General features: G+C 42.6%; 17 protein-coding genes and 1 long non-coding RNA gene across 33 annotated transcripts in view; 7 read left to right on the top strand and 11 right to left on the bottom strand.

The window, feature by feature from the left end:
- rrp9 (ribosomal RNA processing 9, U3 small nucleolar RNA binding protein) overlaps positions 1–3,797 on the bottom strand; it is a 4,044-nt gene extending 247 nt beyond the window's left edge. The window contains exons 1-14 of one of the 2 annotated variants that reach the window (XM_053869257.1): positions 3,540–3,797; positions 3,368–3,462; positions 3,180–3,292; positions 3,017–3,084; positions 2,906–2,947; positions 2,706–2,832; positions 2,505–2,629; positions 2,161–2,253; positions 1,991–2,091; positions 1,768–1,902; positions 1,038–1,100; positions 803–960; positions 637–716; positions 474–547 (exon numbers count right to left, since the gene is read on the bottom strand). In XM_053869257.1, coding sequence (XP_053725232.1) covers positions 474–547; positions 637–716; positions 803–960; positions 1,038–1,100; positions 1,768–1,902; positions 1,991–2,091; positions 2,161–2,253; positions 2,505–2,629; positions 2,706–2,832; positions 2,906–2,947; positions 3,017–3,084; positions 3,180–3,292; positions 3,368–3,462; positions 3,540–3,623 — 1,358 coding nt within the window. In that variant the 5' untranslated portion in view covers positions 3,624–3,797. The remainder of the gene's footprint in view (positions 1–473; positions 548–636; positions 717–802; positions 961–1,037; positions 1,101–1,767; positions 1,903–1,990; positions 2,092–2,160; positions 2,254–2,504; positions 2,630–2,705; positions 2,833–2,905; positions 2,948–3,016; positions 3,085–3,179; positions 3,293–3,367; positions 3,463–3,539) is intronic. The other variant, XM_053869258.1, reaches the window with a different exon arrangement.
- A 95-nt stretch (positions 3,798–3,892) lies between these two features.
- On the top strand, positions 3,893–9,844 carry LOC128761200 (uncharacterized). 4 transcript variants are annotated; one of them, XM_053869252.1, is made up of 10 exons: positions 3,893–4,161; positions 4,281–4,500; positions 4,580–4,733; positions 5,730–5,905; positions 5,974–6,202; positions 8,209–8,378; positions 8,460–8,613; positions 8,877–9,052; positions 9,122–9,350; positions 9,493–9,844. In XM_053869252.1, exons 2-10 carry the CDS (start codon positions 4,306–4,308, stop codon positions 9,654–9,656), a joined length of 1,647 nt encoding a protein of 548 aa, XP_053725227.1. In that variant the 5' UTR covers positions 3,893–4,161; positions 4,281–4,305; the 3' UTR covers positions 9,657–9,844. The 4 variants fall into 4 exon arrangements, with proteins under 4 accessions (XP_053725227.1, XP_053725229.1, XP_053725231.1 ...); XM_053869254.1 differs by having other exon boundaries at positions 3,893–4,246; positions 4,324–4,500; positions 9,493–9,843; XM_053869256.1 differs by having other exon boundaries at positions 3,893–4,246; positions 4,327–4,500; positions 9,493–9,843.
- Positions 9,845–10,354: 510 nt separating this feature from the next.
- Positions 10,355–13,221, top strand: si:ch211-213o11.11 (probable G-protein coupled receptor). Its single transcript, XM_053868657.1, has 2 exons — positions 10,355–10,486; positions 11,312–13,221. The coding sequence occupies exon 2, from the start codon at positions 11,371–11,373 to the stop codon at positions 12,628–12,630; it is 1,260 nt and encodes a 419-aa protein (XP_053724632.1). The 5' UTR covers positions 10,355–10,486; positions 11,312–11,370; the 3' UTR covers positions 12,631–13,221.
- Positions 13,222–17,235: 4,014 nt separating this feature from the next.
- Positions 17,236–18,921, top strand: cav4a (caveolin 4a). The gene is made up of 3 exons (XM_053868727.1): positions 17,236–17,560; positions 17,655–17,842; positions 18,165–18,921. The coding sequence occupies exons 1-3, from the start codon at positions 17,342–17,344 to the stop codon at positions 18,313–18,315; spliced, it is 558 nt and encodes a 185-aa protein (XP_053724702.1). The 5' UTR covers positions 17,236–17,341; the 3' UTR covers positions 18,316–18,921.
- Positions 18,922–20,597: 1,676 nt separating this feature from the next.
- Positions 20,598–28,121, bottom strand: oxtrb (oxytocin receptor b). Of its 2 annotated transcripts, XR_008414832.1 has the most exons (4): positions 28,062–28,121; positions 26,992–27,993; positions 21,248–22,085; positions 20,598–20,644 (listed from the first exon to the last, which is right to left on the bottom strand). XR_008414832.1 is itself a non-coding variant. In XM_053867780.1 (3 exons), exons 2-3 carry the CDS (start codon positions 27,914–27,916, stop codon positions 21,838–21,840), a joined length of 1,173 nt encoding a protein of 390 aa, XP_053723755.1. In that variant the 5' UTR covers positions 27,917–27,993; positions 28,062–28,121; the 3' UTR covers positions 20,855–21,837. The 2 variants fall into 2 exon arrangements, 1 of the variants encoding a protein (XP_053723755.1); XM_053867780.1 differs by lacking the exon at positions 20,598–20,644 and having other exon boundaries at positions 20,855–22,085.
- A 20,195-nt stretch (positions 28,122–48,316) lies between these two features.
- Positions 48,317–79,631, bottom strand: LOC128760307 (SLIT-ROBO Rho GTPase-activating protein 3-like). Of its 3 annotated transcripts, none has more exons than XM_053867603.1 (22): positions 79,189–79,631; positions 69,957–70,152; positions 66,972–67,134; positions 66,246–66,308; positions 62,340–62,531; positions 61,964–62,092; positions 61,666–61,887; positions 61,183–61,284; positions 59,100–59,297; positions 58,937–59,021; positions 58,330–58,357; positions 56,548–56,578; positions 56,282–56,342; positions 54,834–54,911; positions 54,460–54,594; positions 54,194–54,299; positions 53,903–54,130; positions 51,916–51,989; positions 51,664–51,844; positions 51,100–51,246; positions 50,477–50,789; positions 48,317–50,302 (listed from the first exon to the last, which is right to left on the bottom strand). In XM_053867603.1, the coding sequence occupies exons 1-22, from the start codon at positions 79,253–79,255 to the stop codon at positions 49,853–49,855; spliced, it is 3,249 nt and encodes a 1,082-aa protein (XP_053723578.1). In that variant the 5' UTR covers positions 79,256–79,631; the 3' UTR covers positions 48,317–49,852. The 3 variants fall into 3 exon arrangements, with proteins under 3 accessions (XP_053723578.1, XP_053723580.1, XP_053723579.1); XM_053867605.1 differs by lacking the exon at positions 56,548–56,578 and adding an exon at positions 57,097–57,199; XM_053867604.1 differs by lacking the exons at positions 48,317–50,302; positions 50,477–50,789; positions 51,100–51,246; ... (6 more) ...; positions 56,282–56,342; positions 56,548–56,578 and adding an exon at positions 57,297–57,333 and having other exon boundaries at positions 79,189–79,630.
- A 2,885-nt stretch (positions 79,632–82,516) lies between these two features.
- ptgis (prostaglandin I2 (prostacyclin) synthase) lies at positions 82,517–89,729 on the top strand. Of its 2 annotated transcripts, XM_053867606.1 has the most exons (10): positions 82,517–82,657; positions 83,997–84,120; positions 84,696–84,871; positions 84,947–85,093; positions 85,179–85,291; positions 85,368–85,549; positions 87,394–87,556; positions 87,749–87,930; positions 89,044–89,195; positions 89,509–89,729. In XM_053867606.1, the coding sequence occupies exons 1-10, from the start codon at positions 82,590–82,592 to the stop codon at positions 89,690–89,692; spliced, it is 1,491 nt and encodes a 496-aa protein (XP_053723581.1). In that variant the 5' UTR covers positions 82,517–82,589; the 3' UTR covers positions 89,693–89,729. The 2 variants fall into 2 exon arrangements, with proteins under 2 accessions (XP_053723581.1, XP_053723583.1); XM_053867608.1 differs by lacking the exon at positions 83,997–84,120 and having other exon boundaries at positions 82,526–82,657.
- A 272-nt stretch (positions 89,730–90,001) lies between these two features.
- Positions 90,002–121,871, top strand: kcnb1 (potassium voltage-gated channel, Shab-related subfamily, member 1). The gene is made up of 3 exons (XM_053868422.1): positions 90,002–90,275; positions 92,591–93,239; positions 115,367–121,871. Exons 1-3 carry the CDS (start codon positions 90,262–90,264, stop codon positions 117,215–117,217), a joined length of 2,514 nt encoding a protein of 837 aa, XP_053724397.1. The 5' UTR covers positions 90,002–90,261; the 3' UTR covers positions 117,218–121,871.
- Positions 121,872–123,228: 1,357 nt separating this feature from the next.
- Positions 123,229–127,076, bottom strand: si:dkey-7k24.5 (somatomedin-B and thrombospondin type-1 domain-containing protein). The gene is made up of 5 exons (XM_053868706.1): positions 126,794–127,076; positions 125,908–126,099; positions 124,320–124,398; positions 124,055–124,240; positions 123,229–123,548 (listed from the first exon to the last, which is right to left on the bottom strand). The coding sequence occupies exons 1-5, from the start codon at positions 127,023–127,025 to the stop codon at positions 123,431–123,433; spliced, it is 807 nt and encodes a 268-aa protein (XP_053724681.1). The 5' UTR covers positions 127,026–127,076; the 3' UTR covers positions 123,229–123,430.
- A 2,077-nt stretch (positions 127,077–129,153) lies between these two features.
- On the top strand, positions 129,154–131,179 carry rdh20 (retinol dehydrogenase 20). Its single transcript, XM_053868400.1, has 5 exons — positions 129,154–129,694; positions 130,134–130,232; positions 130,313–130,458; positions 130,572–130,703; positions 130,767–131,179. The coding sequence occupies exons 1-5, from the start codon at positions 129,242–129,244 to the stop codon at positions 130,885–130,887; spliced, it is 951 nt and encodes a 316-aa protein (XP_053724375.1). The 5' UTR covers positions 129,154–129,241; the 3' UTR covers positions 130,888–131,179.
- Positions 131,180–132,513: 1,334 nt separating this feature from the next.
- Positions 132,514–139,975, bottom strand: stau1 (staufen double-stranded RNA binding protein 1). Of its 2 annotated transcripts, none has more exons than XM_053867834.1 (15): positions 139,792–139,975; positions 137,724–137,980; positions 137,356–137,477; positions 137,036–137,192; positions 136,806–136,962; positions 136,568–136,742; positions 136,056–136,151; positions 135,654–135,866; positions 135,445–135,588; positions 135,215–135,361; positions 135,024–135,096; positions 134,642–134,961; positions 134,432–134,554; positions 134,240–134,319; positions 132,514–133,205 (listed from the first exon to the last, which is right to left on the bottom strand). In XM_053867834.1, exons 2-15 carry the CDS (start codon positions 137,905–137,907, stop codon positions 133,118–133,120), a joined length of 2,079 nt encoding a protein of 692 aa, XP_053723809.1. In that variant the 5' UTR covers positions 137,908–137,980; positions 139,792–139,975; the 3' UTR covers positions 132,514–133,117. The 2 variants fall into 2 exon arrangements, with proteins under 2 accessions (XP_053723809.1, XP_053723808.1); XM_053867833.1 differs by having other exon boundaries at positions 134,642–134,964.
- A 729-nt stretch (positions 139,976–140,704) lies between these two features.
- pbrm1l (polybromo 1, like) lies at positions 140,705–151,322 on the bottom strand. Of its 2 annotated transcripts, XM_053867218.1 has the most exons (30): positions 151,190–151,322; positions 150,757–150,929; positions 150,419–150,516; positions 150,128–150,275; positions 149,885–150,034; positions 149,605–149,721; positions 149,457–149,525; positions 149,284–149,382; positions 149,026–149,111; positions 148,858–148,949; positions 148,568–148,784; positions 148,343–148,484; positions 148,128–148,213; positions 147,770–148,049; positions 147,585–147,690; positions 146,577–147,216; positions 146,132–146,352; positions 145,868–146,062; positions 145,603–145,760; positions 145,274–145,519; positions 144,871–145,016; positions 144,631–144,788; positions 144,375–144,558; positions 144,085–144,292; positions 143,627–143,825; positions 143,404–143,559; positions 142,589–142,750; positions 142,204–142,268; positions 141,315–141,528; positions 140,705–141,193 (listed from the first exon to the last, which is right to left on the bottom strand). In XM_053867218.1, exons 2-30 carry the CDS (start codon positions 150,898–150,900, stop codon positions 141,030–141,032), a joined length of 4,950 nt encoding a protein of 1,649 aa, XP_053723193.1. In that variant the 5' UTR covers positions 150,901–150,929; positions 151,190–151,322; the 3' UTR covers positions 140,705–141,029. The 2 variants fall into 2 exon arrangements, with proteins under 2 accessions (XP_053723193.1, XP_053723192.1); XM_053867217.1 differs by having other exon boundaries at positions 147,770–148,213.
- Positions 150,817–168,104, top strand: camk1a (calcium/calmodulin-dependent protein kinase Ia). 2 transcript variants are annotated; one of them, XM_053867219.1, is made up of 12 exons: positions 150,817–151,917; positions 155,554–155,672; positions 160,954–161,085; positions 161,940–162,014; positions 163,024–163,162; positions 163,223–163,349; positions 163,569–163,644; positions 164,550–164,662; positions 164,743–164,821; positions 164,986–165,073; positions 165,152–165,326; positions 165,408–168,104. In XM_053867219.1, exons 2-12 carry the CDS (start codon positions 155,587–155,589, stop codon positions 165,509–165,511), a joined length of 1,194 nt encoding a protein of 397 aa, XP_053723194.1. In that variant the 5' UTR covers positions 150,817–151,917; positions 155,554–155,586; the 3' UTR covers positions 165,512–168,104. The 2 variants fall into 2 exon arrangements, with proteins under 2 accessions (XP_053723194.1, XP_053723195.1); XM_053867220.1 differs by having other exon boundaries at positions 155,586–155,672.
- Positions 168,105–170,118: 2,014 nt separating this feature from the next.
- On the bottom strand, positions 170,119–172,171 carry si:dkeyp-67f1.2 (uncharacterized protein LOC556106 homolog). Its single transcript, XM_053867835.1, has 9 exons — positions 172,140–172,171; positions 171,969–172,064; positions 171,868–171,888; positions 171,691–171,805; positions 171,555–171,613; positions 170,869–170,919; positions 170,482–170,566; positions 170,280–170,406; positions 170,119–170,202 (listed from the first exon to the last, which is right to left on the bottom strand). Exons 1-9 carry the CDS (start codon positions 172,150–172,152, stop codon positions 170,119–170,121), a joined length of 651 nt encoding a protein of 216 aa, XP_053723810.1. The 5' UTR covers positions 172,153–172,171.
- A 1,515-nt stretch (positions 172,172–173,686) lies between these two features.
- LOC128760948 (protein CFAP20DC-like) lies at positions 173,687–176,718 on the bottom strand. Its single transcript, XM_053868733.1, has 7 exons — positions 176,611–176,718; positions 176,448–176,537; positions 175,277–175,370; positions 175,140–175,212; positions 174,955–175,072; positions 174,736–174,883; positions 173,687–174,421 (listed from the first exon to the last, which is right to left on the bottom strand). The coding sequence occupies exons 1-7, from the start codon at positions 176,665–176,667 to the stop codon at positions 174,270–174,272; spliced, it is 732 nt and encodes a 243-aa protein (XP_053724708.1). The 5' UTR covers positions 176,668–176,718; the 3' UTR covers positions 173,687–174,269.
- A 2,193-nt stretch (positions 176,719–178,911) lies between these two features.
- Positions 178,912–182,787, bottom strand: LOC128760872 (protein CFAP20DC-like). Its single transcript, XM_053868593.1, has 8 exons — positions 182,630–182,787; positions 182,477–182,566; positions 181,563–181,656; positions 181,414–181,486; positions 180,752–180,869; positions 180,085–180,232; positions 179,869–180,018; positions 178,912–179,646 (listed from the first exon to the last, which is right to left on the bottom strand). The coding sequence occupies exons 1-8, from the start codon at positions 182,681–182,683 to the stop codon at positions 179,606–179,608; spliced, it is 768 nt and encodes a 255-aa protein (XP_053724568.1). The 5' UTR covers positions 182,684–182,787; the 3' UTR covers positions 178,912–179,605.
- A 1,341-nt stretch (positions 182,788–184,128) lies between these two features.
- LOC128760848 (uncharacterized) lies at positions 184,129–186,771 on the bottom strand. 2 transcript variants are annotated; one of them, XR_008414874.1, is made up of 4 exons: positions 186,582–186,771; positions 185,295–185,401; positions 185,119–185,212; positions 184,129–184,934 (listed from the first exon to the last, which is right to left on the bottom strand). It is a non-coding gene; the product is annotated as an uncharacterized LOC128760848 (long non-coding RNA). The 2 variants fall into 2 exon arrangements; XR_008414873.1 differs by lacking the exon at positions 185,295–185,401 and having other exon boundaries at positions 186,582–186,765.
- Positions 186,772–191,450: 4,679 nt separating this feature from the next.
- Positions 191,451–222,331, bottom strand: cfap20dc (CFAP20 domain containing). Of its 4 annotated transcripts, XM_053868770.1 has the most exons (17): positions 222,226–222,331; positions 222,064–222,153; positions 221,417–221,510; positions 221,268–221,340; positions 221,081–221,195; positions 220,442–220,595; positions 220,016–220,129; positions 215,534–215,694; positions 215,361–215,448; positions 214,515–214,604; positions 214,320–214,439; positions 212,720–212,988; positions 209,957–210,280; positions 208,708–208,935; positions 199,415–199,476; positions 196,021–196,106; positions 191,451–191,572 (listed from the first exon to the last, which is right to left on the bottom strand). In XM_053868770.1, the coding sequence occupies exons 1-17, from the start codon at positions 222,244–222,246 to the stop codon at positions 191,451–191,453; spliced, it is 2,211 nt and encodes a 736-aa protein (XP_053724745.1). In that variant the 5' UTR covers positions 222,247–222,331. The 4 variants fall into 4 exon arrangements, 3 of the variants coding, with proteins under 3 accessions (XP_053724745.1, XP_053724744.1, XP_053724743.1); XM_053868769.1 differs by having other exon boundaries at positions 212,720–212,979; positions 222,064–222,264; XM_053868768.1 differs by having other exon boundaries at positions 222,064–222,264.
- Positions 222,332–284,810: the final 62,479 nt, after the last annotated feature.

Consider the following 284,810-nt stretch of genomic DNA (forward strand, 5'->3'; position numbering starts at 1 on the left):
CATCTTCGCACTGTTTTCAGTTATATTTTTGGAATGAGGTCAAGAATTCAAACCCCCTAAAATGTTCCGATAATCATTACAACTTTGAACACACACGAAGCACGGTCGAGATTAAGTATTTTGCCAGAAGAGGGTATAACAATTAAATGATAGTTTCACTCATGAAGTGGCTCACCAGTACTTTGGAGATAAAGTAGAAATCTCTTTTTCAAGTGGGAAAACAAATGCTTTCTCTTAACATCGGATATATATATATATATATATATATATATATATAAAATGTCAAAAAGTTTTGGCAAGGTAACACTCATAACTATCATAACTTTTTCACAATTTCGTTGGTCAGAATCCAATGTAATGGACCTCCGCTGCCCTCTACTGTACACTAGAGGTATAACAACCTGACCTGGCTCTCAAATTAACAAGCGCTCCCGACTTGGTTTCCATGGAAACTGAACCATTACTCCAATTACCTGTGTTCCTGTCCAACTCCCGCCACCAAAAACTGACCCGAGCTGGCAAACTTCAGGCAGTTAACGAAACCCGGCTGAGACACACGGAAGCAGGAAATGCGTTAATGTGGGGACCAAACGTGCAGCTTTCGCTGCGGAAAAGACTCCATGTGCAATGGCTCACCACTGGAACGGAGAACAGAGGCTCCAGCCCTCGATAGTTGTGTCCACACTTCCATAACTGCACGTGTGAGTTGTGGGAACCTGCGTGGCGACGGACACAGATGAATAACACGTGTGTTTACGGTGTGGTGCATGGAGGTGATGATGAAGCTGGGAAGGGGTCTCACAGCCAGAGGCACCTGAGGCAACAGCGTCGGAGTTGTGAAGCGCAGCCACTGAAGACACCCAGTGAGGCTGCTCCAGCCCGCAGTCGCCATGGCAACCGTGAGCCTGCTTCACCGTGGTAAGAGGCTTCTTCTTGTTGACACTCCAAAGACACACCGAGCTGAGGTGGGATGAGGAGGGAAGAAAGAGCAGCATGAGTATGAGAGAAACCGAAGACTATACAAGGCGGAGCAGTACCCGTCATCAGCGCCGGTGACCATGTGCTCCTCATTGATCAGTTGGATGCAGTCAATGGAACCCCTGTCAGAGAACGGTGTGCACGTTACTCCCTTTTCACCACGTCTGCTTGACATACGCGACATTAACCCACTGTCAAATCAGTTCTCAACAGGCTCATGAGTTGGTTAGCTGTGATGTTGCCGCTCTCTTCACAGTGAGAGAAATGGCTGAGGCTGCGGGACCATTGCGACCCGAAACGTCACAAGAACGCAACCATTTCACAGAGGACACATAGGTTTCACACCCCACTTTGAACATGCTAAATTCAAATCTTAAGTCTGTACCACAACTTACATGCGTTTTATATCTACTTATAATAACAATAACAACACTACAATCTGACTCGCATTTCTCCATCCGTACATCACATGGCAGCTAGAAAATAGTTGTGAGTTTCTTTTCACTACAGAAAAATAGTCATTTCACACAGATTTACAGTTTACCCATTTCAGCTTCTGGATCATTGGGAAAATGGAAGCTTCACTTGTCTATTGATTATCCACTAACCTTGACTGAAGCAGACACAAAATGTGAATTTTGCTTTTCTTACAATAACTGAAAGTAGGTGCTTCATTATTCATTATGTTGAAGAGCCATCGATAGACACCATAGGTGAGGACTGTGATGGAAGATCACCAAATCGCCTCATCATATTTGAGTGAATGTAAAACATAAGCGAGCAACTCACTCATGGCCATGAAAGACCAGTTGCGACTCTTCAGCGATCTTCCAAACCCTCACAGTTCTGTCACGACCGCCTGCGGTCACACAGCGCTCTCGACTGAGGCTGTCCAGCCCTGTGATGACGTCCTGATGTCCGAAACTAGAGAGTCACAACCGCAGAAAAGTTACATCTTACAGAAAGAAAAGGATGGTGCTGTTTGCTGAGGACTGGGGTGACAGCTACTCACAGCGTTTCCACATATGCATTTTCGTCCACGTTCCAAACTTTGATGGAGCGATCGTGAGAAGCGCTGTAGAGATCGTGGGTTCCCTTCCGGAAAGACAGACCCTAAAAAGCAAATGCAAAAGACTGTGAGGCAAGTGGACCAATGCGACTTGATTTGACTCCAGCACTCACCGACACTGGACCTTTGTGGCCGGTGAATTTGTACAGATGCTTGAGTGTGTCTGCCTCCCAAATCATGATCAGCTTGTTCATGTCACCGGTGGCCTGAGATGAGGTCAAGATCAGTGTTACTGGGACTAAAAGTGATCTAGTGTTCTGCCAAATTATTCTTCTCAATGAGTCGCTGAACCACTAACACAATAGGGTCACACATGAATCTACAGCACCCAAGTCAACTTTTTTTTTAACAAATAAATCAAAGCGGATTAAACTCATCTTTGCCTAACTGTCATAAATAAAGTCAGAACAAATATTTTCAGTTCAGAAATGAGACTCTTTTTTCCTCTTAAACTCACCAAGTATTTGCCATCCGAGGAAATGGCCATACACAGGACGTGGGCTGTGTGTCCCACGTGTCGGTCATCTGTGCCTTTTCTCCCACCATGTATCGTGTGGAGTTTCTTGCCAGTCGCAACATCCCCTGAAAATATGAATAGGAGGGAAATTACTGTCATTTCTTGGAGGAATTGGTTGGACATGGCAATCCAAGTACTCACACTTAATGATGGAGCAGTCCTTCGCTGCAGAGAAGATGCACTTGTCATCGGGGCTGATGACCAGACAGATGATGGGAAGTTTGTGTCCTTTGAAAAGACGGATTTCAGAGGAATCTGGTGGTAAAATCTAATACAGAAAAATCCACAGTCAATTCAGCAAAGTAACAGCGAACCACAGAGATTTGGATTCTTGTACGTACGTCTTTAGCTATAAGTCGCTGAAGTCTTCCCTTCTGTTCCAGCTGAGCGGAAACAAAGACCAAAACAGTGAGGCCAAACTGTACTTATTGTTCCCAACCCACAGAACATACCACTTCTTCTTGCAGTCTTCCAGCAATAAGGTCACTCTCAAACGTCTCCTCTTCTGCCTTGTTTTCTTCTGATTTGGGGGGGGGAAAAAAGGCAGTTTGGTCACACAATTAATTAATTTATTAGAATTCCCTATAGATAAGTTAAATCAATCGGGTCCCTTACCTTCCTGCTTCAACTGTTCCAGGTAACGTTTGGCTAATCTGAGCTTCTTCTCCTGTGGTGTTTCATCAAAATCATCTTCCTCAGCCTTCTGCCTCCTCCTGCTCACTATTGGTCTGTGGAACAAAACAGTATGTGTGAAGTCGAATTATAAGAGCTAAATGGGAGCCTGACTGGAAGCATGTCCCCACCCCTCCGTTTCAGAGTCACTAGAAATCTCTTCATTGTATTTGGAGCTGGATTTCTTCCCTCGTTGGGCGCCCTTTTCGCTCGTCTCCAAGTCTTTCTGTTCGGTGAAGATAAAATAACATTAGCGCAGGCTACAGGGCAGCAGACATTCTGGTTCCATCCCGGCTGACTTACTACACGTTTTGCGGCCGGCGTGGCCCTGACTTTCTTCGCCGGTTTGGTGTAATCTGCCTTTTTAACGAAAAATGATGACGCCATAGTGATAGATTCCACCTACTGCGAATAAAAGTTAGATTTACACCAGCAGCAGCAGCACGTCAACAGTGCACCCACATGGGTTCTGCGCAACCGAACTTGCTAGTCAGCGTGGAAATCAGGGTAGAATTCTGATTGGTTGCAGACACAATTGTACCGCCTGTGACGCATTCACTGCAATTTCATTGGTCACAAAATAGTACAAACAAACGGAAACTGTACGACGACTAAAAACGTCCCTTAGGAAAAATAAACGTCGAATCTGAGTTCCGCACGTCATTGTTGAAACAAAATTAAAATATAAAATCGTCTAAAGTGCGTATGCTGAATCAAATAGAGCGAGCGCCTCGCGTTTTACCCCCTACTGATCGTAACGAAGCATCACAAACGGCAGCCTTAGTTGAACCGGGATCTTGTACCGCTTTGCTGCAATACTACTAGCAGTTCCTCCCTCTACCTCGTAGTACTGGAACCAAGTGCATTTACTGCGAGCATTGTCATGCTCTCCAGCGCACAACATAGGTGATGTTTGAGTTGTTCGGTATGTTGTCGTGGTGCTATTCGACCATTTGCAGTAACGGCTTGTGAAGAAGGAACCGCGTCTAGACGTCACACTAGTATTTCAGGTGAACACATATATTGCATGCTTCTGTTTTCCAGTGACGCCGTTGGTCGAAAATAAAACATGTGTGAATCCTCTCAGAAGACTGCAATGCCTCCCAAGAGAGAACGAGGGTCAGGAGAGGCCTCATCCGAGCCCCCACTAAGGATGATCAAGATCGGCGAAGAGGGACAGGATGTGGCCATAGACATCACGGAGGACAAGTTCAGGCTGGGAGAAGAGCAATACCGATACCAGTCTCATTTCTCCAACGATGAAGTGAGTCTTTCTGTCGCGTCACGTCGACCGTTTGTCTTCTTGACCTCGGTGTTTTGATCTTAGTTTTTTTTTATTTCAGCATTCTATTGAGTATGATGACGAGCGCGAGTCAAGTCCGGGCATCAGAACGGACACTGTCAGTTTGCTCATGAAGATAGACCAACTCCAGGCGCAGCTCAAGTATGAACGAAGATGTCGACTTCTGGCTGAGAGGGAGCTCCGGGAGCTGAAAGGTAAGTCAGAGGAATGAACTGGACCAACTGGTGTGAATGGTTTACTGCACCACTTGTATTGTCAGGAGAACTGCAAGGATTGTCAAGTGAAAATATCATCTAAAAAGCGTAGTGCCAGATTGCTTCTCTGAGACTTAAATCGTTTCCTATAGAGTTTGCTCTACACAACTCAATATGTGTGTAATTACAGTGGTACCTCGGTTCTCAACCACAATCTGTTCCAGACGGCCGTTCGAGAAGCGATATGTTCGAATTCCGAATCGATTTTTCCCATTACAATGAATGGAAAAAGAAATAATGCGTTCCAAGCCTTAAAATAGTCTTTTGTAGGAGTGAATGTAGAGTGTCTGCTGCAGGTGCGCTGTTCCTCTATGTGTGTGGCCGCTGCATGTGGGAGGGGTTGCCGAGTGAGTGACGTCTCTCCAGAAGTGAAGAGGTGCCCGGTGCGTGTCCAGCTCTGAATGTGCGCTTCTGTGCAGTTTGGCTGTGACAAAGTCATAAACCAAGTCACGCTCTGTCCCAGACTCTGCCTCATCCCTGTCCCAGCTCCAGCCCACAACAGGACATCAAACCCTGGAGTGAGCGCTCCAGCCTCGGAGGTGTGGAGAGCGAGCGCCTCCCCTGTGACTCTCTACCACAGTCCAGTGCGGAGACAGGAAAGGTTTTACACCTCAATATGAAGAAAAAACAGTCAGTAAATGTAGCTAACAGGACACGTCTGCATACAGAGGCTGCGTTATACACAATAACAAAGCGCGTCGTGGGTCAGCTGATCGGTCCGCACACGCTATGTTTTTTTCCAGCTTTTTTCGGGGGCGTTCCAGTTCTGGATTTTTGTTCGAACTCCGATTTGTTCCTAGTCCGGGACGTTCGAAAACCGCGGTACCACTGTATTAAGAATATTCATACCTTGGAGGAAAAGACGTGCGTGTGGTACTGTACAATCTAGAACAGTGTTTGTTCTCATAATCCAACCTTGTTGTTTCATTGGTGCAGAGATGAACACGTTGATGTTGCAGATGAGACACACAGCCCACGAACTTCGAGTCACTTTGGGTAACGTCCTCCAAGGAGAAGACCATTCAGTGACCCCGCCCAGCTCCCAAGATGATGTCAGCTCTTACATGGCAGAGCCGGAAACCGAAATCCGAACAATTCATCACCTCACGGGAGTAAGAGTGGCAGATAGGAAGTCTTTCGTAAACGCCTCCATCACATTAATCGCCAGATCTGCCTGCAGGAGGACCAAACCTTCATTTATCTCGCTGAAAACCTTCGAGTACCAAAAAGCCTTTATGAACGCATCGCAGAAATCTCCGACTACAAGAAGTACACGTCTGCGCTGCTGATGCTGCTGTTTGACCGAGAGACCTTGGCCACGCACTCGCTCCAGGGCCGGAGGACCGCGAGCAATGGAGATGAAGGACACAAGCCCCAACTCCCGCCAGAGATTTTAACAAGCATAATTGGTAAGATGGGAAAGAAGAAAAATAAATCACAACAAAAGTTACTAATCATTCACCCACAAAAAAGATGTTTTTCAGAACGGCGATATTATTTAATGTATGCGTTTCATCCCCAACAATCTACACATGAATTTATCTCTGAAATATTAAGTTGGAATCATACACCATGTACATAGAAGCTGAAACAGAATGTTTTTCAGTTTCAGATTTCTATTGGTTATTCGTTTCTTTCTCCAGTAGGTGTCACCATGAATGCAGGTCTGCAGGTGATGTCAAGGACTGTGAGCTACAGTCGGAGTAGTCTCAGATCTATGCTCAGGAATGGTTTTGAGGAAGGTTTTAAGAGATGTGTTGAGCTACAGACATTTATTTGCCTCGAAGCCCAAGATAACTGCTGACGGAACTCTCGCTTCTTCATGAGATTAGCATCTTCTAAAATCCATTCTTTTGCTTCCGCTTCCAGAACACGTGGCAGTGAAGTTCGGTGTTGACGACAGCCAAATCAAAACCACAATCCGGACAAAATTGAATAATGAGGACAAATTATTGAAGAAGAGATTGGGGTTGAGTAAGCCTGAAAACAAACACGTGATGGATCAGAACCCGCTCCAAATGGATCCACTTCCGGATAAGATGATGTGATTTGATCAAGTTTACCAAGCAGTTTCCAAACCTGTATCTCACTGTGTATTATGTGTTTGGTATGTGGACTTTGTGGTTATGAAACCAAGGAGTTAAAACACTTTTTTGTCATGCTGCTCAGTTTTACAAATTTATAACCTTGGATTTCTAGCAATATTTTATGTTTTTCAAAAGCAGATCTTTCTGGCCACTTTAGACTGTTTCTGAAACTCGTCTTTGTAGTTCATGTGCTGCTGTGGACACTTTTTCAAAGGTTGTTATTTCCAGTACAGATGATACTTGGTGAAAATATAACAGCTTCATTAACAACTGCTTGCAGGTTGAATTATAGAGAAATGTAAAATGGTAGTCAAGTTACATGGTGTGTTTGCAGTTTCCCTAGACACATTTAATCATGAAATAACGTTCATTTTTACAACACTTACAATGATAATTTCTCACAACAGAGCTGTGTTCATGAAAAGTTAAAAAGTGAATTTTAAAAAATCAAATGTAAGTCAAACGTGACTGTGTCATTGAAAATACGAATTTGTTATTTAAGTATTTATTTACAGCTACCATTTACTTCACCAGTTGATGGCTTATATTGTATATCAAAAATGTTGAAAATGATAAACAATAGAAATTAAAGTTCTGTATTAAAGCCAAACTTTTCATTTTATGCTTTTTCCCTTTAAATGAGTTTAATATATGGCCACTCCTTGTTTGTCCCACACAAGCACGTTATTTAATTGTGTTAAATAGTTTTCCTGTTATAAAACTATAAGTGTATAAAAACTATAATAAGAACACGCCTAGTCCCGCCTTTGACCAGAATGCGACGACCCTATTGGTCACAGGCGAAATATTTGATAAGCGGAAAGTGTTCGCCGGTAAATTACTTCCCTCGGGAAAAATGCAGCTCACATTTGTTCCGCTTTAAACTAAAACAAATAAATATGAAAAAGAACTGTTGTGATTTATGCACGGCGACTCCACTGGTGCTAAATAATCAAAAACACGATTATTCTACCTGTTTCCAAGTGTGACAGGGAGTCGCTCATCCAAAAAAAGAGCCGTCATTCAACCAGAATACATGGTACTGCGATACTGCAGTAGTACTTCAACTTCCTCCATCACGCAGTATTTCTATATACCGCCTTGTCTTTGTCCACATCGATACCATTCAGACCCGAGCATCCTAAATGGGTAGGTATTGCTTCAAAACCTTGGAGTAACTCATCTGTTGTGAGACGGAAGGTTGTTGGCGAATTGGTCCAACAATAATTGGTTGAATTGGACGGAGTCCGACTATGTTACGTCTGCAATTTCTAGACACCATGATAGTGACTTGTTGAAAAGTTTTGTTCACTGAAAATGCCCATCAGATTTCCGAGACGTTTCGACGGCACGAAAAAGGGACAGAGATGCAGCTTCCTCTACCTCGGATCCCCCGTTGAAGATGATACGGATCGGAGACGACGGACTGGAGGTCGGTGTCGAGAAGTTCCGGACGGGCGAGGGTCACGGATTCCCCTCGCCTTTTCACAACATTGAGGTATCGGAATCCACCGTGAGGCTCCGATCAATTTGATAGTGTGTAAGTCGTAAGACAGTGGCGTCAACTCACTGTTTTCAGTCTGATACCAACGAGTACAACGAAGAACGAGCAGCAAGTCCAGTGAGGACGGACACCATCAGTCTTCTCATGAAAATAAACCAACTGCAGGCACAGCTGAAATATGAACGTCGATGTAGACTTCTGGCCGAGAGAGAGCTGAGTGAACTGAAGGGTGAGTGGGGATTTTTTTTCTCAAATACACAAATGCTTTTCAGTGTGTTTTTAAGCATTTTAAAACTGAAGTTTTCCCTGTGGACCCTTGTCTCTGTATACTTGCCAGATAGTTTCCAACCTTTACATTTTGTCACAATCATTTATTGTAAAATGTCTTTTTCTATCTCAACAATTCATTGAATTAATTTCAACATTTAGTTGCTTTGTCTGTCAGATGATGAAGGGTTGCTTCCTAATACTGTGTTTTTGACATCTCTACAGAGAAAAACAACCTGGTGATGGAGATGAGACACACAGCTCATGAGCTACGCGTTGTTCTGGACCATGTTCTCCAAGGTGGACAGCAGTGTCTGGAACCACAGAGCTCTCAAGAAGATGGCGGCTCTTTCATGACAGACGCTGACGTTGGGATGAGGACGATACACCAAATTCCAGAGGTCGGGGTTCATTTTTTTTAACATCTCTTCGCCTCATATGCTTGGAATTTACTTGGTAACTGTCACCAGCAGGACGATGACATCGTGTACCTGGCTGAGAATCTCCGGGTACCCAAGAGCCTTTACGACCGCATCGCAGAAATGTCCGACTATAAGAAGTACACGTCTGCGCTGCTGATGCTGCTGTTCGACAGAGAGACCCTGGCCACGCACTCGCTCCAGGGCCGACGGTCGTCTCACGCCGGAGACGACGGACACAAGCCGCAACTTCCACCTGAGATCCTGACCAGTCTAATAGGTGAGAATTCAGAATTCAATTCCCTTTTGTTTGATGGCGACTGTAGCGAAAATCACTGCTGGCAAATGCACAACTCCATTATCATTTCTCTCGCGTTGGTTTCTACGGTGTGATCTTTGAAAAGAAACGTGTTTCGTTTCAGAGCATGTGGCCCTCAGGTTCGGCGTCGATTGCAGCCAAATCAAAACAGCTATCCGGACTAAGTTAAACAACGAGGACAAGCTGCTGAAGAAGAGACTGGGTCTGGATCGGGCCGAAAACAAACATTCAGCAGAACACAATGTGTTTCAAAATTCTGTGATGTAACCTGTTTTCCTCATATTTCAACTCAATTCACATCGATGGTGTTTTGCTGTTTCTTTCTACTAATTTACAAAGGAAGTGCTTCACCTCTATTTTGTATTCTGGTGGTTTTTTGTAATTTAGCAAGGTCAGTTTTTATTCTGATAGGTACTAATATGTAATAGAACGTTTGCCTTGCGATCATTTTTTTTTTAACAATAAAAAGGTTTTTGTAACGTATGTAAAGTTTGGACTCATTTTCAAGTTATTCGATCAATGTTTTCCACCATAATCCTGTGCATTTGATCAAATTATATCCCGAAAAACACCAACAGTGGTGAGTTTTGGTGGTAAACTCATCGGATGCGGTAGAAATGGGAAGCGATCTCTGCACCGGCGTCTCATCGGAAGAGGTCAGATTCTGAAATGCTGTTATAGCTTCTCACCACTAGAGGTCACTGCTAGGTTTCTCCTCAACGTTGTAAGCGCATCTAAGAAAATCCCAACTAATAGATCGGTTTAAACGTCTTGTCACGTTCTGTTCGAAACCGTCATGTTCATATTTTGTCTTGCCAAGCGACCCGTAGCTGTGGTTCTAAAGGGCCATTACCCCTGGGCTGCTGTCTCCTCCTCTGGAGCTGGAGTCAGGTGGGTTGTTCCCCGGGGGCAGCGCTTCAGCCCCGCGTCCCTCCTCCTCCCGGTCTCTTCCTTTCAGCATCCAAGTTCAGAGTCAACATTCTGGGGACAACATTTGTGGGATTTGGGATGGAACCATGACCCAGCCATGGAGATGACGTGGAACCATCAAGGCAGACCGTTGGGTTGCATCCATGGACTCACTTCAACACCGATTGGTTTGTCTGTTTATTTCTCATTTTATTTTTTAAGATCCATTACAGCGATTCTGTATATTGGCGAGAAATGCTAAAGTAATGATCAGTTGTATGGATGAAAAAGCTCCATCATAGCACCATATAAATAAAAGCAAATTAAAAGTATAAATAATAATAACAATTTTTAGTCATAATATTTGTGATTAAATACATGTCATTTTCCTGACTAGCCATTTTGTCAGACTTACAGCCATTTTGACATGTATTTATCACATTGCAAATACAGATTTACGGGTGACATCAAGCTCCGGAGGACACACTTAAATTATTTGGATGTATAGTGTAGATCTACACGTGGCACGCACGACTGTGAGCAGACACACCTCCGCCGAGGACTTGTTTTCCTCGTGTTTAATATTCAAGGTGTGTTCATCGTCTGATATCTGGGGTTGTCGTCTTGATGGCAAGAGGTTTCCTCTTTGATGCTACCGCAAGGGACGACAGTGGGTCCATATCAATGAATCTGCAGCTGCGCTTAAACAAGCTTGCTCATTATCTTTTTAGTACGAGGCCTTTTCAGGAGACCAAGCCATGAATTATTTTCACTGATCATCACCAACGCCTCTCAACTGAGTTGGAGAATATAGTTGGCAGAACTTCCTGGAGAGTGAATAAACAGTGCTCTAGTGAGTGTGTTCGAACGCTATTTATATTTAAGTGAGTTTGTGTGTTAGTGGAGACAAGAGAGTTTTGAACCAAGACCATCTTTAAAACAGCATCTGAACTCATGCTTCTTATCAGTTAATTCCATTTTTATTAAGATGTTTTTCTCTGGCTCTTCTTCAGGTGGTCGTCCTGCAGAACAAGCCTGTGATCGGGGAGTGAACTCTGAAGTGTTATCATGAATGATGGAGGCAAACACATCGACATCTTCCCTGCAGCACGCTTCCTCCTCGGCTCTGGCGGCGCTTCTGCCCTCAGCTCCCGGCCGACACGTCAACACTCTTGCCGACAAACACGTCAAGCACCTGGTGGGAGTTTTCTTCCAGGTCACGCTGAATGTTCTGGCTCTGGTCGCCAACACTGCCGTCCTGCTCGCTGTGGTTAAAGCTCCTCACCTGAGGAAGTTTGTGTTCGTGTGCCACCTCTGTGCGGTGGACCTGCTGTGTGCCGTCCTGCTCATGCCTCTGGGCATCGTCTCCAGCTCCTTGTACTTCGCAGATGTGGTGTTCACCATCCTGCAGTGTCAGATCTACCTCTTCCTGAAGGTGCTCCTCATGGCCGCCTCCATCTTCACCATCACAGCCATCAGTGTGGAGCGCTACTACTACATCGTCCACCCGATGCACTACGAGGTCAAGATGACCCTCAGGTTGACTGCGGCCGTGGTGGTCCTGGTGTGGGTGGCCTCCGTTTTGCTAGGGTTGTCCACTACGTTCGGTTGGCCGGCGTGTGATGGCATCAGCGCAGCCCAATGCTCCTTGATCTGGAGCCACAGAGACCACAGAGAGATCTTCTCTGTTCTCTTCAGCGTCACATGCTTTTGTCTCCCAGCTGTGGTGATCTTCTCTGTCTACTGCAACGTTTATAAGGTGGCTCGAGTGGCGGCACACCAGCACGGGCCACTGCCCTCCTGGACCCACCCTCCAACAAAGAACCGTTCAGACTCCATCAACAGTCACACCACGATAATAACATCCCGCTCGGCTCCGCGGAGAATGGTGTGTGGCCACACTTTGGGAGGCGGGAAAGCTGCTCTCACCCTGATGCTCATCGTTGGACAGTTTCTAATCTGCTGGCTGCCTTATTTCGCCTTCCACATTCACATGACGATAGATCCCACATCCGGCATTCCAGAGGATTTTGAGGACTCCGTCACCTGGCTGGCTTATTCCTCCTTCGCCATCAACCCTTTCTTCTACGGGCTTCTCAACCGTCAGATCAGGGAGGAGCTCTGGAAGCTGAGGAACTGCTACTCCAGACGGCCTGTAGAACCTGCTGTGTCCAGCCATGATGGTTCAGGACCAGAGAACTTCTTACAGTTTCTCCACAGAACAAGCTGCACAGCCGAATCGGGTGCAAGTTTCGTGACGTCTAGTCCGAGAAACACGCTGGACCCAACAGGGTTCAGATTACCGGGACAGATCCCTGAAGAATTGGATTAGAAAACTGCACTGCTGGATAAAGAATTGAAGTGTAAACCACCGGAAAAACCGTCTCTTAAGTTGCCCGTTCATTCAACCATTTGTGGTTCCAAGAATCCTGAATTATTTGATGTAATGTTGTTCATAAATATTGATGCATTTGAGCAGACCTTATCCAGATGCTAATTCATGACCACAGACATCTTGGACTTTATTTTGGAGTCAACTGTGAAGAAATATAAAACATCACTCATCAGCTGCAGTGAATTAATAAGTCTCAAACACATTTTAATATTTGATTCCAGAAGGATATTGAGTAAGTTGAAGCCGTACACTTGAGCTAAAACATCAATGTGGAAGTGCCCCAGTGATGAGCAAACTCTTTGCTCCATGATGAAGTTTTTTTTTGTCCTTCTATCCTGAAGTTTTTTTTTAATATATGGTGGAATGTTTTGGACACGACATCATGACAATATAATCTGTTATTTGGATCCATGTGTTGTTTTCTTTTCTCTGATAAATAAATCTAAACTAACCCGAAGACAATGGGGTTGGGAAAGAGGAGAAAAGTCGGACAAACAGGCAGATGCATCAAGCACTATCAAAATAAAACAGGAAGTTATCAACTTAACATTACTGGCAACATGTGACTCCTATTACATTGGTTTTCTCTCATTCTGTATGTGTTGCCTTTAGCTTTTTATTGTATTGTATTGTTTTGTACTGCAAAAGTATTTATGAAAAGTGAACCTTTTTCATTTATCTGACTATTAAAAGGTGTGTTTAAGAGTGGAGAGTTTGTGAGGTGATGTTCAGAAGTTCAGAGCCGCTTCAGAGTAGTTTGAATGGATGTAGAGGGTTTGACCTTATTTTAACACCACACTGACAGGATGTAATGAACAAGACAGTGTTGTGAAGAGAGCATTTCAGGTCACACTCAACAAAAGTTGAATTGTTTAACTTTAAAAACAATAGCTGGAGGTAGAGACCAGTTGTGATGCTTCAATTGAATATCATTCTGTGACAGATAAAACACATTGTACACAGAAAAAGTGAATGAGTGCCATAGCTCACCAAATCTAGCAGGTATTTTTCTCCTCTGCAAGACATCCTATTGTACTTGGCAAGAGTTTTGTCGACAATGTGATGATCCGCAGTCTTCCATTTGAAAAAAAAAAATCTTTACCCAGCAAATTTAGAAACGTAGTTTTTGTATCAACGGCAGACATTCAGAGGTTTAACAAAAACAAGGATGAGGATGCGTCTCAGCCAGCATCTCAGCAGAAGACACACCATTATATAGGGAAAAATTCTATTCCATAGCAGTGCAAGTAGCCGTCTGCAATCCTCTCTACTATTGTTGCCCAGCAGATCATGATTCATATTTACTTATGTATCAATAAAACATATTGAGCACAACATCAAACACTGGTTCTATGCAGCAGCAGCTCAGATTTATTAACAATATTCACATAGTTTTGATGGAAAATGCCTGTCAGATGCACAGTTCAAGTGTATGGGCCGTTCACTCAAGATTATTTTGACTTAAGCGATAGTGTTGGTGAGACAGACGTGCAAATGAAGCGAGTGCACAGTGATTTAAAGACGATAAACAAACTAACAAATATGTAGAGCTAGATCCTGGTTTGCAGTTAAGTAAAGCTGTCACTTAAACGTGCAGAGCAGGGTGGAGTTTGAGCAGGAAGTGGAAGCAGATGCAAGTCATGAGTCAGTAAGTAAAGTGGGGTCAGACGGACCCACAGGACAAGAGGATGCCCACACTGAGGGTCGGAGGGAACCCACAAATAAACAGGTCAAAATCAGCAGGAGGGAAAACTAGACCCCGTGTGGAGATGACAAGGTCATAATGGATTGCAAAAAGTAGATCTGTTCTGTACCATGAGGTGCCGATGTTTGTCTCCCACCCCTGGTCTTTGTTCCAACCTCCACACAATTCAGCCTCCTTAAGCAGTGTATAATCAGCCCCACAAAGAATCGGATCAAACACGAGTGCAAATCAACCACCATCCACCCCGGACTGTTTCAGTTATTATTCAGTGAACCCACGTCTCCTGCAGGCTGCTGCCCCGGCTGACTGGAAACTTGAAGAGCTTTTTAATGAGAGCAGCGTGCGGAAGAATCAAAGACAGCAGCTGTGATTTATGCTTTTGTGTCCTGCTCAGACGCTTTAGTCCAGTGAACCATCGACAACTTGAAGGGAGCGTGAATCCAAGGTGAAGTCGGTTCAAGTAAACAGCATTAAAGTCTACAACAAGTATTTTTTCAGTCTCACCGTGACTCACCTTGATATGAAAACGACTACAACAAATTTGCTCGTGCAAACTGATTTTTGCTGATAAATGCTAAGAGTAAATTTCATTTAAAAAAATATAGTGACTGCTTTTTTCAGGGTAAGTTGCAAGAATATGAGAAAATATATGACAAACATCATCTGCTATCATGCGCTCTAATAAAAGAAAAACAGGGAATATGGGGTTTGGTTTGATTTAGTTTTCAGATTCAATGACTTTATTCAATGTAGTATTGAACAGACTAGCGTGAAAACTATATTTAATAAACACTTAAAAGTGATAATATTGAAAGGATTTAAAAATATATTGAAAACTATTAGATGGAACGTTGAATGTGCAGGTATTCTGTTGGTGTGTGTTACACACGCTGCTAATCCAGACAAAGCAAATAATCTGTCTGACCTTTCGGTGCTTCATGACTGCTGTGTGACAGCTGGACTGACAGGTGCCGAGCAGGAACACGCTCAAATCTCCTGTCCCATATATCAGTCTGCTGTTCAGGACGCAGCCATGAACTGTGGGCTGAGTTCAGCGGGCGCTTGTTTCATTTTGTGTTAACTGTCGCTGTCTGTTCCAGAGTTAGCTGGCAGACATGTGACCTGACTCCATGAAAATAAATAAATAAATATAAGCAGAAGCTATTGAGTGAGTGAACATTGCTGACGCAATCTCTATAAACATCGACCTCAAGCGCACACACACACACCAGGTTGACATCACCTGTGTGTACAGACACAAACAGACCCATCTGTTCAGGACTTTGGTCCATTAACATACCAACATCGCAGGCAGCAGAACAGGAACCAACCCTGTCAGTACACTTGGATTACCTTGTGTTGTACCATGGAGACGGAAACGCATGCTTTCAGTTAAAGTTGACAGGAAATCATCTTAAAATTGGGTGTCAAATATCTTGGTGGTGGAATGGTGGCTTGTGGTTGCAGGTTCATTGCACCTAAGTTGAGGAAACTGTGGGTCAGAGGTCAGGTGATGATGAGAATCTGGACAGTGATACCTGGCATGACGGTGTGTCCGGACGGACCATTGATGGTGACGAAGGAGACACGGCATGAAAAGCAAAAGACAAACAACTCTGACGTTCTTCTCTTCATTGAAGCGTCCAGTCCGACTCACCGCTGACCTAATAATAGACTGGAGTGTTTAATGGGTACAAAGGTCGGTGCAGGTGAAAATGCTCTCAGGAGCATGTTTGAAAGGCCTTTCAGCTATCGGACCATACGGTGTCTTTGCTATCTCTGTCAACAGATTGATGAACTCAAAGGAACATGCTGTCCAGCAGCATCACAGCTGCCTGACCTTCATGATGTTGTGCCAGTTCGTGCTTCTTATTTTTCAATACGGCATTTTTCTCAGGCAGAAAAGAAACCAAAGGTCCCCTGAGTTGAAACCTTTTTTTTCCATTCAGGTAATTCATCACAATAACTTTGCACCGGTAGTTGAATGACACAATGAAAGATTACTGAAATATAAAACAATGTCTCGTTTCAAAAATAAAGAAGATAGACTAACCCCAAAAGACACAATATAAATCAACACACGTGTCTAGAGTTCAGAATGAATGCAGTACCGTTATTAACCAATAGATGGCGGAATATGACAAATATAAATATAAGTTTACCAGAAACCAAAGAATAAGAATAAGAATAAGAATAAGAATAAGAATAAGAATAAGAATAAGAATAAGAATAAGAATAAGAATAAGAATAAGAATAAGAATAAGAATAAGAATTACAAGGAGTGTTCTTGCTTGCAAGAATATTGAAAAAATTGTAAACATAGTAACCATGTAATGTAATAGTTACAAGAGTTATGCAACATGTAAAGTAACCCGGTTAACATGCATTCATTCATTTAATAAATGATAATAAATAAATAAAGTCCTGGCACTTCACTCATCTGTTCTTTCGCTCCAGGCCTTTGTGTTACTATTAAAGTGTATTATTATTAGTAGTGGCAGTAGTAGTAATAGTAGTAGTTGTTGTAGTAGTTAAAGGAGTAGTAGTATTATTCTCAGCTGGAATATCAACATAAAAGGTGCAGTCTCTTCCTCAATACACCCTATAATAATAATAATAATAATAATAATAATAATAATAATAATTCAACGTTACAATGATAAAATTCTTTCAAAACGCATGTGGTCAAGTCAGATGTGTAGAATGTGGCGTGAGCCATCTCCACTTGGGTGTATGCGCGCTCATCTCCTCGGTCACAGTATTTATATCCCTCTACTCTCCCATGGCACAGAAAAACGATCTGCAAATGCCATGCAGGGCACCGTAACAGTCCCAATATAACCTTCGTGCGGTGGCAGGCTCGGGAGTTGTCCGGAGGCCTCGGTTTGCTGCTGCTCTCCCTGCCCGGATTCTTGAGGTTTAACATCAGTTTGGGACCCAACAATGATGAAGGGGGGCGACCCGCAGGAGGTGGAGATCAGTTTGAATGACAGCGACCATGAAGAGAACGGAGAGGAACCCCAGACTTTGTGGAAAGCGCAGCCGGGCCCGGATGAGGAGGAGGAGGAAGACAACATCCACACCTCTGCTTTGGTGGAAATCAGCGACACTCAGCCCCTGATCAACTCCCGGGACCCCCGCGGGATCAACGACGTCCTCCAGGTACGGCAGCCATCTGTGAACAGGCGCCACCTGGTGGAGGTTCAGTGCACCTCCTGTCAGCGCTGGATCCCAGCGGCCTTTCTTTGTACTGTAGGTGACGTTTGAGGACGTGATCGCGGAGCCGGTGTCCGTGCGGAGTGGAGACCGAGTTTGGATCTGGAGTCACGCGCTGTTTGAGGTCGGCAGGGTTTGGATCTACAGGATCGTCACCGTGCTTCTGGCCATTCCCATGTCCATCATCACTGGACTCCTCTTTGCTATCGTCAGCTGTTTTCACATTTGGTGGGTGGAGATTATGATTATGATTATGATTATTATTATTATTATTATTATTATTATTATTATTATTATTTTGCCAACTCAATTGGTTGCAAGGTTCTGTGGCTCTACACCGAGCCTCTCCCTGGTGACATAGCTCCTCACCATATGTCATTGTTGGTCCCTTACATTTGGTGGCGTGTGATGTTTTGCCCTCCACCATGGCTGAAGAAAAGGAGAGATGAAATTGCAGTATATTTAATGTGGAGCTAAACACATTTATAGATGATTGTAAGTGAGAAGCATTAAATGGCAGCAGAAGCTCTGCTTGTTTTCTCTGCGACAGGATGGTTGGACCCGGCACCCGATACATCCTGATCTGCTTATGCTGGGTGCAGTTCCTGTGGGCCACATTCCTGGACGTGATCCTGTACCCCTTCTTCTCCAGCGCAGGGAGGTGCTGTCGAGGATTCAGCATCCATTTTGCCAAGGAATGACTCTCAACACAGTGGGATTATATTTTGATAAACAATGAGCAAGTGGGTGATGCTGAACTTTATTAGATTAAACACGGTTGACGTTTACACAGCTAAACAGAGAATCACACTATTATTCCAAACCCTGTGAAAATATTTGCCGACAGATCACTCCACTTAAAAGAGTTAATAACTTTCATGGGGGGGCGAGTTTGGGGAAAATAAGAATAATACGAGCGGTGACTACGCTGCAGTTTCTCAGCGAAAAAACGTAATGTGATGACAAAGTATGTTTTCCTGTCTCACCCCTATTTAATTTAAAATAATTTCACCAGGATTTGTTTAGTAAATTGACCGACCGCACTTTGCCTTTATATTTTATCATTATATCACACTTCACACATCAATGAAGGTCAGTTATAAAGCCGTCTTCCTCAGTAATACAGTTTTAATTTTAGATCAAATAAGATATCAGTTTTATATTCCAAAATATATCTCAATTGATCTGGTGAAAAAAAATGTGTCTCAATAATGCCACTGTTTTTAGATATTTTTGTTCATTTAATAATGACATTTTTCATCACAATATGAGTGATATATGTGTGACGTCTGATACCAACTTTTTTTTTTCTAGTGACTTCATATCAATAAAATCCTATCTGCACTTTTAATCTCATGTTCATTCCTTCACTTATTTCCCCCGCTGTGCCCGCTTTGCTTTGAAAAATTAAATCTTACTCTGACTCTCACCAACTTTGTTACAGTAATATCTCCACAGTGGCACCAACACCACTGCTAGCACCACCTCAGTAGAAGGTTTCAGCCAGACAACTCCTGACCTGCAGCTGAGGTTCCGACTTTTCAGATTGAGGGATTCAGTGAGAAGCAAGTGAACAACCAGGCAAAAGCCAGGTGACTAGGCTGCTGCTGCGATGTCAGTACGGGTGAAGCTCTCTGACGTTATGAGTCCAGCAACACCCTGGTGACCTGGGAAAAAAAGTCACTGGTGATATCTAGGTGATGTTTCCGAGTGAATGTTGTGTTTATGCTATAAACCCACTCTCCGATCCAGTGAAGCTAAACTTGAGCTAACTTGACTGCCATGTCTGTTAAATTTATCTTCAACGTGAAAGTTGAAAAGTCTACAAGTGAGAGTACAAGATGGTCCAAACCTCTGAAGCGGCCAACAGCACGCACTCAGGAGAGTGACGGTGAATTCTTGACTGGAGTCCAAGTCAGGTGGCCGAGTCCACACCCAGGCTGGTGGAGCTGTCTGTAAACACCTGCTCATGCTTTGATAACTAACAGCAGAAGTACGTTCATATCACAATAGGAATAAGGGTTCTAGTCAATTGTTATGATTTGTTTTAATTATTATTCAACTCTGACTGTATTGTATTATTTTTAAGGGCTAGATTATTACGTTTAAAACCTTCTGAACTTGTGTGCTAGGGTGGAATGATTCAAATGATCTGTGTCTTCATCTCTGTTCTTCAGTGTGATGGAGGAACCTTGGACTAGTTGTTAGCTGTTAAGCTTCGCAGGGCATCAGTTGTTTTAGAGAGTTGGTACCAATAATAATGTCATGAATGAAAGAGTGAGTTGGTCTACCAGATCTGGGAAAAGCGCGGCCCTTTGCCTGGGTTTTCGTGGCCCTCGTGAGGTCAGACAAAAACTATACAACTATATATTTTTTTATCCTGTTTCTGTTTTAACCAGGAATATCTCAACAACACATTCATGACTACATTTTTGTTTCTTCTTTTCATTGTCATTTTTGTATTCTCCTCAAAATTTGTTGAAAGAATATTCAAAACATATTTTGAAATAAATTGTGTTTTTATCGTCGTGAAAGTGGGACTGCAGGACATACTGTTTTGTAGTATTTACTTTCAAGTTATGTTGCTGTGGCGATTTTATTTTGTATCAGGAAGTAATGTTGTGCAGAATGTAGTTGTTGGATGAAGATTTTCAGTCTTCGGTACCAGGACACAACAAGAGATGGTGACCCGGTCCGGCTGTAAGCTCAGACGGACTGGTGAAGAAGTCCAGAGTCCAACAGCAGGCAGCATCCTTCTCTGGTGCCATCTGTCTGGTGGATCTTGTCATTGTTTTCTATGGACTCAATAACCACAAGATCAGTATTCAAACTCCTGGAACCAAAGGAATGTCTTTGTTTGTCCTCACACACTGTGTAAATGAATCCGAATCGAGAAGTTGAAGCCATGTGATGGTCCACCCATCCAAGCAGCTTCAGGAGGTGATATTGAAGGAGGCGGATGAGAGTCCAGCAGATCATCCTTCGAGAGAGTAATAGATGTGAAGCTGCTTCAGCAGGAGAGGAACATCACTGTCAGTGTTGGTTAAGGGCAGTCAGGCTACTCTCAATGAGCTGTTCCGGAACGTCCAGAGAAGAATGTCCAATGAGGAGAAAGATGCTGGACTGCAGCAGCTGTCACACAGCCACTCTCACACAGCCTCTCTGCAGAACTTGACTTCACTGTCAGAGGAGGCACTGGTCCATTCATGCCTAATGTTACGTATGGATCCAGTTACAGACGGAGCTCTGCCTTCATTTCCTCCATATTTCTGCAGTACCACCGGAAACCGTGGGGGGCAGTGTAGCTGTTACTACCCGATATGTCGCTCTAATGAGACATGAAGAAGACATTACAATGACGGAAATTCTCCATCCTCCAGTGGCGATATATTTAACAGCCTCTCCGACCACGGCCTCCTACAACGCTGCCTCCATTTCCCTCTTCTGTGCAAGAACTGCGTGTTCAATACTTCTTCCACAGTCGGCATGTTTATTTTGGAGTTTGTTGTTGTCATAAAAGTTTCACTCTGAGCTGCTCCCCCTGGTGGATAAATTGGTGAACAGCAACACCAACGAAAAGAAAGGACAGAAGCATGTGATCAACGACGGTAACCATTTGAAAGAGAGGGATACAATGTCGCTCATAAAGGGAGCATAGATGGGTCTTTAGGCCGCACGTAAGACCAGAGACATCTCCTCAGGTGCAGATCTAGACGCTTTACACTCAAAGCTGAAGCTTGTCTGAAAGAATCAATTTGATCCAAATAGAACAGGCATCAAACAGGAAAATCTATTGGGAAAAATTGAGCTCTCTTGTCGATCTCTGATGACACTTGCCCCTCAAAAAAAATGAATTTTACATATAATTATTCATAGATTGTCAAGAACTCTGCACATACTGAATTACAAAGAGTTGATTTTGTGAGTCTCTGCAAACGTTTTATATAGTATATGAAAGTTGTTCTTGTGCACTGTGGAGTATAATCAAACCAAAAAAATAACAGCTTTATTGGAAGAAAAAAATCTATTGTCACCAGAAACCTGTAATTCAGTCCAGCCATTCGGAGAACTGTGGGTTCACTTCTGGTGGTGTCTGATGTCACGGTCTGTCTTCCATCGTGTGCACACACTGTTCTCTATTCTAAACATCTGAAAGAACACACTGAGCCCACTAAGAGAACTGGAGGGAAGCGTCCTTCTGAATGTGATCCAGCTGCTGGTCCTCATGTGCTGGAAGTGTGAGAGACGCTCCTGTGGCTGCCGGTGTTCCTGATGACATAAGTCGAGCAGCTGCTCTTGTGGCTGCACTGCCGCTCGCACTGGCAGGGGGGCGCCGTCCAGTAGTGCTGACAGCAGCAGAAGAAGCCCTGCAACAAGTCCTTGAAGAGGTGGCCTGCGAAGAACATGTAGATCCAGGGGTTGCAGCAGCTGTTGAGGCAGGCCAGCAACATGGCGATGATGAATGCTGCTTCTGCGGAGAAACCATTGAGTTATTACTCTTGGATATTCTTGTTCTACCCAATAACAAGACACTTTTGCAAATCAGATTCAGCATAGTTTTCACACTCTCATACTAGAATTGTGACAATAATTGAAAGCACTGACCGCATATGTATTTTTCATGCAACTAAAGTGGTATTTATTTAAAATATCCTGTCCACATCTTCATTTATTCAAAGCGTTGTTGTGTTTCGACTATTATTATATTATTATACACTTATACTGATATCTTGCAGTCAAATACTTCCAAAATATTTTGGGCAAAAGTTAATGTTCTGCTTTAATCAATGTTATTTTTATCAATAAAATGAAGATGTATATGAATAAACAAAAAGTAATACATGATAAAAACTTAAATTCATTTAAAAAAGAAAAGTTTAATTGTGGAAAATTAATTCCAGATTCATATGTTTCTATGATATGAAAATATGAAAACTTGAGTAATGTAATTATTATATAATGTATTATTATTATTATTACTACAAGTTAAACGAGGAAACACTTCAATAAACTATTGACAAGGAGATTACTCTACAAATCCAAGGCGAAATATACTCAGGTTTAACAAAACTAATCTAAAAAGTTCATTATAATGATTCAATATAACTTTATGGTTATAAATGTTCCCTAATCTAAAGTGTAGCGCATTTTAATGCATGGTTATCACAATCATGGCTGACATTTATTGAGTTTGGCTTCATATTTTAATCATTTATTTATACTTTCAATTCAGATGCCAGGAGATATTCCTTCATCATTGTCATCGTCGTCCATTTCTCATCCATTCCATTCTGAAACTCATTTTAATGCTCATCCCGTAAACATGTTTTTGTTATTTGTTATATGTTATATATGTTTTTGTTATTTGTTATATGCTGTTGCCGAAAATGCCTTAGGGAAACCAAAATTCAGTTCTCCAGTTATTCTGTCTGTGTTTGGACTGTGGGAGGAAACCAGAGTCCCTGGAGAGAGGCCATGCTGTGAACCTACTACTGTGCTGTCATTTTTTTTTTTTTTTGTCATGCATTAAAAGGACGAGTATCTTTGCCTCCAGCTTCCACGTGCATCTAATAACGGAGGAATTTTTCTAACCTGTCTAAGTCAGTCCAGCATCAGTTGGACATTTCCTTGGTGCTTCTTTGACATGGCCAACACACAGCAGGATGGAGTGACTTAAAAGGGTGTTGCATGTGTCTCAATTGAGTTTTTAAGGTTTTTGACATACTCAATGATGAATGTAACCAATTAAAAGTCCACATCCGCAGTGTGAGACAGGTTCCTACTCATCCAGTTGACTAGGTTTCCAGCTCTGGAAGCACAGAGGAGGCACAACACGGAAAAGAATGATGCATTTTTATCTTCACGGTGAGAAAAGTGTCGTGCAACCTGTGGAAAATGACCAAATGAGACACGGTCAAACGCCCAGTCCTGAGCTGAGCGCTTATTTAGCCACAAAGCCCCAGAGGTTCATCTTCGCGGAACATACCACAGAAGGACAGAACTCCGACTTCTCTTTGTTTTCTCTGAAGGATTTGACTTTGAATTACAGTTTCTTCACTTGTTGCCAGGGTCGGGAAAAACATTAATATTGGCCTCCCCTTTGTTTTGGTGCGATCTAAACTTATAATTGGAGGAGATGGTGCTAAAATGAGAAGGGCTGATGTTGATGCATTGGTGGCTTATTTGATTAAAACCATGCGTTATATCCTAGACGACTCGGGAGGAAAGGTTAAGCAAACAGTGCGTAAAGTCGGGTTTTTCATCATCTCAGTATGGCCTGTTCGTAACGGCACGCGATGATATGACAAAGCTCTCGCACGTGGAATCGGGGTCTCTGCAGGAAGATCACAAATTCTACTGTGTACAGTGTGTTTGCTCTGTTTATGGTGCTATTCCTCTGCCAGGAAAGAGGGCAGACCTTGCCACAGTTCAAGTGCAAATCATTTCATTCTTAAGCAATAGTGCATTGCTTGACAGGCAGATTCATTACATCTCATCTCTTCCTCCCAAAACACAGCAGCAGGACTTAAACCACCTTTCTCATTTAATCATGCACTTGACATCACATTTATTAACCAACAAATACCAAAGAACCTTTGACTCCCCCCATCAGAGGTGACAGGAAAACTCCCGTCCAACGACAATAACGCTTGTTTTTCTTGCTACATTCTCTCATGATGCCCTTCACACAACAATCTCAAGCTTGCTTCGCTTCATCCCTCCTTCCTCAACATGGTGTTGCGTTTGGCTCGCATCGCAGTCCATTCTGTGTAGCTGACATGGACTTGGATCAGGAGTCAAACCCTTTGTTTCTGAGTGGCAGAACAAACACTCCAACGGTAAAGTCGAGCAGGAAGGGCACAGCATGTCCCACCTTGTTATGAGAGCAAGTCAAAGGAGAAGGCAGTTTGGTCAGATAACAGCGCGACCAGCCCTCTCAAAAAACATTTATAACTGAGCGTCTCATTGTAAAGAAGAAGCTTAACAGAATGCGACAGTAGAGTGAAAAGCACAGTGACCACACCTGAGTTTTTGGCATAAATGAGGACAAAAAAAAACCTTTGCGCTATGACATTTTGGTAAAATTTGTCTGAGACTCACCACTTCCTCAGTGGCTGAGACTAACCTCCCTAACTTGCAACATATTTCCAAGAGTAGCCTCAGAGCCATTAACCTTTAGGGCACCACAGACTTTTCCATTAAATATTCCATTTGTATATCACTATTTCAAAAGGCTACAGCTTGAAAACTGTTATAGATAAATGAATACTATATAAGAGAACTTCAGAGTGACCCTCAGTTGGGGATGGGCATAAACTCACTCATCTAATGTGTATATTATGACATCACCAGGCGTCGGCTGCAGTCACTTACATAACTTGTTACAGATGTTTATCTGTTTGCAGTCAGTAACTTTCTTTGTCATCTGTAAAGCAACAATGGTGCTGATGCTGACAGCAAGAACCGTATGATCATTTTGACCTTTGGATGATTGATGCACCATGTTGTCCAGTAGTCGGGCTGTACTTTATATTGCCCTGTACTGTCTCGTCTGTGTACTTCGTGGCACTGCCATCACAACTTCATTCTTCAGTTGGTGTTGTTTTTACTTGAAAGTGTCAAGTAACCACTAAAAAAAGTGTAAAAACGTCACGCATATACAGATGACTTCTGGGTATTGAAGTTAAAGATGAACATGAATCATGGACAAGGGCCAGCGCCCTTTGCTCCAAAGCCTTGGTGTTCAGCAGTAATCAAATGTAATGCTTCACCAAATTGGGGGATAAGTTCTGGCATTGGAAGGAAATCAGTGGGAAAGTTTAGTCATCAGTTGGGAGTGATGTGAGCTGGATCACATCTAGCTCCTGTGGTCTGACAAAACATGATGATGGAAAGAATCAGCTGAAATGGCTGCATGGATTTGTGACTTTTTGATGCGTCAGACTACTGTTCATAATCTGGTTTTTCAAAGACATAAGAATATTTGTCACAAGAAGCCACATTTCTCAATAATAATGATGGACCCACACATACACTTATATATTCAAGTTTTTATATCACCTTATTTAAACTAAAGCTCTTTTAATGTCTTGAAAATATTTGTGTAAGAATTTCAATTTTATAAGAGGAAGAAGTCCGTTCAGAGTGGTGGAAACCCTGGCCATTGTGTAGCGAAAAACACCCCTGAACAAAAGCAAACAGAAGCTTTTGTTTGCTTTCGTTCAAGGATTCCTCCATGTTTGTTGTTGTTGTTATCATCCTAGCTGCCTTGTGCATCAGTGTGACAGTGGACCAGGAACTCCTGCACTTACAAAGGTTCTGTCTTGTCTGGAGAGGAACTGTTAAATTAAAGTAAAAGAAAATTATTAAATGCAATTAAAATATTTTAACATGTTTATTAACGTGTTAAAGTCCCACCACTAATCCCACAACTATATATATATATATATATATATATATATATATATATATATATATATATATATATATATATATATATATATATATATATATATATATATATATATATATATATATATATATATACATACATATATATATATATATATATATATATATATATATATATATATATATAGTGCATATGTGTGTGTGTAAATCTAGTTCCTCATGAATGGTGGTGGTCACAAAAAGAAAAACATCATGGACGAAGAGCAGATATCTGGAATCATATAAATGACCACAGGGACTCGAGTGGAAACTGAGTGATGCAGCTCCATGAGGACTTCCTTTGAACACATAAACACTGGAAATGACCCTCTCATTCGTCAGTGCTCAGTCTGGACGTCTGGGCTGAAGGTAATTGTGCAGAACTGGGAGCTGCTTTTTTTAAAATTTATTTTCTTATAATCCCCCTACACATACATTAACAGTAGCCCGAAGCTGATATTCTGAAGAGCCGCTTCACTCCGACATTATAGAACAGATGCATTAAATAACAAAAGAAGGTGACTTGACGATCTCCTTTTTGGAGGGCTTCAGTTGAGAGGATAACTTGACTTGGGGGTTGAAGGTTATACTTGCAAACAATTTGGCACAGTTGGCCTGGACATCATGGTCTGAAGCCCTGCAACTGATACCTCGACAAGCAGGACACACATTTGACTCCACACGAGAGTGTGCTGTTAAGCACATCAATGTTGGTTGAACTTTGAGTAATGGCAAATCGTCACCTATTTTTTTCATTTTCAAAAGTTCTGTATTCACATCATCTCTGTTTTTTTTTTTTTTTAATAACTCAAATGTCCTACCACACACACACACAAACAAACACACCACACACAAATGTAATTATTAGGATGTAGTAGAAACACATTTTTTTAAAATATATATATATAAAGCAGGCAGCACTTTACCTTCTCGTGGGGCAGCAGGATCCCAGGCAGACCACATTTGGACAAAGAAAAAGGGGGTCCAACAGACTACATAGGCAAGGACCACCACAAAAGTCATCTTCACCGTCCGGATTTTGGCTTTGGAAATGAGTCTGACGCTACTTACGCGGCAGAGGTGGGTGGCAGTTTTGGACGCTCTCGGGGTCAGAGCAACAATGGCTTCTTTTCGGGTCTTCACATTCAGATTCTGCCATATTTTAAAACTTATCAGGCCGTAGCAGACGCTGAGAACCGCCACTGGCAGGATGTAAATGCTGAGGGTCATCCACGTGATGTAGACTTTGCCTCCCCACGGATGCACAAAGTCAGCCCAGCAGTCCTGCACGCCGTTCCCAATCTCTCTCAGAGAGAAGATGTACATCTGAGGGATGCTGAAGACCAAGCTGAGCACCCAGGAGGCGATGACGCACGCGCGCTCCTTCCTCCGGTGGATGGACCAGAGAGGCTGGCAGATCGCGATACACCTGTCGACGGACATCAGGACCAGCATGTAGGTGGACGCAAACATGCCGACAACCTGCGCGTATTTCACCAGCCTGCACAACAGATCCGGTCCATAGAAGCGAAACGTGATGTCCCAGATGAGTTGCGGAAGAACCTGGAACACCGCAACCACGAGGTCCGCGATGCTCAGGTGCTTCATGAAGTAATACATCCGGGACTGGCTGTGTTTGGTGGAGTGAACCGCCTTTAGGACGCACAGGTTCCCGGTCAGAGCCAGCAGCAGCACCAGAACCAGGACCGCCACCTCCACTTTGGCGACTTCTTCATTGCGTTTCAGCGGGTTCACGGTGCTGTTCGACGTATGATTCGCGTTTCCAGGAGTCGAGCTGGTCCCGGACACGTTGTGGACGCAGCCATCCAGATCATGCAGAAGCGCATCCATGGTGCGTAAAAGCGCCGCTGTGGCGCAGCCGGCGGTCACATCACCAGCGCGCTCCTACTGAGAGTTGCTGCTGCGAACTGAACCGAACAAGGCGTCATTCAGAAACTGAAGAGTTCCACTGGGAAACGTTTGTTTTCTCACTGACCTCTGATGCGATGGTCACTTCTGGTCCCCAGAGGGCGAGAGGTGCTCCGCTGAGTTGGATGTCAGATGGTCTGCTGAAACTCCGTGACGCCCCCTCCTCTTATTCTGCCCAGAACCACTGTGCAATGTGATCCAGACTCATCCTCTTTCGTCCTTCCATTCTTTCTTTCCTTCTGTCTACCTTATTACACTTTACAGGGCACCATTTTAAACATTAATATTCTGCATGTGCCGGGCACATATCAAGACTTATCAAGCGAGTGACTCTCCAAACGCCAATTCCTGCGCACTCATACATAGGTTATCCTGGACCCAGGCTGCCCTAAAAACAAATGCAGCAATATGAAAGTTGTCTCTCTTCTAAAAATAGCAGGTTTTATCCAAACTATTTATTTATTCAAACATGACATGATGACGAATAATACAAAGTTTTAGGGGAAGTACTGGGAATTCATCTGGGCACAATACCATTTTCACTTGAAATAGAGCCACCCTGGTCTCTGTTTTGATTCTTGCAGCAGCCACATCAGAACTCAAGAGAACGCCTTGGCCTTAAACCTTTACATGTGACATACATTTCCTGAGGAAAAACACACAGTACAGTTTCCATATTCCACGTTGATGTTGAATCAGAAGTCCTCCTCCCAGTCTGCGGAGGAGCCTGCATTCATGCACGTTGATCTTTCTTTGTTTTCACTTGCTTTCCTGTTTACAGTCTTTCTTCTTCAGATGACAACATGCATGAGGAAAGTGGGTGATTGTGGGCTCAGCAAATCACAAGTATAAAAGATGATTTGCAGCTTTCAGAGGTGAAGACAAGTCAGTGGAGAAGTATGAATATGACTGGAACAATGTGTTCTTATCCTCTTGATTGCCCGTGGAAAGAATGAACACTTCATCGCTCTGCTGGTTTTGGCTCAGACACCGCTATACCATGTACAAAATAGCATGGGGAAAAACAAGCTATAGTCCGCATGGCTGGTGAATGATCTGCACTTGAGCTTGATCCTGGAGGTGGTCAGCACTGCTCAGTTAAGTAAGCCAACCAGGAAGTGAGTCAGCTCCCCATGGAGCCAGTGTAGATGTTGATGAGGATAGGCTGCTCTGCCTTTTTAGGTCTCCACAGGGATGAATCCTCCTCTCAGTGATGAAAGCGAGGTGGGCCTTGGAAGTTTAAAAAAACAGTGTTTTTCTACCTGTGTGGCGTGAGAGACTGTCGGTGTGCAGTGGGAATCTGTCTGGAGATTGAGGTGGGAGATATGAACAATTAGAGTTGACAGTCGACCAACATGAGGAGGTTACATGGATTCGTTCATACTCTTTCTATACACTATAGATCTATAATTCTACATTGATGTGGTTGCTGCAGAGCTGCACTTGTTGCTCCTCTTCCCACATACTGTACACTCACAGCAAAGACGCGACTTAGAGTTGTGTTTAAATCTCATATGCCTCTGACCACACAAGAGATTGTGATAAAATAAATAAATCTTTATATATGTTTGCCATATTGCCCACCCCTTTCTGGTGACATTTTTATACAAATATATTTTCTTGTTTTCTTGTTACTGCAAATGTCATGCCAAAGCAGCCAAGTGTCAGGGGCTACAACTTTTCACAAATGAAAAAGGATTAGCTACTGGACTTTTGACTCAGCACCAAAGGAACCTTGGCTTTGGCCAAGTGTGCCATGGCTTAAGGAAGGTTGAAAGACACTTCATTGCACTATGGCAGTGTGTTGTCCATGACTATAAAGTAAATAGCGCCATCTAGTGGACCACCTCGTGTTTCATTCTCATCTGCCTTTGGTGTCTCTGTTGTGCGTTGGGAGTTTCAGAGTTCCTGCTCCCGCTCCTGCAGCATATAAATCATCCTTTCTATCTGTAAATAAAGTTGGGTTCAAGACCTCATTCATCGCCAGCTCATCCATTCACCTTCCTGACAACGGCACATTCCTCCAGCAGCTCGGTGCCGTCTCCCTCTGTGACTCTGGGACTCCACACCGGCTCTCTCACTCCTATATATGCTGCCCTTTCAATAGAGGCCTGTGGCTGAACAGGCCGTGAAATACCATGAAAATATGAAGCTGGGATGAATTTGAACAGCAACTCTATTGCTAGCTTAAAAGTTTACAGTTGGAGAGTTATTAGCTGATTCAAAAAAAAGCTGCGCGAACTAGATATGACTGGCGCATGCCATATAAAATGAGATTACGTTTCAGCAGGTGCCTCATTAGCTTTTTATTGCTCGGTGGAACACATGTGAAGTCTTATTTAATAAATAAAAACATGTTCCCTTCACTGCTTCACAAGTTCTTTTTTATTACCCAGCATACCTTTTCTGGACACTGCTTCTATTTTCTGCTATAAAACAGTCTAAATAAAGTAAAGATTTGCTCAGGAGTGGAACAAAATCTAGTACTTACCAAGTTAGAGTCACCAGTTGGCCTCTGTTCTTTCTTCCTTTCTGTGTCAGAGACACAGATCGGTTTATCAACTTATTTGAGTGATTCGTGATGGAATAATTCATGAGTGCAAAACTGTGCCTGTGTTTTTACACTTTCACATTCATAATGCTGGATAAAAGAGTGGGATAAAGGACACACATCTCAATTTCATACTTCACATTCCTCAGTGCACCATTTTCTACCTGCAGGCAGACTTATATGTACATGTTTTTCCAGACTTGGTTTTACATGTTCTCATTACATACCTTAAAAGGCAGCTCCTCATCCCCAGCTAGATGCTTGTAAATGATTAAAAAAAAATAGAAGCTTGCATTTATATGTCGGACATCAATGTATTTCAAGCTTAGTTTTTGCATTTGCGTGAGCAAATTTATCTTGTGCCATCAGGAGCGTTTCAACTGCAGTGCGAATCGTTTTTTAACCTTTTATTTTTGGTGAAAATCTGTCATTATAATAAAAGCCAATACTTTTATTTTGAAAGTTGTTTTTTTTCTTCCTTTTCCGCAACTAAAACGCACACAAAAGTCAATGTTTTTTTGTTAAACTTGCCTTATAACCTGACAGAATACTCCGCTTTTCATCGAGTACACATCCAGGGACTGAGTATTAACTAAAGTATTAACTAAACTAAATCACAAGCACCTATCGTGAAGGTCATAAAGATCGCAACATGTGACTAAGACACAGTCACACTATCAAAGTACACATTAATGTACAATCTCACGGGCCACATATGATGGATTGGGGAGCTGTATTTGGCCTGAACGCCTTGTGTTTGACACCAAACCATCTGCCAATTTAAGTCTCTAGTATAAAAGCCATTTAAAACATACAAGAACACACTTAAATCTCTGATTAAAATGATGTCCTCAGCGAACAAAACGAAACCAACAGTTCAAGTCGTTGGTTTTCTGGCTTTGCTTGAAGACTTATATTCCCTATATTTTTAAATCAATATAACTCGTAAGTAATACCAACTAATAAGCAACTGACCGACTCACCAATATACGTCAAGAGCGATCCAGATTTGTGTCCAAAGAAAACACCTCGTGCCACATTACAGTCATCTGAGAGCAACTCTAACATGCTGTTTAACAAAGTTGAACGGCGGATTACACGGCTGATTCTCTCCTTTAGTCACACTCACAAATTAATATCTCAGTTAAATCCCAATGATAGCGGCGCACATGAACCGCATTAGTGAGTTATGATGGACACACTGCTCTACAGGGGTGGAAAACAAATGGTACAAATATCACGTTACGCACAATACATTGACATAAAACAGATGAGTGCAATAGAAGGTTCCTCAGCATGGAAGCCGTCAGGGAAATGATAGCGAAGAGCGGATGTTCTCTTCGTTCTCGACCTCATTTCAACCGTGCCTTGCATTTGCCCATATGAACCTTCCGCCTATACTCATCATTGGTGCATCCGTGATCAAGTTGGCATGTTGTGATGGTCTGTCCTGCGGTGGGAATGGCTGAACAAAGGGTCAACGCAATCCAAGGATAACAAACCGACATGTTGCTCCAGCTGCCCCATGGTTCCAGTGCACCCACTGGTATAAAGCAGCACACACTTCTAACCTGAAGCATGTGTGAGTGCTGATGAAAGGCTCCAGAATGTTACGCAGAATTGAATCTTGCTGGTGTGACGAAAGTTTGGGAGAAAACTGCCGTGCCAAAGAAAGACTACACAGTTGATCTTTCTTCTTAATGTACGCTGTGAATAGACTCCAAATGAGGGAACCACACAGTCCAAAAACAAAAGCATCATGAAATGTAACTATTAAACTGATAGCAAAACAGAATTCTGAGATAGTTACGATGCATTTGATTCAAGCTTCAGTTTGTGTGCTCTCAATGTGCAGTATGCCTGTGACAAACATTCAATCAATAAAAGCTTCATCTCTTTCTTTTTTTTGGGTGATGGCTTGGGCAAATATTAAGGGGCAGATTAGAAAAACATATAGTTTTTCTAATCTGCCTATATAGCTATAGTTATATATTATAGTTTAGTTTTTTTTAAGGAAATGCTAGGTGCACGCCTACAATTGGTTTGCACACATGCAAACCATTGTGTAAAGCCGTGGGTAGTGTGTTATACGCAGTGTTGGGCAAGTTACTTTAAGTTAGTAACTTAGTTACAGTTACTAGTTACCTCTTTCAAAAGTAACTTTGTTACTTCAAGTTACTCATTACTTTCAAAGTAACTAGTTACTAGTGAAAGTAACTTTTTTAAAACTGTATATTACAGCGGAGCTCAAACATAGTCTTCTTAGAACAGTCACGGTCGTCAGAGTGGGTTGGGAACCGGCAACATTGGGTCAGAATCGGGCACAATATGGTTGTTTGTGAGGCCTGCTCCACTAGCTAGTCAGGTAATAAAGGCTGTCTATCCATCTATAAGCTGTAACCCACTTCAAGCGCCATCCCATAACAAAGTCGCCACTCAGTGACCTAAAGGTGCAATGGCTGTGTGAGTGAAGTGACCGAATGACAATATTGACACTTTTAATGGGCACATTTATTGTCACCATTTAGATTATACACTACACTTTTAGCAGGGCAAGCTACTCTTTTTACAGAACACTTAGTTGTAGCAGGAATCTTTTGACAATGGTTATCTGTACTGCTTAATTTTGTTTTAAATTTACAGAAGGGTATTGCACTCACTTGAATTTAAAAAATGATATTTATTTGGCCTTATTTTATGGTAATTATGTAAGTTTTTTGTGATTGTTGTTGTTTACCTTTTTTGTTTTGCTTTTGTATGTAATTTTCAGGCGGACGACACAACTCATCCACTGATGTTGACCGTAGGTTGGATGTTCTCACAGGATTTTCAGTCAGAAAAATAGGCTGAATAAAATTTAGCATGAAAAAAAACTTCATTTCCATACAAAACAAACCCAAAAAATAAATTGCTCTGAAGAAAAAAAAAACACGAAATAAACTATCCAACTGACAGATTCCCTTCTTGAAAGTGCATTTATAACTTTAATAACATACATTCCATGTAAAACTTCAAAACAGGAGAGTAAGGTCTAAAAGTATTGGAAAATGTCCATCAAAATTGAAGAATTGAATTGATACCTTTGGCCCTGCCTCCGTGTTCCAATGTTCTTTGCATTATAGCATCATCCATAGGAGGAAATGGTAATTATGACACGAGTCATTGTTTAAAGTGGAGAAATTAGTTCCTCTTCATTAAGATGCTCACGAGGGCAGGGTAGGTTTTGCTGCAATGCCTCAGAGAGCATGAAGCGGTGACATCTCCAAATGGAATTCTGCATGCCTTGACTTATTCCACCCAATGGACCTCTCTTCTGTCCCCTTGAAATCTCTCTTTTCATATATATATATATATATATATATATATATTTTTTTTTTTTTGTCGTATGTCTGAACAAGTTTCCTTATTTTCATACCAACTCTTCCTTCTGCATTCTCTATTTGAAGTTAAAGCGAGACAGAAATCCAGTGCCTCTTTGGCCTTTGGCGATATTTGTGAAGCATGAAGGTTGCAGCAACTGTAACAGCTGCATCTGAGCTCCATTAAAGTAAAGTCAGTGACAAGCATGTGTCTTTACTGATGGTTAATGCGCCGCTTTTTTGGTGACTCTGATATGTTCACCAGGTGCCTCTGGTGGAAAACGACTTTAGAGATCAGAAGTTCGTGAAGGTTTCAGTCAAAAAGTAGAATGATTTAAACAAGAATTTAAGTTATGGTTTCCTTGGAATTTGAGAGCAGTCACAGACTCTAAATATGTTTTTTTTTGTTGTCTGAATTGATTTAATTTAAGGGGATGTTGCGACGTCTGCTGGCTAATTCATGTGCTTTTAAGGAATCATCTGAATCCAGGCTGTTTGGTGAATAAAAATGTAATTTTGAGGAAAAAAAATGCATTTAAATATGGTTATGAAAAAGCCAACAAGCGGTTTTCGGGGTTTGATTTAATATCTGGATGTTACAACACAGCTGATTGATTCTCTCCATCCATTAAACTGAAGGCAACAACAAGTAAGAAAACAGATGTTTACAGTTTAAACTACTGCTAATGCCTTCAGCATTCTAACAGATCAGGGATTCTCCAATGTACCGACTGGGAAGTTTCCACTTCACCAAGATTCTGTGATGTTTCAGACAGACTAGCAATCGTTGACCAATTGCAGTGAGTCAGTGAAGGACTTCATGCTGGTCCACAGGTCCATGTTGCTCCTGGTCATGAATGGTAAAACCATCTGAACTCAATCTGATGAATGATCTCAGTTTCACCAAATTTTGCGTCTATCAGAATTTGGGTCTTGTGGACGGTCCTCGAAGCAACAAAGGCTCATCTCTAACATCTCCTGGATCTGCCCTGCACTGCCACCTCACTTGGCTTCTATCATTGGGGAGGAGCACTAGTTCTGCTCTAAGACTCTCCGAGACTCTTGGGCTACATGCACATGGATCCACACACTTTCTGTGCCGGCTTTAAACAATTGTTGATTCTAAATGATGTAGTACATATACCAGAACTGTAGAGGTGCTGTAATGCGCCAGCAAAGATGATAACACAACACGGCAGATGCGCAAATGGAGCCTGCGCGGTTATTACATGACACTAATAACGTATACCAGCTTGAGAGTTTCAGACACTGCAGGAAAAACTCACTCAGTTCATGTACTTTTCAAAGAACGTTTTGCTGTAAGACTTTGGGAATAAGAAGCAATTCAATGAGGATCTACCTGCATAAAGCATTTATGTGAACAAGAATGTCGCAGAACGAGGTCGAGACTTTTGGCCATAGTCATACAGAAGCTTACGCTCATTCTGTCCTCTTAAACAAAGCTGCAAACATTCAGTCAACGTAATCCTCAAAATAGACGTAGTCCAACATCAGAAACATAAGAAAGTCCTCTGGGCCAAACAAGCTTTAAATACATGTGGTTGGTTCAATTTTTATGGCTGCCAAAACAATATCACCTCCATCACGATGTCATGACCTACTGTGCTCAATGCACTGCTGTTTTGGGGCAAGTTGTGCTCATAATTAATCTATACATTTCCACATGGGATTATAACTGAGACATAAGTCTTGGACGTGATAAAAAAACAAAGGCATTCACGGAGCTCAACAACCCTTCATTTATAAATAATGACACTTAGAGATGATTTACATAACAAAAGTGGATTCTTATAAAAGGTATCCAGACTAGAGCCACGGTCAGAGTCGGCTTTATCACCATTAAAGTAGAGCAGATGAAGATAAAAGGACACGACCCCCCTGCGAGACGCGCAGGACAGCCTTCTGACACGAGGGATGTCTGGAAGGATTCTACGCGGCCTGCCTCGGGCAGACAATAACAGGAAGAGCCCAGCGAAAATCTGCCTTGTGTTAACAACCAGACTGAACTTCAATCATGTTAAATTAGATTTGGAATCAAATTACATTCAATATTTTACATTGCAGTGACCCGGGTGCAGTTTCAGGGAAGCCTGTTTCTCTTTCGTGTGATTTTGTTCAGTCAGGTTGGCAAGGTCAACTGGCGTTCCTGGGTCTGCTTATCCACTTCCTCACGCACTGTTGCATGTTTACATCTGAACTTCTGTCTGAACACGAACAAGGAAAGCAAGTGTTTTGATGGAAGTATTTAGACTGGATGTGAGGGCATTAATGGTACCAATTTATTTACTCTTGTTTTTTTTTTTTTTTTTTGGCTGACTCATGAGTTCCAGTTTGTCATCATCCGTGGTGGGCAGAACCGTTCCCAGCACTCCTGCGTGGACTTCTCAGGAACGTTCCTCAGTGTTTTTCCTTCTTATCATTATGAAATCTTATAAAAGTTCCACAAAATAGTGTTGAGAAAATACAGATTGGTGACTAGTATCCCATTTTCAGAGCTGTTCCCTCTTCTTCTCAGAAGCCTCAATCCGTCTCAGTGAGTCGCGGCTGTGACTCCCGACCAGAAATAATGGCAAAAACGGATGTGGCACCGAAGCATCATGTTCATCAACGTCAGTCAGGAATGTTGAAAATCCAGAATGGGTTTCCCTTGATCCAAAATGACCTCCAGAATATGATGTTTTCCTTTTTTTCCCATTCCATTGATGAGTTCTGTTTTTCTCAAGGAATGAATGCCTGTTTGAAGTGGAACTGTCGCAGAAAACGCAACTTGCTGACGCTTGTTGTTCTGCTGCAGCTTCACTTCCTTTGTACTTGTCCGTCTTGTTGATGAACTTTCCCGTATATATGGCTCACTAGACTCCAGGTAAAGATGGAGTAATGTGCTGCTACTTGTCAAGTGCAAGTTCAGACTTTTTTTATGTCAGCATTCGATCCGACAAATCACATTCGGAATGAGGAGAACATATCTTATATCTTAAATATATCTAAATATATCTTAAATATTTAATATATTAGATATATATAATAACTACTTTTCCTGAATCCTATGAATCTTGTGAGGCTAAAATGTCCTTACAAAGCAAAATGTCCTCACAAGAATGATGGCTCATCGAGACTTGCTATCCACACACAGATCTGTTGCACCATCTTTGTACCTTCCCCCAGATTCTCACACAAAACCTTAACCATCGAAGACACATGGCTATCTTGAACCAAGGCTCTGAACCTTATTATAATGACGCAGTTATTGTGGAGTCTTCATCCTCAAATTGAGGTTTCGATTTGCGTGGTCTGGCAAATAGTCCCCACAAAGGCATAAGGACCTCACAAGGAGGTTTATGTGAAGAATCCACACGAGTACAGATAAACCAAGTACACACACGCACACGTTTGAAAACCTTTAAAAAGGTTTCTCATTTCCATGATGCTTTCCAGCATCTCACCCTCAGCATAGTCGTCAGAAACAAATGACTAGCCTTGAACAGGACTCAAAACCAAACATAAATCCAATTACAATGACCAAGTTAAAAGTCCTCACAAGCTGGTGAGATTCCAATAATTGGTCCCCACCAGTGTAGCTATACAAGGAACACAGACACACACCCACACACAAAAACAAATTGTGCCATTGGAGACTTGCAACTGTGGCTGAGCCAAGGGTTTAACTCCTCTGTGGTTCAAAGAAATATTCTGTGTTTGTGGGAACATAAAGTTGATGTGTAAATATTTTTCTCTCATTTGGATTATGAGGGTTTATGTACACGTCGGGGTAATCCAAATCAGACTCAGTGTTTCTGGTCACATTGAATCACCAAACTATTTTTTCCACACAAGTGAACAACATCACACCGCGTGACAATCAAACAAGGTTCACCATTCACCCTCAGCAGCAAGAAACCTTTCAATGTGAATGAATTCAGAGCGGATTTGGCAGAGTTCCACCGCAGCACATTGAGCAATGTACGCTGCTGGGATGTATCTGATGCTGACATCTTGGTTTGAACCCTGTTACGGAACCAATGAAAAAGGATCGTCTGTTTACAGATCACACCGGGAGCATGGGAAATGAAAACAAGATGAGGAACTACATTCAAATTATGAAATCCAGAAGCAGGAATCATTTTAGCAAAAGTCTGCAACAGAGACAAAGTCAAAGGGATTTATAGTTCAAGGTTTGAGGCTTATGTTTGTGAGTGAGAACATTGGTTCACAGCAATTCCAAAGGAAATAATATATAGCTTGAGAAACTTTATTTTCTTTAGCCAATGCGAATATTTCTCAACAGAGCAGTCTTTAGCCAATGCATTCCCTATATATATATATATATATATATATATATATATATATATATATATATATATATATATATATATTGAATGCATTGGCCCTGGAAGATGTGTTATTTTGTCCGTGCTGGAATTTGGTTTCCAAGATCCCCGGATCGAATTGCATGACAGCACAATCTTGTTTTCCATAAACCAAAGGGACAGGAAAGAACCAAAAAATTGGAGACACTGATTGCGTATCAGCATTCCAAATATTTTGTTGAGCCTATGTCTCATAACTGATTTACACTTCAAAGATCCAAAGAAGGAAGCGACGTACAGTGGTGGGAATCGATGGGATTCTTTAAGGGCTGGACGTTGTTTTGGCTCCCTTTGACACCGTGACTGATAACTGTGACCGAGAAGCAAAATAGAATGTCGCAAAAATAAACTGCCGAATCCCTTCGCAGGCTGAAGCATGTTCTGTGGTTTGTTGTCTGCTGGCCCAGCATTTAATTTAAGGTTTAGCAGGCACCGCAGCTATAGCAGCCGTCGTTTTATCAAAAAATGAAGTATTCTTGAAGCAAGCTCTTCGCTGACATTGGGGGCCGTGACCTTGATTTTCTGCTGGAATGCTTTGAAGATAAGTATGTTGAGCCTGGGATGAGGCTTGTCTGCAATGTTTTGAAAATGGTGGATAAATAACTCAGCATAGGACATTTCTTAATAAGATTATCGGGAAAATTCTCAAATATATCGCAATTTATTTACGTGACAATATGAATTATCAATATTTCTCAGCAGAATCAATTTTTTTCCCACATTATGATGGGACGTCATATCAATTTCCTGGTAAACAGTTGGGAAGCTGAGCTCAAGCGCATCTCCTGCTCAACAGAGCAGCCGATCAAACACAAAAGTTTAATACTCGTGACAAGCTTTTATTTTCAAACACCAACTATTGTCAAATGTTGACCAAGGACTGGTTGCTGGATTCACGTAGTTGATGCTAGCATCACGCAGCTAACTGCCACTCCACAGTGCCATTTCACCACCGAACCACGGACTGTATTCACAGTATACAGTATATATATCTATATATAAAGTCACTTGGCTGCGAATGGGAAGACAAATGGGAAGTGTGACCTGCCTCTTTTGTGAGAAGTTTATGCCGGTTACGAGAGATGTGGCAGCCCTGTGCTAACATGTTAGCGCTCTCTGCTAACCACTGCTCAGTACAGCTCTGGAGGATGGTAGATACTGGAATAACACCATCTATGCGATGGATGGTCGTCCTGGACTGGTCAAATATGTCATTTGAAACTCCGTCATATTTTCTTTCCGGATCATTTTAGTTCTTAACCGATGCTCTCCACGTGACCCATTGTTTTTGCCTGAACAAGAGGAGAGTGTATCATCATGACTCCCATGCAAATCTGCTACAGCGGACCAGTCTGGTCTGACTAAGCTCAGACGACAAGTCAGATATTGTTGAATGTTTCGTGAGATATATCAGACACACAATCAGATTCTTCCTGATTTCTGTATGTTGCAAGACATTTTGGACACCTGTCAACATTATGACCTCAATTCGACTTTCAAACTTAACAGCTGAATCATTTTTGACTGAAGGACATTGTGCATGCTGCAGAAAGATCCTGATTTCAAATTTATCAGATTGAGGGAGGAATGGCGCACAAGATCAAGTGAAAGTTTTAGGTTGATATATGTTTCAAACCTGACAAACAGCCAAAGATTGTTTGTGGTTGTGATCGGGTGGTTACCTCTCCAGTCCGTACACCCAGTTGTGGGAATATATTCTGAGAATTACAGCCTCTCCTTGTCCATTCTTCCAATCTGGCAGTTTCCCACTGTCGGGATTAAAGCCAGCAAATAACAAAGATGTGGCCAAATATGAACCAAAAAATGTATACAGATAAACCATCTCATCAAATTAATATTCAGTACTCCTTGCATGAACACACAGTAGGATCACTGTGCCTGTAAATTTTCTCACACCACTATGTTTGACTGCCTATTGGATGCCTGCTCACTTGAGCTAAAGGGAATGTTTAAGCTACATGTTTGGATGGACACTTGCTGCTACGGATGACGTGCTGGAGCAAGGCCGGGTTTCCACTGGACACGTCCGCGTCCACATCCCCATTCTAACCTGTGCTCATTGATACATGCCGCCCATCTATGTATACACCAAACATTTATTTTATTTCAGCTCCATGAACTTGCTCCAAGGAAGACAGCAAACACCAACCTGGAAATGAGTGTCTATGTTATTTCAGCGACTCCTTTTGTGAGTGCAGGAACATACTTGAAATGATGGTTATTCTGACAGACTTGTGCCATGACCATGAGAAAGTGAAAACCTTACATTAACTTTAACTAAGGTGGTAATAACGTTGGTTTATTTATCCATTTGCTTTCATGTTACCATTGAGGCAAACATCAAGTTTCAACGTTGAATGAATAACAACAGAGACCTCAATCCAGTGTTGACCATCTGAGGACCGAAAGCCTTTTCTGTTTTCTTTTTCCTTATCAGCTCTTCTTTCGGCGAGTCTTGTTACCAGGTCTAATTTTGCCTTATCCGGATGTATTATGTTTTTTGCCTTAAATAAGGAGAGTGTTATTCTGGCCAGGCCACCATGTGAAAGCAGCGAAAAACAAACCCGTGTTATCTATCGCTTGATGTGCTGACAGAGATTGTTGTATTACGGGTCGATAAACACGCCAGTTAATTCACATCCACGCTGGGAAATGTATTCTTCAGCCCAGTAATGACAACAAAAATGATATTTTTCTAATATGTATCACATTTTTACCTTTGAGCTCAACACAAAAGATCACATTAAAAGGCACATATTTTACTTAAAAGTCGCATACCTTCATCGACACATAAAAACGGACATTTTTTTCAGGGATGTCTTAGTAACGTCACGCTCTTGTTATTCTTCGGGTGTATAGATTTGAAGATCTGTTTCAGAATATACGTACACTAACACCCAGGGGGATATATCACTCTTTAACACTATGCAGTGATTAAATTTTAACAGGAAAATTGAATTCATAGCTCACCCTTGGGAGCAAGTTGATAATCTTCAGTGGAATCTCTGAGCCTGGTCCATATGGTCCACATTACACTGACAACACACATCCTCTCTCTTCAGTCAGCCTGTTTCATGTTAACTTTTCAACCCGTCAAAGTCAGAAGGAGTCTATATTAGAATATTAGACTCACTTTCTGGCTGGAACATGTGAGTGAAAATCTGGTCCATCAAAATAACAGGCAGCGTCTTTTATTTAATGTTAAGTTAATAAAAAAAACTGTTTTGAAAATCGACATATTATATTAGGAATTATTGGAAGAAGAAGGGATTTTGCTGAATTTGTGAGGACTTGGGCCACTTCGGAAACTGCCTGTTAATAAAAAATGCTAAATAAAATGAAAACAAAATGCAGGTACTACGATGTACTGTATGAGGCAGTGCCTCACCGCCCCCAATTACGGAGACAGTCTGATGGTTCTGTACACCATCATGATGCGCAGTGTTTTGGCTGGGAAGGAATGGAGCTAAAGAAGAAAAGATCCAACAGAGAAACAAAAAGGTAGAGTGGGAGTCAGCTCTATTGACTTGAAGACAATATAAACGGTATTACACGAAAATATCACTCCGATCTGCAGCCGTACCCTTAACATGTCCGGGCGCCACATTTGGTTCTGCGAGCAGCAAACCTGATCCTTTTATAGTTATTATGATGATTCTTTCGGGACTCTTGAACTCTTGTTGTGTTTTACGCTCATGTTGGTTCCGCCTCATTTTATCACGTGTGATATTCGCGACATTTCTGGCTTGGAGGACATGATTCTTGATATAGTGGTGAGACAGAATCTCTTAATGTAAAAAGTCTTAATGTATACGGTCTCTGACAGACGAAACAAAAATTATTTAGACTTTTTAATTTTTTGTGGCCCTCCTCAGGTGTTTCAGGCCTGTCTACTGGCGCCTACCTGGGACATACTGAACGTTTCCGTTTACATTTCACCTTGGAGCTGCCCCTGCAATGTAAGTCACTTGCCTTACCTCACTTTAGTAATGGGGAATACTTGTTCTGCATCCATCCATGTTCAGACAGGTCGTACTCTCTAAAATGAAGGACCAGACTTCACTCTTCGCTGACACCGTGTCCAATGAGACAACCCTGACCAAGATGTAGTGCCAAAATATAACTCTTTCTAAAGCCAAATCCCACAATTAAAAACAAACAACATAACATTCCCAAGACATGCTTGTAATATCTCAGTTTTCCTGGAAAAAAGGGGGGAAAAAATGTGTTTCCCACTGGAACGTGTAAACTGGTCTGTAGATGGCGCTGCCGCAGAGCGGTGTGGATTGAAGGTACCAGATCCATTGATTTAATAGAAAGTACAATTCAAATCCACTTCTATAACTGAACCCCTCAGGAGAATCAAATGAAAACCAACAATTATCAGAGCATAATATTTTAAGCATATTCATTGTCTATTCCTTCTTTGATTTGTCTTCATTTTACACCACAATTATGTAAATGTAAAGACATCCAGATGTTGAGCTCTTATGATGCATTAGCTTAGCTTAGGAGTGACCTCAGAGTCCACAGCGCTAACAGGAAGACTGTGGTCGGACACAGAGGTGTTTCTCTCACCTCCTCATCCTCATCGTTGTCTTTCAGCATCATCTCTCTCTCAGGTCAGGAGGGAACACACCAAAGTCACGTTGCATCTGGAAAAGGAGTTTTTCACCGTTGTTCCTGACACTCGCTTTCCTGTTCCCCTCCGCTTGGTTGGGATTTGAACCACGGGCCCCAGCGTGGCAGGTAATCTCTCTCACCATGTGGTGTGGACAGAATTATGTCACATATTTGAGTTACGCAAAAGTAAAGCAGAAGCTGAAACGGTGGGATGTTATGTTGGCATTATGAAAAAGACACACAAGGCAGGTGTAGCTACTGCAGTTGCTGCTGAAATTCCAATGTATATTTTATGATAATGGAGAGCAAATTCTAATAGAACCCCAAATATCTTACTCAGTGTAAACATCTTCTACAGGAAGAACAAAACTTAAACAAACAAACAGTCCCCAGTGAACGCAGCATCACGAATGTGGGAAAAGGATCCCACATCTGCATCGGATACTGGGAAAGATGATATCCATGAAATTGACACTGGAGAAGCACTGGGCACTGAGGTTTAGTGGCTTCGAGCTATTTACTGAAATCCATCCATGTCAAATCAGTGGCTTCAGCGCTCCTGGACATTTACATAAGAGACACACTGACTTTTCAACTTTGCACACGATTCCCCTGAGGGTCGGTATGTGAGTTCTCCAGACATGAAAATAGAAACATGTATTGTGATACTGGCTAGATTTATGTCAACAAAGAAACAACCATAACACTGTAAATATCCTGAATAAAATCCCTCATTATTTTATTTGCAAAAAGTACAAACATCTGTACCTGTTATCTGAAGCCCCTGAACAATATGGTAAACTTACCTTCAGAAAACATTTTGTGAACAGCTTGAATAGACTCTTGAACATAGAATAGCAAGAGCAGTGTTGCCTTAGTTATTGAAAAAGTAATCTGAGTACCGATTGCTCCATTAAAGAGTAAATTCATTAATCTTCGGATAACTTCAATGTAAAAGTCACAAAGTTACTTTTGAAGTTAGATTTATCAGCAGTCGACAAGAGCACCAATACGAATGGCAAATTTGAGGTCGTATTTTTGAAGACAAATCTGGACCTTTGTGGATCCCATGTTTTGATTTTTACCTTTATATCTAAAAAAAAAAACGTTTGTCTAACCATGTTTGGGATCATATTTTCAGTACAATCTCAGATGTGTGAATAAAGAGATATAGATATTTTATTTTGAAATACCGTCTTAACACATTCTAACAAATTAGAAACAAAGGAGGAAGCCATCTTGGGTGACAGAAGTGGATAGGTTCCACATCATAACCATATCTCGCTTCTCGTCGTAAAACATTTGCATTTGTTCCACTGCTGAACGATAAAGGAATCTTTTGGAGATGATATTCATCACAGCATTTTGGCTCCTTTAAGTTTGCCTCCAGTCATCCATTATTGTGGACGTTTCTCTCCTGAATACTCTTTCCACGGAGAGTCTGTGGGTCAGAGCTGAAGGGAGGGGAGAGGAGAGGAACGGGTGACTCCCTGCAGCGTTATTAGAAACAGACACCTGGATCTTTGCTCTGCCGGGGCGCAACGAGGAAAAAACTGTCCTAGTTGCTTCCTGCTTCTTACACTGTCAAGAACCAACTAAATCTTTTTTTTTTCTTCTAGTTTTCCTTCTTGACCTCTTGTCAATTCACGTTTAGAGCTAGGAAAAATCAACGTGTGCCAGAGAAAAGAAAGAATATTGTCAGGAATGTTTTCCCTTGAGAAATCGACCAAGGTTAAGAAGAGAACTCAACTCTCAAACTGCCGTCGATAAACCTAGGCGTTTCATGGAGCATATATTTACGTGGCGGTGAGTTATGTGACCTGTGACGGAGCCACAACTTTGCCAGTCACTCTACTGAACGCACACAGCTGCTATAGAGGTGACGTGAATGAAGCATCAAATGAAAACTTTCTGCCATACAGATGTCAATAGACAGCTCATTTCTTCATGGGGAGCCAAGCAAGTTGCGGATATAGCAAACTGCCGTCCACATTTTTGAGAGGCTGGAGTACCAACCAACACAGTCGTGTGTACCTTAACTTCATTATATAACGCATAGACAGAGGTTATACAATAATAATAATGAAGCTTTATTTACATAGTACTTCACAATGCGATTCACAAAGTACTTTCCTGGCAGAACAGCAAAGAATGTTTGCACTTGCTTGAGAGCACTATGGAAAGGAGGACATGAAACAAATTCAACAATTCATAAAAAGATCAGTTCATAAAAGTGGGTTTTTAGCAGGGATTTAAAGGTGGCAGTGCACAGTGCGTTTGGGATCTCCTCTGGCAGACTGTTGCACAGTGGAGGAGTCCGTACAGAAAAGCCTCCGACACCTCAAGATTTAAATGAACCTGCCCTCCATGCTCTGCCTTCATTTCCTCTGTATTACTACACGTTTCCACAAGGCTTACGGATACGGACCGACGGTTTCCAGTGGTGATTCTGGCTGATACGTAGTTCGGTTGTGACAGGAGGTAGACATAACAATGGCGGAAATTCTCCATCCTCCAGTGGCGATATATTTAACTGCCTCACTGACCACCGCCTCCAACAACGCTGCCTCCGTTTCCCTCTTTTGTGCATGTGATACATGAGCAACACTTCTTACCAGAGGCGCCATGTTGGCTTTGGAGTTTGCTGTTGTCATAAACTTTTGACTCTGGGCTGCTCCCCCTGGTGGATATATTGCTGCAACATCAAGAGCTAATGTAAGCATGTTTTAAGAGATGGTAACAACATTTGAAACTGATGGATGCAATTTCATACATTAAGGAAGCATAGCTGACCTTGAGTTAAGGAGACCATGCAAAGACCCACCTGAGGGTACTGGTTGGCTCGAATGGCGTCAGCATGACGGGCTTTAAAAGTTATGAGTAAAACCATAAAATGGATTCTAAAGTGGACAGTGAGCCAGTGCAGAGAAGCTAATACTGGAGTGAAGCCTCGCTGCTGAGTTTTGACAACCCAGTCTCACAGAACAACGTTTGTCCACTTTGCAAAAACTGGCCACTGGTCATGTGACTGACAGCTTGCTCTCCTGTCTGAACACAAAACATGGCGAACATAAGTTCTACTTTTGCTTTAAATTGTGAGATTTTAAAACAATTAAATGCTTTTGTTGAGTTTTGATCACATTTCTAGCAACAAATGTATACTTTATTTTCATATCTTCCGCTGTGGGGTAGGGTTATGGTGCTTCGTTTTATCGTTTTGACCCAGATTCTTTAGTGGTTCTCACTGAAATTGTAGTATTGTGACGTTTGCCCCGCTAGCCATAAATCAGCTTCAAACTGCGGGGTTTTAAAACAACTTTATTGGCTTTTGATCGCATTTCTAGCAACAAATATATCCTACTTTATAATTATAATTATATGCTCATTTTATGTAGATGATGCTTAGTTAGTTTCGTTTGGACTGAGATTGTTTTGTGATTCCCCATTAAAATGTAGTATTGTGACATTTGCCCAGCTGGTCAATGATTCCGCACGAATTGCGGGGTTTTAAAACAACTTTATTGGCTTTTGATCGCATTTCTAGCGACAAATATAGTCCATATTGTGATGTGTGTCGCAAGGTTTTGAACCTGCCGGAGGCGTGATAGAGAGATCAACTGTTCATGCCAGTGAGAAGAGAGTTACAGTAGTCCAGACTGGAAAATATAGACGCATGAAGTTGTTTTCTTAAGTCGTATGTGAGCAGCGTCTGGCGGTCTGTTTGGTTTAATTATATAGAATGTCTTGAGCTCGAATAATTCTTTTCCTAAACCCACTGGATGGCTGGTCTTTCGTGGAGGCTAGAGATGTCATTCACGTTAGCAACCAGAAATCCATTCGTCGTAGAGGTTTGACTCAGAGGCATTTGGAAGTATTTACTTCCAGTGTGTGTGAAAACTGCTGGTCCATGTGAAGCACTCTTAAGTATTGAAACCTGGCTGACAGTAAACAGGGGCTTAAAATCTCTAGCGAGAGTCAGGATGATGAAAAATTTTAAAAGTTTGAGGTGCACCCTGATAATTTCAAGACAGCGCCTCACACACATGAAGATTCAGTCCTGGCAAATCTCTAGTGATCAGGCAGAAATGACTAGAAAGTGAGGGGGAGCGACATAGACTTTCAGAAATGTTATCATTCACTGCTTCCCCTAGTGGAAGTGTTGTTCATTGCAAAGGCCAGAAACTGGCTTCCTGTTATGTTGTGGTTCAATGACACAGTCAAAGCAAAGGAAAATATCAACTCAAAACAAGAATTATCTTGAGGCCTGATAAAAAAAGCCCACATCTACCCCATGTGGTTTAGTAATTAAAGAGTGACCCCTGAAGCAACATCTGACCTCTTTGATTAAAGAATGAACTGTTTCCAAACTGAAGACTTGAACCCAGGCATCAGTTATAGTCGGTCGCACTAGAATGTCACATGACTTTGTCTCCTCTACATGAAAAGGTTACCAAGAATGTGGAGCTTATGGAGTTGAAGGTTAAGAGGAGAGTGACTTCAACTTTGTTGTTTTGACATTGACTGAGTTATATTTTGTGGTTGGTCTGCGCTCTGCTCAACAGTTAGTTCGGCTTTCTCCAGACTTCATGCTCTGTGGAGAAGCAACCATCTGAGAACCGACATGAGAGTTTCTCAGGAAGGATGCGAGCCTGATGTGGAACCCGGTTACATGGGATTGTGCAAGTTACCCGTGTTTTCACTTGCATTCTCTTCCACCCTGGTGACTGCGAACGGGCTTTAACATTTAAGTCCAGTTGAGGAAAACACGTTATATGCGTTACATGCATGCATGCAAGATGGAGCGCAAATCTTGCAGTAATCACATTTACAACATGTGAATGACCCACTGGCATTTTCACAAGCGATTGCACAAATCCAACAACATTCAGTTGTTGTTGAGTCACTTCAGCACGTCCCTTATCGTTGTTTTACTCTGGTTTCACAGTCATTACAATGGAAATACATGTTAGTGCGACTAGCGGAAAGCTAAAACTTTAAGTGTTTGGTTAACCGGATGAGACAGATTTGGACACACTGTTGACCAGACCAGTCACATCATTTACAGACAAGCCTTTTGAACTGAGAGAGGCGAACCGGAAAACCTGAGTCCAGCGGTGGTCCGTTACCACCTGGCAGCCATTCCCCACGTAATAAGATTAGAGTTCACTTTTATCCTCATAAACACAAGTGAATGACTTGGATGGACTGGGGCTGGGGGGGAAGGAAAACAGGGCGAAATATCCCATCGAGTCACTGATCCATTCCATGCAAACTTTTCTGCACAATTTACAGACTCTTATTCAGACACACAAGCTTGAGCGATCCACACCTGCAGTGAAGAAGAAAAACACAAGACAAGTATGTTTTGTTAAATGTCACCAGTTTATTCTTTTATTAATGTTTGTGCAAGGATAGGAGTTACAAAAATCTACAGACTAGAGATGATAATATATCTTGTTCCTATCATACATTGTTATTTATACAAGTATCCTCGAACAATATGTATATATTTATATATGTATATAATGTATGTAGAATCGGATGTACCTATTAGACTTTACAACCATCAACCTCGAGACGAACAAAGAACACCACCAACAGTAAACAAGTTGATCTAAACAGCCTCGGATTGTGTGCAGTCAAGACGTCGCGTAAGCTTCTATAGGACTCGTGCTAATATCATACCTCTACAACATCATCAAAATGAAAACACAAATGTCTAGATATCCACCACAAGTCCTCGCCGTGTTCAGAAGTGCAGTCGGGTCAACAATTTGGTTGGTATTCCCGAAGTCAACAGAAGTGGTAAAGGAGCGTTGACTATAGTTCCATATCTTTTACGGTGATGGGATACAAACAAACTACAGCTGCTCTGAGTCTGGGTCTTTTGAGAAAGTGGCTGAGATTTCATTTGTAAACAGGCCACTGTGATGTGAACGCGATGGTGAAGCTCAATTTTCAGGTTTGTCCAAGTGCTGATTCATGCTACAGTATGCATAAGGGAGAATTCAATAAGTATATCACTCCAAACATAACCATACAAGAGAAAGTAAAGTCGACCAGGTAACAGAAGAGCGGGATTTGAACCCCAATTCTTTTAAAGCCACATTGGAGACCATTTATTACAGTTAGATTTTTGTGCTTTTTACGTGGTTCAACTGATGTTTAAAAAAACATTATTTAAATATAACCCTCACCAAGGTGCTTATAAATATCACGTCCAACCAACGTGTGCTTAGATGAGTCGTTTACTTCAGGCACAACATCTTGAATCAAATATAGGTAGTCGTTTTAGTCATGTATTTTAACAGGAATTGAGGCACTTTTTTTTAGTAATCTATGCCTTTAAATTTGTGCGCAAAGCTTTGAGATCATGGAAAACAAGGGCAGCAGCAGAGAAAAACCACAATAGTGCGGTGAACTTTTGAGGTTTAGGACACTTCACATGTGATTGAAAGTTATGATGCTCAATATTCCTGGGTCGAGTCCGCCCCATCATGCCCGGCGGGAGTATTTCCCGCTTTTTGGAAAAGAATGTGGCACGAAGAGTCGTTGAATTTACACCAGCAGAAACAAAACTTGACCAGTCATGAGTCAATGTCGCCATCTTGCGGGCTTTAGTAGAGCTGCAACCCAGAGCTGTTATTTATTTATTCCCTTGAAACTATGCCTAAACTGCCTAAGTTAGATAAAAGTATTTTTTTTCTCTTTACATACAATGTGGTGTAATATTCCCTTTTTTTATTTCACATAAATGCTAACACATTTTTAGGTATGTTTTATTGTTCTGTTAACAGTTAAGTGCATCCCCTCTTCCTGTTGGGTGTTTCAGTTCAGCATGTTTTCAAACATATGTTGTCAGGGTCACAGCGGACGTCTGAGTGTCAGGGAACCTTGAATATTTTCGTTTGCTGCGCTACATGTTACCTTGTTTGTCTGAAGATGAGGAGGATGTGGATGGTGACGGGGACGGAGCTTTTGGGAAAACTCTCTCAGTGGGTGTGATGCCAGGGCTGCCGAGGCCAGAGGAGCTAGAGCTGCTGGAGCGGTGTGGCCCCTGCCCGAGCACAGGGGCCGGCCGCACCGGTCTCACAGGCGGAGGTCGCAGGGGTGCGCTAGGCCTTCGGGCGGCGGGTTTAAAAGTGGTCATGGTCTCTGAAGAGGAGCTACTGCTGCTGCGCCGTTGAGCCGCATCTGGATCTCTGATGACCATCGTGTGAAGCGGGCTCCCCGGGAGCTCCTGGCTAGCCGGGTGTTTGAGAGGCTCTAGAGTATCCAGAACTACGTCGGGGGCATGCTTGGCTACATTCTGCCGCTCAAGTTCACGCAGCTCATGGAGGGCGGTGTTCATCGTCTTCTCAATGTCCTGGAAAACATGTGGAAGGAAAATCACGTTGATATTCTGAGTTTCTTCAGCTGTGACTGAGGAAAGTCAAGTCAAAAACAGGGCATGGAGCCTGGCACAGGCGTGTTGTCAACAGAGCCCACCTATTATTTAATGCTCCAAATTAAAAACAGGAATCAAAAAGGTTCCTCTCACCTCAGCGAGTGCCTCGGCTTCAAGGGTCTTGTGGTCGCCGAGGCTTGCGTGTCGGGTGGTGCTGGGCGACGACCGCTGAGAGTGAGTGTCGGCGAAAGCTTTCCTGTCCGGGTGGTTGATGCAGCCGGAGCTGCCAAATGTCGTCATGCGCCTTTTCTCCGGACTTTCTGTCGGGCCTCGACTGACGGCCATTTTATGGGGGCTGCAGGGGCGGGGCATGACTTTCGGAGGACCGTCCTGGCCTCTGGTGGGGCTGTGGCTCTCACCGTTCCTGTGGCTCGGCAGGGCAGCGCCGTCTGATCGCATCCTCACCCTAAAGATGAATCCAGGCAAAATAATTCAGAACGATCGCGGTTCGATCGGGATTGTCAAAATCAGACCGCTGAGGGCTACAAGTGAAAAGTACTACACTTCTGAGAGCTAAAGCAGATTCCAAAATTCCAAATTGAATCTCAGTTAGCTTATAAGATGCAGAAGTTTAAAACATTGTCTGTAAATGTGTAAAAAAATGTGTCCTGAAAAAAAAACAAAAAAACATAAAAAATAATAAAAATGAACCCCGGTGTTTAAGATCTGAGAAGGAGTAATGGAGTAAATAAACATGTGACATTTCTCGCTTTTACCTCCCCAGAGCTCCTCCATAGCGATGTTCAGGAGTGTGCTCCACAGGCGACTGGCGGTCAGCTCGAGAGGAGCCGTGGTCATTGTAGTTTGGACCACTGCTGGCATCACTGTCAGTCCTCGGAAGGCTGTCAGTGAACGCATCATCCCTAATGCGCAAAAGAAAATAAATGCATCCTTGCATTCTGAACAATGGAAAGATGTCAAAAGTTCACAGTGATATTCCTCAATAATATTCCTAGTTTTAAAAAACAAAAAGCTTTCTCCCCTAGGCACTCCGGTTTCCTCCCCCAGTGCATTTTAAGATTACCTCATCATAGTATAAGCTGAAATAAAATAAAGCTGGAAACTGGGATCCGTGATGAGATCATGTTTGACAAGACAGAAGAGAGCAGAAGCTGAGCTCGGAGCAAAACGTGGATTTCAAGACACCAGAGCACCAGAAATAGGATCATGACAGATATAGCCTTCTTTCGTCTCGACAGGACAACGGCTCTGATCAAGTCTTTTTAAGGATGAGAGAGCAGAAACATCTTCCAGGGACTTGAGCGAGAAGTATCACTTACATGTCTTGGACCACGATGTACTGGTGAGGTATGAGCCCGTCCACACCATTGTGTCGACCCTCCCACCAGTCTTCAGACGCCCGCAGGTACAGCAACAGAGAGGCTCCTTTCTTAAAGGACAGTTCTCTGGGGCTTCGGCCCACGTAGTCGAACTTGGCGATGGCCTCGATCTGCTCCAGCTCTGTGAGCGACAGAAGATTTGAGCTTTTAACGTTCGTCAGCGGGTGACTGGCGGCGGTGACCACAACCCACCATCGTCGCTTGTGTTTGGTCCGGTACCGTTGTCAATCTCATCCAGAGCTCCTGCGTCACTATGAGGACTTTCACTGGGAACGGAAGAAGCGTTGGCCAGTTCAAAACAAAGGTAGCGAGCTGAACTGAACTGCCAAGAACTAAAACTTATGCTAAACAACGTGCAACATAACAGAGTGTTTGTCATGTTAAACAGCATCTACATTACTCGAGTCAAAGATTTAGAAAATTCAGCCACAGATCATCCCAGTGACGGCCACTGTATGTTTTGTTTTGGGCCCTGAGATTTCCTCACCTCGTTTCTGAGGAGTCCTGGGGTCTTCACCTGGAGGATTTATTGTTTTGGACAGCAAAACTCACTGACCTCATGATAAGATACCATGACACGCCAGTATTAGTCAAGCTAATCTGAGCAAAGACATAGTTTCTGCCCGTTGAATACTTTACTTCAGGCCCTGTTTCTCTCCATATACCTGCTTCAGTGGGTGATATTATCGCAGGTTTGTTATTAAATTCATGTCAAACAAGGTGACTCTCAGACTGCTGATAAAATTTCCCGGAAATATCTTTCAGAGAGGAAAAAAAAGGTCTGACCACAATATCCTGTCTGTGCAAGTCGATTTCATGAGGAGATGAGAAGCTTTTTGGAAGCTACACAATGACCATGTATATATCATGAGTTTAAAAATAAGAAAACATTTTGCGTGAGAAGCAAAAACATGTTCGACATCTACCTTTACCTTAACCTTAACGCAGGCAGAAGTTACGCAACCTCAGTAGACTTCTGAGATGAAGGGAATTTAGTGTTATACTAAATCGACTGCCAAACATTTACCGTTCATGAGGAACTATGAAAATTTGTCTCGACTTTTTAAGTTAATATATTTTGATGCTACTTTTTAACTATTATTACTTATTAACCATTTTAACTATTATTATTTTTAAAGTAAATTATTATTAACAATAAATGTACATATTCACAATGACTGTCTGGACGTAAAACTGTGAACTCACTAAACTCAAATTACCTTCAATAGTAACACTACAAATTTTATCTGGACAAACAGTTCTCGAAAAAGTACGCTTTGGCAGACAAATTACATTTTATTTCTTTTGAGTTGTACAGGTTTTTCGCAGCAGGCTTATGTATCAATTTATTATTATTATAATATGTATTTATTCTGTATGACTGTAAAATAGATCAATATTATTCATCTCATATTTGCAGTAATATACCAACAATTTATATGTTTAATTGGTGTATGGTTTACTCATTGATGCACTTTTACTTAAAAAAAAAATATATATATGTATATGTATATATATATATATATATATATATATATATATATATATATATATATATATATATAATATTATAATAAATAAATTATTAATAATGTTCTTACTTAATTATTAATAATGTCAACATTTTGAAGTGCTTTTGCTGAACTTGACTTGCTCAACCTGAACATCGGTATGCTTATTTTCATTTCTTATTCACATCATATTTTCATTTCAATATATCCAGCTGCAAACATTTTTTTTTCCACAGTGCTAATGATTTTTCTTTTTTCCCCCGCATATTTCTTAACTTGCATTATTTACATTTCTTGATTTAATTTATTTATTCTCAATAAAGCATCTGTTTTTCGATTGAAAAAAGACAAAACAATACAAAAAAACAACCACAAATGTGCCATTGTTGTCTTGGAGTCTTCTATATAGTAAGACATTCTTTGCTGGCTCCAGACTTCAGTATGCAGTATTGCCTCAAGGAGAAAGAAGATTAAGGGGGAAAAGGCAGCGCAAATAAGTTAAAAAGCCTCAGGCTAAATTCAGATCTGAAGATGCTGCAACGTTGTGTATCCGCTGTTTCTGTCAGTTTAGGGCTGATCGGTGTGGGACCCAGACAAATTTGCAGTCTCATTGTGAGAATGAATAATGAGCATGGCATCCATCCGTGGCTGAGCGAACGCTTCCTCACCAGTAGTCCTCTCCTCCAGCCATGCACTTCTCATACACCGGTCCTTCCAGCTCCCGTTGTGTGGGGAAAATGGTTTCGTGGTGAACAATGATGGTCTTGATGACCTCATTCACATGCGCCTGGCAGGAGACAGGATCCTGCTCGTCGGGTATCGGCATCAACGTGGGGCCGAAGCAAATAGCCAGGTTGTAGGGGTCCATCATGTTCTCGTCACTGTACTGGGACAGACTGGAGAGACCGGCGGCGTGAGCAAAGTCACTCATCGGCTTGTTCGCCGGGTTTCTCACTCACTGGTTCAGAAACGCAAACAGGTATCTCATGACGACGATCACCGGTCGCTGCAGAGTCACGATGATCTGCTGCAGATGATAGGCTCTCTCCGCTCCCATGTCCAGCTCTGCGGGAATAAAACCGGCCTCACCATTGTCACATCAGAAGAAATAAAGACTAAGACAATTCAGGATTTTGCTTCGCTATCTAGAACCCAATAGGTTGTTAGGCAGCGTCGTTTTTCCAGTAGCGACTCGCATGAAGTTATTTCCAGGAACATGACTTACTGGTCGTGGAAATGAGGTCCAGGAAGCGCTCTTTAGGGAATAGTGGGTTCTCAAGTCCCCTGAAGTAGAGCTTTAAAACACCCGCAACAGAGTTTATGTCATGCTCCGCCTGGTCATCCACCAGCGGATCCTCCCCTTAGGACAGAGAAAAACTCGTTTATTCACAAATCACAAACGCAAGCCGGAACAGCAGCGTTTATTAACATGTTTGGAGTAGGGACTGTGCATTAACGCATTAGTGTGTCCATTAACACGCAACACACGAGCCTTCGCCTGCACTTTAAATGGGAGGGAGAGACTGCGTGGCCTGTGTGGTGAACTAAACACAATTTATGATCAATCAAACCAGGATGGTCGGGTGCTCTGCAACTAACCTCTTTCAAATGCATTTTTAATGTCATTGACTTCGACCTGGGAGCCAGGAACTCGAAATATACCCTGCTGCTGCAGCCCTGCGGACAGAGGACCATTTATCAGGGAGACATGACACAAACAGGCTTTCATTTGCATTTTATTAGCAAACACAACAAGCACGCAGTCAACCGGGGCGCTGATTCCAGCGAAAGCACGACGACAGAAGTGACTCATGAGCAAAAGAACAGACTTGTTTCCTTTTTGAATTAAGAAATGTTTGAAGAGAGAAAAGGTTTTCTGGTTGATGGTTGATTTAAAAAGAACAATATATTCAGTTCTGTCACAAAACACATCATTTAAAGACAAATGGCAGACTTCATTTCCTGTCTGCTTGCTATAAAAACTGCACCCTCATTTCCCCCAAAGGCTGCATCACGATACATATTCCAGCTCATCAAGAAAGGTCAGGCTTCATCACAGTACCCTCATTATGACCAGCAAAGAGCAGCGTCATCTCCAGCTTCCTGCTCTCACCATATGTGAAAAACAAGCCATTCATGTGGCTCTACGGCTCCTAAATCAGCCTGGTTTTTGTTTGTAGTTCTACAGTGTGGAATAATGAAGGCTTGTCACCATCGAGTGCCCTAAAATTGGACGCGAGTATAATCGAATACAGGGACAAAAAGTACACTGTTTAATGCCACAAACCAGGTGCAAGAGCTGACAGTAAACATTTCGTTGATCCAACGTCTACAACCCCAGAGGAAGACTACTGAGCAGCTCCATCTAAGATAGCATTGTACAGCTAACCCCATAAGAGTTTCTGGTATACATTGCCACAAGTTATTGTTATAACATGCTTCTATGCATTCTCTGTGTTGGTATTGCTGTTCACCAATATATCCACCAGGAGGAGCAGCTCAGAGTCAAAAGTTATGACAACAACAAACTCTAAAACCAACATGGACTGTGGAAGAAGTACTGATCATGTAGCTCTTGCACAAAACAGGAAAACGAAGGCAGCGTTGGTCGGTGATGTCACATACTGTATATCAGCAGTGGAGGACGTCGACTTTCTGTCATTAGTATGTCTCCCTACGGTAGTAACAGCCCCCCACAGTTTCCTGTGGTACTGCCCCGTTTTGGACTATTCTTTTTTATTAAAATACCAAACTTATAGGCATGGGCAAAATGATGTTTTTTATCGTGGTAAAATTCGGTAAAGATATTTTATTCGGTTTATCACCCAAGCCTACCCTCAGCCATCTTTTAAACACTTGCTAGGTGAGAGTTGGTGTGTCAAACTGAAGGCCAAGGGGCCGAATCTGGCCCATGACTAATGGTCTGTGAATCCTCAGTGAACTGGACCCTCACCATGATGAGAGCCAGATTCCCCAGACCTAGATCAGAACTGAACACTCCTTTGTGCCGACATTTTTCATAAGAAAAGCTCACAGAGGCCTCCTACCATACAAATTGATGTATCGAATGCAGCTCTCCACCACGGCTGGTATCGGCTGTCCCGAGTCCTGCGAATGAGATTCAAATAAAAACCAGCCCCAAGCTTTTGTTACAATGAATTCAATATCAAATATCACTCTCTTGTCACCTATTCACATTTTAAACCCAGGTTTGTTAATGTTTAACTCAGACTAGTGCATATTAACACGTCAGCAGTGCAGACAGGAGAGGGAACACAAAGTGATGACCCCACCCAGCTTATAGACAGAGTACCTGGCTTCGGGCTCGGACATTCCTTCTTCCCCTGGGCAGAGAGCAGCAAGGCACACAAGAAAAGAGGCGACAACAACCACAACAAGTTAGTGAGAAAGGCTAAACCACATTGTGAGAGAAAAAGAAGGCCAGAGAAAAATATCAAATCTGCAGAGTTTATAATCTTATAGTTTGGTCTATAAGAATTTGAATTCCATGGATTGTCTACTACACATCTATGGATGTAGTTGGCTCCTTAACCGCCAAAATAAAAACTAAAAAAGTGGTGGGTGCACGCTCTTATTCATCCCTTATTGGGTAGTGTTTGTGTGTTCATGGTCCTGTCCAACATTCACCAAATGCAATCGCTTCAGACCACAACCATCTACCGACCTCACAAAGCAGTCAGATCAATATCCAACTCATTATTAGGAGGAAAGCAAGGCAGTGAGCAGCCAGTTAAAGAGTGAGCCAGCATTTTGGGTGAAGAGTGGGAGAAGGTGAGGAAACCCCCGAGGCAACAAAGCCGAGCTCGTAGAGAGACAGAGACCACAAGTAAAAGGCCAATACCTGGATGAAGGCCTCCATATTGCCGTTAAACAGCTTACGGTTAAAAATGGAGCGAGGCCTAGACTTCCGTATTCGCTGGGGTTTAGGGGGAAGTCTAGGGGGCCTGGGGAGAGGGTAGTGGTGTATGATATCTGGATGGCTGTTAGATGCTTCTAGCTTTTTAATGCAATGATGCTCAGATGTTCCACAGAGACAACAGGGAAACACATTAGCACTCACTTCTGAACCAAAGAGGGCCTGCAGAGTAGATAGTCACCACAGTCATCATCACACAGAAATGACTGCATCACAGCAGGTTTGATTCATCTTAAAATGTCTTCTATTCAAGCTAAAAACTATGAAAGAAATAGCATTTATCCAAAATTAGATCCAGGCAAAACTTAGAATGAGTCTGTCATACAGGGAACCTCACCTGCTTGAGCTTATTACAAACCAGTTTGCTATCCACCCCATTTTACTTGTGAGGAAAAAATGTGAATCTGTGAATGTAAATAATAATAAATATGTGTCAAAGTTACTATATTATTTGTGGTCTTCGATCCTCTTTAATCAATTCATTATATGATTATAGATAGTATATTTTAAAATATATTAATTTATTCTATATATACATGAGAATAGAACTATGAATTAAAATAGAATAATAGTATTATTTTTCAGGAGTCGACTATGCTGTCTTGTCATTTAATATCACAGGACAGCATAAATCTATTCTTGAAGAAAACAAAAGTCAATGTCAGTTTAATGTTTAATCATAGATACAACTACAGCGTTGCACTGTTTCTTTGCTTCTTTTGCTTCCCTTCCCAAGAGCATATTTAATTTAATACAATCTGACATTTTTCGCATCTGATGAAATGTCTGACTGGAAGAGCCGGCTCCTCAGACACACTACATGGTAAGAAGATACAGACTACTGCACAGAAGCAGCGTTCTGGCCAGAAGAACTTTACTCTTACACATTATTTAGTACATGTTTATGTTTGTATGCAAGTATGTCAATCAAAAACTTGAATTTTAAGGTCAAAGTCTTCCGATTTCCACCACCACACATTCATTAGCCCATTAGCCATTAGATAGTCATGGTGGTCATAATAACCTCTGGTTGCAAAACACATGAAAGCACCATTTCTTCCACTAAATTATTAAACAAATGAATCAAACAAAAATATATTGACCATAATGAACAAAGATATTTGGTTGGCGGTTTCAGATCTTCAAGTTCAGACTTACCTTGTAGTTCCATACTCTGCTCTTTCCCCTAAAAGAGGAAAAAAAACAGCAAACAAGAGGATAAACTTAGTATGCACATTTACAACGACACAGATAGTGGTACGGTTGAGTGCGGCCAACTGAACAGGGCCAGCAGATGGAGGTAGAAAAGGGTGTTATGAGGAAATGGACATCTATTCAGGGGGACTCAATGGGGTGAACACCATGGCTGCGTTTGTCTCACTGCCAGGCAGCGGTCATTCAGCGGTCGCCGTAGAAACAGCACAAGAGCCCCAGAAGGGGTTTGGCCTGACTGCTCTCTGCTGAGTGAAAATACATCCAGGGGTAACATGAGTGGAGGGCAGACTTGTACACTGTGGTGGTTTCATAACACACACACACACATACAGCGCAAACAAATTAAGGCCTTTGTTTGATCAGCCAATCGGAAAAGTGTGTGCACAGAGATTCCCTTGTGTAAAAATGTTTCCATTCAGTCCTTTTTTTCCAAGTCCATCTCTCATGATTCCATCACTGAACTCGAGGTCACACTTGTTTCCTCACATTCACAGCACAATAAATAAGCAGAGCATGTTCAGAGTCAACAGGATCAATAACTAGTTCTTACCTTCTCCTAGCGTCTGCTTCAGAAGGTCATGCTTGGCCTGAAGTTTGACAATGAGGTTGCTGCCGTTCAAGTACTCCTTGTATTTCTGCAGAAGGAGATAGAGGCGTTATCTCCATCGCAACTGCTGCTGCTCTTGGAGAGGTCATTTCCACGTTAGACTCACAGTGAAGTAAAAACCCTCAGTCTCTTGCTGATTGGCTCGCCTCTTCGCGATGTTGGCCTTGCTCATGTACGAGTCAGAGGACGCCGACTTGACCGACTCGGTGGACTGGCTGTGCTGGAAGGCGTCCGAGACATCAAAATCTTCCACTGTGAGCATGTCCTGGAGGGTCTGCATGGTTGCATCCAGAGTCTTCTTCACCTGACGCCCACAAGAGATGACAGAAGGAACACGATGACATCACTGTCTGTTCCCAAATGAATGAAGTCATCGCTTTGTCATTCACCTTGTTAGCCAACAGTCAATAAAAAATGATGTGTCATTGCTAGTTATCTTGTTCATCCTCAAAAGTAGCATTCTAACTGTTGAAAACGAAACTAATATATATTTTGGGTGGCTTCTAAAGGCGCCACTTCACACTTTTTGCTGGTTCAATAGGAGTCTACTGTAATGTCTGGACTATAAGCCGCTACTTTATTCTCTGAACCCTGAGCGGCTTATACAGCGATGCTGCTAATACATGGATTTTTAAAGGCTAAAGAGCGTCATGCTGCCAAAATATTGAGCCTTGTCACATCAAACAGGCATTTTATTGACCTTAAAGCTCTCAAAATGAGCTGTTTGCACCCGAGTGTCCACAGCTCCGCCCACAGAGCCGATCTCCTGGAGGACTGGAGACGAGAAGCAGCAGCTGAGACCAGCTGTGGTGTCGAAACTTCGGACACGTGGGCGAAAACAGCACATTTTGAGTTTTTTAATAAAAGATGTGAGGAGTCCATGATTGAAGTTCACAACATTGCCCTGTTTGTTTGAGTCAGTCTCCACACTACAGCCTGTTTTCAAAAGTAGTTTTGCACCCGCGGCTTATAGAGCACTGCGCCTTATGTATGGACAAGATCTATTTTCCTTCTTAAATTTAGTGGGTGCTGCTAGTATTCCGATGCGCTCTATTGTCCAGAATTTAGGGTAAATTATTTTCACCCCCCAAAAAAATCCTCTGCGCCATTTCTCAAAGAAACATCAACTCTTTATGCAATTATTAAATCTGGAACATGAGTCAGCATTCTGTAACTGTGGATAAACAAATAATCATGTAATGAAACTATCCCTCAGGCAAGGGAAGTGCGCTGACAGCAACAAATAAATATTCATATTTCATTCCTAACATAGACACGAATGCATCCTTTTAGAAGCACAAACAAGAGTTTGGCACAGAGAGACAACCCAAACACATTAGTTCAGTTATCTGTGAACTGTGAGGAGTAATTCGCTTTTTGCGCGAAGCGACATGACATGAAACATTCACCATGTTTATTCCATGATAGAGGAGGAGGAGTGCATGTCTGTACTCATGACAGACGAGCCCTGACGCACACACACAAGCCCTGTGACCAGGAAAGTCGTCTGCAAAAGAGCCTAGATGACCCCTTTCAACGGGGCTCACACTGGGTAGTCTGATGAAGAGCGACTGCATGCGTCAGAGTCAGGTTTCTGATGATAAAAATGCCTGCTACACATTAGACTGTCAACATGAGGGCAAACCATGAAACCATGATTTAGTTTCTGTAGTCAGGCCTCAAGAAGGAACTACAGAAACTAAATATAAACATATGAATATAAAACAAGAAATGGGGAAGAAAAAAATCTTGGCTGGTACTGATCGTATTTTGTTATACACTGCGAATAACAACAGCTCATTTAAACAGCTATGCTTTCACTTCCCCATTTAAGAAACAAAACAGCATGTTTTGGTCAGTACATGATTTTCAAGTTCTTCACTGCAGTGATCGATGCCTGGACTGATATGACATTTCATTTCCTGTTGCTGACCTCCACGATAATCTGATGACAGCCAGTGTTCCCTCAGACTGCGTCTAAAATACCAGTCATTCCATAAAGGTTCATGTTTTGTTTACAAATCTTCTTACTTTTGGTAAACAGAATTGAAGTCTCCTTCAGAATACTTTCTATGATCGCTGTAAAACAACTGGTGTTTGGGCCATTTTATAGAGTATATTTCATTAATTGTGTCACTGGTCTCAAAGAATTTCCTTTGAGGAACGTGTGTGAATTTATTGATACTGACCTCTTCGTTTTCGATCTTCAGTGTAGCCAGACGAGACTGCAGCTGGTGGTAGCGCATCAGGAGTTCAGTCTGGACGGGCTGCTGCGCACTCACCTGACAAATCTGGACATAAATAAGTAAAACACTGGATTATTACTACCGTAAAGTAGGGCAACACATAGACAGGAATAGCACTGGACAAGTCATATGAATGAATCAAACGTGTCTTTCTTTAAAATTTTGAATGTAGTGTAATTAATAACAGACTGAACATAGAATTATTTGCTTCCATATCATTTCTACCAGAAAATAACATGGAAAAAGCCTAAATAAAAAGCAAACCTATGTGCCTTATATTGGTGATAGAAGAAGGACACCAGTGAGTGAGTGAAGTTCTTTAAGACGGTTGCATATTTTGAATTGAAATGAAGGGTGGTATTGTTCAATGACGCCAACATCCACTTGGCATGGACATAGAGTTCTCCCTTCTGAAAGCGGCCTCACCTCATCTCCCATGTGTGGCTGATAGTCAAAGCGAGCAGGAGGACAGAAGATCTGGCTGTGCATGTCCATGAACTTCAGCTTGTCTCCTCTAATATCCATGGCATCTACTGCGCCTTCCAGTAAATCCAAGCCTTCATGTCGAGAAGTTTCCAAACTGTACTCGGCAGACAAGTACGTCCTCATGGTGCGAGCCAAGCTGGCGTGGTACCCCAAGTCGCAGCACTGAAAAAACAAATCATCACTAGCGCTGTGTTTACAAGCACTCGCAGAGAGACGCACCAGGTTGTCGTTTACTTACATCTATCATATCCGAGACATCGTGGATGTAGTACTTGGCCACCAGAGCATTGGTGGCGGCCATGTTGAGAAGATAATCATTCCGGGCCTTAGTGCATTTAAGTTTATTTTCAGAGTACTTAGCTTGTCTCTGTGGACAGCGAGGTAAGAAGACAGACACAAAACGTGTTTAGTGGACTTCTAATGTACTCCATCTAATGCACCCTCATGGAATCAGCGGATATGAGAGCATCACAAAAAAGCTCTTCACAGCAGCAACTGCACATCTCATGCTCGCAACGAATATGGCGCGCGTTTAGCACTTAATAAAAGATGCATTATCAAAGCGCGATGGCATTTCAGAGTGTCACTTGGAGGGGAGTCGATAAAAGGCTGACCTTCTCCTTCATTTTCTCCATCTTCTTCACAGAGCTCCGCCGCTGCGGGCGTTCGTCATGGCCGTAGCGCAGCAAACCGCTGCTGATGTCGTTGGCCTTGCCGATGTGCTTCTCCTCCTGTTTCTCCGCCTCCTTCAGCTTGCTCTCCGCACTGAGGCTCTCGGTGTGGTACATGTGGTAGGTCTTCATCACCTGAGGAAACAATGTGATGGTTAAATGGCGTGAAATAAGACCATTAATACCGGTCAAGTGAGGGGCGGTACTTATCCAGCAAACCAATTCTAATAATACTGAAATATTGAATCACGTTACAAAAGAAACATGTGTCACAAAACAAACGCCATAAAAGGAGACAACATATATAAAATAAAATAGACATCTTGAAAAGCCAATTCAAAAAAACTGCATTAAAAGGAGGCATAGAAAAGACAGAAGGCAGAAGAACCAACGAAATAAATAAATTCACTGATAAATATAGTTCTTTTTGTGTCAACATTAAAAATCTATATTTATCCACTGAATCGATATGATTCATTTGTTTTTCACATTAGTGATACCTGGATTCAAGTCGACCAAACCTCCGCCTTTTTATTTGAATATGACTCATATATTATTTCCGTGCTACTACAATATGAGGAAATTATAAGGAAATTAAGTGCAATAACCAATACTATCAAATCGCACCAGGATCATAACCATAATGAATCAGAATCAATTACCTTCCTATCTTTGTGCAATTGAAGCAAAAAAAGCTAACATAAGGTTCACAAACAAACAAACAAGCAACAGAAAAATAAAGGATTTTGCGCTTGATTTGCCCCTTCAGCTTGAACTTGGGAGGATTTGGGAAGTGAAGGACCAAAACAGGTCAGTGACTAAGCACCTCAACATATCGCCTTACTTTACTCACAAAACCGCCATGCATTTTTATCAACCAGCGTTCCGCTAACTAAACACAAATCACTTTAGCCGAAACACGATCCAACAGCGACTCCACCTTCATCAATCATCTCCCTCTTGTACCCGATGCGCAGTGAGATCCATCAGCAGGACAAGCCAGTGTTAGAGGGGAGCAGTGAGCGTCCCAGCCACACAAAAGTAGGAATCAGTTGTAGATAAAGCACCTCCAACTATCAACCATTTTCCTCCACACATTTTCTCCTGCCATTCGTCTGGAGAAAATGTACCAGTCTACCCAGGGGGGGCTGACTGAAGTTTAATAATGCATGAGTCTAGGGTGGAGAAATGTATATAATAAGGCCCCAGAGTAGCCAGACTGAGACTGAGAATAATCTTATTCTATACTGTAATATAATGCTTCTCTCTGAGGCCAAATCGGCTTTTTCCATGAACACACAATACATTGTTGTTTAGGAATGCAATGTTCATAGTTAAATACCCCCAATTCATGAATAAGACAAAACAAAAAAATAACATAATAAATGAATGTTGTTTTAATGCAAAATTATGCAGATTAATTGATCTTTAAGTTTAATATATATTTCGAATACATCAAAACTCCAATTCTGAATTGCATTTGTATAAATGAACATAGTCAATGTGGAAATGAAGTAGCCGTTTCAAGATGAAGGAACTTTAATGATGCAACATGTCGAAACAATTCAAGTGAACAGATGTGCAACAAAAAAACATTTGGCTGTTATGTAATCAATAACAGTCCACAGCAGTCTCTCCAAAGTATTTTGGAGTTGATCCATTGACTGTCCTGGATGGAATAAGTTGCTCCAAATTTTCTTTCATAAGTCATTGGATAGTCTTGCCAGGGTTATTTTTGGGCCTCGTGGATAACTCAGGGCTTCCAGGATTTAGCTTTTGGGAGTGCTCATGATTCCCAACAACACACTTGAGTCAAGTCTTACATAAAATAATGCTTTTAAAAAAGTTATTTTTCATTTTTCTCCAGCTCTTCAAATTAACATGATGATGAAGTCATATAAACTTCAATGTACAATATATATATATATATATAAATATATACTGAGTGCAAGTGAGAATGTCTTGTTCTCCATTTTGACTTGATGTTAGAATGAGAGTCTGAGAGACCAGCCAAATTCATTCTCTGTGAATACCCTTTTAAAAACCACAGATTTATGTGAAGTTAAACAAAATTCATCTTCACTAATAACAGTTTTGGATTTCAGGTCCTGTTCTTATTCTTCATCACTTAAAACTGAAAAACGATCTGATCTGTTTGCACAGCTCGTCTTTACCCCAGTTTAACTTCCGAATAAATGCAGATTGACATCAACATGACATCTCACTCGCGCTCACAAAAAGACCACAAGTCTGCTGCACACATCATATATGAAAAGTTCAGTTCATTTATCTCATTGAAAAGAGGAAGTGTCGCCGCCGACACTTCCTCGGCTGTTATCTATTCATCTCCAAAAAGAGACTAGTTTGTGTGAGGACTTATGTACATGGTGTAATTAGGAAGAAAAAATAAAAAGGCTTGAGCATTTTGAGTGCAAATGGAGGCAGCAATATCAGGGATAAATCCCCCTTTTTTTGGTTGGATTGATAAAAGGATGAACAGTACCTAAAGGAAAATAAGGATAACATAATTTAGGTAATAAACTAGTGTTTTCAGTTCAATAAATCCTCCGATTAGATCTGTAGTAGAATTAAATGTTTATTTTACGTGCAGTAGAACACATAACATTAAAAAAGGGACATGAAAACAATCTGAGGAGCATACGATTTGCTTAGCAACATCTACCACAAGTCGACACAAAGTGCGTGGAAGTCTTCCAACAGCATTGATTACTCACATGATAATGTATTAAAAGCCTTATTAAACAAACCACTCGTGAGGGTTGGAACGCTCAATCATTTATTCAGCGAGTCTCAGCATGGTGTTATGGCGGAACAACAAGATCAGACCAGCGCTGACCTAACAATAATACAGAGTTTATCACTGCGAACACTGGAAAGGATCTGCTCAGCAGATACTCTCACTGCAACCAAACAGGGGTTTTCACTGTTGCTTGTGTCATCCATTTTTTTGTGGAAACCAAGGTGGAGTGATGGATGCAGCACTGAGCTGAGGGAATATTGGGGTGGTATAACTGGTGGTATAAGGATAACCGAGTTCCTCACCAGTATGTTCTGGGTCCAGGCTTTCAGCTAGAGTGACAGCCAGAGCCAAGATTGACCAGCAAATTGAAAACCTTTCTTTTAGGCATCACTTCATCAGGCTGGTACCGAAACGTCAAGCTTGAGCGCCATCCTTCCCTCATTCAGCAACAAACCTTTTGTGAGCAAGAACCGTAGACCAAACACCAGAAATGAGATCCTGAGATGATAAAAACCAAAGCTCCCTGTCCGGTCCTGCCGGGAATATTGAGTCACAATCAGAACCAGTGGCAAAGAGCAGACGATGGCACAGTCCGAGTCTCACTGGAAACTGGGGTCGGCATACTGTAGCAACAGAAACCCAAATCCCATCTCATCAAGGGATCAGCTATCCTATAGTCCCAGCGCTGCGCTCAAAAGATTCCACCGCAAACCCAATCAATAAATATCTACAAACATATTACAAAGAACCCGTGCAACACATGCTTGAAATCTTGTTGAATCAAGTTACATATGAAACAGCTAAGTTTCGAGACAGATAACTGTCCTCTCTCTCCTTCAACTCTCTTTCCACACGACCTCACAGGTGGGGGCCGAAATGCAAATTCATCTCGAGTGCAACCTTCCACAGACGGCAGAAATGACCTGACTCAGCATGAACTGCTGATCAGGCGAATATTAATCCGACAATGTCACCGGTTCACAGGTTAGAAAAAAAGGGAAGGGTTGAGGAGTGATGAGCTTAAAGGCTGTTGACACGGAAAAGAAAAAGGGGAGCGCCATGACAGTGGAAAATTTGGTGTAACTTACTGTGTAAAGCTCATTGGTGACTTTCACCAGCTCTTCGTGCATCTGCACCCCGATGTCTTTGCTCTGGAAAGGAAGAGGGCAGTTGATGAGTGCACGTTGCTTTTAAAAAGAACGTACACAAGAAGAAACAAGGCAGAATTTCCCCATTTTTCCATCTCCTTTTCTGATGTTAGTTTGCCATAATGCCCATCGTACTTGTGCAATGATGCTATTTCTCCCATGAACCCAGTCAAATATTTCCTCATGTCTCACATCTATCTTCTAATTTAAAAACGTGCTTCAACTTTCTGTTCTCGTGTCTCGTGTCGTGACCGCTTTGGAAATCTGTAACTATTTATCGCCATGTTCAGTATGAACCAACAAAAATGGAAAAATGGAATTAAACTGTTTATCGAGAGACACAATGTTGAGGCAAAGATTGTATAAACCTTGTACTCAGAGTTGGCAGTACTAAGTATAAAGCCAAACAAAGTGAAAAAAAAAACAGTTTGAAGTGAGCATGATGGTTTTATAAATATATATACAGCAATTATTTTGGAGTTTGACAGCTTTGTACCAAACTATTTAAAGGTGTTCAACATGGTCAACAACTGAAGGTCTGCTGAATCGAACACAAAGAAGTTCAGATCCAGTCAGTCATGAGATCAGTGCAGACAATTTCTGTGACGCCGCACGTTGTTAACAATCAGACTTGCAGTCCCTCACACATGTAATTATGTTTCTGACCTTTTTGAAGAGTCTGATGACATCCTCGCCCACATGTGCCAGCCGCACAATGACGTTGTTGTTGTAGATGTCACTGAGAGTGGCATGGTCCCGGCTCTCCCTCCTCGTCTGGTCCAAGACCAAATACCAGCAGTTGATGGTGGAGAGAAGATTTTGGTCTTTTCTAAAACACAGAAATATTTTATTTGAATTTTTTCAAAGACCTGTCATGCAACTGAATCCAACATACTTTGAATGAGTAGAAGGTGAAGTTAAACTCGACAACAAGGGGCGGTGTTGAACTCGGTTTTGTGTAAGAGAGAGCTGAGCCAAAAGGCAAAGCTCTTCATCCTGACCCTCACCTACGGTCATGAGCTGTGGGTCATGACCAAAAGATCGTGATCCTGGAAACAAGCGGTTGAAATTTGTTTTCTCCGTCAAGTGGCAGGCGTGTCCCGAAGAGATAGAGTGAGTAGTTCTGTCACTCGGGTGAGACTCGGAGTTGAGAGCCAGTTAAGGATTCACCCTCGACGCCTCCCTTTGGAGGTGTTTCAGGCTTGGCCTGCTGGGAGGAGACCAAGAGCTGGACCCAGAAGCAGGGATGAGACCTCTTCACTGGGCTGGGAGTGTCTCGGGTTCCCTCATTCGGAGCTGGTGGATGTTGCCCGGGAGAAGGGCGTTTGTATTATATATCATCAAGCCTTTTTAAAAAGTAGGGTTCCCTCAACACACCTTATATGACCAGTCAACAGTTTTGTTTTTTTTGTGGGACACCATGAACAAGGTACCAGAGTACTTCTTGGTGCATATGAAGTAAATGAAAAAAATAGAGCATATCTTTTCAAATGAAACGATGTCTCAGAGGGAACGCAAATTTGATGTGACCGCTGTTGATACGGTGGAGCGCTGAGGTTACACAGCTAAAAACGATTGTGACAGTGAAGAGTCCACTTGGAAAAAAAACCCCTCTAACTAGACGAGTATTAGTCATGACAGAGTCACTACTCTGAGCAGAGAATCGAGCCCCGGCCAGACACATAAAACGATGAGAGCGTTTCATGGCCGGTAGAATCTGGGGCAGTGGGTGTTCGGGGAAGTCATGCAACATGGATATCTGAGAGCAGGCTCTCCCGTTGAAGGCATGCTTTTGCTACCGTCGTGGCTGAACTCAGCATGGACCTCCTGATCCCGGAGGTCGTGTGTAATTTAGAAGAAGAAAGTTGCTTTTAATTACTGTTGAAGGTTGTGGCTTATTATTCTGATTAGCCTCATAAAGGAGAGGTGCGTATGTTCACGTTGCAGAGCACTGTGGGTCACGGACAACTCACTTTCACACTCTTAAGAGTTGAGTTTGGTCCCGTAGGCCAGTCTTCTGTGGTCAATGAGAAATATGTGCATTTGAAGTTTGGCAGGAGTGAATTGTTGTGGTATGAGAATGCAGATGAGATGACAGACACAGAGCGGACAAGGGGAGGGGGGCTGCTGGACAAAGAGTCTGACCTAGTTGGGAGAATCAAAGCAGCCCGAGGCCACAAGCTTTCTTGGCCCTGGCTTCATTTCAGGTCATTTCCTCTGCTGTTATCCCCCTACTCTTTGTTGTCCAAACCTTTGTTCCCAAGTCTCTGTTCCATTCCACTGATCAGTATTGCAACATGTGCCACAAAAAGAACATTTGGAAATGAAACATTTTCCTTGTTTAAAAACTATTGAAGATAAAACAAATGTAGGAAACGTAACTCAATGAACCCCTTTAAACTCAGAGAACAAGTGAAGCCAGGTCATTGAGTATTTTTATTATTATAATTGCCTGGCTCTTCAACATATCATCCGTCCACTCCTGTCATGCAGCATTGGAGACACAATAGAAAGAATTTCTAATATGCAGGCGCGCAGCTAATATAGCCATGGGGCGGCACGAAAACATGGGACTCTGGTTGGCAGCCAGGCTACATTTTTATTAAAATGTATTTCGCCTAGCAAAAGAGCAGAGCGTATGAACATGGTTTCAACAACATTTTCTGGGGGGCAAATGCTTGTATATATATATATATATATATATATATATATATATATATATATATATATATATATATATATATATATATATAGTATACGATACACTATATCACTATATGAATGCAGTCCATGGTGCACTGGCGAAATGGCACTGTGGAGTGACAGTTGTTTGCAAGATGCTGTGAATCCAGCAACCAGTCCCTGGTCTACATTTGTCAATAGTTGGTGTTTGAAAATCAAAGCTTGTCACGAGTATGAAACTTATGTGTGCTGTGTTGAGCAGGACACATGCTTGAGCTCAGCTTCCCAAGTGTTTCTCAGGAATATGACGTAGCGTCTTGCTGCCAGCAGAATCTGGGGAAAACATTGACTATCGATATTTAATACTGTCACGTGTGTTATTAATATTGATTATATACTTGTATTAAAAACACATTTTCTCTTTTGCATTGCTTCTACTACCCAGCTGGGCTCATGAGGAAGGGGCTATGAAATGGCAGCCCCCGGGCCTTTTCAGCGTAACTCAGTCCTAAAATGTGTATTTACTCATCGCATTATTATTTCACTGTACTTATCCATCTTGTGTGAGCAATGTGACAAGCAGCTTATCACTCAAATGCAAATTAAAATATTATTCTAATGATCAAACGTCATGTGTGTCTTTCAACTCAGTTATTAACCCACTTATCCAGTAGCGCATTTAGTCCACAGCTGCTAGAGCAATAATGAGATACCAAACATGGCTTTGTAGCGTAGGATCGTGTTGAGCAGTGACTCAACATTTCTAAATATCAAGTTACACTTTTCAGTGTCCTAAAGCTTGTGTTTCACTTGTGTTTCTCCCATCAAGTCCCACTTGAAAAGGAAGTCATGGTATATTTATCCCGAATATTTATCTTGTGCATGTCTAAGCATTTGACATGTCCCTTCTCATTGTCCATTATCTGCCTCCGGTGTCAGCCTACTTAAGTTCTCAGCTGAGAGACTCACTTGAAGTGCTGGTGCTCTCTTGAAGTGCGGATTTTGGCAGAGTAGCGCTCGGCCAGTTTGTCCAAACTCCTGGAGAATTCAAGCTGGAGTTCAGCTTTTCGCCGGAAGAACTCCTGCAGATCCTGAAGCAGCTGCAGCCGGGACTCAGACTGCTGCTCCAAACACCGGAACTGCTCCACCAGCTGGTTACGGATCTCTGCAAAAAAAAAAAAAAAAGAAACAGAAAAAGCACTGTCAGGAGAGATTAAAGCGCTTCAGTTCGCTGGACCATATTTCACCCTATTTAACAGAGGAGTGGGGGCACAATTCAAGCCAAGGTGAGGTGGCACTAATAAAACAACTCAGTCATCATCCTGGGATCAAGATGGACGTCAAAGTGCATTTATCTTCTGTATGAATGTGCGTGCGTGTGGAGTGAGGGCACATGTGCACATGAAATGCCTGCCTGTTTATCGTAGCAGACAGCACGGAAAATATAAAATAGGTCAGCTCCTCAAAACGTATTGTGCTGAGCCAGCCTTTAGTGAAGTTTGCCTCGAAATTCTGGAGCTTATATCCATGCAAGAGCGCTGCGGCTTTCTGCTCATTGGCTTCGAAAATGTGATTCTCCGGTTGAAAATCAAGTCATGTGAAGGCTGAATTGTGCACGGCTTGTTTGCTTTTCCAGAGCAGTCATGTGACATCAAGGTCCAGCATTCGCTTTGTTAGCTGAAGGAAAAGTGTCTGAAAGTCCCGTGACTCAAATCGTATCTGATCCTTGTTTACGGTGACAGCGTTTCCCAACAGAAGATAACATTGTTAGTTCAAATAAACAATGGACAACTAAAATATACAGTTGGAAATGTTCGAAAAGAAGAATATAAATAATAGGACTGAAGTAGTATCTTACTCCCACAGTCATGTCATTTCTATGTTCTTTCGCGTTCTCTTTAGATACTATGATATACTTCTCAGTTTGCCATAGTGGTTATTGTCCTCGGTCACTGTTCGACTATTTCATGCTACATTTTCACAATGTCACATTTTCAGTAGTTTATTTCAGTCGGGTTTTAGTAGAAATCATGCCATAAAAGAACATAAAAAAGCACGTGTTGCACCATATAAATGAAAAGCAAAAAATTAATTAGTAAAGCAAGAGACGAAAACGATGCTCTCAGAACAACAGAAGTGAAATCACAAAGCGCTAATGTTTGCTTCCACAGCATTTGATCTGATGCAAATGAAATCTCTGATATGAATGACTGCGAGCATTTGAATGAAAGCAGCGAAACGCATGATAAAAAAGATGGGAGCATGAAAGAATTCTAAAACCACTTCATTATTCCACAAGAAAAAAGAATTCTAGTAATTTATTTTAGCAACTTAATTAATTTGTGCTCAATACATTAAGTATTGATAAGGTAATTACACGGTTATTAACTGTTGAATAAGAGTACTTACAATGTTGTTTAGTAGGGCTGTGACAATGTGCATTTAGCCCGATTCGAAATTTTCCTGAATACTCGGGTGCCAATTTCATTTATATTGTGATTTATTAATTTATAAAAAATAATAATAAAAATCCCCTTCACGGCTTCCACAGATATTTGGTCAAAGTGGTGACCGTGATTGTATTTGTGTATTCATAAAGAGTATTATTCACTCTTTATAAATATACAGAGCAGTTAATGTGCAATAACAGGGAGCCGGAACAGGTTCTGACAGTAATATTTTGGGGGCTAAACTGTTTCAGCGATTGAGAGACTGCGTTACCACAAACCAATGTGCAGATGCAGCAGGAGAGAGACGATGAGGGAGCTGGATTAAATAACCAATATCCAACTACTTTCCCCGCAGTTTTACAGCCCAGGGCGACCAACCATCACATGGATGGTGTTATTCCACTATCTACGTTCCCACAGAGCTATACTGAGCAGAGCACAAAGCGTTGCCACTTCTCTCGTAACCAGCATAAAACTCAGGCTTTTGTCAGGCCTGTCTAGCCAAGTGACTTCATATGGATATATATTATGAATGCAGTCCATGGTGCATCTGCGAATTGGCACTGTGGAGTGACAGTTGGCCGCCCCATGCTAGCATCAGCTACGTGAGTCCTTGGTCAACATTTGACAATAGTTGGTGTTTGAAAATAAAAGCTTGTTACGAGTATTAAACTTGTGTGTTTGATCGGCTGCTCTGTTGAGCAGGAGAGGGCTTGAGCTCAGCTTGCCAACTGTTTGCCAGGAAACTCGCATCATAAATATAGAAAAACAGAGAAAAAAATCGATTCCGGACAGAAATATTGATATTTAATATTGTCAAAAATATAATTTGGAGTCATATTTTTCCCCAGCCCTTGTATTAGAGTGAAGTTTCAGTGATTGGACCAGGTCTGTCTTGGACGCTGACCTGCACTTTATGATGACAACATATGAATAACTTGTTATGAATTAGTTTATTAATGGTTATGTATGTTCCCTGATCTAAAGTGTAACCACATTCTCTCCCAAATGACTGAGGAAGAGACACGACTTCACTGGCTCTTCTCTTGTATCTGCAGAGCTTCTAGACTCTGCTCATATGCAGTTGGTTATTTCTTAACCTCACAAGGATTACAACGGATAAAACGTTCACCCTTACACTGGAAATGTTTAAGCTGTGTGTGGGTGGTGAAAGCCTAATGGAAAAAAAAGCTTAATTAAAGTGAGTTGCAGTGAAGAAAATGAAAGCATTCAATCTGTCCAGTGCTGCACATCACCTGTCATAGCAGCAGCAGTCACATACATATATATATATATATATATATATATATATATATATATATATATATATATATATATATATATATATATATATATAAATGCAGTCGCATTTATATATATATATATATGTGTGTGTTGCAACTAGCTTTTGTCTTCCTAGGTGTGTTTACATTGGCGACACCAGCTACACGTCAAGGAAAAATAACTTGCCACTCAGTTAACATCTTTTAACACACACTCTTAAACACAGCCTCAACAAATCCATCACTGGAAGACAAAAGGAAGTAGTCGAGCAACATTGCGTTCCTTTATGACAGAGTAATTCAATAGTGCGAAAGATTGCTGTGAACTGAATGGAACATTGTAGACCAGCACCAATGGAAAAGATTGCCCGGCAGAAGAACTAGCCCTTTGTTTTGACCTAAATGATGTTTCAAAGTCTCGGGTGAAAATGTGAATGGAGCAGTCGCGGTGAGTAGAGATCGCTGTTCCCTCAAAGGTCTCCTCAGTTGCTTGGTTACAGACTTCCAGAGAGAGCACACCAGGTTCCTGATGGGACACTGGGAGCAGGAGTGGCTCGCGGTAACGACGACAGACACACTTCCCTATTTCAGAGTACTCCAGTTGGAGGTGCAAATATTATCTGTCACTTGGCCCATGAAATGTTGCTGATGTCACATGTGAATATTCAATTTACACCAACATTGTTGATGTAATTTTATTTAGCAATGAAAGCGAAGTGCATAAGCTCAATGGGACAGCAGTCAGTTTCCCCTAAGCACGTGCGACACCCAGTAGCGACGGAGTCAGGAAGCTAGCCACTATCCTTCTCAGGGCCCATTTACACAGCGCAGAATCCGACTGGATCAGTTGTGTAAATGCTGGAGATGAGATTCACTTCGGTGCCGATAGAATTTGTGCATGTCAACTCCACAGAAATCCTACTCCGAAATCCAATAATGGCGCCTGCTGTTGTGAGCCTCGGGCTTCTTCATGAAGTTTTCATGTACTTGACCATGCTGCCGCATTATAATTTTCATAGGCGACAACATATCTCCCATAAGTATCAGATTCTGGATACTCCGCGAATCTGCACTGCATTCGGAATATCGCTATCGCTCCCGCAGAGTCTGCAAGGCAATATGGTAGGACCTTGGCCGAAAATCCCCGTCACCAAAGCTGAAGCAAGGAGGCTGGCAGACGGTTTTGAACAGACTTGTGGAAAGGCTCAATGTCTGAGAGGAATCGACGGGACTCAGGTGGAAACTAAACAGCCACCGACTACATGAACTGCAAAGGTGAAGGAAGGGAACAGAAATGTGATTTCCAAAATGGCAAGAATAAAACATTCAGCAAATTTGATTGAATCCTTCCTCACAAACTACCAGTCGGAACATGAGACTCATCTGGAGGAAATCCAGGCTAATGCTAGTGGGACCATACCTCCGTCGACCTATTGAATCTTGTCACATTTCACCAGAACCATCTCGCAGACCTCATGCAATAGTGTTGATAAAGACCTCTGGGAAAAATTGTTATTGGCCGACTGCAGTCTCCAAAATAAAAAAATAAAATAAGAATAAACAATGATAAATAAAAGTAGCAAAAAAGGCATCTGTCAATAAGAGAGCAATAGGTGGAACTATTGTGAAATGAAAAATAAAAGTTTAAATAAACACAACAATAACACACAGACCGGAAGATTCAATGTTTCTTACACCAGGAAAAATGCCTTCTGCCCTAAGAGCTACAACATCAACAATGATATAGTCATTTATGTTGCTGTTTAACATGCTGGTAAAAAAGGCACATACGGTGAAACAACTGGCAAGAACATGAACACGCCACAGACTAATGAGCACATAGAACCGATTCCACCAGAGCAGTTCACATTATTTGCATTCACTCTCCTGTCTGGATGCTATTTTTAGAAGCGAAACTGTTACTAGGGATGGGGCAATATTGCAGTGGATTCGATGAATGATTCAGGCTTTATTTCCGTGTAATGCACCATCGTGAGGGAGCCGTCAGCAAGTTCAAATCCATGTAGACCCAGGAGTACGACTCTGCAGGAGTTACCTCGCCTTTCTTTGTCTGACTAATGATTACTCAATAGCATTTTTTTTCTTAAATAAAAGTAGCCACAGGCCAGAACAGGCTCCTGAATTAAGATTTGTCTCAGGCGATAAAACGCTCCACACCCACAAACGCGGAGAAATTGCACTCACAAGACGAAGTTACACCACTGCTCAGCGGACGAAACGTTGCCAACGAAACTGTGAAAATGTTGAGGATATTGGATTTGCTTTTCACTACGCGGTTAATTGATGTCATCCACTACGATTTCTAACAACATTTATGGAAGTGCAAGCCATTTTGGCACGTAACGATACTTGCTGCCTGCAACTGTTCAATAGCTGCCGGCCATATTTGATTTGCAGTGGCTCCAGTTTCTGCAGGGAAGATGAGCAAACATCACACTGCGAGGAGTCCTTGTCACCAGAGACGGCTGCTGAACCTCGCCGCGCTCAGCGACTGCGGTGGCCGGCAGCAGTCTCCGAGGCTGTCTGCAGCCAGCCATGCCTGGCCAATCACGCGTCCTAACCCAAACTGACACGTTGACATCATTTAGCGCAACTCAGGAGCTGCAGTCGGTGAACCCTCGCCTCATGAACGCGGTAATGAGTCCATTTGGCGAGGTTCAATCACTGGACAGCAAAAATCCTCCTGTTTTAGACTCCGCTATTGCAGTATTTCCTGCTCAGCCACAGACACATTGTCTCGGTCATAATACAACCCCGGCAGTTACATGAGGAGACATTCCTGTATTATGAGGAGTCACACCACGGGGTGTGTCCGTGTGCTCATCAGGGAACACACACCTGTGAGGAACGCCACATTTATCACTTAAGGTGCAGCCTTTGGGACTTGAATTGTACATCTTCAAATGAGGTACAGCTTCAATTTTGCCAGAGATAAAACAGAATTGGTCGGCTGCTGTGCGCCATGGCAAACTATAATTTAATACATCCATTACAGCAAGCAAATGAAGAAAAATTAAAGATAATGTGCCGTCCAGTTACAGACATAATAGCAAGGGAACATTGTCACAATTGGTTTCTGGTTCAGCAGGATGTAAGCGATAATAGTCTCCAATTTAAAGGGCCAGTGGAACATTTTATTATCAGGATCACCTTTGGATTATCACTCACAACTTCAGTCCGGCTGATGTCGCTCGACTTCCTCTACTGTTTTCTTATTTTCATTTACACAGCCACATGAGTAGATGAAAAACAACCACAATAACTGATCATAATTGAACACAGAAGTGTACAAAGTGTGGCTCGGGGGCCGCATGTGGCCCTATGCCTGTGTTTATTCGGCCTTCATGGGCAAAACAAAAAAAAGAAAATGTCTGTTTTTGCATCATTTACTCCGCTAATGCAGAAACATGTTTCCCTTTACTGAATAAATAAAATAGAGAATCTATTCGAAGAATCTATAAATCGAAGAAATATAAATTTATTAATCAAATATACTACACCAATTTGATAGTGAAGCATTGAAATTGAAGTGTCTTTTAATATTCATTTTCATGGGCTTGATGGCCCTTCATACTCCTTCTGGGATTTAGTTGTACACGCCGGACCTAGCACCTTCATTTGTCAACGTTCACCTCATGTTGAAAAACAAAGTGCATTTTAGGAAAATTGATATTGAATATAAATAAACTGGATGATGAGCAGTACCTGACTGTATGAATCAAGTTTTGTTCAAACCGTATGGTAGTGATAATACTGCATTTGATTTAAATCAAAAGAAGAACAAGAACAAAACAACAAACTTCCGGCAATATTTGAAAGATAACGCAATATTCTGAGCCTTAAAGTGCGTCTAACTTAGAAACATAAACGTAAGCATGACATGTATGAACATGAGTTTGTTAAAATGAGATAAGACGTTTACTAACGGACATTTATGATGGAAATCTTCTTTCTTTTATGGCTAAAATCAGACATGGATGAGGCCAAATGCCTCTTGGTGGTTGGTGCAGGGAGTGTCTATAGTGTTTGATCAACGTGATGCTCGCAGTAAATACAGCTCCAGACCTGTTAAACTGTCAGCTTGCTGAAACGTGTCATTGGGGCTTGGGCCTGATTGAATTGCCCTGCACTCAGCACTGAGCATTAGTGGTGGACAGTGTCGATGTCAAAAGCAAAGCCCAGCCCGGCTCAGAAATGATCCAAACGCAGTCACAAAATGAGCTTAACATGTCAGCTTAACAGCTTTTACTGAAAGTGAGATGGGAGAAGGAGAGCTGATGGAGCAGCGCTGCACGGCGTGGGGGACGTATAAATAAATATTGAAAAAGGAGGAAGTGAATCGCAATTTTTGCAACTTGTTTCAAGCTATTTTGTGGACATAAAGCTGTCCCTGAAAATACCTTGATATTCACAGGACGGAGGAAAACTTTAAAGCTGGCGCTCACAGACGTCACAAAACTGTTGAGTGGATTAATGATGGATTAAACATTAAACACATGGGCTCAATACCAAGGCATACGTTTGCTCTTTAACAGTAGCCATTAGCTATGTAGTGTCATGTGCACATTTGTTTCCAATTGATTTGCAGTGAAGAGAGGAAATATTTAAAATATATATATTTTAAATCCCATCATAGGGGGCCGCCCTCAGCTGCTAAAGCACTGGGGAGATCAAAAGGAGATGTTTTTGCCACTAAAATACATCTGAGATGAGTGAGTTACGGAGGTTTGAGTGAGGAAAGTATGAAAGCCTGTCATGACTCATGGTTTGGAGACTGAGAAGAAGACAGGCAGCAGAGGTATAAGCGAAGGCACTGAGGTCCTCGTGAGGCAAACAAGCCGCTGCTCCTCCACATCAAGAGGAGTCAGCTGAGGTGGCTCAGGCATCTGTTTCGGATGGCTCACCGTCGCCTCCCTAGAGAGGTGTTCCGGGCGTGCCCCACAGGGAAGAGGCCCTGGGGAAGACCCAGCACACATTGGAGCGACTATATCTCATGGTAGCTTGGGAACACCTCGGGGTCCCTCCAGAAGAAGAGGAGGAAGTGTGTGGGGGACATGGAAGTCTGGGCATCCCTGCTCAGACTGCTGCCTCTGCGTCCCCGATAAGCGGGATGAAGAACAGAAAAGTACAAAAAAAAACACTGCTTTTTTTCCTTTCAAAGCTGAATGAATTAAAAAGGTAAAAACAAAAATCACATTCAGCACTGTGACTCTTTCAAACACAAGTTGATAGTCGGCCCAGACAGTTAGAAGCAGGGGAGCTCAGGGTTTCCTGGCATGTGAGCCCCTTTTAAAATGATATGAGTCATTCCAGACATTTCATAAAACCCACAGACTCGTGTGTTTTAAACAGAACATTTAAAATGTAATTTTTTTAGCCAAAGAATCTCTCCCAAAACATAGTCACATGACACAGGGCAACTACCAACAGCAGTTGAACAGTTGTGGGTGTAATGTTTATCTGTCTGTCTGTGTATTACTCAAAAAGTAAAACTGATCTGAATGATGTTTTTATTTTGGGAAATGTCGGTAACTAGTAAAAGAACTGACCAGATTAGATTATTAAATTCCAGTGGTGTTCTGAACTTGGACTGCAGAATGTTTTGAAGGAGGACTCAACATTCAGTTGGATGGCCTTGTGCTCACACGCCCTCCTCTGTTCAAGGCCTCCCGAAACAATAAAAGACTTTATAAAAAAACAGCATGCAGTTGATCCGCTAAAACAAATCTACATGTACCTGCCCCAACATTGTTTGAGGGTTGTTCGCTACATCCAGATTAAGATTCGGATCAGTCCTACTGAAATGAATCGAGGGTTTTTAATGTGAGAAGCAGAGAGAGTCTCCACTCCAGCGAGACCTTGTGAGGATGAGTGGCGTAGTGGCGTTCCCCACCAGCATCCTCTCCTGACCAAGCCTCTGCAGCATCACTTCCTGACTCTTTATTTGGTCACATATTTAGCAGCAGACAGTGAAATCCTTTCATGGTTCATAATTGATGCAGACATCATGCATTATTGATGGACTTTCTCAAGTGTTTGCTGTGTGACCTCCTCCAGCATTTTCCCCTTCAGATCTCTGGGAAAAGACAATATTGAGCATTTAGATGTGAAACCTGTTCGTTTTAAATCAAGACGTGCTGTGTGCACAAGGTGTCACGTGGAAGGAAGGAAGGAAGGAAGGAAGGCCGGTGTTGAGTGAGGTGAGTTCAACGCCTGATGCTCAGGTTTGGGAGCTGCATCAGCTGCACACGTTATAACGCTTCACCGGCTGATTTGGCCTGCAGGAATAAGCTCGTCACTCAGCTCGAGCACATGCATCTCATCCGATGACAGCTACATTGACACGCACGCGACATTTATCGCGATAAACAAGAGGCATTGAGTGGGATTCCAAGTGATGTTGGAAATAAAGTTGGGCAGTTCGACAAAGGCCTGCTGGTTACCAACCTTTCACTTGGGTCTCATACTCGGCAATAATCTCTTTGTCCTTCTTGACTTTCGCCTGAGATGACATTTTGGTGGAGAAAGGCGGGTACAATCCACGGAGAGAACGACGTGTGGTCGGTCCCACGACGCAGCTGAACTGCAGTCCTTCACCGGAGAGTTGAGCAGCAACAATCAGATCATTCACTTCCGAGATTTAACGCCTTTTTCTCGCGCGGGGCTGCTGCCGCTCTGCTGCGTTCAGGGGCGACGTCGACCTAAAAGTGCACCGTGATGCCGAGCTCTTCCCCCGAAAGCGAACCGTGCAGAGAGCGGATGGTTTTGCCTTGGATGGACATTTTGTTTTGTCTTCGGAATCCCCGTGAAGGTGAAAGGAAGAGCAGCGGCGAGAGTGCTGCATGTGGTCGCGCGCGTCTCCGGGCAAGTTCAATGCTGCTGCAGCACAAGACTGAATGGACGTGAAAGTCGATCTGAGGCTCCGCCCACCTCTCCCTCCTCCCTGCTTCAATACTTCGCTCCTCCAGGCAGATCAAGTCTATCACAAGGGGAAAGATGATCTACGTCACATTTTTAAATACCGTGTGTCAGTGAGAATGTATCACATCATGCTGTGGATCACAGACCCTTGACTCTACAGTATGGATGCAATCTGATACCGACCATGTCAAAATGTTCCATTGTCTGTTTGGACTGCGACTGTTTTAGTCTCTATTGTGCTCACTTTGATTTGCTCTCGAATACATTTAACCCTGTTCAATTTCTTTTTTTTTTTTTTTTGTAATAATATTTGCCTTCTAGTCGATATTTCGTATCCCTCATTTGATTTATGGTCATATAAAATTCAATAAAACCCCTCACTTGACGCTGTATTTACAGTCTTTTTCTTAAATGTTTATTTTATGTTTTAAACCGGAAATGTAACTATTTTCCCCCACAATCTTAAAATGTATTGGGCACTCACACCATATTATATTATTTGATAATAATATGAATATTATCATTTGAAAAAAATCCCCTCACAAATAAACAATAGAAATGTGAAATATTGTGGGGAAAATAATGTACTCATCACAAATCAAAAATACCAGATAGAATAGTGCAGCAAATGAAGTAGAAATGCATTAACTAAATAATGAAAATATATTCCATTCCATTCAATAATTAAAGGGGGAAAAATAAATGGAAAGAATACTTTCTAGATTTGTATGATTTCTTCAATCCTTGTTAACCTGTGAGTTGAACAGATTGCGTGGATCTACACACAATCCATTGTAAGTGTCAGGAGTTGATGAAATGTAGAATCAGTGCTTTGTTGTTTATTTATTTATTTTAAATAAAATTGAATAAAAATACCTTTTAAAGATACAGACGACTGACCTCATGTGGACTTCCTGCTCCAATACGAAACATGACAGCTCACTAAATTATTGTTTTCTATTGACAGCCACGGTTAAATTTTATGAAGTGTACCTGCCAATAAAGTAACAACACTGACAGCTCCAGGATCATACCTGGAAACCTGGGAACCTTTGAATAGCTTCAGCTGTAAGTTAACTCATCATCATTCTCAAGGTTGGATATGACATCATCATGTGTGTGACGCTTGAACTCCAACAACATGCACTGACTCAGTCTGAGATTCAGAAAAAGACAAAACACAGCAGAATTTTAGATTCAAAGTCATCCAACTGTCATCATCTGTCTGTGGAAAGAATGCTGTTTGACAGTTATCGTGTACTGCGACATTGTTATTACAGCTTTTTCACATCACTGAATGAGAAAATGATGAGTCACAATCTCGTAGCCGCAGGTTATTTAAACAGTTTCATTGCCTGATCACCTGGTTGTTTGCCTACTGCATATTAATTCAACTTCAAGCCATTTATTCATTAGTCTACTGGTTCAATGATCATTATCATTGTTGACACTGCCTGAATATTATAGATGTATGCACCACATATGAAGAAATACATTTGAAACATATAAGTATAAAATAAGTGATTCATTTTAGCTGATGAAAATCCCCAAAATTAATATTTGTGATCTGTGAAACACAACAAACTCCTGACATCATGCAGCCAAAACTACAGAGACTTGTTATTCACAGGTTCTTATGAAAACAAAATGCAAGAGTTAAAAATGCCTATGCATTGAAGGGGGAGCTGCTGAGCAAGTGCAGCTTGTAAAACTACATGTTGTTCTTCCAGTTTGAACTAACCACATTTCTGCCTCTGGAGGTTGTAAAACTACAGCTATAAAAATAGCTTTAGCCACCACTTGCTACGTGCCATTAAACTCAGCGTTGAACAAATCAGCACATGGTGCATGTGAGAGAGAATATAACTACGTCCTAAAGATGTTGGATTCACCAAGGCCTGCTTCCTCGACACAGATTGTTATTGTATAGGTGTTTTGACAACTGCTCTTAGACCTGAGGAGCTCGGATACATTCCGTCAATATTAGATTATTGTGGACATTGTGTGCCTGTGAGGTACAGATTTTAAACCTTCTGGATTTAATGAACAGATTTCATATTATAATTCGACTTTTTATTTCTCAATAAATAAAAATATTCAATGTAAGTGGAGTACATCCAGGTTTGCAGTAATATATCCAAAATATGATGAGGTATTTGCATCATAAAATGTGACCCGATACGTTCGCAATATTTTATAACAAAATCGTTTTGTTTTTGTTTTTACGTAAAAGAAATCTAAGTTAAATTACATACATGTTTTTTCTTATATCAACAGCTGATGCGTTGCGAATCGACGCAGTTGTGTCAGGAAGAGTGTGACTGCCCTCTGCTGGCGGTTTGTGAGCAACGAGTATGCCATAAATAGAAGCTAAAGCAGGTGACTTCTCCACACTTGATTATTTTTTAGTTTGAATGTCTGTCTGCTGGTCACGTCACATATCAGTGGCAGCCGACCAACTAGTTGTACTTGTTGTCTTTCAGCAGCGAGGCGCGTGAGCTGACACGGTATTTGGCACCAAATGACAAACGCTTTTCAGCGCCAACTCGTTGCGACGCACAACTAGAGTAGGAACTCTGGCATGACAGACATCAGCCGTGCAAGTTCAGACATCACCACCTGACTTAAGTGTGGAGGAATGTTCCAGAACAGTTAAGGCCAATGCAATGTTGTGATTCAACTGTTTGCCGTCTTAAATAGGTTTATTTCGAATTAAAGTCATTCCACCTCCTCTGACATGAAAGTGGTTTGAGTGGCTCCGGAGTTCCGAGGGAGCCGGTGCGTCACCCAACACACCTTCCCACACCCACATTCAGACGCGAGACTTACCGATGACCTCAGATGATCAGGATATAAGGGAGTCGCTGGCAGCGATGCTGTGAGTGCGCACGTCTGTGTCGGAGCTGCGGACCGGAACCTGAGGCACCATGCTATGGACACTATTGCTACTGATAGTCGGGCTGCTGTTATCGCTTCTCTTCTGCGCTCGCAGCAGGTAAATATCCATCTATATTTGTGCAGTTCAGAGTTCAACTGCGGGCGTGTTCTGGCCTGAGATGAGGGGTCGTGTGGCGCCGTGTACAACATCAGATGTTGGCATCCGAGACACTTTATATTTTCACAAGAAAATGAAAATAAAATACAATTCCGTTGGTTAGTCTTCTGGCAGTGTCATTTTTATTATAGTCAGCTTACACTGGGCTTGGAGGTCTGGCCTCTGGACCTGTGAACCGGACCTGGGTTAATACGCTCCAGCTCGCCAAAACCTCCAAAAATCCAGGTTAATAAAAGTATCATTCCAAGAACTTTGTAGTCACTGTACGCAAACCACAGGTATGAAGAACTGGCAGCCTTTGATAGTCATCCAAGCCTCTGATGGCATCTGCCAGTCAAATACTTTTAAACCGAAATAGTGTCATCACCACAGCAAACTTCATTTATTACAGTAAATATCGCCCCCATTTAAATCGATTTTGACTAAGAGTGTTGAGAACGGTTCACAATATAAAGCAATATAAGAACAATTCTAAGTATTTTAAGTACAGATTTTGTCTTTATTGGCTTCATTTTGGCTTTATGGAACAGTGGTTTAAAAAAAATAAATCAATGTTCATTTTATCAATATTTGTCCTTAAAACATTATTTGACGCACAGGGCAAGGGTCAAACTAGAGTTCATGTCTGCCTTTATATATACACTCAGCTGAAAAGCAAAACTATGCTCATCCAAACTGAGATAGTCCAAAATCTTTATAGATGGTTTTCAATTATTATTTTGCATGTTGAAGGCCAAGAAAGTCAATATTTTAACTTTCATTCATATCTGTGGGAAAGACGTTCAAATGCTACAAGGAAGGAAAGCTAGTGAAAATGGTCATTACTAATATGAGAAGTACAAAAATGGCATTAATAGCATTTTAAATTTGACGCTGTTAGAAATACAACTTTCTAGAGTTTCTCCCAATACAGGCCGCATGTGGGTGTGCTGCTGGAGGTAGTGAAGGTGATCCTGGCAAATGAGGCAAGGGAGACTGGAATACTCAGGGAGAAGTCTGTTACCAGATTATGTTCATGGGAATTGAGCTTCACCTCACCTCAGGTCGATTACTAGAAGAAAAGTCTGACGCACGTTTGACCCTCCCCCCCCAGAATTCTGATGCGCGTGAGGTGGCCTCATTATGCAATGGGTTAACTGTCAAGATGCTATCTTGCTTTTTCACATGTCTTCATGAGAGAATATGGTTGAGGATTTTCAGTTACCATCTGAACAGGCAGCGATGATTTTATTTTTCAAATCCTGCTGAGAAGATTGTTTCTTTTTTATTTCTCTTGTAGGCGTCCCAACGAACCGCCGCTGGACAAAGGTTTGATTCCCTGGTTGGGACACGCTCTGTCGTTTGGAAAAGATGCCCCAAGGTTTTTGGCTCAGATGAAAGCTAAGCATGGCGACATCTTCACTGTGAGTTTTGTTTACAGCTGGTCTGTTAAAAAGGAACAACGCCACCAATTCACCGATGAAAAACAAAGATGATTTCCTGTTAAGTTGAGAGTGTTATCTTTCGCGCTTGACATGTGATGTTAGTTGGTGCTAGGTTTCAAGTGAAGGTTATCTAGAGACTCACTGTTCTAGCTGCTTGAGGTCACCTTCACTTTCTCTTATGACACTGAGACACACATGCACAAATACACTGCCAGAAAATATCCACTTTATATTGAATCGAAAACACATGCAAGTGGAAATTAATTACAAATAATAAGCAACGTCTCATAGTGTCAAAGTTGATCTTGCCACAGTGATTCCACAGTAAAATTGAACCTGAAACCACTTTTAAACATCATTATAGTATATAAATTAACTATGTAGAGAGATAAGTGTAACTTGATAGTTCATATCATTTATTCAAAGTGAATGCTTAATAAATGAACGGTCGTTTGTTAGAAAATCTGGTGAAATGCAGCTGTGATGTGATCTGTAAATTCCCTGACACTGGATCTTGCCTTCAGGAGACTTCATGTCCTTCATCTCTTTTTCAGGTGCGCGTGGCTGGGTGTTATGTGACTATACTGTTGGACCCAAACTCCTTCGATGCGGTGCTCAACGACACGATCTGTCTGGACAGTACTCGGAACCGGAGCAAGATCATCCACCGGGTTTTCGACCTGCATCTGCCAAGTGTGCAGCCAGGAGCTGAGCGGAGATGGATGGAAAAGTAAAACGTGTCAGAGTGACGCATCCAGTTATGGCGACGGAGAAATGAATTGTGCGCATCTCTTGTTTTTGTCAGGCACTTTCAAGGCCTGAGTCTGTCTCGACTCGTGACTTCCATGGACGCAGAACTGCAGGAGATTCTGTGGAGTGAGCAGACAGGATGGGGGTTGACAGAGTGGAAACCGGAAGGGCTCTACAGCCTCTGCTACAGCTTCCTCTTCAGGTTGCATCAGAAACGTCCTGCTCCTTACCACATCACAAAAACACAAAATGACCCAATTCTAATGCAGCCACTGTTTCCTGCGCAGGGCGGGGTATCTCACGCTGTTTGAGAGGAAAGAAAATGCTGCTGCTGTTTACAAAGAGTTCCGCAAGTTTGATGAGCTTCTCGCCAAACTGGCTCGTGGTTGTGTTCGGAGCGGTAAAGTGAATTTGCATCCTATCCGTTTCCTACATGAATGCTCGTCGTTTATGCCAAACATTTTGGATCATGGCAGGAGAGAGAAAAGAGGCCTACACCTCTCGGCAGCGGCTGTGGGAACTGCTGTCCCCCAAGTGGCTGCACGGAGGAGCCTCTGACCTCTGCTGGCAGCAAAGTTACCACAGCTTCCTTCAACAAGAAGGTGTGGATGCTGAGATGCAGAGGAAAGCTCTACTGCTGCAACTCTGGACCACACAGGTGAGAGTGGAGCATGCTCCAGCATAAACCAGCAACACTGCTACCCAAACACACACAGCTTCCCATACCCTGACTGCACTCTGAAATTCTTCCCATGACCTGCATGCTAAGGTTGCAGAGCCAATGGATTCCTGTCTGTCACGGTAACATGCTGCAACACGCAGCACGGAGTAATTCAGCTCCTGCAGTAGTCATCAATGAGTGCGGTTGGATTTTGCACACGAGAACAGGAACCGACAGGAATGACTCAGGCAGCGATGACGTCTGTCCCAGAGTTTACAGCCCCTTCACGTGCAAGGTCTGGTCCCGTCAGATTGATCAGGAAATTCCCTTTTGGCCCCCTCCTCCATTTTTCAGTAGCAATGGTGGGAATAGGGCGGGTGTTCATGTTGTCCCTCCAGGCTGAGAAAATTAGAATAGAATACCTAGATGTTTAGCGTCTGTGTCCCTAATTTAATTTAATTTAATTTAATTTTGTTCAAATAAAACTAGTAGCAGTATATACTAGTATATATACTAGTATATATATATATATATATATATCTTTTACTGTCTTGAAAATATTTGTATAAGAATTTCAATTTTATAAGAATTTCAAGTACATTCAGAGTAGTGGAAACCCTGGCCATTGTGTAGTGAAAAACATCCCTGAACAAAAGCAAACAGATGCTTTTATTTGCTTTTGTTCAGGGATGTTTGTTGCTGTTGTTCATCCTTGCTGCGACGTGTCTTGTGCATCAGTGTGATCAGTGGACCAGAAACTTGTGCACTTACTAAGGTTCCCTGTTGTTTGGAATGCAAACTATTAAATTCAATTAAATTAAAATCATTTTTTGTTGTAATGAATCGTAATTAACTTGTTAAAATCCCATATATATATATATATATGGGATTTATATATATATATATATATATATATATATATATATATATATATATATATATATATATATATATATATATATATTTGATTGCGTGTTAGAATCTAAGTTTGGGAGTAATTATTTTATTTATTCCATTTTTTTACCATGTGAAATTTTGAATCACTGCCCAGTTTGGCCAGATGGGGGAGGTAGCGGGCTGTTTCAGCGTTGTTCTGACATTCCTCAAAAAGGATGTAGCAGAGGCTTTTAAGTGGCCAACTGGAGCGGGAATCTCCCTGGAATATGTTCCTGCCATGAAAACACTGAGTGACGGCGTAGGTGGGTGGAGGGGTGATTGTGGGCTTTAAATAGTCTGTGGCTGCTGCTGGTCCGGGGAAAGACCACACAGCCTCCACACGCCTGTGCACCAACACATCTGCAGGGAGATGTGAGCACAGTTGGGCTGGGATGGAAATTGGAGCAGCACTGCAGAGAGGATTAGCTGGAGTAGTGAGGAAATATGGAGCAAGATGTTTAAATGGAGAGGAGCTTTCATTCACATGATGTGTGCTGAGATAAGCGTCCTGGAGCTCATTGGTCACTCGAGCCGTCAGGGCCAGGGAGGTAATGTGGCTCAACTGTTGTCGCTTTTGGGCATTTGCCCAGTCTGTCAATGGACAGCAGATCTGAGGTAGAAAAAGAACAGCGCCCTTAACCTGCAGCAATTACTGTCTGACAGGATCAGGTGTCTCACCCAGCGGCCGACAGCTTTGTCTCCTAATACCTCACTGGGCTTTTCTCTGGATGAGATGGAAGCACGCTGCTTTGTGAAAGCAAACAGTCTGACTTAACCTGGAAACGTGCTTGTTTTTCACGCATTCATGTTCCAGTAGACGCCCAGACTGGACGCTGAATCAGTCCCCGCCAAACAAACACAGGCTTGTTGTTGTTTCCTCACTGATGACTCCTTATTTATATTAGTGTAACGCAGGACCTGCTGCCTTCTGGCTGCTCGCCTTCCTCCTCAAACACCCCGAGGCCATGGAAGCAGTTCAGGCTGAGATCAGAGGTCTGACTCTGCAGGAAGGTTCCCAGCAGCGTCCCCACATCCAGCGCCTGGAAACACAGCGCACACCTGTGTTCGGTATGTAGCAGCTGCTGCAGCTTTCCCTCGCTATCCACTAGAGATTTTCCATCTTGGGGCCGGACCAATTTGGGGACGTGGAAACACACGCAGCTAAGACCTGTGGAAAACAACAGCAGCAGGAAAACAATCTAAATGACACCCACGTGAATTTGCTTATTTAATTTTCACTGACATCATTCCTTCCTGCAGACAGCGTTCTGAGCGAGACTCTGCGGCTGACGGCGGCCGTGATGATCACCAGGGAGGTGGTGAAAGACAAGGCTCTACGCATGGGGAACGGGGAGACGTACCACCTGAGACGTGGGGACAAAGTCAGTCTGTTCCCTCTGCTCAGTCCACAAATGGACCCACACATCCACCAAGATCCACAGGTCTGATCTTCCATCAAACGTCACCCCTAACAGAAACACAAATTGTTTTCCGGACTTGAGTTTTCCGCTCAGGGAAATTCAACTGTACACAATTCCCTTTCTACTCTATTTCTAGAACCGCCTTCTCCCTTTGGTTCTCCCACATTTACTTGCAGATCCAAAGCGGAGGTGGTTGTAAAGCAACAATCCTTTCTGTAACATCTGTTTGAAAACTGCTGCTATCTGGATGGTTTCTTTCAGTTTAGCCAAACTTCTCGCTCTTTGAATCAAATCAAAGCAGGCAGCATCAATGTTTCTGGAACTGTCCTTTTCACCTGAAGGGACAAGCTCATGCACAGCAACAACTATCGCTGCTGCGATTACTACTACTACTACGATTACTGACTCCACTCATGCTCATTCATCTTCTTTAATAATCCCTTCAGCTCTGTCAGAGGGATGCGGGGATGCTCCCGGGTCTGAGTGGAAATTCATTCTCTCCCACTTATGCTGGGTTTACAGTGTGGTGTCCACCATGTTGGACAGTGAAACACGTGAGCGTCTAAGCTCAACATGCTGCGAGCAATAACTGAGCTTCATCTGGTTTAAAATAAAGTCAGTGAATTTAAAAACTGCAGCCATGTAAGCATGGTGATGGATTGTTTTGAACATTGCAGCTTGGCATCAGGGTCTCTGATGGTTGGGAAAATGCTTTTTACCAAATAGCAACAGTTCATCTTGGGTGAATGATGGAAGACCGATCGAAAAAGGTTGAGATGTTGTGAAATAAAGACAGAAAATTGAAAGGGAAATAGTTTTGTCGTGGAATTTTTGCGAATTATTGACTCAAATTGGGAATAAAAGAACAAGATTTGAATGAATACAAGGCTAAAATTATACACTGTGAGCCAGAGAGCTTCAGAGAAATGGCCACATGTGGCCCCTGAGCCATGCTTTGTTCATGTCGATTTCATCAGTAGAATTATTGATGTACACTGTCTCCCACTTTACATACTACACATCCCACCATGCACTGCAACAGTTGAAGCACTGATCACATCTGAACGAGCCACTATAAAACTAGATACATTCAGAGCCATCAAATGCAATTATTTTTATGTTCCCTCTTAACAGGAATTCAAGTATGATCGCTTTTTGAATGAAGATCTGACAATGAAGGATGAATTCTACAAAGAGGGAAGGCGTCTCAAGTACTTCACAATGCCCTGGGGAGCAGGGAGTAACATCTGCGTGGGGAAAGACTTCGCTGTGACTTCCATTAAAAAGTGAGGAATCCTTTCAAGAATCGAAGCTTCAGATGAGTTATGTGATGGCTTTTCCACATCCAGGCGTTTTCCTTGAATCCCCATCATGAGCAATGGACCACAAACTGTAGAATCTCAGTCTTAAATGAACTATATTATCCTTTTAGTTCCTCTTTCATCTCTCCCATTAGCAAGGCGCTGCAGTACACTAATTACTCCTCGACTGTGAAGAGGGGAGAGAGGAGGGCTCACACCCACTTACAGCCGATCCAATGTTAGTCAAAGGTCAAACTCTTTAGGTTGTGATGGCGACTTCTTTCTCTCAACTTCACAGATTTGTCTTTTTGATCCTGACGCATCTGGAACTGAAGTTGTGTGACCCGGACGCGGAGCTGCCTCCGTTCAATCGCAGTCGCTACGGTTTTGGGATGCTGCAGCCCGAGGGCGACCTCCAGATTCAGTACCGACTCAAGAGGACGCTCAACAAAATGTCACAGAGTGATTTATGTGAACAGTGAACATTTTTCTACCCAATGTGTTTTTGTATTTAATATATTGTCGTATCAATAAAAGCTGTTTGGACTAGCAGTGTGTGTTTTTAGGGGGAATTTAAAGTATAGTACTTATGTAGAAATACTAAACTAGAAAAAGTCCAATTTAGGTTTATGGACTTGAGATTGATTTGAATAGACGAAAGAGCTCTGTTAAGACACAGAGACATGTAAATCAATGTAGCTGAAACAGACCTCGGTGGATGTGAAGGGTTAAAGAGATGTGGAGGAGAGCGGGGAGCCTCCTGGATCCTCCTTCAGCGCGCAGCGCCTCTTCACTCAGCTGACTGCAAACACACCGTGCTCATCACTCTCGGCACGTACTTGTTGATCTTCGGACCAAAAAAAAAAAGATCGCACCGCGGGATGCTGAGGAACCAGCCGGAGGTTCGGCTGTAGATCTCGCTGGAGACTGGTGTGACATGTCGGAGGCAGAGGAGGGGGAGTTGGACTGGGTTGGACCCTGGCTGCAGTAAAACCGTTAACCTCCTTGATATATATTTTTTCCTTGTGATTCGTCCGCACCAGCCGTTTGAATGTTCGCAGTGAGGTGAGCAGATTTGCCAACAACTAATGGCCATGACGGTGAATTCATATGGGTTTGAATATTCATGAGGCGTCAAGCGTGTGTCATATAACTCTGCACCATCATGAGAGAACAAACGCGAACAAGCGCGTTCACAATATGGCAGGTTGGTGATTCAACCTCTCTTTTCGCCTCGCGTTGCAGTTTCCCCTTGACATAAAAGGTGTTTATTTATTTCATCGAAGCTGCTCGTGAGTAAAACAGAAGGGTGGAGGCTCATTCAGTCTTATTTCCTACTGATTCTGCGCATCTGGTTACCGCATCTCTCGAAACAAACCAATCGAACGGCGTCGTGTTGTTGTTGTGGGTTGACCAAAATGCGAGGGGAAAACTTTGTGTAACACTCGCCACATCGTGTTCCAGGTGTTTCCCAAATCATGTTCGACCCTAAATGTGGAATGCGTGTCTCAGTTTAGGGAACAAGGTGTTTCAGCACCAGCCTACTGGACAGCGGTCAAACGTCAGATCAGAAAAACAGACAGACTGTAAACGAGCGCGAATGACATTAATAAACCTGTTTATTGTTTAGAAACGAGTGGCTGAACTGTCAGTGATTCACGGGTTCTGGAAACAGCACGTACTGTGCATCAACCATCCATTTAACTGGAACAAAAGTCATCCCAAACTTGAACAAAATGGCAGGAGGAAGAGTCACAGGAAGCCTCTGGTGCTTTTGTACATGTTCTTAGATCAGCTTGTAAACACTTCTAGCACATTCGTATGTCACCATGTTGAATATTTCAAACTTGACAAGCAAGTCATATAACCCAGTTTTTGGTCTTTTGAGGAGTTTTGGAAGAAGACAGTGACAGAGTGAAGATTTCTTTTTAGCGTCTGTTAGTAAGACGAGGGTGAGTTTGAGTTTGTGCCACCTTATGTCAGCAGTATATGATGCTTGTATGACCATTTCTATAAGATGGCATCATCATTGTGCAGACACTTCAGTCAATATTTCTTGGCACATTTCACAGAGATTGAGAGAATTTCTGCGAGAGAGGGGGCTCGGCTTCAGGGAGCCTGCATGGTGTGATAGTGGATAGTGCTGCAGCCTGACAGCAAGACAGTCATGAGCTGGATTCCACCGTGGAGCAAAATGAGTGAGGCAGATTGGCTTGCGATGTAGGGAAGTTGCAGATCTAGGTTTTAAGCACAGGCCCTCATTTGATCCAACCCCCCCATTGTGGACTATTCAATGTAGTAGGAGTCAACATTAAGCCATTTCTGCTGGGGTCTTGAAGGCATTGGTCGTCTTCCTTCGGACATTTTAGCACCTGCAAGACCCATCACCTAGTCATCATTTGAGTTCTGCGGTCTGAACTACGGAAGATGAAGATTTATTATTATTTATTATGGATGGAATGAGTGCAATTCATGAAAGCGAAAATGTGGTGAAACATCTCTCTTCATGTTCTCATGAGGGCAACTGTGCTCTACCACATTACTATCCGAAAAGTAATGGTTGGGGAGCCAGCCAGGACAACGACAAAGCTAGCATGCACTTTCTCTGACTTGGTACACATCTGCTGACATCCTCAACTGCCCCAAAAAGATATTGTGCCAATGTATGAACATGACTGCAATGTAATTGTCCTGGGATCTGGTGAGGTTTTTGGACCCAAAAGCAGGAGAGAAAGCAGGATCAGAGTTGAACCATGGTTTAATCCAGAACAAAAACCATGTGGGGCGACATAACCAGAGGATGAGGGTAAAACTTGACAAGATGAGAACAGCTCAGACATTGAAGAGTTCACAATGACTTGACTGAACTTAAGAATGATGATGACTAGAGGAGATGTCACGAGAAAAGCCATGGATTAACTTGCCGAGACAAAACGACAACTTGACTTGACGGTGACTAGACGATACTGGACTCAACAAGGTTACTCGACGTGACCTGGAGACTCGATGGGGCAAGGTGATGCTATGACTTGACTTGACGAAACAGGACTCGACCAGACTGTTGCTTGACTTGAATTGGAGACGTAACTTAACAAGACAACACAACAGAATGACTTGGCAAGATGAGACGGGACTCGAGTAGATCGTTGCTTGACTTGTCATGGAGACTTGACTTAACGTGACAATACAACACGATGACTTGACAAGACAAAACAGGACTCGAGTGGACCGTTTTTTTTATCCTTGTCATGGAGTCAAGTCAAAACACAACAGAATGTTCAAACTAACAGCAGAACAAAACTGAAGAGTGACATCATCGTAACGCTGATGAAGTTATTGGGGAAATTTCTAATGTGGACAATTTTGTTTGACCCTTGCAGACATCACCATGATCGGAAACAGGAGCCGCCCATAGCCCCTGATGTTTACTTGCTCCCCCATCTGAAGGTCATGATGGAGAAGTCCCTGGCAGAGTTCAACAAAGCCAGCTCTCGGTCAACGACGTCGCTCCCACCAGAACCGGTGGACATCATCAGAAGCAAGACATGTTTCCGCAGAGTCCGGCTGAATGTGGGCGGCCTCCCCCACGAGGTCCTGTGGCGAACGCTAGACCGACTACCGCGAACGCGTTTAGGGAAGCTGAGAGATTGCAACACCCATGAATCTCTGATGGAGGTCTGCGACGACTACAACCTGGAGGAGAACGAGTACTTCTTTGACAGGCACCCGGGGGCTTTCACATCCATCCTCAACTTCTATCGCACCGGGAAGCTGCACATGATGGAGGAGATGTGCGCCTTGTCCTTCAGTCAGGAGCTGGACTACTGGGGAATTGACGAGATCTACCTGGAGTCGTGTTGTCAGGCGAGGTACCACCAGAAGAAGGAACAAATGAACGAGGAGCTCAAAAGAGAAGCCGATAACTTGAAAGACAGAGAGGGGGAAGAGTTTGACAACACCTGCTGCGCTGAGAAACGGAAGAAACTTTGGGACCTTCTGGAAAAACCCAGCTCATCTGTTGCTGCCAAGGTAAGCACTTTTACTATCACCACCTCATACTCGATGGGTTTAGAAAGGAGTGCTTCATTTGTTTACCAAAACGCTCAACATCCTCCACAGTCACACTCATTCTCTTTAGGTGTTCCTTTCCACATCCACGAACCTCCTTCATTTGTATCTCCATCTCCCTCATACCATGTCCACTTTCTCTCCATGTGTCCAAACCATCTGAGTCCGGCCTTCAAACCTCTCAGACTGAGCCCTTTGAGACACTCATTTTCCACTCCCGATAAAAGTGCACCTTCATACCTGCCACTTCTCACTCCGGTCTCTCTGGCTGAGTAACTGTCTCTAAACCTTACTTTTTTATGAGACTGAAATGCTCCAACAAAGGCTTTCTTGTAATTATTTGCAGTTGGGTTTATGAGAACAGACAACACCTTTTGACAGAGACATTTTCCTTTGATGTAAAAGTTGAAAAATGAGTCTGACAGCTGCTGGGAAGCCGCTTGTGGGGAAGGACGTGCTGACAGGAAGGTGCACAGATAAGAGACGTGACTGATGATGTTGATGTCAAACTTCATTTGGGATTATTTTGGTTTTGGAGCTGTTCTGAAGCAAAGCAGTGTTATTTTGGGGATTTATTTTTTGTCTTTTTATTAGTTTTGATTATTCAAACAAAGTATGGATTAGTTGGCCTCTTATTTTGTGTCTAACCCTCCATAGCCTGTCCATCAAACTATTGCACAAATGCTATACTTCATATTGGACTTGGTCTCTGTCAGTCACTTTCTGCACACACGTGTTCATCTGAGACCTGGGAAGCGCATACATTACAAGCTCAAAGAGAGTGTTTGAGTCACTTTGATGAATCAATACTGAGGAGGAGCATCCTTTTGTCCAATAAAAATGCTTTTGACAGGCCATTACTGCAAACCTTTGTGGACAGAACGACTGTTGTTCTGCCTTTTTGCACATTATTAACACAGTTATCAATGTTGTGAGCTTTTATCCCTGCTTCTCGAGGAGGACAACATGAACTTTACAACTTGCTCCTGATATGATCCGTTGATTTGTGCGTTGTTGTTGACACGTGACCTGGCATCAAAGAGCATTAAAAGAAAACAAATATAACAAATATAACATGTTTCAGTCACCATACAAACAGAGAATACATTGGATTTGGAGTTCAAAAAAGTTTTTATACAACTTAAAAACGATTTATCAGTCACACCCGCTAAATTTAAGTAGGAAAATAGATCTTGTTCATACATTAACTGCAGTGGTCTATAAGCCACGGGTGCAGTGGTGCTGTCTGAGTAGTAGAAAGGTCAGCGGATCACTTCTAAATAACCTTTGAAAACAAAGTCCAGCATGGAGACCGAGTCATGAAACAAACTGGTCATTGTTCTGAACTTCAATCATGAACTCCTCGCGTCTGTTATTGACATTAAAGCACTCAAAATGTGCTGTTTTCACCTGTGTGTCCGAAGTTCTGACACCACAGCTGGTCTCAGCTGCTTCTTCTCGTCCCCGGTCCTCCAGGAGATCGGCTCTTTGGGCGGAGCTGCAGACATGCGAGCGAAAACAGCGCAGTTTGAGCACTTTAAGGTCAATAAAACGCATGATGGTCTTAGCCTGTAAAAAAACTCTATATAAGACGCGTTGTTGTATAAGCTGCAGGGTTCAGACCACAAGAAAAAAGTAGCAGCTTATCGTCGGGAAATGTATTATTTATTTATTTTTAAATAAGCCCAGCTACTGTCCAACAACAGAAAGTAAAGTAGACTTAGGATCCCGATCACGCTACGTAAATCAACTGAAGCAAGAGCAGCAGCACAGTAGACTTTTTAGAGAAAAAAAAAAAATCATTGTGTAGTGAGACACAGCGGCAGTATTTAACATGAGCTGTCTTTGATCACTCTTTTCCTCGCAGAACTGAAGGGATCAAAAAGGATTTTGTGCCGACGAACATTTAGAAAGCAGCACTATGCTTTGTTTGGCTTTCAGAGATCATCACATAGGAAATTGAAATGAAACTATTAGCAGTTTGCGCTGGCTGCTGCTTTGTGGTGAATGTTTAGTGAGAACTGTCAGCACTTCCCACAGACGCAGTGAGAGGAGTGCTGCCAGTCTGTCAGTGGAATGCTTCCCTCATAGGAATCGGAGAGATGTAAAATCGATGTTTATTGTGTTAGAGCTAAGAAAGTGCTGTAGCCTACAAAAGAGAGACGACCACTCCGTGTCGAGAGACGTGTCAGTCTCCATTAAAACGTTTGACGTTCATCAGAAAATGACTGGGAACATGCGTTAAATATTCATTTTAGAATGTTTGGTGCTTGTGATGATATGTGTCACTGCACAATGCAAAACCGCGTCGTCTTAATGAGCGAACATTCCATCTGAAAGACGATGACCTTTGAAATGGAGGAACGGTGAAACTCAGAGAGTTATGAGCCCAGATAGTATCAATGCATGGATCAAGTCGCAGGAATACTCCCAGGGTGGTGGGGAGGAGGAAGGTTGTAGGTTGATACGAATCAGGGGAGGGAGACATCCTCAATGTATCACTGTCAGCTGACTAACCTGCTCACAGGGGCTGCGCAGCAGCTAGCTAGAGCGAGGGCTTATGCTTGACAAACAATGCTTGCTTATCGTCAGATGCAGGAGGGTTTGCAGTGAGTTTCCTCACGGCGTGAAACTTGACCATGCTGTGATCTGAACCACCGACAGGGGCGAGAATCCTGACCACATAGCTTGTCCAGACCAATGTGGGCTCATAACTGGCTGTGCTGAGGACATATGGCCTAGAATTATGAGGATTTCTTTATAGTCACTGCACCGTTTTTTGGCATGTTGACCAGTAAACAGTGGCAGAACTTTATTTCATGGGGTTCTCCATATTTGGATGGGATTGCAAAGTGTTGAAAGTGTGACATTGTCTCCATTGTACTGCCACATTTTCAAGAGGATAAGAGGCGAGTGAGAGAGGCCAATCACACGGCACACAACTAATCTCATGCTTGTGGGAAATCTATTGGAGGAGGAGGAGGAGGTGTACACAGAGTTCTCCAAGGAAATGGGCGCTACACTTGCAAGTCTGGGGCGGAGCTTCTCGGTAAACTGCCTTTTACATTTAGTAGATTGGCTTTATCATTCCCATAATGAGGACATTTTGGTTGTGATGGCAGCATACAGACAATAAAGATAAACATTAAACATTAAAGACATAGACAAAGTAAAAACACAATCAATACTGTTGAAGCAAAGACACCAGAATGTCATAACAAAAAAGACTGCTGCCACTAGCCGTGGCTTTGTGTTCACTGTCCAGCAAATCCACTCAAAAACAAGAAAAAAAAAAAAGAAAAAAAAACAGAAATTGGTTAAATTTGTAGTCTTTGAAAATGTGAGAGTTCAGATCGCCTTGGTAAAGAAGTCAGCAAGAATATCTGTCAGGGACTGGCTGTGAAAGTAACCCATGTTCTGTGGGAACCCGAAGCAAAGACACTCCCAGCGACAGCAAAAGTTAACAAATTATTATTCACAGAGTAACACGAGTAGAAGCACGAACGAAACTGAGCAAGTAATCTGGAAACAGCGCACAAATCTGAACGCTCACGCACGGCAGAAACAACAGAGAGCATGTGGCGGATCAGAACTAGCTCATGGATCAAGAAGCAAACACAAAGAAAAGCGAAGGGCAACTGATCAAGAAAGCATGAAGCTGCCTGCACGGGAATGCTATCGATCCGGCACACTTGGTGAGTACAGGGAATCAACTCCAGGTGTGCGCCATTAGCAGAGGTCAAGCTCCCAGAGAGACAAATGGGGAACCACAGGAAGTGACAAGACACAATAAAACCAATATAAAAGTGGACCATGACACCATTTCCATCAACTCCAACTACGAGCTATAAGCACAAAGCTAAGATAGCTAGCATTGCATTTACCAGGATTTGGGGAATATAAGATATTCTCCTTATCACTATTCAGTTGACACTTTTCTTTAGGTGTAAACTGAAGGTACTAGAAACAGAGCTGTGTCAGGGGTCGCGGAGTACACCTGTATAATAACGCTCTGTCATTTGTCTCAATTTAGTTGTGTTAACTGCCATTTATGTGACTTTACCTGTCCACTCCATCAAAAATGCAATGTAGCTGGCCATCAACAGATGGTGAATAGCAGACGCCTGCATAAAGTAACTGGTTACCAGGCAACACAAACATCATTTTATCATGGCAGTAGAAGTGGAACATCAATTCCAAGTCTGTGAATATGGTGAGGGATGAGGCCAGATTAGTCTCTTTATGGCTCATATCGCTGTTTCCTTCTTCCATCCTTGCAGCTCCACCTCGATACCTCTGACTAAATGTCAGGGAAATGTCACATTAATTATCTGCCAGGAGACTCCAATTTGAAGCTCCCCTTTCAGTGTTTACATCCTCTGTGAGCCACAGCATTGTCTGCCTACTGCTCAAAATCAGATTTCAGATGACAGAAAGTATGATTTTGAGCCTGCTGGCATCGAGCCGTAGAGGAGCCAGGAATTTCCACGTGTGTTCAGTTGTGCTCAACGCTTTCTGTCAATGTCAGCACAGGGAAACTACACAGAAAAGACAATGCCTACAGTATAAAAGCATTATCAATAGGCTTTTTTGTATACTGGTCAAACCTGGGGCAACGAGTCAGGACCAGTGCTGTAAGTCACTTTATGTGGCCAGACCTCATATGGTTGACTTTGAATTTTGAAAATAGGCTCAAAACTGAAATGGTGTTTTCACTGGTAAATCTGCTTTGTGTGTGTCTTCAACAATATTGTTGTATATTGTTGTTATTACTCTGACCTGACCTCGATGTTTTGGGAGCTGAGCAATGACTGCTCAAGATTTAATTCTAATAACTTGAATGTATTTTTAGGCACGAACATCAGCTATATGTGAAAACGACCTCATTGGACATTACAAAACTGAGTCGCAATGGAGCGTATTTTGTCATGACCACGAAGGAAAAGGAGGGTTAAACGACTGAGCGATGCTGTGTAGCGTATTGTCATTGCACGACTGCTTAATGTCTAGTTTTGTCGCATTTCCAGGAAACAAAATATCACGTGAAGCACAAATGATGCCCCACTACTCCTCAGGTTCTCTATAAGCCAGGATCAGGTGTTGAGCGCAAGTGTTCTCTGGCTGACCTTGACCCACCATGGTCAAGAACACGAACAATGGCATAGTTTTGTCAAAAACTGGAGCGAGGAGAAACAACAAGGGCACATTGCGCCAGCCTGCTTTGTGTTTTGTCAGTCCAAAAGTCTACATTTATGCATCACTGCCCCCTACAGAGGGCCTGCTCACGCATGAGCTCCTGTTACATTCATTTAATGTCATAATTAGCGCACATATTAGTCAACTTAGGAGGCCTAATGTGTTGTCTTTCTCACAGTATTAGGTGCCCTCCACCTCTTGCCTGAAGAAGCAGGGATGGCCTCCAGCATCTGCCGCCCAATTAAGGGAATGAGAAACTGAACAACGATAATTAACAATAATAGTAGAAGCATTCTTGAACATGCCCACACATGCCAGTGGATCTGACCTAGAAAGTTTGTCTTCCGCACCTGGACTTATTTGCCTGACTTTGAACAGACTTAGTACAGTTCTGTTGTGTTTTGCGATTCAAAGCATTAAGATGGTTTAATGCACAATGCTGCTTTTGCATCTGCAATTCTTACACACAGCAGTCCTGACATTCACATCGCTGTCTTGAGCGTGATGCTAATAGCATTGACCAAGGGAGGGCAAGTTGGCGAGCTGCTGATTAACAAGGTCGGCCTTTGACATGCGTTGCTGTGGCGAGGAGAAGGACATGAGTGAACGAGTACACACCTCCGGAGACCAATATTTACTCTGCTCCTGCTGATAAACTGAGGGCAACTCCCAGTGAGGTTCAATGAGCAGCCATGATGAACAAATGAGGCCAAACAGGTTTGACTGACGCCAGATGTTGATATTCATTTGTCTGCTGCGTGTCTCAATGTACATCTGCGGTCTATAAGCCGTGGGTGCAGTGGTGCTGTCTGCACTGTAGAAGGGTCAGTGGTGCTTCAACGTGAATGAGGATCACTGCCAAACTAGTTTTGAAAATGGTGTCCAGCTTGGAGACTGACTCATGAAACAAACTGGTCAATGTTCTGAACTTGAATCATGGACTCCTCACATCTTACATTGACATTAAACTGCTCAAACTGTGCTGCTTCTCAAGACCAGCTCTGTGGGCAGAGCTGCGGACACGCGGCAATAGTACTGGAGTGCATTAAGGTCAATAAAACGCCTGCGACTTCATCGGTTTGATGTGACGAAGCTCAATATTTTGGCAGCATGACACTCTTTAGCCTGTAAAAATCCATATAGTAGCCGTGTCGCTGTATAAGTTGCAGGGTTCAGACCGTGACAAAAAGTAACAGTTTATAGTCCAGAAATTACGGTAAATAGCAGCGTGTATTGATATTACTGACGATATTCATTGTCCGAAGGTGTTAGTGTGTCTGTGGGTGGTTGTCCCCTGGTAGGACCTGTCCAGGCTGGCCCCTCGCCTTTTCCCTTCTGTAGCCCTTCTGCCAATGGGGAATATCAGGGGTAAGAGGCAGAAAGTTGATAGTGGAAATTTTCAGAGAAGTAGACAAAGTCTTGCCTCATGTAACATGTTTTTCACTGGTGTTAACAGCTAGTCAAGTAATGTACTTGGCCTTTGGATTTAAACTTCATTGCTGTGCTCTCTGATTATTATCTTTTGAATAAATAAAAGTAGTTGTAGTTTATAATTTATATCCAGTGTACAGATCAGTGAGAAGCTCAGCACTGAGGAACTCGAAGCAATCACATCTCTGTAAACTTCATTTGAAGAAAGGATGTTGAACCATCACTTGTAGATATCTCCATATTAATATTATAGTGACTGGTGAACTATTCCACTCGAAGCATTGTCCACCCAACCAGCTAATAATGTCAAGAGAGGACAACAATTTTTCAATGATGTCAACTTCAAAATGTGAGTTATTACAGTACTAGTTGTTCGTGAGGATTCACTCTGAATACATAAAAATGCCACTGTTGTTCTCAAGCAGAAGTTGAAGAAGAGAGTGCAGGCAGGGTGGTGACGTGTAAATGAAAAAAAAACATTAATATCATTAACCGTTTTCTAGACTTTTGACAATTGTGATAAAAGATTGGTTTCGATAGACAAACAAGTCAACAATAGTTTCGATAGACAAACAAATAGACAAACAAAGTCTAATAATAATAATAATAATAATAATAAAGTAAGAACAATTTCCATTCAGCACACTGAGTTGGAGCCGCAGGATCTGAGCTCATGCTACAGACCGACTCCAATCTTCAGCTAAACTCCCAAAAGTGTCAGTGTTGACAGGTTTTCATTGCGAGTGACTGAAAAGGAGAAGTCTCGAAACAGATACTTCAAAAGGACCAGTTTGCGGAATATAAACTTTTAAAAGACGGCAAAGTAGAGAGTCATGGATGTGGTGAACCAGGACAGGGAGAGGATGACTATTGACTATGGCTGAGGAGGCGAAGTTGCTGTAGCAACCCCAGATGAAAGACGTTATCCTTGAAGATGTTGAATAATTGAGTTCGTATGTTTTTGCTTCATTTATAATAAAGGCAAAAATGAGCAGAATGAATGGATAATGCATATAATGATCTAGTTTCATCAGTCTGAAAGGGTCATCTGTCCGGGACTTTGTTGCTCTGGTTATTTCAGATGATGGAGCAGCCTTTGTGACGTTACTGTAGCTTTATCTCTCATGCAAGGCTGTGATAGCGCTGTGGCTGAGCATTGATTGTACTCTTCCAGCCTTGTCATGCATTTCCAAGTGGATATCCCAGGACTTGCAATGTCAGCGGAGCTTTTAAGGCAGATGCTGTGGACACAACAGAACAGCACCTTTTATCACGCTGCCTGTGACTGTGGTCATCAGAGTGAACATCCCAGTAATACTGCCAACACTGTAGTTCTGTTGAAAAGAGAGGAGGATTTGACAGCTTAATAACACAGAAACGCTGTTATCGTGGATGAGAGCCGGCCATGAATTGTGCATCAGCACTGCAAAGCCAGACAGCTCCTTTGTTGATTCGATTTGGAGTCGAGCTGTATTGTGAGCACGCAGGAAAACACACAAAGACATGGCGAAGCCTGAGGAGCCAAACCTTCCAGAGACAAATTACACAGATGAACCATTTGATGGAGAGAAGTGGAAGTTACACACGAAGCAGAAAGATTACCGAACAGAACATTCACTGGTCACGTCAGGTTTGTTTGAGATTGCTTCAACTGAAAACCATGTATTTTTAAAAAAGAAGCAGGGATGTGTTGTGTTGTATCCAGACCTTAACAGGAAGTCAAATCTCTTCTTGACGGTCAATTCCTAGATCAATTTTAAGACAAAAGAATGAATCCACCACTTCTAAAAATAGCATCAGTGAGAGGGCGCGAGCAATATTTAGCTCATTTATAAATAACAAACTATTTGTGGCATGGTTTTGAACAGGAAGGGTAAAACAAACGTCACCCTTTGGTGTAGGATCCAAGTCTCGATCAAATTTAACTGTAAACAATCCTGCTGATTTTCAGTCAAACGGATGTAAAAGTATCATTTTCAGTCCAAAACTCATCCAATAAACATGTCAAGATGAATGACATGATATTAACATATGCGTGTTCAGCATTTGTGTTGTTATATAGGTTAGATTACATTAGATGTGTGAAGCTATCAGACAACACAAGACAAATAATTAAATAGACAAAATATATAAACAAATAGCATGACAAAAAATAATGAATTTTACATTTAAATTAATTTTAAATAAATAAAATAAAATAAATTAAATAAAATACATAGAGATATATAGAATGTAACTGGAGTATAAGTAAATAGATAATACATAAATACATAATAAATTATAGAAAAAATAAATCATATAATTCAAGAAATTAAATTAAGAATACATTACTTATTACATTAAAATAATTAAATAAAGAAAATAAAATATAAAATAAAATAATAAAATAATTAAAATACATTATTAAATACAATGTATTTAATTCATAATAAAATAAAATAAATAAATAACTGGCAAAAACAGCACATTTTTAGTGCTTTAATGTCAATAAAAGATGTGAGGAGTTCATGATACAAGTTCAAAACCAGCCAGTCTGTTTCATGAGTCCATGCTGGAGCCCGTTTTCAAAACTAGTTCAGAAGTGATCCATTTTTATGCACCCCTGGCCTTTCTACGGCGCAGACAGCACCACTGCACCAGCGCTTATAGGCCGCTCCAGCATATGGATGAATAAGATTTATCTTCCTTCTTAAATTTAGTGGGTGAACCACCCTCACGATCCGTGGAGTTCTCTGTGCATGACTGTATGAGCTACTTCCTCTTTATTCTCCGCTGCACACAGCTCAGCGAAGGAGAAAATAACCACTGAAGCCAGTTAAACCAAGTGGAATGGATTTATTACATGGACAGAGGAAACACTCGGAGCTCATCAAAAGGCCCCCGCATGCCGTGGCCAGCATGATGGGCATCACCGCAGCCAAACACCCCTGCCCTCACTTGGATCAGCGACTATGAGGCTCTCACCATGTTCGACAATGAACAGCCAGCTTTCTGAATTATAACCAATTTTGCCACCATGCGTTTAATTATTTAAAACCTCTTAAACTGTAACGTAAATACGAGCATGAATGACTTCCTCCACCTGGGGCTGTTGACATGTAATGCAGTTGCTTCACGGACTTTTGCTTCCACACATTAAGTGGGTTGAGATTTACTTAATTATGCAAATCTTTACCATTAAAATTAGCTTGAGAGTATATTCATCTAACTCAATTGGAATTCATTCAGTTCCATCTAAATTGTATTTCTATGCGTATCTCCACCGTCTTTCTCTAATTGAAGCACTCCTGTGGTTCAACACTAACTACTCTTACAAAAGGAGCACTGCAAGGTTTCCACATCTATTTCTCAGCATGGCAGAACTGAACGGCTCGGACGCTTCAGTGGCACAAACTGCATCAGCGACTGTGAAGGAGAAACATTCACCAGGCCGACGACGGATTGTTACCTGGAGCTCTTGGAGAGAAGCGGCTTGATAACGTCCTTCTTGGGTTTCTTCAGGCTTTACAAATGAAGACATCAGGCAGGGGAGCTTCCATGACATTTCAACAATCCTTGGGAGCGCTGGTAAATGCAATTTTCTCCAGCCTGAGGTATTTTTAGCGGCTTCCTGACCGAGCATGTTGAAAACAAGCGATTAGTTCATTGGGAGGAAATGAAAGCATGTTACATTTTGGAGCATCACCGATGTTCTTATTTACTTCTGACAAGTCACTGAAGTGAAGAGTTGATTCAGTTGGTAACTGGTGATTTTATTTTGGACTTTTCAAAACAACACCGTAAATCTTGTATTTATCATGTTACTCTCAGGTGAAGGTTCGCAAATATGGCCAGACCAAGTGTCAAGGACTACAAAAATGGCCGCACATTCCTGACAATCCATTGTGACTCCCATATTAATGTTCTAAATATTAACATATCAAAACACATGCTCACTTGAAACACTGTCCAATATAGTATTGGTATCTATTTATCAATCTGTGAGAAGTTCATGATTCAAGTTCAGAACATTGCCCAGTTTGTTTCATGAGTCAGTCTCCATGCTGGAGCCCATTTTCAAAACTAGTTTAGAAGTGATCCTCATACATTTATAAGCACCACTGACTTTCTACGGTGCAGACAGAACCACTGCACCCAGGGCTTATAGACCGCTGCGGCTTATGGATGGACAAGATTTCTTTTCTTACTTAAATGTAGTGGGTGTGGCTTATATTCCAGTGTGCTCTACAGAACAGAATTTATGGTAGCTCCCAAGCTAACTAAGTGTGGGCACCCCTGCCATGCTCCATCTGAAGTTCGGCAAAAAGGAAGATTATCTGTCAGTGTCCTCACAAGATATACCAAAGCTCCCTGAGGGCTAAACACATTCGAGCTTGTTTCTCTAGGGCATTCAGCACATCAGAATTCTTTTATTTATCGCCTTCATGCTCTAAAACGTCTGACTGTATTTACTGTAGGAAGTGAGCAGGTGAAGTCAGCACCAGGTGGGAGTCAGATCAATCCCACAGGATTAAAAGCTGGAGGTTTTATTGTCTTCACCTCAGAACACAGGGTTATCTTATAACAGATAAGGAAGAGGCAAAATCCAGACTGAAAACTTCTATCCTCCTCTTTTGCTTGGTTGATCTGCGAGTTAGTGTTTCACGACTTCCAGTCTTGTGTTTCTTGCCCCGCCCTTTCTTTCATTTTTCTTTCTTTCTTTCATTCCTTTCATGGACTTATAAATATTCGATTGTTTTTGAAAAACAGATATTTAAAATGAAAATGGGGTTTAAATAAAGCTGAAATGAACTAAAAGTAAACCAGTGAAGAAATGGGTGAGTTGATCCAGCGGTCGACCTGGAAGTACTCGGCATGAGTCACAGGAGTCGTCTGAGGAAACAGATGGAGAAATGCCAGGATCAGCCCTCCTCGGTGGACAGAGAGAGATAAGAGGCAGGAGTCCTTATTTAGGTGGGGCCCGGACTCGAAAGAAGTCATGAAAACTAAACAAAATGAAGGCTTGAGGAGGCGCGTTGTGAGTAGCCTGCGGCAAATCACTGCCAACGTTGAGTCAGTCAGCTGATCGGGTGATGGAATGACATTTGCTTGCAAAAAGTGGGCCGAGCTTGACACATGTCAGACCCGCTTGAATCTGTGAGCGGCGCTAGGTTTTAAATTAATTAACGCTCATGTAATTTTCACTAAGACTGAACCCAGGAGTCGCTGGGTCCATCCGGCTGTGAAATGTTGACTCTCTGCTGGGTTTAATGGAGCAGCATATCTGCTGCAGAAAAAGAAAAAAAAGTGTCTGAGTCCAGGAGGCCTCACCTCCAGCTGCTCAGTCCAAAACACTGGTCTCATTTCCAGAGTTCTGGTGCTCTCACTGTGTTTCTCTTCTTTGACTCCCTTCTCGCTGCTTCCAATAAAAAGCTGAATAGTTCACTGTCTCCATCACCATGGCAACTGTAATTTCTGTGATCTTGAGACTTGAAGCTGCCGTCGATTCCGGAATCAGCGTTGATTGTCTGCGTGTGTGTGTGTGTGTGTGTGTGTGTGTTGTGTGCGTGACACCGCCTCTCTCTTTGCGTTTCAAATCAATGCTTATCTCTTGTTTACATTTCCCTCTGTGCTGCAGTCCGCGGAGAATAGCGTGATTTTCTAGCATGATGGAAGGCGAAAGCATAAACCTCATGACATACACACTCATTTATACTCTCTTTGTGTTTTAACCACACGTACTTTGGGGGTTTAAAAGTGACTTTTTGATAGAAAAAAAAATACCTCAGTGGCAGGCAGCAAGTTTTGAAGAAGATGAATGAATGAAAGAATGGTAATCTTCTTCAGCTGCCTTTCCATCTCTGGCTGGTGGGTGTTTGAGAGCAGTGGTGGGAAGAGACAAACCTAACTGTGCACAGGTGATTGGCAGCTGGTGTAGGGAGAGTTGACCCAGCTGAACCAGAGACATAACAAATGGTCCGGCTGGTCTGGGATAACTCCATGGCGTGGTGACAAGATGCAGCAGCACCAGGTGCCATGGAAGCATATTTCTAAGAACATTTCTGGCTTCTGAAAGTTCAAATTATTTCTCATTTCTCAGTGAACAAAATAACTTTTACATGTAAAACGTGGCTCCCTCAACGTCTTGGTCTTGGTCTCAACTGTTACTCCTCATTCTTAACCCCCAACCTTAGCCCTTAAAACCAAATGCCAAGGGCTATGCTTGACTTAGACATCGTTTTAATGCAGATACATCTTGAGACTGTAGGGGGCAGCATAGCGCAAAAGGGGCATCCAGTAAATCGCACTTGGCACTGAGGCGTCATGGAGATGGTCTGAACCAGCTGAACTCAATACTTTATGGCATGGACAATGAAATGATCAAATAAAGAGGAAACGTGGGATACATGTGTCGGAAAGTCAAAATCATTCCAGTGCCAGCGAATCTCTAAGTTGAGGAAGATATTTTCTTCAGTCTCGCTCCTCAACTTAACCTCCTCAGAATTGGGTAGCGGTTGCTCTTCGCGGGGGCGTGCATTTCTGAGGTGGATGTCGGTTGAGGATTAAGGAAGGAATTGGAATTCACCCCCAGAATTTGAGGGCTGAAGACTCAGTCAAGGGACGTGAGCGGCTAGACTTATGCCTCTGCATTCTGTATTCAATTCGGTCTCTGTCTTGGTCTTAGTCTCGCCCCCCCCCTCCTCCTCATTGGTCTAGGTCTCAGTGTTGGGCACTCAAAGTCTTTGGGTTTTGGTCTTGGACTGTGGTTGCTCTGGTCACGGACAGGTGGTCTCCACTTCGGTACTTCTGAACAGACATTGCTAACTTGTACAGAAGACCAGACGACCACTGAAGATGACGATCTATGGAGTAGAACTGGCCATCGTCTTTGGCGTGGGCTCCAACAGTTGAGCGTAACACACTGAGTGAGTCAATCTAAAAAATGTTGGCTCATCCACGGGTCTATGATCAACAAGCAGCTCCTTCACTGGCAATGTTTGACAACAAACATCGGCTTTATTCTGTATATGTTCATTCTGAGTGTCTCAGAGATATGTTCTGTAGTGGGAGATAATGATGAATGTTCACCGTTTTTTTTTTTGTTATGCCTGTATTAGTTGCTTTGGAGCTGAGCTTCAGCTGCCAGTCATTGTTGATGTGGTGCGACACATAAAGGAGGGGTTTGGAGTCCTCACCTCATGATGGTCTGGCATTTTAGGATCCCTCAGCTTGTTAGATATGAGCAGTCGGAGAGTGATGTTTTATCAGACCTGTTCCAGAGAGAGTTCAAGATCCTCATTTCAACCTCAAGTCTTCCCGCTGAACTTTCAAGCAGCGAAGAGTTGACTTTGATAAGAGCTGTGTGAACATGTCCAATTAGACGAGAACACAGGCTCCTTTGCTGGACCAGAACCTTACACCGTTTCTATTTATACAGCCACCGTGGACCAGCCGCAGTTTAAAAATAGATGCTGAGTCTGGATTCTCTTCTTCATCTGAAATGCATGAATAATTGAGGAGGAGCGGAGATGAGGAGGGATTCATTCAGGAGATGGATGCTGAAGGAATGGGTCTCCTACCTACTCCGGTGGTTCTGGTGAATGGGGCGGCGCTTTTAGCTCTCAAAAGTGTAGGATAGTAGAAAAGGCAGCCTGTGACTTAACGGTTGAGGAGTATCATCAGAAGGCTTGTGTAAAGAAAAGGCTTGACGCCGGAGTCTCATGCAATTCTTACATGTCTGGGTGAAAAAGGTTTCATTTTGTTGTTGTGTAGTTTTGTGCTTAGTCACAGCAGCGTTTAGGACGTGTGTATATATATATAGTACATTTGAATGGTGCTTTATGCAGTACTTCTATGGATGAAAAGGTGAAAGATTTATGTATGATATGCTGTAATGTTGTTCAGCGAAAGTGTTCTTGCTAATACAGAAAAAATAAGTATCTTAATTCAACACATTTTTAGGTTTCGTTTATAATATTAATATCATAGCATATCTCAGGTCCCCTGTTGCTCATTGTTTTGTTTTTTTTATCAGTTATTGTCAGTGGCCTATGAAAGCAAAAAGTTATTGCGCATCTCTAATTATGATGATATATATATATATATACATATATATATATATATAACATGAGGGGTAAAGCAGGTAAAATCCCCCAAACAACTACGAAGCAGTTAAATAAAGTCAAAGGTGTAAGATACGTAAGATTTTTTAAATGCAAAGCGCAAAGAAAAGACTTGAGAAGACTGTGTACTACAGCAGGCATTCTGGCAAAGCAGATCCATCTTCATCACCATAGAAGGGAATATGTTGATGAGGAGATAAGCTGCTGATGTGCTGCAAAAGAGGTCCTGCAAAACAAGCGAAAACAGGCAGCACTGAGGGACTTACTGATCTTCTCCTGGTTTACAAGATCATTTTTTAATCTCCTTTCAGCAACTGATCCTCTTTAATATTCACATTTTCAAAGGGGCCCTAGTCTGCTTTTCCATTTTTGAAGAGTTATCTATGGAATTACTGTTCCTTGCTTTCTACGTTGCTGCACACCAATATGTCCACCAGGGGGAGCAGCCCAGAGTCAAAGGTTTATGACAAACCCCAAAACCAACATGGCGACTGAGGAAGAAGTATTGATCACGTACCTCTTGCACAAAAGAGGAAACAGAAGCAGCATTGTAGGAGGCGGTGGTCAGAATAAACATATCACCGCTGGAGGACGGAGAGTTTCCGCCACTGTTATGGCTTCTTCGTGTCTCATTAGAGCTACGTATGGGGTAGTAACAGCAACACTGCCCCCGACGGTTTCTGGTGGTACTGCTCTGTTTGCTCCATATCTATAAGCTTTGTGGAAACTGGCAGACTAATAAAGGCCATCTGGTCTAATCTAATCTAAATATGGAGGAAATGAACACAGAGCACGGACAGAAGGCTCCGTCCGTATACCGGTCTGTACGTTGCGTTGAGCATAAATTGGTTATGAGAGCAAATATGTCTTGATAACAACAGCCGTATATGTTAAACATGTGGGACTTTTACTTTGGGTATATAAGTATTTTCCAGTTTTTGTGATGCTTTATCTACGTTTTTAACCGAGATTGTATGAAATTCTGGCTTGGAGATTTTCAGGCCTCACACGAAATACAATGAACACCATGTTTTTTTTTTTCATCTCCATGAAAATCCTTGTGCCTGCTGTAGTAAACACTAGGGATGGCTTGATATCACTATTGCACATCTGATACTCATTCACCGATGCTGCAGCCTTGGCAATCGGTCGATAGTGACACTGACCTCAAAAAGATGTCAAGAATAATGGATGTGAACTGCTGAATACTGACACCTAAACAACAACACTGAGGTTGTGCTTAACTGATTTGGTCGTATCTGAATTGAGGATATTTGGGCGTATCAATGGGATCTAATGGGGTCTTGAAACAAAATCCAGTCATTTCAGTCTGTATCGGACCCGATACTATTCCAAAGTGATACCTATAACTAGGAATGCACAGATGCCAGTTTTTCCAGAACGAGTAGTGTACGAGAACTGATGCTGATACTGAGTACTTTGGCAATACACAAAGTTACCTTGAGGTTTTTTTTCCGAGTATATCACAAGTTTCATCACAGTACAAACACGCATTTCACAAAATTGTCATAAACTGACTTTTAAAAAAATGCATGCTGTATTACACTTTCCATTGCCATTCTATGAGTATGAGTACTCCAGCCTGGTATTGGTTATTATCCGATACCGTTATCGGTGCAGCCCTACTTATAACTTATGACCAACCCTAGTAAAGATTTGGAGATTTGATAACTTGAGCGTGAGTGTCTCTTTGTCGACAGTACTCGACGGCACAGGGTGTCAAGCCCTGTAATCGGCTTCAGCAACATCTCACCCGGCCCCATGTTAGTCACACTGTGTTCCATGTAAATAAATATTGACTTGAATAGACAAGAGAAGTAAAGAAAAGGTTGTGCTCAGTCAAAATCCATCACACGTGAACACTGTGCTTTTCAAAGTTTCAAAGAAGACTTTAGCAGAGGTGTTGAAGACGTGTGTGTTTGACGATGCTCAGGAAAATGCGGACAACACAGTCTCCTCCCGTCTCCATGGAAACCCCTTCTCTTCCACAGGCCAGAGGCAGAGCCCTTCTACATCAGTCGGCAGTGTGAATTTATACCACATTATTTAATGCTCGCATTTTCACTCGCAGGCTATTTATTACCGTCAGTGACCATATTTGCCAGTGATCGGCCTGGATGAAGACGAATGTGTGCTCCAGCGCACGCCGCTGCAGATGTTCACACCTGAAGATGAATTAGGAACATTTGGAGCTGTTTCCCTTTTCAAAAGCAATTATGCTAATTTGCTTCATTCGGAAATAAGACGTGAAGACTAACCACGTGACCGTGCGACTGGAAAAGAACAAATGTGTTCCGTGTGAAAGGGTGGTGTACGGTTGAATGCTGAGAGGTCCTGGATCACAAACAAATCAGAGGGTAATAGTGATGGAGGGAGAAACGGGGAAGGATACTCTGTCAGACTTGCTTTTCACAAACAGGTCCACGTAGGCACCTCCTGTCGAGTTTGGAGGGGGTTGTCATGGTGACAGTGGCTAGCAGTCGAAGCTGTGAGACTGTTTCATGGTTTCCCTGTGGCCTTGCTCGCTGTGAAAAACTAGTCATAATGATCCTGAGAACCAGCACGTTCAGACCAGCTTTATTTCACAGCTCAAGTGTTCACGATGAAGATATAACCATTCTGCAACACCACTATCTTTTAGCCTCAACCTGCCTGTTGTCTGTTGGCAGCCAGAGTTGCGATGTGTTTGGCTGACACAAGAATACACTGTTATTGATGCATGTGGAAGGTGTGATACGCACTAAAATGTCTTAGGGTTTGTTTTGTTAAAAATAGAAAAATAACATGAGAAATAAATGTAAAAAAATAACGTGGCAACTTAAAAAAAAAACCACAATGTCAGCACAAAAAAGCAGATATTTAGTGAAGAACAATTTAGAAACATGCTTGTATCTTTTAATGCATCATCGCGTTTATTATTTATCGTAGTAATACATGCTCAACCTTCTGCTGTGCTGCATCATTTCATTATATGCAATCATTTCAGCAGCCACATGTTTTGTGGTCCACCAACAACAACAACGCGGCCATATTGACTTACAGCGAAGGCAGGGGAAACAGTACTAAGGATGTAAGGACTCATTAATACTGAGAGCAACCCAGGTCACTGGAGTTGAGGTGTTTTACCAGGGCAGAGATAAGAAGCTTGGTGAGTGAAATGCATGAGAAGCTTTGACCCTAATGATGTTGTTGAGGCACAGAGCAAATTGCTGGGACACTGCCTGAGCAACAGTGGTTTGTTCCACTGGAGCCAAAGCGTGTGAAGGAGAAATCTAGTGTGTGACCTCATGTGACGGCTATTGTCAACGTTATTCCTTCACTACTAAAGGAACCTGTCTGTACCCGTTGCATCTCCAGTCCATGCTCTGCCGTCCCTCAGTCCACATCGAACTTTGATCTCTGTTTGCCAGTCACAATGTGCAAATCCTCGCAGCATGAGTTCGGCTTGTGATGATTTTTGATTTTATTACTGTTTTCTATTTCCTTTCCTGCTCCAGTTGAGCCAAGCTGAGTTTGTAGTTCGCCTGCGGCAAAACTGGAAGCCTTGGAGGGGGAGGGGGTGTTGGAAACTCAGTGGTCAGAACATGTGTACCGGACTATGGACTTGACTATTTTATTTGGTCGATCAGAGACCCCACACATCACAGAAAAAAAGAAAAAAAAAACAGAATCCTTGCATGACCACTGGGCGGTACGGACCAGGTGATGCTTATCATCTAAACACATCTCAGTCAGGATCATCTTCGAGAATAAAATAGTGAGGCCTTGCCATCCTCAGGTGGGGAAGGGCAAAGAGACAAAACCTATCCACAGGAGCACCAGAAGCCCTCGGTCGTGATCCACGCAGTGAGACATGTTCCTGACTGATGGCGCTCTCCGTCTGCCAAAGTGAGACAGAGTGTGGTGGGTGGGTGATTTAGCTCTCTCAACTACCTGGTCTTCCTTCAAGCATTCATCACCAACTTGTTCAGCCTGTTGCTCTCAACATCCTTCACTCTCGAATGGTACAAAAGCCTGCCCCAAACAGAAAGCAAGTATTTGTGAAGACGAGCCTATAAGTGGTACTCAACTGAGAGATCCAAGACTCTCTTTCATGGGCCACCTGCGAGCGCTCCAACGCTCAGGTCCATAAGCCGCCGATGGCCGACCCAGTCAGCAACAGTCAAACCATGTCCTCAAACCTGGACCTCAGCCAGCTCCTCAGAAAAGCATCCAGACATGGTCAGACAACTGTTAGGAATTCTTCACACACATCCGTTCTCACTCATGTTGACACCTTGAATCCCGTCTGTACCGTTATGTATAATGGATACAGTCCAGTGTAGCACAGTTCCACCGGGACGTACATGAACCTGTGAAGAGTCTTTTTCCGAGCTGAACTGCCTTTTCAAATAGCCTAATGAGCTCTGTTCTCCACGCCACATGTGTCTGCAGATGACATGTTGTGGGACGCTGAATTTGTTTAAAGCCACCGAGGGATTTCCTGTCACTGTGTCCCTTCTGTTTCACACATTAAACTAGGCCTCCTCTGGTTTAGCATTGCCTACCTTGACAGTGTCCTCACAGAGAGCTTGAATGAAACTAGATCTCACTGACATTAGGTCGTAGAAAAATGTTATTTGAAACAGTTCACTTTTTGTTAAAGATGGTACCGTCATGTCTTCCAAGCGCTGCGACTACAAGTACTATTCATCATCAGCAGAACTCGAGGTTTTGGTTTGCCTCTAACGTCCTTTACCTATTTTTTCAAAAGCACTCGAGCACCACTTGAGCGCTCTCTGCTGACTGCACGAGGAACCCTGGTGATGTCTCATCGCAGGTCACACAACGATTGCTATCACAGCGGGAAGAGCCACCGTTCTCTTTTTGGACTGTTCGATCAATCGCACGATAGTTAAGACTTCAAATGCAACATTAAGGTCATGTGATGTTTCAGATCTGTAGGTTAGTTTTATTAAACAACAACTTTTGGACATTTTAATTCGCATCACTGAGCCACAGATGAAAGGCAGCATCAAATTCTCAGCTAAGATTTTACATTTACTTACTTTACTTTCGTTTTCTGAAAAATAAATTTGACTCAAATCAGTGAAATTAGAAAGCTTGTGGCATGTTCTTCAAATCTTACATTTTAAGATACAAGAATTAAATATGGCGCTGCGGTGCAAAGATGATCCATGTCACTTTGTGTGTATATGCTAAGTTCTCATCCGGCAGGCACCCTAACATCTGGCCTGGGGTTCAATGCATGATTTGTGGCTTGCAAGTGGCTTTAGTCTGTTGGAGGAATCCAGAGTACCCAGAGAAAACCCACGCAAGCCTAAGGAGAACATGCTAACTGCACCTAGAAAGATCCAGAGCTGGACTCGAACCCTGCACCTTTTTACTGAGATGCTAATAACTGCAATAGTATCAACCTGACATTTACAATGGAAAATATCTTTTCTCATGAAACAATATATTATACACTCAATATTTTTTTTTTCCCCTGCCCATTCCGAAAGCTATTTTAATTCAAGGGCAGTCTATGTATATCATCTGAGCACATCTCGAAATGCCGTCCCAGTCGGATTTGAATCTTCACTCAACCTTTTCTTTGACATGGTGTCTTTATGTGCCCTGAAAGGTTTGACAGGTGACATTAGCCATCAGCAGCTCTGCTGGCATGTGAAGGTAGCACGTATGGTGAGAGGCAGCCAGACGGCAGGAAAGGAGCATTTATTTTCAGGGACTTTTGCTTTATTTTTAACCGCCTCAGGTGCTGCTCTGCCATTTGATGTTCATTATCAATGCCGTTTTTGAACTGTCGTGCTGAAGACAAAGTCTTGTGATCAGACCAATTGGCCGGATTAACATTTCAGATGAGTATTTCTTGCTCATGAGAAAAAAAGAAGTCGCTCAAAGCGTGTCAAACCCATGGCCCGGGGTGACACTGTGGCCTAGGAGGGCAAGGAGTGGATTGGATACTTGTCATTTAAAGCACACCACTGCTTGTTGTTATCATAATACAGTCAGCGTTTTTATCAACTATAACTCTTTTTTTTTTATTTCAGCACCAAACATTATTGATGGGTTCAAAAGGCATCATGAAACATTGTCCTAACATTGTCCAGTCATGATTGAAAAACAATGCAAGGTTTCATTGAAAGAATAGTGCAAAGCCAAAGACTATCCAGCAGACAGTGCCATCTACTGGTGTTTGAAAATTAGGACACTGTTTCATGAAACCTAGTTGACCCGCCATTACCACAAATCCAACCTTAGACGAAAAACCTCCACTTTCTCACTCCTACAACATCACACATTGGTGTGAGCGGCGCTGCTGGACAGTTTGGAATAAGTGTTAAGACATGAGGTGGCGCTATGGGACGTTCCACTCTTGACAGGTGTCATGTCACTTGTTATATTTAATACCTCGTGTGCTTGGGAGCACACATTTCAGCTGTGCTGATTGTCACCCAATCCTGCCCTACTCTTAATCCCAACCTTGCGTTCAGAACATCACAAAACACAGGGAAACGTCTGAGCCAATTGAAACGCCAATGCATCAACATGCAACGTGGAAGATTGGCTTTAACATTGGACCGGACCATAGTCAATATGTGAAGCCTTTGGAGTGAGTGTCGGAGGCACAAACACGGGTGACCGACCCCACAGCCAGCTGTTTCAAAACAAGCTGTTCTTTTTTCCAGTACATCCTTTGTTTGGTGTTTGGAGGAAGTCATGTTGAGCATGTTCTGGTCCGATCCAGATGTCATGGCTCCAGACCCCTTGGATTCACGTTGTCTGTCTGACTAGCACTGGCAGCCCAACTATTGGTTGTAAAAAGTAAAACCTTTCAATTCAACTGTTTTCGGTCTTGTTCTGTTTTAGCAGCCTAACCAACGCTCTCGGGTGTTGGATTCAAATGGTTTGGCTGTAGGGCAAAAGTGGAAAGGAGAGAGAAGCCATTATTCACATCTTCCATGATGCTATGACGCTACAGCGGTGCTCTGCTTGGTGGTCAATATTGGCTGCTCTTTTGCCGAGTGTTTGAGGGTCTCAACCTCAAGCTACTACCAGTCCAGAGCAGTGCCACTGTGCGCTTCATGTTAAATGGTTTTGAGCGATCAAAAAACATAGACAGCAACGAATGAATATGGAACACACGCAAGCATCAACACTCCTGAGTTCTGAAAATCATACGGTTCTCTTGAATGAAGCAGAACCAGGTGACACTTGATGATTTTTGGATCATCGTGACTGAGGTTTTATTTGAAATCTAAAAGATTTCCATCACAGGCTTCATTAACAGGATTGCTGCTTTTTTGTAATGGCTGTGTTCTATTTCTCTTCCAGATCTTGGCCATTATCTCCATCCTCTTCATCGTGTTATCCACCATCGCCTTGTCTCTGAACACGCTCCCTGAGCTGCAGGACACGGATGAATTTGGCCAGTCCACAGACAACCCCCAACTGGCCCATGTGGAGGCTGTTTGTATCGCCTGGTTCACCATGGAGTACCTGCTGCGTTTCCTCTCCTCTCCCAACAAGTGGAAGTTCTTCAAGGGCCCTTTAAACGTCATTGACCTGCTGGCCATCCTGCCCTACTATGTCACGATCTTTCTGACGGAATCTAACAAGAGTGTGTTGCAGTTCCAGAACGTCCGGCGTGTGGTGCAGATTTTCCGAATCATGCGAATTCTCCGTATACTCAAGCTTGCCCGTCACTCCACGGGACTTCAGTCCCTGGGGTTTACTCTCCGAAGAAGCTACAATGAGCTCGGCCTGCTCATTCTTTTTCTCGCCATGGGCATCATGATATTCTCTAGTCTGGTGTTTTTCGCGGAGAAGGATGAGGAAGATACAAAATTTAAAAGCATTCCAGCCTCTTTTTGGTGGGCCACTATTACGATGACAACAGTGGGGTACGGGGATATTTATCCAAAGACGCTCCTCGGTAAAATAGTGGGGGGGCTATGTTGCATAGCCGGCGTTCTGGTCATCGCGCTACCTATACCGATTATTGTAAATAACTTTTCAGAATTCTACAAAGAACAAAAAAGGCAAGAAAAAGCACTTAAACGAAGAGAAGCACTGGAGAGAGCCAAAAGGAATGGCAGCATCGTCTCAATGAACTTGAAAGAGGCATTCGCTCGCAGTGCTGAGCTCATGGACGTAGTGGTCGAGAAAAGCGAGCGACCACATGACAACCACCTCTCTCCCAACCGCTGGAAATGGACGCCCAAGAGGGCAACATCAGAGACAAGCTCAAATCGATCCTTCATAGCACATGACACTGGCTCCCCAAACAAGGGCCGGAATGCCAGTCCGCACAGGCTGAATGTCCAGAAGTTGGAGGAGATGTACAACCAAATGGCCAAGACACAGTCACAACCAAACCTCAATGCGAAGGAGAGAGGCTCTAAGGTCGGAAAACAAAGGAATGAGATAGAAATGGATGCGATACAAGATCACAGAGCGCCTGCGCTTCGGACCCGAGAAGCTGGAGACATGAAGAGTTTGTCGAGCATTGACAGCTACATCAGCTGTGCCACAGACTTCCAAGAGAATCCAAACTTTTCCCATAGTCCTGCCATTAACCCCAGCCATACAGACACAGGGACGAAAACAGGCCAACCAAGCACAGAGCATAATAAGAGCCTACCGCCACTGTCGAAGAATCTATCAGAAAACGCCAGAAAATTCTTATTTTCAGGCAACTCTTCGAAAGCTTTTTTCTCTAAGGAAAGGGATCCAGGGCCATCCCCACTCTCAGACAGCTCAGTCCTCTCTGACCATTCCCTCTTGAGCCCAGCGATTTCTGCATACACAACTGCCAGCAGCAAGACACCAACCAAGTCGCCAGACAGCACTGCCTTAGCACCATCTGTCTTCACATTCCACGACTCCTCCATCAGCAAATATATCGACGCCGATACTGATGACGATGAGCACCTACGCGACATCTCTGAGGTCAGTCCATCGGAGTGCCTGCTGTCAGGGTCCAGCCCCAAACGCAACATAAACATCAACTACCAGAGAGGGGCCAACCATTTTGAGACAGCTCAGAAAATGCTGGGACAGAACTGTTTATTCCCCCTCGAAGGGATGTGTGCGATGGCGCACGAAAACCATATAGGACCAGAAGCGTCGCGCAGACCAAAGGGAGAGCGGAGGCAACAAAATACTTTGGACAAAGGCCTTTGAGACACAAAGGCATGTGCAAACCAGAACCCAGGGGTGTGTTTGGTCGCGAACACACTCACACAAAAGACTCCAGTGAAGCCAGAAGAGAGACCAAAATCTGTCATGATATCCTGAGCCTGTCTCTGGGCCAGAAGCTGAGTCGGAAGCTGATGGTTGAACACTCTGGAGGAGAAACATTTACGAATTTCTGAATGTCACTGCCCCTTCTACGGCCACAACACCGTGGCACTACCTATGTGGCTGCAGACGACCGACCGAGAGTAATACTCTTGGACTGATAGGTACAGAACCAAACAAAAAACTGCCCAAGCTCCCACATCTGAGACCCGTTTGCAGTCTTGGAGAGAGGACCTAAAAGCCTATACTTACTTGTGCCCTCCACTATCCTCAACCTGGCCTTAGTCATTCACATTTGTACAAGTGTGCATGTCTGCATGTGTGCGTGCATGTGTGGGAATGTTGGCGAGCGAGAGGCTGATAACTCAATGACTGACACGTTTCCGATTGTCTTATATTGTCCCCCATATTTTTATATGGAAAAGAGAGAAAGTTCGGTTTAGGGACACTCGCAAAATCCACCCTGCCATCATCACACTATGAGTTAGGTGCTCTTGAGTTGGCCTGGTGATCGAGGAGCACAGGGCCGACAGCCAGTCAGACTATAGGTGCAGTTTTTGTGCTGACGTATTTGGTAAAGAATGATACCGGTTACGGTAAGCACATTTCAGATCTGTTTAGCCAGGATGGCATGGACATCCCAGAATGGTTATGCAATGGAACACGCTTGTGTAGCTGGCTTCTGACAACACAATCTCACTACCAAGGTGTCAAATAGCAGCTACTTTCAGGTGAACATTTTGAAGTCAAGATTCAACGTTGTATGTTGACACATAGGTGTTTCGGTGGATTAAAACGTTTCCCCTCTGGTGTGACATGCCAAAGTCACTCTAAAACTATAGAACCAAATGTGGCTATTTCCTTCCGGCACATGATTATTTGTGATGTCAAACATAACAAGTGGTTGTCCAGAGAGAAAGAAGCGCCAACCTGTGCTACGCATATGCTACGCCACGGAAGGCCTAATGCATCAACATGCACATGCACCTCGCTCTGCGACACAAAAGTCCACTTGCAAATAGTGGTCATGTGATGCCTTGGGAGTGAGAATGTGCTGCCTCTGACAGCGTTGAGGGGCTATAGATTATTTAGATGATCTTATAATGAGAGGTTTTGCTCATTACTTGCCCAGTGATCTGGACTCTCGCCAGTGAACCGGCCTGTGGTCGGGAATCTCAGCGAATCAAAGGCGCCCATCGCTCAATTATTCATCACAAGGAAAACTGATACGGTTTGATTCAAGTTGCTCCTTTATTAAGAGGTGCACATCAGCAAAACGTCGACGCCACAAAAGCGAGGCCAAAATTATTGTTCATGTTTTATTATGATTTTGTTTTGTATTTAAAGCAACATTCTGCCTCTGAGTGTTGGCTGAGACGCCACCGGTCCGATGATGTCACAGACAAACTAATCGTCCGTTGAATCATTTGTTGAAAAAAAATATTGGCAGATATGATACATGAAAGTGCTTTAACAGCTCCCCTTTAGAGAGAAAGAAGCTCAGTCATCTGCCGGACACTCAGTGTTAAGCTTCTGTTGTGGTTTAAGAAGCACCTCCGCCAAGACCTGTCTGAGGGCTCACACTGTAGCCCAGCGTGGGAGCATCTCTACAATTCGCAAATTCTCTGAACGTGAAAGTGTTATAGCTAAAAGGAGCCGTGCTACAAAGAGACATATAAGGTTGTTTCATCATAGAAGCAGCCAAAGCTCATTTTGTTTCATGGTTTAAAGTTGAGCAGAAGTGATCCACGACTGACCAACGTCTGGAAAAAAAATTGATAAATAGCCTTCAAAGACGTAAGCGACAGTGGAGGAACTGTTGGCATGATGAGTTTCCATAGCGACAGCAGCTACCTTATTCACAAGTTGCTAAATGGGACGGGCAGCGTCTGCATGTCACTTGTACTCTCACCAGTCACATATAGAAGGCACCGCTATACATGTCGGCTTATTTTATCCTCACTGTGCATATTCATGAGTACTAACCGCAGCGTAATTAATCCGTGTGCAACATGTGAACGTGCACTCAATGTAGCAGCCGAGGAAAATCGCAGAAAAGTCACTCACCTGGCTCTAAGGTACGCAGGGAATGCAGATTATTTAAAGAAAAACCTTTAATGTACATAGACTTTCTATTCAACTGTGTCATGGTGTGATGTTAACTCGAGAAGCACAGTTCACAGATGAAAACAAGTGAGATATACGCTTGATATTTTGGCACAAATACACATTTTGTAATGGACTTTGTTGTACAAATATGATGACTGGCTATTCAGAGATGGTTAATATGAATGGACATTCATAGCGCAGGCATGAAACCATCAGGCCAAGACAAAAAAAACAGAGTTTAAACCAGAATACACATTTGATTCAACCTTTTAAAACTCTCTTTAAACATGGGCTGACATAAGGAATTCAATTGTCGCAGTGCGTTATGGGACTTGTATTATGAGTGGTTGGAGTTATTTTCACGACCACATTATGATCTTGTCTTGAGTCACAATGTTGCATCATCAACTCATCAAAGTACTGAATTGTTTTTCTAGGAGGCAACGGCAGTGATGCAGTACAGAACATTTATCAGAAACTCATACTTGAAAAATAACAGTATAATCAAGTATTGCTTAAGAAAATATATCAAATATTTGAATATATTTTACAACCTAAATCGCTATATCGAAAGACTGTTATTTCTTCAGAAAATTATGTTTGTTAAAAGATCATTTATTTTTTGGGCAGCTGTTAAAAAATGGAATGGATTGTATTTCAATTTAAATTATTTAAGAATAAAACAATTACTAATGACAGATAACAACGCAAAGTTAAGCTCCTTAACAAAAATATATAGTTTTTATACCGAGTTTGAGTGAATGTTTGGACCGAGCCGAAGAACCCGAAATTATTCGCGACAATATGACGTCATGATTTGTATTCATCGCATAGCTGTTTTGGCGAAGTACTGCACCATCTGGCAAGTTTTTAGTCCACATTTGGATGTAGTCTGAACTATTTTTTTGGGAGGTGGGATCATCATGAAATTACAACAGACGTTTCCTGAAAAACCAAACAACGTATTTTGTGTTGAAACGAATCGGTTGAGCAACTGAGAACCCATGAACGCACCATCATCAGGAATTTAGGGAATTAATATTGTAGAAAATGGAGAACAACAGCTTAAGGCATTTTAATAAACCTCAAATTTTATAGGCATTTTATTTTTTACAAAAAGTAAAGCCATTATTAAATTATTTATTTTATTTATTATTCATTTTTTTCAACATTATCTGCCTGTAAAACATGTTTACTCATATCTATAAAAAAAAGTTGAATTAACTCCTTTTGATGATTTATATCAACAAACAAATTGAAAAATAGAATTATGATTAAACAAATAAAAGGATCTTACTCAAAATATTCACATCTGAAATACTATATTTTTCTTTTCAAATCTATTTTTCCTCATTGAACACAGAATCGAAATACAGGACAACTGGCGTCTATCCTGAAAACCGATCCACACAGCGTTCCACAAGCTTCGCTCATCTCAAGTGCTTTCATCTCAGTTGATTCATTGACCGGAAGATGAAGGGAATTTGCACAACCTGCCGTGAAGCGTCCGCTGTCGGGTCAGCTTGTCTCCTCCATGGCGGTAGTCAGGGACCATCGTGAAACAAGAATTATGACAATCAATATTACACCGACGTAAGAAGCACCAGGGGAAAAAGGTCCAGGCTACATGTGTTGTGGAGTAGGAATTCTTTTTTAATTCACTTGATAGACTAAGATACTGTGACAACACATTTATTTCCATTGATAAAGTGACATTTTCCATCGCCCTCTGAAGCGCCGGTATTTTTTTTTTCAGCTCCCTCTCATGACTGACTTAAAGTGGATAAATATAATAGCACACCAACTGAAACTCCCAACTGTACAGTACATCCGGCAAATTCTACTACACAACTAGGATTCGTTGATAGCTGCTATAGATTTTGGAAAAAAACCCCATTTTTTTTATTAGAAATCCTTAGAGAAAGATCACTGTAACACAGGGTTGGGGTCCATTCGGGGGATGTGTAAGACAAAATATTATTCAAATAGTATTGGAGAAGGAGATGGGGAAAACATATTTGAATTTAAACCCATTTACTTTTTTTTTTATTTTCCACTAGTTAAGCTTTCAGTGGAATTGACCCCAACCTTGCCTAAGCCATCGGTCTTTGTCAAGTACACCAGGGAATTGAAAAAAAAAAAAAGTAGATATTTGGAAGACCTTAGCCAGCTCTTATACAATGTTGTTTGTAGGTCATGAGGCTGTCTGTTTTGTAAAAAAGACAATTTTTACCCGTTGACTTTCTATGCCGTCGTTTCTGTATAAATGTTTTGTTGTTCGGTGCATGTTGTAAATTTGGCGTCGTGGCTGGTTGTGACTCTCACAGGGCCAGTTCTTGTCATGTAAGAAAAAGTCTATGTCCTGAGTTCTTTCTATTTCTTAATAAAAAAAAAAGAAAGATTCCCTTGTATGACTCAAAACGAAATAAAGCAGATCACTTTACATTTTCAATACAAATGCGTGGCTCCTTTTTTTGTGTTGAAGTTTACTCACCAAGAAACACAGAACAACTGAGGGGCATTTTATCCAGTACAAAAGGTTATGTGACTAACTTTAAGGGGAAAATGAAATAGACTAAATATTTCAGTGAAATATTTTCAGATGTTTTATAAAAGACAGCATGAATATTCTTATTTTATTTGTGTTAAAATGATGTGGGCCAAACATGGCTTTCACTCAAAGGACAGCGTAGACTACAGACTGATGTTGTGCAGTGGAACCTCAGTTCTCGACCCCAATCAGTTCCAGACAGCCGCTCGAGAAGCGAATTGTTCGAAATCTGAATCGATTTTTCCCATTACAATGAATAGAAAAAGAAATAATGCGTTCCAAGCCTTAAAATAGTCTTTTGTAGGAGTGAATGTAGAGTGTCTGCTGCAGGTGCGCTGTTCCTCTATGTGTGTGGCCGCTGCATGTGGGAGGGGTTGCCGAGTGAGTGACGTCTCTCCAGAAGTGAAGAGGTGCCCGGTGCGTGTCCAGCTCTGAATGTGCGCTTCTGTGCAGTTTGGCTGTGACAAAGTCATAAACCAAGTCACGCTCTGTCCCACGGTCCAGTGCGGAGACAGGAAAGGTTTTACACCTCGATATGAAGAAAAAAACAGTCAGTAAACACGACACATCTGCATATAGAGGCTGCGTTATACACAATAACAAAGCGCGTCGTGTGTCAGCTGATCGGTCCGCGCACGTTATGTTTTTCCGGCTTTTTTTCGGGGGCGTTCGAGTTCTGGATTTTCGTTCGAAATCCGAAGCAAAAAAATCTAGAAATTTTTGTTCGAACTCCGATTTGTTCGAATTCCGGGACGTTCGAAAACCGAGGTTCCACTGTACTTGGAACCTCCTAAACGGAGACCAAAGCATGACGCAGGGCAAGTGGGAGACCAGGTCTTTGAGGGCAGGAGACTGAGTCAAGAACAAGACCGTGGAGGGGCAGGACCAAGACCAAAATGAATGAACTACAACTTTGTTCCATTGATGGTATTTCAGTTCTTGATTTATTTAAAAAAGAAAAACGCCTTTTTTTAGAGTAAGAAATAGATAGTCCATAAGACTAATGCAGCTGTATTCAGTATACAGTTTGGTCTCTGTCTCGACTTGGCCTCAAGGTCTTGGATATATGCCCTGGTTTGTCTTTCAACAGTCTCGACAACAACAAGGACTCATGTTGGTTCTAGTATTTTCGCGAGTCGTACACCTTCTCACAGACGAGGATCACACCTTCAACTATTCCACAGGAAAAAAAAAGACTTGCTGCACCAGAAGGATACCATCGATTGTATTCCCACTCAAGTATATGTCAAGTGAAATGTGCAGAACTGAAGTCTTCTGATATGCAGCGAGTAAATTCCTCTCAGTGACCGACTGAAATACTGGATTCATTTTCGGGGTGTATTTATTGCATTTCATGGCATCCACATGGCTGCAGATGACAGATGAAATGATCCCGGAGGTCTGTTCTGGACGCTGGTGTCTGAGATAAAAGCAGGTCAGATGAAGAGGAAGCTGTGTGCCGTGGGGCAGGAACAGGCCTCCTGTCTCCCCACGCGTCTCCACACTCCCCTGCACTGAGGGTTTCCCACCGCCTGCCACTGGAGAGACTGGCTCCTGCAGGAGGGGGACGACAGAGGGAGGGGTGAGGTGGGCTTTACGCACTGCAAGAGACAACACTGACATCTAGTGGTCTACGTTATAGGCAACGCAAAAATAAATTCTTCCCCTTAAACTATCAAACCCATGGCTGCTCACATGATCCTGGTGGTGCTCACGGTCCGACTGGCACCTGCTGCGCCAGAGCCACATTGAACCAAGCGCTGGATGTTGGGACGCTCTTATCAGGAGCCTCCATGGTAGGAGCTGCCATTCACTTCAACTGATGGTTGGAGCGGACCATGCAGCCAATGAGCACTCCGCTTTCCTCCCACAGTCCAAAAACAATAGGTGAATCTAAACTGTCTTTAAATGTATGTTAAACTTCATTTGACTCCAGGGAAAACTCTGCGGCTCCAGTGGGAGAGAATGAGAATCATCTAAATGGGGAGTGATGTTGCATTTGGTTTGACCCAACACAGTTGTGACCTTCAGACACATCCCGACCTCTGCTCACATCCCACCTGTTGTCACTGTTCGGCTCTTCTCCATCACCCACGCAGTATTTGTGTCCAGCAGAAAGTGCCGGCGGCTGACACTCCACACACACTTGGTGACCCTCCCTCAGGCGTTGCATCCAATGGGTGTGTGGTCCTCCACTTCGCTGGCACCCACTGGTCATCGAGGTTAACTGGAACTGGATGCAGTACCTGCTTCACACAGGAAGCTGGTTTAGCGAAGCTGTTCACGAGGAGGCGAATAATAAAGTTTCCCATCAAGCAGTGTTACCTGCTAATGTCACCGCTGTCTGGGATGTCGCGTTTCTTCCTGGCGTTGCCATAGCCACCGCTGGTAATGAGCGCTGGGACTGCAAATGCAGAGGAACATGTGACAAGAACATCGTGTGAGAGAGTTTGATTTGTGTCGTGGGGCAGATATGGCTGGCTTCAAGCTATGACATTTTTTGTACTAAAAATCTGATTTATCAAGCGCCATTGATGCAACATTTTGACATCAAAGTAACACAAGATCTACACAAGTCCAACCATGTTTTTGAGAGGGTCCATTGTCACAGTCATCAAGGCATCAAACTCCAACCCAGTGGGTTGAAAATCTCAGTTACATTTAAAGTTATAGGTGATGATGGACACTTTTTATCGATCCAAATTTGACTAAATCCACTGGCTCTTTTGAGCTTCAACTGTTGCACTGTATCATGGGACTGATGCTGTATGTGGCCCAGATGTGACCCCTGGAAGTTTAAACGTGTCAGGTCAGGATGGCAATTGATGTTAAAAAAACAAAAGCAAAAATGATTAAATGTGTCTCATACCTTCGAAAATCTACTTTCAATTCCAATGTATTTTAAGAAATACTCCTAAAATAGTCAACTGAGACGATTAACAATTAAAGAAAATAAAATTATATTCCAGTTGCAATCACAATCCAAACTCAAAAAAATGCACAGAAAAATTGCAACATTTTACTCTAAATCCAGGAGGACAGCGTCAATGCAGTCGAAGGGCTGCATTCGGCCCCTAGGGGCCGCACGTTGCCCAAGTCTGTGTTAGACTCCGGATGTGATTTCATTTTTATTCTTTTAACAGTGAAGAACCGTAAGGCCGTCTGCAGTCTTCTCAGATACCCTTGCCATTTCACATGAGGACACCAGGATGATAGGGGAGGCTATAGAGGATGGTCTGGGTCAGTCATTCTAAACCTTAAGTTTTTGAGGTTTAGAATGATGCTCAGCTTTAATACACTTGCCATGTATGGTGGCAGTTGAGTGTCTTTGAATTATATTATATTTTCTTTAGAGTTTATTTATGAAAGACATCTATATTATATTTTAAAAAATAGTTTTATTATATCTATTTTATTCAGAATTGTATACATAACGTACAGTTTTTCCAACTTTCTCAACAGTTTGCATCAAGTGTATTTTCCTTCTTTTTTTTCTTCAGTAAATTTAATGAACATGACTTGCTCCTGGTTTTGCTGCTGGTTGTTTTTGGTTAGTTTACATGTATGGTTATTGAAAACAAATGAATGAATGAGTGATCGCAGTGATGAATCTTTTGAAAAAGGTGGGCCTCGACATGAAAACGGTTAAGAACCCCTGGTAGCAGGAAATGACAAAAGACAGGACGAATAAGAAGTTGTCCTTGTGGAGTTCATGTGAGTGTATGGAGCTGGGTGCTTCATTATACACATGTGAGCTCACACTCTTTCAAAGCAACTTAGAATTAGATTCAGCACTAAGGGCTCTTGGGGGTTGAATCATCCAACCTGCTGCACCAAAGCCCTGGAGCCACGACATGGAAATGAATTACACAGAGATGTGAAGCTAAAAGGCGTGTGGGGACTTTGGTCTAACCAAGCAAGTTGTGACAGTGTCCTTGTTGAGACCAATACTCGGCACAGCCGGCCAGCTCCTCCAGATGTGGACAGGGGTTTCCACCGTTGACTTGTCCCTGCTGGACAGTTCTGCTTCGACGGCGTATCGTGGCTCTGCAGGGCTCAGAACAGCCGGACCACTGCGACCACCCGCTGACCACGCAGGACACAGCTGAGAGGAGAAACACAGGAACTTCAGTAACTGAGACTTGACTGTCCATCATTTTGCACAGGAAAGTTAGGGCACTCCACTGGCCACTGTGTGTTGGTTGGCGCTCACGCAGGATGACACAGGATTCAGTTTCTCGAGAGGGGCACCAGTGTCGCCTGGAAATTCTCTGGATGTGACTTACAAATGAATCTCACTGATGAAGAGTGAGTTACCTGGATCCCCTCCAGCTCGCCTGGGGGAATATGAAGTGCAAGTATGAGGTGCAGTGTGTCCTGGCAGAGCCCTGAGGGCCTCATCCCACTGACACTTCCTCTGAAAAACCTCACGAGGGAGGCATCCAGAGCCTGCAATTGGCTTCTCAGAGGAGTAGGGTTCTGACTTCAGGCGAGCGTCACCAGGACCTGCCCATATACAGGGGAACCGGTGATCTAATGCTCCGTCATTCCTTTACTTGAGAAGTCCTCAATGTACCCGACCTTCTTCGCTAGAGAAGGGATCTCAGTCCCACCTTAAAGGGTGCACATTCTACCCTATAACAGCTGAGAAGCCCAACCCTAACCCCGGACTTGGATTTGACTCAGCAGATCACCTCCAGCTGCAAACTATTCCTGTGGCACGAGGAGGTCCCGACTGGATGAAGCAAAAAGCAAAGATACCGGTTCATAAATTTCCATGGAAACAAGCATGTAGGTACCTGGGCAAGCCGTGTGGTAGTCATGGCAGCAGTCCATGGTGGACCTGCAGGCTTGATCACAGAAGCAGGTTCCATACGTCCGGTCGGATCTCCATCCTCTGGTGCTGCATGAGGTCTCCCGGCCAGAGCAGCACAGACCTGCCTCCCGACACCCAGACTCACAAAACCCCAGCATGAAAAACAAAACTCCTGCACAAAGCAACGTGAAGGAGCTGATGCCGTCGACCGCCATTGCGACTCATCGGTGCCCTGAGAGCCAGCCGTTTACTCGCCCGCATGGTGTTTAATGAAGCACTGCACTGGGCTGGAGCCTCACGGTCAATGTCTATTATCTGTGGTCATTTAGGCGCACTGACCAGTCTAGACCCTGCATGTCACCCTTCCCTCCTTTAAAGGAACAGAGGACCTATTAACCAAAATAGGTTCAATAACACCTGTTGAAAATCTTGATCATTTTTGAATTACAAACGACAAAACACAATCTTTCATTCCTAATGAAAACTAGCTAATGCTTCAGTTTAGTTTAGGTCAAACAGATATGGCTGAAGAAGAAACAATGACCTTAGGCCTTGTATATTTGATGTGTTCGCCTCACTGTGTGCCTGAACATGTGACTGAGCTGGATTATTGAAACGCTTGGGGATGGAGTTATTCATGCAAAAAGAATAACAGTCTTTCTGGCCTCCATGTGATCTCTTAAAAAAACTGCAGTGAAGGCAAAAATACGAGAGATCGTGTCTGGAAATCTGCAAAAGTGTTGGGCAAATCACAAACAAGTCCATATATTACTTTTAGAATCAGAATCACAATAGAATTTATTGCCATGGTCAGTGGGGGTTCCACAAACTAGGAAAGTGCTTTGGAATAAAGTGCTATTAATAAAATAAAATAAAATAAAATAAAATAGGCTGATCACAAATTCAACAGTCTGACGGCCGAGGGGAAGAAGCTGTTCCTGTGACGGGAGGTTCTGGTCTGGATGGACCGTAGCCTCCTGCCAGAGGGAAGAGGAACAAACAGTCCATGACCAGGGTGAGAAGGGTCGGCTCTGATCCCACCTGCACGTCTCTGGGTCCTGGAGACATACAGGTCCTGAAGAGGTGGCAGGCTGCAACCAATCACCTTCTCAGCAGAAGACACTGGAGATGGAACATTGTTGCGGTCACTGTTGGGTAGGGATGCACCGACACTGGGCTTACTCATGCTCATAGAATGGCCACCGATGTCACGAAACCTATACCAGCAGTGTGCAGTTTTTTAAGAAAAAAACATTTTAATCTGTTTGTACTGCAGTGTAACTTGAAAATACAAGAAAAACATACTGAGTAATTTATACAATTAATAGTGAAAAATTGAAAAACTCAAAGTAACTATGTGTAATGGCGTAAGTCCTCGCTATCATGATCAGTGAGAACTCAAATATAAGCACTCATTTTGGAAAAAAAGTGGCATCAGTGGATCCCACACTTGTTTCACAAAACTACTCTGGCTGCTGTTAAACACCCCCCCCCCCAAAAAAAAAAAAAAACATAAAATAAAATAAAAAATAAAGTAAAAACCATGTCCACATCCAGGCACTTTACTGGACAATATCGATGGTGCACACATGGGAAAGCTGTTTTCACGGTCAATTGAGTTCTCGCCAATACTGATGGACAGGATAATGGACCCTGAAGTCATGAAAATGGGGCTCATCGGAAGGTTGTTGCCACATTACAAATGGACAAATGTGCTTCTGAATCTGCAAATTCCAAAACGTCTCACATGCAAATGTGGCGTAAACAAGGCGGCCAGTGTTCAGTCAGAAAACAAAAACGTGACACAAATCAAACGTGGCATGAGGAAAAACGGCCAAGATTTACACTCTGAAAGGATAATCTGCTTATGTTCTCACTGAAATCTCTCGGGCCTGGTCATAGAAGAAATGAAGTAAATCATGTCATGGTTAATAAATGTTGAGGTTTCAACATCAGAATGAGCAACTATCTAACCACATAGAGCTCAACAAATAGAACAAAAGTGGAGGAAAGACAAACACTCGAGCAACTGTCAATATAGAGTTGAGAAGCGGCGTGGAATGTAATACTTTGAATTCCTGGTTCGGCAACGCATGAAGTAGCACACTGGGTTTGGGGGTGACCCAAACCGTCCTGCTGCACCTGTAGAGCCATGAGGCTTCTGCTGTGTCAGTATGACCCACGTTACTGAATCAAGACAGTCATTAGATTGAAGAAACCGCTTTTGTCCTGAGCAATTTACACCCTGCGACACAAGTAGTTGAGTAAAGAGCTCAAAGTATTTCCTCTAATCTGGGAGGAGATTATTTAAATACACCGGAGCGGCAACACTCGGAGGGAAAGACCCGCTCGGCTGTCGGAGTGTGCGACTCTCCCACGATTTTTGAATCCAGATGAGTTGTAATTCACATCTGGTGCAAACAGAACCAAGATGATTTTCTTCATGGACCTCCAGGTGATGCTGCTGGATGTGATCTACTTCATCCTGCGGAACACTTTGCGCATCGTCCTGCGTCCTCGAACCAAGCCCATCGACGGTGAGCTGGTGCTGATCACCGGATCTGGCGGTGGTCTGGGTCGAATCTTCGCTCAGGAGTTCGCCAAACATGGAGCGGACGTGGTGCTGTGGGACACCAACAGCACCACTAACCAGCAGACGGCCAAGCTGGTGCGGGAGAGGGGAGGCAAGGCCTTCACCTACACGGTGGACGTGACCAACAGGGAGGATGTGTACCGGAACGCAGAGCAGGTCAGAAAGGATCTGGGCCGGGACGTCACCATGCTGATCAACAATGCAGGCGTGGTGGCGGGAGAGAGGATCCTGGACTGTCCCGATGACCTGGCAGAGAAGACCATGAAGGTCAACTGTCACGCCCTCTTCTGGGTGAGTGGGCATGCTGTCAGGGGGGCTGCTACGTAACGTACTCAAATGTTACATAGACTTGAGAGGACAGAAAATAAGTTTAGATCAGCAAGATAATGCTCTTCAAAAAGCTGAAGAAGCTCGCACCTTTAGAAGAAAGCACGACACTTCAAATGTTCCTTATAAAAATCATTACAGGCTGAAGAGTCAGTTTGAGGTCTGAACTCAAATCGCTCTGCTTTTTAAAAGTCAAACACACATAGACATCCTTCATTGTGACACGAATCATCCAAAATAACCCGATTCGCTTGAAGGTTTTTACATTCCAGGACGTTTTTTTGTTGATGCTTTTTCGTCATCGGTTGCAGCACAGAGCCCGTCATTGTTACTGTTGCTCAACTAGCGAACGTTCTCCGCGACGGCCTCAATCCTCTGTTCTAACTCTGCTTCTGTACATCAGACGGTGAAGGCGTTCCTGCCCCGCATGAAGGCCCAGAACCACGGACACATTGTGACCATCGCCAGCGTCCTCGGCCTCTTCAGTACGGCGTGTGTTGAGGTGCCGCAGTGGAGTGAAAAAGTGCACTATAAAGACCTAAATAGAAAACATGTACTGATACACATGTTGATGTGAGACAGGACTACTGTGCCAGTAAATTTGCTGCGGTCGGGTTCCATGAATCCCTGGCTCATGAACTGCTGGCCGAGGAGGTTGACGGGGTGAAGACGACTCTGGTGTGTCCCTACATCGTGGACACAGGCATGTTCGAAGGCTGCAAAATACGGTTTGTCCTCAGACTGATCTGACGCCACCCACCAACCGAAAACCTCCATCCAAACAAAGTTCAACCAAGCCGATACGTGATGATTGAGGAGATTATTTTCGTGGGCTCTACAGGAAGGAAGTGGAGCTTGTCCTCGCCCCTCTGCAGCCGCAGTACTGTGTGGAGCAGGCCATGAACGCCATACTCATCGATCAACCGCTCGTGTGCATCCCGCGCCTCACCTACCTGCCTTTTCTGTCCAGAGCGTGAGTTTCAAAACAGTATCGCAGCTCCTTCCTTCCTCGGTAATGCGAGCAAACTCTTTTCAGGTTGTTGCCGTGGGAATCTAACGTGGTCACTTATCGGTTCATGGGGTCCGACAAGTGCATGTACCCCTTCATTGAAACCAAGAGGAGGCAGACGTCAAACGGTGTCACTGTGGCAGCCTGAACACGGAGAGCAGTCAGAAATGACATTGTTTACATCGTAGAATGAAGCCGGAACCATGAGAGCGCCATATTCAGCTGAGTGACTGGAAAGAAGAGAATGTCTGAGAGAAGAGACTTTAGACTTGAAACGTGAACACTGTCGACGATGACGACTCAGGCAGGTGGTCATCCCCGAAACATGATGTTCAGATCGAGTCTAGCGTCTCTTCAAAATGGTGGCTGGCTCTGTGCCAGACCAAGACTTGAAATGTCTGAAGACATGCTGATTGTTTACACAAAGTAAACGCCTTTTAAACAGACTCCTGTTTTCATCTGTCCAAAGACGTCGGTGGTGAACTTGGTTCCATAATCAATAGTCAAAGAGGTTTCATGAAACGGCGTCCTTATTTTCTGAGGCCACTAGAAAGCACTGCAGCTGGCTTTGAACAATTATTTTAATGGAACCTCACATCTGAAGCCAGCGGGTTAAATGATGTGGCTAATATATGGATTTTCACAGGCTAAAGAGTGTCATGCTACCAAAATATTGAGCCTTGTCACATCAAATCAAAGAAATCACAGGCGTTCTATTGACATTAAAACACTCAAAATGCTGTGTTTCGCCCACGCCGGCGCAGCTCCGCCCACAGAGTCGATCTCCTGGAGGACCAGAGAAAAGAAGCAGCAGCTGAGACCAGCTGTGGTGTCGGAACACATGGGTGAAAGCGCATTTTGAGCACTTTAATGTCAATGATTGATTCATGTGTCAGTCTCCATGCTGGAGCCCGTTTTCAAAACTAGTTTAGAAGTGAAGTGCACCACTGACCTATCTACAGTGCAGACAGCACCACTGCACCAGCGACTTTTTGACCGCTGCGGCTTATGTATGAACAAGCTCTATTTTCCTTCTTATATTCAGTGGGTGGGGCCAATATTTCCAGTACACACTATAGTCCAGAATTTACAGTACATGTTTGTCTATCTCTAACTGACATGGTTCTATCAGGAATATAATTTTTACTTTGACAACAAAAATACTTTTCATCTTGCACAAAACCACCTGGAAACCCTTTTTTTTTTAAAGAGTATTTTGTGAGAGAAATGTCTCATGATCCAAAAACCAGCAATAGCAACAAACACAGTCAGCTAACCACTAGTAAAGCAAGGCAAATATCTTACCTAATATTGCAGAAAATGGTAAAATACAGTCCTTACATTGCTATGAAAGTCATAAAACAACGTACATGAAATTTTGGTAAGACATTTTTTTAGGGTTACTCATTTGACGTTTTATCTGGTGAGGTGACTCCAGAATATTGTTTGCCAACTGGAGCGACTGAGTGTACAAGGAGCGCACTGGCACAGCATACCACAGGTGCGTATAAAGGTGGCATCGACTGAGCACTTGTGAGCATTTTGAGGCTCAAATGACTGTTTTGTTTGCTGGAGGAAAATACTATTTCAAAACACCACTTTTGCACAGGCGAAAAGTCTTCTCTTGAGTGCTCTTAAGCGTCTTAAACTGCTCGCTCAGGACATGACACCAAAACAAACAAAAAAAAAGGTCCACTGACCCACTGGGAACTTCATTATGAAATGATAAATGAAGATTGAGCTGAGGGGCGAAGAGAAAACAGGAAGACCAGGCTTTGTCTTGTGCATCGCAGCAAGTTTAATCACCACTGGGAGCAGACAGGATTGGGACAGAGGAACAGGACAGCACCGGGGGGACACTGGCGCTGAAGAGGAATCACGCATATCACACGCTACATTTAGAAACACACTCTTCCCAGTCCTACATGTGATGTTGATTACTCTTCACTTGTGGTTGTTGATATAAAGCACTGGAGGAAAATCAGTCAGAGTTCATCAGCTGCACCCTAGTGAAGCCCGGCTCCGCCACCGAAACATGACCAAGAAACAGAGCGGACGTACAGGAGGGACCTTCAAGTCCAAACAAGTCGAACCTTTGTCTTTTTGTTCAGCCATCTTCCAAACAACAACAACTAGGATGCAGCCGACCGTTCTACAAAGCAACACTAATGAGAATGTGTACAATTAAACCACATCAAGGGGAGCGCACTAGTTTTCCCAGACCAACTTGTTTAACTGTAAACATGTTTGAAATGCTGAATATGAAGAGTGAGAGTTACGCGGCTACAGTGCCTTAAGGTCATGAATCTGTGTGTAACCGGCGGCCAACAGTGTCCATGTTTTCTGTAGTGCTTTTACCGACAACCTAACCTGATCATCTACGCGGTGCCGTCCACCACCTGTGCCATTGTGCTTGAGTTAGCCGGCTTGAGGTGAAGATCATCTTCGATCTCCTGTTTTATGCCTCTGCAACGAAACACAGCGGGTGACAAATGATGCGGGTGAGTAAAAAGAAGTGGGAAATTATGATCGTGTTTCTATAGTGGGGCTGAATTTGAGAGAGAAAAAACTCAGTCGATAGTTACTAACATGAATCATACGCGACCTTCAGGTGGTGCTGCAGCAAAGAAATATATCAACATTCCTATTCCATACAGAGACACTCCTACTGTATGCGCGAGACATGAAGAATGAGCTACTATACCACTGTAGCATAGCGATCGATTGGTCACAGATCGTGATCGGCTGATATCAGCGTGATCTGTGAATGCCCATCACTACCTGTCACTGCCGAACACAACAACTGATCACGTGTGACAGTCGGCGCTCTGATGAAGCCCCGCTGGTTGTGATGCGTCCTGACACGCTGCTCACTCATCAACAGCACGTCTGCTGTGGAGCTTCTTTCAATCTGTCATGTTAAGTTTGCATCCTGCTGCACATGCACGCTGTTTGCGTAGCTGTCGCTTAGCAACACCCGCCGGTCCGAGCATGACATTCCGAATTTTAAGAAATGATTCTTTATTTTACCGAGCGAGATGAGCAGCATTTCTCAAGTGTTGCTTATGCGGAGACGGAAACAATCAAGTCCGTCACGGTTTTGGAGTTGGATGTAGAGTTCATCAGCCACCTGAATCTGAAACTTTTTAAAACGTCCGCAGTTGAAACTCCCGAGTCCCGCTACAGTATGTAAATATTTCACAGCAGAGTCTCAAGAGTCTCACCAAACTGCGACGTCTCACATCAAATTAAATGTTTTTCTCTTGTCCTTTTCACAGAATAGTTGCTGCAGTCTACACGTTTTTTTTCTAGATTGTTTGCCTACTTGAAGAGATATATTAAAGCGTGTCTGAATTGAAATGATTTTATGGTTCATGTTTTCAAATCATGTACACAGAAGGTCTCATCATTTTGATTACAAATTCATTGTCAATCCATGTGATCGGTATGAGCCATCCCTAGAATAAACTCTATAGAGTGCAATTCAACAAGTCTCTCACCCGGAGACTGGCCCGTTTCCTGTCTTCTCATTTGACTGCTGGTCCAACTCTGACAGCAATTTTAATATATTAAGAGCAGCCTGTAACGGGGAGAAAAAAAAACATGTTACTTAGTACCAAATATTCCCATATTATATTAATACTTTCATGGTGCTAAAAGGATTGTGGATGGAAATCCAACATCAGACTCACCATATCATGACAGGATTCAACATCTTTTCCAATTCCATGGCTGATCATGGGAGGCTGGGACGAACAGTTGATCAGTGATACAAACTCATTTTTGTTGTTTTTGGGGAAATCTTTGTATTCCACCTTGAGAAAGAGTCGAGCGGGGATTGATATGAAGCTAGTGAGAAAGGGAGGCGCGTTGTATGGATATCAAAGTTGCTCAGGTTTTACCTGCAGGCCCTGCACTGAGGCGAGATAGCCCAGCTGCTCCGAAGGTTTCGTCAGGGGTCCGTGGGGCAGCTGAGACAGGCTGTTCTTATTCTTCAGGATGGACTCAGCGGTCAGCGATGTGCCGGCATAAAGCAGCTCATTAGCTATTATGGCAGTGACGGTGGCTTTGCCGGGGTTGTGTAATGCACGGTTGTAGTCTTTCGCGTGAGTTCCGGGACAGGCTCCCACTGCCTGAGCCACTTCAGGAACCATGGGCAGGATTCCTGCTGGCAGCTGCTGGTGGCTCATGTACGGCAGGCGGAACTCCTCTTCCTTGACACCTGCTGAGAATATCAGCCATGAAATATCATCAGAAGACGATCAGGAGTCGTCAAACACCAACCCAAGGCGGCATCGTCCGATCTTGGTTCAAAGAAGGTGACCTTGCGTCCGTCTCCAGGTTTTTTCAACACAGGCTGGTCAAGAAAAATACATTTTTAAAACAGAAGGTATGAACAAATACGCCGGTAAAATCCAGTTTGCCACAGTCGAGGTCGTTTCGGTTTCTCGTCAAAATTTCGACTGGTGAAATACCTTCTCGTCGGTTTTGAGTGCTGGTTTTGGGGGCTGAGGCTGAAGCACTTTGTATCCTAAAAGTTCCAACATGTTCTCGGCTGCGTTTCTCTTGGCCACCTTTTTACTGGGTCCCATCCCTTCAGCAGACTGATTGGAGACAGTGACCTGCCGCAACAAAAGAGGTCAGGAGGAGAACAAAGCAGTCCATCAGCGGGCCAGAGCCTGGGCCACAGAGGCAGTTTGCCCACCTGCATGACAAACTCCCGTCTTCGTGGTAGACCTCTCTCTGTCACCATGGTGTACTCCGGCTCCTTCTCCTTCTTTGCCTGTTGGATTTGAGCCAGGCGACTAATGGGATTCATTCCTTGACCGTACTCAGGGCTGGTCTGCAACTATTGACGTTTCACAACAGTCAGGGACTCGACACTTGGCCCAAGAGGTCCTCTGACAAATTTACCTTAATGATGGATTTAGTTTTCTTCTTGATGCGAGGCTGCATCTTTTCTACTCCAGGTATGTGTGGGAGCTTCTTCAGCTCCCCCAGAACAGCTGTGGCTGCCAGCTTCTTTGCAATCTTTTTACTTTTGCCTTCACCCTCCCCTACAAACTCTCCCACTGAAACACGGACTAAAAAACTTTTCATATGGGGAGGGCCCTCCTCTTTTAATACCTGGAGAGGGGTGTAACAAATCAGAACATTAAGAAAGGAGCGAGGGAGTGCTATGTTGGAGAATGAACCAAAAATAAACACATAAAACCACAAACAGATCATAAATTCTTACATTAAACAAAGAGCTCTGCAACAAAGCAAACCAACGCCAGTGTAGTGAACGCTCTAACTGGGACGGAAGTACATTACCTCAAAATTGACTGGTAAATTGCGTTTCAGTGCAATTTCAAACACTTGACTGATTTCTGATTTGTTGAGGTTTTCTTCTTCAGACTCTCCATTAATCTGCAGAGGAAAAAAAGGCATCTATATAATACATTATAGTTTGTTTGTCATGGATCACATGCTTGCATGCGTTCTTTGCACTGGTATTGCTGTTCACCAATATATCCACTAGGGGGAGCAGCCCACAGTCAAAACCAACATGGCAACTGTGGAAGAAGTATTGATCATGTATCTCTTGCACAAATGAGGAAATGGGGGCAGCTTTGCGCAGAAATAAACAGTGTACACACAGCACAGACAGAAGGCTCGATCCGTATCTGGATCCGTACGTAACATTGAGCGTAAATGGGCCTATAGGCTGATGAATCAGCTGAAAACCTATTTCAAAGCCCCATCACAACAAGCGCTATGTACGGTACTAACAACTGTTTCACATTTTTGAGGACTCAGCAGACAGTCACAGACAGGTTTCTCACCACTGGCAACTGCTGTAGTATTGACTCCTTCTGGAGAACTTTAAGGGCTTTGGCCGCTGCATCATCTTTGGCCAACTGCCGTGTGCGCCCCTCCCCTATAAACTGCTGGCCCCCGATGGAGAGCTCCATGTGGTAGAAGAATGGTCCCATTGGAGGGAATGGGTGGTAATAGTACCTGAGGACATCACAGTTTAGCTTCAAAAAGATAGAACAGTGTCCCCACATCAAGTCAACTCACTGTTGCATAGAGCGATGGTAAGGCTGTGGACCCCGGATATGGTAATTGAAGTGTGGCGGTCTCATCCCCGGGTACGAATCAGCCGGTTTAAATATTGGCTTTTTTCCGAGTCTCACACACAGAGCGTTCAAAGCCATAGTATGTGTCATGCCGTCAGCTGTCCAAGCAGAAGAACCAATGAGGGCCAGAGGAAAACTGCCACCTCCCTTAAAGGCAAATTACAAACCCACCTGGGTGTCTGCCTATATGGCGAGGTGACCTTGGGTTCGGCTTGGGAAGTTTGGTCTCGGCAAGAGCAGAAGTTGCTGCAGAATGCTGAGCTTTCTTGATGCTGGTCCCTTCTGCCTCCCAATGCTGATCTCCCAGTGTGAGCCTCACCGAGAATATCTGCAGATGACACGGATAAATAACTTGGATCATGTACCTTTCTGGGAGGCACAAGTGAAAATGACCACGTACATTAGATGAGACCACCTTTATTCTTCCCACAATGGTGAACATTTGGGGAACATGGCACAAACAAAATCATAGAGGGTCTGAAGACGGTTACCTTGGAGTGAGCAGGTCCTTGCTCACTAAGTAACTTATACTCTGGTTGGACTTTGTTGAAACGGGCTAACTCATTCACCAAACACATGGGGGTCTTCTCTTTAGGGTTTGCCATGTTTGACACTGCAACCAAAAACATGAGAATTACACAAAGCCCAACTGAAGTCTTTCACAGGTTCCCCAGAAAGTGAGCCTCCTCCTTCACAACCTCACAATCTTCATCATCCTCTCAGGTCACACTTTTCCCCTTCAAATTCTCCATCATCACATCCATGAACCTGTCCTCCTTAAGACACTGAAGTCTCAGATGTGACATTAGCATGACGGCAGACAGATGATGATGAGCAGTTGACTAAAGAGAAAACAAACCTGTTGTGGGACTGTACGTTGTTGCAGAGCCTGAGGGGAGAGCAGAGTTCCTTGCAGGCTGAATGGCACTCTCCGCTGGTATAGTGCCAGTGCCACAGGGGACACTATAGCCTGAATTTGGCTGCAGTGGGGCAGAGGCTGCTGGCACAACACCAACAGGCGACTGGAACTGAGGATGGGACATTTTCTGAGCCGTGTCTGAATCCTCGCAGTACTGCAAGTCAGATGATTAGAGAGGTCTGTAGTTTCCACTTGATCTAGGGCAAAAAAAAGAGCACATTCGCATGTCAACAATGTGATAATGAGATCATTCAAATCCAGCCGCTCTCAATGAACAGCTGCTGTGAAACAACCATGTTGGAGGAGTTGCTGTCAAGCTTGGTGCATGCATTTAATAATTAAAAATATTTTGGGATACAACCAATATTCCACACTGGATCTGGGCATGAATATAAACCTGATACACAGAGGAGATAAATATTTACTTGAAATAATTTTGGCAGCATCTCGTATTATACGAGATGGAACTGCTGACACATAAAAGAAGGAAAGGAAAAAAAAACTCATGGAGAAAATGAACCAAGTTTAGACAGCAATGACATGGATGAGGATGCTGGTTTTAGTGTGTATCATGTATTGCAAAGGATGTGCACATTGTAGAAGCAGGTTTTCCATTTTTTTGCCTCTAAACTTTTATAATTTCTGTTATCTGTATTGTTGTGTATATGCAAAAACTTCATCAAAAAAAATTGTGCAAAGACAGCAGGAGGCAAATAAGAGGATGAAAACCTTCCCATTTTAAATCTGATTCAAGGGCTTTTAAATTAATCCTTGAAAAAAAATCTAAAATATGAAAAAATCAGTCATAACTTAATCTCTTGACCAACCAGGAATTCTCCTCCTCCCTGACCAAGCATCCTTAGTTACAGTTGTGAATGGTAATGAAAATGAGCCTATAAACACTGTGACCTCTGGAACAGCACATCATTCACAACAGTTCCATAATGTTGACCTGAAGGTGATCACACACATAGAAGGATGAAGAGACCGACTCGCAGCAGTTGTGCATATTGTCTATCATATTGCATACTGTAACATAGGTGGGGATAGGTTATAGTGGCTGGACATGGTAATCTTTAACCATCCCTGACTGATGGCTACAGAAAAATGTATATCTATACTGCCACTGTCACACATAACACAAGCTGTAGCTTCTACTGTGCAGGTAATCTAACATTATTTTTACGACTACAAAACATATTTCAGGTTCAGGAAGCTTTGCAGTTATTCATCCAAACCATGGAACACAGATGTATTGGGACAGTTGTAATGTATGGCATGTATGCCTAAGATGGTATGAAGAAAGCTATTGCTGACAAGAGGAGATTGTTTTGAGGAAGCAGCTCTACTGAACACACAGCTTGCAGATCAGTCCATCAAGACATCCCCTCATCTAATTCACATCCAGACGAATTTCTGCCTGTCATGACTATATGAGCTTTATAAACGGATCTATGACATTGACATCCATGACACTGGAATGTTCTTTCTACAAGACACGCCTGGCATGGATGCATAATTTACAGCGCTTCATAAATGTCGATCAAAATCAAGCACGAAGGGAAAAAAAATCCGCCCACATCGAGCTTGTGTTGATGCTGCTCGTCATCATTCTGTGAACGCAAGTCGCATTGAAGCACGTACGGGAGGATGGACATGGCAGTGGTCCATCTTCAGATGCAGCCGTTCATTTTGACCGCATGCAAACATTGAACCATCGGATCAGAATATTTGCCATCAGGCCGCTCCAGTGGCAGCAGTATTAAACGTGCTAGCTGGTTAGCTTCACCGCCGGCAAAGGTGCCGCAAACGAGCCCTAACCTCTCCGAACGGATACATTTTAAGGAATAAACCCACTGAGTGTTTTCAGCGACGACAGTTCTCACAAAGGCAATAACTGACAAGACGCGTTTGTTGAGCTTTCCAGTTTTTCTCTGCGAATGTTGAGCCGGTGAGGCAGCTAGCAGCGGTCGCTAACTCCGACCCCGAAGTCGGAGACAAATCTCACCTGGAAGTCCTTCTGCTCAGGTTAAATCACTCCATGTGGGGCTTGGATTTGATGGTGGTCGCTTTTATCGACAACAAGCCTTTCGACTGAGTGGGTGACGCTTTTTTATTCATCAAAAAACGGGCGATGGGCTGGCAGACATTGGGGAGACAGGGCAAACACTAAAGAGAATGACCAAGCTTGACGCGCTTTTCAGGAAGTGACGACAGCTACCGAAAACGCTCTCAAAATAAAGCAAAACGTACCTTGTGTCTATGTACAGTATACATCACTATCTTATATTGGAAGCCTCGTTATTCATATTCACAAGTCAAAACTGTCAAAATCTAACCTGACGTAATTGTATTTGAAATATATTTTCATTTGTTTATAAATACGTTGAAATGTGATAAACCGAACACATTTTGTCAGTAATCATCTTCTTTCTGAAATCTTATCACTTTATGGCTATGAACAGTTTGAACAGACTACTGTCGCCTACTTCCTGACACAACCAGGTTTCTACTTCATATTTACTATATTATGCGAATTATGGATCTGTGAACTAAGTAATTTTATGTTTCTATGAGTTGAGTGTTTCATCAATGAAACTATTTTTTTTTCATTTATTAGAGCAGTTAATTGGGGTAACGCAACCCGCCACGATGGAAACATGAAAAAACACGGATTCTCTGTCCATCAAGTCACGGCCTACGTTCAGGGTTGTGCGCAAAACTAAGAAGCAAGAACTGTGGACAGTCAATTCGTTTGAAATAATCCACATTAACAAAAACAAAGGCAAAGTAAGGGGAAAAAATTCATTTGTAAAAAAGGCTTATAATAAAATCAGTGAAATGTTTTCATTCATTTTAATGCTATTTTCAATGAAAAAAAAACCCAATAATGTTCCATTTACAGACACAGGACTCAAAAATTAAATCAACAACTCACTTTTATCAAACCAATCACATTATTTCAAACAATTTCATTCTTTTGGACACATAATTGTGAGTATACACGTCAGAGAACCTCGGTGATTGTTAACAGTCATTTTATTTAAGGACATCAAGAAGGCATATTTTTCCCCACAAATGGTGTAAAAAAATTAAAAATAAGATACACACATAACTACTGAGCTTATTAAACTACTTAATAAATATAAAATTGATCAGGATTCACTAAAAATATTGCTTCTATTGTGACTTCTAAAAGGCTGTAAATAGATAGGAGCAAAAAAGTGAGGGACAGTGGTCACAAGGTTACAGGTTGTACGCCTGGCAAATGTTCAGAGAGTCTCTCAGCATCAGGTCACGCAGGCGCCACAGAGCATCCGCCATGGTGGTGTGGGCTCCTTTGCTTTTAAGCCAGTGAGAGGGCAGTCGACTCTCCTGCTCTTTGCTCAGGTGAGCGTCTCGCCTTTGAGCTGTAACGCAAATCCATGAATCTGGATTATTCAAAGCATGAACCAGCGATACATGTTCCTTCCATGTTTTCCTAAGTACCACAAAGGGACAATCGATCCTTCGATTGACCATGTGTATCACCTCTGAGTGTTTGGTCCCACTTGCTGATGGTGGTTGACTCTGAATTCAAGCCCTCAATGTACTTCAGGTAGGCCTCGGAGTGAAGCACCCTTTGGGTCTTTGGTGGGGGCGCCACGAACATCGGAGTCGTGGGCTGCATGTGTGAAGGTTGCCCCAACTGGCCTTGTCCAGGATAGGGTGGAGGAGCGTGCTGGCCGGGGCTAAACATCCCAGGCTGTGTGGAAGAGGGGGTAGAGAAATTAGGCCGGGGTCACCAACCCATGTGTATATCCATCTGGCCCTCATGAAGTCAGAGTGAAACTGGGGACAAGAGTTCAGTATGCTGATCGTCTAAAGTTTGGGGAGCGATATTTAAACAATCCAGCAGTTTAAGACTGAGATACATTTCTCAATCTTTAACTGCTGGATATGCAGACATATGCATTCATTTTTGTTTCTTAATCCTTCTTAAGTGTTGTTTTTTTGTATTTTCTTCCAAACAATATCGATTGATTCATATTGAACACCATAAGATACGCCGGCGGCACTTTAGACTGAACACATCAACTATTAATAAAGCTATTACTTGGTTATATGTGGTCATGGCATTGTATAGTGTGAACCTTTGGTGAACAATCCTGGGTAAAATGTACTCAGGTGTAACAAGACACCAATAAGCACTTTATAATTATTAGTTACAGGCCAATGAGTAGTTTAGTAATGGTAATACATGATCCCTACTCTCTTAAATTATTATTACAAAATGACCTTCTCTTTTTGCATTTTCCAGCCCTTCACTCGTCTTACAGTATGTAATGTGTAGTCTAGTAAATAGTCTAAAGCAAAGCATGTGTAAAAGGTTAAGCCACAAAGTTACCATCCCAGGTACTCTGGTTCTTGTGAGGCTCACCTGTTGCATAAAGTTTCCTTGAGCAGGGCTTCCTTGCATGCCATTCACACCGGCACCCATCATGCCTGTCAGGGTAATTGTGGTAAATGAAAACACAAGATGTCAAATAAACTCAATTAACACTGTTAACTAATAACTTGTTGTCGAGTTAGTGTGAATATCAATTTAGTAATTTGGAATCAGTGGTGTTATCACATGCACGACATGTGTAAATAGAGATCCTGCGAATATGTTTCAGGATGTGAATTGGCTACAGTAGTCGGCAGACTTTTTACTCGGCGTATGTCGATCCGGCTGTGCAACCTGTGGACCAGGTAAACCCCTCTGGCAGGTGAGACACAACTGGATGTAACAGAGCGGATGTAACTGGAGCAGCTGCTCTTACCCTGGTGAAGCATGCCAGGGTAACCAGGCATACCCTGCTGGTGATGGTGAGGAGGCAGGTGAGGCCCGCCTACAGGGTAAGGCGGCATTGTGGCCACACTCAACAAACCCTCATGGGGTCCCTGCATTGGCATGTAAGGTGGGCCATAAGCTCCCATCATGCCTTGGGGAAGAGGATGAGGAGAGGACAATAACAAAACCATGCATAAGTTACATGCAGCTGACTAGAAATGAGCATGCACTACAACAGCACCTTTCACACAGAGAACAGGAAAATATATGGTCGGGTTTAACACAGTGTCTTGTCTATTCATTGCCTGCAACTGCAGTGCTTATTACCCGTTTGCCCTGGTGTGAATTTGCTGTATGATACGGAACTTGGTTTTCCAAGATTACTGAAGTATAAAAAAATCTGCACAAGCATATGTTGTGTGACTTCAAGAGGAAAGTTATCGTGAGTGACAATATAGATATTTGTAAACAAATATTTCGGTCGCCAACTTGTTTATCAAGTAATGTGATCACTTTAAAAGGAAAAAACGAAGAACAGTGTTTTCATCACGGTCTCATGTTCACTGTGTGATAAGTACTTTGTAATATGACTGTTATCAGGCAAAATAATGATAGTTACATATGAACGTTACTCATGCAGTCAATGCCATGCATTTCATGAATGAATTCAAACTTCAAACAATGGAACAGCAGCAAGGAAAGACATTAAAATGCGTCTAAAGGTTAAAGGGTTAATGAACAGTCTGGTCTCATTTCCCTGCTGTTCTGTTGGCAACAGCAGGCTTTGACTCTTAGAGGGGTTACCTGACACAGGTGTCATGGACTGGTTTATCATGCCCATAGTGCTAGGCGAAGGCACGACCCCCATCAGTGACCCTACGGGGGTACCTGCTCTTGGGGAAGCTTGTTTGGGGTGTGGCCTATCTCGCTCTTGTTGTTCCACTATTTTGGCTGCTCGCTCTGGAACACAGAGGGGAGATTTTGAATTACAGTCATTGTTTGGCCTTTCCACTTTTTTTCCACCGACCTTCATAATCAGCTTTCTTAGTAGCTTCGAGGTTCCTCCACTCTGTGCCAACCAGGCGACTCAACTCCCCGAAGGAGAAGTCTGGGTGTCGAGCTTTGATCACGGCACGCATTTCACTGCTGAAGAGGATGTAGCCGCTCATATTGATCTTTCTCTTGGCTCCTTCCTTCTTCGATAAGCCTTTTATCTTTGGAGTTGACTGTGAAGAAGAATAGTGTCAGTGCGTCACTGTTTTAAGGAACAGAAACAAAACAATACAACCATTTACATTTTGAGGAATTACATTTGAACTTTGGAATACATTGAACTCTGAATGACAAATGAAAACTACATTAATCAGCTATATTTGTGCTAAATAATCAAAAGCTCATTGTGCAATAGTGTGCGATTATGCAAGTCTGTTGGAAATGTTGAGAAATTGGTTTCAAGCGTATCGACTGTTCTGGGTTTACACGTACCTGTGACGGAGTGTACGGCATGTTGTCCATGTCACCAGGATGAGGAGTTTGCATTTGAGGTAGAGATGGCATGTCCTGAGAATCATCCTCATCATCCATGTCGTCCATGTCATCATCCCCATCCTCCAAGTCAGCCAGCTTCACCTCCAACTCTTCTATCTTCTTGTCCAAAAATGGCGATGCCTCCTTCTGTGGTACGATCAGCTTTCTGTGAAGAGCATCAGAGGGAACATAGAACTCCCAAAAGCAAAACACATCTTATTTTCTGAACACCATTTAAGCTAGCCAACCTGAAATAGTAGACCTCGTCCTCCACAACTTTGGGGGAGAATGAATACCGCTTCTGCCACTTGAACTTTTTCATCTGCTTCTCAGACTCAAAATAGCGACTTTCACACAGTAGAATATCGTCCTCGGAAACCTCGGTGGGTCTGCACGATAAGTAGTCTTTAAAAGAAGCCACCATGCATTTGCCTGCAAAGACAGACAGGTATCAAAACAAGCACAAAGCACACGGAAGCATAAACAATTCAATTGTGGACGTACCAATGACACATGACATGGGCAAAGTCTCTTCCAAGTTGCTCAGAAAAACCTCTCTTCTGTAGAACATCTTTGTCGGCTCGTGTGCAGTTTCCTCAGGGTGAATGAAGATAGGCCCAAAAAAGAGAATGTTTTGATCCTGCACCCAAATCTTCTCCAACCTAGTCAGTGAAATCAGGTTACTGACTACGCAGAGAAATACAATGAAACAAAAACACACACTACACTTGACACTTGACAAACCTTGCAACTCTGGGTTTTGACAGGCCATGTGACTGGATATAAACACAGTCCCCCATTTTAAACCACATGTTATTGAACTGTATTTGCTCATAGTACTGGCACCCAGGCTCAGCACCACTCATCTCCATGGGAACATCTTCTCGCTCCTAGAAAAAAAGTATAAGATATTTTGTATGATTTTATAAAAAAAAAAAAAAAAAAAAAAAAAAAAAAAAAAAGATGTTTTGTATCTAACATAAATATAATAGTCATAAAGTGGAAAGGAATTTAGTGGTCTATATTCCGGTCGGAACAAATGCATCTGCAGCATTGTAACAGTACACTAAGGAGTTCCAACAGCTCCACTAACAAAAGAATTGACCAAGTCTACCAGGAAACACAATATAAATAACTGTAGACCCACCTTTTCCACAAAACGGACACCTTCAGTGTAGGAAATGTTCAGCTGTTTTTCAAGATCAGGCTTGGCGAACATGGAAGCAACACGGACAACAGGCAGTGGCACGTCGCGGACTGTCAATTTCACTGGGCTTGGTGGCATTGCCCAAATCTTGATCTTCTTGAACAGCTTGCATCGAGCTGAATAGCGAGATTCACAAACATAGACATCCGCAGCCTCGTAGTCTTCAGGCTGGAGTTTGAAATAATCCTGAAGAATGAAAATGATAGTTATGCGACATTTAATTAATATTTTGAAAGGCATATTTCAGCATCTAGAAACATGAGACTCACCCTCACAAACATGACCACACATTTCCCCAAGACTTTGGTCATGGGAACTTTGTTGTAGTAGTCACTTTTGAAGACCTCCTTTTCCAAGAACTTGCGCGTGGCAAGATGGAACGTTTCACTAGGTCTGTAGAACCAGCAGCCATGGAGCCATTTCTCACCTTCACAGACCGAAGAAAGGAGCAAAAGAGATAGGTACAGAAAGGATTGTGATGTTAATGACACACCCAGGTACTTCTTTAACTGAATTATCAAAAAAAATTTTTACCTGATTCATCTTCCCATAGACGTTCGATGCAGACAATGTGAGGTTTCAGGTTTGCCTCTGAAGGCCTGACGTAAACAAAGTCTCCAACGTGGTAGGTGCGGTTTTCATAACTGCATTCATCCAGATAAGAGCGCTCGGTGTCAGAGCCGGACTGCCAGCCTTCACCTGTGCTGCTTGCTGCCTTCTTCTCCCCCCCTTTGATGGAAATATTGTTGGCATTCAACTCACCACCAAAACGTGAATACTTTGAACATCAAGACACACCTTGGTTCTCATTTTCCTCCTCGTCCTTTCTCTGCTCGTCCTCTTCAATTTCTCTCGGAATCTTCTCCCTCTTCTCCTGCTCCACGTCATTGACCAGATGTTTGAGAGTGTAGTTGAGAGCTGCCGTTTGCAGGATTTCACCATTTTTACACAGCTCATCTCGGATTTTGATGAAAAACTGCTGCAGCTCAACTGAATCATCAAAAACCTCAGAATCAGTCCTGCAAAGATCAATGAAAACAGTGGGTTTAGTGCAAAATTTAAAAAAAAAAAAGGGATTTAAAAAAAAATGTACATGAATGCAAACTTCCTGATTACTTCTCATTCAAATCAGAAAAAAAAACAGTAGCAGTTTCTTCCGAATGGAGTATTAATAATTATATTTGGTCAGAAAGCCTCGATACATCTGGTAACTTCTCCATCATAATAAGTATAAACTTGGTACCTGTGCAGCCTCCTGGCCTTCTCCAAAACCTCAAACATGTGTTCCTGAAAGACATCCAGTCTCCTGTAGCAACCGCGTTCCACATTCATTCTGATGACATCAAAGTTAAGAGGTTGTTTCTCTGGGGCAGTAGGATCCAGGGCAGGAATTTCAGCCAGTGAATCACTGTAGCATCGCCCTTCCTCATCCTGGTGACCGAGCACTGACACAAACAGATTTCGGATTAGCTCTCGCACCAGAACGCCTACAGCAGGCGGCCCGCAGTCCTCTGATCCCTCCTGCTGCTTGCGTGTCTCGAGAAGAACCCGGTGCAGCACCAACGCATCACGGTAGATCAGGGATTCAGGCTCATTGTAGATGCATGCGTTGTTGAACATGAGTATGAAGTCCTCCACTAGCGATTCAACGTCATGATATCGCCCTGTTGCCATGTGACTTCTCACACGCTCCATGTCAATAGGCCGCTTGATTGTGGCGTAGTAGTCAGGCAGCTCGGAACGAGAGGGCAAGCGTAAGAAGATGGTGCTCAGTCGGCGCCCCCTGCGGTCGGTAAAATTCCGCACGGCATCGTAGAGCTCATTTAACTTCTGTTGAAGAGGAGTGAGGTATTTGGACTTCTTTGGAGAAACTCCACTCTTTCCTAGAAGGGGACAAAGACGATCGATTGAGTTCACTTTGTTGTGCAACTCGTACATTTTTGCATGCATTCTGTGGCATTGCAAAAAAACACTACATCAGCCAATAAAAAAACATCTTAGTGAAAGAGTACATGTCACCATCATGGGTGCTAAATATTCTGCTTATATTATTGATTAAAATTAAGGAGAAAATATATGTTCTAGGTGTGACACCAAAAGTTATAGGCCATGAACAATATGGTAATAACTTTTCTATTACATCAAAAAAGGAAGGTGATGTCGCATAAAATCTTAGCTTGACAATAGATTCCACAGTTTTGTATTGATCTTGTTCAAAATTGATATAATAACAAGGCAACAGACCACATACTTAGTTTTAGTTTGGGGGATCCTACATCCTCCTCTTCTGGTTGAGGTCCCAACTCTTTCCGCTTGTCCTTCAGCATTTTTTCCAGAACATCAGCATCATTGTAAACCTATTTTGAAGGAAGGCATTTTCTTTAGCATTATGATATAATCTATATAGTCCAAAAAAGGTTATATATCTGGTCCTACCTGAGACCCCTCCTCATTATAGTGACGGGCGTTGCGAAACATAAGCTTCATATCTTCCATGAGGGAGTCCTCCGTGGCATAAGACCCACTACGGATATTATGATCAATGGTCTTCAGGTCCATTGGTTCCAGAATAACTTTATAGTAGTCAGGGTAGTCCTTCTTCGATGGTTTGACCATGAAAAGATCACAGAGGCGACGATTGGTGCCTGGCTCCCGAGCATCAATCACAACAGCATACAGCGCTTTCATGCGGTTCTTTTTGACAGTTTTCTTGTAGCTGAAATAAACAAAAGTGAGGGGTTGCGGATTAGAGAGAAGGTAGGTAAGGCAGACAGTAGTAAGGGAAATTAAATACCTTTTTCTTTTCACACTTCCTGTATCAGACGACAGAATGCTATCTCCATCTTCATCATCCCTCCTGAGAACCTCTCGTTTCTTAGCCTACACAAAAACAACGGGAAACAAAGTCAGAATTCCTTCCTCTCATCATATAAGCTAAAAACTTTATCATTATGCTGCCACAAGAGAGCACTGCGATCATCGCAATGTAATGTACACATAACTTAATACCTGTAATATCTGCTGAAGTCGGAAAGCCCGTTTGTAAATGCTTGAGTTTGGCATGTTGTAGCGCTTGGCATTCTCAAACATCAACGTGAGGTCCGCATCCATTTGTTCCACATTTTCATACTCGCCATTCTTCATCTTTGTTCTATTGAAGGGACAAACAATAAAACATACGCATCTCATAATATGTGTTTTCTTAAACAGGTGACTACTTTCGAGTCAAGTCACCTGATTTGCTGCAATGAGATCGGCTGTTTGATCTGTTGATAGTAGTCAGGATACTCCCGGCGAGATGGCAGCTGCTGAAATGGTTCTGAGAACAGTTGCCCCTGGTTGTTCCTTGCACCTCGAACAGCTTCATAGAGCTGGAATATTGGGTTGCTCATCTCCATACTAGAACTTTGGCTCTCAGCCTCTGACTCGCCTTCATCATAGCAAACAGAGCCTGTAAAGAATAAAATTGTTGTTGTTTTGCTTTAACTTGTATAGGATGTTCAGCTCAATAAATAAACATTCACCAGAGAGCACTGGGTCATCTTCACTCTCCGAGCCATAATGAAGAGCTACGTTGACGCCAGAGAGTCGATCGCCTTGACCAGACTTGCGGTTTCTTGAAACAACCAGGAAATATGACATATAAGCCAGTGAAGGTAAGAAAAGTATCAATCCACACAAACGTTGGATACCTGATGCGAACACTTGTCTTCGTCGGCTCCCCGTGTTCAAGTTCAGTCTTCCTCTGGATGAAAACTTTCTTAATTGTATTTGCATCCTATATTGAAGAACATATTGGCAGGACGTATGAGCTTTGTAGATAATGACAAAAGACAGAAGTTCAAATAAATCCAGATAATGCTCTTGTCAACAAGAAAATTGACATAGAACATAGAAAGCAATTCACAAATTGCTCATTTTCTACAACAGCGATTGGAAAAAATATATACCTTAAAAACCTGAGATCCTGGTTCATTGTATGTTTTCGCATTTTTCGCGATGAGGTCAATGTCCTTGGCCATTGCGGAGACGCTTTTATAGTATCCAGACTGTACAACAACAGGACTACAAGTTAGCACAGAGAAAACATGAAGCATAATCACTTAAACAACTAATTAGAAACCTGTATTCTTTGAGCGATGGTCCTGAGATCAATTGGATCCTTGATAACAGCATAATAGTCCGGGTATTGCTGAAAGAGAAAATGCAGAATGATAGTTGTGACACTAAACAGCGAATAAACAATGAGCATGATTGGATGAAATATTTACCACTTTGGAGGGTAGCTTCTGGAACAGGTCGCTTATAGATCTTCCAGTTGGATCAGAATACGACACGATTGCTTCCAGCAGCTGCTCCAACACTTCCTTCAAACTGCTGGCTGAGGTCTAAAGTGACACAACACAATCATGACATTATTTGTCATATTATTAGGTGATTACCAGCACAAACTGCATGCTATAAAACCACACACTGTGTTTTAATATAAACATGTTTATATGGTGAAGCAGTTTAAAAGCAACAGAAGCAGCTAAAAAATAACATGCTTACTCCATCTTCAGTTGACATCCCAGGGGTATCCATCATGTCTTCACCCTCATCTTCCTCCTCTTCTCCCTCACCAGGCTGAACAAAATCACTTTTCGTTTGCAAATATATTTCCCACAATTTAATGGCAGCTCGATACTCGTTGGTGTCACTCTGAAAAGGTAGACATGATAGACATTTTATTACAGAGTTCACTATAATAGAAGGAATAGCCAGGTTTCATACAGCAAAATGGGACAAAAATACCTTGTAGAATAGTTTGGCGTTGTTGAACATAAGCTGGAAATCTGCTGTGAGCTGTTCAACATCTTGGTAATCTTCAGACTTCAGCTTGTGCTGTATCTTCGTCACATCGATTGGCTGGGAAATGACCTCATAATAATCAGGAACATTTCTAGGAAAAAAAGGTTATTGGGGGAAATAATGAGTGAATAACACTTGATGATGTGGGACACTCAAAACCAGTAGTCAAACTTGTATAATCTGTGGTGGACAAAAATCATCGGTGCCAGGAGGCAAAGTCACTTTTGGCCATACCTTCTCTTTGGCACCCGAAGAAAAATATCGCTTAGTAGCCTTCCATGATCATCTTTGAAGTCTCTTACAGCGTTGAACAATTCGTGGCAAACAGCAATCTGAAATGTTCACACATTAACACAAATGTATAGAAAGAAAATCATGCATGAACCAGTCACGATACACTTTAGATCAAGACGAAAATAACACTTATACAGTATATATGCAGTAAAAAAAATGACAAGCAAGATATGTTCAAAATATTTTGGATCACGACAGCTTGTTTTTCTCACGCAAGAATACCTGCATGCATGTGATACATTGCTTCGTTATAATAAAGAGTAAATGTGTGCATATACCGTGTCCACAGGCGGAACGTTGGTGACTCGTCTCTTCTTCCTGCCGCTGCCAGGAGTCGAAGCAACAGCATCATCGAGATCAGCTCCTCCACTGATGCTGCTGGACGGGGAAGTGGCTCGTCTCCTTTTGGAGCTCGAAGACATCGCTAGCCGCTTAAACGTCAACTGGCACTCTGCTTGGACAATAAAAGGAAGAGTTCATTTATTTTACTATCATACTAAGACCAATCTTTTTTTTTAATCGAGTAAATGGTGGGCCTTTACATGTAAAACAAACTCATCGCGCTCGGCGCCGCGAGCCTGAATTAAACAAAGCAAACAGAGCGGCTGTTAGCATACACAGTCTGGTGTCAGCTACAACGCCCCCAAAAGATACCGTTAAATAGCCCACGAAAACAGAAAAACAGGAGCAAGCAGCGTGTGACAATCGTACCCCTGATGACGAAATGTGATCGGTAAATCCCTGAGGAAAGCAGTCGCTCCGGCTAGCGGTCTAGCTAGCGATGTTTGAAAACTTCAGCCCGGAAGTGGAGAGACGCTATTGTTTTGTTGTGGAGCAATGCTGCCCCCTGTAGTCGAGGGGTGTGACTACACCAAGAGGCTGTTCGGGGGAGAAAAAAAAAGACTCATCATACAGTGATCTGGAGAAGAATGAAAGCTAGTAAAAGCAAGGCTGAACACGGGTGTGTGAATGAGAGCAAGAGGACTTGTTGGCAAATGAATATGTCAGTGGTACAGTTCCTGTGGAGACGATTGGAGGTAAAACTTCGGGAGGGTTTGGATCCTGGAGAGGAGAGACGGGCTATATGTCGGACGAAGAATAATGGAGGTGGAGATACCAGGAAAAAGAGCTGCCATTTCATGTCAAAATACGCTTGGTTACTTATATTTTAATTATATAAATTTAGAAAATAATTTGTTGGTGGAGCGCCCCTGATTCTGATGACATCATTTTAGTCGATTTAATAACCGTTTTAACTGACTAAGTTGCTGTATTTCATTGCCAATTTATCACTTGCTGGTTCCCGCAGCCCCACGTTCATGTGCGTCTGCTGGTCGTGACGTCAGGACAGTAGAAGTCAGTGGACCTGCGCTGCGCACTTCCACCTCACTGCTCCGACTGGGAAACAGACCACCTCGTAGCCACAGATCGACATTTAGGTATTGTGAATTTCTTTATACTCATTCAATGATTCGCATGCATCAGACCACACATTTGATGTCGGTGAATTGACCTGCAGCATCTTTGGTGCACAGCCGCGTCGCGTGTGCGCTGGCGGACTCCAGCGGCTGGAGATGCGCGCGCGCTTGCGATGCCTGCCGTACCCTTGAGCACTGCAGTAAACCCGCTGGACCTACAGTATTGTCTCACCCAGCTGGCTAACGGCGCGAAGCGGACCCTCGTGCGAAACGCACATTTGCCTTGTCGATTCGTTTTTTCCATTGACGTCTTGCGGCTCATTCACGCCCTGCAGCCTTAAAGCTGAACAAGCGATTTCACGTTATCCCGTTCTACATCGCCTCATGTTGCCGTTTTTTATCTCCGTAAACTCCAACCGTTTTACTTTATGCTGCCATTTATGGCGCTTGTCTTTCGCCTCTGTCTTGTTTGGCCTACTTTCAGTGGTGTATTGCTTTTCATTATTGACAGCTAGTTTCTGACGTGTTGTCATCGCCAACGCACGCAGCTAAATTCAAGATAGTTATTCTTCTCAATCCCACTTGCATTTACTCTTTTGATTATAAACTTAGTTTAAGTTCAAAACTCACTGTGGCTAATGGCTTATTTATTTATTTTTAAGAGGGGAAAAAACGAATCTGTGATTCCAAACTTCTGTTACCATCAGTTCTTCACATTTCATGTGTTGCACTGTTGTGTATAGTATTTGCACTGGGTAGTATTCCAGTTGTATTCACTGCCGTGTGTCTTAATCCTACATTAAGTGCGGGATCACAAGATGATGGTACTTACATTTCATAACCTAAACTTTATCCTGCTAAAATGCAAGAAGACTTCGACCATCCATCGCATGGATGGTGTTATTCCAGTATCCATAATCCTCCAGAGCTGTACTGAGGTTAGCAGAGAGCACTTCTCTCGTAACCGACATAAAACTCTGGCAAAAAAGCTTGATCAGATGCACCAGTCTATTTATGAAAACTGCAGAATTATTGAGAAAAATCTACTTCAGTGAGGAGCCAAGTTTTGGACATCATGGCTTGGTATGAAACTGTGTGCGATTAAAAAAAAAGTTACTTTCCCCTGGTGAAAAACAGGGTGTCCTATATAAAACATCTGTAGCTGCTGTATTTTTAATGTGTGTCGTTCTTGAGTTGGTGTGGCCTAGTCAGACGGTCAAATTCCACTACCCAGGATGGACCGTCTGTGAGATCAATATGTAACGTCTGAAGTTATTTGTGTTACAACCTAGTGGGCTTGCCAAACTTTAATGGATCTAATAAACCGCTTCCTACTGCTGATGATGAATGAATCTGGATGGCACACATTGCAGGAGAGTGGCTCTTGTTTTATTTTGAGAGTGGACTCGATCACGAGGATTTCATTTGAGGAGAGCTTGACATAATCTCATTTCATGTTATTGATATTTCCCTCTTCAATGAGTGATGTTGAAGATGTTATTCAACAATATCTAATGGGCATAAATATTTAAAGACTGCCCTTCGTACGCCATGAAGAACGCTTGTCTGATCCTCAGCTGCCGCTCATAACTGTTGCAGCAACTGTGAAGCTCTCAGCAAATAAAACTGATGAAATAAGTCTGTAACAATCCCAAAACTATTTTACTCTTGCTTTCTACACTTAACTACAGCCGAAAGCTTGGCATGATGCCCGGACGATGACATTCTTGTGGGTATATTTGGGCTGATGTAACGTGAGAAATTGAATCAGGTGTTTAAAACCTAACTACACAAAGCGGCCGAGACATTGTGATTTGCCTGCCAGGCCAATATGTGGTGTCGCAATGTTCTTCCAACAAACTGTAAATACACCATGGCCAGCTGCTAAAACACGACTCAGTTATTATGAGTCACACTTAACATCAAATCGGCAAAGACTTGAAAGAATGGACAGAGGCAGCAACGTTTTGGAGCGGTGAGATATCACTCCTATACTGAGATTTGGGGAAATGTGTAGTCAAGTATGGCTCACTATGTCAGTACTCCCGAAAAAAAGACCCTTTAGGAAGCCTGCAATGGATGTGCAGTCATGTGCCCCTGCCGGCCATTACTTCACTTGCTCCCATTGGTCACCCATTACATGCCTTATCGTATCTGTGCTCAGTTTCGCAGCCCTGTCAGAATCGGTATCTCTCTCATTTAAAACTTGGATTGCCGTCAATAATATTTTGATGCAGGCACATTTTCAGAACTCACAGGACAGTCAAGTTAACATTTTATCTTTCGAAGGGAGGATGCAACATCTCTCCAGTTGCTTTCAGACATGACATCCACCCTAATGATGACCGTAAATATGAAGTTGTTGTCAAGGTGGGATGCCACTTTTGTCCTGCTGCTCCTGTCAGAATATCTTCCCCTGGTATGATGCTTAAATCAAGTGCTGTGATCAGGGGTGTATTCCCATTGAGTCTAATTATGTGACTGTAAATATGAAGCGGTTTTCTAGGGGGGATACAAATTTCAACGTAGTAGTAGAGCACAACACCAGCAAGGGAGTGTTCTGTATGGATTTCTATGAAGTTCTTGAACCCTTCTTGAGCGCTTACTACTCACTATAATGAAGGAGTGTCAATATTTACAACATGCTCAACGGCTGTTGCCGAATGAGCACTACTCTGTGCTCCGCCGTTGCTGTTGCAAAGTAACACTTTCAGAAGCTGAGTCGTGGCTCTGATTCAGCTGTATAAAGCAGGCAAATTTATCCGCTCTGGGACGTGGTTTCAAAAACAGGCGGCTTAAGTCTCCGCCCCTTCCAGTCGGTTCATCGAAGTCTAAGGGGAGATTAAAGTGATTTTCTGGTCCATTTTGCCTCATGCCCTGGATCACACATCTGCTGTACCTCAATTTAAATAAAAAATAATGATGTGATTTTCCACTGCTTTTGTGGTGTAATTTATGATTTATTTGCTTGTGAAAACACGTGCTTATATGGACTGTAAATCAATGTATGTATGACATCACAGCAGAATAGCGACTGCTCCGGTGCTAAGGCAGATGCTAAAGGTACTAAACTATCAAAGGTGGAAGCTAGCAAACATTAGCTGACATGGTTGGTGTGACCCTGTAGAGCTTGTCCCGCCTGCTGGCTCTCACTTGACCGACTATTGAGTGATGAGCGTTGTAGTTCACGAATACACATCACACCAAACCTAAATTAACATTTGATGCTGATAGAAAAACTGCTTCCACGGCATTAGAATTTCAAATTCACTGACATCATATGTGAGATCAATGACATATCTCAAGCCAGATCAGAAAACAAGTTTGATCTCTCCACTGACACCAGATTTGTGAGGATGTAAAGGGCGCTGAAGCGACACTGCAAAGTGAAAACCTCAAAAGACGGTTGTATATTAGACACATTCGCCATAAACACCCTTGAGTTCTTTAGTCTCTTAAAGATCCCAAAAGCCTTGAGCTATTGTGGCGCCAGCAATACCATCAAGCTCATTCACTTCAGATAAGATCACCATTAATAGGAAGGGCTTTAGGGCTTCAAGAATATCATAAATGCATGTCCCACGATGACAGCAATGAAACGTCCATTGATTTCAGTTTTGTCCATGCTCTCTTTCTTCTGTTCTTGTTTGGCTGCAGCTGTAGTGTGGCAAATCTCTTCTGCGTTGTAGGATGCCTCTTGGAGAGGATGGAAATGGATGGAAGAAAAAGACTTCAGACATCAAAGAACATTATGACTTCAAAGAAGTTCTGGGGACGTAAGTTGTCTATTTTTCCTTTTCATTTATGGCTGCAGCATGACAGTCCTATCTATGTGCAGTCAAGAGATGTTCCAGTGCCACTGAACAATAATTAGATTTTATGTTTTCATGATCAACTGTTCTATTTTGGGATCAGGATGTCAGACAAATGGATGATAAAGTTATGGGACATTATATCGTTTCATGGTCTGTCTGTGAAAAGCAATGCAAACCTCCAATTGCCTGGTTAAAGGTGATAAAAATCATCCTGATGCATCCATGCGCAGGTTTGTCCCCACCACACCTGCAGTCACTGCCATGCCCCCACACACGCACACCCCAGTGCTCCAAAATGTTTTTTTGTTCTTCCCAGAAGAACCAAGTACAAAACCCATGCCTGCCATCTTTCAAATCCTGCAATGTTTTTTGCTGAATTGCGTACATTTTTGGCTTGTGCAATGAGTTTCACGTTTTTTTTTACCACTTGCAAAGCAGAGTCACTCCGCTGAGCCTCTGTATGTTTTTGGACTGTGGGAGGAAACCAGAGTGCCAAGGGAAAACCCACGCAGGCATGGGGTGAACATACATTGAAAAGTAGCCGTTCAAATCCTTCAAACTGACAACTCTCTCCCTGTGAGGCTGCTGACAAAGGACAAATGAGATTTAATGTATCATTGCAGGATTTAATGCATTATTCGAGAATAACTCAGTGCTCACCTGACTCCCGGCTTCATCCTACGTGGGAACATAATTGAGTCCAGATGGTCGTGATACAGTTACTCCGCCCACAAAACTAAGAGCAAGTGACCTTGCACACGCCCACCTGCTCTGACATGAATGTGCCATAAGGATTGTGGTTGTCTTCTTTCTCTTTGGACTCACTTTTTGGCGAGTACGCGCATAATGGGATATAAATAACTGTGCATCCATGCTTCAATAGCCAAACAGAAACACAGCAGAAGGCAGATTATGCAGTCATTCTGTGAGTTCACATGAATTGTTCTTTTGAAGAAACTACGCTGGAGAATCATTGTTATTCCATTTGAATGACAGATTTGTGTGGATCATTGAAAACTAAAAAGACATGTCAAATCGAGCTGGAATTATTTGGCACAGCATTGGTTTGACTCTTTGAATCTGTAGAATCCAAAAGTGTTCTCAAGCACAGTGTAGAGTTTCTTAAGTTCTACTTGTGATGGGGTTTCCTGAAGGAATGGAAGTTGGACCAAACCATTTGCCTCAAGTCTTGAGGCTGTCAGAATCAACATTAAGAGGTGTAATGGCTTAGGTTCTGGCACCATCACAACCCAAAACATCAAAAGTAGGGAAACTTATTGGACACGTCAAAGGCAATAGTGACAGAAATTTACATACATATTTTTGCCACAATTATCGCTGGGTATGTTTTTGGATGGCCTGTAGTTTGAATCAGAATGTTAACATTCGTTTTTTTTTTTTTTTAATAATAAGGCAAGTTACAGAGTTCTTCTACTTTTTCTTCTTCTTCTAATGTCTTCCAAATTTGATCAAAATTGGTATACAATGAATGAAATATCCATAACACCGACCAAAATTGAATCGGGAATCAACTTAGACGCCTGTATTTCAAATAGACTAGTTTTGGGGAATCTGAATCACTGCAATTTAAGTACAGTCGTGTTGGTGTGTGAACTGGTACACGTCATTTGCCAACGATTCGACTAAACCTCAATAAATAGCCGCTACTTTTTGTCCATACACTGGTTCAATTCAACAGTTGGGTTCCACTTGGTTCACTGAGACTCTTTTCGGGTTGGACTCAGTCCAATTCCATTCCGTATCCTATTCCATCCTCCGATTCCTTGAGCAACGTGTAACAGAGAACTAACTGGACAGCCAAAAATATAACCCCCTGAGCGGCTGTGTTGAACAAGCCAGCTGACTTTATCAAGAGGAATATTTTATCCGTCTGTCTCTATTCCACGTTGACAAACCTTTCATGCACCTGCCTTTGGATCAGGGATCTCAAAGTGATCACAATTGTGCCAACCAGTCAAGAGGCCACTTTTTTTTTTGTGGTAGTCTGCTTTGGGCTGACACCTGATTGGTTAACCAACGTATGCTTGCTGAGATGATGGATGGATTTTTGTTAGACCCTGAATTAAATGACGTTATACTCAGGTGAATTCCCATCACTTGTTTTCATTCACTGAAGGGTCACGAGCAGAACTGCCTAATAGTTAATACCAGCAGTCTGTGGTCGGTCCTGCCAGGAGTCTGTGAAAATGTGTTGACAGAAAGCCTCTTATCCTCATGCGCAAGATCACAGTGGAGCTTTACACCAGAATTCAGTGGGTGAGGTTAATTGATTTATGATGAATTGTATTATTTGATTCCAGCTAATCCTTTCCGTTTGTTTGGAGGACGGGTTGTCCTCAAGTTGGCTTTAGTATATATGAAGGATGTCACAGTTTTACACCTGCTGCATAGAATAATATAGAGATAGATTTTCCCTGCAGGTCAGGCTTACAGAAATACTCTTAGCAGAGAACTTCAGTGAGTTGACACAGGAGTTACACAAACACAATAACACTCTCTTTTCTTACCCGCTATATAATAGGCTAAAAAGAGAAAGCCTTTTTGGGACTTAGTGGTGTGTGAGGTTGGAGGAGTGCACTTGCCTCAGTCAGATCAATATATTGATGTGTGCCAGAAAGCTCTCTGCAACGTTCAAGCAACCTTCTTCCAGAAATAAATTGTGTTTATTTGATGTCCGTTTGTGTAGTGTGCACCACACCTCTGCTCTGTACTCACGCTGACCTCGATCCAGAAGTGCTTGGTTCAAAGTCATGTCATATATATATATATATATATATATATATATATATATATATATATATATATATATATATATATATTCTCAGTTGTATAGGTTAAGCTCTTCCAGTCCAGGTCCACGAATGTTTTTTATGTTACGGCTCCTTCCATTTGCATCCAGCATGAGCCCGCTGAGAGCCCACCCCTGGCACGTCTCTGCAGAGAAATGAGCGACTGGATTGTTAATTATGATGTGACGAACAGCAACAGTAAATGTGTGTGTGACCGTGTGAATAAGTGTGCGTGTGTAATGACATGAACGTTCTCTTGCAGCCCTCTGATTCACTCACGATAAATGTCTGACGCAAACATTGAAATTCTCAGTGACTTCCAGCCTAACACTCTCTAGGTTTTTTATTTCTATATTGACGCTTACGTTTCTTGTTTGAAATGTGAAAGTGATTTGACAGTAATAATGGTTTTATTAGTGCTGTTTCCTTATGATCATTTTGAAATTTGGAGTGAGTAAATGCTGATGATGTGGCCCTGTTTGCTGCAGTAGACCAGGAGTTTTTGCTCAAATGGACACCAAGTTTGAATAGGAAAAAGTTAAGTACAACACTCTGGTTCTCAGTCATGAAACAGTCATGTTAGCCTCTGAGACTGCGGGTACAGACCCTGGGTAAGAGGAAGACCACTGATAGATGAATCAACAAGACAGTTTCAGGACGTTGCTACAAGGGTTTATTTTCCTCTTTGTAAAGGTCTCTCTTTATGTCCAAGCCAACTCCGATTTGTTCCAGTGCTTAGGAGTGGCAGAAAATGGAAGGAGCATTTGTACTTAACAAAAGCTGAAAGATGAAACCATTGGGGGTGGGGAGTGTGGCGCACATAAATGAATTACATTGCTTTTAATGGATCAATGAAGCTGGGTGTGATTTGGGGTGAATGGTGTTACCATGATTTTAAAAAATGAAATTCAATATGACGGAGCGCTCGTTCACACAAGATGAAATAAACATCGCCGGCGATTGCTCCGAAACTCACTGAATGTTTCTAGTCTTGTGTGTTTAGCCTGGCAGCAGAATCCAGATCTCCTGGGTTTAACCCGGTTGTGCAGTTAGCAAGAGGGTAGTTTGCAAACAATAAAACAAAATATGTCAGGGTGATTTTAACTTTAAGGTGGGACTATTCATTAACAAAATACATTTATCATTATTTGTGTGATGTCCTTATTCTGACTGTCTCCAAGAAGCGTTGAGAGATCGTATTCAGAAATGTGTATCATTTTTTTTCAGGTGCCTTTGAAAAAAAAAAAAAAAAAAAAACGGTCTGCTGCTCAGCAGCAGTCTGCTGGGTAAGGTCCAGGTCCCCTCATGGCCTCTGGCTGTTCCACAGGCAGGAAAAAGATTCCTGTGGTTTTGAACAATGCTCACACTTGGCTCCCCTCCTGAGTCCCCTCACATCCTCCTTGTGGGGAGTCTCTGTAAATACACTCAGTCCTTCTTCTCATCAAAACTATGCCGCAATCTATAATGCAGTCAAGTCTCCAGCCCGACTTCACTTAGGGTATCTATTATTGAGAGGAATAAAAATAGTGTCTTTGCTGTTCCCTTAAATGTATCTCTCAGGCTCCAAAACCTCACGGTAATGTCTCTGTTTTAATTATTCATGGGAAATTCTCTCAAACACAACATGCAGCGCACGCATCCGCTGCTGGAGTAAAACATACCCAGGCGTTGTCCTTTAACTACTCTTGATAATATGTCATTTTTGAGATGTTTTGTTAAGTGCCTTTTAGTTTCAGTTTTCTTTTAGGATGTTTTTCATTTCTGAAGAAGATGTGCGGGCATTTCTGAGTATACAACCCCTCAAAACCTAATATTCCTGGCCTTATTATTAGTGTTTTAGTTGCTCATTTTGTTACTTCATTATCTACCAATACTGTCATATTGGCTCTCCACTTTCTGGGAAGTTACACCCAAGCGCATCACCTGGTTTATATAAATATTTATCCTTTCATGTGAATCCAGCGTCGGTGAGACATTTGTCCATTCCAGGCCACCGTAGATCAAGCTACTTGTGTTACCAGTGTGAGCTGATCATGCTGAAATAATCTTTCTCTCTCTTCGGCAAAGCGTTGATCTATGTATCTTGGATTCGTGCGGATGGTGCGTTCATGAGAGTTGGATTTTTCTATAGTACTGAAAATATAGATAAAACCACCCTTAGTAAAAAGTCCGCCTATATTGACTATAATGCTCCCTCACTGATGTGCTGTTGTACAGCTCTTTTTTTTTTACTTTGTCAGTGCATCCTCTATTATTGCATTGAAACGCTTTTCACTTTTGTTTCAGCTGCATTTCTGTTACATTTTAACCATTTGAAGGGACAAAGATATGTATTTACAATATAACCCGTTCAGTCAACCTATTCACCACTTCCTCTCGATCGAATGCTGTTACGCTTTTTTTTTGATGGGTTGTTTGTGTGTGTTTTGCAGTGGCGCTTTCTCTGAGGTGGTTCTAGCTGAGGAGAAGAGGACGCAGAGGCTAGTGGCCATCAAGTGCATCCCCAAGAAGGCTTTGGAAGGCAAAGAGAACAATATTGAAAATGAGATTGCTGTATTACACAGGTGAGGCAACGTAATAATAACGTTATAAGTTCTCAAAACAATGTATTCCCACTCACTGACCTTGTTATATCCAACCCACTAAGAATGAAAACTACTAATTCAAGTCTCTTCGGTCTTGACTCTGTTACATTTCTCCTTTGTTTTTTTGTGTGGTGTCACAAATCGAGCGAACAATAGCAGAGATATAAAAGGCCTGAGATGCCGAGGTCAATCGAATGAGTGACTAAATGCATGGTGTCATTCGAAACAGTAGGAATGTGCACCGGAAATGTCAGGAGTAAAGAAGATAGGCCTATTTTTAGTGTCCCTGTTGCCAGGGTAACAGCACACAGAGGCGAGATGGTGTGGAGTTCCCTGCAGCAGTGTACCAAAGAAAGAGAAGGAGATATGGAGGATGGAGTGGTGGGGAAGTGGGCCAGGGTATTAAGGAAAGAAAGAAGATAGAAGGGCTGAGACCAATCACATAGCTTGTGCCACAATCTAGTAGAGTACTGATGCGCATGCTGTCTGTGACGATGAGCCTCCCTGACCTGACACTTTGTATGTTCTGTTTGCACTAATGTTCTCACATGAGAGTCGCTGTTCTACCAGGGGTTCAGCACATTCAATAATTTGTGGCTGAGTTACTAGCACAACACCATCGGGATCAGTCCGCCTTCATCATTCATTTTCAAATTATGCCGAAACAAAGACGTTCCAGATTGAAACTGACTGAGAAAAAAAAGATCTTTCTCAGGAAAAGTGCTACTTTACTGTAAATTTAAAGCGTGCTGCAAGAATGCCATCTGGCACCAGATGCTCGAGCGCTATCAAAGATGTATGGCTTGTGCTAGAATGGTTCCCTCTATTTGCAGAATCAAGCACACCAACATCGTCTCACTGGAGGACATCTTCGAAAGTACATCGCATCTTTATCTTGTCATGCAGCTGTGAGTAATTCATGAAATAATCACATTTGTATGGCGCTTTTATCACATGTAAATGTTACATAAAATATTTCACTCTATTATGCAATGACCTCCATGCCAACTCGATGACCCAGAAAGTGGCACACACACCAGCGGAAGAGCAAATGCACAAGCACTTGTTCCTTAAATTTAATATGAGAAAAACAGCGAGAGCTGAAATAGTGTCCCCATTTTCCAAAAGTCCAAAAGATGCCACTCTCTGCTGTAAAATCTTTCAACAACTGCTTCAAAGGAACCTCACCTCATTTCCAAAGCAACAGCACCACCTACTGAGCTCTAAAAAAAGGACACTGTTTCATGAAGCTTTATCGGCCCTTCACTGGTGAGAAACTCCCATAGCTTTATGTGAACAAAAGATAATCGTAAAACAGACCCCTGTTCTCAGATGGAATGACTTGTCCTGGTTTTAGCAATGAGTCTATTTCCTCTCAAGAGCAAGGGAGGATGGAGAGTGAGAACTTTTGATGTTCTTTTGTGCATCACTACCCTTTCAATCATGAGTGTTGACTACTGACTGAAAAAAAACAGGAGCCACCCTCCCAAAACAGGAGGGACGGCTCTTTCATCTCACAGAGCTTGTGAGGAGAAGCACAACTTCTCTGGCCAGAGAGAAGCCAAGGTGGCTCTGGCATCTTCTTCCTGTATGCCTCCCCAGACAGGTTACATCCCTGGGTTGTCCTGGGAACGCAACAAGGGAGAGGGAGGTTCAGCCCTTTGCTTAGTCTGCTGCTGCCTATGGATAAGCAGGTGCAACTATGGGAAATATAGATAAAGACTGGGTAAGAAAGGGGTGAGCATAAATGAACCATACTCAGTCGGTTTTTCTGAGGCATGGGGAGCACTTATCACTTCTTCATAGTAATAGTTCATTGCAGGGATAAAAGAATCTTGCCGTAGCCTCACCATTAATCCCGTTCAGGATCTCACCGAAATGCAGTATACTCTTTTAAAATCCTATTCTCCTGTGCAGAGTATCTGGAGGAGAGCTTTTCGATAGAATAGTTGAAAAAGGCTTCTACACGGAAAGAGATGCCAGCCAGCTCATACACCAGATCCTGGATGCCGTCAAATACCTTCATGACATGGGGATTGTCCACAGAGATCTAAAGGTAATGTACTGCAGTGCAACCTTCAGAATCTCCAGCTGTACTAGCTAAGTGTCTTCACAGCCAGAGAACCTGCTCTACTACAGCATGGACGAAGACTCCAAGATCATGATCAGTGACTTTGGACTGTCAAAGATAGAAGGAGCAGGAAGCGTGATGTCCACTGCTTGTGGCACGCCAGGATATGTTGGTAAGTGTTTTGCAGTTTGCAGCCCTTCGTTCAGCTGAGCTCTCACAGCTGTTATGCTGTCCTCGTTCAGTGCACGGTGAGAGGCTGTTACGTCCGCCGCTGAGTCAACTGCGGCTTGTTAAACTCTCCTCTGCTCCTGTTTAGCATGACCTCACCATCGGGTCAAGATAACTCACACTCATGTTGATGTCTTTTTTTCTCTGTATGTTTGATTCACAGCTCCGGAGGTGCTTGCTCAGAAGCCGTACAGCAAAGCTGTGGATTGTTGGTCCATAGGAGTGATATCTTATATTCTGTAAGTCTTGCTCTGGAAATGGACATTCATCTATGTTTATGTTCCTGATCATCCACCATTTTAGACTGCTGTGCAGGGCAGCAACGATTAGTTGACGTCATCGATAACGTTGACAACAAAAGTTCACCGACGTCAAAATCTGTGCATCGGTGCGTCATGTTGCTGTTGGTGTAAACACATACAGAGTATGGGCCCACAGGAATGGGCATCGAGAACTAGCTGTTATTCAGAAGCAGGGAGAAAATACCACATTCTCTGGGATCATTAAGATGTGTTCATTTCTGTTCCTTCAATTGGTTCCTAACTGAGGTCCGAGTGCCCGTGGCTCCGCGTCGCCACCTTCGACTGACCTCCTTAGTCACGGAGGAGTTCGAGAGGCGACGGGCCGTCGTGTTCAAAACCGTGGCTTTGTTTTGTTTGTGAACACAACGCGTCTCAAGGATGAGCAAACCCCTTCGACACCATGGTAGAATGATAAAAGAGTGTTCCGTGTTTGGTCTGTGACGCCGCACACCCTCCAGCTAACAGCTACCATGTCGATTAGCACGGAGCTGTGATGTAGTGAAGTGTCCTCGGTCTCTCTCCTGATAATAACCAGAACTGGGGAGCTACACTGAACACATCGTTTTACATTATTATTCAAATAAGACCTTCTGATGTGGATGTTGATCAGATGTTTTATATGAGATACATATATAAATATTGATGATTTGAAATTCTTCTCAAGGACCAATAAAGAACTGGAGCTTTCTGTCAACTGTTTTATGCTTCATGCTTCACAGGGTTAATACATGTTCCTGGATTATGTGACATTATTTAAATATACTTAATATAATATATATTAAGTTAGTTGGTGCCCTACTGCTGTGATCTGTGTCTCTCTTTGACCTCTCTTATCTACCCAGGTTATGTGGCTACCCTCCCTTCTACGATGAGAATGATGCCAAGTTGTTTGAGCAGATTTTGAAAGCAGAGTATGAATTTGACTCTCCGTACTGGGATGACATCTCAGATTCAGGTATGGATTCCCCCCCCCCTCCAGCGTATGCTCATTAATTAAACAGTAATGAGTCTCCATTAGATTATGTCTGTCTGCAGCCAAAGATTTTATCTGCCACCTGATGGAGAAGGATCCTTTCAAGAGGTTCACGTGTGAGCAGGCATTGCAGCATCCGTGGTACGATGGCCGAGAAGAATGAAGTTGAAAGTCGTAGAAAATAAAACAAAATCGTATGCAGATTGAGAAGGAAGATTTTAATCTGATATCAAACCATAAAATGATTTTCATGATCTCACCCTCTTTATTTCTCTGGGTTACAAAGCTATGTTTGTGTTTGGCAGGATCTGTGGGGACACAGCGCTTGACAAGAACATCCACGAATCTGTCAGTGCTCAGATCAAGAAGAACTTTGCCAAAAGCAAATGGAAGGTTCGCTTGTCGAAAAGTTTGCCTCTGTGAATTATCATTGGGTTTTGTTGACTATCTCTCTCTCTCTCTCCAATTTAGCAAGCGTTCAATGCCACAGCCGTCGTGCGGCACATGCGCAGGCTACAGCTTGGCACGAGCGTGGAAGGGACCAGTCAGATTACGCCAACCAGTCCCTGTCATGGACTACTGCTGCCAGAGGAGGAGGAGGAGGAAGAGGAAGATGAAGAGTTGGGGAACGGAGAGGAGGAAAGCTGTGAGATATGACTCTGTTTGAATGTAGAAATATGAAGCGCGAGTCACGATTGCATCTATTCCGTCCTGGTGTTCTTTGCAGTGTCCCACTTTGAGGACGGCCGGCGCGGGAGCAACGAGGGCAGCGTGGATCGGGACAGCCTGAGGAGTTGCACCTACTGCTGCAGGCCCGCAAGTCGTGTCTGAGGTTGCGGTTGGTTGGTCGCCATGCCACCACCCCTCACAAAGAGAAGGCCCTCCTGCCCTCAAGCCTGCAGTCCCTGCCCGGTCTGGCTGGGAATGCTGGGTAATTATCAGGCTTCCCACAGTCATCCAATCGACACAAAAACATCATTACCAGTCAGACTCTTAAATACACATTCGACACGACGCTCCCTTATATCTACCTCTACGGTGTCCATCATTCACCTCAGTCAATAGCTCTGATAGATATCTCCGAGGTTCTGGCCAGACAGGGCTCCAAAAGGGACAAAGTTCAGTGGAAGCTGGGCGGAAGTCCCACTGCATGACCTCCACAGTTTAGGCCGTGGAAATGGCTGCACCCCGTTGTTTGCCCGGTAGAGGTTTAGTAAAAGCATAATCCACCTCCGTCTCCATTGCTAAGTGTTTACCCACATAGTTAAAGCCTTTTTCAACGATACTTGAACGCGAAGGGCGGGCGGAGGGGAGTTTGCCGGGATTTGAACTCTATGCTGGCCCAGACTGGGTTTGGGGTGAATGAAGAGTCTGCATGTTTGTGTTGGCAAAAACAAAACAAGAGAAAAAAATGTATGAATATCTGTTGTTATATGAGGCTCACGCTGAGATCCCCGCACATCAGGCACAGGCAGGTTCTGGAGTCCATCAGGGGTGCAAAGTGCAGTGAATGCCAAGGGTTTCATTCACTTTTGATTTTCCAACAGAATCTGCTCCACCACTACTCTCTCTCCCCAGGACTTCATATTTGCTCAAAAACATCTGAGTAAGTCACAGCAGGCAGATGTCATTGGCCAGATGAGCAGTAGCCGCTAGAGTGAAGGGAAGCTTCCTCGGAGAGGTGACATGTGGAGTAGAGCTGGGAGATGGCTTAGGGTCAACCATTTTCTGGTCACATAAGATGAGTCAAAATGAGTTGACTGCTCATATGAAGAGGTTTAGGGAGGCCCATTGGTTTGGACTCTTGGGTCTAATGTTTGTGAAGGAGGTACTAATGTTGCAGTACTTGAAGTCGGTCTTAGTCTGGACACCAGTCTCAGGACCAATTTTTCCTGGTCAAGACCAGTTCCGTCCTTCAAAGAAGACAAGAGGGCTACAGTGGGTGCCGGTTTTTGTTCCTAGCTTAGGAGGAGGCGAGCCAAACATCAATAAGATGATAAGATGTGTGAAGCCTGTTGTTGACATGTGATCCTGCACCCACTGCAGCTCATATGTGGATCAGTTTGACACGCCTTATATTTCCTGTCTTGGTCTCGATACTCCCCAGTCTTGGCCTTGGTTGCTGTGGTCTTGACCACAACACGAGGAGGTAGCGGGTAAAAGATGAAGAGGAAGACAATCATTAGATTTATGGATGTGATAAAGCAGGCCACGATGGGGAGAGGTGTGGGGAGGATAGACTAAGGTGGAGGGGGTTAGTAAACAAACTGCAGAGTTAATACATTGTTGGATTGAATGGTTGACTTGTGTACCACTACCTTTACACCCCTGCTGCCCATCAAATAACAAGGTTGGTCGCACTCGCCGCGCCCTAACTGATGTTGCCGCGGCACTCAGAGTGCGCTCTCTGCCTACTCTGTGCTGTGCACCTCTAGTGGATGAAAATATTGGTCTACTGTTTGCATGACCTGGTTAAATATGTTTACATGAACGATGATCAATTAAACACACATGACTATTATTGTTACTTTGTTGTATTGACAATTATGTAATGCTGTAATTTTGACATATATAATGTGAAGTGAGTAACACCAAAAGTAATGTTGTTGACTAGGTACAACACAGCACAGTGGACGTCTCATTTGCTCTTTGAAGGTGAATTACGCCCGACGGACATTTCCCCACGACGGTCCAACAGTCTCACTCTTTGGTGCAGTTTAAGATGTACATAGAGCATTTAATGTTTTACAACCAGATGACACACGGAAATGAGCTAATTTCACGCGGGAACCAGCCACGGAACAAAGACCTATCAAAAGGGAAAACACAAATCTGGGTGCTGGAAACATAAGTGTGTAGCCTTCAGTGCATCGAGTCTCCAGTGTAAATGCCGCCCGCCACTAAAGCCATACGCTGATCTGAGCATGTTTGACCGTAGATGTAGGAGTCATCACGATGTCTCATATCAGGTGGAGAATGGCTGCAATTCTGTCATAAATTTGATGCTTAACTACATACCCATTTAGATGAACAGCAACTGATGCACACCACCTATAGTCTCTGAGGGCGATCATCTGAATTATTTGTGGAAAATATGCAAATTGTGTGTGAAGGGCTTCATGTTCTCTGTAACATAACCAATGCTGACGACTTTGATAAATTGATATGTTTCCTCTTGGCTGTAAAATCTGATTTTACCCATTACAAACACGTATAAAAAACATGAAGAATCACATGTATATAATATATATATATATATATAAATATAAATATAAGTATATATTGTATATCCTTTTTTTGTAAAGCTGTTTTGAGCTACAAAACGTATGGATGCAATGCATCGTGGGTATTTGAACAAGCTGTATGAAATATGAAGATTTGTACACACAGATAATAGAATGAATGCAGACAAATAAAAAAACATCCTTGTCGATACAGTGTGGGTGTGATTCATGGTTTGCTGAAGGCTGCTATTTTATTTAAAATGCAAACACAGAAATAGATCAGGAAACACCTCACGACAGTGTTACGTGGGCCACTAGTCAGAATTCTAACGTCTTGAATGTGTGACACCTGGTGGGTGCACATGTTATTTTACCCACGGTGAAGAAACAAATACACATATACACTGTAGTCAGAGAGCGATGAAGTGGATCATGGTACTGGTTAGCTCCTAGCGCCCTCTGTAGTAAGATACTTGGCACTACATTGATGATTTTGTTTTTCTTTTTTTTCGCACGCAGTTTACAAACTAATAATAAAAACAGTTGTGTTGAATTTGACAACACTACAGAGGCGATACAAGGCAGCAAAATATAAATCTAAATGGAGGTATATATATATATATATATATATATATATATATATATATATATATATATATATATATATATATATATATATATATATATATATATATATATATATATATATATATATATATATAATAAGATTGAAATAAATAGTTTAAAAATAAATATTGATGACAACAAAGGGTCACTTGCTGTGTGAACCTGTGTATTTTTAATTTATTTTTTATGTTGTTCTGCTCTCCTCTGTCCGTGTGACTCCCATTAATCTTTTTTTCAATGCCAGTTTTATCTATCTATCTTGGCTAGATTTAGTGGGCAACTTGAGAACTAAATACAGACCTGTATGTTCAATATAGCTACATATTTTACAGCTCTAGATGTTCAATGTTTGACCGTGACCTTTTTGCACTGATAATCAGGAAATCAAAACCCTTTTTGGAGGCCAGGTGTTCTACATGATTAACAATGTACAGTACATTATGAAATGAAGGCCACTTTTTGTGTTTACAAATCAAGCAAATGAAACTCAACTAAAACACGCCCAGGTATGTTTGAATCATTTCATATCTGAGGGCAGACTGTCAGGGTGTCATAGCTATTTCGCAAACTTTTTACAGTCACAATTTCTGAAATTGCAGGCCAATGATTACATGGTTTTCTATTGCGACTGTTCGCTGCATTCACTGATCAGGACCTGCAAAAGGCCCCTGACCTTTGGACTTGTCCGTCAAAAATAAGAACATTCACGAGTCAAAATATACATAAATAAAACATGTTGATGTTTGAAGTACAGTGGTACCTCGGTTTTCGAACATCCCAGAATTCGAACAAAAATTTCAAGATTTTTTTGCTTCAGATTTCGAACGAAAATCCAGAACTAGAACGCCCCTGAAAAAAGCTAGAAAAAACATAACGTGCGCGGACCGATCAGCTGACCCATGACGCGCTTTGTTATTGTGTATAACGCAGCCTCTATATGCAGACGTGTCCCGTGAAATACATTTACTGACTGTTTCTTCTCCATATTGAGGTGTAAAACCTTTCCTGTCTCCGCACTGGACCGTGGTAGAGTGTCACAGGGGAGGTGCTCGCTCTCCACACCTCCGAGGCTGGAGCGCTCACTCCAGGGTTTGATGTCCTGTTGTGGGCTGGAGCTGGGACAGGGATGAGGCGAGTCTGGGACATAGCGTTACTTGGTTTATGACTTTGTCACAGCCAAACTGCACAGAAGCGCACATTCAGAGCTGGACACGCACCGGGCACCTCTTCACTTCTGGAGAGACGTCACTCACTCGGCAACCCCTCCCACATGCAGCGGCCACACACATAGAGGAACAGCGCACCTGCAGCAGACACTCTACATTCACTCCTACAAAAGCCTATTTTAAGGCTCGGAACGCATTATTTCTTTTTCCATTCATTGTAATGGGAGAAATCGATTCAGATTTCGAACAATTTGCTTCTCGAACAGCCGTCTGGAACGGATTGTGGTCAAGAACCGAGGTACCACTGTATGTGATTTACAGGGTAAAAATCATATATGAGTGGTATGAGGAAAAATATGCCAAATTAATAAATATATAAATAAGCTCAGTGCAATGGCGTTTGAAAGTAAACATCTTGTTGTCAGTCTTTCGGAAAGCACCCGGCCACCTCCACCACCGCGGGGTATGTCTCGTAGACGTTGGTCTTGGCATCGTTGACTGACCGCTGGCAGGAGAGCAGCGCAGAAGAGCTTTGGGTTAATATAGAACAGACACTCCCCATGAACCTTCACCAACACTGACCTTCTCAAACAAGCTTTTGTCTCCTGTGCCGCCTCTTCCCACAAACACCCAGTTGTCGCGGTATTTTAATGACGAGACCAGAGAGCTTCCCATCCCCACGAACACGTCTCGTATTTCATCTGACATCCTGAGGTCCGGAGTGTGGAGAATTCTCACGTCGGAGTGGAATTAAAACGAGATGAACATCTAAAAGTCGACTCACTTTAAAGTCACGTCACCGAAAGAGGCCACAAGAACCATCATTCCAGGTTTGATAGAGTTCAGGCGTTGGAGGATGTCTTTTTCGGCTGCAAAGAGAAAAGCAAAGACAGTGTATAATACTAAACGTGATATATATAAAACATATATATATATACACACATCTATATTAAGCCTATATATATATATCTCAAATAAAATATGCATTCTGAAAAAAAGCGAATGGCATTAAAGTAGATAAAGCAACATCAAATGAACTCTTGTCCTTTTGGCACAAATCTGCTTAGGCTAGTAATGTTGGAAGAACGCTCGACATGTATTCGGCATCCAAATATTTGATGCATGCTTACTGAATACACACAAGAACATTATGTCCAAAATAAAGTCGTACCTCCATTTTTCATATTGAGAACGGTAGAACTTTCCACAGATCCACTTGAAACTGAAAGAGAACATATTTTTAATGACAGTGATTGTATTACATACACACAAGTCGCTATTTGAAAACGTATTAAACATTTTTATTGCAAGCTAAATTTAGCGAGCAACTGAGAGAGAAGTTGTTATTAATGATTCGACAAATATTGGCTTGTGCTGTAAATTCTGGACAATTGAGCACATCAGAATATTAGCCACACCCACTAAATTTAAGAAGGAAAATAGATCTTGTTCACCCATAAGCCGCAGTGGTCTATGAGCCGCGGGTGCAGTGGTGCTGTCTGCTCCGTAGAAAGGTCAGCGGTGCACACGGCTTAAAAATGCACATTTTTCGCTGACATTAATGCTCTCAAAATGCCCTGTTTTCGCCTGTGTGTCCCAAGTTCCGACATCACATCCGGTCTCAGATGCTGCTTCTCATCTCCGGTCCTCCAGGATTATTCTTTCAATATTTGTATTTTTTCCCCTTTGTTTTCCTCTAATGTGCACATATTTTTTATAGTGTTCTGAATATTGTGTGATTTGTATTAAATGAAAGTACAAATTGAACAAACGCTGACCTGAACCTCACCCATTGCAGTACAGTTTGTTTTATGTTTTGTTTGTTTAAGGCAGCAAATGCAGAACACTTGCACTCACTGTTTACGACCACAATGTTGAGCCCAAGTCCAACGTTGTTGAGCACATGACTCATGATTCTATTGTGGAAAAAAAAAAAAAATTAAAGGGATTATCAAGAGTCTTTCTGCACCATTCAAAATTGAAAGCACCTTACATTTTGCCATTGAAGCAGATTTTAGGTCCAACAATATCTGCTGCCCCACTGGACACGTGAACAGGAAACTGATCGGCTGTGCAGAGCGTCAAGAGCCCGCACTTGGGCGCAGGAACTAAAAACACAAACCTGAATTACAGTGAGTTGTTTTTTTTTTTTTATAATACATGCTCTTACCTGTTGCATGCTTTTGTTTAGCTTGTCCAAGTATCGAAAAAAAAAGAATCAAATGGTCATCTTCAGCGATAAATATAAAATAAAAGCAAAGCAAATCTCACCTGATACTCTTCTGGACTTCTGTATTACAGAGGCAACGATGGACAGCCCCCATGTCATGAGGCCAACAACCATCAGAGCAGACAAGAAGAACAGAGCTGCTGGAGAACGTTCATTTAAGACTCGACGATGGTCAATATAAGTTCACGTAGTGAAGAAGAGTTCACTCTCACCTTGACTTCTCATGTCACCACTTATGACTCTGACAATCAATCAGTCAAAAGTGCTGTGGTCATTGCAGTTTCCCTCCGTCCACTGAGAAGCCTCAATCCCTTCTTTTGAATGAGTTCAAGCGCTGTCTCAAGCAGGATGTGGAGTAAGGCTTGGGCACGCCCACGCTGACCCGTGGGATCAGGTTTCTCTCTTGGTGCTGTGACAATGCACTTTGTTTTTACACTCTTTCCCCCATCCACTGGACAAACAAGCCCCCAGCAAGTGGAGGGAGGTTGCGGGGAGGTACAGGAAGGAAATATTAAACTGCAACACCTCAGACGTGAAAAGGGGATATGCCTGAAACATGAATTGTTGAAGCAAGGTAGGCATCCAGAGTATAAGATCAGACAAATACGTGGCTTGTTTGACTTAATGGGAACTGAGCTTGTGCTGGGATTAAAGTCGCAATGTCAGCTACTCCTATTTAGTCAACAGTTATGAACTAAGCCCTTTTGCAGTACATACACGTCTATAGGAAGGAATGTAATGATAGAAAAGTGTTGTGTGCTGAAGGGTGTTTCATTTTGTAACTTTTGTACTTTAAAATTGTACTTTGTGATGTATACTTGATGATTATATATATATATATATATAATCCATAAATTAAATCCATCCACCTGCAACAATAATATTTATAGTATAGTAACTCCTTTTCATGCACAGAAGGAATATATTTTTCTTTCTTTTTTATCATAATCTGGCAATAATCTTCATAATTCGCATGACTGAAATGAGTTCAACACTTTATTGTGACTGTTTTATTTGTAGTAGAGGCTGCTTAATGTTCTGTATATACTGTATATCAATGCAGTATTTAACAGGTTTTTTAAAAAATGCCTCTCAGTCCATCTTGTTGCTTCACCCCCATTATTTTACAGTTGATAAACAAAAAAATAAATCCTTCCTCACACATTCCTGCTGATTTGACAAAGAAAATGCAACAAGCATCCCACGATTCCTGTTTGGAGCTTAACTTGTCAGAGTGAACAACCTCCAGAGGACTTAAGACTGTGGTTTACACTCCGACATGCGCCGATAAACAAACAAGGAGAAAATACAAGACAATGCAAAACATTCACGGGTGAAGTGTCGGGTCCTCCAAAGCCACAGACGTCCATTATGAAGCAACACTACAGTCTTCATTATATCATTATTTGACATTAATTACTGTGTGATAATGGCTGCATACTCGTGTGCACACTCCATTTCACCAACATGTGATTATAGAGATGATATTGATAAAGAAATGGAAGTGGACTGCAAAGTTTTACACCACAAATTTCATGGTTAGCTGCTTTTCAATAGTTTTTTTTCTGTCCTCCCAAGACTGGATGTCATTTTCTCCACACTTTTACAGATGGAACATTTTTAGTATTCATTAATACAATTTAAAACACAATTTACCCTATCACGACATACATCAGTCTGCAAAAAACAACATCGTACAAAAAGGAAACATGGAAAGTGGAATTTTGCATTTTTTATTCAACAAAACAATTATCAAAAATAAAAACATCAAATTTCAAGTGAGATGTTGGACTGTAGAACAACACACAATGGCCCTCTCTGTAAAAGGTAATTCCCAATGAACAGGATTTTAACAAGGCAGGGACTGAATTATTGGGCTAAGATTAAACTGTAAATAAAATATATGTATCAAGAAATATATTTCATCTATTGAATATTTTGGAATATTTTCAAGACGTTCCTTTGTACTTTTTTTTTTGTTATTTTTGGCACAACCCCACCCATCGGCACACAGAAAGACATGTTTCTGCTGTTATTTTTGGTGCCTTCATTTTAACATCTGACATCTGAGTTGTCCCAGTTTTCCTCTTGTGAGCTTCCGCGGAGCAGTCCAACAGCAATTTTGGTTGCTTTTCCAAAAATGGGATTTGACCCAGTAAACCTACAACCCACATCACCTGTCTCTCAAGTTGTCTGCCTCAGCGACAACTCTGAGGTTTCATTTTTTCTTCAGACCAAATCTTGACTGGCGTATCCAGACGTGCTGTTTCAGATGGAGAAACTTTATCCAAATCCAGTAACACAATCCGGGCCTGATGCCTGACCAAACTCTTTTGTCAGAGTTAAGAAACAGCTTTCTCTGGTTCTTTTTCTAGTATCGTTTCTTTCCTGAAACTCTGAAGGTCCAAAATCTGAGCCACATTAGTCACGTGTCCCGGGAAGACACAACTCCGCGGCACCATTTCGGTCAGAGCCTTCTCATCAAGAAACATACCTAAAAAAGAATTCGTATGAAAACAGTGAATTTGAAATTATTAATAATAACAAATGTATTCAAATCAGTGACACTTTCACAAATGCAGTTTAAGGTGGTACTGCTCCGTTTGGTCCGTATCCGTGAGCTTTGTGGAAACGTGTAGAAATACGGACGAAATGAACGCAGAGCACTGACAGAAGGCTCCGTCTGTATCCGGATCCATAGGTAATGCTAAGCATAAATGGGCATTTAGAGTGAAAACGTGTGGGGTTGGGGTCCTTAAAATTGATGGGTCATCTCCCTGTGATCGTGTAAAACAAACATGGAATTACCAATTTTCGAAGTCTCTATCTGTGGCTCCATGGTAAAGATTCTGCGAATTTCGCAGTTAGCATGTACAGTGACGTCATTCAGTGTCAAGCTGGCTTTGGTCGTGAACACGCTGCCGAACGAATAGAGGTCGATGAACAGTGTTGACCACTGAAACAAGAGGGAAACAGAATGAAACAGCAAGAGCAGAAACAGACATCTTAACTCAGGCAGATACTCACAACATCAGGCTGAAGTCCAATGAAAGGGATTTTTGCATTCAGAAGGGATGACGCGCAGAACTGCCTCCTCATTGTCGAGAAGTAAAGTCTTCTCTGAATGTTATCGGAGTCCGTTACCCTTTGAATTTGACATTTATTGTTGAGTTGCAGCGATCGAGAGGCGTCAGCAGATTCCCAGCACTCACCCAATCTCAAGGCAAAAATACTTTTTATCAGGAACCTTGACTTGAAACACCAGGAATCGCTGATTGATACTGACTGAGGGAACAAATGACCAGTGAATACCAGCGAGGAGAATAAAGGGTCACCTTTATCCACTAACGTGACATTGTTTCATCCGCCGGCATTCGCATCTTCACAGTCCGGCTGCCAGCGTCCAGGCAGTAGACAAGTCCCCTGAGGTTTTTACTGTATTCCTGTACAAAGGACAGAAAATACAGCTTCTTAGTGCATTCAACAAACCCACTTTCTTCTCTGTGACGCTTGGATTTTAGCAGGGTTATTTGGAAGCGGGGAGAAAAGCCACCATAGCAAATACATCAAACTGCATCACGAAAAAGGAAGGCATTAATATTTAATGAATTATCGGAAAGTGACCATGTTTAATCAAGAGTACATTTAATACTTCACTCTAGGGTAAAGTAATCCAGTGTGTTTATGGAACAGCATCTGGCTGTTGAAGGAAGTTGTGTGTTCAAATCCCAGTGAGAGCCCTTGGGCAAGGTCCTTAGCATGACATGCTTATGTAAGTCACTTTCAGATCAATTTTCCTCTCTAGCTCCGTAGTTCTCTGGCTTTAGAAAAACCTCACTCACATGGGTCGAACAAAGCAAGCACAATAGAACAACAAATCCTAAACATCTGCCTCAAGTATCGGTTTGATACTGTTTGGATCACTAACACGCACACGCACACGCACGCACACACTGGACAACTGATGGCGACCAATACTCTGGCATTGATTCAAACTATTATACGCGGCATTATACACCACTGAAAATGAAGTAGCATGTCAGCACTGACTCTATGTCAGTGGTTCTTAACCTTGTTGGAGGCACCGAACCCCACCAGTTTCATATGCTCATTCACCGAACCCTTCTTTAGTAAAAAATAAAATATGATTTTTTTTTACTGGTGCACAAAATGAATTGTGCATTATCACCTTGTTCAAATAACAAAACCAATACAGTGGACCGGTAGGAAATCTCAGAGCAGGATGCTTTCAATGACTGTGCCCACTGACCTCAGACTAGACTGAGGGGTGGACCTCTGCGGCGGAGGCTCCACCGAACCCCTGAGACCGACTCACCGAACCCCTAGGGTTCGATCGAACCCAGGTTAAGAACCACTGTTTTATGTGAAGCAAGTGATCCTAACAGGAAGAAAACTGTGTGGAGGAGGAACCTTAACTATACATTTACGATGCCAAATGTCTGACTTGGACGGGAACATTGAGCAGTTTCCTATTACAGCTGTTGTACAGGGCAACTCACTCTGCGTATGCCAGAGGGGGCGCCACTTAGCTTCCAGTATTTTACTGGGTTGTTTCCTCTTGCGCTGAACAGCTCGATACAGCCAGGTCCCTGCCAACACATGAGGAATAAAGGTGTAAGCCTTCTCGACCACCTCACCAACAGGAGAGACCAGAGACGGAACCTGGTAGCAGGACTTGAACAGCTTGATTGACGCCACATTGTACAGCGGCGCAGCCATGACTGCTGGGAGTCAGAAATAGTGGGGTTTCTGACGAACAAATCCTGGGCATGAGCTGCAGGTCCTTATATAATCTTTTTGCCTTTGATCCCCACTGTCCATCAAAGGCACCATCCGAGAAGCACGAACAAAGGATTGCAGTCCTAATCACATTCCATAAATGGGAAACTAACTTTAATGCGATCTGGGGCTAGTTTTTAACTAGCATCAGACCTCTCTGTCAAAATCTGACGACTGGCTCTTATGATTCTGGATTCATCCTGTGTATATATATTTTGCCAATAAAATGATAAGGCCTTGAAGTGACTCCATTTGTGAGTGTGAGCCAAGTGTGGCCAGGGGACCACCTCAGGTCACTAGCCTGATCTGGCCCTGCGGAGTCTAGGCTTGTTTGCGGTTCTGCAGGTCTCATGATTCTGTAGTGAGACTTTATTGTTCAATAGTCATTTATTACATCTCGTTGTTATTTTAATTTCTTTCCTTCTTTTTCCCCATTCACTCAACCCTGGCCAACTGAGAGTCTATTGACCTCTGCATGTGTTTGGACTGTGGGAGAAAATTGCGGCGCTCAAAGGAATCGCTGTGTGTCCATAAATAATCCATCCTACATGTTCTACTTCAATGAGATCATGGGGGCAGCAGCCAGGTCAAGCAGGCCCATACGTCCTCCACCCCATAACCCTCCTCCATCTCTTTAGGAGAAATGCTGTGTCGTTCCCATGCCGACCTACAATCTGTCCACAGTGACCTGGGTCCGCCCCAGGGCCTCCTCCCGATCTGACATGCCAGGAGTACATTGGCAAGGTGTGCTAGCGGCCCATTTACGCTCAACATTACATATGGATCTGGTTTCTGTCTGTGCACTGCGTTCAGTTCATCGGACCAAACGGAGCAGTACCACAGGAAACCGTGGGGGGCAGTAACTACCTTAGCTCTAATGAGGGACGAGGAAGACATAACAATGGCAGAAATTCTCCGTCCTCCAGTGGCGATATATTTAACCACTGCCTCCTACAACGCTGCCCCTGTTTTGTCTTTTGTGCAAGAGGTACATTATCAATACTTCTGCCACAGTTGCCATGTAGGTTTTACAGTTTGTTGTTGCCATAAACCTTTGACTGTGGGCTGCTCCCCCTGGTGGATATATTGGTGAACAGCAATACCAACATGGCGAACACATGGGACAGGCACAATTTTGTAAGTAAAAGGAGCATGAATGGCCTTTACAAGGGTGGCAATGACATTATTGTCCAGACAAAAGTGTAGAACATTAACTGTACGAGTTAGAGATTAAACAATGTCCTGCTTTGAAACAATCCACCTCAGTGTTACAGCTCCAGTCTGCAGGAGGTCTGGCTAGCTGGCAAAGTTCAAAGTGCATTTACATTTTTGGAAATAAACGTCAGCGCCACTTTAAACACGGCAGCTGAGAAACGGCGCTTTTTTTCCGAGCATGTTTAATCAGGACAAAAAAAATGGATTTAAACTTTTGCCGGGGAGATTAATGAGCTGTTCCTCACTGGGTCACAAGCTAAACCCACAGAAAGTGCCGTTTGTCTTCATCTGAACTTTAAGTGATGTCAGTGCAGTGAGAGACGGCGGCAGGTTTGGCTCTCAGCCAGCAGATGCAAGAAATGCTGCTGATCACAAGCCAAGTAACCAGGGTGTTACATCACAATCTGGCTAATGAAGAGCAACTGCTGTTTTTGTCCGCAAAGATTCCGTTTGATTTGATGCTCGGTGTGGAGAGGACCTCGTGTTTGTCTTTATTATTTTGGAGTGACAGCTTCTGTTGAACCAACGTTCGGTTTGTATCATTGACTTTGACCTTTGATCAGGTGAAGTGAGACACTTCAAATGGAACCAAAAGAAAACCTCCCAAAATGTCTTTTTTGCCTCTCGGTCAAAGGCTGCCTTGAAAGTTGAATATATACAGTTTATCTGTTCATTTTAAAAAAGTGGGAAAGGAGATTTTTTTTTTTTGGTGGAGTAGTAACCATATTGCCTAAAATCCCCTTCACACCCAACCAACACTAACCGACACGTTCAAAATGATGGTGATATCAAGGCTGCTCCTCCCCGACACTCACTGCAATGAGCCATGAGAAATTAGCTTTGGGCTACAGTCTGAAGAGGGCGGGTTTGACTTTCCATTCAAATCATTCAAGGTCACCCGCTCAACCTACTTTTGAAGTCTTTCATGTGAACATATGAACATCTTGGGTTATCTTATTCTGTGCTCCAAAGCAGCTGGTTTTAAACTTGGAAACTCTTCTCTGAGTCACAAGTAGCATTTCAGTATTTAGGAAATGGACTTGCCACTTTAACCTTGTGAGGGTTAGCTGGGCAGCGATGCTGGAAAACACTAGCAAACGGTCACAAAAGACCAAAATCCAGATGGAGTTTTCTATTTTTATTCGCAACATGCACAAGAATCTTTTTCCAAATCTACTTGTTTCTTCATTTCCCAGACTCCTCAGCATGTAGCTTAGCCTGAGCAGATGCGAAACACTTCTGACAACAGCAGGACGACACAATGAAGCAGCACCAACATTAGGGAGTCGGATCAAAACAAAGTTCAAAACACATGGGGACATGTTACAGGTGAGTTGAACTGAGGCGACCATTAAATAATTTTTGCTAGCATAGAGGTGTGTGCTAACTGGGGTGGTAGAAGAAGGGGCGACAAGTTCCTGAAGAGTTATAGTAAATAGTTTAGTGTTATATAATCACTTTTGTGAAAGCAATTTGTGGCTGTTTAAAATGAAAAACAATTCTTTTTCCGACTATTTTCGTTTTTACATTATAAATAGCGTCGAAATAATCCAGGCATCAGGGTTTACAGGAGACTTTGGTTCCTTATCAAACACCGGATCTTCAAGCCTCCGTCATCACGACAGCCATCACTCGACTTGTCAGCTCCATTTACGACTCGTTTTCAGCCTTGGTTCTTCATCGTGGTTCTCAGGTCATCGGGTTCTACAAAGCAGTGAAAAGGTGTGATCCAAATTTAGCCTCCATTTGACTGGGAGCTCACGAGAACAAAGGGACTTTTGGCCCATGTTCTACTGCTCTCAGACTGAATTAAACACAAAGCTCTCTCCATATCTGTCATCTCGAGTTACTCCACTGCGAACACTTCTGAGCCCCGGGTCATTCTCTGCCTGTTCAACTCATTAACCACTTGCTCAACTCACTTACCTCTTTTGTCTTGAAGGATCAGGACTTGTTCTCTCAACTGCCGCTTGCAGCTTGCCAAGTCCAAGATTTGGACCTCATCGCTGATGTGTTTCGGGTACTTATAGTTGGCGGGGATCATGCGCATGAGAGCGGTTTCATCCAGGAAAAAGTCTGGGATGAGATCAGGCAACTTTCAGCTCTATGTTTGGGGAAAACAGGTACGATATCTTCACTGACCGAGGTTGGATATTCCTGCTTGTGGTTCCATGGTGAAGATTCGACGCACTTCACAGTTTGCGTGTAAGGTGATAGTGTTCAGAGTCAGCCGCCCTTTGGTAGTGAACACTTCACTGAATGATTTGAGGTCAAAGAACAAAGTGGACCACTGGTGAACAGGAAAGAAACACACAATCAGAACAGCCACCAAAGAATGGACTGGCAAGCGCCCAGTAACTGTGGTTGGCTGGTGATAAAATTCCACCCTCTATTAGGAGTCGCACTATCTTCCCAGACTGCTCCTCACTGGACCAAGTCACAGCCACAGAAATAATCTGCGCCGTCAAGCAAGTGACTCCCTGGAGAATTAGCCCATAAAGGCCAGAGACACTTTGCACAAGAGCCTCTCTGTCAGCATGGACAGCAGGACGTCTCAGAACCATTCTTCTCCTTAATTCAGATAAAAAGCTGCTATCTGGACCTCACGAGTTGTTCCAATAAAATTCTATCTGGATTACAGTCGGATTCCACAGCAGGGACTCCTCAGTGTCAAATTGCACACTTGAAGATCAGCCACACAATGTACTTTCCAGATCCTGTTTTAAGCGGATTATGTCCTGTATTTCCAACATACTGTGTCCTTCTCTTCAGAGCTAATGAGTCAGTTAGAGTAGTGATAGGTACTCACAACATCGCGCTTGATTCCCATGACTGGGATCTGAGCGTTGAAAAGCGACGAGGTGCACAGCTGCCTGCGCATCGTGGAGAAGTAGAGTCGTCTCTGGATGTTGTCCACACCAGTCACCCTGTGAACAGCTTGCATGTATTAAGCAAGCAAGCATATGATGCGAGATGTACTCAGCTAAAACCTGCTGTTAAAGGAGATAAACAACATTCATCGTGCTCTACACTGCCACCTGAATTAGCCCTTTCACTATTGCTGTATAGTTATTATCTCCACCAGCGTGATGATCATGAGAATCATAATCATGAGACGAGGAACAGGAGATTGGATTTTGGTGGCGTTCTGGATTATCATTTGGATCCACAGTGGATAGCCCTCTTTTCTTCTCTGTCAAATGTGAGTTCCAAATTGCTACTGCCACCTGCTGTCGCATTGAGCTCATTGCAGTCGATTCTATTTCAAATGCTTAAAAATGTATTAAATAATTAGATAAAATGGAGACCTGACAAAAATATAGTCATAATAATAACATGAATGGGAGTATGTACTGAATTATAGCACAATAATATGTCAAGAAATCGCCATCGGGAGGTGTTGACATATAAATTCCAATATAAATCACGGCATAATTTCATGGATTAGACACCTGACTTTTGTTTTCTTACACAAGTTCAAAGGAGAAATCTTTTTCATCTGGAATGTTGACCTGGAACACCAGGAATCGTTGTTCAATCCCCACTGTAAAAAGTCAACAAAAACCTCTGAGCACGAGCAGGGAAGCAAGTGAGACATAGGATCTCAAGACGTGGCTTACGGGACATTTTTTCATTTGCTGGCATTTGCATTTTGACCATTCTGCTGCCTGCATCCAGGCGGTAAACAAGTCCTCGGAGGTCTTTATTGTAATCCTAAACAAGAGAAAACATGTTGTTTTAATTAGTAATGTGTCAGATGTGTACAGACGTGTGAAAAGAATACAACTGAATTGAGGTGAAGAAAAAAGTAAAGAAAAATACTGGAGTCAAAATAATATTTGAGGAAATAAAAATATAACTGATAAAAGTAAATAGCATATATTAAATAATATTACTATTATTACTTATTATTATTATTATTATTATTATTTGTAATAGTAATGTTTAATGTTACAACTTTGTTGCATGTATCCTGCTGTCTGTGATCTTTATGTTCGTCTGTGATTGTATGTCGTGTCCAGGTCTGTGAGAACAGATATTTCATCCATGCTATATGTCTCGTACTGTAGCATGTTTGACAATAAAGTTACCTTACCTTACCTTGCCTAAGGTTTTAAAATTATTCAAAACCCGATGACTGTACAATGACTGTAAAAAATAATGACATTAAAAATTATCCATGAGGATAAATATTCCAATAAATATCTAATGTGACCAATTAGGTGTTCTCAGATGTAGTACTTGTTTTATATATATATATATATATATATATATATATATATATATATATATATATATATATATATATAAAATAAAGAAAACAGACATTTTAAATGCTGTACTAAGTAAAACCTTTGCCTCAGTTTTACTGCGTTATACCCTAATTTCAGAATCGTCTGGACGCATAAGGGCAAGAATCATTGTTGGAAATGTTTCTCAACGGATCCACAAATTCCTTCGAAACTCGAGTTAACTACCAAGTTAAGTAGTTATGAATCTAAGAAGATCAAAATGGCCGCCATTCGTGACTCACTCTGCGAATGGCTGAAGAGGAGCCGGTGAGTTTCCAGTTCTTGGCTGGATTATTTCCTCGAGCGCAGAACAGCTCAATACACCCGGGGCCCTGTTGAACGTATGGTTAGATGTTTGGGACAGATTCTTACGGCGGTTGTCCCGAACACTTTACCCTGTACAGATTCTCAAACAGTTTACATGACGCGACGCTCCACTGGACAGCCATGTTCTAGCAGCTGACGCTTCGGTGAATAACTTCCAATGTAGTGCAGGACTGGCTTATATGATCTCCTTAAATAAGTTCACCCTTGTTTATCAGCATCCAACAGGTCTTCCTTAAAGTCAATTAACTTGGATCATCAAAGATGCGGTGTCAGATGGGCTGCTTGATGATGTCACTGGCTGTTTGCCTTTGAAAACAAATTCAAGAAAAATAGTTTCCAAGCAAGCGCCAAAACTCTCTGACCACCTGGCGACGACAACTCCCTTCTTTATTATCTTTGGGAGCAGGCTCTGCTGCTGATTTGTTGGCTCAGGCTTGCCTCATGTTTCTGTACTCATCTGCCAGATCTTAACTTGATTTTGTTTTCGCTTTTTTCTCCTATTAAAAACCATCTTCATGCGTCCTTTCGCTTCTTGTTTGGCCGTTATTTATGCGGCAGCCTCTCTGTGGCTTCTTTATGATCAAAAACAATGGGTTTACTCAAGTCTCATGAATCAGCCAAGAGTGGGGCCTGATTTTCTCAAACAACCTCATAAGATATGAGAAAAACACAGATTTTTTTCACTGTTTATGAAGTTTATTGGGCACAGGAGGAGGCCCAAATCGGCGTTTTATTCTATGTATCCGAGGTTGGGTGGCTGGGGCATCAGAAGCACAGACTTGGAGGTGCTGATCCTCATCCCACTTGGTTTACATTCAGCTGCAAAACTGCATAATACAAGCACTGTTAAAAGTATCTCAATAATGAACATAAATACTTGTGTTTAAAATGAACTATTGGTTGTTACGTTTCTTGAATATGAATTAAATAAATATATGGAAATATGAACTTCAGAAAATGTTACAAAAAATAAATAACAATATAGAACTTTGGCAGATATATAGTAAATAATAAAAATAAACCATATAATAACAAATAATTTGAACAAAAAAAAGCAAATATTTTAGAATGTTTAGTCAAAGGAAAAAAATGTTGAATCAGTAGTTGCCATTGGCCGTGAGCTGGTCTTGAATTATGCCTATAAATTATCATGCCAACCATGATCTGCCTCTATGACAAAAATATTTTGGATCGTGTACCTCACTACTGAGCATCTACTCAGTAGTCCCAGGAGACAGAAGACCAGAGAAGATCCGCCACGGTGGCCTCAGGTCGTGGTGCCAATCCGTCCTATCTATTCATGTGCACTGCAGGGTCGCGAGGGTCAGGAGCCAATCCCATCTTCACCCCGACAGTGACAGCGATCGCACTCGGCAGGTCACCGGTCCACCTTTGTTTACACATCGAGACACTCACTTTCACACCTGTGTATTGTGCAGTTGTCGTCCTACATTCTTTACCACATTTTCACACGCACACAAAATACATATATATGTATATATACCTTAATAATGAAAAGTGCAGCTGCTGCCTATTCTGTTCTCTGAATACGGGTGACTGATATTGAGCAATAAATCCCCATAATTTGGTTCATAATTTTTTTTTATTTCTTCAGCATTCATGAGTCACAACATGTAATGCACAAAACGAACAGCAGAGGGTCTCGCTGCACAGTGCAACAGTCACATGTCGTTATATTTATTTATTTACTTGCGCAGATCTTAAAACAGCAGTGTTTACAATAAATAAATATATAACCAAGTCCTGAGTTCCGGCTTTGTAACAGATCCGCAATACTTGAAAATGCTCGAGACAAAGGACACTTCCTGTCAGCCAGATTCATGGCCTGAACAGAAGCGGAAGAGGAGCATCATCGCTGACAACCACGCTTTCATCAGTGAGATGATACAATCACATGCCAACATTTTGGAACAGAAAATGAATAGGAATAAAATGAAGGAGGAGAAAATACTGATTTCAATAAAAACAAATACATTAAGATAAATAATTTGAAGCATGTTAAAATGCCCTCATCTTTTAAAAGAGCAGCATTTTCTTTCAACCGGACGTGAATGGCTTTGCAACATTTGTCATGCTCGGGCCCATTTCTCATATTTAATGTAGCTTGTTGATCACATGTAACAGTCAGCACAATTCAAATATGGAATAGGAAAATAGAGCGTTTTAGCAACTAAAACTAATGAACTGGATCGATCAACTGTGCAATGAACACTGTGTGTCGATTATTATTACATCAGGCTGTGCCAACACCACACCCCTCTTCACTCTCAAAAAACACAAATAAAAAAAAAAAAATCCAATGCAATTCTCTGACGCTGGTCAAGCAGCATTGTGCAGCTACTCCAGAAGCTCCTGTCAGAAAAGTGTTTAAAATAAAAGAGTGTTAATATATATATATATATATATACACTTCACTCAAATCATTCAAAACACACATTTTCAATTCATGATTTTACAACATAATAAAATCATTACGATTACTACTCATACCACTACTGCTGTAGTGCGACTAATAATAACTGGGTGCTTTACTAACCTCATCTGAGTCCACCAACTGGTTACACTCGTCCATGCCCTCCGACCCATGTTCTTCCAGTGTCCTCAGCACCGAGTACCTATACGTTCTCCCACTGGTAGAACACACAGATAACAATGCAAAATCTATCAACGATAACCAAACAGCCTTCTGATAAACACTACCCCCCCCCTTACTTGACTGGGAAGCAGTATTTTCGGATGATCAATACAGCAGCAGCGATTGCCAACAGAGAGACAATAACCACTGAAGCAATGACACCAGCATGAATGCTTGTCCCTGCCTAAAAAAAAAAAAAAAAAAAAAAAAAGAAAAATGAATGCAGTAATATATAACAGTGGGGCCGTTAAAACGCTCATAAAGCTAACAGCTGAGTTTATGATGTCAAATAAAGTAGGAAATACGGGCTGAATATTTGACAGCTCAACAGCAGGGTTGTGGATCACACTGCCATAAACAGCCGAAGTTAACAGCTGGGTGGACAAGTAGGGACGAGTTGTACGAGTTGGCCTAATCGGACTTTGATGACAAATGAGTCATCGAGCATTTCGAAAATAATAAAATGATTCGGGGCATTAAACCAGACAGGTGATGAGGCATTATCATGCGACCGGATTGAAAGACCATCAGCCACTGCTGCGGCACATTTAAAAGCGGAGAAACAATAGGACTGTTCTGCTTCCTCTCCCTCCAGGCCTTTGTCCCAGTCCCCTCCCGCCCGCTTCCCTCCTCAGCATTTTCCCTCTAATACATCCCTGCTCTCTGCATGCCCAAACTACCCCAGTGTCTCATTTCTCACTTTCGCTTCTAACGCCATTACAGCCATTCCCCCGCTCACATCTGAGTCTTGCTGTGTCGCCCGGTACACGGGAATATGCCGCATCTGCAAATTCCTCCACTGCGTTCCATCAAATAAAAAGTTGTATTGACTACTTACGCCATTCATACAAATCGCTCTCACACAACCCTCAATGACGCTCGCCTCATTTAACACATTACTTTCAGGCAACTAAACAATGACATCAACTTTAATAAATGGATACACAAACGACTACACATTACGTAAAGTAATGCGTCCAAAGCTGCTTCTCACGTCTTTGCCCTCTTTGTTATGGAATTGAAATCATGATAGTGACGTCACCGCGTTTTATGAAACCTATTCTTTCGGTTTTCAGTTCCAAGCAAATTAATTTGCATTGTAAATATAAGAAAAAGGTTATGTTGACGGAAGTGTCATACTTCAATACTTTAAATTAGCAATAACAACGTCGTACAAAGCTGCTAAAGGGATGTTTCACTCCAAATAATGCAAGTGTTGCCAACATTTAAATAAACGACGCAGCGTTTATGTGAGTTATCATGTGAGTTTTGTGCGTTATGTAAAGCCAAACGTTTGTTTAAAAATGACCAGCTGATAATACAGCACCAAACGCAGAAAGAGTCAACTTCCGGGTTTGACGTACCTGCTTCGCCGCTGACATCTTGAACAACACTCGAGCTGCTGCTCAGTGTGTCACACAAAACCAGGTTATTGATCACGACTGAAGTGAAATGTGGCCTAACACTGAGTTGCTTGAGACTGTCGCCCGTTCGTCGCCATGCTTCCTGTTTCTTGTCACTCGCTGAAACGCTTGTGACTTTGTGAGTGAAGAGAGGAACCGGGGCGCTTGGCCACGCCCACTTCAGCTTTTATTTATACATCGCCATACAATGCTGCGCTGCAACATACCTGCAGTATATGGAGGTCAACGAAGTAAATAATAAATAAATAAATAAATAAAAAGGTTTTACACTGTAAACAGTTGGGAAACTGTTCTAATACATAATATTTTAATCTCCTCACCTTAATCACAAGGTAATCCCTTTTTACTTTGGTTGACAGCTGAATTTATGCAGACATCTTCAGTGTCACACAACCAAACGGGTGAATACACAACTGCACGGCTCACTGTGCTCTTTGGTTCCCACGTTTGAATCGAGGAACATGCTAACTGACATGCTGCATGACACCTGTATATACAGTGGTACCTCGGTTCTCGACCACAATCCGTTCCAGAAGTGATTTGTTCGGAATCTGAATCGATTTTTCCCATTACAATGAATGGAAAAAGAAATAATGCGTTCCGAGCCTTAAAATAGGCTTTTGTAGGAGTGAATGTAGAGTGTCTGCTGCAGGTGCGCTGTTCCTCTATGTGTGTGGCCGCTGCATGTGGGAGGGGTTGCCGAGTGAGTGACGTCTCTCCAGAAGTGAAGAGGTGCCCGGTGCGTGTCCAGCTCTGAATGTGCGCTTCTGTGCAGTTTGCCTGTGACAAAGTCATAAACCAAGTCACGCTCTGTCCCAGACTCGCCTCATCCCTGTCCCAGCTCCAGCCCACAACTGGACATCAAACCCTGGAGTGAGCGCTCCAGCCTCGGAGGTGTGGAGAGCGAGCACCTCCCCTGTGACACTCCACCACGGTCCAGTGTGGAGACAGGAAAGGTTTTACACCTCAATATGAAGAAAAAACAGTCAGTAAACGTAGCTAACGGGACACGTCTGCATACAGAGGCTGCGTTATACACAATAACAAAGCGCGTCGTGGGTCAGCTGATCGGTCCGTGCACGTTATGTTTTTTCCAGCTTTTTTCGGGGGCGTTCGAGTTCTGGATTTTCGTTCGAAATCCAAAGCAAAAAAATCTCAAAATTTTTGTTCGAACTCCGATTTGTTCGAAGTCCGGGATGTTCGAAAACCGAGGTACCACTGTACAAGTAATATCCAACTTACGACCAGGATCGGTTCTGACCAACCGGTCGTAAGTCGAATGCCATTCAAAACAGGCCGTGGTTGTAAGTACAGGTGGATGTACGTCGAGCAGGTTGTAAGTCGGATGTTACTTGTATATGTTTTTTCTGATTATGATTCTGATGACAGATTGAGGATAAGAGTTGGTATGCACAGAAATGGCTTACCTGAGACCCGCTGACGTTTCAGGTTCTAGAACCCAGGCCCGTGTTTGGTTTTGCAAAGCTCTCCCCTGGACTTCAGTCTAGATTGCCGGAGACCCAAAAACAGCGTACTTATTGTAAAGATGCCCAATGCAACAGCTTTTCCAAACTTTTGCTCTGGGCTGCTCCCCCTGGTGGATATAGCGGTATACAGCAACACCAGCGCAAAGAATGCATGGTAAAACAGTACGTGATGAGTGATGGTAACATCATACGGATGGGTACAATTCTGCACATGAAGGGGCGGCTAGTGTCTTTGACGTTGCTGCTGCGACATGTTGAATTTCCCCACTGTGGGACAAATAAAGGACATCTAATCTAACCTGATCTAATCTAAATGGTTGTCACTACCAACACATCGGGATGGATGCTAGAACCTACACGCGACTATCATATGATCTTGTGAATTTATGAAATAAACAATTCCGTGAATGGCTTCTTGGATGACGGTGCCATTAAAATATATAGAAAAATATCACGATTCTGAATGTGAGATGCTTTCAATAATGTGTGGCATCTGAAAATCGAGAAATCATGTATCCACTCAGAGCAGTGTTGGAGTGTTGGAGTGGAGTGTTGATGAATAAGAAAATTAGTCAGAGAGTGTTTTTTAGTGAAGTGAAAAAGCACATATTTTTGAGGAGTTTCCCTCCAAACCATGCTGCGCCATTCAGCCACTTGGCTGCTGAGGCTTTCTGCACTGGCTAAAAAAGATGTCTGAACAAGACATGACTCATTTAGCAGAAAAAGAAATCATGATAAGGATATGGAGGAGGAGCGGCTCCACTCTGAGCTCCTCCCACGTGACTGAGCTCCTCCCCCTAGCTCTGAGAGAGCGTCCAGCCACCCTGCGGAGGAAACTCATTTCAATCGCTTATATCAGGACCTTGTTCTTTCGGTCATGACCCAGAGATCATCTTTTTTCTTTTTTCATAAGTTAGCATATGTGAGCAACAGTTTGGCTTCATGCCAAAAAAGAGCACCATAGATGCAGTGTTTGCCTTGAGGATGTTCATGGAGAAGTACAGAGAAGGTCAGAAGGAGCTCCATTGTGTCTTTGTGGACCTGGAGAAAGGGTACGACAGAGTGCCAAGAGAAGAGCTGTGGTATTGTATGAGGAAGTCTGGAGTGGCAGAGAAGTATGTTGGAGTGGTGCAAGACATGTATGCCAGGTGTAAGACGGTGGTGAGGTGTGCTGCAGGTGTAACACAGGAGTTCAAGGTGGAGGTGGGACTGCACCAAGGCTCAGTTCTGAGCCCCTTGTTTGTGATGGTGATGGACGGGTTGACAGATGAGGTTAGACAAGAAGCCCCTTGGACGATGATGTTTGCTGATGACATTGTGATTTGGCGTGAGAGCAGGGAGCAAGAAGATAAGCTAGCCGCAGTAAGACGGAATACGTGTGTGAATGAGAGGGACCCATTGGACAGGTGAAGTTACAGGATGCAGAGACAAAGAAGGTGATGGATTTCAAGTACTAAGGCTCAACTGTCCAGGGCAATGGAGAGTGTGAGAAAGAGGTGAAGAAGCCGGTGCAGACAGGATGGAATCATTGGAGAAAAGTGTCAGGTGTGATATGTGACAATAGGGTGTCGGCAAGGATGAAAGGGAAGGTGTACAAAACGGAGGTCGGGCCAGCAATGTAGCATGGTTTGGAAACAGTGGCACCGAGGAAAAGACAGGAGGCAGAGCTGGAGGCAGCAGAGATGAAGACGCTGAGGTTCTCTCTGGGAGTGAGCAGGATGGATAGGATCAGGAAGGGACAGCACATGTGGTCAGGTGTTTAGGAGACAAAGTCAGAGAGGCTAGATGGAGATGGTTTGGACATGTACAGAGGAGAGAGAGCCAGTACATTGGTAGGAAGATGTTGAGGTTGGAACTGCCAGGCAGAAGGTGGAGAGGAAGGCCAAAGAGGAGATTTGTGGAGGTGGTGACATGAGGTTTGTAGGAAGCAGAGGACAGGGTGAGAAGGAGGAAGATGATCCGCTGTGGCCACCGCTGAAGGGAGAAGCCGAAAGGAAAAGAAGAAGTAGTCAGATGTTTAAAATCAATTTTAATATTGAAATAAATCCAGGTGCCCTACAGGTGTGACTGGAGTAGTAGTGGAAGGTGGATGGAACAGCCCTTGGTGTTTATTTATTTATGAATTACTTCTATTATTATTGTCCATTTTTATTGAATTAATTTTGATTCTATTTTATTGCACAATGTACCGAAGGACTTTCCGAGTTGGTGGGATCCTCACTGGTTGGCAATAAAGCACTTTGAGGGCCAAAATAACTGCGAAGACCACAGGAGTCAAATTCAGCAAATCAGTTGTCTGACGCATGTGATTCGTGTTATTGTATTTAACAACAAAAATAAGAGCGAGCCTCTTGTCGCGTGCTCGAACGACACCATCCGCGCTGTTATAAACATTAAGTAGCTGGGAAATCGATTAGTTTGAGAGCGCACGCTGGTTTGCAGCAGACAATCATTTTTTTGAGGAAAGTGCTTGAATCCTTCCAGGATGTGAGGGTGAAAGCTTTTATAGACTTTTAGTCTGAGTTTTGAAAGATCTACGGCTCCATTCACAGGGCAGATAATCAAAAGGTTGGCTTTGTGGAGGCAGCACTCTGCATTGATTTGAATAATGTCACAGTCGTGGCTGTATTAAAATAGAGCAGTTAATTTTGTGTTCGCTTCCTTAAGATTTTTTTTTTTTTTTTTTTTTTTTGCCTGGATTTCGATTTGAGTTCAGTGCTGCTTGCGGTGGAGTATTTAGCCCCTCTAGCTCTAAAGGAATTCAACAAAAGTGCTCGGAATATTCAACAGTTGATCTTGGAAAGAAAGGAATGAAACACATTCACATTAGTGTCAGAGTTGCATTTTTAAAATGGAACCTCCCCGCTACTTACATGAAAACTATTTCAGGTTCATTTATGATTCTTTTTTCCACTTTCTACGTGCACTTTGCGGAGCCATTATGACCAACGGAAAGCAAAGTGCAGCTCGATAATTCTTCTATTTTGCACCAATGCTGAGCAGAATTGCACGACCCATTTCCAAATCGGCGCCAGGAAGCTCTTTCAGGAGCCCATTTCATTAAATTTGCTCGCCAAATCCACCCAAATAAAAAAGACATTTTAACCAGCAGATGTGCCTTTATTGGTGAATGAGCATGACACTTTTAAGTTTGAGACACTTGCGCACCAATAAGACATGTGGTAACACAAAGCTCATCTCAGTATCTCCGCGACATGAAAAGACTCGAAATGGTATCCGCTGCTGATCAATGAGGTCTAAAGGCCTCACAACCTGCAGCCATTCATTCTCAGTCAATGAATTTTATTTGGTAATTTTGGTTTTAGGCTAGCTCATAGTACTTCCCTGTCTGTGGATCGAAATAGCAGTTGAGGCAGGAATCGTAGAGAAGGTTCAAGCATTCATCTTCGTCATTCACAGACTCATCTCCTCCTCTAGGAGAGCCTGAAAAGAGTCAAAGCAAATGGATAAATCACATTAATTAAGCGTTTTTTTTTTTAATAAGTGGGAACCATAAATGGAGGCTGACCTCATCTGCCTGGAGAGAAATAAAGAAAACAAATGGAAACAGGCGAGTCAGCACTCACATTCTAACAGATTTAAATGTATTCCGCTCCTGCCACCCCTCCCCCCTCATCCATCACGACCTATGACACCCAGACTCGCAGTCGCATTATGAAGTGGGAAGATTCACTGTAATCCCGTGCCATTCTTCAGCACCAGAATTTGGCAGCCAAATTGAAAGGGAGTGAAACGCTAAAAAGGTTATGAAATGCTCCAGGAGGAACGTTTTATCTCATCAGAACTTTGGCAACGATAATGAAAACTAATTATCACACCCAGTGGGTAAGGAGTTTAAAGAAGATGTTACACACTGGAAAGGTTTCACCGATTAACCTTGTCAATGTAAATGTGTCTTGTGGTTATAACCTTACGTTTCAGACTCCTTCAGTAATCGCACATTGCCTTGTGTACCCTATATATATATATATATATATATATATATATATCCCAGACGGCCGTTCCAGAAGCGAATTGTTCGAACTCTGAATCGATTTTTCCCATTACGATGAATGGAAAAAGAAATGATGCGTTCCAAGCCTTAAAATAGTCTTTTGTAGGAGTGAATGTAGAGTGTCTGCTGCAGGTGCGCTGTTCCTCTATGTGTGTGGCCGCTGCATGTGGGAGGGGTTGCCGAGTGAGTGAGGTCTCTCCAGAAGTGAAGAGGTGCCCGGTGCGTGTCCAGCTCTGAATGTGCGCTTCTGTGCAGTTTGGCTGTGACAAAGTCATAAACCAAGTCACGCCCTGTCCCAGACTCGCCTCATCCCTGTCCCAGCTCCAGCCCACAACAGGACATCAAACCCTGGAGTGAGCGCTCCAGCCTCGGAGGTCTGGAGAGCGAGCACCTCCCCTGTGACACTCTACCACGGTCCAGTGCTGTGACAGTAAAGGTTTTACACCTCAATATGAAGGAAAAACATGCTGATCGGTCCGCGCACGTTATGGTTTTTCCGGCGAACCAAAAAAATCTCAAAATTTTAGTTCGAACTCCGATTTGTTCGAATTCCAGGATGTTCGAAAACCGAGGTACCACTATATATATATATATATATATATATATATATATATATATATATATTAGGGCTGGGCCTCGATTAAAGAAATCAAATTAATTAAATAATTTGTGATAATTAATCTCAATTAATCACAGTTTAATGGTATAAGAATATTTGCCTCAAGAAGCCACATTACACAGTAATAATGGACCCATACATACATTTAAACAACAAAATATTGTTTATTTTGCATCAATTTTATAAGACCTTATTTAAACTAAAGCTCTTTTACTGTCTTGAAAATATTTGTATAAGAATTTCAATTTTATAAGAATTTCCAGTACATTCAGAGTAGTGGAAACCCTGGCCGTTGTGTAGTGAAAAACATCCCTGAACAAAAGCAAACAGATTGCTATTGTTTTTTGTTCAGGGATTCCTCCATGTTTGTTATTGTTGTTATCATCCTAGCTGCCACGTGTCTTGTGCATCAGTGTGATCATTATTTTTTTTCTTTTTCCTTGGCTCTAGAAAAACCCTCACAATGATATATTCATGTTCTCAAAGATAACTACTCACTCATGGCATTAGGTCCGGACCCGATCACTGCGTAGTAGTCTGCAAAATGGTCCTTTAACAGGGATTCTCAACATGACATAAAAAAGTGACATCATTCTGAGTGACATTAACAGTCATGTGCCGTGGTGAAAGCCACTTATTTACCGAGCTAATCTAATATATTGAGAGTCCTCTCAGTGTGTTTTGATTGTAGGTACAAAACAGTGAGTACGTGTAATTAAGAGCAGCAGGGTTCAGAGAAATAACCTGATCCTGCCAGTAACAAATGATAACACACTCCAAGTAAGCGCAGCTGGTACAGTGCAAATGGCTCTTCCTCAGGTGCGACATCTGCTACTTTTACTCTGCTTCATTTGTGTTGCTTTTAGGCGCGAAATTCACATTTTGAGACCACAAACGATTGAAATTAAAGATACACCGAACATTCGGTGGCCAGGTATAAACAAAAAAGCAGCATTATGGTGGTGTGTGACGCGATCAAACAGCCGGCAGAGCAACCTGAACGGTGATTTTAGCTTCAAATCCACAGTGCGATGATATAGAATGTGTTGCAGGGCCCCCAGGGGAAATTGTTGCCGTTGACAAAATTCTGGCAACCCACTCCACTTTTCATAGGCGCTGCAAAAATCTGGCAACACAGGCCTCCACTTCAACACAAGTGGAAATAATAATGACTTTCCGACCCATGTATCAGACGCTTTCTCTTTGAATATTTCTTTGTTGACCATGAGGTCAAGTATCTAGCGCGGCTGGTTCGGACCGTCATGATGGCGACGCTTCAGTGTGAGCTGAAGTCTGCATACAGCGTCAAATCGCTGTTTGTAATGAGTGTTCCACCAAGCCTTCTGTTTATATTATTAGCCAATTATATAATACAGTTTTTTCAAAACAAAATCTGAAATATAAAAAATGTCAAAAATATTAAATCATCTAAACATTTACTTTCTCTGGTGAACATAAACATTTTTTAAGTTCTCATCTATTTATGAAAAAAATAAAATCGGTATTCAGCCAAGAATTTTACATTTTCGTTGTGAATCGTCTCTTGGTGAAATTTGAAATTGAAATCCGGGTGAACTATTCAAGTTTATGAACAGAAACAAACACATTTATGGGGTAACGTGGGTGCTGAAGGTGAGCCATGGTCTGGTGAAGCATTTCTGTATTTCATTCTTCAACACAACCCTGGTTGAGTGCTGGACTGTCAGTCTCTGGTGTGGGTGATAAATATCTTTAATAAAGCAACAGTCTGCGTCTGTGTGCTTCTGCTAATGGCTGTGTGGCCATTTTGTTACAGGGATAAATGCTGTGGTGAGGATGGGTGATTGGTTGATGTCTGTTTTCCGGGACCACTCTCATCTGAGTAAAGCTCTGATCTGAATAAAAATGCTTCATCTAAACACATCTTTCAGAATGAACCTGATTTGGCTCTTTCTGAATCAAATGTTGTTCCTATTGAGCTCAGCTTAGATTAGCTATCCTTCAATGTGTGGATTTTATGGAAGTTGCTTGCAGCAGCGAGGGAGTATTCATACAAAATACAGATACAAATAACTGGAATAATGTAATGTTCTTTGCTGTGTATTGCTACAGTACCTAACTGATGGTGACTTGTTCACAAATGGATCAAGAACGTAGTGTGACAGAAGGGTGTCTTCCTCTATGCTTCTGGCTATTTAACTGGTTTAACAGCACTGCGCATGTCAAAGATCTGAATCTGAATTGGATGGGATCTTTTCTTGGCATGTAAAGAGGGAAGCCTTAATCTCTGATCAGAATACATCCATTCAGATTGAGGGGAAGAAAAGCAACTGCAGCCAATATGTGTGAAAATATGTCTTGAATATATATATGGCAGCAAGTCAAAGTTGTGGCAAGTACAGTTTAATAATAAATAGAGGTCAACAAGGGGATATGAGGTTTGTGTCATGTGACTGCATCACTCCAAACTGGCCAGGGTGCACACCGTTAAACATGCTATTTCTGCCAATCTGAACAGTAAAATGGAAAAAATATTTACGCGTGTCTAAGCTAACAATGAGAGACTGTGTCGTGATGAACAGGCTTGTCAATGAGAGTGATTGGTGAATTAACAAGACTGTAGTGACGCCAAATGACTCGGCAAAATCAACAATTTTGCAAGGTTTAATCTCATCTAGGGATTATAGTGAGAGCCAGTAAATGATACAATATGTTGAGGTTTAAAGACATTGACTTGAAATAGTCAAATATGATGAATATATAGGAACTAAGATTCCATTTGACTGATGTTCAGAAGGTCTAGTAAAGACTGCAGTTCCACTTATGATCACTCATTCAGTGGTAGAGGCTGTAAAGAGGTAAAAGACAATACATGGTGGTTTAACAACAACATAGAATTTGGCGCATGATTTGCCCTCTATCTGACCTATAACTCTCACGTTGGTGTACAGGGATAGGATTACCCCAGAAAAAGAAACCCACCCACAAATTCCCTGGTGAATACGACCGTGGACCATTTCAGAATCTACAAAAATCATGTGTGTGTTCACATCTCAAGGGTATTCCAAGGGTATAGTGTTGCTCTGTTGCCCCACCAACACAGCAGAGGTCACAGTATACGTCTCGATAGCTTCGCCACTCAACACCCCGAGTAACGGTTCCAAAGCAGCCACGTAATGCAAAAGGTTTCCCACTTGTTTGGCGCCGTCGCAGACTTTCACAGCCACCTCATTTTGCTTCCCCTTTTCAACACAATGACCACAATCATTATAACTGTACCTGGGTGTTCAATCAGTTTCCCGCTGCTGTCTGACCGCTCCGGGGTGGGAGGAATGAGAGGAGGGCTCAGCACATCCATCCACTGTCTGGCAAAACAAAAACATTACGCCGTGTTCTTTGCAATCTTCAATTCAATAGTGGGCCTGGATATAAAAAAATAACCGGTGCGAGACCCTCACAATGAAAACCCTAAATCCAGGGGTCTCAAAGACCCGCAGTGGGTGCAGGCTTTCAGAAAACCTGCACCCACTGCGGGTCTTTGTTGAGCAGTTTGAGACCCCTGAACTAGATGAAGCAATGACTTGGATTCATACTCTCAACTAAACAAAAAGGAGATTAAATCACAAGCTTCATGAATGGTCTAAATCAGTTAGTTACATGGTAAATCGAAGTGACGTTTTCTTTCAATAGGAAACAAACATTCCAAGTACACATTGACGACACTGTGTCGCTTTCAAACCAGTGACGTCTCAGGAGCTGGAATTCATCAGCAGGACTGTTCAGCCAACTTTCCCAGCATGCCACTCCAGAGAACAGTGTGTCGCTGAAGAGCTGACAAAGTCTGTTGGCCACGTTTACGGAATCACAACTTCCGTCTTTTTCTCAGAAGTTCTTTACTCTGATGCTTCAACAATTGTCACCTCTTTTGAAGACGTTTTCAGGGTGTCTTGACGAAAGGCCATTTTGGGGCCCCGGAAAAATGGCACCCATCCCAAAAAAATGTTAAATACGATTATTGTAGTTGTTGGAAAAAACAAGGAGAGGCCAGACATCTGACTTGATAAAACTGAACACAACCTCAAATTCTCAATCGGTGGAAGAGTGGTTCAGTCCATTGTGTGCTTTATACTTAACTTTCAAAACTCTGGCTGCATAATATTATATTAACAGCAGACCAATGGCAATGTTGTTTTCATGTGTGCTGATGTGGGTAATTCAGCTCCAAGCAGCATCAGGGGGCTGCACAAACACTGTCTGTCAGATGCTGCAGGCCAGAGGAGCCATTTGACTGCCACTCAGCACTGCATCAGGGGAGTCGGAGCAGGGGGCGCTGGTGCTCTGCCAGATACCAAAAAACACCTAACTTGGTGGAAATGATGAGAATACACTTCTCTTCTTGTTCTTCTTGTCTGTTGAATTACAGAATGAAGATGGAAAAAGATGGGCTCCAATATAGAATAAAGATGGAGTCCAATATCTTTTAAAGGCGCTGCAGTGCGAGCACCAGTGTACTGTGCGCTGGCGAGTCACTGCCACCTGCTGTCCCATTGATCTCATTGGTATCGATTTCAAATGCTAAAATACGTTTTGAACAGTAGCGATTAATGTAAGGCAAAAAATTAGAGTTCCAAAAAAATGTATACGAGCAGGTTGGTGGCTCAAGTCATTGCAACACCTCCTCACTCAGCGTGATATACTGGTGTTGGGGCATCTTACGCCAGCGGCTTCAGTGTTGCATGTTGACGCATTAGGATTCCAGTTGAAGCACATGTTCTGCCTTCTGCAGCAGCACACCACAAATATTAATGTAATAATTATAAATAAAATAATTATAATAACAATAAATGCCATTTTAAGTCCATCAAACAGCCATGCTTTTACGTCACGGTGACTTTTGGCGCCATCACTAAGGAGGAGAGCTATGCAAGGGTTTATAAATTGCAACTGATGTATCATGTGATTCAAGGAAGAGAGCTTCCGCATGTCTCCCCATCTCTCGTGTTCATCTAGCACCTTGCAAGGCTGCACACGCTCTTGCATGTTAGCACGTGTCGCTGTGAGTGATGCATGGTCCACACCCCCACCTAGAACGCTACTCACAAAGTAAAACGTTTTTAATTCATTAAAACACCAATGTGGATGCGTCAACATGTGAAGCTGAAGGCTGCCTTTGTTGTCAGTATAGAACTTAAAAGTCCACTTTCCCAACGGCGGTATCTTACGCCATGTGAGGATGGGTAGCTTGAGTGCATTGCATTTAGAATAGGGGACGATAAGAGAGTATGATATTTGTGTATTCTTATTTTTGTTCTCCCAACAAGGAGTCGCCAGCTTGCAGCAACTTTGGATTTGGAGAGGCCTTTGTGTGTCCTGCTTGTGTGGGTGTCCTACAGGGCAGTAATTGGTGGCACAACACTCTCAACACTCCGTCCAAGTTTTGAAAAATAAGTTCATGAAGACTTGGCTTGACCTCAGTACATCTATTTTAGATTAAGTCCCACTTTCACCTTAAAAAAAGGTCAATAATTCCAACCCATTCCACTCAGTTATTCTTTCTATAAACCTTCATGATGAAATTCCATGCTTCACTCTGCTCCACCAAACAAACACTGAATCAAATGAACCCTCAAGGCATCAAACATCACATGTAGTCTATGAAAGGAAAATCACCCTTCTTCAACGCTGTTCTTAAGACGACGTGATTCTCCATTGAAAAAGCCAAGGCGGACAAAAGTAGCAGATGCAAAGAAACTTCTATGAATCCCTGGCAACCCTGAAAAACTATTTCATCTGTCAAGAAAAGTCTAAATCTGAAAAAGCTTTGCTGAGCCAGAATCCTTAAAAAGAAGAGCTGTGTGAGTCAGAATGCGACGAAAAACAACACAAAGCCCAGCGAATGAAATGTATTTTGCTGCCAGTGTTTAAGTCGTGGCTCGCCCAGAGGTATATTTAGGATGCAAAGTTGTGGATTCAGTAAATTTGGGCGATTGACTCAGAGAGTGATGAAATGAGTGTTTGAGGTTTCTGCCAATTTTCATTCACATTTGAAAGACCTTTGGTTTCACAGTATTTTAGAAAATGTAAGGCTATGAATCAGTTTGGAAACAATAACTCCACTGCCGGATGAATAAACACATGTTCCACCAGGGCTACCTTGGTTTTCATCAATAAATCAAAAGTCACACAGAGATGGAGGTTGCATAATCAGAGTGGCAGAACAGTGATGCAAGGTCTTTGTCCTCTTCTGTAACATCTGCACGGCTGCTTGGTATGAAGTGCTCACACAAGATTGTTCCAGAATTAGCCCTTTGTTTAAACACGCCATCAATTCATGGACGTGGACTGGGACAGAGGAGTGCTTTAGATTTCTCTCTAGTTTTATAATATGAACCCGGGAACCCTTATGTTTCAATTGTAATGGTCTAAAACTGATTTCCATGACAATGTCGGAAAATTAATTTTAATTTCCACGAGGAATGGGCACAAGTAATGAGCCCATTGCCATGCTTGTCACAGTTATCCTTCAGATTGCTCATAAGTGTAGCACCCGGGTCTTGTTGAGAAAATGAGGCGGTGTGTTACATGTTTTAAGTGTTTCAAGTTTCACCAGAACAAAAAGTGGGTTTCAGAACTGATAAATGGCTTTTGTTAGTTTCTCTGTTCCAGCGCTTACCTGGGGTCTGAGCACTCGGGAGGAGTCATTTCTGTTTGGTAGTGGTAACCTTGATTAGCTGGCTGAAAAAAACAAGAATAAAAAAAAAAAAGACAGAATGTAACACACCAGAATGTGAAAATGAATCTTTCTGTTTTATCAACAGTTCAATGATTGAATTAGAAAACTGCAAACGTTTCATTTCTTATGGCAAACAGCGGCGCGGAGATAAGAACATGGTGGCGGAAAATAATTGCTCTCAGTCAATAACATTTCTGTGCTCTTAGAGAGAGAAGAATCATCTTTCCAATGTGGTTTTCTGCTCCCCATGAGGCGACCTTATCCAAAGTCAGTGAAATGAACTGATTTTATGTCAGCCATTTTTGCAAACTGGCTCTCCATGTTCAGTTTAAGTATGTTAAATGTCATAGACAAATACCTCTGGCAAGCTGCTACATTACACCCACATTTTTCACACTCTATGTTATTGTTACAATGTTCTACAATTTAACACCTTCTCTACTATTTGAAATATCGTCAATACCAGTGAGCTCAGTGGAACAGTAGGTGGCAGTAGTGTTTTGTAGTGATGGGTAGATGAGGTATCATGAAACAGTATTGTGTGTCCTAACTTTCGATGGCCACTATCTGGTGCTATTATGCAAGGTGTCAATGAATGACTTGTTCAAGTCCCAAAAGTTTACAGCAGATGGCGCCATCTGGTGGCCTCTGAAAAGCAGGTCATTGTTTCGTGAAACCTCATTTATCCATCACTGGTGTTTTGCATTTCAGTTGCACACCACCCATTAACCTTCACCTCCCTGAAGGCTGTCATGCCGCCAAACTGAAGCGCTACAGTGTCGTGACAGATCCTCCGTGATTCTAGTCAATGAGAGGTTTTCCACCAGACACTCTGGAGTCGCTGGTCGGAGGCACTTCCATTGTTTTATGCACATTGATAAGTTTCCAAGTCAAATGAGGGTCGAGCCATTTGTTTAGACAGGAAGCAAGCCGTTGAAAAGCAAAGTGGGTGCAGACTGAAAATAAGTTATACGACTGAAATACACCAGGTTTTACTCTGATGCATCGACACGACGTCCGAGCCGCTGTCAGATGAAAGATGATCTCGTGGAAAACTTGAAGCCACAGACAGCAACAGTGGTAGCAGGCCAGGGGTCGGACTGACCAGATAATCATTTGCTTGTGTTGAACCTTTCCTCTTGACCGTGAAGTGACACTGCAGAAGGCGACACAACTGACACTCACACATGAACACAACGCATCCGGAGGACGCTCTATAATTAATTCCCACAAAGCCAGTTAATTAAAGCGCACCAGCTAACACGCAATGTTGCAAATCCTCCAGTGAACAGGAGAAGTCAAGGCCTGGCACCTCCGCGCTTGCTGGTGCAGGTTGCCAGGCAGAAGTCTCTGCAGGCGGCAGCACTTCAGTTTCGCGGGCCTCAGTGGAAATGAGGGGTAAGCGAGAATGAAGTGGTTGGGATGGTCATTTGGAAGCCCTTCAAAATGTAATCATCTTTCCTTTGGTCCATTTGTTCCATTTTTTAGTTATTGTCAGTGGCACCTTTGCACAACTTTGGCCACTGCAGAAACGTGCGCCTCAGACAACAAGGTTAGCTGACTAGATGACTTTCCGTTGACCATTTCAGATCTGTGGCTGAGCTGCTGTGTTAAATGCCGTAATAATGAACAGGAAACTGACATGCTGGTGAAAAACATGAAGAGCAATGGTGAATGAAAACAGACATTTGATATAAAATTTTCCTGTAAAAGAAAGTGAGGTGTGGGTCAGTACCCCAGCGCCCCCTTTTGACCAGTCACTACTGGATATCGTGAAAATGGGGACACACAGTTCAACACTAACACTGACAGGAAGGAAATTCAAGAGTGAAATTGTTGACCGTCAACTTGCGAGGAAAACATAAGAGCAACAGGAATACGGATCAGCACATTGAATAAAATTGATAGAGAAATGTGGAGTCATGACAAAAAGACCATCTATAATGTTTCCTCAAGCAGGCTGTCTTCAGTAGAGTGTTTGGTTTTTCTGCACAGTCGGTTCAGGTGGTTCTGTATGTTGCAACGAGGCTCGCAATTCGCTACAAACACATTGAGATGATTGCATTGTATTGTGACTTGGGCCCTGGGTTCTCAATCAGAAGAGGATGGATAGCTCTGTCAAGGCTGGAAATGAGTTCCTGCCCCTTGTGGAGGAGCTTAAGTATACGGGGGCCTTTTCACTAGTGAGAGAGGATAGAGGGTGTCATTGACAGACGGATCAGCGCTGCATCTTCACTAATGAGGACTCGCTGAGTCTGTTGTGGTGAAGAAAGAGCTGAGTTGAGAGGTCGCGATTTACCCGTCGATCTACGCTGCTAGCCTCACCTGTGGTGACCAGCTTTCGACGACAGAGAGAACAAGATAGCCGATACAAACAGCCACCCCAAGGTGTCTGGATTACCCCCGAGAGATAGGGGAGGGGTAAAAGTGTAGAGAGGATTAAAGTGGAGACGATGCTCCTCTGCATTTCGAGCAGACAGTTGTGATGGCTCGGGCATCAAGTCTGGACCCCGGATGGCCCAGTAGGAGGAGCCCCTGGGGCAAACAAAGGTCATGGTGGGGGGATTACTGTGCATCTTATGGCAGGCTTGGGAATGCCTCTGCATTCCCTATAAAGCTACCCAAGTGGGAGCTGGAGTTCACCTGAGAAGGTCGCTGAAATGGCCCGGGCAAGAGAAGCCTGCAACCTCAGGTGAGTGAGTGAGTCTGTTACAACACCTATTTGTCATGTTTCCTCTTGGGAACATAAATAACCCTTCTATCATATGAAGTTCCATAATGGTTAAATGGCCCCATTACAAGGGTATATCTGTCTCGCCGCTGTGACAGAGAAGAAAGCCATTAAAATGAAAATACCGCCCGGCTGCTCAAAATATGTCACCCCATCTTTTTCGCAACGTTAGGCATAAGCGTCTAAAAAGAGTGTCAGACATATTCCAAAAAACAGGCTCTTTTGCCAACCATGATTTTCACATGAAACATTGTCGAAAGTTGATGATATCACGTTGAATTAACTGTGCTCTTATGTTACAGGGATGCAGGACCATTGTGCTCTTCATCTTGTCAAAGCTGAGAACTATATTATATTCTCGGGAGGCTATTTAAGCCCTGTGGCTGTTTAAAGCTTATTACATCATGTGACTTTGATAAAGAAGCTCCCGGGTCTGCGCCGTGGTGCCGAGAATTATTTGAATCACATTTTCTTATCAGTGCACCTTGGCTTTTTTCCCCCCCTTCTTATTAATGTTATTCTCATTTTAAAGATTGGACTCACTGGAATACTGCAGGTAATATCTCCTGATGATGATGATGGTGATGATGATGAGCTGTCTGCAAGCAGATGGACGATAATTCTATCATGGAGAGGAATATTTTACTCCAAATACACATCTTGGTTGCATCTGTATTCATATTCTATGCCCTATCCGTTGCTTAAAGCTAAGAAGGGCATTTTGTTCTGAAGCGAGGTCATGCAGGGTCATGAATGAGTCAATACTGCACATAAAGAATGTTGTTAGTCTTCCAATGAAATGAATTATACAGAAGTTGCCTTTCAGTAATGAGGGAAATATTCTTGTAAAAAGGGCAATATGTTAGGAATGAGGCCGTCAGAATAAACAGGCGGATAAATCCATCGTCAGGATTAATCTGATTTAAAAATCTATTGCGAGGGATGCCATCTACGTTGCACTACAGTGCTGCAGCAGGTCTCTCAGCTGCAGGCGACCACAGTGGCCCTCTGACCACGCCAACTGGTGCGTTCACTTCTGTTAGGAATTCCTTGCTTTATTACTTATTGGAGTCATATTACTGTATGGATTATATGGACCATAATGAAAATGTCTTTTGGTGACCCCATCCAACATGGCCGTGTTGGGCATGTGCCCATTCCAGTATGAGGATAATCCAACCTGTAAAGGAAACTAATATTAAGTTTCTTTTTAACATTAAGGTTCTCCCCGGATTGGGGGTGTCTCTCATGGGGTTGTGGTGGCGGCGATGTGTCGGATTTTGACGGCGAGGAACAGAGCAGTCTACATCCTTCACGGTCCCCCTTAAGGTCCTGCCTTAAAAGGCGGCGACAGATGGTGACTAAACTAACACTATATTGGGAACATAAGGGATCAAAATCCCAGCATATGGGAACCCTATGCTGCGAAGACATTAAAACATGCAGTAAGTAGCAATGTTTTTGTCATGATTCCGCTTTTATTTTGGTCCCTTGAGTCCTGTTTTGTTTTCTCCCTCTGTTTCTTCCTGTTCCTGTGGCACACGGCTGGAGCCAATCAACCCCTGATGACCTGAGTATAAAGACACCTGGACTCCAGCAACGTGGGCCAGATCGACTCCTCTATTTCCCTGTGGTAAATTGGTTCTCCTTATTTGTTCTGTCTGTGCTCTAGTTTGCTCGTTTTCGACTACACTCTTTGAAACCCTGGTGCCTGAGTTAGAGTTTAGTTCCTTCCTCTGTTTCTGTTCCCCCGGTTCGGTGACGCTTTCTGTTGGACTCTTATTCATGTTTATGGACTTCTGCCAACATGGTGACTCTGTTTTTGGACGTTCAAACTTTGCTTTGTTTCTCCCGGTTCGGTGACGCGTTCTGTTGTGTTTTTTGTAGTTGTTAATGATTAAAATTATTTTTGACTCGCTCCTGCCTCCTGTGACTCTTTCAACACTGCACTTGGGTCTTGCCCCGCTCCGCAAATCGTGACTGTTTTGGCATCATTTCTACTGCACTATTATATGCAAGTACTTTAAGTGATCTGCCAGAAAAATGGACCCGTGCATCCCTGGTGCTGAAATGTCACTTGCCTGCTCAGTGAAGGAGGCGTGGTTTCCCATCATTCTATAGTGTAACCAATTGCAAGACATGGAACAGAGAGAAGCTATTCCAGTTAGCAACTCATGATTATATGGCAAAGACACCAGAGAAGATACAAACAGAATCCGATCTGAACAAAGACAAAAAAAAACTAGTCAAAACGCTGGAGACTGTCTGAAATCGGGATAGCCTCATTCTGAATCTGGATTCAGAGCTGGCATTTGGCTTCCAGGGCTAAACAAGCAATACTGCGGTACTAGTTCAATACAGTTGTGCATCTACTATAGACATTATGATAGCAGGTGACAAGTAACTCCTGATCTGTTCACTGATGTTAATGAAGAGCCATCCAGTCACCGTAGCAACAGAGCACAGCTGCAGGTTGAAGTGCTTGATGTTTGGAAGCGTTAGCTTTTCAAACGCAGTGCTGACGTCTTTCAGTCAGTCTATTATGTTGTTGTGAGAAAACCTTCCATGCACATCTGGTGGGGTACGCCCCTCCACACGTCCCACTTGGATGACCACTGTTGGGATCAATTGTTCATGTACTGGGATTAAAATAAAATAAAAAATACTATTACGTGATTCATTGAAATTAATGCACAGCAATCTTTAGATTAAAAAATATTTTGCTAAATACAGTGGTACCTCGGTTTTCGGACGTCCCGGTATTCGAACAAATCGGAGTTCGAACAAAAATTTAGAGATTTTTTTTTCTTCGGATTTCGAATGAAAACTCAAATGCCCCCGAAAAAAGCCGGAAAAAACATAACGTGCGCGGACCGATCAGCTGACCCACGATGCGCTTTGTTATTGTGTATAACGCAGCCTCTGTATGCAGACGTGTCCCGCTAGCTTACTGACTGTTTCTTCTTCATATTGAGGTGTAGAACCTTTCCTGTCTCCGCACTGGACCGTGGTAGAGTGTCACAGGGGAGGTGCTCGCTCTCCACACCTCCACTCCAGGGTTTGATGTCCTGTTGTGGGCTGGAGCTGGGACAGGGATGAGGCGAGTCTGGGACAGAGCGTTACTTGGTTTATGACTTTGTCACAGCCAAACTGCACAGAAGCGCACATTCAGAGCTGGACACGCACCGGGCACCTCTTCACTTCTGGAGAGACGTCACTCACTCGGCAACCCCTCCCACATGCAGCGGCCACACACATAGAGGAACAGCGCACCTGCAGCAGACGCTCTACATTCACTCCTACAAAAGACTATTTCAAGGCTTGGAACGCATTATTTCTTTCTCCATTCATTGTAATGGGAAAAATCGATTCAGATTTCGAACAAATCGCTTCTCGAACGGCCGTCTGGAACGGAATGTGGTGGAGAACCGAGTTACCACTGTACTTGATTTTGCTAAATATACTTCATTCTTCTTCACTTTTCTTGGGTTTTCATGTGCTTGAAACTACAACTGTCACCAGTCAGAGCTGAGATGTAAATCACTAGACCTGCCGGCACATCCAACCACATGGCTGCGCCAGCAAATCCTCCACAGGAGATGATGCTTGAGAAAAGCTTGAAGCACGTCAAGGTACTCTTAATTAGGGCATGTGCGTCAAATCAAGGAAGTAAACCCTTAATCCAACCCACCGCCTCCTTTAATGTGGTGTGCGACAGCTTGAAATTGGAATAAATTCTACCCTCATTTAAAATCACACATTGACCTGGAACTCCATCTCACGGACGCATGTAAATTCAATGACTGGTGATGAGACGGCCTCCCACCACTCAATCTTCCGCTTCTGCTTCTAAGATCTAGTTCCCCAACAAGTGGACAATAAATGTCAACAATGAATCTCAAATGCGACAATAAAATGTATGCAGAAGGAAGACAGTAAAAATAAAGATGTGTTGTGATGCAGTGGTAAACGACTACAATTAGCATATTGTGACACCAAGCACAGTGTCGTAAATTTAGCATCTAGAAATAGAAAGAAACGCATCATTTAAAGGGAGACTGATGCTGTGTTCTGTTCACTTTCATATTTATTATTTAAACAACTCCAGTTTCTGTCTTATTCAATAATATAAATTCAGTTTGGCCAGCAAACAAAAGCCCTTTTTCGATCTGACTCCTTGGGCTTAAGGTAAATCCGCCAACAGAAAACAATATATACTGATAAATAAAAAGCAGTTTGCACCTTCGACAGTGTATATGTTTGATTTCAGATGAACTGACCTGGGGCAGCATAGCGATCAGCAACACCCAGATCCTGCCTTTCTCTCCATCTAAGTGAGTCAAAATTCACTGGGCATACTACGTGAGATTGACCTTCAAATGCTAGCATGGCTATAAAACGTCCCAGAAGAAGCCGCCGACACGTTCAATTCTGAGGAGTGAACCTTCAGATTTCTGAGTCGAACTCACCTGCTGAAGAGCAGACATCGCACAGCATCTACCTCGCTGACTTATTGATGAAGGTTGTTGGAATATTGTATTCCTCCGACTCTTTTGTGAACTCCTTCGCTCTATCATTTGGTGGTTGCTAATGAGAGTAGAATTTAAAGGGAATTGGGAGCGAGCCTAGTATTTTGTAGGCTACTGAACAAGTAAAATTGCTCGGATGACTGTGGGTTTATTAATTGTGTGGAGGACATGAAACTATATTTTTTTCATGTAAGACAGGGGTCTCAAGCGTGAGGCCCACGGAAGCATGTTTATTACAGCGCAAAACCACCAAATCACATACTGTGGTTACATGCAGAGTGTAAGGCAACAGCTCGATGAAGCCGCTGAATCCGATTGTGCCATGTTCTCTTGGTTTACATGCAGTGCTGCTGCGAGAGTCAAACTATTTCACCTCTGTGACGCGGGGTGGTGCCGTGAGCTCTTCAGTCCTTCTGGTTCCTATGACCATAGAGGAAGACCAATGGAAGCTGACAGCCAGCAAGAAGCTGTTTCAGACTGTTATACTGAACTGTGTAGACAGCCATGGTGCCGACTGATGAACTAGTTTCACCTCAGAGGTCCAGAATCAGCGCTTCCTTTGGCAGGTTTTGGAATTAAACTTGGACGTTTCTGAATAAATTTTATATCCTGGATACTGCGTTTTCTTTGTATCACAAGAATGATCAAGTTACTATACCGTAACCATGCTAACGGTTACTAACATGGAGGTAATGTCGTCTCTTAAACCAACAAATCACGTCTTCTTGTGTGAACTAACAATAAAAACAACCTGAGTGAAGGAACTTGATGACAAATCTGCAGATTATCGTCGTGGTGAGTTCCTAAACACAGCTGATATCTGGTGTATCGTGATCACAGCAGACATTGGTTCAGACCCAGGAACACACACTGCATCAGGTGACACGTGACTTCTCCATTGTATAGAAGGTTATTCGACAGCATTAGTCCAGGATTTTGTTTACTTCCGCTGCATAGCTGAAGCTCACGCAGACGACCATCACCCAGTCCGGCCATAGTCCAGCTACTCGGCTACATGCTAGCTGCGTCCAGCTATCAGCCACATTATCCGCGTTGTGTAGTCAGACTAAGACCAATTCCAATTTCTCTCCAATAGTCGGACTAAGCTGTTTGTGCATGCATTTTAAAAGTCCGAACTTAGCCGAACTAACGCAATATTTTTATATTTCATTTTTCTGAGCAGCCATGTAGCCGCAGTCACTCAAATGCTATGAACGTCATCATAATGCAGTCATTCTCACCACATATGATACTGACTATACGACCGGATGATATCCATACAGGATAAAATAACCATACAAACAGAAGTCTCGTGAGACCTTTCAGTCCTGCAATGCATGATGGGAGGCCTCAAGACCAGATCTGGCATTTATGGGATGACTAGTGGTCTTTTTTAAGGAGTCTGCTCTATATTCTTCAATAAACTCACTTGCCAACAAGGATTTTTTTCATGCAACATCAGATAAACCAAAATGACCATTGACAAATGGGAAAACCCCAGACTTTGGCCCAGCCTCCCCAGGACTTTGCTTCTGGTGCCCCCACAAGTCAATGGAGTATGAGACCCCTGATGTGCGGCAACTCATCATTAACTGCCCCACCGTCTCCCCGACCTACCAAAAACAGAGCAAAAAAAGGTGACTGCAGTGTCGAATATACTCATTTCTTAACAAAATCTGCACGTTAATGAAGAAAGTTGCCCTTCATGACAACGCAGGTAAATCAACAAATGGTAAAAAGACTGCTGTAATGGAAAAGAAATGTGAGAAGCTTGGTCGATAAATATAGAAGGCGCACGATAAAGAGGCTGCACTTACGCACAGAAGATAGCGATAACCATAAAATAGTCTGAAACTCTATTATGTGTCTCGGAAATGGATCATTTTACTTGTGATCTAAATAATAGAGGAGATTCAAACCAGGTCCTAAAAGAGTCCAGAGCAAAACATCAAACTGACTATGATTCTACAAACCATGGAGATGTGTGTCCAGGTAGAGTTGTCATCACTGCTCATGCTCATGCTGACATGACACTGGTGGATCTGAGATGCACTCAGGCCCGAGGCTTGATTTTCATCTTCCTCCTGTTCCCTCCTCAGGCTTGCCAACATTCTCATCTCCTCGTCATCACACTCATCAGATCGCGGGAGAAGGAGGCTGCGGCCGCAGAAACCAGAAGACCCCTGAGTGCTGTCGGCTCCCTGTAAAACAATTAAGCAACAATCACGCAACAAGGCTTCCGATTATATATAAGGTCACTGCTGTTGAAAGCTTTACAGAATTGGGTCACATCGCTGTTCCCTCGACTCCAGTCAGCACCAATTCACCAGATTGAATCGCTTTGATGTTCTGGCTAGCAAGAGGCTGCATGCGATAGGTGAGGCTGGAAGATGAAGATTCCTCCCTTAATAAGAGCCAAAGCGTCACGCAAACAGGAAAAACCATTACCTCTCCTGTGGCTTTGATTGTCCGATCAAAGACTACAGCATTAAGTTCTGGGGGTTTCATCTTTAAGTCTTGTTGGGAACCACAACCTCTGGAGGAGGTTTTACCATTCATAAAAAGCTGCAAATGAAAACCAGAATCAAATATTATGTGAATCTGAGGACACACTAAGCAGTGCCCTCAGATGATTCCATGCATGTCAGTGAACCAGAGCTTCAGGGAGGGAAACAAACTCCTTGTCATATTTCTCTGACAACCTTTCCATCAAAGAGCGAGGAGGCTGCACTGATGAAAGACAGTGGCACAAGCCTCCGCAGTGAGTTTTGTAAATGGAGAAAGAAACCCCGAAGTGACTGATCACCTTTCTGCTCCAGTGATCGTAGCTGTAGTTGATCCTCTGATCCTCGATCTTTTAAACATGAGCCGGCTCCGGTCTGAAATTTTGACATTCTCTTTTCTTTCCTCACATTCGATGCTCACTGTGACTGCTGTTTTTGTTTCCTGCCAGTAGGTGCTCATGTCCTCATATTCCCCTTTGTCGCCAACACAAGGAAAAAAAACAAAACAATGCACAACACTGTCAGGCTATTTATATTGTGGACGTGATGTTGAGATCCTCCAGCGAAAACAGCACCAATCCATTGAAAGCTTTTGTCTGTATTGCCTGAAGAAAGCAGCGTCACCTCGATCATTGGCTGAGTTTCCCTCTAGCGTGGCCCAGGCTAATGGCTTTGTGATTTAAATGTAGCTACATTCCCCACCTAGTAAATGAAGTACCTGTTGATGTTTGAAGTCCTCGGCTCTTGCTTCCTTTAAAAGTCGTCTACTCAATCTCACGCTCCTACTTCCTTCCAAACTGTGTTTTGCTCTTAGGCAGAATTTGGGTTCTTCGCCGGCCTTGCATGGTGAGAAGCAACGTTTTGGAAGCATCACATCACTTCCTGCGCTACCTCTGCGTGTGACATCCTTTGGAACATCCAGACTTTCTTTATATAGGTGTTGGCTTGTACAAGGAGCTTCAAGCCCAGACTTCATCTCTGAGGTGGTGGTTGAGGGCGTCACATTGATGACCTGGTCCCTGAGCTCAGTATTGGTTACATCCTGGAAAAATAAATGTTTTCAGTTAGTCGGTTAATCATCATCCAGAATATGGGATGGAGATCAAAAGAGGCGCAGAGGAGAGTGCAGGCGGGGTGGACAGGATGGAGACGACTGCCCAGGGGGATCGAAAAGGGAAGCTCTTTGGGGCAGTAGTGAGACCTGCCACAGTGTATGGATTAGAGACAGTAGCTCTGACACAAAGACTAGAAGTCGAGATAGAAGAGTCTGAATTCAAGATGTACAGGTTTTCATCGTGCCTGACAAGGAAGAACAAGACTAGAAGTGAGTATATCAGAGGGACAACTCGAAGAGAAGTTTGGAAACAAAGTTTGGTAGGCCAGACATTGGAAAGAAAGAAGATAACAATGGAAAAAGTACCAGGCAAAAGAAGACAAGGAAGATGACCAATGAGGACACGAAGAACTCAGGACTAGGAGTGACTTGAGACGATGCAAGAGATAGGTTCATTTGAAGGAGGCCGAGTTGCTCTGGCATCCCTTTAGGGGAAATTATTTATATCTTAAATGATTTCTGCTAATCTGGGGTGGCAAGAGCTAGAATTAATTACACTGGATAAAAAGGAAGCGACACCCTGACTTGACTGCTGGCAGGAAGATGGAGCTTTTTCCTCATGAGGACTATTTTTCTTCTACACTGTAATGATATATTTTATTCTACACATATATATATATCCAAACTGATAAGTAAAAAGTCAACAGCAAAGAACATGTCTAACCAGTGAGGGCTTCAATAAAAAACAGTAATTTCACTTTGAATTGTTCCTGACGTTTCAGCAATACAGCAATACAGTCCTCTGTCCTTTCTTCTGTATTGTTTTCTTGAATCAGACCTATTTATAGCGATGTGGCTTTGAGAAAATGTTTGAGAATAAAGTTGCTACATTTTATTTTGTTTTGCTTCATCATTACCGAAACTATTTACACCAACAACATGACAGTAATACTACAAATACTGCTAGCGTTACTAAGACTAATGATAATAATAATAACCGCAAAAGGACTTGGAGAGTGCAAACCACGGTAATGATAACATTGTGATAGACCAACAGAGAGACAAGTCATCTTGCATCACTCCTCAATTTCCCTCCTGCACTACTTTTCAGTTTGGAATCAAGGCTCTCCAAGGTCCGGTGCTACCCTGATTTAAATGGTGCCTCAAGCTTATTAGAGCATCTGTCAGTCCACCACTGTCATTCGCTACATTCTTTTTCTCCTTTTTTTTAGTCTGTTCCCTTTTCATTTGTAAGGAAGTGCCTTGAGCTTTTGTTTTGAATACAAATCCATGTATATGTAAGGCTCAAGGTCTTATTTTTTCTTTAATATTTCTCTGTGTTTAAGAACAAATGGTGGATCAAAAGCACAGACCTGATGCAACACCTTGAAAGATGATGTTGCAACACAGGGAGAAACAAGCAACCGTAAATGTACGAAAATCAGATACAGTTCGTCCTTTGGATGAGCAGGCTCAGCACGATGAGAGGCAACCGTGGTGACGCTGAGATCATGAGTGATCAAGTAGCTAGTTCAGTTTTTCAAGCGCTTGTCTGATGTGCCTCTGCCCTATGGCCCTTTTGACTCAAAGAAATTAGAGCGCTGTGGAAAGGCTTTTGACAGCTCTTTCCACCGAGTGGGTCTGGACATACCCTGCGCTCATGAACTAATAGATCAATGTCCCCCAAGAATCTAGTCATATGGAATGACATGTCCCCCTCTCTCTTACACGCACAGAACATTTCACACCCTTCTGTACATCAATTCCCTTGTGGTCAACGTGTGGCACGCAGGCCAGTATGAGGCAGCTTCAGGGTTGAACAGCAGTAGTGTTGCACTCAGTAAAGTGGCCAGACCACTGTCACAAGGTCAGGTACCGCAGCCACAGCTGTGTGCTGCTTCCCTTCACCTAAGACAAGACTCTGATGAGGAAACACAGGCCTGTTCAAACATGTGTGCAAAGGACCCAACAGTTGGTGAAGCAGGAGCCTGCAAAGGCAGCTTCTCGGAGGAACGTAGAAATGCAGCACTAATAAAGCTCTGCGGGGTAGCTGTTTTTTTTTGCAGCGCTCACGGCATGGCACGGCCGGCACAGGTTTTATACACTCCTAAATAATGAATGAGCAAATCGCTACACTTCAAATCCATTCTGTAATAGACACTGATATAGCATTACCGTAGGTGTAATGACATCTGACTTGCTGGTTCTTACACGCCTCCTACAGATTCACCCGAGGGTCGTCATGCAGTGCGTATGAATATGAAGCACTAAGTCTTGTTTAAGTATTTAGCATGTTTCTAGAGTAGTTACTGGGATTCATAGAACCAGAGACATGTTGTCTGTAAAATGGATAAAACAAGTATTACAGGAAGCGGTTCAAATTCAGACAGAAAAAATATGAATCTTTCAGACAAGAACATGCAGTACCTCATCTGTTTCGCTGCTGACAAAGTCATCCTCAGGTGAGGCTTCAAACCGCTTCCCGCTGCAGTCTGAAACACATTCATCCGCTCCCTCTGTCTTCTCCTGGTCGCCGCGACCTTGTCGTCTTTTGGGTGAGTGGGGTTGTGATTTGAAAGCGAACGCCTCATCTTGCAGTGTGAACTCAGGCTCATCAATACTGTCCAAGCTGTGCTGGACCCACTGGCCCGATGACCAATCTCGCTGGTTCCATCCAGAGAGACACTCTGTAGGAACTGACAAAGGTACAATTACTTGGGTTTATCTAGGATTAAAAGATTATGAAACAATTAGGCAAAAAAAAAAAAAAAATGAAGGCGAAGACAGGGCCGAGCATTGGAGTTGGAAGGAGCTGGAGGACACTGCTAATATAGGAAGGATCTTTGTCTTCCAGCGCTACCCATCCAGGATTGATACAGCAGGTCAGTCTCCTCCTTGCGATTCCCACCTGGACAAACCTGTCCCTTTTATGTCCTCATTTCCTGTTATATAGAAATGATTTTGGTACGCTCAATGTGAAAATCTATTTTTTTTTTTGTTATCTGGGAAATGATGGAAAACAACTGCAAACAAATCACTAATAATTTACCATAATTTAAAATAAATTTAAATATACATTTAAAATGTATTGTAGTTTCAACAGTCATGGTGTTTATTTCTAACAGGAATTGCACCAGATTTTACAAGCGAAATTCACCCAGCAGTTTGTAAAAGCTTTGAACTGAACTGAGCAAATACGACTGCTTAACAAAAGTGCTTAACAAATGTGCAATAATTCAAAACTCAAAAGGCTGTTCAGTAATGTCTATTCATCCGGATACAACGGTAGCCACATTTCAGAGATTAAGTAAATGTTAATCAAGGGACCATCTGCATAATGAGAATTTTCAGCCACTCATTGATATTCATGTCGCACTGAAAACAAAATCCTTGAACTCCAGGACGGACCAAGATCAAATTATGAAGTCACCTTTCAATATTAAAGAGGGCACATTAGAGACCCTTGAAAGTATAATGACTGGCTCTAATTACTGGCTTTGCGCGGCTCACTCGGACTCGAGAGATGTCACTCGGATTTTTTATCCTAACCTGTCACATTACACGATACTAACTTGCCATGTCCTGAATGCAGGCGGAGCGAGGACGAAAGGGTGCTTAGCGCTGGCGAGAGACAGCGATGAGTGAATGTCTGAGCCTGCCATCTGTGAAGACAATGAGCTGCTGTAGCTCTTCCAAAAAGCTTGTAAATGGCCTTGACCTAGTTCATGCAAAATTCAAAAAGGTGAAGAAAAGCATTGTTGTATGCAGAATGAAATGGGGAACATTAAAATTTCAGCAGCAGCTACCTGGATTGAATTCAAACATTAAGAGTAAGACCGTGTTTCTTTCCGACTTGATGGAGATCAGGTGGTAACATTGAAACGTTGGGCGAGGAAACAAGGTCAGTCAACAAGGGTATTGTACGGAATACATTTTTGTTTTCCCTCCTTTACTTTAAATGAACATGTATTTCTGACTGTGCCGTGCTGTTTGCTCTCGCCGCAGTCACAGCAGAGGTGTTCCTCACCTTCTGCTGCGGGCTTCATCTTTCCTGAAGGGGTCAAAACACTGCCCACTTTTCTATTTGCCGAAGGAGAAGACAGCCCTCCCATCTCTTCTGCACCACAGGACCCATGGCCCAGAAGATCTATAGTCAAACATAAGTGACAACCACTTAAATATCATGACAATCGAGAGTCAACACTGAATTAAAAGAACTTACCTGCCGATGCAACTTTAATATTCTCCACGGATACCTGCTTATCGGGCTGTCTGTCTTTGGGGAGTAGTGACAGGACACTTCTGGCTGTGCCTATGAATCATTCAGCCAAAGGTTAGTTCAGAGACTTGGCAGGTGTTTATCCACTATACAATGATCACTTGCAACATTATGAGTGCTGGATTTTTGTAGTGTTTCAGCCAATTTCCCCCCCAAAAAAACAGCTAGAAGTTAGCAGCCAGTAGACATAAGACGTGGGCAACATAAGGAACAGCAGTGAACCTGCTGCAGCATCAGGGATGGCAAGGCTAATTGACCATGTGGGGAGCAACAGCCAAATCGATAGAAAGATGTCAGAGCAGTCAGTGTATAATATTCGGTTGAATATAGGACTGCATCGACTAATCTGAGGGCTTTTCTTATTTGACCCCTAAAGGGACAGGCAGGTGGTGGAGATGTGATGTAAAGCCGGATGTGATTCATGAAACCAGGATAGCTTTCCCTAATACAGATGAGCTGCCGCTCCGTGCAGACACCTTTGAATACGGAACATTAGAAATGTTTTCTCAAGCTAAAGAACTAAAAAAAAATGCAGCCCAGATTCGTTCGCTTTATAACTTTTTCACATGAAGCTCGTCTCTTATTCTAAATATATTTTTGAGTCATTTAAAACGCCTCACAGCAGAGACACTATAGCGCGCGGCGTCAAATCAAACACAATTATCCACAACAAGGAAAATATGGTTTTCATAAGCACATCTCTCACATTGCAGTGTTTCTTTTGCTGTTACATGAAAACTGGGAACAGATGCACGGATGCAGTTATATATCCTCCAAATTCAAACTCACCCTCATGTTCGCGATGCAAGACGCTCTGCGAGACACTTTCAACTTCTGCTGTGTTTGCTCCTTCCTTCTGGTATGCTAAAAGATGTCCCTTTTTTAGCCAAAAAAGACAGCATGTGGCGTTAAAAGACTCATCTTAAATGAGTCACTGGCTAATGTGAGATAAACGATATTACAGTTTTCTGGACTTCATCGCTGTCCGCTGAGTGTACATGGCTTCTCCTTCCAGTCGGGGTAGATGTTCTTGTTGCTCGGCAGCCTGGGTTTTTTTGCAAAAAACCCTGCGGCCTGGTTTTTTGATGACTGGAAGATCTAGCAGAGGTCGACTTCTCTGCAACTGCAAAGCAACAAATTTCTTATTGACAGTTATTGATTACTGCTATACTGGTCGTGTATTTCTCTTGAGAGAATGCTTCATGTTGGGGGTCACATAGCCACATAACACACGTGGAAATACCTACAAGCTGTCACGCACATTTCTGAAATCAGAAGAGGTTTTTGCCACAGATAACACATTACTAGAGATCCCTTCATTCAAGACAATAACTGACCTTGAATGCATATTTTTGACATTATAATACTGCATATACACTAGGGCTACATAGTGCCGGTGGGAAACTCCAAACTCCCAGCTGGCGATGCAATGCCACCGAGCCAACCAGATGTGGGCAGGGGAGAAGCCCTGGGGCCCACATGAGGTCAGTGCAACTATAAAAGAAACTGTGTTCTTACCGCATTCATAACTATTCATATTCAAACGTATTATTTGTTTTTTAGCTCTCTTAAGTCTTCTAGGATGTTTTCTTTAAAGCGCTGAAAATGCAATGTTTGCAATGCATCGTGCTGCCAAAATATTGGGCCTTGTCACATCAAAGCGATGAAATCACAGAAATCTCAAAATGCGCTGTTTTTGCCCGCGTGTCCACAGCTCCGCCCACAGAGCCGATCTCCTGGAGCACCGGAGACGAGAAGCAGTAGCTGAGACCGGCTGTTGTGTCAGAACTCCGGACACATGGGCGAAAACAGCCTATTTTGAACGCTTTAATGTCAATAAAAGATGTGAGGAGTTCATGATTCAAGTTCAGAACATTGCCCAGTTTGTTTCATGAGTCAGTCTCCATGCTGGAGTCCACTTTCAAAACTAGTTTAGAAGTGATCCTCCCGCATTTTTAAGCTGGGTGCACCACTGACCTTTCTACGGAGCAGACAGCACCACTGCACTCGCGGCTTATAGACCGCTGCGGCTTATGTATGAACAAGATCTATTTTCCTTCTTAAACTTAGTGGGTGCTGCTGGTATTATTGTTTTTATATTTCTCATTTGTTTTATGATATCAACAAAATTTAAGCTCAGTTTAACACTCATTGTCTTTGTCTTCTGTCTTTTGGATTGCGGTCCACTCACGACTGTCACATTATATTTTGTGGCCCTGTCAGAAGTTAAATCGCACAACCCAGCACAAAACCTTCAGCTGTGATACATCATCAGTTTCGCAAAACAGAATACAATGCAATTATTTATTTATAATTGTCCTCATTCACCCTTCAACTCCCGTCTATAAGCGGGAAGCAACTCGATCCTCATCGGTCGCTGAAAATGTATCGTCAACAATTAACCACTGTGTGACCATGAGAGGAAACCAGAGCACAATAAATGAAATGTATGTGTACACAACATAAAAATGAGGATGTCTTCGCTTTTGATGGAACCTGACAAGGCACCAGATGTCGTCGCATAACAACGGTTCCATTATGTCTGCTTTAATCACAATCATTTAAGTTGAAATTAGCCAGGTGATTGTAATGAGACTATTAATAAACTTGATAATAATAAATTCAACTTGACTGGGACGGCTCACCGAACAAACAGGTGTTTATAAAGAAAGTGGCCACAGAGGCATTAAAATGGATTACTCAAGCGTGTGTTTTAATAAGAGGGGATAATGCCGGCTCTCTGAGCACGACTCAGGTGCAATTATGAACACCTGAGGAATTATGTCATTATTATGTATCAACGGTGGCATAAAAAAAGCAATTACTTGTGCTATTTTATCAGGTGTTGAGTTCAAAAGTACACAGTTTCAGTCATGTCAAACTACTCAATTCTGAGTAGTTTGACACAAATATATTGTTTTCATATTCTTGGTGATGGTAGGCTTCATAGTGAACGGTTATAAATCACAGATTCTGGCTCTCTAGCTGTTAGCATAACAAATGTCTATGCAACATAACCTTCTCTGGGCGACTCCTGTCGGCCATGTAACCACAGGACGACTGAAGAGCTCAGATGATGAAAGGATTTACATTGCAAGTCATTCTTTGTGTTTACCGCGGGTCTTTGGTGTGTTAGAGGAGCCAGCCAAACGGGTTAGCTCCGACATTAGCCGCTGACGGCTAACGCCTGCTGGCATTTATTGGGTGATTTGTCAGACAGAAAAGAGAGTTTAGCCGATTTAGTCTTATTAGCAGTGTTGACGGACTATCTGGATTTGACAAGTGTGACTGTTCCATCACAACTGTGTTCCCGCAGCTGACTCCACTCTCGATCGGTGCCAAGCTGCCGAGAGACGCCACCACCGTCAGCATTTCAACATCCCTGGCAATTGTTCTGGAACTTATTGAAAAAGACTAGTTTCTCGTGCAGACGTCTGTTTCCACAGTCAACTCAAAATAAAAGTGCTAGCAGACGTTTTGACGCTCACGCTTTGTACTTATTGAAACACGCTGAGTCACGATGTAATAGAACTAGACAGGAAAAAAGCTGCACCTCCATCTTTAGTATTCTGCGTTCACGTTGTTTTGTCAGTGAAGCAATTTGTGAACAGCGTTCTGAAACGGGCCGTCGACATAAAGTTATTATCTGGCTCAATCTGTGTTAAAGCTGCTTCAGCCTCCCGCTGGATCCAGGCGTTCCTCACTGGTAAAATGACGGAGTTCAAATCCTGATGTTGAATGACAGATGTTACTAGAGTTCCTTTATAAGCATATGTTTGACAGAGTTCTGTGATCACATTTGTCGCTGTTTCGCCACAATCCTTCCTCATAAACAAACGTGGGATGGGGGCAGGGACTGGGAAGCTCCATGACAGTTTGCAGTTACAGTATTTTACCAGTGGCAGCGCCAAAAACTAATATTCTTAAACTATGCATAGCTGCTTTAACTTTACTCTCCATCACTCGTGAGAGTAAAGAGGCGGTGGAGAAGAAGCTGGAGAGGTGGAGGAATGAGCTGAAGAGATAAGGATTGAAAGTGAGAAACACTAGACATAATTCAGGAGTGTAAATGGGAGACGGAGGAACCGATAATCCAGAGAGGTGAGTCAGAGAAAACAATTCAGGTGTTCAGTCAACCAGGGTTTCCGCTACATGTAAGTGAGCGTCACCACGCCATCAGAAAAATGATCACCAATTCTGTTTCTCTATCACTTCTTGGTGGCAACGTTCCGTTGAAGACACAAGTGCAAACAGGATGGAAGAGGTGGAGACCACAGATGAAATGCAAGGAAGGCTTTTCAGGGCGGAGCTGCCGAAGGATATAGAGGCTTTGATTCATTTAGAAGGGAGAGTTGAAGAAGCTGTGTTTTAGCTGGGTGTGACTAGAGATCGGTCTATCATAGGGACGACTCGGGTGGAGAGGTTTGGAGACGAATGCCAGCGACGGTGGGCATGCAAAACAACCAATGAGGTTCATGTGACGAGATGATGGTCAGGGTTCTCCAGGGGCTCATGTTGGGATTTTGACGCCCTCTGCTGAGATTTCCTTGGACTTCTAACCCTAAACCTTCCACTGTTTTTGTTTTGAGGTAGTGAAAAGCGCCCTGCAATATCACCATCAGTGGAGGAAGCCTATGTGCTCCTACACCCCCAGAGAAACAAAACCCCGGGGAAAACCCGAAAGGACTTGCTATGGCAACACTTGATGGGAAATGCAGGAAAAAGACGGAGTAATAGCTTCGTTCTTGACACCTCAAGTGTTTTAGCCCCACATGCTCCTCATAACAGGGCGTATAAGTAATTAAAATGAGACGCAGATATCACCACGACTAGCTTCTTTCTTCATCTTACTCTCTGTCAGATGAAAGAACTCCTCACAGCATTTCTTGAAAGCTTGTGTTTTGTTCTTTTAGTCATGACCAGCATTTCCTGTGCCTTATGTGAAAGTATTAAGGGAAAATAATTGGACCAGCAAAGCCCTGTCATTTTGAATCCGTATAGGAAAATAGCTGATGTTAAAGGTCCCCGATAATGCTTTTAAATATTTTCCGACTTATCTGATGGTGTGTCAACTAAAGCAAGAGTGGAATATTAAAGAATGCAGTAAATGACTTTTGAAGTAATAAGAATACAGCAGTTCTCCCGGGACCTGAGATACTGAAATCTCATTCGAATATAAGAGTGAGTGGAAACCCTGATATTCTATCCGTCAGAAAGCTTCCCATTTTAATACCTCCAGGGGATAGTCGTGTTGTCTGTTATCGAGGATAAAAAGTCATCTGAAAGACACGACCTGATATCAGCCATTGGACAATCGATGAATTTTATTAAACGTCCTCAAGAAACTATACACATCCCACGACACAAAATGCCTTCCTCAAGCTGCTTGTTTTTTTTTTAACAAAAAATGAATTTTTACTCTGAATTTGGAGTCGTGAAAATACCTCTTTCATTGAGGGTCTCCATGCTCCAAATCTGAGGCTGATGGTCAACGTCTGACGGGAGTCGACAACTGTGAGGGATCGCGTCCACCAGAGCCGCCTCGCAGAAAAATGTGTCTAGATTCAAACAAATCAGTGGTGAAAGTTGGCTTTATGAAATAAGAAAAATAAACCTTAAAAAAAAAACACGCCTTTAATTCTGTTGTTAATTATTTTGGAGGTCGCATTAAAATTGCATTTTCCCCAGTTGAAGACTTGTCACAACATTTCCTCTTTCGATAAAAGCATTTACCTCAAGGACCTGGAAGGAATATTTTCATATTAAATTTCACTATCTAAAAATGAACTCATCCATTTAATGCAAAATTAAAAATGCAAACAACACACACAAATACATGTTTCTAAAAAAACAAGTCAATGACGCATTACCATATTTTGCTGCAAGTGACAGCTCAGGGTTCATGGTGAAGATTCGCCTCACTCTACATGTTGCCGACAAGGAGATGCCATCCAGAGTAGAAAATCCAGTATCTTTGAACAGTTTTCCAGTGAAGGAAACCAGATCAATGAAGAGTGTGGACCACTAAGATGAGAGAAAATTGAACTGTTGTTATAGATGGAACGTGGGAAGACTCAATAAGCGACTCTTTGGCGGAATAGCTAGTTAAAAAGTCAACATTACAAGGTTTGTTTGAAGGGCAAATGATCCTACTCTTTTCATTGCTGGTCTATTCATGCTGCTCACGCTATGCCTGCCTAGCAGGCACTTGTTCTTTTGGATTGTAAGGAAAACAAAGGTATATTTAAATAACTGGAGTGCCTGTTCCCATGACCCCGTTAAGGAAGCGAGCTATGGCAAGTGGATGAATTAAGGTTGTACGTTTCTACATTTGTGTTTCAACTGAGTCATGGAAATTTGCTTTTTGTTTGTCTGGCTTCATGATTACTTTCACCAAGGTAATACCAAAGGGCCTTGTGCATTGAATGCCTTTTCTTCTACACAGGTTTGTGCTGTACATATGAAAATAATAAGATGACAACGTCGTGTGAATGATACCATGCACGTACCACATTGCGTCTCAGTCCCATGAAAGGTATCCTGGCATGCCAGAGCGTTGTCGATAACTCTTTGTGAACTGTTGAAAGGTAAAGTCTCCTTTTGAGCTGAATCTTATCTGTAATTCTGGAAAGCAACATATAAAGCTGTTTCAGACAGAGTCAACTGATTTTGAGAGTAGGCGATGTGGGTACTTACACAAGCTCAATAGAAAAATCTTTATCTTCAGGGACATTCACTTGTACAACCAGGAACTGTTGCACCAGTCCAACTATGAATGACAAAAAAATATATATGACTATTCGACCTGAAAAAAAAAAAACACAAATGTTTTGAGTTCAACTTACGAGACATCTTTTCATTAGCTGGCATTTGCATCTTTACTGTCTGGCAGCCACCTTCGAGACAGTAAACAAGCCCCCTGAGTTTCTTATTATACTCCTGCACAGAAGCAGGAGGAGGAGGAGAAGCAGAGGTCACAGATGGCAACAAACAAACGCTCTCTGTTTAGAACAGTAGACGGCCAGGATGGTCGCCTTATTTGAGATCAACATTATTTATCCAGCGTCTTTTGGGATGGGGTTTTTAAGTTGTCAGTCGAAAGGGCGAGAGAATCGCCATCTGATTCCAGGCTGCTTTCCATCTGGAAAAGCTTGGAGGTTGGCTGGTTACAGGTCATCATCATTTTGCGCTTCAGTCTGGAGCCAGCAGAGATCATGAGTAGGATAGATGTGAAGCCATGCAAACTATTTTAAAATTTGTTTGATAGCTGAGACACTAGACAGGGGGCCAAGATGTATCCAAATAACCAGCAGCAAACGTCAAAAGTACCAGCTTCATACGGTACTTTTTCAATCGTTCACCCCTGTTGTCACCCGCCTTTAGTCGCTAATGTTTTACCTGCATGTGCGTAAGAACGCAAAGACATCAGAGTAAGTTTACAGAATGGAGTTTACGTTTATGACTTTTTTTTAAGGTCACAAGAGCGACTCACTCTCCGGATGGACGTCGAAGTCCCGCTGAGTTTCCACTTTCCAACTGGGTCGCTTCCTTTGGCGCTGAACAGCTCGATCCCACCTGCGCCCTGGAACAATGGAAACCAGCTAACGCTCCTCTGCGAGCTCCGGGTTTCAGTGCCACAACGCGAGTCATTTACCTGATAATTATTTCGGAACATTGTGACTGCAGAGCGGAGCAGACGTCGCACGAAAACAGACGAACGTTCTGGCGTTCTGTCTCCATAGTAACGTGACGCCCGCTGGAACAGGTCACGTGACGTTGCACGCCGCAGCAGTATCTCTCTTTTTTTTTTTTACTTTTCACGAAACTTATCAAGGCAAAACAATATAATAACCGCACAGATTGAACACTCCTGACCTGAACAGTGGATTCTAAATTGACATGACAAAGGAAGTCATTGATAAGGTGTGTGTAAAATCATCAGTTTACATTACAAGTTATTGCGTTATTTATTCATTTGTGTGGGATGCAGTTCCATGATGGAAATGTGATTCATGCGCTTCACTGACTGCATCACCGTTACCTTTTAATCTCATCTAATCTCATCTTGTCGTTTCACCTGAATGGCAGCCAGGAGCCGCCTTGCTGAGTTTGGACCCAGGGTCCAGTGAGCCGAGCACCAGGTTGACAGCCTCCATCCCACCCGCCCGCAGAACAGTCAACCGTCGAAGACCCACATCACAATGTCTGAGCGACGAAATGTTGCCACGATCTCCAGTGGGAATTTCGGCTGTCGGTCAAGGTCAGCTGTAAGCCGCCTTCCTGCCAGGCCGATCCTCCTCCGTCCCCGTAGTGGATGGTCCAAGGTGATGCCAGGCTGGCCCTGTTTGCTTCCAGTCCACGTTTCACTAACCTGCGCAGGACCAGCCAGCTGCGCCGGTCACATGTAGCTCAGAACACGGAGCCATGACACATGTGTTTTTTTTAAAAACCAAGTGATGAGTTGACTCTGTGCATATAAGTTTGATAATGAGGGAACACTGCATAAAATGGAGGGACATTTTTTTGACCTTTTTGTTAGCTTGATGTCCCAGTCCTAGATTTAAAAAAAAAATGTCTCTGCTCTTTTTTTGCTTGAACAGGCCCAGCTTTGCCCAACTGAATTCAAATGATAGAGATTTGCATTGTCTTGTTTTATGCAAAACCACAAGGAGGCGCAATGCAAATAGAATCATCCCAGGCACGTGATTTATCCTAATCGCCACTACTGACATTGCGACTACTTATCACTTTCTGAAAAATAACCAAGCAACAGTTGTCTTTGAGGATTTTTGTTACATGAGTAAGTTTCCTCTGGGATCTCCAGTTGCCTGCCACAATCCAAATAAACCCCATGTAGGTGGGTTGCTGCTATAATTTGCCCACTGGACTGAAATCTTGTGCCGACAAGTGGGAGTTGCACGGCTCGTTCTCTGTGCAGACTAAAATATACTTTATTTTTGACCCTGAATGACAATTTCATTTTGTCTCCACGGCAGTAATGGTGCAATTTGAGATTCCGAGTATAAACCTCGGGCGTGGGAAAATTGAACTTGAATTCTGATCGCAAATGCAGCCGCAGTTCTGGAACTAGTCGAACATTTTTTATGTGTTCCAGAAAAATGCGTTCCCACCCAACTTCTCGTTTGACATTGCGAAGCTGAGGTCGAGCAGAAGGAGGCAGCGGCCTCCGCAGGACAGCCGTTTACACAGTGGAAAACGATTCATCCGATTCCATCATTCATTTGTCTCCGTGTGGAAATCTGATTTAAATTGGACCGAGGACGTGCAGCCTTGTGAATATTTTTGAGGGCGCTCACCTCCAACACCGCAACTTTCAATCTGGACCAAGATAAGTGCATCTGTTAGCTGGTGGAAAACTGATATCATGCTCTGCAGGGACAGCTGATCCACAGTGAAGAGGGTCTGAACAACCTTGACAAGGAATCCAGAGCATTCATCCACAGCAGGTTAACTACCCGCTGGCTCCTGGTCATCTTTTGTAACGCTATCGACATTTTCTCATACGGGGCGCTCACACAGAATAACATCTACCCCTTCTGAATGGCTTATAAGCAGCAGGAAAAGATGAGGTGAAAGGGATGTAACCTCACGGCTGAATGGCAGTTCTGAGCCGTAATAAAGCAAAGCATGTCCTCGTGTGAATCGGGTGCTATTGCTGCCTGATGTGATCGTGCAAAAATGAGTCTTTAAATATGACAATATAACTGGGCAAGTACGCGTAAAAAGACCCCATGAATATTTTAATGGGATTAAAGTAATTTATTAACGGTATTACTTGTAATTAACATGCTGAATCCCCCCCGCCCACCAACTACTCAAGGGGCATATTTAAGAGGCATGAAATTCATTCTTCTTTTTTTTTAGTTCTATATAAAACATTACAAGTATTTATTCTTCTGTCGTTGTTATTATGCACTGCTATTTCAATGATAACTGTATCTCTATTAAGACTTTTGCTAAGTAAATCTTGGCTGTGTCATTGTCACTTATCACGTTTACCCCGGTGTCACAGCACTTATCAGATCAAACGGACTGAGTTTTAATGAGCTGCCAAGGGAGGACACCTCTGGAGCTTCCTCTCACCTCGTACTGTTGACATTTCTACACATTTCGTACTTCAATGGCTGAAAATGCTGTTTTATTCATGCACTTAAAAACATGCCACACCAAGCCCTAACCTGAGAGCTGCGTTGCTTGCTCTGAGACGTGCGATTGTGCCGACGGGAAACCGCCGAAACATGGTATTTATAGATCAAAATGGTTAGTGACATGACTTGGATTAAATCATTGATAGTAGAATGAGGAATAAGGGAAGAAAAAACGGTTGTTAAAAAGTAATAACAATAGCAGTTTGTAGTATGAAGCGATGCGTGCATGGATTGGAGTGAGAGAGAGGAAACCTTTAAAAAAACATAAGCCTATAACCAAGCTGAAGCAAAGGCTCACTTTAATGGGCGATGGATATGATCTCTGGAGGGTAACTTCCAGTACCACGTCTCTGACCCTCGCAGCTTTGAATGACGCTCATTTCGAAGGCAAATGAAATAGAACTGCCTCAAAACTAATGGACCTGCACAGATTAATTTGATTTTTTTTTTTTACCTTTGGTCTCTACAGGAATGATTAGGCAAGAGAGCGAGAATTCAATAATGCATGTGTACACACTGAGGTGGCTTAAATAAATCATAGCTTGTTAGTGGGTTTAATTATCATCATTTATTCATTATTTTGAAAACCATGTCGTCAGATGGACATATGCATTCTAGTGTGAATCATTGTCTCAAACACAGTGGTGCATCCTAGTCACATGACAAACCCCAAACAAGCTCAACTGAGCAGCTCCTCCCCTTGTCTCATTTATAAACAATATATAGCATCAACATAATTTCCAGAGTCTCAGCCAGTCTGAACCCTGAGCTAAAACAACTACGTGGCTAATATATTGATCTTTACAGGCTAGAGAGTGTCGTGCTGCCAAAATATTGAGCCTAGTCACATCAAAACAATGAAATCACAGGTGTTTTATTGACCTTAAAGCACTCAAACTGTGCTGTTTTCGCCTGTGTGTCCACAGCTCCGCCCACAAAGTCGATCTCCTGGTGGACCAGAGACGAGAAGCAGCAGCTGAGACCGGCTGTGGTGTCGGAACTTCGGACACACATGGGCGAAAACAGCGCATTTTGAGAGCTTTAATATCAATAAAAGATTGCGGTGTTCATGAATAAAGTTCAGAGCATTGCCCAGTTTGTTATCATGAGTCAGTCTCGATGGATGGACCCCGTTTTCAAAGCTAGTTTAAAAGTGATCCTCATGCAGTTTGAAGCACCACTGACCTTTCTAGAGGTCTGATCTGTTCTAGTGCTGTATGTCAGATGGCTCCCATGCGGGTAACTTAGCTCTTTCTTGGTTATTCCCGGTCCCTTTTCCAGCTTCTTTGCTCCTTGAGCTTTAATAACAAGATTTATCAGTGAGTCTGTTCTGCTCAGCACACATTTTCTGTTTTCTCCCTGTGTTTTCTGTCATCTGTGCATATTTCCTGCACAATCATGTTTTATTTGTTCTTTATTCCTCCCTGTTCCCCACAGGTTTTGCACTTAAGTTCCATGCACAAGTGGCACATAACATTGTGGCTTATGAATGAACAAGATGTATTTTACGAATAGTCTGGAATGTATGGTACACAGCAAAAAGTGACAATAATGGTTAAATAATCAAAAAAAAAAAAAAGTATTTTTTTTGCAAATCAAACTGACTGAAAATGGGGAAAGCATTTTTTGTTTATTACTAATTTGGGTTATTTAAAAAAAAAAGATTTGGTGGTTTCTGTCTGCGAACTGGTGAGTAAAGGTCATTTAAAACAGAGTGCTGAGAAAATGACACTTACGTAGGCAGTTACACATCCATTTTTGGCTAAATGAGAGATTTCATTCAAGCATCCATCCCTGAAGGCCCTGCTCTTTAGATAATAAGATTGAGATAAACGGCAGTCACTAGATCTTGAGGGTGGTAGATGAGGAACTGGTCACCAGCTGGGAGTCAAGACCGTATTCTAAGCACAGCAGCTTAACAACTGTGGAATGGACACAAAGGACGTGGACATGATTATAAAAAGGATCCATCGGCTGTCTCCAGCTGGGCCTTGTAGATGAAAGGGGATAGCGGGAAGTTACCATGATGATTGACGTGACCACCGCAACGAGACAACGAGATATGATGTGAATCAAAAAATAGCCCTTTAGAGCCAGAGGGACCTTATCTGTAGCGTGTCGAACATATGGACCGTGAGCCGTGAGGCTGGAAAATGACTCTCCATTAGGCTCAGGATCTGACTGGGCGGCAAACAGGATGAGGTGAAGGCGCTTTTCGTCGGAATTATGGGGTGGGAGGTTTCATGCTCATAAAACTGCTAAGCTTAAATAAAAAGGAACGACTTTTATAAAAACACAGCATTCCATCAGATCAAGAAGCCACTGCTGCGATATGCAGACTGACAAAAAGCATGTTCCCTGAGCCAGAATCAGACCCGCACCACAGGGATGAAACCACAGAGGCCTGGCTACTAAGGCCACACGTGACATTCGCTCGATATCGGGGCCCGATTTGAAGCCTTGATCTGCATTTGACAATAGTTGGTGTTTGAAAATAAAAGCTTGTCACGAGTATTAAACTTGTGATGGGCAGCTCTGTTGAGCAGGAGACGCGCTTGAGCTCAGTTTCCAAGCTATTTACCAGGAAACGGATATGACGTTGTGTCTTGCCACCGTCATAATGTGGGCCAAAAAAAATGGATTGTGGGCAGAGATATTGCTATTTATTGTCACGATGTAAAATTGAGACATATTTAAGATTTTTTTCCCCGCTCTACTAGAACTGCTTCAAAACCTTCTTATGTCTGAATCTAATCCAGAGAATTCCATTTAAAAACATCCCAAACTATTCAAGTTATTTTGAGAACACTGGCGATAATGTAACGATGGGGTTTTTCATTGTCCTCATTACTTTCATGGAGAGCGCTGATGGGCCGTCAAACCATCCATTAAAATGACAGTCACGTTTTCCAAAAGTCTATTCTTGTGGTGAGAGCTGCAGCCTCACAGCAAGAAACTGTGCTAATCCAGGTTTAAAATTTGGATGAACTTGTTTCCACGCGGTGTGTAATTTGCATGTTCTTCCTGCACCTGCGCGTGGAAATGGTTCAAATCTAGACCCAAGTGCTGCACAAAAGGAAGGCCGGATTTAGTGGAACCAGACCTGAGTCGCAGGGGCCAGGAGAGGAGGAGGATCAGTTCAAGGTAGATGGCGAGAGAGCAGACTGTCAAGGTCCAGTGGTCGAGACGAGGCCAAGGCGTCTCATACAAATTGCAAGTCTGAAGTCGGGCGATTCAAAAAAGGTCGGGATTGGGATCAAAAGTCAAGCAGGAAAGGGAGTATGTCACGACAATTACAGTGTTTGAATATAACAGGAGAGAGACGTTGTTGAATTGAACACTCATAAAGGAAAGGACTCGCACAAGAAATATGAACAAAGGAATTCCATAATTAGCACTTTGACTCCACTTGAAATCATATAATTATTGTCCAAATTTAACCGCTTCAACCCCAAAACTGAAATTGTGCGAGAAAGGGAAAATCCAAAGCGCCTTCAGACTGCAACCTCATCTCTTTTCAAACTCACCAAATACCTTGAAGATGGCTAGTTCGCCGATAATTGTCTTCCCTTTGTCTGACATCTTTGAAACCTGCTTCTCATTTTGTCCTTTTTCAGAATCACAATCGCCAGCTGCTGCTGCAGTCGGCACGGTAAATCCATGTTTGTTTGTTTTCGCTGAGAGATCAACGCTGCACTTCAGAGAGAACCCTGTTGAAAGAAGGTCACTAAACATGTATATTTTCTTATCTTGGGCTGACATTTCTTTACAGTAAATACAATGTCAGTGAAAATACATTATTCAGTTGTATGTTTGTAAAACTTCAACCACCAAAAATCCCTTGGTATTCGCCTGGGTAGCTACAGTACTGTAGTATTCTTCGAGAAACCTTTGTGTATGTGTGTGTGGGTTGCCTTAACAATACAGCCTTGTGAATTCAGTTTGAAAATGTATAAAAAGACCAGACTGTTGGAGCTTAAAACTTTTGTAAGAAAATTGAAGGCATGGTTCTTTTGAAGGTCATAAAAGCTTCTGCAACTAAGCTGACTAAATTAATTTTTATCAACGGCTCAACAAAGACCACAATCTCAAAAAAAAAAAAAAAATTTCCAGTTTCACTGTTGCACCATGGAATATGTGGTGTGAAAGGGTTTTATAGACCCACGGACGTCCGTCTTGTCTGATCTTGTAAAGTAGGATACTGAAAAAGGAAAACATGCATAAGATACAAAAGATATTGAACTCTGGTGAGACAGCAGGGCACGACAAAAAAGCTAAACTTATAAGCAAATGTGGCGTACGACAAGGTACCGCTTGCCTTGCAAATTGCAAGAATGCAAACAAATCCCTTAACTTGATTTGAATCATACATAATTGAATGTAAATGACATGTTAATCCAAACATGTCACGATTGATGGCGTGACATAATTGAATTTGACACGGAGTGTAAGGCAAACGCTGAGAGAGGCTTGTGTAAAAACACATGCACACATCATTACGCTGGTCTACCAGGGGGACATCAGACCCTTGATATCCTGCGACACGCTCAGAATGCTTAATCTTCAGTTTGTGTTTGCCCGTGCCAAAAACTGCAGGAGAAGCTTGATCGCATGGTTTGTGTAGGAGGACTGAGGGCATCGAGCTCCATTTCTCCACATGGTTTTCAGCTCTTGCTATGTCATTATGACTATCAATATTGTTATTGTTATTATTGTTGCTAGTAGCTGTAGTCTGCGGCAATCCAGAATACAGCTGCTAGCATTCCTGGTGCCGATCCTAGCTACACCGGGTGATAGGCAGTAGCATGTAGCCACAAACTGGAAGCCAGCACAAACAATAATTGTATTTATGATCAAATAAAAAGGGAAACAAGGTTGTGTGGTGATTTGTGCGGCAGCTTCCGACCTAAAGGGCCATTGGTTCCACTCCAGCTCGAGTGAACCTGGGTTTGTACCTGGGACAGTCCCCTGTGACCTTGCAGTGAGAAGAAGCAGGGGAAAGTTCTTGACCATTGTGAGGTCCTCGCTCTGACAACTGGCTCATTCTGTTGTAGAGCGGAGCGGAAGCCAAAGGAGGAGGACAACAGGAGACAAAGGGTTGGAGGAGCAAGTGCAATTTTGATTTTGAGTTCAATAAAAAGTTCAATAAAAATGAAATAAATGGAAAGAGGTGATGTGTTTTATTTTGGTTTTATTTTGGTTTTCCGCTCTCCTCTCTCTAGTTTCCTCTTGGGTCCCACCCTCTTCAGGAACCCTCACACTTGGCCATGTCTTTGTTAAAGTGTACGATTTGTATTCACAATCACCCTGAAACCTGCTTTAAGTAATTCACAAGGCTGCAGTTTTTATCTTTTAAAACACATTCTCGTCATGTTTTGGCTTTTATTGTCGCTGTGCTAACCCCTCTCCGTCCCTTAGAGCTTATGGCACACACACCTGGAACTACTCAGCTAAATAACCGCTCTGCAGTTCCAGTGTCTAGTGCCAGAATACAAAGGCGTCTATAGCTTTTGTAGCGTTGTATATGTCAGTTAGTTCCGAACTGCCATGCGTGTTCTGTTCCTTCCTTTGTTCACCCTGTTCTGGAGCGTGTGAGTCGGACCACCACGTGCTTGTTTATTTCCACGTTCTTCTACGCTATTACTATATTCTTGCTCTGTGATTGTGTTTTGTGCTTCCCGTTGTTTGGCGAATGTACTTTAAATATATCTCTCTCTGCACCCGGATCTGTACAGTTTCTCACAATTTTGACACATTTTAGCCTTTGAGCTCATGAAATGGATCAGACTTCGGTATCACGACTTAAATCGCAACAAAAAACAAAAATAACTACTTGCATCACTCGGCACATTTGACTCGCGAATGAGATCATGTAAAATATCTTAAAAATGAAACTGCTGTGAAGAACTGCTATAATAATTGGGCTTGAATGAAAATATGAGGCCGAAAATGCAGCTTGTAATGCTTTCAGACACAAAAAACACCACCACCATGAAATGTGAATTTAATTATGCAGTGTGACATTAAGTGTTAGCAGCTCTGCAGGATGTTTTTTGTTTTTTTTGGGGGGGTGGGGTATTTGTTTTCTCCTTTTTTTTTCTCTCCTCCCTCTGGGCTATTTAATGTTTGGTCAGAAAGCGTTGGCCACCAGATAAAAAAGGCGACGGTGGCCAGTGTATTTGTCAGAGTTAGCTCCTCTATGATGTATGCGCTGTTTTTAAACTCCTGGCAACGCTTGCACAACATACTGTGATGTGACCTAATCCAAGCGAGCACTTGAGCTATTGTGGCAGCATGATAAACAATGAAACGACTTCACAGAGAACACGACAAGCAACAAAGATGGGATATTTGTTGACTTGTGGGGCTCAGCATGAGGTTGTTGTTGGGTCCTGTTTGCTTAAAGGTTGCTCCAAGTTCTCCTCAAATGTTTAGTTTTGTAGAGGACTGTTGCAGGTGGTAGGCTGCCTTTTAAAATAAATACAAATCCGAACTGTGAAGTGGTGGTGCTTTGCAGGACCGCTTCCAAAGACAGTCCGGTTCTGGGTGTGGGCCAGAGGCCTGGTATTGGAGAACAAAGCTTGCAGGATGGAGCAGGTCATGGAGGTCTTGCTGGTACACGAGCAAGTGTACGGAGGGATTTGTGCATGAGCAGGAGGATTTTGTTCTCAGTGTGTTGCTTTATTGTTAGCCACCGTAGGTGTTAAAGGCTTGAAGTAGCACATTGCAATTGTTGTGGCGTAGCTGAATATCGGTCTAGCAAGGGCTTCATTTCAAACCCCAGACAGGGTTTGTGTGAAAACGTGGATAATGAAAACAGACTGCGTGGGTAGTGGAACAAGTCCTTGGTTCCAAAGTAGCTCTGTTATTCTAACCTGAGATATATTTACATTTGTTTTCATTGTTTTATTTTTCTTAAACCACACTGAATCCAATACACACACGCTCCACTATCCTTGCGATCCTCGCAAGATAGTGTTTTGTCAAGAATTGGTCCCCACAAAATCGGACAAATAATCGTTTCTGCCTGGAGAACAATTCCAACGCCTGTAGAAGTAGTGACTTTGACTGACAACATCAGGGATTTGAATTCATCTGATGAAACCAATTGCCATGGATAATTCACTAAACATGTTTTCGCCCTTTGTTCTTTCTTCTGTGATAAATGAGACCACAAGCTTAATATTCACTCACATGTGGAGCGTTTCCATAGCAACACATACATTCTCACGCTGGAAAACCTTTTCTGATCCGTGACTGATCTCACCGCAGACATATACGCACTGAAGCCACATTAACCGTGTCACGCTGTTGGTTTGACTTGTCAAAGACGGACGCCTCTTGTTCAGGTCCAGTTTGACTGCAAAGAAATGAACGAGAGGAGCCGCTTTTATCTGGAAATCTATAACCATCTTCTTCCTGATGATTCATTTTCTGTAAAGTGTTTTATTTTCAGCAGCGTAGAATCATTATTGAATAGTATTGGCTGATCTTTTTGCGACAGAGTGCTCACATTGAGAGCATTTCAGCAAAGAATACATGCTGAAATGCGGATGTCACAAAAGTAAATGAACGCTGTGTAATAATTAAATTCCCTCAGCTGATGAATAATTGCCTGTTGTTATTGTGTCACCTATCAGAATTGCAGTTGCGGACCACACAAACAAAAGAGGCTTGATGCTTCTCCCTATTCAACATAAAAGCTACTTTCCTGAAAACAATGATCATTAAATTCTCATTATACCGAAGCAATTTACCAGCAGTAACGGTGAAAAAACTGTTTCTGAGGAGACAAATGAGACAATCCCAAACATTAAAATTGTAAAGCTCCTGAAGTTACAATATTGGCAAAAGTGCGTCTGATGTTGAAGCTGTCAAGATGTCATCGCCTCCTGTTAAACTCTAATTATGGCCCTCTGACAAACAAAGTAATGGCCTCATCACCAGTATAATGAGATCATTAATATTAGAGTGCATTTACACTGTAGTGAATCAAAGGCAAACAGGAAGAGGAAAAGGTGGGTGGACAAAAAGAGGGACGAATATAGCCACAATTTCTGTATGAGTACCGGAAGAAAAACAGAAGAAAAGCTTATCTTGCTTGTAACGCCGAGTTTTGTTGTTGTGTTGTTTGGGTTGCTGGTCATTTATTTATGGTTGCCACAGGTGTCCCGCCAAGCCTTTTTTAGTACTGGCCAATGCAAGTAACATCTGACTTATGACCGGGATCGGTTCAGACCAACCTGGCGTAAGTCAGATTGGACGTAAGTTGAATGCCATTCAAAACAGCCGACGCTAGGGTTATAGGTGCTACTGTAGTGGTAGATCGCTGTGTGAGAGTAAGATGCTGGGATACTGTGCTGCCGTAACTGTTGTGCCAGATATTGAATTAAAAAAAAAAAAAAAAAAAGCATCTGCTAGCCGTGCTTGTAAGTACGCGTGGACATAAGTTGAGCAGGTTGTGAGTCGGATGTTACTTGTAATGCAGAGCTAATTGCTAAGCTAATTGTGAGCTGCTAAGCTATTCACAAAGCTGACTGCAAAGCTAATTGCTAACTATGGGTGCTTTATAATTGGGGCATCGTTGGGAAACACTCCGAATCCGAGAATCCTCCGCATTCGCAATCCAAGATGGCTTCCACAAACCTATGCAGGAAGTATAATTTGTATCATTTGAAACATTAAAATATGTCAGAAGAAATGAGCACATTCTGCAAGCAGAGTGGTACCTCGGTTTTCGAACGTCCCGGACTTCGAACAAATCAGAGTTCGAACAAAAATTTCAAGACTTTTTTGCTCCTGATTTCGAACGAAAATCCAGAACTTGAATGCCAACGAGTTTAGCTTAATGACTGTTTCTTCTTCATATTGAGGTGTAAAACCTTTCCTGTCTCCACACTGGACCGTGGTAGAGTGTCACAGGGGAGGTGCTCGCTCTCCACACCTCCACTCCAGGGTTTGATGTCCTGTTGTGGGCTGGAGCTGGGACAGGGATGAGGCGAGTCTGGGACAGAGCGTTACTTGGTTTATGACTTTGTCACAGCCAAACTGCACAGAAGCGCACATTCAGAGCTGGACACGCACCGGGCACCTCTTCACTTCTGGAGAGACGTCACTCTCTCGGCAACCCCTCCCACATGCAGCGGCCACACACATAGAGGAACAGCGCACCTGCAGCAGACACTCTACATTCACTCCTACAAAAGACTATTTTAAGGCTTGGAACGCATTATTTCTTTTTCCATTCATTGTAATGGGAAAAATCGATTCAGATTTCGGACAATTCGCTTCTCGAACGGCCGTCTGGAACGGATTGTGGTGGAGAACCGATAGTCAACTTAAAGTATCTTTTCAATTGACACAGTGCTCTGCTATTGTCACCCAAACACCAAATGAGAGAATACGTACAGGAAGAATTATCTTTATCTTTCCAGTGGAGTTCCACAGAGGGTGAGAATCAATTTCAAGCCACATTGAATTTGATCTGCCAACAGCGGAGGTTTCTGCCAGAATTCATGACAAAACAAACTGTGATGGTTGAACGAATTTGACACAGTAACTCAGCTGTAGAAGTTAGTGGACCTCGGTGCACCAAATTTGGGAGGACGAAACTGTAGAAGCATCACATAATAACACATATCTTCCCGCACCAGACATACGCAACACAATCTTACACAGATTTCATCACACGTCTCAAAACAGCGCGGTCGAACTGATTTCTGTTTCCAGCACGGGCTCATGTATATTTAAATGGAAAATAGTCTTCACTTTCGCTTTAGTTAGTGATGGAGGGAAATGTAGCCTTTCACTGCTGAGTTTCAGTCGAGACGGGAGCCACATAGGTCTGAGTGCCGACTTCCAACGCAAGATGTGAAATTTAAAACACAAAAGGATTCCTGCCATGTATTTTTACACCCCTTGTCTAATTCAAGGATCCTACGCCTGTGTATAAAGACCTGTCTTTACTCATTATTTTGTCCATATTATAGTTTTCCTGTGCTGTTTAAAGACATCCCTTATGGTGATGTTTTTTTATCATCATATCCATCAATCCATGACTCTCGAGTTTTTGTCAGGAGGGTCAGCTGTCGACCCAAACCTCCCTCTCCACAGAAATCTTCTCCCGCTCATGTTCCCTCGGTTCCCACGACAACCGAGAGACATTATCTCTCTGCAAAGTCCTGGGTCTCCCTCAAGGCCTCTTCCCAGTTGGACATGCCTGGAAAGCCGAACCACCTCAATTGGCTTCTCTCGATGCAGAGGGGAATGTGAAGGACAGATGGACACAAGTAAAAAGAGGAAGCCTGCCAACGGTAAGTTATTCAAATGGTTTCCAAACAAAATAGTTTAAATGCATCCACAGTACACGTTTAACACACATTTGTTAGCCACAGTGGGAGTGTATTCATTAACCCTTGTCTCATTTTTAGTCTGTAAATAATAGACTTGATTTATCTTGCTAGCAGAGGACCTCATGCTCTGAATTTACTTAGTTCCTTTTACGATAAAAATGTAATTGTAATGTTTTTATTACCTGCAAAAGGATGAACACAGCCTTACAATGAGGAGTCAGTTCATTTTCATAAATAATTCGCCCGAGCCATTTTTTTCTCCTTATCATCGACCTTTTAACTCCTATAATATAAATAAAAATATTATTCAACACTACTGAACTAGATTCATGACGGTGTTTGCTTACTTACTATGCAAATGTATGCATTAAATTACTTCACATTCACCAAGTATGAATATTAATTAGCCAAAGGCGGAGCTTATGGGCCAAATAGAGTCCTTCAAACCATTTGATGTGGCCCAGAAAAACTTAAATAACTCTTCTTATTCTGAAGTCTACACTACGGTGGCCAGGAGAGCTCACAGCAAATGCAAAACGCGGCAACAAATGCAAACACTGAATCACAGAACATACCTGCAAAGTCGCTACAAATTCAAAAAACAACAACATTAAGCCACAGCATTACTACATAAACCACAATGGAACTTAGCGTGCGGGACTGTTGTTGCCAAGGACCAAATGACTGAGGGAGAAAATGGCTAAAGATTTCAGAAAGGTAAGTTAAAGTGTTTCTCACAGAAACCTAATATGTTTGACTTTGAACTATGACCATGTCAGCAAGTCCATGTGCTATACCTGTACGTAGTAGCTCTCGCTATAGTTGGGCTAACTATATATTTATCCACCCTGCAGATCACCCTGTGTTGTCTTTTATGTGGGGTTGGGTTGCACTGTAGGAACTTCCATTGTGACTTCCGTTATTGTTTATGTAGTAATGTAGCCCCTCAATGTCGTGGTGTTGTCGCGTGTCTTGCTTTTGCAGATGTGTTGTGAGTTAATGCTGTTGTGTTTCAATGTTTGCATTGGTGGCAGCGTTTCACATTTGCTGTGAGCTCTGCTGGCCACCGTATTAAACAGACCAAGGCTGTAGTGTTTCAGCTCGAGTGTTTAATATGCGTTTTCCCAGCAAGACAAGTCAGTGAGGTGTGAAGTACTGTCGCCCTTTTGTGTGAGTCTCATGGGGAAAATAGACGCATTATTGAATAATGCACATGTTCCATCCTCTTATTCTTTACTGTCAATATACAGCAAACAAGTCCATTTTAATAATAAAAAGCATGTAATTACTCTCGTAAAATATTTAATTGACATAGGAAAGATTGTTTGTTGTTGAAATAGGCTTGAGAAGAGATTATTTATCATGAATCAATATGGCCTGTCTTGTCATTTTCTGGCTCTTCACATATAAAGCAAAGTAGAATCAATAAGGAGATAATGGAAGAAAATATCACACATGCCCAACTGGTTGAAAAACTAATATGATGGAGCTTTGAAAGACAATATCATCGATGGGTTGGGATTGTGGAGGGGTGGAAGCCTTTCAGTTCAGCTTACAGGGATGTAATATAAGTTTTAGATCTCATCAGATGATGGCCTTGCTTTCAATGGCTGAGGAAGAATATTTTCTTTCTTTTTTAATAACAAAACTACATTTATTTATAACCCCCTTCCAGGAACGAGTTGGACAAGGCACGCACGTGGACTGGAGTGGATGGATGGTTGAGGTTATGGATGCCCTTGAAGGGCTTCTGAAGGACTATTCTTTGCCTTGTCAAGGGCTACTGGAGCTGATGTGAGAGATGTGATGGAGGGTGAGGGAGGGGGGAGATGCAGGCAGCAGAGTTATAAACACGTTTCTGGAACACCCCAGTCTCACTGAAAAACGTACAATAACGACGTTTGTCCATTGGCGAGGAACGTAGCCATTTGACGGAAAAAAAAAGCAAGGACCGTCACCAAGGTATGTTTTATTTCTCAATTGCTTTCCGAATGGCCTGCCTTTGGTCACCGGTCCGACAGGTTTCTCTCTGGTCTGAACACAAAACATGGCGGACATCCGTTCTATTTTTGCTCTAAATTGCGAGACTTTAAAACAATTAAAAGCTTTTGTTGAGTTTGATCGCATTTCCAGCGATAAATCAATTTTTAATTTTCATATTATCCACTCGGTTTAGGTATATGACCCTTAGTTTTTTCGTTTTCATTCAGATGCTTTCGTGAAATAGTAGTATTGTGACGTTTGCCCATCTGACCGGTGATTCTGCTGTGAATTGCTGGATTTTAAAATAGCTTTTGTTGAGTTTTGATCGCATTTCTGGAGGAGATCAGCTCGGACAAGTGGCACGACGGTGGATAGAGGCAGCGTGGAATGTTGGGGGAGAGAGGAGGCGGTTAGTGTTTCCTTGGTGGAAGTAGTCAGGCTGTGTGATTGTAGTGAAGTGTGAATGACATGTTGCTGTGCTGTTGAGGATGACAACCAGGCTCCTCTCAAGCTGTCATGTGAGGGAGACGCTGATGATTTTGTTCCAATAATGACGAGCTTAATTGTACTGCAGGTTTGAGGTGAGGCAGTGGGAGCCTTGAGTCTGGTGAGCCAGGTGTCACACACGCTGCTGCGGAAACTGATTTTCAATTTGCGGAAACATGTTGCCACGAGGGATGAGGTAGGATGATGAAGAGGACGGGCCCCAGGACCGAACCCTGGGGAATACCTGTGGTGACTGTGGATCGGTTGGATTCAGCTGCATGAGGTCTTTGACTTGAAATGCACGCTGCCTTGCGCCTTCTCACAGTATTCCACACAGGCTTGAGGCCTGATCCATTTCCTTGGTAGCTTCTTTTCTTCAGACCATACACGTTTACCAAGTGTCCCTGCCTCAATGCTGCACACACAATGCTCTCTATGAGAGGATTTCAGGGAATGATGCAGAGCCACACATGGATATTCTTTACGGCCAACAAGGCTATGGCTCTGCCAGTGTTAATGTGTCCGGCAGAAAAATAACTCCTTGGGTTCTGAATGCTTTCTGGCAAAATGTTTTCCAGAATTGTTAATAACAGAAACGCAAGGAACATCTGGTGCAGTTCCAGACGACTCCAGGAGTCTGTTGATGGATCTCAGTCCAGAGAGGACAATTTAGAAAATATGATTCATTACAAAGCTGTACACAGTCATACAAGATACAAAGCTTCCATGCTGAAAGGTTCTGTTCATTTGCCAGTGTTTTAGCGTTGCTACAATAGTAGTTGACACAGTACTCGAATGATTGTGGACGAACAATTTCGTTGAGAAGAAAAGCCTATAAAGAAAGAGGGTGAAATGTCGGCCAATAATGTGGGTGAAATTCATAGTGAGGACAAAACGTCTGGTCTATATGGATGGTTTGGGTGTCAAATGTTTTCAGCTCTTTCCCAGCTTTCAATTGGATCAGTTAGGATCGACTCACTTCCATTAAACCTCAGGCTCATCTCTTTACATCACATTCTTTTAAACCATCCACACGTTGCTCCTGTAAATATTAATTTCCTGTTTCTTTATTTTCATCAGATTTCTGGTCAGTCAGTTCTGTCTGTGCTTGGCCCAAAGCATCGGAATGTGAAGTGGCAGGAATAAAGATGAGCGCTGGACTCTGAGGACTCAAGGCGGCAAACCGACAGAATGTTAACGTGTCTAGCATCTCTCCTCAAGTAGAGATGTTTTCATGCTAGACTGCTCTGTCGCCGTCATCGCCCTTAAACAATCAAAATGATCTAGGTAGCTCATGTTTCTGGTGCTGTTTTGGAGCTTCCTAGGTAAGTCCATCAACCAGTCTACCAGGGTGTGGTATACGGCAGCACCTGCCATTGTTTGGAAGTTTCTGGGTTATTCGGGGGAACTATCCTGCCTTCAACTGCAGACAAGATGTACAGTACTGACTGCTGCAGGAGGATTATACAACAATGATCATCATGGAAGTCGCAGAAATGAAGGCAAAATATAACTTTACATTTCCTCTTCCCATAAGTCTCTAAATTGCACATTCATCCCAGCATGTAATTTTTCTAAGTAATAATACAGCATGACAAAATAATGATTTTGTGCATTTCTGTTTGAAAAATGCAACTTGAAAAACCCTGTGTTGCGGCGTCAGCAGTTTTCTATTATGAAAGGAGAATCGTTTCTTTTGTACACGCTGATAATGTTGTGAATGCGGATTTTTACAAAACATTAAAAAAAAATAGAGATGCACCGAGAACTGCGCAAATACTACACGATGCATAAATAGTCGAGAGCACATTTTTATACGTGTTTTTCAAAGATAATACGTGTTTAGATGATTCGATATTTTTGACATTTAAAAAAAAAACATTTCAGGCTTTGCTTTTTAAATAACAATATTGAATAAGAATATTTTATAATAGGCAGAAAATGTAAACAGAAACAGTGTGAGACATGGGTCAGAAAGTCAACATAATTTTGACTTGAGTTGAACCGCTCCTGTTCAGTCCCCAGCCGACCGGACAGTGAGCCGCGGAGTCGGTGCTGTCATCACTGAAAGTGGAGGATTGTGTGTTGCCAAGCCCATTTGACAATAGGCGAGTGGGTTGCCAGAATTTCATCAGAGGTCTCGCAGAGTTCATTTCAGCACCACGCCGCATTTTTGTATTGGAAAAAAAATCGCGATTGCGAGCTAAAATTGTTATTCAGGCTTTTCTATGCTATTTGGATTAATATTTTCAAATGTTCGTTGAATTCTTACGAAAAGATGCCTAATACGTGGCATGACCACTTTAAAGCCGTTCCATCTCTATGTGTGATCTAAAACAGACTAATCCATTTTCACGACCGCACTGTTTCCTGTCTTCTTCCATTGTGTGCCTCCCAAACAACTGGAGCCTGAGCATATAGTGCCGACAGTTTTAATAGATTTTAACCTGAAAACATCACCGCTATTTACATAACCTGATTAAGCTAACCAGGGTTGCTGTATTCAATAGGTCAGGTCGCTGCTGTGTGAACAGCAGATGAGTGCTGCTGCTAAGTACGCAAAGTGGGTGCGGAGAGGTCCTTCAGATTCCCGTGCTTGTGTCTATCTTCGGTCGCAGGAAATGAAATTAATTCTTAAAATGCATGTAGCGGGACACAAGTGCCGCATATGAATATATTGCATATGAATGGGATAACTTTGAAAGTGAAGGGCGCTTATTGTAGTGAAAAATAGATGCAGTGACTCATGGAGTCAGAAGCGGTTTGATACAGATGGCACTGACTCATGAAGGTAATTTCCTTTCGTCGCACACACTTTCTGTTCAGCAAAAAGTTGACCAAAGTTGTATCCAGAACTTAATAGGAAATTGGTCCAGTCATTAGACCACGGGTGATCCGGGCAGGAATGATCCAAAACTTCATCTGTATTCGTCTGTATTTCGTGGAGGAAGGTGAATTTGGAATCAGAAGTGCTGCAGGGCAGAGACTAATGAAGACATACGAACCGATCCCTAAAGGATGACCACGGACTGGAGGTGAAGAAAAGAGCACGCCTCATCCCAGCGTTGACCCAACTGCGCTAGATGACTTGAGACCTGGCAAATCCACAGGTCGGAACGGTGTTGGTTGTTGATAGGAACCTCTTTCTCACAGCCTTGAAACAACCCCTGACATCTAACAAGTTTACTCTCGCTTTCTGACCAGCGAGTATCCGGCCCTTGTTTAAGGATTTGGTTTGCTTCTTTCCCGCCAACACTCCGGGCTTCATCCCCTTCCTGAAACTTCTGTGATTGAAAATTGATTCTGTCTGACATTCTGACTTGTTTGCTCCTCGCCAAATGCAACCATTGCCTAGGTTTCTTTGTCATAACTCTGGTCTCACATCACAGAAATGCCTCACATTTGTGTCCTGCTTTGTTGGCTGCTGCCTCTTATTTTCCAAAAGCCGGTAAATATTTTCAGAGATGATTAGAGCGGCTCAATAAAAGGCTGCAGGAGAGCATTGTTCACTCACTCTGTCGCCTTTTGACCGTCATCCACGTCCTTTCTGTTCGCCACATGTTCTCATCTTTGTTTGTCGTGCATGTGGGAGGTAGAACTACACCAGTTGGGTTACTCATGATACTTTTTCCACACATGTGTTTAGAAAAATCTTTTTTCAGTCCCTGGTTTTGTTTTGTAACCCCTTTTTCATTTGGTGCAAGCACTTGGTTTCAAAACCTGGTATTGATTTGCTAAAATCTATTTTTGAGTTTTCATCTGTGGTAGCTGTTATTCTCCCAGTAGCTATTTCAACTTCTTCAAGAAGATAACAGGAGTCCTCAGTGAAATATATCTAATTATGTAACTGGTGTTACCGAGAAAAAAAAAAAAAAAATGGGTCAAATATAGTGCGGGAAAAGTACTTGGCAGATTCATGAACTACAAAACTCAGCTCCCTTTGGATTCAAGTGTTGCAGCTGTAGATTTGCTGAAGGCATGTGATTGTTTGTACATTCAAGCATGGGCATTTAAAGGTTATTGGCAACGAAAATCTAGTTTCTTATGTAATGAATCCATTTTGTGCCATTGTTTTTTGTGTATCCTGGTGTGACTCTGTCGTCTGGCTTCTTTCCCGGCTCAGCCTCACAGGACAGAGGACGCTACCGCTCCTTCACATACGCAGACTATTTCATGTCATGGTTTAAGCTAAGCGTCGGTTTATGAGCCGAGGGAGGACAGAGATTACATAAGGAAAACCAACCACCCTGTGTTGCGTGACCTGTTCGCCGTGATATGTATTAGATCTTCAAACAAAGCTCAAAAATCGAAAATACAACATTGATATTCAGGCGTTACCTCCGTTTCCTACGCTTCACTTCCATCTTTCATTTTTACACCGAAGCGCTGACCTTTTGCACCGAACCCCAGGAGTATTGTTTATCACTATTAAAAGCAATCCATTCGTAAGATAAGGCTGATTAGTGTTCGTCCATATCAGCAGCAACTGTCCCCTGGTGGAGTCAGTCGATGGGAACTGTCACAGTTTCATCTAATTTTCAATGGGACTCTGGGCGAAGCGTCTTCACTTCATTACCCCCCCAGTGCACATGCACAGCGCTTCTACAGGATCCATCTGCTGCTTTAAAGCTTGTTGTTTTTAGGAGTTGTTCATCTCCAGGGCCGAGCTCCACAGGCTGTTATTACTCTTGTTTGTTTCCTGTCACTCTGTCACGCTGCTGGGTTGCAGGCCCGTTGGACTCCTTAATAGACATAATCGATGATGTAAGTCGGCGATGATTATCATTGGAACTTGTCAAGGTGAAGTGCGGAGGAAGTTTTCCAAGTTTCTGCCTTGACTGGCAGCACAGAAAGTGCGGAGTTACACTAGCTCTGTAGGAACAACTCCTACTCAAACCCAATTGTCAGTATGTGCTCAGATGAATCTCTACACATTAGCTGAAACAGGGAGGAAGTGCCACAGCAATGTGGGAACTCTTTGCTGCACAAGATGCACAGAACAACATGTTTGTGCTTCTATCCTAAAGATTTTTAGACCTATTGTTTCTATCCATCCAGTGCAAGCTAATGTTGCCTCCTTCATTGTGGATGTTTTGGTTTATCGCATCACATTGTACCGTATAATGTGGAGCACCTGGAATTAGAGCACTGAATACTGTTCCCAACGAAAAGTTTGTACGTGAGTCGTCGGTTATTTCAATAGATTAATCGATCATTGAGCGCTAGCTGGGAACATGGGAGGGAGAGTGGGTTGCACAAACTGTTCCACAAAGGCTCACGAGGAGGAGGTTTTTGTTCCAACCAATCAAGAGGACACCTTTTCACCAGTCAGGTGTCTTAGTCTGCGTGGTGTTGCTTGTTTCAGCTGAACCCTCATTGGTTATGCTGTGTGTGCTTCATCGGTTGGAACAAAAACCTGCACCACACTGTCCCTTTGAGGACCGGATTGAACACCCCTGGTGTACGAGGGAAGTTCTCCATCCATCTATCTGTCCATATTTTGAAAATGTACGACATGAAAGACATAGGATCACGATGGTTTGATACAGAACACGCTCATCTCAGACATGAGTCGGACCTGTCAAGTAACCTGTCCTTGTAAGATTGTTCTCATATGTCAACCATCTCACAGCGTTGCACTTCACACCTGAGCAGTGTTGGGCAAGTTATTTAAGTTCCTAACCTAGTTACAGTTACTAGTTACCTCGTTCAAAAGTAACTTTGTTACTTTAAGTTACTCATTACGTTCAAAGTAACTAGTTTCTAGCAAAAGTAAATACTCCTCAGCTGCAATAGGCAGCATGTCTTCCACAACGTATCTTGCTACTAGTGTGGTCAACTGCTTCTAAGATAAAGGCTGTGCAACACGCGCTCCCAAGTCAAGCTGCTGTTTGGCTGCAGAGTGATATTGCTAGTTTTGAACGTGGATAGTGTTTTTGATCCTCCACATACCTTGCACACCACTACAATATTTATTTAAAAGGAAAAATACGGAGAATATTGGAGAGTCATCGATTGCGGCCTGCGCTGCATCATGTGGCATAGTAACTAACTTTTATACAGGTATTTGTATTTGTACTTGAACTAATGCATAACAGTGCTCTAACACCTTCATGTCACTTATAGTTTCCTTCATGAGCTGGAACGCTCTTTGACAACTGATAAAACAGTACCTTCAGGATGTGTGATGTCCCGCACAGCTAAGACGAAGACAGAGCCGGCGAGTCAAGTCCCTGCTGATTTGAGTGATGCTGCTGTTGCTGCTTACATCATCCCTGCCGAGGATTTTCTGAAAACTCATAATCAATTTATAAGCACTGAAGTTTCTCTCACATCTTATGCTATCTGATATAAAATCAATCATACATAAGCCACACTGAACCCATTTCTAACTCATTATATTTGCATTGGAGGGAGGCGGCTCAGCCTTAAGCTTCTGAATCCGTTCTTTAAATGAGGAAATGCTTTTTAAAATTCTTATCAGCAAAATAAAACATCCTCCATTTTCAAACAGATTTATCGGAAAAGTTGTCTGCCTGGTTTGTGTTTCTATTGTGTGGTCTGCCCGTCAGCTGGAGGCATAGGAGGCAAACTCAAGTCCCAGGGGCCGGGCCGGGCCCCCGAGCCATTCTGCAGTACACTGGCCCTCGGGACGTTAGGAAAAACCTGCATTTGGGGAATCAACCGTAACAAAGAATATATCGGTAATGTTGACAAGAAAAAGGAGACACATGTTTTTGTTGCTAAACGCCTCATTAGCATTTCCCATGACCACTGAAATATGGTTTTTACCCGCGAGCCACATCTATTCACCAAAATACCGTGTGGGATCAACTGAGCAGAAATAATGCCGTGATTATCTCTGAGTATTGTTTACCGATGTTACATTTTCTAACAAGCACAGTAGGAGTCAGCAGTGCAGTCGTAGGGCACCTGCTTTTAAGAGAAACATAAGCCATCATTTTGTGATGAAACCTATCCATAAATAGCTCAAAAACTAAGTAAGCTGTGTGAAATAATGACACTAATTCGGCATGACAAGTTATGCCTTGTTTATTGCTGAGCATAAGATCATTTTATTTATTTATTTTCACTTCTTGTTATAATATAGAATTATTACTGGCTACGGCCTGGTCTAACCAGGGGTCAAAGCTATTGACGATAAATGAATAAATCATAAGCAACCTGTGATTAAAGCAGGTCAGACACCCTAATCATTTGATCAGTTCGGCCTTCCAACCAGCCAATTTGGTTTTGTCCAATTCTCATTCAATGAACTCATGACATTTAAGGCCCATTTATGCTCAGCGTGACAAATGGATCCGGATGGAGACTTCTGTTCGCGCTCTGGCTACAGTTTGTCTGTATTTCTGCAGGTTTCTGCAAGGCTTACTGGTGCAGGCCAGACGGAGCAGTACCACCGGAAACCATCAGGGGCAGTGTTGCTGTTACTACCTGCTACGTAGCGCTACTGAGACACGAAGAAGACTTGACAACAGTGGAAATTCTCCGTCCTCCACTGGTGATATATTTAACAGCCCCACAGAACAACGCCTTCGACAAAACTGCCGCCATTTTGTCTTTTGTTCAAGAGGTAAATTATCAATACCAGAGTCACTGTGTTGGTCATGGAGTTTGTTGTTGTCTTTATAGGGTGAACTGCAATACCAACATAAGGAGCGCATGGTAATATGTGATCAGTGGTCCTTGAGGGAAAGATAGGTGAGGCGCTGCCTTTCCCCCGAAGCCACACCTTAACAGCTGAGCAGCATCGATTCGCTATTTCTCACTGCAGTGAGACTGAGTGACAGCACACATGGGGGGAGAGGTGGAACAAATAGTTGTTTGATTGATGTATTGTTGGTTTGAACGATTGGACTGTGTCTTCACAGTGTCGGCGAGGTTCCGATCAACAACCAACACCGTTCCGACCTGTGGATTTGCCAGTGTCAGTGTCCGTTGGGGAGCAAAACACATTTTTTTTAATAAAAAAATTGAGGTGAATGTTGTAAAATTGCTCCGGCAAAACCTCATACCCTACCTTTAAGAATGGACATGATGCATAATGGATCCAATGGCAACAGCTTTATTTGTCTTGCAGGTTAGTAAACAAAGATGCTCTTTTACTTTTCCTGGTCCTGACGCCAACGGGTCTAGCCTGAATGGGCGTGGCTTAAACAGCCATGGCTCACCACGAAGAAGATGGGTGTCACATTGTGTGGGATTCTGAAGGTCTGGCTCAAACACATCAATCTAAATGAACGATACTTAATGGATAACAACCATCAGAAATCCGATAAATGCAAGAAAAACATTGTTTTGACACAAAGGTCACATCTTTAAAATTAACCACCCGCCATTTTGCCTCAGTTTATCAGCGCTTGCGTCCTCATCGTGTCTCTTTAATGAAAGTGAAATACGATTTCCGTGATGCTTATTTTTGTGTAACAAGTTCAAACAGATAATCCAGACTTCCCCATTAAGCTGGTGAAAGTGTCTGCTGTTGGACTGAAGGTTTGCCTTTCTGTGCGATTCATTATACATTCAATGAGATTTGTGATTATCATATGATTACCACCACACGGGCGCACTGAAGGTCACCGCGCGACCGCCAGAATTCAGTCTCATAGAATGAAAGAATATGTCGGTGGGGATCAGTTCCTTGTCTAAATGTTGAACAGAAAAGTGCTGTGGATGAATAAAAGTATGGGTTTGGTCAAACAAATGTGTTCGGGAAGATTTAAGGGCTGAAAAGGTGTCGAATCTGCGGCAATCCTTGATGCTTCAAACGCCTGGCTAATCTATCTATTGAAAACAGGACGCCCAAAAGTGTGGCTGGGATGTTTCTGTATTCATCATGTATCTTTAAACATTTTCTTCAGAGCGTAAATGCATTGTCTTTCAAATTCCCTCTTCCAGTTCCTCTGGGGTGCTGATGTATTACACTGCAGTCTAGTGGTAGGAGGCTGTCAGTTTTGTGGGTCAGGAAGCAGACCCACAAAACTGACAACTTCTATGAGCATAAGAATTATATTCCAGGCTGTGGCGTGGGAGCTGCACTGGGCTCCTGGGCTTAGCGTTATACATGTACCACATGACAATTGGGTGCGAGTAGATGATATTTTTACTTGGAATATCTTTCACAAGTCTCAGGAAGAAATAAAAAAAAGTGCTCCATCCCAAAAAATTAATTTGTGTGTATGTTAACCTAGTTGTGAAAATGATTTTCTTCTAGTAAATGGCTTAACAGTGTGCGTGTCCCCATTAGAATTCATGGAGGAGACAATGTAAATCAATATATTAGCCATGCAATGAGTAATAAAGCGACACATTTTCAAGCAACACTTCAATATTATCTTGTGGTTGCTGAAGGCATTTTTATTTAGTATTTGATGACAAATATTTCAGATCATTTTTGCGATTTTCATGACTCTTTAAACAACAACTGAACTTGAGTGCTGTCCATGGTCCTGACTTCGTCTTACTTATACATGTACTTTGTCAGCTAACCAGCACTTGCGGGGGAGTGCTGGAGCCTACTTCAGTGGTCATTGGGTGAGAGGCAGGAATACACGCTGGACAGGTCGCCAGTCCGTCACACACCATTCACACACACACTCACGCACACCTAGGGGCAATTTAAGAGTGTCCAATTAACCTACTCAGCATGTCTTTGGACTGTGGGAGGAAACCAGAGTGCCCAGAGAAAACCCACGCACGCACAGGGAGAATGGACACGAACCACCAACCTTTGCGCAAAAGTCTGAATAGCGCAGTGGATCTGAGTGAATCTGTCTCTTGGAGAATAGTCATGTTTTTCACTCTCACTTATTTGGCCTTTCGAAGGCATTAGAGACAAAGGCAATAGATACAATTTGCCTCAAAGCAGAAGGGAGTCATATCATCTTCTCCATGACAGTTGTCTTTCTCATTGCATATATATATATATATATATATATATATGCTGAGACCAGCTGTGGTGTGGGAAGTTCGGACACACAGGCGAAAACAGTGCATTTTGAGTGATTTAATGTCAATAAAAGATGTGAGGAGTTCATGATTCAAGTTCAGAACATTGGCCAGTTTGTTTCATGAGTCAGTCTCCATGCTGGAGCCTGTTTTCTACACTAGTTTGGAAGTGATCCTCATGCAAGTATAAGCCGGGTGCACCACTGACCTTTCTACCGTGCAGACAGCACCACTGCAGCACAGCAGCTTATGGATGAACAGGATTTATTTCTCTTCTTCAATTTAGTGGGTGTGCTTACTAGTGTAGTGTATATTATAGAAATAGTTAAGAAATAAAAGGCACAGTGTTTCGTGTTAAATTATAAATAAACTTACATTCAATTGTGTCGGACTCCTCCACCTGTCGCACACCTCTCTTCCCATCTAAAGCCCCTTCAGCCGTCTCATTTATTGTTTTTCGCAGTGTGTTTGTAAAGGAGTCAATGAGTCATCAACAGAGTTAATGTGGTTTGGGCCGCATCGGTCCGAGGCGAGGGGTGAAGAGTTTTAACGCGCGGTGGTTGCGGACGTCATCCGGCCACCTCTGACCCAGCGGAGCATGGTTCTGAATGAGAATGAAAGAAGCCCCGGCGCAGTCGTTTGAAGGAAATGTCATTAGCGCACCGCGCTGATCACTGGCGGATCTGAGTGGGTGCGTGTGACTCCAGTCAAAGAGCACCGCGGTTCGGATTCCACTGTTCAACTCATTCTGATCCTGAAATTGTTTTAATTCCAAAAAAGAGCAATCCCGCTAAGAGGATTGATAATGCGGCCGAGGCTGAAGTGGCAAGACGCCTTTCCACTGAATGGTCCGACAAAGTACCAGGCAAAGCCGTTTATGTGATGCTTTTGAGCATAAGCGATTTGTCAGAGAACATCTTGCTGATCCACGCCGGCTTATTCTCTTAATCCATCTTGAATAAATCCTTTTCCCTGTGTCTCACGCTGAATCATGCAAATTAGTGTTTCATTTGTATTCATAACTATTTACATCCAGTAAAGTAAATGTTTGCTAATTAGCATTGCAGAACAACAGGCAACATATTCAGTTTTTCTCTTTTGCATTAGTATGGTTGTTCGCCAGCCTGTTTTCCGGTGAGGGCACGGCTTACCCAACAGCCAGCCAACTGCTTCCACTCAGAAGTTTCTAACTGTAACTTTCAGACTCTAACAGATGCACTTGTTTGTATGATCTCGACGATGGGTTTGAATTCATGTTCATGGCTCGAAGGGCGGGACGCTGATGCTCTTTTGTTGCCCTGATATTTAGAGCCCCAGTGACCAGAAATTCTGAGGTTTTAGGATCTGCTCATGGCCCCAAAATCCTCCTGAATACAGTAGTTCAGCGCTTTCCATTTGGCAAGATATGGTGAGCAGACTGGCGAGTATGTTTGCTCGCTGGTGTGGGCAATTACATTTCTGGGGGGCCACATACAAAAAGGTTTTTAAACGCAACTGGATTTTTGCTACTTCAGTAATATAAAATAGACAACCTTTATATGTTTAAAATACATATTATAGTTTTTTTTTCTTCGATTGTACATATATTTTATTTGAATTTTCTCATTATAAATCATATATATTGGAAGATCTTTTTTAAGTGGCGCACATCTTGGAAACTATGGGCAAAAACTTTTGTTAAAACCAGCATCGCCAAATGGAAGAATCTCATTTAAGCATGAAATGATCTCAGATCACCTACAAAGTTGGTTCTGTTAAAGTTTAATGCTACTGTAAATAAGTCAAACCATTCCCGAGTGAGTTATAGCAGCGTGACACTAGGCGAGATCCTGACGTGCACTCTGATGATGTCACGAGAGGAATGTCAGCTGAGTTGTGTGGTGTCAAAGTAAACAAGCTCTTCAGCATCAATGACTGCGGTTACATGACGGTGCATGTGTTAGTCAAGTTCGGACATTTAAAATGCATGTAAACAGCTCAGTCCGACTGAGAGAAATTGGAATTTCTCTCAGTCGGACTGCCCGATCTGGATAAAGCAGTTAATAGCTGAACTAAGCCAGCATGTAACCTTGTAGCTGGACTACGAGTGGACTGGGTGAACTGCCTCTGTGTCTGCCACAGTGACAAATTTTACAGTGAGGAAGGAGAGTTAGCTGACATCCATGTTACGATGCCATAAATTGGGGACGACCAGAGGTCAGGAAAAATCCAGTGCAATAACCCCGTCGACGGCACTTTTTTCTGTCCTCAAGTGCCCTTCCAAACTCACTCTCCCGCAAACCATGGAAGACACAACTACCATCACACTTCCAGAAGCTAGCAAATCAGCTCCCTTGTCTTCTAAATGTCTGTCTGCCCACTTATTTTGAACCAAAGAGAACTGCTAAATCCCTTCCACAGCTTATGTTTTTGAGGTTTAATTTAATACGGCAGTGTGTCGAGGTGCGCTTTGAAAGCTCGAGCTGTTGTTCTCAAAAAATCCACCGATCCTGAAAATATGAGGTAATTTAGGCTTTTATTGTCATCATGGCCGCTCAAAACAATTACAGAGAAACCTGAGGTCAGGTCTGAATTTCAGCTCATCCATCCATTTCCATTAGACCCAAGGCCTCTCATACTGAGTTACATATTCAGGTTCTCAACAAGGAACATGTACCAAGTGCTTCAGTAGTTGAAGCTTCAGTATTGCTTAACTACAATGTGCAATAGCTCTCTAGATTTTGCTCCATATGAACTACTTTTGGGGTCAGTTTCACTTCTGTATTTTTCAGACTTTGTTTTCCATTTGTCAAAGAGGTCAGGTACATGTGCTTCAGTGATCAACTACCTGCATAAAACACTGGTTTGACAAATCTATCAACTAGAGGATGAATTTGATTAAAAAGTAATGTACCTTTCTTTGTCATTTCAGAGCGATAAGCCACTACTTTTTTCTTGCAGTCTGAACAACACATCTAATACATGGATTTTTACAGGCTAAAGAGCGTCATGCCAAAATATAGAGCCTCATCACACCGGACTGATGAAATCATCGGTGTTTTATTGACCTCAAAGTCAGCCGCAGCTCCACCCAAAGAGTCGATCTCCTGGAAGACCGGAGATGAGAAACAGCAGCTGCTTTTGAGAGCTGTAATGTCAATAAAAAATGTGAGGAGTTCATGATTCAAGTTCAGAACGTTGCCTTTGTTTTGGTTTGGTTTGTTTCATGAGTCAGTCTGCATGCTGGAGCCTGTTTTCAAAACTAGTCAAGAAGTAAACCTCATGCATTTTTAAGTTGGGTCCATCACTGACCTTTCTACGGAGCAGACAGCACCGCTGCACCTGCGGCTTGTAGACCACTGAGGCTTATGTATGAACAACATCTATTGTCCTTCTTAAATTTAGTGGGTGGGGACAATATTCTGGTGCACTCTATAGTCTAGAATTTATGGTAACTGAATTGAGTTTTAATAATGAAATGATTGCGATTCATGACATTTTAATGTTTGACACCAGAATGATAAATTGAATCTATACCCCAGTGCGTATTATTCGCTGCGGGCAGAACATTTTTAATTTTTTCATTTTCATCCTCTCGCTCCACTTCATTATAGCCATTTTGGTGACATCACAGTGCAACTAGAATGAATGTGTGAATGTGAGTTTGAATTTCAGCAGCAAGATGCTGCTTGAAATAGAAATCCCTGCTCCCTCCTTTTCAACATGGCCACCTTACATGTCTAAATCTCCGTCCAGGTCTCACATTGCTTTGCTTGCCCACTTGCTGCCAGCTTGGTCATTGCCCATCACAGAAGCCTGTTTACAATTTTGGTGATGACAAGCCAGAGCATTACAGATTTAGAGGCCAACCTCCTTGGTGGGTTTGAGTACGGTCGCCAACGTCACATCTCACACCTCGGTTCAAGCGCCACCTACATAAGGCCTCCTCTTGTTTTCAGCCCTGAAAAAAGAAGCAGAACAAACTGTCTGGGCAGGAAAGCTGAAACAGCGAGTGGAACAATATTTCCAGCAAAAGTTTAAGGTCTCCACTACCTCGATGGTATGGATAGGAATCGAATGTCCCTAAACCACATGTAGTCGTATGTTACATACAACCGAGGAATCAATCATGAAATCAGCATGGGGCCCACATATATGGTACCACAAGTCTGATCCCATCCGCTAAAAAAGTAACTTCAGTTTGTGTTTATCCTAGCAGACAGCTTGGCTAACCAACATCTGGTTTGGAATGAATAAACCATGATGAGCCAATTCCCACTGTTGCCATAACTTAAGCATAATGACGGTAATCCCATCATATTCGAATGATTTTGACGCTCAATTCCGCCAATAAACTCTGATTTGTTTATTTATTATGTGCTTAAAAACAGCCTTTCACTGATCCACCACTCTGCCGCTTGTATAATCATGGCTGCATGTGACCCGGCAAACTCAGAGCAAGCCTTCCTCCATCTGGCGGGGTTGGAAATGAACACAAGCTGTTCTCAACATCCCACATCTATTTCACCTGTTATTGCTGGAGAAATGTAGGCTCGCCTTGTTATCTCCCACTGAATGGAGCTCTAGTTAGTATCCGTCTGCTTTCTTGAAATGTGGCGCCTCACATAAAGCTCGCTGAAAAAAGGTACGGCATAAAGAGACGCTGACCTTTACAGAGAATAACTTGTCATTTAAAGTTGGTTTGCAACTAATTTCTTATTCTCAGTAAATACTGTTTGGTTCACAAGGATGCAAAATGGATTTTTGGGGTTATTAAACAGCAGCTGCCCGAAAACTCCCTTTCAAAACTGTTCAGTGTATCAAAAGGAAATCAGATGAAAAATGAAAAATAAAAAATAAAAACATGGGAAAATGTTTGAAGAAAACATTTGCAAGCATTAATGGATCCACCCACCACCACAGCAATGTGTGCCCAGTAGCCATCAAAAGTATGAATATATTGAGACACACACACACATTCCAATGCTTGTATAATTCAGTTTAATTTGTGTGAGTGTTATATTTGGGAAAGATACAACAAAAAGTGGGTTTGTGGAACCCATCCTCACTCCCATAGCATCTAATATTGATGTTGGGAAAGTTGCATTTTGGGTCCTATACTTAAGGAATTTTACTGGAATTTCTCGGGCCGTGTGGTCTCCCTAACCATGTGACATATGTCAGCATATCATCCATCCTCAGTATCACATTTGACACTGTAACATGAACACATGGACCCTGGGAGTTGAAGTACTTTGCAACGCAGACTGGAGACAGACAGTTCAAACTGGGTACAGAACCTCCATCTCTGCTGGTCTACATGTGAACCCACCTTATTTCTCTCACCAATCTGTTGTCAGAAGAATTAATTTTTTTATTTATGTTATTATTAATTTTATTATTATTTTTTAAGCAGATGTCTCCTCACTGCAATCGCTGCACCCACCGTTTCATTCTTTGCAGTGAAAGTACTAAATGAACATGTTATTTTGCACCTTTGTCCTTCGTTCACTCACAGTTTACTGAGAGCAAACAGGTTTGCATGTATTTTGCAAGCGCTCTTTTCTATTCTGAATGTACTGCTGATGTTGTTTCCTGTAGTCCTGTTGATATGTTACAGGAAAGCGAGTTGTGCTACATTTGATATGAATGTGTCCAAGTTAAATCAAGGCTAACACACTGAGTGAGAGCCAAACAAAGAAATGGAGCTCTGGATCTGCAAATGATGAAGACAAACAGTATGTCACTTCGAAAAATGTCTTCAAAGAATGAAATTCAAAAGCTCAGAACATCCAAGATTGATGTTGATCCTTTGTGTACCACAACAGAATCAAGTGCGTGTTTTAAAATTGAGAGTTATTTTTCGTCCAACTCACAGTCACATACCTTTTGTCATCAACAAATTGTGCAGAACCTAGGTTTTAAAGTTTCATCTCAACTACCTAAAACACTCCACATCAGTATCCAACCATCACAGTTATGGGATTAAATTTTAAACGTCAGGGAATGACTTCACAGGAAACAGCAGATACGATGAGGAGAGAGGAAGTTCGGAAGGAAGTTTGGAGATGCGAAAAATAGAGCGTGACCTTGATAGAATTCATGTATTTTCCATGAAACCAGTGATCATTAGCTAATCGCAGATCCTTTTAAGTCTGAAATATGTTGCACAAAATAAACTCTGTCAGTCTTTCAAACCGTGAATTCTAAAAAATTCATATTTGGCCCGCGAGAGCTCTGTTGCTAGTCTTACATTTTGAAGACTTGTGTGTTAAAAATGTCTATCAAACTTTTATGGTAACATTAAATATGAATCTGAAAGTCTGTTTAAAAAAAAACAAAAACTAATTTCATACCTGACTTAACCTAACCTAGTATCAAGCTGCGCATACACAAGTCCAATGATTCAAGAGATGAGTTTTGATCTGTGAAAGTAAGCCAAGTATAACTATATATATCAAAGGACAATTTTGGCAGCAAAAATGAAAACACAATTTTACACTCTTGTTTTTGCTCGTCTGGAAATGTCGACATACATTTTTCACTTTGATTCAGAGTCTGACTAGTTTTAGATATCAGCAACTTTGATGCAGTGATTTCCAACCATGTGCTGACTGACTACATTTCTGTGGCATTAACATGACAAATATCAACCAGCTTCTCAGGTCACGCATCGGACACACACAAGCTGACAACAAGAGAAAGAGTATTATTCCCTCTTTATAAATATACAGAGCATAAATATCCAACTACTTTCCCCGCAGTTTTACAGGCCAGGACGACCACCCATCACATAGATGGTGTTATTCCAGTATCTACAATCCTCCAGAGCTATACTGAGCAGGTGTTAGCAGAGAGCGCTAACATGTTAGCACAGGGCTGCCACTCCTCTTGTAACCAGCATGAAACTCTGGGAAAAGAGGCTTTTGCCAGGACACACTTCCCATTTGTCTGGTCTTTCTAGCCAAGTGCCTTAATATGGTTATATCATGAATGTAGTCCGTGGTGCACTGGTGAAATGGCACTGTGGAGTGACAGTTGCTATGCTAGAATCAGCTACGTGAATCCAGCATCATGGAGCATCACACCAGGGGAAGGGAAAATAAAAATCTGTTTTACTTCCATATAGTTCTAGGTGTGGGTCAGGCATCGCAGAGCATGAGAAGGGCACAAGAATGCGCGAGGCAGGGAGAAATGCTGGAGCTCTCTTCACTGAAAAATGCTGGATGTTGGTGTTATTGGATGTTATTTCTAACCCCTTATGTGGCTATCCACCTTATGTGGCTATCCACCTTAGTGACGGTACTGAAAGTCACGGTGACTAAAACGCACCGCCGTTTGCTAGTCTTTAAATAGCAATTTGACACACTACTAAATGTAGAATGAATGGATCAGCCAATGACTTCCCCTCACTGCAACCTACGTCTTTTATTCAAATATCATGCTGCCAATGCATCAACACGCCACACGGAAGGCTGCCTTTGTCGTCAGTAAGGGCGCAAAAGGCAACTTTCCCAATGTCCATATGTGATGCAACCTGGGGACGCGCTTGAGCTCGGCTTCCCAATTGTTTACCAGGAAGCTATATGACATTGCGTCTTGCTGCCGTCATAATGTGGGGGGAAATTGATTCTAGGCAGAATTACTAATGTTTTCATACGGTACTGGCAGAACTGAGAATCGTTTTTTTTTCCGCCCCAGTCCTAATATAAACACGAAGAGTTGACAACAGCAACATCTTCATAATCCTTTAACAGTAGATAAATCTGTGTCCTTCACATGCGACTGGAAAAATGAGTTCTGGCGCTGACCAATAAGGATCACGCAGATGGAAAACAACATGGGGCCTTAAGTAGAACCTTGCACCACACGTATGAGAGGTTTCTCTTGCCAACTGAAGATCAAATCAAAATCGTGTGTGGGAAGGTTGTCAAGTCAGCAGGTGGTTGGTTTCATTCATTGTGTGGTGAAGTGAGTCCTGATTGTTTTTGTTTTTTTTTCTTCTGAGCTGGTTAACAGTTCCTTGTTGGAAAAACAGCTTGAGCAGAATTTCTCTGGGAGTTGATGCAACTTCAGATAAATCATGTTGGCGGTCAGAGTCTAGTGTCAGTACCAGAGTGAATGACCAGATCGAGAAAGGCAATTGACACGATTTTAAGGATTCTGATTTCATCATCGATACTGCTTCATGATTCGCTGCCTGTCGATTCTCATTGGTATGGAGAGATACCTCTGCCATCGAGATTTGAATACAAAAAAACACTGGATTCAGCTTCGCCCCCAGAGCAAGGACACGCCCCCAACGCCATTTCTGTTTGGAACTTGTAAAAAAAAAAGATTTGTAATCGTAAAAAAAAAGTTTTGAATCTGAAAAAAACATTTGAATTTCTAAATACAATTTGACACCAAAAAAAGTTGAATCAAATTTATCAATAATTAATTTTCATGCCGTATAGAAAACTTTTTAAAATACTATGTACATCTTTTTTGTATTCAAACCTTAATAACAGCCATTAAAACATAATTTTTCAGAGGATTTTTTTATTAGGATTTTTGGGGGGTTTTTTTTCAAATTCGATTTGTTTTTTTGTATTCAATTCTCGATGGCAGAGACACTCACCATACAAAGGGAAAAAAAAAGTGAAAGACTTCAATTCGAATGAATACATTTGAATATCATTTTATATTAGACCAATTCCATTCATGATACTGCTCACTGAAACTGTTTCGTGACAATTGTTAGTTTTTAAAGAGTCAAATCAGGATCAAAGAGGATGTTTTTAAACTCCTTGATGGGTTTACTGGGTTGCACAAATGACAGGAGAACTTGAGTTACTGTCATTTAGAGTTGAAAAAGCTCCATGGATTCAGCACCAGTGAAACAGGAAGGAGTCGTGCCATCTGATCTGGCACAGAAATTAACCCTGTGAAGCCTGACACAGTCGACAGAGAGCTTCAGTTCTTTGAAACTGAGGTCTTTATTGGGGCGTGTGAACAGTTCAAAACATCAATGTACATGTATGTACATCATTTAATAGACATGCTCATCGTGCTTAAACGACCTTATTTGAATAACAATACAAACATGACATCTAAAATGATGCGTTCAGTGTAGCTCCTGAGATCGGTTCTGGTTATTGTCATCGGTGCAGGACAACCACACGTGCTTCACAAGGAGACAGAGTGGGGACATCACTGTAGAAACATGTTACAATTTTTAACCGGTTCTGAATAGAGACTGGTTTTCGAAGCCCATCCCTAATCGAGGATATGACAGTGAGCGTGAGTTGGCCCTTGCATTCCCTGTCTGAGGTGAAAAGAATCTTCCGTGTCGAAGAAGATTGACTGGGGCAGCAGATATGAAAATGATTTTCTCAGTTGTGGAGGCAAAAAGAGAGAGCTCAGAAAGGTCATCTATCAAATCACCGCTGGGTTTTGGTCCAGACCAGAACATTCCTGGTGAGCGACAGAAACTCCTCCTCCTCCCCTACCAGATATACTGCAATCTGACCAGAAGGAAGTATCATTTTCCTGAGGTTATGGGATTTAACTTTGCAGGGATGTGTTGTTTCCAGAAGGAATGTTGATGGGGAAGCTGCAAGTACGGTGTTGGTGGCTGGTGGGGTGTTGCAGGGCTGGTGCAGAATAGACCACAGTGTTCCCCAACGGCCGTCCAGCTGTAACTTGTACTTTTGCACCAGAAGAAATAGTAATGATCTTACAGTAGGAGGAGATCACATCAAACTTTAATAATCCTTTCAGGCAGAAATTCTGTTATCAAGAGGCGTTGCGGCAAACTGAACGTGATTCAAAGATTGCAGCATGTGAAACCAGAGACCCTCCATAGCAAGGGAAAGCTGCAACTGAAACGCGTGTTTTCTGAGATGTGAACTCTGAACTCATCCAGCGAAGGTTATAAGCAGTTGGCACGTCGGAGCGTTATCAGAGGGAGGACTGATCGTCGGGGTGATGGATCTCACACTGAAGTTCCATCTGCCACATCTTCTCCTTTTCGAATGCTGTCAGTTTGGTTTCCGGTCCTCGTCTCCAACACCTCCTCCTTACAGTCGTGTTTCCTTCCAACAACAGAGCCTGCCATCTTCACCAGCTTGTTCAACCTGATGGTCTCTAAAGCCTCAGAGCCCATTCAGCAGCGCGCCACTCTGCGCAACTGTGTGCTGATCACTGCAGAGTGTACAAGAGTATCAAGACTAACAGTTTGGACTTCTGGTGCACGGTGAAAATGTTCTGTCTGATTGCTGTTGAGGTGAACCTGTGCTTTGTATGAGTCCTGTTCTTTTCTAAACAGTCAGGTTAGTGATCTAGAAAAACCTTTTTCAGCAAGATGAACTTGAATTCAAGTCCAGTCACCCTGCTTCAGAGTCTCCTTCAGAGTGGCACGGCATCACTTCGCTGACTTTTTCATGACCAAGCAGGCAGCCAAGAGGCGGGACATATGGCAGTTGGATCGACATTCCAGTCACCCTAAGGTGGTTGCTCAAAATGATCGGACGGTGTTTTTACAGTACTGCACATTCCAACGTCGACTGGTTGATCATGGTGTAAAAGGCACCTTTAAAAAAAAGTTTTTTTAAAGGCACCCTATTGGGTTTTTCACATTTCACGAACTGGTCTAACAATGTGCCATCAATATAATTTTTTGGCCGCCTCGAAACTGCCTGATGTCATGAAGCACATCGTGTAGGCATGTTTTCAAAACTAAATGACAGAAATTGATGGATTCTTTCACACTTCATTACATGAACTGTGCCGTTTGATCTTGCTAACACTGTATATAACCGTTAAATCATGGTAAAGCTTAAAAATAAATCATCACATTATATTCTAAATATAGTAATTTTAAGGTTTATTTTTATTTTATTTTATTTTTTAAACAGATTATTTTCATGTGTACTGCTCATTTTAAATTGTTCTCATTCAGAATATAAAAAAAAAAATGAGTGGGAAAAAAAAAAAACATCTTGTTATAAAGTGCCAATAAATCTTATTTGGATTTTTTATCTATAGTTTTGTATTCACCACTTAAAAAGAATTCTGATTTATGTTGAGACTGAGTAAAAATTACATATAGAGAAAATGAAAGATATATGATCAATAATATATTTTAAGTGTATGATGTGAGGATCAGTTTTTCTTCTGTTCTGTCTTTTGAACGGTCGGCTCTCAGGAAGTTTCGCTGCCCACCCCTGCTTTAAAAGCAGCTATGTAGTACCTCCTAAAACACACCTAGAAGACTGCGTTGTACAAAAAGGTTCGCAGTGGTTCCAGTAGCGGAATACACAGTGAATAAAGTTGTGGTAGCAATGAGAGCTCATGATCCGAGTGAGTTGTGTTGCATATTATTATAGTTGTACTATTAAAATAGTTTACATTTAATATAATTCATAAATTGAAAGTTTTTAACTGATATTCTAGTTTTGGCATAAGTGAAACAATAATCATTTCATTCTTCCAATACGTTTGACTTGTGCTTTCTCCATTTCATTTCTCCTTACATTTGTTTCACATGGATATAAAAGGAGCAGGAGTGAGCACTTCTGAACTCAATCCTAGTACTAAATATCTGTACAGAAAGAGTTAAACAGGACAAGAAACCTAGAACAAAAGGACCTAACAAGAAAAAAACTAATCGCAGAGAGGATCTAAGATATAAAAGACTGAACTATAAATAACTAAGGGAGCCGGAAAAGACAAATGTAATGCAAAAATACAACAGATGGTGACAGAGTCTAAAAACCACAAAGAGTCGAAAGGATCAACAAGTGTCTGTGAGCGCATAGCAAGTCCAGCAAAGCCAAACAAGTCCACAGGATTGGGAGGAAGAGGAACCAGGGTCACGGGCACAGACACACTGGAAAAACAAAGGAGATCAGTCAGTAAAACTCATGAAAGCGCATGGCAAAAATGTCCATGTGAATCATTCGGGATGTTGAGAGGAAGGTCATACCAGGGAGAACACATGTGGCGAACTGACACCAGTCAGTCATTTGGCCGGCGTTCAAGTCGTGAGTGGAGATGATTGCGGGATTGGCTTCAGGTGTGTGTGTCTGTGGTGGGAAAAAGACCCTCAATCCTAGAAGAGGGGCAGAGAAAAAGGCGGGAGCAGGTAGCTGTCCAAAACCAATTGAAGAGACAGACAGAGGGGGGTTCATGACATTTCACTGAACATGGTTTATGCAGCGATGGACTTGATCAGGCAGTGACAGATTCCACCGTGAGAACGTGATGACATCATTACGCGATCAACAGTTGCGCACACAAGATCACAGTGAACACTCACGCATGCGTGTAGTTATCTTCGGGTGCACATCAGGTTCGGTCTAAGTTGAGCAGCGCATGCGCTCGCCAGTCAACGTCAGTTGGTGTAACTCGCCCATGCACCTTGGGAACTTTCAGTTCCAGAATTCCTCACCACATCGGGCAGGCGGACCAGATCAGGCAGTGGTATTCCTCACCCCCTTGCGTATCCCAAATCCACACCTTTTGGAAACACGTATGCATCAAAACGCGACGCGGACAAAGCAAAACTTGACTTGAAAAATCACCTCGGCAGTAAGAACATGTTGCATCGGTAAGTCAACAGAAACTATTTTTGTCCAGTCATCTCACGTGAACCGTCACACATCTCCACTTCAAGCTACGCATGAAACCCATGCTTGGACTAGCGCGTGCTTTTAATGGACCCAGAGCTGCCGAAATGAATCAAATTACAAGTGATGAAAGTAAACAGGATCGCAATTAAATAAATATTAACGAAAACGGTCACACGAAATGGTGGAAAAACGTCTTCGCCTCACTGATCTCGGGAGCAACCAAAAGCTTCTGACAACTGAATCATATTTAATTGAGAATAAGTGTAATGCTATCTTCAATATTTAGAGATGAAGACCGCGGCAGCTGATAATTCCTGACATTTACGTCTGCTGATGCTGGGCTCATTTTATGTCAACCTGTTCGTCAACACTGAATTCATCCCTCCAGTTCCGCTCGCCTGCTTGTTAGCTCAGTGAGTTCTGAAACATGATGTTTTCGTCTTCCGCAAATTAGTTCTGCGTCTAATTTTCATCAGTCAGGTCTGGTTTCGAGCCTGCTCATCAGTCACACTGGAATATTGCCAGTGCGAGATAAAACATGGGCGTGGAAGCTGAAGATTGTAGCTGGATTCAGTGACATGTAACCACCGAGAGAGAAATAAATGATGGACTTTTGGGTGTCAGGAAAATAAGCTGATGTACATTGACAAAACAAAAAGTGTAGCTTAAAAGAAGTCAAAGTGAGGTGGGTGTTTCAGGGGGATTTGAAGGTAAGGAGTGCAGGGTGTTTCAGAGATGGGGACTCAACAGCGAAGTCTCGACTACCCCAGGATTTTTATCCTTCGTGGTAGGTCGACCGAGTTACGAAAGAAAAGTAGTCATTACGGAAAAGGCTCATTTATACTCCCTGTATCTATCTGTTTCAAACCATGTTACCATCACTAAATTCTAGCATTCTTTAGGTTAGTATTGCTCTTCATCAATACATCCACCAGGGGGAGCAGCCCACAGTCAATAGTTTATGACGACAAACTCGGCAGTGTTGTAGGAAGCCTTGGTTGGTGAGGATGTTAAATATTTCAGCCATTAAGTTATGTCTTCTTCATGTCTCATTAGAGCTACGTATCCAGTCGCAACAGCAACACTGCCCCCCATGGTTTACGGTGGTACTGCTCCATTTGGTCCATATCCGTAAGCTACGTGGAAACATGCAGAAACACAGGGCACAGACAGAAGGCTCCGTCTGGATCCAGTTTCGTACGTCAAGTTGAGCAGAAATGGGCCATAAATCATCATATCTAAAAAAGGAGAAGGATGCTTCTGCATGTTGAATGAGTGTGGAGAAATTTTGAAAGACAGATATTCTGTAGATAGAATTTTCAAGCGAGGGTCAAGATGTTTCTTCTTCTTCTTCTTCTTCTCAAGGTAGGCATTTGAGGCATGAGCCGGATACTTGTTTGAGACACCTTTTTGTGGCTCCACAGCAATAGATAAGAGTCAATCCAAGCTATATCATACGCTATGTGAAATGTAAGCTCTGACTAACATTCAAAGAGCATGAAGATGCCAATCACGTGAATCACAATTTCAGCTCACATTTCAAAATCCAGAGAGGTCAGCAATGTCTGAGCGTTGAAGGCGACAGGGTGACTCAGGCGTTTGTGCTGATCATTTACTTCATTCTCTAAAACTAAAAGTTTCTAGGTTAGTTTAGGTTACATTGTAGTTTCACACTGACTGAATACCGGCATTCAATTGAATTATGTTGTTTCTCAACGGCAGATGTTGAGACTGTGGCGCTGTGATGAAAATCTTTCCGTCCAGTTTAAACTAATATTTTTTCAATCTTTGCTGCTGCCAGTCTTCCATACAGTTATTGGCTTCAGGATTGTGTGTTTGGTGTCAGTGTGTCCAGCTGAACGACCAGCTGGTCTTAGACTCCGAAACCTCATTGTCCCATGCCCCCGGAGGCGCCGGTCTTTATAGTTCCGCTCCTAATAGAGCCAACTCATCCCGCACATGAAAAATCCCCCAGATATTTTGGCAACCTCTTTTTCATCTTTACAGTTACCTTCATGGTAATGTCTTCTGTCTGGCTCTTACCAGTGTGGTGACAGAACTGACCACACTTCCAACTGAGTTAATAAAAAATGAGCAAGTCATTCTGATGGATCAATGAATGAGTTAGAGTTAAAGTACTTGTCTACTTGGACTCTGACTCATCACGGCTAACTCGTGTCCTCTGTGACTGGTTAACTGGAGACAGTGCAAGTCGACGATGCTGCTTTAAAGAGGTCATATTGTATAGTCACTCTGTTTTGGTTTTTAATATTTCAAACTTTAGATGAACAAAAGGTCTGCAGGCTTTGCTCTTGTCAACCTTGCGTGTATCAATTAATCATTCATTCATATCTCCTGCTTATTCTCAGTGCATGGTGGTGGGAGGAGAGGGGTGGAGCGTATCTCAGCTCCATGGGGGGAGAGGCGGGGGACTCCATGAAAGGTCATCAGCCCACCACAGGATACATACAGATAAAAATATCGCAGTCGCCGACGGACAATTTCGACTCACCATTTAGCCTGTGGGAGGAAACCCACTCCAGCACCGAGAGAACATGGAGAGGAGATGGAGATCCTCTCCGGTGCTGCCTCAAAGCTGGATTCCAACCCTCCAATGTCTTGGCGTGAGGCTGCAGCACTGCCCACTGAACCAATTGGCAGAATTTTTTTGAGGAAAAATGGAGCATTCACACCTTCTACTGCTATACACATCCTTTTCCAAAAATAAAAAAATAACCAGCAGTTCATTGTAAATGCATCATGAGATCATGAGATCTTGGCTCCTCTCAGTATGTTGCTTCTAAAAATCCCTTCTCTGACCAGGGAGAAAGACTCATGTCTGGATCTCAAACTGCGAGACGACAATTACTTTCACTGCCTTTCAAAAACCAAATCAGGTGACGGCGTCAAAAGCCATTAAGTCATGTGTTACTTGGGGAGACAGAGTCACAGTGAGAACGTCTGAGAGCAACTTGAACATGCAGAGAAGTATAAAGCTAATTACACTGGAACGCACCTTGTTTCACTCAAACAACTGCATATCAGTATTTTTCACTCCTGTTCATTCCCCTTCATGCATCTTAAGCGCTGATAAAGAAAAAAAGCCCTGTGAAAATGAAAGTGTTTTTCCGACACAGATTTAGACTTTTTGTGTGTGTGTGTATCTTGAATGTAGAGCAGACTCCTTCACAGTGGGACTTCAGATATTTTAAAAGGAGTCTCTTTCAGGTGACATCTGACATGTCTCTGGCTAAATTGGCAGCCTGAAAGATGCTTTTTTTTATGCCGTTAAATGCTTGATCCAACACTGAGAGGTTCTTGTTTTCATTTCCCATTTGTAGATACCATGTGAGCGTTCGCTTGAAACAGCTTGCTGTTTATGCAAAGTTCCTGTGTTCTGGGGAGTTTGTCTTGCTACAACTATTAAATGAATTCATGAAGAAAAGCAAGCCAACACATCTACTGCTAATGTTTCATCATGTATATTTTATATATATTTTATAGATATAGATGTAGATTTTGAGATTTTGTTTTAAAACCTCTTCAGGAATATAGTTTTGGGGAAAAAACAATTGTGAGTTATAGATAAAATAAAAGACAAATTACCAACATTACAACATATAATAACACATAACAACATAATTTCAACACAGTTCATCTAGTAGTTTCAAAGTCACCTCATGAGAAGTGGGAATAACACCTGCATAGAGCCGCATGTTGGCCCTGGACTGAACTACGCAGTGCAGTTCATCACAGAGGAACAGTGATTTTGATGTCTTGCAGGCAGAAGAGATGCACTCTTCATCTGTCGATGCTCTGTGATGCCCAAGTCTCTTAAAGGGGATTTGATAGGTTCTCCAACATGGATGAGAATTTGATTACCGTCTTCCCTCCGATCTCTCAGCCTCTCCTATACTGTTCATCTCTGCAGGGGCGAGTCAGCGTCCCAGGACCGAACCAGCTTGATGAATGGGTATGTTCTGTCTTTTGCGATGATGTTAGAGTCCCATTGCTCAGGAAAAAGAGAACCAAAAAAAATAACTATTATGAAACAGTACTGTAAAGGGTGAAAAAGAGCAGCCACACCAAGGAGAAAGTCAAGATTGGAGTCATGTTCATCAATCAGAGTTCTAACAAAGATTTTGAGATTTTTTTGCTTTGGATTTCGAACGAAAATCCAGAACTCGAACGCCCCTGAAAAAACGTGCGCGGACCGATCAGCTGACCCACGACGCACTTTGTTATTGTGTATAACGCAGCCGCTGTTTGCAGACGTGTCCCGTTAGCTACATTTACTGACTGTTTCTTCATCATATTGAGGTGTAAAACCTTTCCACACTGGACCGTGGTAGAGTGTCACAGGGGAGGTGCTCGCTCTCCACACCGCCGAGGCTGGAGCACACACTCCAGGGTTTGATGTCCTGTTGTGGGCTGGAGCTGGGACAGGGATGAGGCGAGTCTGGGACAGAGCGTGACTTGGTTTATGACTTTGTCACAGCCAAACTGCACAGAAGCGCACATTCAGAGCTGGACACGCACCGGGCACCTCTTCACTTCTGGAGAGACGTCACTCACTCGGCAACCCCTCCCACATGCAGCGGCCACACACATAGAGGAACAGCCACCTGCAGCAGACACTCTACATTCACTCCTACAAAAGCCTATTTTAAGGCTTGGAACGCATCATTTCTTTTGCCATTCATTGGAATGGGAAAAATCGATTCAGATTTCGAACAAATCGCTTCTGGAACGGCCGTCTGGAACGGCCGTCTGGAACGGATTGTGGTTGAGAACCGAGGTACCACTGTATATGACAACCAAGTTATGCAACGCTCAGCACTTCACCTGAGGGAGCGAAAGAAATTCAGAAAACCAGCAAAAGAAAAACGTTGCATTTATTTCATCCTGATCAGCGTAAGCAGCTAGCGCAAGTAGCATGGTCTACGGTAGCCTCAAAAAATCTCACTGAGGAGGCATTCATGGGAAAGGATACATATTTACAGAAGTTGTTAACAAATAAAATAAGCAGTCTGTCTAAAGCTGAAGCATATCATTTTGGCAGCACGTCTTTTTTTCCATGGCATGAAGGTGGTGCGATTTCTTTTCCCATGACCTACATGCATTTTTCACAAATCATAGTGATTCATTCCCAAAGGTGTTTGTTTGTTTTTTATTGCGTGGGAGACACAGCATTTTCACTTCAGTGACACCAGTTCTGGCAGGCTAGGATACAGGCGGACGCGAAAACAAAAGTTCACATACAGGACAAATGTGTTTGTTCAGAAAAACTATCAATGCACTGCAGGAGTCTCTCCATAAGGTCCATCTGCTCCAAGGATTGTTTTTCCATAGCAGCGTGTCAACAAACTCATGCGTGAATTACTGTACATGAACACACTTGGTACTAGTGGCATCACCAGAACCCACACTACTGCACTTTGTTGTTTGTGGTCCACGGTGAATAACTTTTATAACACAAAAAGAGCTTAATGCATTCCTTTTAGCAAAACTGATCCAGACTCGCTCCATTTAAAACATCTCTTGATGCCTCAATCGAACTTTTGCACTTGCACTAAAAACTTCTGGCAACCAACGGGGACCTTGAGAGTGAGAAAGAGAAGTTCTGCTCACAGTAATCGTTGTGAGTTCTGAGCAGCGCCGCAAAAGTCACAGCAAAGCGCAGCGAATGAACAATGTGCTGGGTGTTAATAGCTAATTCTTGTACTGAGCTTCAAAACACACTGGAGACTCGGTGCAATGATTAGTATTCAGCGGAAGTTGGGAGTGAAGATCATTTCAGCTGTATATGCAGATGTTTAAAGAAACCTCAAATATCAATAAATCTGGTCTTTATTGTCGAGCCCATTCATCAGCTTTGATGTGCGATGGAGAGGCATGTTCGGGGCGAAAACATCCTTTGAATGCTTATCTCCTCGGCTAATGAGCCTGGGAACGATTCCAGTGTGCATCATCAAATGCACAGAAATACAATACATTATTAGCATATAAGTATGAAAACAAATCCGCCAATGCAGTCGGCAAAAATGAGCAAATAGACTGTGTCAGGAAGATCTCGCTTGAACTACTCTTGTTCCTCATTATAGCTCGTCTCAATGTCAAAAAAACAACGGTGAAGTGAAGACAGCGAAGCGGCGGCTTCTCACTATAGGAATGTGTGTCATCATTTGCTTCCAAGACGCCTGACTTTCTACCACCAACGTGTGCGATGCAAGATGTTTCTGGAGCATCAAAAATTGACCGCGGTGAGAAGAAGTGTGAGCCCTGACCTGAGATCAGTTCTGAGGTGAGCTTTTTTTTCCCAGCTTCCTATCTTTCTTTCATGGTTGAAGGCCTTGGGGGGATCGTTTAAGCCGGTGTGTGGCGTCTTTATCACAGCCCAAGTCATCGTTTGCACAGAATGTATGAAAAAAAAAGGAGCCAATTCCACACGGAGCAGCCTTGAGCTGAATCAGACAGTTTCTTTTGTTGAATTATTTTTCTCTCCATTTTCCTCCTGTGTTAAAAGCTGAACTGTTTGGATATTTCTTGAGCTATTGTTGAACGTTGGGACTCATTTTTGAGGAGTGACTGAAACTCCTGAAAGCTCCTGTAGGTACATTTCGATTTCTTTCTCATCCGTTACTTGCACTGCGAAGTACAATCTATATGCACTGCGAGTGAAGTGGATAGACACGAGTGCTGTCTAAAAATGTTTGCTTTAGTAGTGGTAACATTGATATAAGAGATTCGGGATTCATTTAGAGTGTGACACCTTTGAACGGGGGGTGTTAGTGATGGAGAAGCCAGAAAAAAGGAGAAGAGGACGACAACCAATGAGCTTCATGGATGTGGCAAATGAGGACGTGAAGAGGACAGGTGTGACTCGACAGGTGATGAGGACAAGGTTAGGTGCAGGAAGCTGACTTGCTCTGGGAGCCACTGATGAGAAGTACAGGAAGGAAGACATATATGTACTATAAAGTCATTTTGGGGTCTATAGACTATTGACATGGTTTTTGATCAGCAGTTATAGTTCTGCAGTTAATCCATTTTAATGCATTTTACACCGTGACAACTAAACGTAGTTCATACACAGGCAGAATAGATTGATGCTGCACAAAAATACCATGTTGGCTAGATTTAGACGTTCTTCCCAGGTTGCTAACATGATGGCCAACACAGTCCAGGTGGTCACCAATGTCCAACCAAAGTTCCTCACAACTGACTAGCACAGGAACATGCTCACACAAAATATGAACAACTGCTGAATTGTTATTTATTCATCATAAATATATTTAATTCTTGAGAGCTACGTGTTAACCTGGCCAAAAGATTTTTTATTTGTTTATTGACATTGTTACGTTAAGAAAATCTTTACCCAAGACAATTACGATTCGGGCCAGTGTCCTTTTAGTGAGACTTCTTCCTCCTCCATAAAAACTCCACCTTAAAACAACCTATTTTTAATTTAATGTCTGAATGTGTCCTCATCTTGGTTCCTGTAAGAGATGTAACTAGAGGTGCTCCGATCAGGGTTTTTGCTGCCGATCACTGATACCGATCACATGGATTGACAATGAATTTGTCATCAAAATAATGAGACCTTCTGTGTACGTGATGTGAAAACATCAACCATAAAATAATTTTAATTCAGACATGCATAAATACACCTCTTCAAGAAGGCAAAAAATAGAAAATAACTTGCAGAATGCAGCAACTATTCTGTCAAAAGGACAAGTGAAAAACATTTAATTTGATGTGAGATGTTGCAGTTTGGTGAATCTCTTGAGATTGTCCATGAACTATTCACATACTGGCTGCTTATAACTCCAAGACAGAGAGCACTGCAATTATGAAAGTTTCCATTCTGGATGTTTTCAAAAGTTTCAGATTCAGGCGGCTTACAAACGCTGCACCTGAACAGCGACGGATTCAGTAGTTTCCTTCTCTGTGTAAACAACACCTGAAAAAGGCTGCTCATCTAGCTCGGTGAATGATTATTGCTTGGGCTATTAGCTTAGCGTGCAAAATGTCACGATCGCACCGGCGCGTGTTGCTAAGCGCTAGCTCCGCGAACAACTGCTGAGGAACCAGTGGTCTCACCTTCTTGAGCCTGGAAAACTCTGTGCTCCACCCAGTGCTGGAGCTTTAAATGGCATATTTACAAACATGAAATGACAGATTGAAAGAATCTTCACAGTAGAACGCTGCTTCACGGCTGCTGCCCAGTGAGCAGCGAGTAGGGAGGAGCAACCGGGTCGCGACCAGCGGGGCTTCATCAGAGCTGTCACACGTGATCGTTTGTTGTGATCGGCATTCACCGATCACGCTGAAATCGGCAGATCATGATCAGTGACCGATTGATCGGATCCATAGATAGAACAAGTTGGTTCTCTTCAGATAACTTTCACTTTGTCCTTCAATGCGGATGTGAGCTTCTCAGTTGGAAACAGTTGAGACAGGTCCAGGTAGATTCCAGGAAGACAGAGCAAAGGGCCAGATTGGATTCTGATCTGACATGTTTTCTTTATTTCTGAAATCAACAAAAAATAAATAAATAAATAAGTGACCAAAACCATTTTCCCGTCACACACAGGCAGACATGTTTAAAGTCATTTGACGCTGTGATGTCTCCCCCTCACGACGTTACAATTTGTAGTGGCATGATCAGCCATGCTACCTGGTTTGTTTTTGTTTGACTGCTGTTGAAAGGACAAGGCTTCACTGCCATGCCAGCGTCACCAGGCTGTGACAGAATGATAGCTGTGGTTAACATGGGTCAGTAAAGACGGCAGAATGTTGTCGGCCATTTCAACCAAAAAGATTGTCCGATTCAATATAAAAACAGACATGGGCTGAACATCACCCAAACACGTGCCTGTTGCACAAAGCAGGGACGAGGCAGAGAATCTGCCGTCAACCACGTCAGCAAGCAGCTTGACGCTTCCCAAGGACCCGTCAACGGAGACAGCAGCAGCAATGAAAATCCCCAAAAATGCACGAGTGTCACCTCATGTTAGTGTTCTGGGGGTACGGCTGCTGCCAGGTTTACAAGAGAGACAGAGCGATTTCAGACTTCAGATTAAGTCCCAAGTTAGATTTAAAAGAGTGGCACAGCTGCGAGGATTAGCACAGGGTTCTCAGGAGGTGACCTTCAGAATATGATAAAACACATCCAATTTCCAGGTGTAACATTAAGAAACACCAGCAAGAATTCAGGGCCTAACGTTGAAGAGCATCTGACTGCTGAGTGTGTATGGGTAGTTTAGTCGTGATCTCAATACTGAGGCGTGTCAATGACTATGCAGAGAGTAGCCCGACTAAGACAATAGCTCAATTAAGCGCCCGAGTCTGACTGCGTCATGTTCACCAGGTTTACATGCAGTGCATTTAAAATCAAGCTATTGAGTAGTTCACCTCCGTGACAATGGGTGGCAGCAATGGTTCAACACCGACATGGAGCTCTCCTCATCGCCAACACACTTCCTTCACCAGGTTTTGGAATTAAATTCACAAGTTTCTGTATAAAAGTGAATAGTCATGAAGTTATCTAAAGTACAGCGTCGCACGTTTCATCATCGGTGTGAGCCTTAGCAACCATGCTAACGGTTGCTAACGTGGAGGTAATGTCGTCTCCTTAAACCAACAAATCACGTCTTCTAACCTTCAGTCAAAATTATCTGAGTGAAGGAAGTTGAAGACACATTTGCAGATCATCGTTGTGGCGAGTTCCAAAGCACAGCTGATATCAGGTGTGTCATGTCTTCATGGGCTTCAGACCCCATTCACTCAGGTGGTGCCCCAGTGCTACTGAAGTACAGACTAGAAACCAATCTTTGACTCCACATTTGTGCACTATTGAGGAAATAAAAAGATTGAAAACATGTTTAATAAGAGCACCCTGTTTGTCGGTGTGTTTAAATGATGTGTAACATGATGGGATTCCCATCATGCATTGCAACACAATGCATATTCTGATTATGTATCGATCGTGGGCCTTTAGTTGACCACACTGCTATTTTAGAGCATCATGTAGTAGTAATCTATCCATGTTAGATAATAGATATTTTTTTCTGTCATCTGAGAGTTTACAATTCACACCAGATGTTTAACTGCTAGTGGACGGCAAACTGCAAAGAAAATATCAAAATTGTACCCATCCGTTTCTAACCATGTTAGTGTCACATGATCACATGCTTCCATGCATTCTTTACGTTGGTATTGCTGTTCACCAATATATCCACCAGGGGGAGCAGCCCATCGTGAAAGTTTATGACAATAAAACCAACATGGAGACTGTGGCAGAAGAATTTATCATGTAGCTCATGCGCAAGACAGGAAACAGAGGCAGCGTTGTAGGAGGCGTTTAAATGTCATGCCACTGTTATGTCTTCTTCGTGTCATTCGAGCTACGTATCGGCTTGTAACAGTTTCCAGTTGGAACACTGCTCCGTTTGGTCCGTATCCGTAAGCTTTGTGGAAACGTGCAGAAATGAACGGATCTGGACATAATGTTGAGCCAAAATGGGCCTTTATGCTAACGCTACTTTTGGTTTGGCCCCCTTGTGGATTAAATTTGACTCCTCTGCTTTGAACTGTTAAAAATCTCTAAATATTCGCTCTTGCAGATCAATGTTATCCGTGGTCCATGTGTGTCCTTATTGTGAAAATCTGACTGATTATCGCAATGTCTTTGCTCTCGTCCTTCCATGTTGAGATACGACTTGTCGAACAAAGTTAATGATCACTGACAGTGAAAAATAGATAATCTGGATGCAAATGCGACGCGCTGCTCATTTTCTTTCTTTATAATTCAAGGGCAGAAATTAGACTTGCAAAACCTAAACCCACGTTTGAAAATTACAACTCGGATGTTGCATAACTGACAGTGGTGAGCAGCAGGGAAATGAAATATGCGCCAAAAAGAGGGGACCATCAATCTTATGAGATTCTTCTGCAAATTATCTTCAGTGCAGCTTTAGCTATTGCTCACTGGAGGATAGTTAGCAACAGTGGAAGCCGTGATAATTTTGTCTTGCCGCTGGGGACTGCTGCTTTGTAGCACACAAAGCCATCATTAATGCGCAAAAATAAATAAGTCATACCCTGCGAGTGTGTTTTTATAGTCTGCATAACTGTATTAACACTTTTGATGGATGTGGAAATCTGTTCTCTTTTTCACCGGTGTGTCAAACTTCTCTGCAGTACGAGGACCACACGCAATGTGGAGTGTGTAATTTGAGTCATTTGAGTTTTGCCTGCACTGGTGTCAGCTCATGAGTCTAAACGTTTTCCCTGCTTGGACTGTAGGTCTTGATCACTGCGTACTACGCCGATGGTGAGTGACCCAGACAATTTTAGGCCGAGCCCATAATGATATTCAAATTCAATTCATGACCACAAGTGCCAGTATATTCAAATTAGAATCATCCCCTTAATGTCAGTCTCAGCACATTCTGTGGTGAAAGAGTCTCCATCTGATCAGCTAGATGGTCGTTTAATATTTAAGAGCGTCCAAATCTGTCACTGTGGCTTAAGTCGGAGGAACTAAAACTGTGTCACAATGTCTTTGTCGTGAGTCTCACTCATATTTCACATTCAGATGGCTTTCCAAATGTCAGCTGGGATTTTCCCCGATGACCTACCAGCCCTCGCCTTTTCGGGGAAAAGGAAAGCTGCAGATGTTTAAATGTACCACACAAAACTGAACACAAGAAAAAACTATTGAGTGAGGTTGAACAGCACCAAGTTGTCTTACACTTGATGAACAACAGAGTGTTTGTTCGGCTTTGTTTCGGTGACTGCAACAAAAACAGGAACCCGAAGCCCACGCAGCCTGTGGTGCGCGTCCTTTCATACCCGTCTTGCACATTTTCAATCAAATCTGAGTGAAAAATCGAATCAGCTGGAAATAATATTTTATCGCCGCAAAGACATCAAATGGGCGAATTCATCTGGAAGGGAAGGTAGCTTTTCAATCTTGTGTCCTTTCTATATTACAAAGAGGAGGTCTTCAAATTCAACTGACAAGCCAGCCGATGAGAAAATGTTATACATCTGTTATCCAATGAGCGAAAGGAGGACTGGGTTGAGCTGCGCCTCCCTCCTGGTCACTGGGGTTGTGAATATTCATGACATCTTGTTAAGCTGTAACACCAAATAAAGCAGTCAGCACTTAAATGTTTCAAGAACAGGACGCGTTGAGGGACCAAACATACACATATGTGCTGCATTCATACATTCTTGAGAGGCAAACATTTGTTGCACTTGATGCGGTTTCATTGACTTTCACGATTTTCTGATTCATTCAATTAACTTTATCTTCCATTACTTCATCGACCTGACAGCTGAGGATAAAGGTACCGGGAAACTAATGACACGATCCAAAACATTGGATTGCCAGGATGTCTTCGCATCACCATGACCTTTTCTTTCTTCACCCAATCAGCCAAACATACCCATCTCTGGCTTTTGGCTGCAGAGTTATTTGTAAATCCTTCCTGATGGTCTTCTCCTTCTACCTCCCTCGACCAAAACCAAATGTTCCTGGTCTGCACCGAGACATTCTTACTGTTGACACCGAAGTCAGTCCTTCATGTTCAATGTTGACATGTAGGTTTTTCCATGACCTCCAATGTTTCCTCTCATGTTCCAAAAGGACTATTGGGGTTAGGGGGGTTAGAATAATTCTAATGTTACTTGGTACACACTGTGTATTACCTTCTACAGCTGTGCGCCTTGCTAGCCGTTTCTCCAAGTAGACAATGTGAGTATTCAGATTCAAATGAGTGCCACTCCATGACTTCACCCCAACTCCAACCTCTCTAGTTCTCTTCCATGCCACGCTGCCTACGGCGTCAAGATTTGCAGAACTTGAGATTCAACTTCAAGTCTAATGCGTCAGCATGCAACTCAGAAGGTTTCCATCACTGCGGGATGCAAAAGTCCTCCTGGAAATAGTTGCTATTTGATTCAATAGCAACAAGAATGGGCTGTCTGTACCTCATCTTTGATACATAATATTATTTCATTGAAATGATATTTGTATTCAGTGAGAATTTTTCAATGAAATATTCCACTTTGAAATCACTATTTTGAAAGGTTGGAGCTTGAAAATGGTTGGAGATAAAGGCATACTGTAAATGGGATAAACCATATGAACCAAAGTTTGGGACGGGAGCACGTTCACTCATCTAATTTGTATATTTTGATGAAAAAAGGTGCTAGGTACAGTGAATTACATAACTTTTACAGATGTTTATCTGATACACTGGTGACCTGATGGGGCCCATGAACACCACTGCAGCCTCCACCATTGTTACTATTGCTGGGATAAAATAAAATAAATTCTCAAATATATTGAGATTTTTTTCTTTATGATATTAAATATGAATATTTCTGCGAGGAAACGATTTTCTCCCACATTCATTCTTGCCAGAGTTTTATGCCGGTTACAAGAGGAGTGGCAGCCCTGTGCTAACATGTTAGCGCTTTCTGCTAACACCTGCTCAGTATAGCTCTGGGGGAACATGGAATAAGACCATCTATGTGATGGATGGTCGTCCTGGGCTGTAAAACTGCGGGGAAAGTAGTTGGATATTGGTTATTTAATCCAGCTACCTCAGTGTCTCTCTCCTGCTGCAGCTGCACATTGGTTTGTGATAACTCAGGCTCTCAATCGCTAAAACGGTTTAGCCCCCAAAATATTCGCAAGTCGCAAAGGCATAACCTTCCAAAATGCAAATATGATGTAAAGACAGTAGTATGGAAGAAATTTCTGCTTCATTCATTCTAAAAAAAAAAAAAATCATCAAGTTTAAAAATGAATTTATATTTATTTAAAACCAGAACAAATGGAAAATAAAGCGGAAACAGAATTATTAGACAATTTGTAATATGAACGATACAGGAGAATACAAACACTAAATGGTACTGAACCCTGAGAAACAAAAGCAGGTTGGGTTGCCCAGAAAATGACATACTGTACTGTACAGTTTTACAGTTGAGAGGCTGTGTGAGTGCGGGATAAATGTCGACAAAGGTCTGCGTCTGACAGAAGCAACATATTCATTCACAAATCAAAGAAAAGAAAAGAAAAAAAAAAAAACAGAAATGGCTGACCGGACATGACAGTTGTTTCTTCAGTAATGCTCCAAAACAGAGTTCCATTTTCCAAACCCATCATTTCGTGGCTGAGGACAAAACAACTGGAGCTTGAAGTGGCTGACCGTTAATGCTGAAAGTAATTTACAAAGGTTCACTTTGACATTCTGACTACTCTGGAAGATGATTTGCTGCAGTCATGTCACGTCAACGGAGATGAAAGTCCAATAACCTTTGCATCATTTCTGCTCCAGGCTACAGAGACTGTCAGTTACTTAGATCCAAGAAGAAGAAGAAAGAACATCACGGTTATACATGGATTCAGTCGGCATAATTAATCTAAAAATAAAATATTTGTAAACAACCGACGAGCATTTTTGCTCAAATTGGAGTGCAGAGCAGAATCTACCGACCGTGTTTTGATTCAGAATTGTAATGACTGAAAAACATAAATGGATCATGTAACATGTTACTGTTTCACCAGTATTGATTCAAATGCTTCCACATTTTTCAAAACCAATTTTTCTACTCGGGATTTGCAGTGGTTGGGTCTATACACATACATCAGCCTCGATGAGCTTAAAAATCCTGTTAATAAGGAAAACACTTTTTTTTTTCTAGAGTGTCTCTTTCCCCCTTTTTCAGATGCAGTGATGTTTCCAGCTCCAATGCCCCCCAGGCCGGATAATCACTGAAGTGTTGGTGCTACTTCTCAATGCATAATCTAAGTCAGTCAAGTGTGGGATGATGATTCCCAGCAGAGTTCTCATTTTCATTTGAACCATTTCCGTCTGTAATTTGTTTTGTTGTTAACTTTAATTGAGGTTTTGCTGCTTGAAATCAAAGAAAATAGAGGGCGTCGCTGGACCTAACCAAGTCATTGACGTGTTGGCCTGTTAAATCCAGATCAGTCAGTCCAACATCCGACTTTTTTATTTTTATTTTCAGATTTTTATTTCATTGTCTACTTTAAAATGGGGTGTTTTTTTGTGGGGTGTTTGCATTACTCAACACTGAAAAGTATTGATACTCAAACACAGTTGTATCAATCCTGCTGTGCAGCGCGGAAGCAGAGATGTTTGTCATGACAATTTCTGACATTTACATTTCTGTATTAAACTGATAAATTATACTGGCCAGACTTGCTAGCACGCTACTGTTGTCCACGATAGCTGGCATTTATCTTGCTGCTCAAAGAATGTTGCTTGTTCCACAAGAATGAAAAGTGACATTACAACGTGGTACAATGTGGCAACTGCTGTTTAAAGGCCCCAAAACTGCCGTGTTATTTGGTCACAGTGACTTTCTGACGGCATCATCACTAAGTTGGAGAGCCACGAAAACAAGTGACAGCCGATAATTCCGTTTTTTTCTCCATCAAAACACTTATGTGCCAACACGCAAGGACGCAAAAGTCCACTTTCCCAACATCCATATATTACACCACGGGAGTGAGGATGGACGTAACAATTGGCACCGGGCAAACCAGGATAAGAGCACAAGAGCAATCCAAGCATCTGTGAAAACTGTAAAATGGTGTAACCCAAGTTTTTTTTCTTTGACTTCTATTTAAGAGAACAAAAGGTTGTGTGGTTACGTTACAACAACAAGGGCGTTTATGTACTGCCAGCTGGCCTGATGCATTTATTTGAGATTAAAAGTAAACCATGTAACATTTTCATTTTATGTTTTAAAATTCCAGTCTTCCCTGAATGCAACAGTTTAGTGACGTGCTATTTAAAGTGCTGTAATTTCCAGCTCATCCTTTGAACGCCTCATCCTCCGGGAAGAGCAGCACACCATACCATGCATGTAAATGACTAAAATGTTTTTTTTTTTCCTTGCAGTTGGTCTTTCCTGAGCTGCCTCTGGGCTCATTTAATGGACGGCACACAAACGTGAAAACAAAGAAAGTTCATTTTGCTTCATTGTTTTCATGGCTGTGTGGCATTCTTTTCTAGATTTGAACATGTTTTGTTTAAATGGAAGTCATTTCTTAAAGCTGAGCGTGTTTGTTGTGAAATGGTGGTGGTGGAACATATTGCTCTATTTTCATTGCTCGTGGCAATCTACCTCTTGAATGTTGATGAGACGATTAGATGCCGCTGCCATTTGGCTCAGTGCAGGTCAGAGAGTTAGCCTTATTAGGTTATTATTTACAGATGCGGATACGGACGGAGCCTTATGTCCATTCTTTGCCTTGATTTCCTCCATATTTCTGCATGTTTCCACAAAGCTTACGGATAAGGGCCAAACGGCTCAGTACCTCCGGAAACCGTGCTTTTACTACCCGATACATAGCTTTAATGTGACATGAAGAAGACGTAACAATGGAGGAAATTCTCCGTCCTCCAGTGGCGACATATTTAAAGACCTCACCGACCACTGCCTCCTGCAACACAGCCTCCGTTTTTCTCTTTTGTGCTGTAACTACATTATCAATACTTCTTCCACAGTCGCCATGTTTGTTTTGGGGTTTATTGTTGTCATAAACATTTGACTCTGGGCTGCCCCCCAGTGGAAATATTGGTGAACACGGAAGCATGTGATCAGCGACGGTAACATCGTTTGAAACGGACAGGGACAATGTCATGCGTAAAGGGAGCTTAAATGGGCCTTAAGGGCGTTTCAACCTCTGAAAGCGGCAACAAAAAACAGTTCTTGTTGGGATCAGAAAAGTGCACTGCTGCCTGTGACACACCCAAGGAAGCCACTGACTGGATGGGAGTGAGCGAGTTGCGATGGCGGCCATTGTTGTTCGAGCGCATTACTGAAAAGATCTTAAATCTACTGTGGGTGAAATAAATACCCGAGCATGCAAGTGGTGAGGATATTGAAGAATCTGTTTCATTAGTTTGAATCGCGCATCTGTGCAGTTGGAGACTGGGTCCAGTCGAGTGTGTGTGTGTGTGTAGCACTAATGTCATGTTGCGAATGCATACCGAAACTTTTTATTCTTGTGAATCACTTGGGACCTGTGTTTGTAAAGAATCTCCAAAATAAATAGCGGAGCGGCCAGGAACATGGCAATGTTAAACTAGGTTGCCTAGTTTCTAACCCGACTGGACCCAGTAGTGGCTGTATCCACCAATGATTATGAAATTATTACCCATATCAATCCTTACTTCTCAGCTTCCGTGTTGAGTAAGTGGTGTGAAGTCCTACTGTACATTTGTATTACTGAACGTATGTGTCTGTGAGGATGTTGTCTGCCTGTCTAGTGGTATAAATATAGCAGCAAAGTTAACATCCCATTACATGCTATGCATTATTAATATGCGGTGGAAGTTGAGTGGAATCCCCCAGTCTGGATATCAATGGCGTCTTCATTCCCCCATCTGAGAGGCAGGACAGTGAAGACAGTCCAGTTAATGGATTTCTCTATGCAGGGAGCATGGCTGCACAGCACAGCCAGATTCTTAAACATCAGCTAACAGTGAGTGCATACAGAGCTTAATCAAACTATAACTGGTACATTCAGTTCCAAGGGTCAAGAATAACAGTCAGCCATTCCTGCCAATGGTGGAAGATAATGAGGCAAAATGTGGAGCTGCAGAGGTCAAAAACAGTATAGGAACACAAACAGCGACTTGGGGGAAAGTGCAAGAAAATGTGTGTGTGTGTGTGACTGGAAGGGTGAAAAGTTGGTTTGAAAAAAAGGGGAGGGGGTGGGAGGCTTACACAAGAGGGCAGAGTCCTCAGCTGGAATCGTTTTTGAATCCTACCCTGCAAGCTCACTGGTGCGTCAGTCAATATTAATACAATGATGTTATGGATCTCCTTCCACTTCTCCTTGAAACACAACCTTGCACTTAACATAATCAGACTTCCTTTACACAACTCAGCAGTACTTAAACATCAGAGTGGTGGCTTTCAATTCCTTAACAGAGACAATCCCACGCCTGACACCATTTGTGGCGGGTTTGGAACCAGCCTCGCGTTTTATATACTGTATATCTATATACACTGAAACGATAAAAGAGGCAGCTTGACTGTATGATAGGAATACCGCCCAAATATACAGCACTCTGAAAGAATCCGGTGTGTTATCGAGTTTCAGTGCACATGTTGCCGGGTTGTCACATCCAAATAGAATGGGAGAGTAAAATAAGAGTTACAACTTACTGAAAAGCTATTGCTCCTGCTGTGTAAATTGCATTAAAGCAGGGGTGTCAAACTCAATCTAGCAAAACACTGGATTTTTAAAGACAGTCCTATTCATGGACCTTCCAAATTGTATTTAATGTGTAGTCTATGTGTGTCTGTCCTTTAATAGAAATTCATCTGAACAAAACAAATCTCTTGTTTGATAACTGAAGGCCATGTTTTGATCCCCTGTGGTTCACTGTCAACTCCACCTCATAGAGCTGCTTAACTCCTAGTAAATATGCCTTTGGCCCGATTTGATATGTACCCTATACCAATTAGATTTATCTCACAATTCTGGTATATAATGTGATTCTTCTATTCGATTTATATCATGTTGGTGATTTATTAATTTAATAAATAAATAATAAAAATGCACATCACAGTTTCATACAGACATTTGGTGGTGACCGTGGTTTTATATAAAGAGTATTATTCACTCTTTATAAATATACAAAGCAGTTGTGCGCAATAACAAGATGACAGAAGAGGTTCTGACAGTAATATTTTGGGGGCTAAATTGTTTGCCATTGAGATCCAGTGTCTACAATCCTCCAGAGCTATACTGAGCAGCGGTTAGCAGAGAGCGCTAACATGTTAGCACAGGGCTGCCACTTCTCTTGTAACCAGCATAAACCTCTGGCACAAGAGGCTTTTGTCGGGCCACATATTGTCTGGCCTTTCTAGCCAAGTGACTCAATATGGATATATATAATGAATGCAGTCCGTGGTGCACTGGTGAATTGGCGCTGTGGAGTGACAGTTGGCCGCCCCTTCTTGAGTCTTGAGCTCGGCTTCCCAACTATTTACCAGGAAACGGATATGACGCGTTTTGCCGGTGTCTGAATGTGGAAAAAAATAATTCTACGCAGAAATATCAATATTTAATATTGTCACGAAAAGAATCGCAATGTATTTGTAAATCGATTTTTGCCCCCAGCCCTAGTTAATAGTATGGTATATAGTTTTTAGTGAAGTCACCGTCACAGAAGTATTTAGCCTGCTTCAGACAAAATTGTCTATTAAAGTAATGAGTCAGTGTACATTCCCCATAATTCCATACCTACGTTAGGTTAAATTCCATGATATGAAAATACCATGTTTTATAAAAAGAGAGCAGGATTTTAATATATTTGCCCATGAAGTTAACATTTAAATTCAAGCCACTGCTGATACGTGTATCTGCCTCCGCTTGCTTCCTATTCAACTCTGAGATGAGATTTTAAAGCACATGGAAACACAACAACTCCCATTTTGAGAAGTGCAATCTCTAACAGTCCGGCTGAGAAATGTGGCAGGCGGCGGTGACACTCCCTGGCAAAGTCACATGGTACGTCCCGAACACCGCGGCGCTCCGCGTGAATATTCTCAAAACGTGAGACGCAATGAATAATGTGCAAAACCTCACCGACGTGTTCTACTCGGGCACTCAAGAGCAATTTGTGGGGGACAGAAAAAATATGATCAATTTAAAAGCACTTACAATCACTTCAGGAGTCGTTAGCATGTTATAAACTGTTAATCAACAAAACAGTGGGTTCATTAGGACTAAATAAATGTTTGCTCATCAGCACTAACTGCTGGAACAGCAGGTGGGGACTGTCGCCGGCAACATTAACCGTCATTTGTCAAGCCCTGCATCTGAATTCGATGCTCCTGTTCATTTGTCAATATCACTTGCCATTTTTGCTTCAAGGACACACGAAGGGAAGGTTGGCAGACGCTGAACCCAATTATGCTGATGGTTGTGGGACACTAAAAGCTGTTGGACATTAGCTCTCGTAAAGGTGCGCACGCTGTCTCCCGAGCCGTGTTCTGTTGAGGGCGAGCAGATGCATTTGATGCATTTTTATCATCAGAGGGATGGTCAATAAAACAAAGGCGGGGGAGGGGGGTCGGGAGGCTATTGTTTTTTTTGTTTTTTTTTAAAGCTCGACCATCCCATTATATTGAATCCTTGCTTAGTATGCAGCGTGGTATCACATATCTGCTGCAGCTGCAGTTTTGATGTGCAGTGAGATAAAATGAAATCACGCTGGTGTCCCGTCTGACGCCTCACTGCTGCCACGTTTTCCTTTGATATTATGATCCTTGATTCAAGCATTCACTTCCAGCGGACTTGTCTCCATGTCTTTGATTGATGCTTCCCCCGGGTGGAGACAGGGGAACATGATATTGATCGTGGAATCAGAGCTGCAGGAGCCGTAAAAACTTCTCTTTACCCTGTTGTTGTGACAGAGCTCATCCAGCTGGGAAGGGGAGCATGAGCCGGGGAGGAATGGAGAGATAACATCTCCACCGCGGCTGACAAACACGTTGGGACCCTCTTTCAGAGCTGGCTGAAGTGGCCGAAGAAGTCCGACGAGAGGCAGCTGAAGATAACGGAATGAATAAGTGAATGAATGCTGACCTTTGTGCTCACTAACTCCAGATAACTTAGATAAGCCGTGTCTGGTGGGTCGATTTGCTCACAGTAGATTGCATGAACGGTGTTTAGCAGGTAGCCATGTTGTGCAAATTGCCAAAGATAAAAAAGCTGAATATTCCCTGAGTTTAAAAAAGCAGCAGCGTTTTATATGAATTCATGTGAATATCATTATTCTTCTTCATAACTGCTGAATGGAACAGTCCTTGCTAGCTTCTTGGTGAGCAGCATATTTTAATTTAAGTGAGTGTGGATTTCCTTTGGGTACGCCGGTTTAAAAGCATACAGAGGCTAATTGTTCTCTGCAGGTGTGAGTCTGTAGGAGAGTTGTTATCCGTCTATACGTGTCCTCTGTGTTTAAAAGCTGCAGCATCTATACAAGCCGCACTTCACTTCTATAGTTGTTTCAAGGAGATGCCGTCAGTTAATTCCCAACCTTGAAAACAGGAGCTGGAGGACATATTCTCATTCTACCAAGCAAAGAGACAGATGAGTGCAGAGACAAGCTTGCTGATGTGGTACCCAGATAAATGCAGACAGTAGGGTCCATAGAATAAAAATGTGCCCACCCAAACTTCCTCCACTAGTGTTGTAGTCGAAACCACCTAACCTAGACCGAGTCAAGGCCGGGACCAGTGCATACTGAGACCAAGCGCAAGACTTTGAGGGCGCTAGGTCTGGGTCTTGCTCCCCTCATAGTCCATGAACTCTTAGTTTCTGTAAGCTCTGGTGTCTGTCTCGACTGGGTCTCTGCATAGATGCTCTTGACAACAACGCCATCCACCAACTCAAAATAATTCCAAAGCTTTTTCGCCCCTGTTGACCCTGACTCTGTTAAAACACACTTGAATTTAACTTAAAAATTGCTTCTCATTCTAGTCTGTTTTTGTGTTGCGTGGAAGGCATCGCGCAGTACCCTATACAATAATGCTCAATCTGATTTAATCTGAGCCTCTGCGCTGGCATCCATGTAAAGAAGGCTTCTCTTCTACTTTTGTTTGGAATCCATTTTTTTTCCTGGACCTAAAACAAAGCATCCGCTGGATGTGAGCCACTACACAGATGAGTAGCTCCGAAAATGATCCTGCAGTAATGATCAGGTGGAGAGCCGGACTGAAAGCTCTCATTCTGAAACAAAGAAATCAGGTTTTGTCTGGATTCTGGCCGCCAGCTTTTCCTTAGATGAGCAACATCACATACAGCAAGAGACTAGAAATGGACACATTGGACATGAGGAGGGAATTATTAAAAATAACTCACTATCGGAATACTCAACGTCGAACTTAAGGCTTGTGGGCCTCGTTTCATATTACATTTATTAACTCTAACTTGAAATCGATTTTAAATAACAGCAAGACTTGGTTTCAATGATCCTGTTGGAAAACCATGGAACAAGGGAAATTTCTGACAGGAAGGTTTAGTGTTTTCAGAGCTATTGAGCTCTGGCACCGGCAGAGTTTAAACATTTTTGGTGACGCAAAAAGCGTGAATGTCCTTGACTTCAACAATGCTCTCACAGAAATCATTTCAAGTGTGTTCTTCATGTTTGATTAAATAAGCAAACCCAGGCCCGTAACCTTGAGAGTGCTGCTCTTCATTGCTTCTGGTTATCACATGCAGAACAAATGAGCCTTTTGCTTTACAGGAACAAAGATGCAGTTTCACATCAGGGGATTTTCATATGGATGCAAATGCCATGTGACAACGTGTTGACTTGTGCAGCCCATTAAGTTCTTGCTAAAGAGCATCCTTTTAAGTAGTGGACTACTTTGAAGCAGACACGAATATCAAGCTAAAGGCGTTTGACTTTTGATTGGTGCATAGCAGTCACCATCATCTGTAACAAAGTGGAACACAGAGAGACAGCTACATAGTTTGGAGGTTTAATCCTTACTCCCATGATGTCGTGTATTGACGTTGGGAAAGTCGACTTTTGCGCCCTATGCTGACACTGAAGTCAGCCTTACGCATGGCATGTTGATGCATAGGTGTTTCAAAGTCATCAGTTAATTTTCCTTCCTGTACAGGTTTTCAGGTGGGGAATGTGCATCGCGGCGTCTCAGTGGAACAGGTGTAGAGGGAGAGCACTAGCCGCGGAAAAATCCACTAAGGCAATTGACAGCTTCTGCCTGTTCTGCTTGTCCGCATGCTTGTTGCTGTGACTGTTCCTCCAGGGAAAGCTCTCCACATCCTGGTCCGATCAACCAGTCAAAAGGCTGGATACAGGACCCTGGTGTTTTTTTTTTTGACACCAGTGCCGGCAATCGATCGTTTAACACTCAGTTGAAGAATGGATGTGTCAGTGCTTCTTCGTCTGCCAGGAATTGCCATGGCAAGTTCTGCACTTCAGTCTTTCCCATCAAGTCACACCTCTCCTCTTCATGTACTTCATCCATGAACCACTCTCGAGTCTTCATCCATTTTGTCCCAGCTCTCTCTGTGTATCCAAAGCTTTGGAGTCCGGCCTCCTCCGTCCTATTCTTTGCATGATCTGTCACTCAACAGCATTAACTGAGCCACTAACAGACGTACTCTCTGCAGCACCATCTCATGATCACTTTCACCGCTATAACTTGTTGCGGTACATCAATATTTAGTTACATTGCCACCTGTCTCCACAACCAACTTCAGACCATGTGGAAGAATAACCACTTTGAGAAGACCCAATCTGATGTCATGGTGAGTGACAGAATGTGTCCTCCACAATAAAAGCGTCACTCCTGCTCCCGCAGCTTCAGACTGAAGACTTTCAACTGTTAGCAGTAATGACGTCCCTCCACAGGCTCTACGACGGTCAAAAAGCCAGCCCTGTGGACACAGCTGACTCCTACTTGGACTTCTGATATGGGAGTTTGCGATATGTGCAGCCGATTCTCTCTCAGTACTGACCCAGTTGTTTTAATGTCTTAGATCCAATCTTTTCTTTGGTTCTATTTCATTGTCTCACTTTTCTCTATTCTATTCCAGCGCTCACCTCATCTCACCCCTTCCAACTCGGAAAAATAAAAAAGAGGCAGTTTTTAACTCGCCACAGTTCCATAGTGCTTGCTATTGATGGGTTCTTCAGGCTGCAGAGGAGTTCTGTTACTCTAGGGTCAGAGAACTTGGAGAAATTTTCCAACACCAGCTTAAGTGTGATCTAATATTTGGTTTTCTAGATCCTATATATCTGCCAGGAAAATACAATAATATGTTTCTATGTGCTGCAGGATATACATCTACCTGGTCCAGACAATCTCCAAACCTGCCTGAACTGTTCCGAGCCCCTGCTGCTGACCATTTCTTCTTGTTGAAATGTTTTGTCTGGTTAGTGTCTGGACCGTTGCATGTATCTTCAAACCTGCAGGATTTGACACAACAGCTGTGCTTAAATATTGTGATTTGATCGTGTCTGATCGAAATATGTCATCATGCCCGATGTGTGTGACCAGAAATGTTCCACAATACTGCAGAAAATTCAGTGTGAAAGTAGCTTAATTCAGCTGCTTGTGAAGCAAAAGCATGACTTGTTTAAACAGTGTGCCGCTGGTGCATCTGATCTCATGTTACATTGTTACACCATGTTAAAAACAACTGATGCTATATCTGATTAACATCTCTGGTACTTGGATCTATTCGGAGACCTCCTCTTTATTGGATGGGTCCAACAAAATGGATGTTTCTGTCTGGTCAAAGCATGCTCTACACTATTTCTACAAGGAATCTGAGTTGCTTCTGAGGTCCACCCTCAACTGCCATTCAGTCGCTCTACCCAGGAGGTTTGTGTGTGCTTTCAGCTTGGGTGGAAGATGTTCTCCTGATCGCATGAATGAGATTTTGAGCCCCGAGGTTGTAGACGCGAGCTGCGGTCGGATTCAGCCCTCAGTGCCAAGCCATGGTGCCAGCGATAACAACCATTCCTAGGGCTATGTGTTCCTCAGTTGCACTTGGCACGAATATGCTGGTGTTCTAACATTGCGCCACTATTTCTAAGTCACCACCTCACCTCATGAGTGAGGAATTTAATGCAGTGG

This window comes from Synchiropus splendidus, chromosome 6, assembly GCF_027744825.2.
Source record: "Synchiropus splendidus isolate RoL2022-P1 chromosome 6, RoL_Sspl_1.0, whole genome shotgun sequence".
Classification (NCBI taxonomy): domain Eukaryota; kingdom Metazoa; phylum Chordata; class Actinopteri; order Syngnathiformes; family Callionymidae; genus Synchiropus; species Synchiropus splendidus.

Coding starts and splice junctions, on each gene's coding strand:
- LOC128761200 (XM_053869252.1), top strand. CDS start 4,306: ATGTGTGAATCCTCTCAGAAGACTGCAATGCCTCCCAAGAGAGAACGA. Junction 8,614..8,876: donor AGAGCTGAGTGAACTGAAGG/GTGAGTGGGGAT, acceptor ACATCTCTACAG/AGAAAAACAACCTGGTGATG. Junction 9,053..9,121: donor CGATACACCAAATTCCAGAG/GTCGGGGTTCAT, acceptor AACTGTCACCAG/CAGGACGATGACATCGTGTA.
- si:ch211-213o11.11 (XM_053868657.1), top strand. CDS start 11,371: ATGATGGAGGCAAACACATCGACATCTTCCCTGCAGCACGCTTCCTCC.
- cav4a (XM_053868727.1), top strand. CDS start 17,342: ATGATGAAGGGGGGCGACCCGCAGGAGGTGGAGATCAGTTTGAATGAC. Junction 17,561..17,654: donor GGATCAACGACGTCCTCCAG/GTACGGCAGCCA, acceptor TTTGTACTGTAG/GTGACGTTTGAGGACGTGAT. Junction 17,843..18,164: donor GTCAGCTGTTTTCACATTTG/GTGGGTGGAGAT, acceptor TCTCTGCGACAG/GATGGTTGGACCCGGCACCC.
- oxtrb (XM_053867780.1), bottom strand. CDS start 27,916: ATGGATGCGCTTCTGCATGATCTGGATGGCTGCGTCCACAACGTGTCC. Junction 22,086..26,991: donor TCCTGCTGCCCCACGAGAAG/GTAAAGTGCTGC, acceptor GTTTCTCCGCAG/AAGCAGCATTCATCATCGCC.
- LOC128760307 (XM_053867605.1), bottom strand. CDS start 79,255: ATGTCATCTCAGGCGAAAGTCAAGAAGGACAAAGAGATTATTGCCGAG. Junction 54,300..54,459: donor GGACCTCATTTCCACGACCA/GTAAGTCATGTT, acceptor TTATTCCCGCAG/AGCTGGACATGGGAGCGGAG. Junction 54,131..54,193: donor CTGTTTGCGTTTCTGAACCA/GTGAGTGAGAAA, acceptor CGGTCTCTCCAG/TCTGTCCCAGTACAGTGACG.
- ptgis (XM_053867606.1), top strand. CDS start 82,590: ATGCTATGGACACTATTGCTACTGATAGTCGGGCTGCTGTTATCGCTT. Junction 85,292..85,367: donor TCGTGGTTGTGTTCGGAGCG/GTAAAGTGAATT, acceptor GGATCATGGCAG/GAGAGAGAAAAGAGGCCTAC. Junction 89,196..89,508: donor GCTGTGACTTCCATTAAAAA/GTGAGGAATCCT, acceptor TCAACTTCACAG/ATTTGTCTTTTTGATCCTGA.
- kcnb1 (XM_053868422.1), top strand. Junction 93,240..115,366: donor GCTCATCTGTTGCTGCCAAG/GTAAGCACTTTT, acceptor TTTCTCTTCCAG/ATCTTGGCCATTATCTCCAT.
- si:dkey-7k24.5 (XM_053868706.1), bottom strand. CDS start 127,025: ATGGCGGTCGACGGCATCAGCTCCTTCACGTTGCTTTGTGCAGGAGTT. Junction 124,399..125,907: donor ACACTGTCACAACTTGCTTG/GTTAGACCAAAG, acceptor CTGCATTTGCAG/TCCCAGCGCTCATTACCAGC. Junction 123,549..124,054: donor GAGCCGAACAGTGACAACAG/GTGGGATGTGAG, acceptor CCCCTCCTGCAG/GAGCCAGTCTCTCCAGTGGC.
- rdh20 (XM_053868400.1), top strand. CDS start 129,242: ATGATTTTCTTCATGGACCTCCAGGTGATGCTGCTGGATGTGATCTAC. Junction 130,233..130,312: donor TCAGTACGGCGTGTGTTGAG/GTGCCGCAGTGG, acceptor GATGTGAGACAG/GACTACTGTGCCAGTAAATT. Junction 130,459..130,571: donor TTCGAAGGCTGCAAAATACG/GTTTGTCCTCAG, acceptor TGGGCTCTACAG/GAAGGAAGTGGAGCTTGTCC.
- stau1 (XM_053867833.1), bottom strand. CDS start 137,907: ATGTCCCATCCTCAGTTCCAGTCGCCTGTTGGTGTTGTGCCAGCAGCC. Junction 136,152..136,567: donor TACTACAGCAGTTGCCAGTG/GTGAGAAACCTG, acceptor TTTCCTCTGCAG/ATTAATGGAGAGTCTGAAGA. Junction 135,589..135,653: donor AAACTAAATCCATCATTAAG/GTAAATTTGTCA, acceptor AAACGTCAATAG/TTGCAGACCAGCCCTGAGTA.
- pbrm1l (XM_053867217.1), bottom strand. CDS start 150,900: ATGTCTTCGAGCTCCAAAAGGAGACGAGCCACTTCCCCGTCCAGCAGC. Junction 150,035..150,127: donor ACGCCAAACTATTCTACAAG/GTATTTTTGTCC, acceptor CTACCTTTTCAG/AGTGACACCAACGAGTATCG. Junction 145,520..145,602: donor GTGTGGTCATGTTTGTGAGG/GTGAGTCTCATG, acceptor TTCATTCTTCAG/GATTATTTCAAACTCCAGCC.
- camk1a (XM_053867219.1), top strand. CDS start 155,587: ATGCCTCTTGGAGAGGATGGAAATGGATGGAAGAAAAAGACTTCAGAC. Junction 163,350..163,568: donor TGGCACGCCAGGATATGTTG/GTAAGTGTTTTG, acceptor TTTGATTCACAG/CTCCGGAGGTGCTTGCTCAG. Junction 165,327..165,407: donor GAACGGAGAGGAGGAAAGCT/GTGAGATATGAC, acceptor TGTTCTTTGCAG/TGTCCCACTTTGAGGACGGC.
- si:dkeyp-67f1.2 (XM_053867835.1), bottom strand. Junction 171,806..171,867: donor TAAACAAAAGCATGCAACAG/GTAAGAGCATGT, acceptor TTGTGTTTTTAG/TTCCTGCGCCCAAGTGCGGG. Junction 171,614..171,690: donor ATCTGCTTCAATGGCAAAAT/GTAAGGTGCTTT, acceptor TTTCCACAATAG/AATCATGAGTCATGTGCTCA.
- LOC128760948 (XM_053868733.1), bottom strand. CDS start 176,667: ATGGCTGCGCCGCTGTACAATGTGGCGTCAATCAAGCTGTTCAAGTCC. Junction 175,213..175,276: donor GGCGGATGAAACAATGTCAC/GTTAGTGGATAA, acceptor TTGTTCCCTCAG/TCAGTATCAATCAGCGATTC. Junction 175,073..175,139: donor TATTTTTGCCTTGAGATTGG/GTGAGTGCTGGG, acceptor TCAAATTCAAAG/GGTAACGGACTCCGATAACA.
- LOC128760872 (XM_053868593.1), bottom strand. CDS start 182,683: ATGGCTGTCCAGTGGAGCGTCGCGTCATGTAAACTGTTTGAGAATCTG. Junction 180,870..181,413: donor GATTTCTCCTTTGAACTTGT/GTAAGAAAACAA, acceptor AGCTGTTCACAG/GGTGACTGGTGTGGACAACA. Junction 179,647..179,868: donor GATCCTTCAAGACAAAAGAG/GTAAGTGAGTTG, acceptor ACTGCTTTGTAG/AACCCGATGACCTGAGAACC.
- cfap20dc (XM_053868768.1), bottom strand. CDS start 222,246: ATGTTCCGAAATAATTATCAGGTAAATGACTCGCGTTGTGGCACTGAA. Junction 215,695..220,015: donor GGAGACCCTCAATGAAAGAG/GTATTTTCACGA, acceptor GTTGCTTTGCAG/TTGCAGAGAAGTCGACCTCT. Junction 212,989..214,319: donor GATGAAGCCCGCAGCAGAAG/GTGAGGAACACC, acceptor TACCTTTGTCAG/TTCCTACAGAGTGTCTCTCT.